Source organism: Pecten maximus, chromosome 7, assembly GCF_902652985.1.
Source record: "Pecten maximus chromosome 7, xPecMax1.1, whole genome shotgun sequence".
Classification (NCBI taxonomy): domain Eukaryota; kingdom Metazoa; phylum Mollusca; class Bivalvia; order Pectinida; family Pectinidae; genus Pecten; species Pecten maximus.
The window spans coordinates 2,943,548-3,231,905 of NC_047021.1; the positions used below are offsets into that span (position 1 = coordinate 2,943,548).

At 36.6% G+C, this 288,358-nt stretch overlaps 10 protein-coding genes and 1 long non-coding RNA gene across 27 annotated transcripts; 4 read left to right on the forward strand and 7 right to left on the reverse strand.

Annotated features, from left to right (window-relative positions):
- Window positions 1–1,061: 1,061 nt before the first annotated feature.
- Window positions 1,062–41,255, reverse strand: LOC117331332 (sarcospan-like). The gene is made up of 3 exons (XM_033890006.1): window positions 39,058–41,255; window positions 11,445–11,531; window positions 1,062–2,079 (listed from the first exon to the last, which is right to left on the reverse strand). The coding sequence occupies exons 1-3, from the start codon at window positions 39,487–39,489 to the stop codon at window positions 1,714–1,716; spliced, it is 885 nt and encodes a 294-aa protein (XP_033745897.1). The 5' UTR covers window positions 39,490–41,255; the 3' UTR covers window positions 1,062–1,713.
- Window positions 41,256–44,963: 3,708 nt separating this feature from the next.
- Window positions 44,964–47,639, forward strand: LOC117331333 (leukocyte receptor cluster member 9-like). Its single transcript, XM_033890007.1, is given in 4 exon segments — window positions 44,964–45,139; window positions 45,559–45,818; window positions 46,159–46,659; window positions 46,662–47,639. Coding segments are annotated over 3 exon segments (1,602 nt in total). The 5' UTR covers window positions 44,964–45,139; window positions 45,559–45,613; the 3' UTR covers window positions 47,558–47,639.
- Window positions 47,640–56,782: 9,143 nt separating this feature from the next.
- Window positions 56,783–158,318, forward strand: LOC117331334 (membrane-associated guanylate kinase, WW and PDZ domain-containing protein 2-like). 11 transcript variants are annotated; one of them, XR_004533502.1, is made up of 27 exons: window positions 56,783–57,444; window positions 68,568–68,681; window positions 69,472–69,591; window positions 72,671–72,971; window positions 80,047–80,129; window positions 80,912–80,932; window positions 110,830–110,887; window positions 115,996–116,054; window positions 117,041–117,142; window positions 118,645–118,686; window positions 121,585–121,767; window positions 122,695–123,342; window positions 124,565–124,599; window positions 125,212–125,299; window positions 134,081–134,131; window positions 135,233–136,332; window positions 136,606–136,801; window positions 136,991–137,122; window positions 138,850–138,903; window positions 140,470–140,637; window positions 142,130–142,164; window positions 144,412–144,476; window positions 146,439–146,502; window positions 146,949–147,104; window positions 150,234–150,372; window positions 150,712–151,789; window positions 151,826–158,318. XR_004533502.1 is itself a non-coding variant. In XM_033890008.1 (26 exons), the coding sequence occupies exons 1-26, from the start codon at window positions 57,096–57,098 to the stop codon at window positions 150,876–150,878; spliced, it is 4,530 nt and encodes a 1,509-aa protein (XP_033745899.1). In that variant the 5' UTR covers window positions 56,783–57,095; the 3' UTR covers window positions 150,879–158,318. The 11 variants fall into 11 exon arrangements, 8 of the variants coding, with proteins under 8 accessions (XP_033745899.1, XP_033745900.1, XP_033745904.1 ...); XR_004533503.1 differs by having other exon boundaries at window positions 150,712–151,250; window positions 151,301–158,318; XR_004533501.1 differs by having other exon boundaries at window positions 150,712–151,095; window positions 151,150–158,318.
- On the reverse strand, window positions 58,098–61,171 carry LOC117331337 (zinc finger BED domain-containing protein 1-like). Its single transcript, XM_033890016.1, has 3 exons — window positions 60,459–61,171; window positions 60,074–60,209; window positions 58,098–59,760 (listed from the first exon to the last, which is right to left on the reverse strand). Exons 1-3 carry the CDS (start codon window positions 61,035–61,037, stop codon window positions 58,427–58,429), a joined length of 2,049 nt encoding a protein of 682 aa, XP_033745907.1. The 5' UTR covers window positions 61,038–61,171; the 3' UTR covers window positions 58,098–58,426.
- A 1,290-nt stretch (window positions 158,319–159,608) lies between the features above and the next one.
- On the reverse strand, window positions 159,609–160,489 carry LOC117331877. Its single transcript, XR_004533683.1, has 2 exons — window positions 160,140–160,489; window positions 159,609–160,096 (listed from the first exon to the last, which is right to left on the reverse strand). It is a non-coding gene; the product is annotated as an uncharacterized LOC117331877 (long non-coding RNA).
- Window positions 160,490–169,461: 8,972 nt separating this feature from the next.
- On the reverse strand, window positions 169,462–195,311 carry LOC117331338 (exportin-T-like). Of its 3 annotated transcripts, none has more exons than XM_033890020.1 (27): window positions 195,226–195,311; window positions 193,620–193,774; window positions 193,265–193,350; window positions 192,837–192,893; window positions 192,542–192,611; window positions 192,056–192,274; window positions 191,515–191,598; window positions 188,554–188,823; window positions 188,266–188,345; window positions 187,811–188,006; window positions 187,186–187,248; window positions 186,126–186,197; window positions 185,115–185,258; window positions 184,712–184,780; window positions 182,341–182,460; window positions 181,759–181,853; window positions 181,482–181,647; window positions 180,807–180,949; window positions 180,277–180,562; window positions 178,719–178,908; window positions 178,221–178,288; window positions 177,865–177,913; window positions 176,902–177,020; window positions 171,225–171,272; window positions 170,833–170,904; window positions 169,891–169,944; window positions 169,462–169,640 (listed from the first exon to the last, which is right to left on the reverse strand). In XM_033890020.1, the coding sequence occupies exons 2-27, from the start codon at window positions 193,677–193,679 to the stop codon at window positions 169,614–169,616; spliced, it is 2,907 nt and encodes a 968-aa protein (XP_033745911.1). In that variant the 5' UTR covers window positions 193,680–193,774; window positions 195,226–195,311; the 3' UTR covers window positions 169,462–169,613. The 3 variants fall into 3 exon arrangements, with proteins under 3 accessions (XP_033745911.1, XP_033745910.1, XP_033745909.1); XM_033890019.1 differs by lacking the exon at window positions 195,226–195,311 and adding an exon at window positions 195,127–195,198 and having other exon boundaries at window positions 185,130–185,258; XM_033890018.1 differs by lacking the exon at window positions 195,226–195,311 and adding an exon at window positions 195,127–195,198.
- Window positions 195,312–195,463: 152 nt separating this feature from the next.
- Window positions 195,464–203,761, forward strand: LOC117331339 (60S ribosomal protein L18a-like). Its single transcript, XM_033890021.1, has 5 exons — window positions 195,464–195,525; window positions 196,940–197,119; window positions 197,391–197,520; window positions 203,291–203,400; window positions 203,618–203,761. The coding sequence occupies exons 1-5, from the start codon at window positions 195,508–195,510 to the stop codon at window positions 203,708–203,710; spliced, it is 531 nt and encodes a 176-aa protein (XP_033745912.1). The 5' UTR covers window positions 195,464–195,507; the 3' UTR covers window positions 203,711–203,761.
- Window positions 203,762–205,363: 1,602 nt separating this feature from the next.
- On the reverse strand, window positions 205,364–227,219 carry LOC117331340 (NEDD8-activating enzyme E1 catalytic subunit-like). Of its 2 annotated transcripts, XM_033890023.1 has the most exons (17): window positions 227,087–227,219; window positions 226,130–226,235; window positions 225,837–225,917; window positions 225,225–225,307; window positions 224,929–225,009; window positions 224,019–224,062; window positions 223,629–223,693; window positions 219,755–219,910; window positions 218,913–219,015; window positions 218,399–218,512; window positions 217,558–217,611; window positions 216,231–216,267; window positions 214,500–214,581; window positions 211,455–211,555; window positions 209,167–209,285; window positions 207,005–207,144; window positions 205,364–206,968 (listed from the first exon to the last, which is right to left on the reverse strand). In XM_033890023.1, the coding sequence occupies exons 2-16, from the start codon at window positions 226,223–226,225 to the stop codon at window positions 207,047–207,049; spliced, it is 1,314 nt and encodes a 437-aa protein (XP_033745914.1). In that variant the 5' UTR covers window positions 226,226–226,235; window positions 227,087–227,219; the 3' UTR covers window positions 205,364–206,968; window positions 207,005–207,046. The 2 variants fall into 2 exon arrangements, with proteins under 2 accessions (XP_033745914.1, XP_033745913.1); XM_033890022.1 differs by having other exon boundaries at window positions 205,364–207,144.
- Window positions 227,220–227,435: 216 nt separating this feature from the next.
- LOC117331341 (PRA1 family protein 2-like) lies at window positions 227,436–236,365 on the forward strand. 2 transcript variants are annotated; one of them, XR_004533504.1, is made up of 4 exons: window positions 227,436–227,622; window positions 229,446–229,663; window positions 230,014–234,395; window positions 234,427–236,365. XR_004533504.1 is itself a non-coding variant. In XM_033890024.1 (3 exons), exons 1-3 carry the CDS (start codon window positions 227,444–227,446, stop codon window positions 230,151–230,153), a joined length of 537 nt encoding a protein of 178 aa, XP_033745915.1. In that variant the 5' UTR covers window positions 227,436–227,443; the 3' UTR covers window positions 230,154–236,365. The 2 variants fall into 2 exon arrangements, 1 of the variants encoding a protein (XP_033745915.1); XM_033890024.1 differs by having other exon boundaries at window positions 230,014–236,365.
- An 8,584-nt stretch (window positions 236,366–244,949) lies between these two features.
- LOC117331899 (PI-PLC X domain-containing protein 3-like) lies at window positions 244,950–250,623 on the reverse strand. Its single transcript, XM_033890864.1, has 2 exons — window positions 250,472–250,623; window positions 244,950–245,945 (listed from the first exon to the last, which is right to left on the reverse strand). The coding sequence occupies exons 1-2, from the start codon at window positions 250,566–250,568 to the stop codon at window positions 245,107–245,109; spliced, it is 936 nt and encodes a 311-aa protein (XP_033746755.1). The 5' UTR covers window positions 250,569–250,623; the 3' UTR covers window positions 244,950–245,106.
- Window positions 250,624–254,858: 4,235 nt separating this feature from the next.
- Window positions 254,859–282,153, reverse strand: LOC117331342. Of its 3 annotated transcripts, XM_033890025.1 has the most exons (18): window positions 282,072–282,153; window positions 274,752–274,863; window positions 272,760–272,975; window positions 271,517–271,606; window positions 270,386–270,484; window positions 269,376–269,474; window positions 268,993–269,094; window positions 263,941–264,032; window positions 263,284–263,626; window positions 262,740–262,925; window positions 262,076–262,353; window positions 260,834–261,552; window positions 258,994–259,142; window positions 258,718–258,845; window positions 257,979–258,064; window positions 256,927–257,078; window positions 256,610–256,734; window positions 254,859–256,316 (listed from the first exon to the last, which is right to left on the reverse strand). In XM_033890025.1, the coding sequence occupies exons 3-18, from the start codon at window positions 272,958–272,960 to the stop codon at window positions 256,220–256,222; spliced, it is 2,946 nt and encodes a 981-aa protein (XP_033745916.1). In that variant the 5' UTR covers window positions 272,961–272,975; window positions 274,752–274,863; window positions 282,072–282,153; the 3' UTR covers window positions 254,859–256,219. The 3 variants fall into 3 exon arrangements, with proteins under 3 accessions (XP_033745916.1, XP_033745917.1, XP_033745918.1); XM_033890026.1 differs by lacking the exon at window positions 282,072–282,153 and having other exon boundaries at window positions 274,752–274,972; XM_033890027.1 differs by lacking the exons at window positions 254,859–256,316; window positions 256,610–256,734; window positions 256,927–257,078 and adding an exon at window positions 257,412–257,576.
- Between the last annotated feature and the right edge of the window lie 6,205 nt (window positions 282,154–288,358).

A 288,358-nucleotide genomic window follows, 5' to 3' on the forward strand; every position in this document is an offset into this window, starting at 1 on the left:
ATGATTATCGCCAGAGATGGTGCCATGAATGATGTTATTTGTCTGATCAGTGTCATGGATGGTGTTATTTGTCTCATCAGCGCCACAGATGGGGTCAGCGCCATGGATAGTGTCGCTTTTCTGACCAGCGCCATGCATGGTAACATTTGTCTCATCAGCGCCTGAGTTGTTGTCGTTTATTTAATCAGCGCAATGGATCGTATTGTCTGTCTGATCAGTGCCATCGATGGAGTCGTCTGTCTAATCAAAGCTATAGATGGTGTTATTTGTCTGATCAGTACCATCGATGGAGTCGTTTGTCTAATCAAAGCTATAGATGGTGTCATTTGTCTGATCAGTACCATCGATGGAGTCGTTTGTCTAATCAAAGCTATAGATGGTGTCATTTGTCTGATCAGTACCATCGATGGAGTCGTCTGTCTAATCAAAGCTATAGATGGTGTCATTTGTCTGATCAGTACCATCGATGGAGTCGTCTGTCTAATCAAAGCTATAGATGGTGTTATTTGTCTGATCAGTGCTATCGATGGAGTCGTCTGTCTAATCAAAGCTATAGATGGTGTTATTTGTCTGATCAGTGCTATCGATGGAGTCGTCTGTCTAATCAAAGCTATAGATGGTGTTATTTGTCTGATCAGTGCTATCGATGGAGTCGTCTGTCTAATCAAAGCTATAGATGGTGTTATTTGTCTGATCAGTGCCATCGATGGAGTCGTCTGTCTAATCAAAGCTATAGATGGTGTTATTTGTCCGATCAGTGCTATCGATGGAGTCGTCTGTCTAATCAAAGCTATAGATGGTGTTATTTGTCTGATCAGTGCCATCGATGGAGTCGTCTGTCTAATCAAAGCTATAGATGGTGTCATTTGTCTGATCAGTACCATCTATGGAGTCGTCTGTCTAATCAAAGCTATAGATGGTGTCATTTGTCTGATCAGTGCCATTAATCGTATCATTATTCTGATCAGCGCCTTAGATGGTGTCATTTCTGGTAACAGTTCATGCACCTTGACCTTTAAACTCTCCGACTTTACCTACATAACTAAGCTACACAAACACAGTAATTTCATACGTGACTTTAATATTAGATATTGCACAATTTTTAACATTAGCGTATACACAGTTTAGTGTGTGAAAGTATGGAGCAGTATTGCCATTAACATCATAGATAATTGAAGACATACGTGTACATGGTAGTTATCAAACACAGGTTACCCATCACAGAACCATCACCACAGGGGTCCCCATGATATGATGAATCCGGCCGTTTTAGTCTACTATAGTCCATGGATGTTGCATCTCATGTTCACTACTACACACATGTGTTCTGATGTTCGGAATACACTCTGTCGTTATCATCGGAAATATGTTTGTGCGTGATCGAGAGTTGGTCTTGACACCTTCGCAAATCGTTTTAAAAGTCATACAGCACAGTATAAACGAGTATAAAAACCGTATGCAATGAGTATATTCTGTCCATATCCAACGGGTTGTATAATCATGATCGACCAATCACTTCCGGTGGAGCTGTATACCAACTTCCTATTGATGAATGACATTATGTAGACAATGCTGCTAATTTACATGATGCTCAAATATCTGTACATGCACAAAATGTAATATGTATACGTTCTTGAATAGAAAAATATATTAATTAAAATAACAATTTACAATGTTTTAGGAAGGAATGGCTTTTCCATACATATTTACATATTATACCACGCCTCTTTGCACATGCCCGTTGGACGTCGACGAATATCGGATCCCTGAGTAAATCCCGCCATATTTGGACCTCCATAAAAGTATAACGTACCAGAACGATATCATACTTCCGAGAATACACGCGGAGCTCTCCACGATCAACAGGATCTTTATCACACAGAACAGCAAGTCACAATCGCCCAACTCCTTGTATGTAAATAAGCGTGACGTCTGGTCATGTGACCCGTAGCAGAGACAGTCATTGGCTAGATTTTCACAGTGGTTGAAGGTGTACAACCTAGCGATGTGGATGACGGGAAATGTGCTGGCCACCAGACAAATGAATATACAGACAAGGGACAGCAGGAAGCAGGCGGCCTGAAACAGTCAAATATTATAGGGTAGAACTTTATCAATAATTAAATCATTTGACAAGGAAACAAACGGTAAAACGACAACAGTTTATAACAGACGAACAAATAACAAACGTTAAAACGAAAACAGTATATAACAGACGAACAAAAAACAAACGGTAAAACGACAACAGTTTATAACAGACGAACAAAAAACAAACGGTAAAACGACAACAGTTTATAACAGACGAACAAAAAACAAACGGTAAAACGACAACAGTTTATAACAGACGAACAAAAACAAACGTTAAAACAAAACAGTATATAACAGACGAACAAAACAAACCGGTAAAACGACAACAGTTTATAACAGACGAACAAAACAAACGTTAAAACGACAACAGTTTATAACAGACGAACAAAAAACAAACGTTAAAACGACAACAGTTTATAACAGACGAACAAAAAACAAACGTTAAAACGACAACAGTTTATAACAGACGAACAAAAACAAACGTTAAAACGACAAACAGTTTATAACAGACGAACAAAAACAAACGTTAAAACGACAACAGTTTATAACAGACGAACAAAAACAAACGTTAAAACGACAGCAGTTTATAACAGACGAACAAAAACAAACGTTAAAACGACAACAGTTTATAACAGACGAACAAAAACAAACGTTAAAACGACAACAGTTTATAACAGACGAACAAAAACAAACGTTAAAACGACAACAGTTTATAACAGAAGAACAAAAAACAAACGGTAAAACAACAACAGTTTATAACAGACGAACAAAAAACAAACGGTAAAACGACAACAGTTTATAACAGACGAACAGAAAACAAACGATAAAAGAACAAGAGTTTATAACAGACGAACAAAAAACAAACGTTAAAACGACAACAGTTTATAACAGAAGAACAAAAAACAAACGGTAAAACAACAACAGTTTATAACAGACGAACAAAAAACAAACGGTAAAACGACAACAGTTTATAACAGACGAACAAAAAACAAACGGTAAAAGAACAACAACTTATAGTAAAGGAACAAAGAGACAAACGCCAAAACAACAACAGTTTATGGCAAAGGAACAAAGAAACAAAATCTTAAAACAACAACAGCTAGTGGTAAAGGAACAATGAACAAACGCTAAAACAACAACAGCTTAGAGTAAAGGAACATAGAAACAGACGCTAAAGCAACAACAGCTTATGGTAACGGAACAAAGAAACAAACGCCAAAAACAACAACAGCTAATGGTAAAGGAACAAAGAAACAGACGCTAAAACAACAACAGCTAATTGTAACGGAACAAAGAAACAAAATCTTAAAACAACAACAGCTAATTGTAAAGGAACAAAGAAACAAAATCTTAAAACAACAACAGCTATTGGTAAAGGAACAAAGAAACAGATGCTCAAACAACAACAGCTAATGGTAAAGGAACAAAGAGACAAATGCCAAAACAACAACAGCTAATGGTAAAGGAACATAGAAAGAAACACTAAAACAACAACAACTAATGGTAAAGGAACAAAGAGACAAACGTCAGAACAACAACCGCTTAGAGTAAAGGAACAAAGAGACAAATGCCAAAACAACAACAGCTAACGGTAAAGGAACATAGAAAGAAACACTTAATCAACAACAACTAATGGTAAAGGAACAAAGAGACAAACGTCAGAACAACAACAGCTTAGAGTAAAGGAACAAAGAGACAAACGCTAAAATAACAACAGCTTATAGTAAAGGAACAAAGAGACAAACGCCAAAACAACAACAGATTCGAGTAAAGGAACAAAGAGACAAACGCCAAAACAACAACAGATTAGAGTAAATGAACAAAGAGACAAACGCCAAAACAACAACAGATTAGAGTAAAGGAACAAAGAGACAAACGCCAAAATCGCCTCTACCCTAAACTTACAATGGTACCGTCTCTACCCTAAACTTACAATGGTACCGTCTCTACCCTAAACTTACAATGGTACCGCCTTTCTGTATGGTGTGTGCCCAAATAGTTCTTTTTGCGATAAAGGGTCACATTTAAACTTAGACCAGTTGTCGATGTTCTGATGATGATGCTAAACAATACACGTGAGACTATTTTGATATGGGCGTTACTGATTTATACATGTAACCTCCACAAATCTGATACTGAAGATGAGGGGACACAATGGTTAGAATACAAAAGTCACTTGAATGAGGAGGGAGACTTCAAAGTCATTCCACGATATAGGAGACAGAGAATGAGAGCTTTATGATAACATCCTGCTACATCAGCTGTAGTACTCTTCTCGTCCCACGAACATGACGGAAGGTTACAGAAAATGAGTTCACTACACTTAACACACGGAAGTGACACACAATATCCCAACGTGTAGTCTGTGTGGTCCCATACCGCCAAAAGTGCCAATATAGAGACTAAAAATCGCGTCTAACATAGAGTTTGTGTGGTCGTATGATGGTATGGAATAAAGTTCTTTATAAATGTAACTTCCCGCATGATGTCGGGATGTAAAGCAACAGTGGTAAAATCATTTAAAGTTACACAGAAGTTTTCACCTTTGCAGTTTTGTTTGAAATGTTGATGATCCATTTTTCTCGGCATAGCCGTATGATTTTCTTTTTACCCCGGATATGACGCGACAGGTGGCGTTACTGGTCAAGATGAAGTATGTGATTGGTCAATGTAGCGGTAAATGCAAAATTCAGATATGCAGATATGCAGTTAAAAACGAAACAAAGTTAAGATTGAATGCAAGCTGAATAAGTGGATGAATCTTTTGAAATGACATACTAATAGATTCAAACTGATCCGTGCTGAAACGCATTATATCGTTAATTTATTTCACCAACAGTTTTACAGTAAAACCACCAGCATTAAAACTATGCCGTTTATCTTTTTTAAAGATATTTCTTGTTATTTATTTATTTATTTATTTATTTATTTGTTAGAAAATAAGTGTTCCGAAGCTAAATCGTGATTTATTAATCTAGAATGTTCTTAAACGATTAAGATTAGAACACATTTTCGTTTAGCAAACTGGCTAAGTTTTAATCTTATGAAATATCGATTTGACATCATTACGCAGTATCTACTTACAATGGTATTCTATATTCTGTGTCACTGGGTAACTGAAACAAAAAATACTAATCTCTGCTATTTCAGAAGGCAGATTTAAAATACATCGTCGCTTACATCACTAAAAACACATCAAAATGCGCTGCCGTCATCCCGCACTCTTACTTAATTAGACACCGATAGCGTGGAGTTGTGATGAGGAGTCGGAACCTTTCCTTGATCCTCAGAATCTCCCCATTATATAACAAATTGGCTGATTCTGCAGCAAGGGATTTCTAAGTTTTTATGGTGATCTTCTATAGGGGATGTTGTGGAATGTCTGGGTATAGAAACTGGAACACAAGTCTATATCAAATGTAAATATGATTACAAGGCGCGCTCTGTGCTAGGCAATCGGTTGTGGGTAGTTTGTAACTAGGCGGAGGACATGGTGGTGTCAAGGAGGAACTTGATGGCGAGGAAACAACGTGTGCTCAGATGTTTATTAAAAGTATATACCATTCGGGAGTTTGAATTAAAGTAACCCATATTTTAACTGAGATAATTAGAGTGGTGTTTCTTGGAGGTTACTACTCCGGAGATCTCCTCCTTAGTGTTACCTTCAGATCAGTTTTTCTTTAATCAAATCACCATCAAAGCTGTTATTTTTCATCGAGTTAGTAACACATTGAAATATTTTAACGAAGAGTAATCACATCTCCTAATTATTCGATTTTCAGATCATCTCATCACAATTAAGTCCACGTTTATAGAAAAAAATAATCAAAGTAATAATTGAAAAAAGTAATGAGTAAAATTTATTACAAATTAAAATCCAAGAGCATTCAATAATCCCTGCTGATTTTCGGCACAATTTCCAGTAATAGAATTAACATAAAGCGTCATGTATCGGTAGCACACGCCAAGGTTGGCAAGATAAGAGCTCAATTCGTATAACGATGTGCACTTGGAACGTGTAGATTTTTTAACCCCGACTGTTTGCTGTGGTATACGTTCTGTGTATGTAAGATGGCCATGTCATTTAAAACTATTTTCATTACTAACAAATACTCTTACTTGAAAGACGTTTCGAGATTCCGGACTACACTCCCCAGAAGCTGATCATAAAGAATCGTTTTCCTTAGCGAAAAGATAAAACTAGTATCTACCACGGGGAAAGAATGTCCACTATATATACATGTATATCAAAAAATGTTGAAGGTGACAGAATGCAAGTAATGTATATCAAATGTATATTAAATATTTATACCGGAGGACGAAAGAAATCCAATCTTTATACGTTTGTAATGACATGTAGGTAAGACATCATGTGGTTTAGTTGTTATTGTTATACCCCCTCCGTATGTTGTAGACCATGTATTGTTATACTCCCTCCGTATGTTGTAAACCATGTATTGTTATAACCCCTCCGTATGTTGTAGACCATGTATTGTTATACTCCCTCCGTATGTTGTAGACCATGTATTGTTATACTCCCTCCGTATGTTGTAGACCATGTATTGTTATACTCCCTCCGTATGTTGTAGACCATGTATTGTTATACTCCCTCCGTATGTTGTAGACCATGTATTGTTATAACCCCTCCGTATGTTGTAGACCATGTATTGTTATACTCCCTCCGTATGTTGTAGACCATGTATTGTTATACTCCCTCCGTATGTTGTAGACCATGTATTGTTATACCCCCTCCGTATGTTGTAGACCATGTATTGTTATAACCCCTCCGTATGTTGTAGACCATGTATTGTTATACCCCCTCCGTATGTTGTAGACCATGTATTGTTATACTCCCTCCGTATATTGTAGACCATGTATTGTTATACTCCCTCCGTATGTTGTAGACCATGTATTGTTATACCCCCTCCGTATGTTGTAGACCATGTATTGTTATACCCCCTCCGTATGTTGTAGACCATGTATTGTTATAACCCCTCCGTATGTTGTAGACCATTTATTGTTATACTCCCTCCGTATGTTGTAGACCATGTATTGTTATACCGCCTCCGTATGTTGTAGACCATGTATTGTTATACCGCCTCCGTATGTTGTAGACCATGTATTGTTATACTCCCTCCGTATGTTGTAGACCATGTATTGTTATACCGCCTCCGTATGTTGTAGACCATGTATTGTTATACCGCCTCCGTATGTTGTAGACCATGTATTGTTATACTCCCTCCGTATGTTGTAAACCATGTATTGTTATAACCCCTCCGTATGTTGTAGACCATGTATTGTTATACTCCCTCCGTATGTTGTAGACCATGTATTGTTATACTCCCTCCGTATGTTGTAGACCATGTATTGTTATAACCCCTCCGTATGTTGTAGACCATGTATTGTTATACCGCCTCCGTATGTTGTAGACCATGTATTGTTATACCGCCTCCGTATGTTGTAGACCATGTATTGTTATACCCCCTCCGTATGTTGTAGACCATGTATTGTTATACTCCCTCCGTATGTTGTAGACCATGTATTGTTATACTCCCTCCGTATGTTGTAGACCATGTATTGTTATACTCCCTCCGTATGTTGTAGACCATGTATTGTTATACTCCCTCCGTATGTTGTAGACCATGTATTGTTATACTCCCTCCGTATGTTGTAGACCATGTATTGTTATACTCCCTCCGTATGTTGTAGACCATGTATTGTTATACCGCCTCCGTATGTTGTAGACCATGTATTGTTATACCCCCTCCGTATGTTGTAGACCATGTATTGTTATACCCCCTCCGTATGTTGTAGACCATGTATTGTTATACTCCCTCCGTATGTTGTAGACCATGTATTGTTATACCCCCTCCGTATGTTGTAGACCATGTATTGTTATAACCCCTCCGTATGTTGTAGACCATGTATTGTTATAACCCCTCCGTATGTTGTAGACCATGTATTGTTATAACCCCTCCGTATGTTGTAGACCATGTATTGTTATAACCCCTCCGTATGTTGTAGACCATGTATTGTTATAACCCCTCCGTATGTTGTAGACCATGTATTGTTATACCCCCTCCGTATGTTGTAGACCATGTATTGTTATACTCCCTCCGTATGTTGTAGACCATGTATTGTTATACTCCCTCCGTATGTTGTAGACCATGTATTGTTATACTCCCTCCGTATGTTGTAGACCATGTATTGTTATACTCCCTCCGTATGTTGTAGACCATGTATTGTTATACCCCCTCCGTATGTTGTAGACCATGTATTGTTATACCCCCTCCGTATGTTGTAGACCATGTATTGTTATACTCCCTCCGTATGTTGTAGACCATGTATTGTTATACTCCCTCCGTATGTTGTAGACCATGTATTGTTATACCCCCTCCGTATGTTGTAGACCATGTATTGTTATACCCCCTCCGTATGTTGTAGACCATGTATTGTTATACCCCCTCCGTATGTTATAGACCATGTATTGTTATACCCCCTCCGTATGTTGTAGACCATGTATTGTTATACCCCCTCCGTATGTTGTAGACCATGTATTGTTATACCCCCTCCGTATGTTGTAGACCATGTATTGTTATACTCCCTCCGTATGTTGTAGACCATGTATTGTTATACCCCCTCCGTATGTTGTAGACCATGTATTGTTATACCCCCTCCGTATGTTATAGACCATGTATTGTTATACTCCCTCCGTATGTTGTAGACCATGTATTGTTATAACCCCTCCGTATGTTGTAGACCATGTATTGTTATACTCCCTCCGTATGTTGTAGACCATGTATTGTTATACTCCCTCCGTATGTTGTAGACCATGTATTGTTATACTCCCTCCGTATGTTGTAGACCATGTATTGTTATACTCCCTCCGTATGTTGTAGACCATGTATTGTTATACCCCCTCCGTATGTTGTAGACCATGTATTGTTATACCCCCTCCGTATGTTGTAGACCATGTATTGTTATACTCCCTCCGTATGTTGTAGACCATGTATTGTTATACCCCCTCCGTATGTTATAGACCATGTATTGTTATACTCCCTCCGTATGTTGTAGACCATGTATTGTTATACTCCCTCCGTATGTTGTAGACCATGTATTGTTATACCCCCTCCGTCTGTTGTAGACCATGTATTGTTATACCCCCTCCGTATGTTGTAGACCATGTATTTGTTTAAGGTGATATGTGTGTAGTACCTTTTATTACAGTTTCTTTGTGGCACAAACCAAATATAAATATATCAATTATTTAAATACAATCTTTTGGGGCAATGAATTGGAGAATTTTGCGTTTGATGTTGTTTGTTTTATACAGTACATGTATTTTAAACCGTTTGGTGCTGAGTGAAAGTTCGTGTTGGAGTACTGAGTGTTTGAGTACTGAGTGTCGGTAGTTTGTGTTGGAGTACTGAGTGTCGGTAGTTTGTGTTGGAGTACGTAGTGTTGGAGAACTGAGTGTTTGAGTACTGAGTGTTTGAGTACTGAGTGTTGGTAGTTTGTGTTGGAGTACTGAGTGTTGGTAGTTTGTGTTGGAGTACTGAGTGTTGGAGTACTGAGTGTTGGAGTACTGAGTGTTGGAGTACTGAGTGTTGGTAGTTTGTGTTGGAGTACTGAGTGTTGGTAGTTTGTGTTGGAGTACTGAGCGTTGGTAGTTTGTGTTGGAGTACTGAGTGTTGGAGTACTGAGTGTTGGAGTACTGAGTGTTGGAGTACTGAGCGTTGGAGTACTGAGTGTTGGAGTACTGAGTGTTGGTAGTTTGTGTTGGAGTACTGAGTGTTGGTAGCTTGTGTTGGAGTACTGAGCGTTGGTAGTTTGTGTTGGAGTACTGAGTGTTGGAGTACTGAGTGTTGGAGTACTGAGTGTTGGAGTACTGAGTGTTGGTGTACTGAGTGTTGGTAGTTTGTGTTGGAGTACTGAGTGTTGGTAGTTTGTGTTGGAGTACTGAGTGTTGGAGTACTGAGTGTTGGAGTACTCAGTGTTGGAGTACTGAGTGTTGGAGTACTGAGTGTTGGAGTACTGAGTGTTGGAGTACTGAGTGTTGGTAGTTTGTGTTGGAGTACTGAGTGTTGGAGTACTGAGTGTTGGTAGTTTGTGTTGGAGTACTGAGTGTTGGTAGTTTGTGTTGGAGTACTGAGTGTTGGAGTACTGAGTGTTGGAGTACTGAGTGTTGGAGTACTGAGTGTTGGTAGTTTGTGTTGGAGTACTGAGTGTTGGAGTACTGAGTGTTGGAGTACTGAGTGTTGGTAGTTTGTGTTGGAGTACTCAGTGTTGGAGTACTGAGTGTTGGTAGTTTGTGTTGGAGTACTCAGTGTTGGAGTACTGAGTGTTGGAGTACTGAGTGTTGGTAGTCTGTGTTGGAGTACTGAGTGTTGGAGTACTGAGTGTTGGAGTACTGAGTGTTGGAGTACTGAGTGTTGGAGTACTGAGTGTTGGAGTACTGAGTGTTGGAGTACTGAGTGTTGGAGTACTGAGTGTTGGAGTACTCAGTGTTGGAGTACTGAGTGTTGGAGTACTGAGTGTTGGAGTACTGAGTGTTGGAGTACTGAGTGTTGGAGTACTCAGTGTTGGAGTACTGAGTGTTGGAGTACTGAGTGTTGGAGTACTGAGTGTTGGAGTACTGAGTGTTGGAGTACTCAGTGTTGGAGTACTGAGTGATTGGTAGTACTGAGTGTTGGAGTACTGAGTGTTGGAGTACTCAGTGTTGGAGTACTGAGTGTTGGAGTACTCAGTGTTGGAGTACTGAGTGTTGGAGTACTCAGTGTTGGAGTACTGAGTGTTGGAGTACTGAGTGTTGGTAGTTTGTGTTGGAGTACTGAGTGTTGGAGTACTGAGTGTTGGTAGTTTGTGTTGGAGTACTGAGTGTTGGAGTACTGAGTGTTGGTAGTTTGTGTTGGAGTACTGAGTGTTGGAGTACTGAGTGTTGGTTTGTGTTGGAGTACTGAGTGTTGGTAGTTTGTGTTGGAGTACTGAGTGTTGGTAGTTTGTGTTGGAGTACTGAGTGTTGGTTTGTGTTGGAGTACTGAGTGTTGGAGTACTGAGTGTTGGTAGTTTGTGTTGGAGTACTGAGTGTTGGAGTATTGAGTGTTGGTAGTTTGTGTTGTACTGAGTGGTGGTAGTTTGTGTTGGAGTACTGAGTGTTGGTAGTTTGTGTTGGAGTACTGAGTGTTGGTAGTTTGTGTTGGAGTACTGAGTGTTGGAGTACTGAGTGTTGGTAGTTTGTGTTGGAGTACTGAGTGTTGGAGTACTGAGTGTTGGAGTACTGAGTGTTGGAGTACTCAGTGTTGGAGTACTCAGTGTTGGAGTACTGAGTGTTGGTAGTATGTAAATGAGTTACTCACCTTGAGTATGAAATGTTTGGTACTTCCTATGTAATTCTCGTAGTCATTGGCGCAGTGGTATATTCCCAGGACACCCGCCAGGAACAACTGAAACACACAGAAAAAAAAACCTTATCTATCGGAAATGAAGAAAAATCCTTAAACTTGATAGAAACATAGCATGCCTGAATATACGTTAACATATCATCAGTTATGATGAACAAGGCTAAGACAGCAATGGAATTAAACAGTATTTTATAAGAAATAAACAAAATCTATTAGAGTGCTTTATATGGCAAGCCAACTGAACATTTATTCAAGGAGCAATGTCGATTCTGTATTTTATCGAATTATATGAGATATCTTATGCTATATAAGATATCTTATATGTATCAGATATCTTATATAGCTATATGAGATATCTTATATATTATATAAGATATCTTATATAGCTATATGAGATATCTTATATATTATATAAGATATCTTATGTAGAAAATTAAATGAGATATCTTATATAGCATATGAGATATATAGTATATAAGATATCTCAAATGTTATACAAGATATCTCATATATTTTTTCTGAAATACAAGATCGACATTGCTCCTTGAATAAATGTTAAAGTTGGCTTGCCATAGCTTTAAGTCTTGTTGGCTGGGAGGCGCACTACTCCACAAATCGAATCCCAGCCGTCCTGGTAAAACACAGGGTCGTGACACAACTTCCAAACCAACGATCCGTACATATGATATATGAACCATGGGTTGGATGGTGCCAAGTTCCTGTGTGTGAAGGGTAATATGTTACCATGTACCTCATCAATGATACCCTGGTCACTACAGTACGATAAAGGGCTGTGTCATTGATACCTTCTCTACTGGTAGTAGTATACATTCTAAGGATTTACTAGTATATATGAATGCAGAGTAGTTAACAGTCGTATATTATATCCTCAGTACCCGTGTTACATCCCCTAGGCTCGATTAACGTGTAATTGTGCGCCCCCTACATACCTTTAGTCTATATTGTGTTATCTACCCTACCTAATTCACACTTCCTCTTTCGGAAACTGATGCTAACTAAGATATCATATATTTGGTACTAAACTCTTAAGAAGATTCGTGAATTATTTCAATGAATCGTAATTCCTAGTTAATCCGTGTGTTTTATCTTCAAACTTCATTAAAGTCGACGTGTAACCCACTCGCTCTGGTCCTGTGAGTGATGGCGGGCCGTGTGGAGGAGATAGGCTCCGTCAGATTGGGGGGCAGTGAGATAGAGAAGATAGGTGTGAGAGGTCAAACAGACATCACGTTAATACATAGGATACACGTGGAACAAAACAATAAACAAAATAGGTTTCAACACTTAAAACTGTACTAACGATATGGCACGAAGACTCAAGGACAGTATACGTACGGTATATATATTGTATCTTGCTGTGACATTGAGGCACGCCTTATATACCGACTTTACTGTGATGGAGACTTACAGATTACGATTAAAAATAACAATTGACAGCTTCTGTTTTTATCTTTACTAATCTAATTCATTGGATCCCGAAGAAAGTATGTAGAACTCATTGACTCTGATGCAACTTTCGGTGTTACAAGCGAATTCAATACAAATAGCTACTCAATACATGCTGTTAAATAGCTACGCAATACATGCTGTTAAATAGCTACCCAATACATGCTGTTAAATAGCCACCCAATACATGCTGTTAAATAGCTACCCAATACATGCTGTTAAATAGCTACCCAATACATGCTGTTAAATAGCTACCCAATACATGCTGTTTCTCACTTGTATGACTCGTTGGTACAAATAGCTACTCAATACATGCTGTTTTGAAATTGGTCTAAACGGTGTTATTTCCGTGTTACAGTGCGTATTGTAACGACTGCACGAGTCGTCATTAAACTGACGAACAGACATATCGAATACTGTCCAACTCGAATGTCATGTGACTTGTCGGCGACGAACTATGTCCATCCTTCCAAACATTGACTGTTGGCTATCGGTGCACTGGTATCACAAACATGGCCCTCCACGTCCTCTATCTGTGATACGGGACGGGTACAACGGTATTAGGGTTTTCTTACCACCACACCCACACTCACGCGCATCTAACGCACGTGTTATCGTACACAGTATAACCTTTGACTGCATGTTAGATAAATTCAGGGAAAAAAAAAAACTGAAGAATTTGTAGATTTCTGAAGCACACATGATTTATTGTATGTAAAGAGGCGAGCTACTTTCGCGAACCTTAAAACCAACTTCGATAGAAACCACATTTTAGAATAATTGTATTTTAGCTATAAGATAAATTACTAATTGAAACAGATTAAACGCTTGAACAGTTGATGAAACAGATGGTGCGAGTAATGATGACCTTTTTTGCAGCTAATCTTGAGCCAACGGGAAATTAAAACGACAATGTTCCAAAGATTTCCGACAGGTTTGGGGTTTTAAATGAACTTTATCATCGGTCTTATCTTGGCCACCTGTCTACGTATTGTAACGCCTTTTTCTAAATAAAAATCTGGGGTATGGTCGACACAGTGTTAACAGATAAATGAAAATCTGGTGCATGGTCAACAAGTTGTTTAGAGATATATTACTTTCTGAGAAATAGCGATAACAAACTTCAATTATCAAAATCCAAGATGGCCGCCTGTAGGCCATGTTGTTTTCCGATCGGTCCCAAAATGCAATATTCACAACAACAGACCAAGGAGAACATACAAGTGAAATCTGAGAAGGATTCCTGTATAGTATATGGGACGTCCTGACCCACGGAACAGGTTGATGAACTGACCGACACGTTTCCAGTAAATCATATTGGAAAATCTAGCGAGCTTTAGATAGAAGCTTCCACTCGACTTGTACCTTTTACTTTTAGGTAAGTTTTTTTTTTGTTTTTGTTTTTTGTTTTGTTTTACGTCCTATTAACAGCCAGGGTCATTTAAGGACGTGCCAGGTTTGGAGGTGGCGGAAAGCCGGAGTACCCGGAGAAAAACCACCGGCCTACGGTCAGTACCTGGCAACTGCCCTACGTAGGTTTCGAACTCGCAACCCAGTGGTGGAGGGCTAGTGTTAAAGTGTCGGTACACCTTAACCACTCGGCCACCGCGGCCCCTTTTTAGGTAAGACTTTTTATTGTTTTGCAATGAATCACATTTTCTTGTTAAGTGAACTTAAGTGATCGTAACTTTTTTTATAATGAAGGATAAGTATAACCAATGAAGATTAATGTAGGAACAAATATTAGCTTTCTATAATTCAAAAGATAATGTAATTATTCATCATTATAAGCGATTTATAATTTCGTATGTAAACATGTTTATTCTTTTAACGATAAACGATGTTTACAAATGTCCATTATTGTGTTTTACTATTGAAGACTATGTTTCCTGTGAAATACATATCGTTATCACCATAACATGTATTTATCTGAACTTAATAAATGAGATAGAAGTTTCCCCTCTATTTGTGCCTTTTACTTTTAGCACTAACCGGACACCAGGATATCAGTGGACCGCCCTGCTATATAATCCCAATCAGGGCACCCTAATGACAAACTTCAATTGTCAAAATCCAAGTTGTCCGCCTGTCGCCCATGCTGTTTTACGATCGGTCCCAAACTGCAATATGTATAACAAGGGACCAAGGGGAATTTACATACGAAATTTGAGAAAGATCCCTTTAGTACTTTCTGAAAATAGTGAGAACAAACATCAAATGTCAAAATCCAAGATGTCCGCCTTTCGGCCATGTTGTTTTCCGATCGGTTCCAAAATGCAGTATGTATAACTAGGGACCAAGATGTTAGTATCTGTCTGTAAAATCACTGTCAGACATCTCTGTGACACCACTGTCAGACCTCTCTGTAAGGTGTTGGTATGTGTCTGTAACATCACTGTCAGACCTCTCTGTAACATCACTGTCAGACCTCTCTGTAACATCACTGTCAGACCTCTCTGTAACATCACTGTCAGACCTCTCTGTAACATCACTGTCAGACCTCTCTGTAAGGTGTTGGTATGTGTCTGTAACATCACTGTCAGACCTCTCTGTAACATCACTGTCAGACCTCTCTGTAACATCACCGTCAGACCTCTCTGTAACATCACTGTCAGACCTCTCTGTAACATCACTGTCATACCTCTCTGTAACATCACTGTCAGACCTCTCTGTAACATCACTGTCAGACCTCTCTGTAAGGTGTTGGTATGTGTTGTATATACTTTTGTTCCAAAGTCATCACACTGTTGATAACAAATGGCCGCTATGTCAATCTGTCTTGTAGTGGACGGGACGAGAACAGCTGCTTCTATCCCAGAGTAGCCATAACAAGAAATATCTTTTAAAAAGATAAACGGCATAGTTTTAATGCCGCAAGTTATAATGTAAAATTCCTGGTGAAATAAATCAACGAACTAATGCGTTTCAGCACGGATAACAAAATTACATCAGTTTGAATCATTTTTGGTGATAATAAGACTGTATTTGAATCAGGAATATAAATTTATTAATGTGTCATTTGAAAAGATACATCCACTTTTTCAGCTTGCATTCTTAAAGTTTGTTTCGTTTTAACTGTATATCTGCATTTTGCATTTACCGCTACTGGCATTGATCAATCACATACTACATCTTGACCAGTAACGCCACCTGTCGCATCATATCCGGGCCCAAAAGAATATTATATGGCAATGCCGAAAAAATATTAGATGACCATCTCGATACATATTCTTATGCTTTTCAAATAATATATTGAATGCCACCACATGGAAACTGTGGTTCCTTTTAAGATAAACTCGCCATGACTGTCTTGGTTGGTGGTTGATGTCAAAGGTCAACTCGCCATGACTCTCTTGGTTGGTGGTCGATGTCTAAGGTCAACTCATCACGACGATCTTCCAAAGTGATTAGTATTTAAGACCATCTCGTCCTGGGGTCTTACCAGTTCTTTGAACTTGAATGGCTGCTCTGATTTGAAAACATATTTGGAATAATGAGGGAATCAACCTGTTCTAATTATCAATTTCTTCCCCAATGTCTCCCTACCCCACCAACATTCCACCCCAGTAACACCCCACCACACCAAAACAACCACCCAGTAAACACACCAACCTCACAAAAACCCCACCCACAAACACCACAACCACACACACCAACCCACCACAACCAACACCCCAACAACAAAAACAAACACCCCACCCCAGTAACACACCACCCCACCAACACCCCACCCCAGTAACACCCCACCACACCAACACCCCACCACACCAACACTCCACCCCACCAACACCCCACCACACCAACACTCCACCCCAGTAACACCCCACCAAACCAACCCCAGCACCACCACCAGTAACACCACCACCCGCCACCCAACCCCCACCCCAAACACCACCCAGTAACACCACCACACCACACCCACCCAACACCACAACAACCACCGTAAACCACACCCCAGTACCACACCCACCCCAGTAATAACCCACCACAACAACACACCATCCAGGACACACCACCCAGTAATAAAACACCCCCAACCAAACCCACCCCAGTAAAACAACCAAACACAGAACACTCCACCCAGTAAACCCCACACCACACAACCACACACACCCACCCAGTAAACCCCAACCCCACAACACCAACACCCCACCCCAGTAATAACCCACCACACCACCCCACCCCAGTAACAACCCAAAACCACACCAAACACCCACCCACTAACAAACCCACCCACACAACACACCACCAAACACCCACCCCAGTAAACCCAGACCCACTCCCCAGTAAACACCCCACCCCAGTAACACCCCACCCCAGTAATAACCCACCACAACAACACACCACCCCAGTAACACCCCACAACACCAACCCACCAGAAAAACACCCCACCACACCAACACTCCACCCCAGTAACACAAACAACCAAACCCCACATAAACCAAAAACCAAAACTCCAAAGTAAACAACCCACACCAAGTAACACCCAACCACAAACACCCACCCCAGTAAGAACCAACAAACAACACACACAATCCATAAACCCCCCCAAAAAAAACCACACAACACCAAAAACTCACCCAAAACAAAATAATAAACCACAAAAAAACAAACCACCCAGGAACAAAAAAAACAACCCCAGGAACAACAAAACCAAAAAACAAACGACCCACAAAAAACCAAAAACACAAAAAACAGTAAAAAAAAAAAACACAAAAACACCACACAAAAAAAAAAGTAACCCCCACCACAAAAACAAAACCACCCCAAAAAAAAAACCAACGAACACCCACAACAAACCCAGTAAAAAACACCCCAAAACAAAAAACAACCACCCAAGTAACAACCAACACACAAAACAAACACTCAAAACAAACAAAAAAAAAAAAAACATAAAAAAAACACCCAAGTAACAACCCCACACAACACAACACAACACCCAAGAACAACCACACAACAAAACAAACACACAAACCAGTAACACCCCACCACACACAACACACACCAGAATAACACCCCATCCACAAGTAAAACCCACACACACAACACACCACCCCAGTAATAACCCACCACAACAACACACCACCCCAGAAAACCCCACCAGTAACAAACCATAACCCCCCAACAAAAAAACAAAACCAACAAAAAAAAACAAAAAACAAACCAAAACACCAACACCCAAACCCAGTTACAACCCACCCCACCAACACCCCACCAACACCCCACCACACCAACACTCAACCCAGTAATGCCCCACCCCACCAATACCCCACCCCTATTACAACCTACCACACCAACATCCCACCACACCAACACTCCACCCCAGTAACACCCCACCACACCAACACTCCACCCCAGTAACACCCCACCACACCAACACTCCACCCCAGTAACACACCACCCCAGTAACACCCCACCCCAGTAACAGTCCACCCCAGTAACACAACACCCCAGTTACACAACACCCCAGTAACACCCCACCCCAGTAACACTCCACCCCAGTAACACAACACCCCAGTAACACAACACCCCAGTAACACAACACCCCAGTAACACAACACCACACCAACACCACACCAACACCCCAGTAACACAACACCCCAGTAACACTCCACCCCAGTAACACCCCGACCCACTAACACCCCCACCCCAGTATCACCCCACCCCAGTAACACCCCACACCCCAGCCCAGTATCACCCCACCCCATGAATCGTTGGAGGTTTACTAACAGTGTCACTTATCCAAACGCGCCAATAATATTTATCTGTCATGTTATTGGTATACGTATTACTTTCTAGGTACCAATGATCAATTGCTGACATTCAGTTATTCATAACATGTACACATAAAGGTCTTTACGAACGATTTATATGGACTGTCATAACTGAGGATGAGTGTACCACGTGACTCCCGAACTGACAATGGTGTTCATGGGGTCATATTTAATAATTCATGAGAACATCAATCACGCTGATGATACATGTCAAACTTTAACCTTCCCAGGAAAGAATGTAACCTTCCGCAGTACCTTCTTGTGAGGCATTCAACTTCAGACAATAATGATGGCACACTGGAAATACTGTCAAAAACTACCGGTACAAAGTAATTATTGTAAGAAACACACGACCTAGATCAATCGTATAGTATCATCAAAGCCAGAGGTAGATAATGATAGCGAGAGGTATTCCAGTGAATCCCTGTGACGTAATGATGGCTAGAGGTATTCAAATGAGACCCCGTGACGTAATGATAGCGAGAGGTATTCCAGTGAGTCCCTGTGACGTAATGATGGCGAGAGGTATTCCAGTGAGTCCCTGTGACGTAATGGTAGCGAGAGGTATTCCAATGAGTCCCTGTGACGTAATGATAGCGAGAGATATTCCAGTGAATCCCTGTGACGTAATGATAGCGAGAGGTATTCCAGTGAGTCCCTGTGACGTAATGATAGCGAGAGGTATTCCAGTGAATCCCTGTGACGTAATGATGGCGAGAGGTATTCCAGTGAGTCCCTGTGACGTAATGGTAGCGAGAGGTATTCCAGTGAATCCCTGTGACGTAATGATAGCGAGAGATATTCCAGTGAATCCCTGTGACGTAATGATGGCGAGAGGTATTCCAGTGAGTCCCTGTGACGTAATGGTAGCGAGAGGTATTCCAGTGAGTCCCTGTGACGTAATGATAGCGAGAGATATTCCAGTGAGTCCCTGTGACGTAATGATGGCGAGAGGTATTCCAGTGAGTCTCTGTGACGTAATGATAGCGAGAGGTATTCCAGTGAGTCCCTGTGACGTAATGATAGCGAGAGATATTCCAGTGAGTCCCTGTGACGTAATGATGGCGAGAGGTATTCCAGTGAGTCCCTGTGACGTAATGATGGCGAGAGGTATTCCAGTGAGTCCCTGTGACGTAATGATAGCGAGAGGTATTCCAGTGAGTCCCTGTGACGTAATGATAGCGAGAGGTATTCCAGTGAGTCCCTGTGACGTAATGATAGCGAGAGGTATTCCAGTGAGTCCATGTGACGTAATGATAGCGAGAGGTATTCCAGTGAGTCCCTGTGACGTAATGATAGCGAGAGGTATTCCAGTGAGTCTCTGTGACGTAATGATGGCGAGAGATATTCCAGTGAGTCCCTGTGACGTAATGGTAGCGAGAGGTATTCCAGTGAGTCCCTGTGACGTAATGATAGCGAGAGGTATTCCAGTGAGTCCCTGTGACGTAATGATAGCGAGAGGTATTCCAGTGAGTCCCTGTGACGTAATGATAGCGAGAGGTATTCCAGTGAATCCCTGTGACGTAATGATAGCGAGAGGTATTCCAGTGAGTCCATGTGACGTAATGATAGCGAGAGGTATTCCAGTGAGTCCATGTGACGTAATGATAGCGAGAGGTATTCCAGTGAGTCCCTGTGACGTAATGATAGCGAGAGGTATTCCAGTGAGTCTCTGTGACGTAATGATGGCGAGAGATATTCCAGTGAGTCCCTGTGACGTAATGATAGCGAGAGGTATTCCAGTGAATCCCTTGGTAACCAACATTACAATCAGAACACTACAATATGGCCACCAAACTATAGGGTAACCAACATTACAATACACTACAATATGTCCACCAAACTATAGGGTAACCAACATTACAATCAGAACACTACAACATGTCCAACAAACTATAGGGTAACCAACATTACAATCAGAACACTACAATATGTCCACCAAACTATAGGGTAACCAACATTACAATACACTACAATATGTCCACCAAACTATAGGGTAACCAACATTACAATCGGGACACTACAATATGTCCACCAAACTATAGGGTAACCACCATTACAATACACTACAATATGTCCACCAAACTATAGGGTAATCAACATAACAATACACTACAATATGTCCACCAAACTATAGGGTAACCAACATTACAATACACTACAATATGTCCACCAAACTATAGGGTAACCAACATTACAATACACTACAATATGTCCACCAAACTATAGGGTAACCAACATTACAATGCACTACGATATGTCCACCAAACTATAGGGTAACCAACATTACAATACACTACAATATGTCCACCAAACTATAAAGGTAACCAACATTACAATCAGAACACTACAATATGTCCACCAAACTATAGGGTAACCAACATTACAATCAGAACACTACAATATGTCCACCAAACTATAGGGTAACCAACATTACAATACACTACAATATGTCCACCAAACTATAGAGTAACCAACATTACAATACACTACAATATGTCCACCAAACTATAGGGTAACCACCATTACAATACACTACAATATGTCCACCAAACTATAGGGTAACCAACATTACAATACACTACAATATGTCCACCAAACTATAGGGTAACCAACATTACAATACACTACAATATGTCCACCAAACTATAGGGTAACCAATATTACAATACACTACAATATGTCTACCAAACTATAGGGTAACTAACATTACAATCAGAACACTACAATATGTCCACCAAACTATTAGGGTAGCTATCATTTCAATTAGAACACCACGATGAAACAGACTCCATTTTAAGATCGCATCCTATGTGATAATTGTGTACCTTTGTAACTCTAGCCTGTTATATTTTCTGTCATTAGTTTAACATTAAATCAGCATCCCCATGATTCCCACATTAAGTGGAATTGATGTTGAAATGAACATCTTGTATTTAATGACAGATGTTATTCAAGTCCGCATTTCGGAACGCGTCGTAACTTACAGTATCTTTCCGACATGAAATGTAGTGTTACACACGGGAGTTAGTATCAAACTCTCGTTAGATATCACAAGTAATTACCGCCATTACAAGTGAACGCCATTACATCAAAGTACTCAGCAGCCATGGCCGGACATATCTAACGGCCAATTACCGACATTAGTGAGCGGTATATAGCTAGTTTGATCAGAACCCATATTAACATTGTAATGGGACGATTTGATGTAGTTTTTTCCCCGTAGTTGTTCCTTTATAAGCTGTTGATGCTAATTACCGTTTGGCTATCACGCTGGGAAACATTGATACGATACTGACTGACTTACTGTTCCCATAATCGTGACATCCATTTCTATTTCTACTAACAATATCTGTTTCTCTTCAGTACAACTGTATGCATCACCATTAACTCGACAAGAAAGAGAAACAGTTTGGACAAAGTCTGGGTGTGGGACGAGTGGGTCTGTTGGGGAGGTGATACCTTATCAGGAACACACACCGTGTAAAAAACGTAGCCGCCCTCTCTTGTTTAATTCGTTTTTGTCTAAGAACTATGTTCTTAATAATTATGTGCAGTGAATACATATCCTTTATCAAATATCATGTCACTATTAATCATTCGATAGAAGTCCGTGTGGCAAGTTCAAGGACATTTAAAGTAAGATGAAAATCACTTACTCTGTAAGTGTAAAGACAAGTAAACGTGAGGTGAATGTCACTCTGTAAGTGTGAGGACAAGTAAACGTGAGGTGAAGGTCACTCTGTAAGTGCAAAGACAAGTAAACGTGAGGTGAAGGTCACTCTGTAAGTGTAAGGACAAGTAAACGTGAGGTGAAGGTCATTCTGTAAGTGTAAAGACAAGTAAACGTGAGGTGAAGGTCAATCTGTAAGTGAATAGACAATTTTAAAAAGGTGAGAAGTGATACTAGAACTCAGCCAATCGTCTATTGTCCAGGTAGGACGTAAATGTGAGAAGTAATACTAGAACTTAGCCAATCGCCTATTGTCTTGATAGGACCGTAAATGGTGAGAAATGATACTAGAACTTAACGTATTGTCTATTGTTTACGTCAAAACAAACTCACAGCTACGTGTAAATTTTATCTGTCATCTATAGTGTGTTAACCACTAATCAACTCCCCACTTCATTATTCAATTTTAATTATACCTCCGTGAAGTTGATTACTTATTCCTTATTCCTTATTCCATTACTTATTCGTTTACTCTTTACTAATACTTTAAATGGTTCAAAACTAATTATTAAGCATTCCCATCATCCAGTCGACCATTTCATTCCTTATCCATACCATATCATTGATTAAATTCCTTCATTACTTATTCGATTATCTCATTACTTATTCGATTCCTTCATTACTTATTCGATTTCTCTTTACTAATTAACACTTTAAATGGTTCAAAAATAATTATTAAGCATTCCCATCATCCAGTCGACCATTTCATTCCTTATCCATGCCTAATTTCTTCTTCAATTCCCCCATTACTTATTCGATTCCTTCATTACTTATTCGATTTCTCTTTACTAATTAACACTTTAAATGGTTCAAAACTAATTGTTAAGCATTCCCAGCATCCAGTCGACCATTTCATTCCTTATCCATACCTAATTTCTTCTTCAATTCCTTCATTACTTATTCGATTATCTCATTACTTATTCGATTCCTTCATTACTTATTCGATTTCTCTTTACTAATTAACACTTTAAATGGTTCAAAACGAATTAATAAGTATCCCCAATGCACATTACACCATTCCATTCCTTATCCATACATTATTACTTGTTCAATACCCCCATTACTTATTCGATTATCTCATTACTTATTCGATTCCTTCATTACTTATTCGATTATCTCATTACTTATTCGATTCCTTCATTACTTATTCGATTTCTCTTTACTAATTAACACTTTAAATGGTTCAAACCGAATTAATAAGTATCCCCAATGCACATTCCACCATTCCATTCCTTATCCATACATTATTACTTGTTCAATACCCCCATTACTTATTCGATTCTCTCATTACTTATTCGATTTTCTCATTACTTTTTCGATTTCTCTTTACTAATTAACACTTTAAATGGTTCAAAACGAATTATTAAGCATTCCCAATGCACATTCCACCATTCCATTCCTTATCCATACATTATTACTTGTTCAATACCCCCATTACTTATTCGATTATCTCATTACTTATTCGATTCTCTCATTACTTATTCGATTTTCTCATTACTTATTCGATTTCTCTTTACTAGTTAAACACTTTAAATGGTTCAAAACTAATTATTAAGCATTCCCATCATCCAGTCGACCATTTCATTCCTTATCCATACCTAATTTCTTCTTCAATTCCTTCATTACTTATTCGATTATCTCATTACTTATTCGATTCCTTCATTACTTATTCGATTTCTCTTTACTAATTAACACTTTAAATGGTTCAAAACTAATTATTAAGCATTCACATCATCCAGTCGACCATTTCATTTCTTATCCATACCTAATTTCTTCTTCAATTCCTTCATTACTTATTCGATTATCTCATTACTTATTCGATTCCTTCATTACTTTTTCGATTTCTCTTTACTAATTAACACTTTAAATGGTTCAAAACGAATTAATAAGTATCCCCAATGCACATTCCATTATTCCATTCCTTATCCATACATTATTACTTGTTCAATACCCCCATTACTTATTCGATTATCTCATTACTTATTCGATTCTCTCATTACTTATTCGATTTTCTCATTACTTATTCGATTTCTCTTTACTAATTAACACTTTAAATGGTTCAAAACTAATTATTAAGCATTCCCATCATCCAGTCGACCATTTCATTCCTTATCCATACCTAATTTCTTCTTCAATTCCTTCATTACTTATTCGATTATCTCATTACTTATTCGATTCCTTCATTACTTATTCGATTTCTCTTTACTAATTAACACTTTAAATGGTTCAAAACTAATTATTAAGCATTCACATCATCCAGTCGACCATTTCATTTCTTATCCATACCTAATTTCTTCTTCAATTCCTTCATTACTTATTCGATTATCTCATTACTTATTCGATTCCTTCATTACTTTTTCGATTTCTCTTTACTAATTAACACTTTAAATGGTTCAAAATGAATTAATAAGTATCCCCAATGCACATTCCATTATTCCATTCCTTATCCATACATTATTACTTGTTCAATACCCCCATTACTTATTCGATTATCTCATTACTTATTCGATTTCTCTTTACTAATTAACACTTTAAATGGTTCAAAACTTTTTATTAAGCATTCCCATCATCCAGTCGACCATTTCATTCCTTATCCATACCATATTACTTCTTCAATTCTCTCATTACTTATTCTATTTTCTCATTACTTATTCGATTTCTCTTTACTAATTAACACTTTAAATGGTTCAAAACTAATTATTAAGCATTCCCATCATCCAGTCGACCATTTCATTCCTTATCCATACCTAATTTCTTCTTCAATTCCTACATTACTTATTCGATTAACTCATTACTTATTCGATTCCTTAATTACTTATTCGATTATCTCATTACTTATTCGATTCTCTCATTACTTATTCGATTTTCTCATTACTTATTCGATTTCTCTTTACTAATTAACACTTTAAATGGTTCAAAACTAATTATTAAGCATTCACATCATCCAGTCGACCATTTCATTTCTTATCCATGCCTAATTTCTTCTTCAATTCCCCCATTACTTATTCGATTCCTTCATTACTTATTCGATTTCTCTTTACTAATTAACACTTTAAATGGTTCAAAACTAATTATTAAGCATTCCCATCATCCAGTCGACCATTTCATTCCTTATCCATGCCTAATTTCTTCTTCAATTCCCGCATTACTTATTCGATTCCTTCATTACTTATTCGATTTCTCTTTACTAATTAACACTTTAAATGATTCAAAACTAATTAATAAGCATTCACAATGCACATTCCACCATTCCATTCCTTATCCATACATTATTACTTGTTCAATACCCCCATTACTTATTCGATTCTCTCATTACTTATTCGATTTTCTCATTACTTTTTCGATTTCTCTTTACTAATTAACACTTTAAATGGTTCAAAACGAATTAATAAGTATCCCCAATGCACATTCCATTATTCCATTCCTTATCCATACATTATTACTTGTTCAATACCCCCATTACTTATTCGATTATCTCATTACTTATTCGATTTCTCTTTACTAATTAACACTTTAAATGGTTCAAAACTTTTTATTAAGCATTCCCATCATCCAGTTGACCATTTCATTCCTTACCATACCATATTACTTCTTCAATTCCCCCATTACTTATTCGATTCCTTCATTACTTATTCGATTTCTCTTTACTAATTAACACCTTAAATGATTCAAAACTAATTATTAAGCATTCCCATCATCCAGTCGACCATTTCATTCCTTATCCATACCTTACTACTTCTTCAATTCTTTCATTACTTATTCGTTTCTCTCATTACTTATGTTATCAAAATATTTATGTCTTGTATATTATTGTCATAGCATCTTTTTGTATAGTCTTCAAAAATACCATTTCAATAAACGCTTGAGTCCTTGTATGGTTAGGTATAGACATTAAATGACATATGTTGTTTCCATATGTTCCGTATACAATGCAATATCTGTGTGTTCTTGGACTAGTAATTCATATTTTTAGTGTTTCTTAATGATATTGGAACATTGTTGACATGAGAATTACCTGCTAGTTTAGGTTTTCAATATCTATTAAACTTTGCTGTACCAGAAAAAACAAAACAAAACAAAACAAAAGAAAAAAACACATGAAATTACATTACATATGTATATACATAAACAAGATGTTTAATTTACCGCTCAAATATTTAATAATAATATTTAATGTATATACAAACATTTGCTAAAAAGCATGCGCTATCACCACATCGCTTTTACTTTCGCCGTTATTTTTTTATACCTTTTATTTAACTATTCATACAATCTCTAGATCAACTAAGATGTTTCCTAATGTATAACAATAGGCCTTCGGCGGATTAATTATCGACCATGGGCAAGGGACCATTAACACAATCATACCAACTGTGTTCGTTGTTTATTTACTGTACTTGTGTAACTGTTCCATATCCTATGTCTATATGTGATCATTTTTAATAAACACGTACCCGTGGCTTGATCAGATTGCTCAAACGATTAGAAAATTATCTTGTTTGTACTGTAGGTATTACTACTTGACCATATTTAACTGCACTGAACCGATTGAAATTTTTATGGCTATTGAATTTGGTATTTTGTTGCAATTAAAATGAGATTCCATATATGAAGAGATGGAAAAGGGTATCAATAATATAATGGTGTTTTATGAAATTAATCTCACTTTAATTGCATCAAAAAATCACATTTAAAAACCACAAAAATATCCATCAGTTCAGTGCAGATAACCGTCATTGGAATTATGTTAAAGGTAAAAGTGTAACAGAATTTTAATTATCTATGAAAGACAGAAAAAGTACTATTAAAATAAAGTACCATATAAGAAAGGAAAGGTTAGCAATAAGATATCACTACTAACATAGCTAATATATAAATACTAAGGCTAAAAAATAGAAAGTAATAAAAAAACAAACAAAAAAAAACACCACAACGCCTGCCTTGGTTGGTATCGAACAGATACCCTTGTCCACACGAGGAAATGATGTAACCACTACACCACTCCATCTTTACAATTTCGAAAAGGTAAAAAAATATCATACTGATAAAACTGAAATATAAACAGTCGCCGCGCGCGCATACTGTGAAGTAAACATTTAGGCCTAAAGAAGACTATGGCAGACGAACTGCAGGTCAGTGAAAATAAGTTATGTCTTAATTTATGTCATGGCCCTGTGGGCTATTTTAATTTATAATTTTAGCTAATATGCATGGTTTATCAAACACGTTTACAGTTACAGTTTTACTCAACATTTTGATTTTGAAGCATTTTAATGGTACACGTGATAGGATACGATTTCGCTCTCCCTCTCCTCCAACTGTCTGTTCACTTGTCAGCAGGGAAGTGTATATTTGAGACATATGCACTGTCCTGTTTTGGAAGAACAAAGGATAATAGTAATATCGCTACATTGCATCACGTGAAATATATATTTTTTCCAACTATCGTTGTGTCAACTAAGCAATGTCTTTAAATCAATGAAGAGTTCGTTACAATATTTAAAGCATTTACTTGGATCATATGGAGATAACAACACTGTACAAAGGCCTGTCATTGCAGTTGCAGCATCATCATTTCATTCATTCTCGGTATTTCTTAATATTTCATGATGGGTCCAGGGGTACTACCCGCGGGAAAAAAAATAGAGCAGGTATATGCAAAACCATGACCCCCCCCCCCCCCCCCAAATAATCCGCAAGTGGTAATATAGCTTATCTTAATTTTATTTTATTTCTGATCTGCATCTTTTAGATGCTGCACAGCTTTTGTACCACAGGGGAACCTATAACACATGGATATTTTGTGACGGAGCCACTGGTTTGCTAATCACACAACGATAATCGGGTTGTTTTCTATTTACAGTTTACAGTTTATTCACATATTTATAAGTTCCATTTAAAAGTCACTTTCACACGCTGTCCCATCCTCACTCCTTTGTCCCAGCCTCACTCCTCTGTCCCATCCTCACTCCTCTGTCCCACCCTCACTCCTCTGTCCCACCCTCACTCCTTTGTCCCAGCCTCACTCCTCTGTCCCATTCTCACTCCTCTGTCCCCACTCCTCTGTCCCATCCTCACTGTCCCATCCTCACTCCTCTATCCCATCCTCACTCCTCTGTCCCATCCTCACTCCTCTGTCCCACCCTCACTCCTCTGTCCCATCCTCACTCCTCTGTCCCACCCTCACTCCTCTGTCCCACCCTCACTCCTCTGTCCCACCCTCACTCCTCTGTCCCACCCTCACTCCTCTGTCCCACCCTCACTCCTCTGTCACACCCTCACTCCTCTGTCCCACCCTCACTCTTCTGTCCCATCCTCACTCCTCTGTCCCACCCTCACTCCTCTGTCCCACCCTCACTCCTCTGTCCCACCCTCACTCCTCTGTCCCATCCTCACTCATCTGTCCCACCCTCACTCCTCTGTCCCACCCTCACTCCTCTGTCCCACCCTCACTCTTCTGTCCCATCCTCACTCCTCTGTCCCACCCTCACTCCTCTGTCCCACCCTCACTCCTCTGTCCCATCCTCACTCCTCTGTCCCACCCTCACTCCTCTGTCCCATCCTCACTCCTCTGTCCCATCCTCACTCCTCTGTCCCATCCTCACTCCTCTGTCCCACCCTCACTCCTCTGTCCCATCCTCACTCCTCTGTCCCATCCTCACTCCTCTGTCCCACCCTCACTCCTCTGTCCCACCCTCACTCTTCTGTCCCACCCTCACATGTATACATGCCAGTCTGTTTCTCTCCCCTTACTCTGTCGCTGCCCCTCATCAAATTTATCACCCTGTCACAATTTTATTCAGGGTTACAGTAGGACTAAGCCTAACTATTGAAGGAATAATGTTTCAAAGGGACGTCTGATTAAGCCAGTAGGTCGAACAAGTCATTTAATGGTTGTAGTTTTCTTGTAATTATATGTATCAATCTCGCTAATATTGCAAAATAAGATTTGGGGAAATGAAGTTTTATTTTTCAAACATCTTTCCAGTCATTTTACATAGGCGTATATTGATCGAGTTCATAAGTGGGCGAATTAAATAGGGAAGCTTCTAATCTTACAGTTATTTTATAGCTAATATATATGTAATCTATTTTAAAGCCATATACTCCCGAACAACCTAAACTTCTAGTTGCACACGTGTATTAATGGCAATCCAAGATGCTCATTCACGCTCTCCTAACATTAAATTGACCACTGGCCTGGACGCTTGACCGGGGGAGTCCTTATGACATCAGCGTATAAAAATAACACGCCGCATGTATATTTATAGCGTGATTTGTCAAGGAGAACGAGGCTATAACAACGTGCGCTGAACATAAATGAACGTATTAACAGAATATTTGCGTAATACCCAGGTAACTGAACAAAATAAGCAAACATAGTTTACATTTAAATACTTAATTTTAAAATATAGCAATATGCATACAACAAAACATCTATAAAATCTTCGATGGATGAAGTTCGTAATGTTCAAAAGCTAACCAGCAATCCAATAGACGTCCGAAAAATTCGGAATTCGAGTCTATTCCTTCCTTTTTCTTCTCTTATTTAGTTCCAATGAATCATTTCTTTCTGAAGGAATTACTCGGATTTTGCCAATTCCACACACTTTTGAGTCTTTTTTTTTTTTGGCAGAATCTGTCATTTTGTATGGACTGTAAAACCCGCCGTTGCATTGTGGGACTAATTTTCAGAGAAACTTGGTCCGGCAGCTAGTTATTATTTTTGGGAATTCCCCGTATACTTTCATAAATATACATTTTCTTTCAGTTTCTGATTCACGATAATCTGTTAGGTATGTATCAAGACCGAAAAAATGTAAAAAGGTCCAAATGTTAAAGGGACAATTTAGTCAAGCATGTTTTTTTTTTTATAATTCAGACAGAAACGATAAAACATATATCCAGACAAAAACATTTGCGGTCAATAACTATCTCTATGTAACCAATGTCCTTTATGGTCAGTTTTAAGTTTAGGGAAAGCCCACGTCAAATATAGCTATGCTCCAAATATAGTGCAACTTGTTGCGCCCTCTGGCGGAAACAGACTTGGTTGTAAGTGACGACACGGTAGATCCGACGTATACTTATTTCTTTGGATTTCGATTTAACAACATGCGTGTATGGCAAGCCAAGTTGTCATTTATTCGCGGAGCAATGTTGATCCAGTATTTTACCAAATTATATAAGATATCTTATATGTTTATGAGATATCTTATTTAAAGTTTATAAGATATCTTATATAATATATAAGACATCTCATTTAATTGTCTTTATAAGATATCTTATATAATATATAAGATATCTTATATACTTTATAAGATATCTTATATCTTTAATGATATATCTTATATAGTATATAAGATATCTTATTAACAAATATATATAAGATATCTCATAAAGTAATTAAAGTGTTAATTAGTAAAGAGAAATCGAATAAGTAATGAGAAAATCGAATAAGTAATGAGAGAATCGAATAAGTAATGGGGGTATTGAACAAGTAATAATGTATGGATAAGGAATGGAATGGTGGAATGTGCATTGTGAATGCTTATTAATTAGTTTTGAACCATTTAAAGTGTTAATTAGTAAAGAGAAATCGAATAAGTAATGAGAAAATCGAATAAGTAATGAGATAATCGAATAAGTAATGGGGGTATTGAACAAGTAATAATGTATGGATAAGGAATGGAATAATGGAATGTGCATTGTGAATGCTTATTAATTAGTTTTGAACCATTTAAAGTGTTAATTAGTAAAGAGAAATCGAATAAGTAATGAGAAAATCGAATAAGTAATGGGGGTATTGAACAAGTAATAATGTATGGATAAGAAATGGAATGGTGGAATGTGCATTGTGAATGCTTATTAATTAGTTTTGAACCATTTAAAGTGTTAAGTAGTAAAGAGAAAATCGAATAAGTAATGAGAGAATCGAATAAGTAATGGGGGTATTGAACAAGTAATAATGTATGGATAAGGAATGGAATGGTGGAATGTGCATTGTGAATGCTTATTAATTAGTTTTGAACCATTTAAAGTGTTAATTAGTAAAGAGAAATCGAATAAGTAATGAGAAGATCGAATAAGTAATGAGATAATCGAATAAGTAATGGGGGTATTGAACAAGTAATAATGTATGGATAAGGAATGGAATGGTGGAATGTGCATTGTGAATGCTTATTAATTAGTGTTGAACCATTTAAAGTGTTAATTAGTAAAGAGAAATCGAATAAGTAATGAGAAAATCGAATAAGTAATGAGAGAATCGAATAAGTAATGGGGGTATTGAACAAGTAATAATGTATGGATAAGAAATGGAATGGTGGAATGTGCATTGTGAATGCTTATTAATTAGTTTTGAACCATTTAAAGTGTTAATTAGTAAAGAGAAATCGAATAAGTAATGAGAAAATCGAATAAGTAATGGGGGTATTGAACAAGTAATAATGTATGGATAAGGAATGGAATGGTGGAATGTGCATTGTGAATGCTTATTGATTAGTTTTGAATCATTTAAAGTGTTAATTTGTAAAGAGAAATCGAATAAGTAATGAGAAAATCGAATAAGTAATGGGGGTATTGAACAAGTAATAATGTATGGATAAGGAATGGAATGGTGGAATGTGCATTGTGAATGCTTATTAATTAGTTTTGAACCATTTAAAGTGTTAATTTGTAAAGAGAAATCGAATAAGTAATGGAATAAGGAATAAGGAATAAGTAATCAACTTCACGGAGGTTTTAATTATAACTACTGCCGTCTGTTGGCGCCGTGGCCTTGAACAAGGCACGTGCTGCTTAGGTTTGTATGTTATGTATAGACTTCAATGTATTACTTTAAGAAATAAAAGGCAGCTTTGTATTGTACAAAGCGCGCACTCATAAATATTTAGGAAACAAAATCCCACATGGCGTCGACGGCCAGCAATGTAAGTAACTTCAGACTGGGATCATTACCAAAAAGATCACGGTTGGTTGAGCAAGGTCTGCTTTTATTTAAATATGGATAAACTTATTGAATACCTTACCCTATTCTTATTTACAAAACGCCATATGTATTTGAAGCAGTTTATTGCTTTAGCAGACAAAAAAAAACCTAAGACTGGCCCCAAATGAAAGGTCAAGGGTCACTTTGGAATAGTATTTTTGTCCCTCGTCTCTTTAATTGAAGATACAGATACATAGGATTTGTCATTTGTCTGCACGTGTTGCCGTACTTCGTATACAAAGATATACCCGGTTTCAAACTCGATGTCTTTTTTCACCCATGGCAATTTCATCGTCAAAGATACAGGCAAAAGTGCTGATAAAACGCGATTGTTTTCCTTGGTGATACGTCATCTAAATCAAACAGTTTAACTAAATAATATTGTTAAATACTGAAATAAGGTCTAAAACTTTATTACTTTATTTGAACGTGTTACGTCATCACACTTCCGGCTAATCTACATCTGGTGTACATGCTCAAGGAATGTGCAATTTGATAGGTACATGTAGCATTATTAGTGAGTTACGTAATTATATAATAGAACGTTTTTGTCGTTCTGGAATAAATAACAAAACCACAATTCGTACTTATGCTGGTTAGTCATGGACGATGTTGATCCTGACTTACGCAGATGTACCCAGTAAGAGATATTTCTATTTTTTTTTTTACCTCTGTCCCCGCTAGTGACACCTAATTAGACGGGAATACGTCGTATCACAGTGAAATACCTGTCTCAAAACGGTTCACAAAGTGTTATCCATGGGTACGACTCGCTCACTTCGTTTGTCTTTCTGCGTCGCCATTTACGTGATTCACGACAGCGGAAATCACACGAGAAATAGAGGGGGAGTAATGTTAAAGGGAAATCACACGAGAAATAGAGGGGAAGTAACCATAACTAGTTACACACCGGAGTGTGTTATGTCTGGGGAAACCTTCAGTTCAATTATCTAGTACATCGACAACAATTTCCTCAGAAATACCTGAAATTAGACCATTTTAAAAACATTTACATTTTTTATAAACAGCCAAGTTTTTTATACATCTAATTTACCTTGATCGAAATAAAGATAACTATATATGATACAAAATATCGGTTCAGTTGCCTATTAAGCTCAAAATCTGTATAATTCAATTTATCATCATTTATCGTTTGCGCAGACAATCTTTTAAATTAGACTACGCATTCCAGAGTAAGTATCGATGATGTTTGTGATGGTGTATTACCATTGGCGGAGTCTGCCACGTACGGGTAGTGATTACACAGATACGTGTACCATTTATATCTATTTGGAGCTGAAGATTTAATCCACAACCTGATAATTACTCGGCTGGCTATGTTCCAGTCCTACACAATGTTTGTAAATCAGATGAAGCAGGTGAGTCGTTCACTATACAGTGATATGTGATATTTCAAACCACCAGCGACTATCGTTTCCATTACTTCCGTACAACTATGGGTAGCCAAGGCAGACTTTCTTCCGGGAATACAGTATCGTTTTTGACGGAGAACGTATTTCGAATGTAAATAAGATCGTTCGTTTTTTAGAATCACTGGAACTTAACGTAAATGCTACATACAATAATTATTTATTTAATTAGAACATATCATAATCACTCCGTCTTATGATTAAAATATGGGTCGACCCTTGATCAATATGTTCTATGCTGGTAAAAGCGCAAGAGTATATCAACGTTACTATGGAGACTGAGTGGTCCAAGCGCTCCGTTACTATGGAGACTGAGTGGCCCAGGTACTAGTACATTACGCTCGTTACTATGGAGACTGAGTGGTCCATGTACTGGTGTATCTCGCCCCGTTACTATGGAGACTGAGTGGTCCATGTACTGGTGTATCTCGCCCCGTTACTATGGAGACTGAGTGGTCCATGTACTGGTGTATCTCGCCCCGTTACTATGGAGACTGAGTGGTCCATGTACTGGTGTATCTCGCCCCGTTACTATGGAGACTGAGTGGTCCATGTACTTGTCTCTCAAGCCTGTTACCCAGTACTATGGAGTCCACGTATAGGTGTTTTAAGCCACAATCGTGAATGACAGTCATGGCAATGCCAGACTTGTGGACAGGAGCATTGTCCTGATGGAATAACACATCTTTAGTGAGCTTTCCGTGGCGCTGGGGTAAAATGATGGACCCATGTTTCATCCATAGTGACAAATCTCTGAAGAAAGTTGACAGGATCTTCCTCAAAAAGTTTAAGATTAGCACGCGATGTGCGCTGGTTCTGCTTCTGATCAACTGTCAGAAGTCTTGGTACCCATCGGGCCGAAAGCTTTCTCATTGCAAGATCATCGATCAAAATGGAATGTACTCTTTCCTATGAAATGCCAACTCTACTGGCTATATATCTTTCTGTGACTCGTCTGTCAGCCATAAAAAAATCATGAACTTTATTTACCATTTCTGGGGTTTCAACATTGACAGGCCTTCCAGGACGGGGGGGGGGGGGGGGGGGGGGGTGGATTCATCCTCAAGGCTCTGTCGGCCCACCTTTCCACCGTAGCATATGAAGGGGACATCTTTCCCCTGTGTTGCTACCATATCATTATGGATATCCTTAGGTGTTAAACCTTTTGCATGCAACTGTTAGATCACTGCTCTTTCACCGATTTTGTCCATATTGCAAAAGCCGCTTGTCTTGTTTTCTTTAGAGTGTTATCTCGTCGATATAAACTAACCAAATGAGACTGGTCCGTGGATACACTGCCCTATATTGTCAGAGAATAGTAGGACTTCAAAAGAATGTCATTGGGTACCTCCTTCAATACGAGGCTCATAACATATCATTCAGTCATCGTACTATGGAGACAAAGTGGCCCGCGTATGGCTGAGCCATGCCCCGTTGCTATGGAGACTGAGTGGTCCACGTGTTCGTGTTTCACTCCCCGAAACTATGGGAACTGTGTAGTTTACATACGGGTTTTAGTTTTGGTGTTAAGTTTTATTTTGTTTAACGTCCTATTAACAGCCAGGGTCATTTAAGGACGTGCCAGGTTTGGAAGAGGAGGAAAGCAGGAGTACTAGGAGAAAAACCACCGGCCTACGATCAGTACCTGGCAATTGCCCCACGTAGGTTTCGAACGCGCAACCCAGAGATGGAGGGCTAGCGATAAATTGTCGGAAACCCTTAACCACTCGGCAACCGCGGTCCCTACATACTACCTACGAGTGTTTCACGCCCTGTTACTATGGGGACTGTGTAGTCCGTGTACGGGTGTTTCACGCCCTGTTACTATGGGGACTGTGTAGTCCGTGTACGGGTGTTTCACGTCCTGTTACTATGGGGACTGTGTAGTCCGTGTACGGGTGTTTCACGTCCTGTTACTATGGGGACTGTGTAGTCCGTGTACGGGTGTTTGACGCCCTGTTACTATGGGGACTGTGTAGTCCGTGTACGGGTGTTTCACGTCCTGTTACTATGGGGACTGTGTAGTCCGTGTACGGGTGTTTGACACCCTGTTACTATGGGGACTGTGTAGTCCGTGTACGGGTGTTTCACGTCCTGTTACTATGGGGACTGTGTAGTACGTGTACGGGTGTTTCACGTCCTGTTACTATGGGGACTGTGTAGTACGTGTACGGGTGTTTCACGTCCTGTTACTATGGGGACTGTGTAGTCCGTGTACGGGTGTTTCACGTCCTGTTACTATGGGGACTGTGTAGTCCGTGTACGGGTGTTTCACGTCCTGTTACTATGGGGACTGTATGGTACGTGAACGGGTGTTTCACGCCCTGTTACTATGGGGACTGTGTAGTCCGTGTACGGGTGTTTCACGTCCTGTTACTATGGGGACTGTGTAGTCCGTGTACGGGTGTTTCACGCCCTGTTACTATGGGGACTGTGTAGTCCGTGTACGACTGTTTCACGTCCTGTTACTATGGGGACTGTGTAGTCCGTGTACGGGTGTTTCACGTCCTGTTACTATGGGGACTGTGTAGTCCGTGTACGGGTGTTTGATACCCTGTTACTATGGGGACTGTGTAGTACGTGTACGGGTGTTTCACGCTCTGTTACTATGGGGACTGTGTAGTCCGTGTACGGGTGTTTCACGCCCTGTTGCTATAGGGACTGTGTATTTCGTGTACGGGTGTTTCACGCCCTGTTGCTCCCCTTATCTTTATCACTAGTTTATTGTAGACTTGACAGAGTAATTACGTGTTTATTACCTTACTATATGTACACCGTACCGTTTTCCCACTGTCCTGTCTAGATATAGAGCTGGCGCAGTTCTACATATAGGTCAAACTAACAATCAGAGCATACGATGTCTCGTGAATTTTGAATGTTAGTTTTTTTTTGACATAGCCGTATAATTTTCTTTTTGCTCCGGATATGACGCGACAGGTGGCGCTACTGGTCAAGATGAAGTATGTGATTGGTCAATGTAAAGGTAAATGCAAAATGCAGATATGCAGTTAAAAACGAAACAAAGTTTAGATTGAATGCAGAATGAATCTTTTCAAATGACACATTAATTAAATTATATTCCCGATTCAATTGCAGTCTTATTATCACCAAAAATGATTCAAACTTATATAATTTTGTTACCCGTGCTGAAACGCATTAGATTGTTAATTAATTCAGAGACTTATATACTAGAGTATATAGATCTCTGATTTATTTCACCAGCAGTTTTACATTATAACCACCGGCATTAAAACTATGCCGTTTATCTTTTTTAAAGATATTTCTTGTTGAATTTGCATACGTTTATCGAATATAATTATTTACAATGGTAAAGAATATCTATACATCATGTATCATAAATGCCCGAGTTTAGATGACAAATGTATAAGATGGTCTTAAAATCAGTGGTATTATCGAAACATTCTATGCTAACTTAACACAATCATAAATTGGCACACCAATGACGGATGACTATGGAGTCGACTATGAAGACAAACGTTCGCTTGACCATATGAGAGGTGATTACACCTACGCCATTGGTCAACCACTAAATGCTATTTCCGGTCCTGTAATGGTAGCCGCACTTCTGCTGATATGTATTTTACGACAAGTGAGTTCATTATATTTAACTAATGATCCGTGCAGAGGAATACATGGCTATTCTACCATCAACAAACGATCAGGTATTGTTTTCGGATGTGGCGGTTTCCGGCGGTTATTATAACTAGTCCTTCCAGAAGGTCAGTTGGCAGCCATCTCTGTGACCTTCAAACAGAGACACGCCAGTCGTATATGACACGTGTAAAATTTCACATACGGGTACTAGCATTTTTCAAATGCGATGATGCGTCAACTTCTTTGTAGATCTAATAGTATAGAAGTAAAGGTCTACGAGATTATTTATAACCCAAACTGTTAACATATATAGATCGTACCATGTGGCACCGATTTGTTTTGTTATGTCCACCGTCCATAGTTAAAGACGGGAGAGAGGCCAACAGGAGGCTTTCATCGTAGACCACCAAAATCTTATCCAAACAGCACGGAATGTTCGAGTGTTTTTGTTGAAACGAATCAAGACATATAAACATGATACATAAAAACCCATTGCAAACCACATGTTAACAACACATCACCATAACACAGTACGTCGTGACGAAACCGGAAGTATCACACAACAGCCAACATGGCGGAATATTCCTGGTGACAGGCCGAAGGACCACTCGAAACTTCCAGGGCGTGGATAACAAAATGGTGCCGAGGAGATGTGTATCGTGATCACAGATGGCTATCTGGGTGTTGTAATTGAATAAGAATCACGATATAACTAGACGGTACAGTTCCACACTAAAGGGAAAATATTTTCCGTTATCAAGTTTCGAACCATATTTAAAAAAGCTCTTTCTCGACCTGAATCCGCGTATGTAATACAGTTTGTATTTTGATAGTAAAAAGTAACTCTCTCAAATATTTGTCGTTTAAAGGAATCGACTGGGCGTTGTAACCGATGTACAGAAACTTGTTAACTCTGACTACTTAAACAAAATGTAATCATTAAGGGGTGTTACACATTGTGTAGCTAAGAAATTGGTGCCTTCTCTAAAAACTCTAAAATGGTATGGATAGTGGACGCCGTGTAGAGTTGTTTTTCGATTGATTTATGTGTTATTTAGTAAACAATTGGTACACCGATTGATTCATGCGTTATTTAGTAAACAATTGGTACACTGATTTAGGCGTTCGCTGAAATACAGGATTTGTAGTGACATGTTACAGACAAGGGGAACGAAAACACACCAGCTTCAGACACGTGTAAACCAATCACTACCTCAACATTACAGATATCGATAATCTGAAACATATGGTGATAATCATGTAACATGCATGTTAGAGTATATACCTATTGAGGTCGTGGTATGTTGAGGTCGTGGTGTAATTTTCGATATGTAGTAGATATAATTGATGTAGACCTCGTGGCGGTCATGAATCACGCCGTCACCGTGAAGTTCGATAATATGTGCGTGGAGTACTGGGTCACAGACTATTTGACTATGTCGTACATGTTTTAATTATACCCTATATATTTCTCCAACAAACCTTTCCCTATCTTAATGAAACTCTAGCGTCTTAATCAGCCAGTCACGGCCAGATTTAGAAACAGATAAAGACTTACCGGAATCCCTGCCCAGAAGGAAGTTTCCCGGATCTTCAAAGATTTTGTAGAGAAGAAGTAGAGATAGAACGCCACTCCGGAGATAGTCGCCCCCAGAAACAACTGGAGGATGACGAGAAACAGCTTCAGGGTACAGCATTCGTGACAGAACCCTCGACACGAGTTACGGTCGTGACGACACTTCTTCCTGGGTTTGTGACAGGAGTTAAAGTCCTGTGGGACCAGACTCTGGGGTACGGTCGTATTGAGTCCACTCAACATGGACTGTTGCATGTAGAGTCGGAGTTCCGGGGTACTCCTCGCCTGTCTGTTGGACCATTTCTGCCCGGGGGCATACAAACTCAGTGACTTCAACGAGGACGCAGAGTGGGCCCTTTGTCGCCCATTATCCATGGCAACTGAAGAAGCTGACGGCCAAAAATATTTCTTCATTTTGAAGCTTAGCACTTTTGTTATGTGACCACGTTTAGGTAAAATATTTTACCTAACAATAGCAATGAATTATTAATGGTAATTACGTATTACCCTATCAGAGAATCCACTGGTAAATCCGGACCGTGGACAACTCACTATTCAGGCTTAGTGTCAACCACACGTTAGTGACATCCAACAGCTGATTTCCGACAGATCTATCAATGTATATCTAGACTAGAACATGTGTCGATGTTTTTGCTAAAATATACAAAAACACATCATAATCCACCAATGATGACTCTTATAAAAACACTCCGTACAACACTTCACTGTCGGTAGGTGTCCTCCGTACAACACTTCACCGTCGGTAGGTGTCCTCCGTACAACACTTCACTGTCGGTAGGTGTCCCCCGTACAACACTTCACCGTCGGTAGGTGTCCTCCGTACAACACTTCACTGTCGATAGGTGTCCTCCGTACAACACTTCACTGTCGGTAGGTGTCCTCCGTACAACACTTCGGCACTTTTTGTTGATGTATCTTGACGTAAACATCCATTCCCTTATGACAGGTATTTAGTGTAAAACGCGTCCTTTCCTTATGTGTCCGTATATAAAACAGAGTTTTGCGAATGATACCTTTTGTTACGTATCAATTCAAAGCATAAACAATAAAAAATATCAAAAACACTTCCGTATTGACATGTGACTACAGCCTATCTCCCCGTCATTGACACGTGTCAATCTTTCCCGGGCCGGTTCCGTTAAGGACTACGTGCTGAGGATTCCACCACCGACACACACGCGCGCTCTGTGTTTAGCTGCACGCTTGCTATCAAATCCAATGACTATAAGACATTGTACCTATTACGTTTCACCAGCTTTCTCCGACGTAACGGGGCAATGTTTAGACAAATCCTACATTCCTAGCTATTGTAATCATACAGCATCCGTGTCCGCCATGTGCCGTGGTACCGGTACACCTCGGTAATTAACGTCAGTGATAATGGTATACTAAATGTACTAGGCTTACTAAATATACCAATTATCATATCAGTCCTAGACTAGTATATACAATACATATGGCAATCATGTTCTAGGTCCTATATACAGAACTCTACACAGGATAAAGTCCTTTTTATGGGCCTGCACTCAAAATCACACGAGTATCTCTTGGTACTGGGACCACGGTACGACTATCCCATCAATGTGAAGTGTCACTATCCCCTCAGATTAGATCACAGGGTTCTTCTACACGAACAAATTAGCAGGAAGCGATTTAAAACTTACATGGTACGTCTCATTGAATGAGTTGTAAAATATAAATCCACACAATTCATAGACCTCCTTTTTCTCTGCGATTAAATGTAAATGGTGTATTCCATGGTACTCGAGTATTTAACCATGCGTGTCACTGTAATCTTGTGTCTTGTACTGTTAGTAGAAAGAGAAGAATCTCCATGACCGGGGGTCGCCGTATGTATATGTATACGTATGTATACCGAGATAATGCGTTGGGCCAGCAGGTTGAAGAATGTTTAACACTGTTAAGTATTTCTACACCAGCCGCCGGTCACTGATACATCTCATGATAACACAACACTTTCCCCATCCGACCACTGTCTGTACCTCCCGGGATGGTACCACAACATCAAAATCAACAAACAAACCGGACACCAGAATCCGTAAACTGTGCCGGTCACCACATCATACCTATGTAGCCAAGTGGGCTGTATATATATACATAAACGACACAGGTAGAATGTCACACCTGGAATACCGGGCGTCACACGATGAAAAGAAAATATAATGATTTTTACGACAGCTTGAAGGTGAAAGATTTGCTTCTTTTCACGTGTATACACATTTTCAAGTCGAGATGACCACAAACATGACCAAATTGTCTGGACAGCTTTATAACCAATAGTGGTCAATTCGGACATCAAACTAGACCACATAAGTTTAGAGTATACATATCAACAGTTGTTGTAACCACTAACTCGTGTGTTATGTCATTAAACATTCAGGATACTGTTCCAGTGTCTACAGGAGTCTCATTTTAACTCAGGTTTCTCGTCTCCGCGCCCCCACAAAGATTTTATAAAGTCTGACCACCTTGGTCACGAGTGTATGGTGTCCATAAAATGGACGACTGGTCACTCAGGGTGATGCTCATAAATAATATGTCTTTGATCTTATGACATATAGATAGGCCGATATACATGGCGTTGATTTATACAATGTCATAGGTGTCGAGATTGGTGGTACATAACATTTAGTCATGACGGTAACAAGAGGATGTCGGACTGTGATTGAAATATTAAACTTGAAATGATAAAAATCAAAATGGCGTGCATTGGAATTACGTGTCTTTATTTAAAGATTGTGTAAGACTGTGGTACCGAGATGTCTCGGGTTACAGGACTCAACCTACATGTCTTCATGTCCAGTTAATAGAAATAACATCATTTGTAAGCGACACATAAAGGAAGCTATCTATCGAGACGAGGGGGCCAATAAATTCACTTATTCATAGTGAGGATTTATACATTTGACAACTATTTCATCACTTACATCCGCTTCATTGGTCATTGTCATTAAGAATAAAATATAATACTGGTTGTGATATACGCTACTCATAAACAATGTGCATACTTACCAACTCGAAGTATATAATTATGTCTTAATACGTACACAATATTTAGTTTTTGTAGTGTACTCCATATCAGAAGGTGATATTTCGGTCTTTTTCTTTTTTTATTGACACATACTATATACTCTAATAAAGACTTTCTCGATGTGTTTAGTTCCACTTCGCCTGCGATAGGATTTGTACATTTTACGGAATATTTAGTTTCACTCCGCCTACAATACGATTTGTATGTTTTTTACGGTAGTTTCACTACGCCTACGATAGGATTTCTACATTTCTATGGGGTACATGTATGTCGTGCGACATGTTACCCTGACGTCATCTACATATAGATATATCGAGTAGAATTGTTGTTTAGATACTATGACAGTTACAGATCTACAAGTCACCAATGGATTAATTTTCTACATGTATATAATACTTTGGTATGGCTGGTATATATTGTAGCTTCCTGAAGTTTGAAGTTTCACTTACTGGTGGATATTACACTGTTTATCCTTCAAATAGTGTGACAGTTACCTTAGTAAAACAGTTTGTTCATGTTAAATAGATAGAGACCCGACGACCCCGGGCAGGCCTCCCTACTCCGACGTAACCCGTCCATCGCCCTCAGTACAAGACTCGATTATACCCCCGGGCAGGCCTCCCTACTCCGACGTAACCCGTCCATCGCCCTCAGTACAAGACCCGATGATACCCCCGGGCAGGCCTCCCTACTCCAATGTAACCCGTCCATCGCCCTCAGTACAAGAGCCGGTATGTTTGCCGCCAAGTAAAGGGGTTCATACCGTGACCCCGGCCACGTGCACAATATCACACCTTTAAAATATAGTCATAATTCAGAACATGTGTGCACCATGCTAAGTATGTAACATATTACCATATATATCATAAACACGGACACGTGGATGTAGCTGTATTAAATTATTATTTCCCAGGTCGCCATGTTACCGCACTGTTCCTAGTGTACAACCAGTCAAAATATAAACGTCAATTCAGTACCAAGTCCCTGTATGGTGGCTGATTTCGTCCACAGGGACCTGGGAATTTGTTACAGTCTTTGTGTATTTTGACTTCCTTAGCGTGTATACCACATTTTTAGACGGGAAGATAGTTAAAACACCGGTCATTTTCACATAATTTTAATCTAGCCCCCTGCCGCTGCACCCCCCCCCCCCCCCCCCCCCCCCCCCCCTAAAAAACGACTGAAAATGTGCACAAGCACAAGGAAAGACTGTAACAAATTCTCAGGCCCCTGTGATTTCGGCCATGTCGTGTTGCTGGAATGAGAGAAAACATACACTATTCGGATATTGATACTGGTACGCTATGTATGGTGTGATTAGATATTAAACAATGTATGTCCAAGTTGACGTCAAATAAATTTAACTCAGAAGGTCTCCAGTATCTTGTGATAAGGCAGTGTATAAATTAATATTATCGACAATTCGAAATTAGGAAACTAAAGATAAGAGGCCTAGCCATCGACTAACTGCGACAGAACTTGTTATGCTCTTTTCTTGCATGTAATCTAGATAAATCTCTTTTTTTTTTTTTTTTTTTTAAATCTTATCATTTTTTGAAGAATAGAAATGATAATTTGCTAAATACTGACTCTAGGATATCACTATTTGACACATAGGTAGCATTTCTACTCACTTACTTACTGAGGTGGGGTGTTATTATCCAGCACCAAAAATTGAAAATGTTCACCTTCCTTTTATGAAAGAAGTATTAAATGTATAGAAAATCATGGTTAATAGTTCTATGATGTATTTTGAAATGGGCAGGTATTCTTTACACGTGTAGCGGGACTGGGCTTGGTCGATCATCGGTGACCAGGTAGCTCAATTGGTAGAGCATCCGGCTAGTGTTCGGAGGTCCCGGGTTCGAACCCCGGTCTGGCCGATACATTTTCTCCTCTCCTGTTACAAAATTGGCGCCCAACTAAAATACCCACGGTGGTGGTATAAGGGTCTCGTGTGTCTTCGAGGGCGAAGACTTGAAAAAAAGGAGGGAGGTTTATAGCGGGACTGGACTTGGTCGATCATCGGTGACCAGGTAGCTCAATTGGTAGAGCATCCGGCTAGTGTTCGCTGGTCCCGGGTTCGAACCCCGGTCTGGCCGCTACATTTTCTCCTCTCCTGTTACACATGTAAATTTCTATTATAAGATATTGGTTAAAATTGATTGATGTACTTAAAAATCGTGTTATGATGCTTTATTTGAGCTGAATGTCAGAAAGTCAAGTTCTAAATTAAACTGGATTTATAATGTTTAAAATGATTATGTAGCATTGGTTTTAACCATATTTGGATCGCTCAGAATGTACAAAATGAAATGCAATTTATGGAATACGCTTGCATGATATATTTATTCAAGAATTATGTAGTGTATTTGACAACTCTTCTGAATGTGACTTATATAAACATCTTGTTGATAGCTTTCAAATCAAATCTAACAAAACCCCTAACTATTAGAATCAAACAATCATTGAGAATATAATTAAATAACAGAATACTAGACTTTATATGTATATACTATTGGGGTCCCAACAACGGCTTTAGTTGTCCATCTTCAATGTTTAAACATTTTACTATGATGGACTAAGCTACTATCGATATAATGTATTATAAACATTATTTGTCAATTTTTATTAATTATCAAATATTTCAATATACATATGTATATATGCATTTAAGTATGTCATTGTGAGTTCATGGTGACACACATGGGGACTCCGTTTCTAGATATTTAAAACCCTGATAATCCATTGGCCAATGAAATCACGTGTGTAGATTCTATTTATATATTTCTATTTTTGTTCATACCGTCACAGGAAACACCATCAGCATTGCACAACAGAGGGAAAACTCGGGTATATAAAGGGCGTATACATTGTCATACCAGGGTTACCATCAGGTCTGACAAGAGTTGGTCATTTAGATTCAAGTAAAGGACCACCGAACCAACTGATTGTGGGTTTCCGTTATTGTTCGACGGAAATATATTCCAGGTAAGTAATCATAAACACTCTCATATCATGTTGTTTGTTTATCACTTTTCTCGTGAAAAAAAAATTGACTTGGCCAATAGATTGATAGTTTAACTTTATAGTTATTACAAAATAATGGCATTTTGGTCTTGCTAATAAGATGGTTGAGGACGGATGACTGTTAGACATATATAATCCCTAAATACAGGTCTCAACATGGACAGTCCAAAGGTCGTACGAGTTACCTCCCTTAGTATATATCCTCTCTGTACTGTTGTTTCTGGACTAAGTGGATCCAACCCAAGGCGATTTAGGCTATAACAATATATATAATGTTTGTGGAGTTTTGTGGTCTTTAAAACTCGTTAGTCATGTTTAAAATCTATGGCGTCCTATATGGGGCTTTGATTGTACTAATTCTAATATTTATCTATTTACAGGTATTGTATAAATCTGGAAATTCAGCAGAGAACGGTTTCGGAATCTTCGAAGAATATGGCGGCCACCGAAAGTTCATCTGAAACTGCTGAGCCCTCCCAGGCAGTACAGGGAAACAGTGACGTCCAGCTCTGCGAAATCAACATAGTGAAGCAGAGCTTTGTTGGTCAGTGTCGCGTGCTGTCCAATATAGGTGACCACAGACATATTGTGACTCTCGTGCCAAAGGACAAAGATTTGGTCATCAAATTCCAGCTGACAGGTAGGCATATTAGAACTAATGCCATCTGTGACGCATATAACAGAAGTACTGGATGATGGTCACATGAGATTGGGAGATTGAGGAATCTGGCCAAATTAAAATTTAGATAAAAATGTCGTGAGTTCATGCAGGAGAACAAAAAAGATAATTACCAGCTTTAATACAATTTCTTTGCTCAAGAATGATTGATAATTGTGAATTAGCAAACACTTCGGATATTTATTTTTTGGAAAATTTCGAAAATAGTTTTGGTTATCTCCCTTTATTTGCAATATGTTGCTGCTCGATTCCAACATCTGAATATGAATTTAACATAAGCTATTTCTTTCATGCTTCTCAGAAAACTATCCAAATGATGCGCCTGGGATTTTGATAAAATCTTCAGTTCTGGATGAGGATGAGACGACGGCCCTTCAGATCCACCTTCAGGACAGGTCAGAACAGCTGAAAGGACCGAGCACTATACTGACTCTTGCTGCTGAGGCTGAGACCTGGCTCGAGAGTCAGGGAATCGTTATAGAAGAGAGGAGTCATGAACACCAAGCAAAGAAAGCAATCAAATACTCCGCTAAAGGGAAAGGGGACAAACAAAAACGGAAGAAACGGAAGGAAGAGATAGAGGAAAAGGAAACAGAAAATGGGAAGAAAGCCTCAATGAAAACAGCTGAAGATGTAATTAAGCGGATACAATGGGACGGAGAGCTGCCACAGGACGAGTTCATTGTAGGTTACATAGATAGGTTCACGGGAATTCAAGAGAAGTACTTCGATACGTTCAGCTGGGAGGATATCGCTTCTGTAGATTACACTGTACTAGCCATCCCAAAACACAGGATTCAATATTTAAATATCGAGACGTAAAAATCTGGGATAAAAATGAAAGATTGGATAATGTTTTTGGATCTTTAGGAAGTAAACTTACTGTATATGATATAATTAAACAGTGTAAGAAAGAGGAAAAGAAAAAAGCGGCGGAAAGCACCACAAACGAGGATGAGGATGACATTGAGGAAGACAGCGACAGTGATGATGGTATTAGTGTTTCTGTTGGCGCCTCTGTAAACCCAACAGTTGACACTAATTATGAAGATGAAGAAGGACATTTGTCTGATGAAAATGAAGGATTTGATAAATATTGGCGGGACAAAATGAGACCTAATCACTTTGTAGCCTTGCGTATTTCAAACGATGATATCAGAAATACGGCAGGAGATATACAAAATATAATCCTCGAACATGAGCCCCAGTACAGTGAATGTTGTATCCCTCCAAACGCCCTCCATATCACGCTCTGCACCCTCGGACTCGACACGCCGGAACAGGTTTCAAATGCTGTACAGGCCCTGAAAAAGATCAAACCAGAACTGGAGACCATAGTACCTAAAGATAAACCAATTGTGATGAAGGGTGTCGAACAATTTTTCAATCGGGTTCTTTATGCAAAAGTTGAATGTCCGCCCGAATTTTACCAGTTTGTGGAACATTTAAAGTTGTGTCTGAAAGAAGAAGGGGTCGATATTCGTGATAACCATGATTTTGTTCCTCACATGACAGTAATGAAAATCACTCGCACTGTTGCTAGGACAACTGGTAAGAAGTACATATCGCCTTGGCTGTACTCGGGTCAAGCTGAAGTGGACTTTGGAACGCAGGTTGTGGACAATGTCCATCTGTGTGAAATGGGATTCGGTCGCCAGAACGACGGGTTCTACATGACGCCGGTATCGATTACCTGGTGAGGAATGGTATAATTTATCAATCATAACGGGTAATATTGACATCATATGGATCGGTTACCTGGTGAAGAATGGTATAATTTATCAATCATAACGGGTAATATTGACATCATATGGATCGGTTACCTGGTGAAGAATGGTATAATTTATCAATCATAACGGGTAATATTGACATCATATGGATCGGTTCAGGAAAAATATTTAACCTGTGTGTGAACTGACGTCGCATGACAGCAAAACAATTTATTAAAACAATAATTCAAAGTTGAATTGTTATTTTTCAAAAATGTCAAAGTTCTGTGATATATTTGACTGACATATTGTTTTGTTTTTGTTGATTAAAAGTTATATTTATGTAACCCTGGCAATGCTTTATGTGTTTTTTAAGTCAAGGTACCTTCAAAATAATCTACAGCAATTTATAAGTAACATTTCTTAGTATAATGATTACATTTCGGGGCCAAGTTAAAAAGTGAACCGATCGCTGAATCTTGACGCCCAAACTAGTTTCCTTGTCCTTACTAGTGTTTCAACAACCACAGCAGCTGTTTTAGACCAGTCTAGAATATGGAATTGCAGAACCAACACGGAAAGCAGCCAATCTCTCTTCGGGAACATATTTTGGTTTGACTCGGATAGATAACAAGACAACTCTTGCATGGTTGGAAGTTTATATAAGGAACTCGTCTATAAATAGCCTTATTATCTTAATAAGTTGTAAAACAATAACAAAATAGTCTAGTACAATGTCCGACGTCAACCGCCCCCGTCAAAGTTACTCAAAACTTGTATCTGGTAATTAACACCAGATTTAAGATTATCCTCGATATGTACTCTATACAGTCTAATACACTATAATTTTACCTGTTAATTACCAGATACAAGTACCTATGCTCAAAATCAATAGTCCGGCGTCAACCGCTCCCGTCAACGTTACTCGACATCAATACTCCGTCGGTCAAAGTTACACAAAGTCAACAGTCCGGCGTCAATCGGTCCCGTCGTTCCAAGTTACTCAAAGTCAACAGTCCGGCGTCAATCGCTCCCGTCGTTCCAAGTTACTCAAAGTCAACAGTCCGGCGTCAATCGCTCCCGTCGTTCCAAGTTACTCAAAGTCAACAGTCCGGCGTCAATCGCTCCCGTCGTTCCAAGTTACTCAAAGTCAAAATGGTCCGGCGTCAATCGCTCCCGTCGTTAAAAGTTACTCAAAGTCATGGTCCGGCGTCAACCGCTCACGTCGTTTCAAGTTACACAAAGTCAATAGTCCGGCGTCAACCGCTCCAATCGTTCAAAGTTACTCCATGTCAATAGCCGGCGTCAACCGCTCTCGTCGTTCTAAGTTACTCCATGTCAATAGCCGGCGTCAACCGCTCTCGTCGTTCTAAGTTACTCCATTTAAATAGCCGGCGTCAACCGCTCTCGTCGTTCTAAGTTACTCCATGTCAATAGCCGGCGTCAACCGCTCTCGTCGTTATAAGTTACTCCATGTCAATAGCCGGCGTCAACCGCTCTCGTCGTTATAAGTTACTCCATGTCAATAGCCGGCGTAAACCGTTCTCGTCGTTCTAAGTTGCTCAAAGTCATGGTCCGGCGTCAACCGCTCTCGTCGTTCTAAGTTACTCCATGTCAATAGCCGGCGTCAACCGTTCTCGTCGTTCTAAGTTGCTCAAAGTCATGGTCCGGCGTCAATCGGTCCCGTCGTTCAAAGTTACACAGAGTCAATAGTCCGGCGTAAATCGGTCCCGTCGTTCAAAGTTACTCCATGTCAATGGCCGGCGTCAACCGTTCCCGTCGTTCAAAGTTACTCAAAGTCAACAGTCCGGCGTCAACCGCTCCCGTCGTTCTAAGTTACTCCATGTCAATAGCCGGCGTCAACCGCTCCCGTCGTTCAAAGTTACTCAAAGTCAACAGTCCGGCGTCAATCGCTCTCGTCGTTCTAAGTTACTCCATGTCAATAGCCGGCGTCAACCGCTCCAATCGTTCAAAGTTACTCCATGTCAATAGCCGGCGTCAACCGCTCCATTCGTTCAAAGTTACTCCATGTCAATAGCCGGCGTCAACCACTCCAATCGTTCAAAGTTACTCAAAGTCAATAGTCCGGCTTCAATCGCTCACGTCGTTCCAAGTTACTCAAAGTCAATAGTCCGTCGTTCCAAGTTACTTGAAATCAATTGTCCGGCATCTACCGGTCTCGTCGTTCAACGTTACTCAGGATAAAGCAAAAATATGCGTTAAATACGAACCAAGTATCTGTATAGCATGAAGACTCTTGGAAAAGTGCTAAGAGCATAAGACCATGGGTTCTGGAGGGAAAGTGTCGTCTGCTTCTTTCATCGAACTGAGAATTTGCATGGAACCACATGCTTAATTACAAAATGTCCGTGGCTATTGGGTTAATACTAGACTAATCCGCTCGCTGTTAACGAACCCTCCAATTCTTCATTAATTATCAATGAAATAATATCTAAAGAAAGTACCTTCCAGTTCCTCACATGCTAGGTTCTGTCCATCAGTACATGCTTTATTGGATCCTTGGATCACTCATACTCCTGTTCCAGGAGATTCATTTTTTCCGGACTAGTCGTGTACTTTTAGATAACTTGTGTTTGACAAAGAAATGTCTTAACTATAGGTCTGCTAAGGTAGTTATAGATAAGTAAGAGTCAAATAATGAGCTAGGCCCCCACAGCTGTCCCGTCCTTATAGATCTCATCAGCATCCTACAAATACCCGTCCTTATAGATCTCGTCAGCATCATACAGCTGTATCGTCCTTATAGATCTCGTCAGCATCCTACCGCTGTCCCGTCCTCTAAGGACTCGTCTGCATCCTACAGCTGTCCCGTCCTTATAGATCTTGTCATCATCCTACAGCTCTCCCGTCCTTATAGATCTCGTCAGCATCCTACCGCTGTCCCGTCCTCCTAGGACTCGTCAGCATCCTACAGCTGTCCCGTCCTTATAGATCTCGTCAGCATCCTACAGCTGTCCCGTCCTTATAGATCTCGTCAGCATCCTACAGCTGTCCCGTCCTTATAGATCTCGTCAGCATCCTACAGCTGTCTCATCCTTGTAGATCTCGTCAGCATCCTACAGCTGTCCCGACCTTATAGATCTCGTCAGGATCCTACAGCTATCCCGTCCTTATATAACTCGTCAGCATCCTACAGCTATCCCGTCCTTATAGATCACGTCAGCATCCTACAGCTGTTCCGTCCTTATAGATATCGTCAGCATCCTGCAGCTGTTCCGTCCTTATATATCTCGTCATTATCCTACAGATGTCCCGTCCTTATAGATCTCGTCAGCATCCTACAGATGTCCCGTCCTTATAGATCTCGTCAGCATCCTACAGCTGTCCCGTCCTTATAGATCTCGTCAGCATCCTACAGCTGTCCCGTCCTTATAGATCTCGTCACCATTCTACAGCTGTCCCGTCCTTATAGATCTCGTCAGCATCCTACAGCTGTCCCGTCCTTATAGATCTCGACAGCATCCTACAGCTGTACCGTCCTTATAGATCTCGTCAGCATACTACAGCTGTACCGTCCTTATAGATCTCGACAGCATCCTACAGCTGTCCCGACCATATAGATCTCGTCAGCATCCTACAGCTGTCACGTCCTTATAGATCTCGTCCGCATCCTACCGCTGACCCGTCCTTATAGATCTTGTCAGCATCCTACAGCTGTACCGTCCTTATAGATCTCGTCAGCATACTACAGCTGTACCGTCCTTATAGATCTCGTCAGCATCCTACAGCTGTCCCGTCCTTATAGATCTCGTCAGCATACTACAGCTGTCCCGTCCTTATAGATCTCGTCAGCATCCTACAGCTGTCCCGTCCTTATAGATCTCGTCAGCATCCTAGAGCTGTCCCGTCCTTATAGATCTCGTCAGCATACTACAGCTGTCCCGTCCTTATAGATCTCGTCAGCATCCTACAGCTGTCCCGTCCTTATAGATCTCGTCAGCATCCTACAGCTGTCTCATCCTTATAGATCTCGTCAGCATCCTACAGCTGTCCCGTCCTTATAGATCTCGTCAGCATCCTACAGCTGTCCCGTCCTTATAGATCTCGTCAGCATCCTACAGCTGTCCCGTCCTTATAGATCTCGTCAGCATCCTACAGCTGTCCCGTCCTTATAGATCTCGTCAGCATCCTACAGCTGTCCCGTCCTTGTAGATCTCAACAGCATCCTACAGCTACCGTCCTTATAGATCTCGTCAGCATCCTACAGATGTCCCGTCCTTATAGATCTCGTCACCATTCTACAGCTGTCCCGTCCTTATAGATCTCGTCAGCATCCTACAGCTGTCCCGTCCTTATAGATCTCGACAGCATCCTACAGCTGTACCGTCCTTATAGATCTCGTCAGCATACTACAGCTGTACCGTCCTTATAGATCTCGACAGCATCCTACAGCTGTCCCGACCATATAGATCTCGTCAGCATCCTACAGCTGTACCGTCCTTATAGATCTCGTCCGCATCCTACCGCTGACCCGTCCTTATAGATCTTGTCAGCATCCTACAGCTGTACCGTCCTTATAGATCTCGTCAGCATACTACAGCTGTACCGTCCTTATAGATCTCGTCAGCATCCTACAGCTGTCCCGACCTTATAGATCTCGTCAGCATACTACAGCTGTCCCGTCCTTATAGATCTCGTCAGCATCCTACAGCTGTCCCGTCCTTATAGATCTCGTCAGCATCCTAGAGCTGTCCCGTCCTTATAGATCTCGTCAGCATACTACAGCTGTCCCGTCTTTATAGATCTCGTCAGAATCCTACAGCTGTCTCATCCTTATAGATCTCGTCAGGATCCTACAGCTGTCTCATCCTTATAGATCTCGTCAGCATCCTAGAGCTGTCCCGTCCTTATAGATCTCGTCAGCATCCTACAGTTGTCCCGTCCTTATAGATCTCGTCAGCGTACTACAGCTGTCCCGTCCTTATAGATCTCGGCAGCATCCTACAGCTGTCCCGTCTTTATAGATTTCGTCCGCATCCTACCGCCGTCCGGTCCTTATAGATCTCGTCAGCATCCTACAGCTGTCCCGTCCTTGTAGATCTCAACAGCATCCTACAGCTGTACCGTCCTTATTGATCTCGTCAGCATCCTACAGATGTCCCGTCCTTGTAGATCACGTCAGCATCCTACAGCTGTTCCGTCCTTATAGATATCGTCAGCATCCTGCAGCTGTTCCGTCCTTATATATCTCGTCAGCATCCTACAGATGTCCCGTCCTTATAGATCTCGTCAGCATTCTACAGATGTCCCGTCCTTATAGATCTCGTCAGCATCCTACAGCTGTCCCGTCCTTATAGATCTCGTCAGCATCCTACAGCTGTCCCGTCCTTATAGATCTCGTCAGCATCCTACCACTGTCCCGACCTTATAGATCTCGTCCGCATCCTACCGCTGTCCCGTCCTTATAGATCTTGTCAGCATCCTACAGCTGTACCGTCCTTATATATATCGTCAGCATCCTACAGCTGTACCGTTCTTATAGATCTCGTCAGCATCCTACAGCTGTCCCGTCCTTATCTATCTCGTCAGCATCCTACCACTGTCCCGACCTTATAGATCTCGTCCGCATCCTACAGCTGTCCCGTCTTTATAGATCTCGTCAGCATCCTACAGTTGTCCCGTCCTTATAGATCTCGTCAGCATCCTACAGCTGTACCGTCCTTATAGATCTCGTCAGCATCCTACAGCTGTCCCGTCCTTATAGATCTCGTCAGCATCCTACAGCTGTCCCGTCCTTATAGATCTCGTCAGCATCCTACAGCTGTCCCCGTCCTTATAGATCTCGTCAGCATCCTACAGCTGTCCCGTCCTTATAGATCTCGTCAGCATCCTACAGCTGTCCCGACCTTATAGATCTCGTCAGCATCCTACAGCTGTCCCGTCCTTATAGATCTCGTCAGCATCCTACAGCTGTCCCGTCCTTATAGATCTCGTCAGCATCCTAGAGCTGTCCCGTCCTTATAGATCTCGTCAGCATCCTACAGCTGTCCCGTCCTTATAGATCTCGTCAGCATCCTACAGCTGTCCCGTCCTTATAGATCTCGTCAGCATCCTACAGCTGTCCCGTCCTTATAGATCTCGTCAGCATCCTACAGCTGTCCCGTCCTTATAGATCTCGTCAGCATCCTATACAGCTGTCCCGTCCTTATAGATCTCGTCCTCATCCTACCGCCGTCCGGTCCTTATAGATCTCGTCAGCATGCTACAGATGTTCCGTCCTTATAGATCTCGTCAGCATCCTACAGCTGTCACGTCCTTATCTATCTCGTCAGCATCCTACCACTGTCCCGACCTTATAGATCTCGTCAGCATCCTATAGCTGTTCCGTCCTTATAGATCTCGTCAGCATCCTACCACTGTCCCGTCCTTATAGATCTCGTCAGCATCCTAGAGCTGTCCCGTCCTTATAGATCTCGTCAGCATCCTACAGCTGTCCCGTCCTTATAGATCTCGTCAGCATCCTACAGCTGTCCCGTCCTTATAGATCTCGTCAGGATCCTATAGATGTCCCGTCCTTACAGATCTCGTCAGCATCCTACAGCTATCCCATCCTTCTATGACTCTTCAACATCATACATCTGTCCTGTCTCCCTAGGACTACTCAGCCTCATACAGCTGTCCCGTCCAAATAAGACTCGTCAATCCCATACATAATCATATAGTGTAATCATACAGTGTAATCATATAGTGTAATCACATATAGTGTAATCATATATAGGGTAATCATATAGTGTAATCATAAAGTGTAATCATATAGTGTAATCATATAGTGTAATCACATATAGTGTAATCATGTAGGGTAATCATATATTGTAATCATATAGTGTAATCACATATAGTGTAATCATATAGTGTAATCACATAGTGTAATCACATATAGTGTAATCATATAGTGTAATCATATAGTGTTATCATATAGTGTAATCATGTAGGGTAATCAATAGTGTAATCACATATAGTGTAATTATATGGTGTAATCATATAGTGTAATCATATAGTGTAAGCATATAGTGTAATCATATAGTGTAATCACATATAGTGTAATCATATAGTGTAATCATACAGTGTAATCATGTAGGGTAATCATATAGTGTAATCATATGGTGTAATCATATGGTGTAATAATATAGTGTAATCATAAGTGTAATCATATAGTGTAATCACATATAGTGTAATCATATAGTGTAATCATATGGCGTAATCATATGGTGTAATCATATGGTGTAATCATATGGTGTAATCATATAGTGTAATCATATGGTGTAATCATATGGTGTAATAATATAGTGTAATCATAAGTGTAATCATATAGTGTAGTCATATAGTGTAATCATATAGGGTAATCATGTAGGGTAATAATATAGTGTAATCATATAGTGTAATCATAAAGTGTAATCATATAGTGTAATCATATAGTGTAATCATATGGTGTAATCATATGGTGTAATCATATAGGTTAATAATATAGGATAATCATTGAGGGAAATTATATATAAATATAACCTGGATCGTCGAGGTTATGGCCGGTCAGGCCAGAACTTTGTGTTTTCTCGAATTATTCGGTGTTTTTTTCTCCTGTCAGTCAGACTGTACTGTTGTTGTGACGTTAAGTGTGTCGGTCGGAGAGTTTGAAATGGTTTGGATCTTTAACACCTAAAATGTCTGACATCAGTCCACCCCAATACAAATTTGTCCGTCCTCGTGAACACGTGTAATTCTCTGTTAATCATATAATGTATATTCCCCGTACAGATTGTTGTTTTCGTTGTCCACATTACATTTCACGGTAAGTAATCTTGTTATTGATGTCGAGCCCGTATTAAGCAATTACGCCATTTTAATAAGATTATACCGACTCAATTCCTGTCGTGTTCTTTGTTAATAGTTAGTACAACTTCAAACTACTTAGATATTAAAAAAATGGCTGACACATCATTATCATGCGTCATTGCCATTTAGTAGATAACAAACTTTCAATGGGATTTTATTAATTCAAGAGATATGAGTATACACATGATATGATTTTTTTTTTTTTATCTATTAGTTATATGACGTCATGAAAAACGCTCGCTCATTATCAGATACTATATAACACTGAGACGATTCCCTCTGATTAGCTTTAGATAAAGCCATTCAACATATGAAAGATTTTGTAAAATAGCTGCAAAACACAGTTCCTTTTTCAAAATTTTGTTTTGTGCATTTAACTTCAGTTGTGTGGAGTCCTTATAAAATTGTATTGAAATATAATGGAAAAGGTCCTAAGACGATACGGATATATTGTAGAGGATTGCTTCACCAGAACAAGGGGCGATTCTAAAACGTTTTAAACAAAAATGATGTACGAAAATATCCCTATCCGTTCTTGAGTTTGAAATTTTAGGAAATTATTGGAAAAAAACGGGAGATAAAATCCAGTCTCTAAACCAGTTGAATACACTATCATAATTATGTCCGCCAAAGTAACGAAGTTTCTTGTTGGGCGGAATTAAAGAAAAAAAATTCATGAATGAGTAGATCTATTTTAGTTTTTCGATTGGTCATCCGACTGGTCAGCCTCTGATTGGTCGAGATTTAGGTATTGTCCGATTTTAAAATTTGGCATGTACGAAGTTCGTTTGGTGCTCGTTTTACAATAAGTACTTGTTTTACCAGTAATAATATATAGGCTACAGATTATGTTGAGACACTGTATTGCCTGCGTCATTAACTTAAAGGTACACCAGGTCTGAAGTCACAGACAATGATCCATCCAATTAAAAAATTAACACTTTAATTGACAATATAACGTATGAGAGCTCAGTGTAATTGTCCCACCTCTTTTTCCAACTACTTTTCTTTATATTTTTTTCTACACGGCTAGGCCTACTTAGAAAGGTTGCCGAACTCAGGACGGGAAATTTTCAGCGATCAATATGAAATATAAGATAGGCCAATGCAACTGTCCTGATAAGATCACTCACAAAGCATTAAAACATGTCACGGTAACTTTAATTCACACATATACAGAAAAAAAATAAAACTGTATTATTAAATGCCAAAATAACATCATTTTTGTGAAGAGTAATAATTCAAGAAATGGTTTGGAAGTGGCTGTCGGTGAATGTTATTTGATCAGTGGTACTGTCTTTACGACATCAAATCAAAACAATCTTGTTTACGGCATTGACGCATGCGCATGCGTAATGGCAATGTTGTAGTACAACTGTTTTAAAGTATATTGTAAGGCGGAAGACTTACGTTGATCATCAATTACTGTCCCAATGTAGTGCTCAATTACACGATGGAGGTTTAAACAGTGAGGATAATGTTTTGTTTAAGCAGTGGCATGGGTATTCATCGGTAAATATCGGTAGGTTTGAAAATCCTACCTCGGATAGGTGGGTGACTTTCCAATGGGCTATGACGGGTGTCCTCTGCATTTTGTCGCCAGTGATTTGTGTGTGAAGTTTTGAAACTTTCAAGCAAATGCATTTTCTGTGGAGTGTTCCTACATACTTGAAACGTCATGTCGCGGCCTAATGCAAAACATGACCAGCCACCTCCAGTGGCTCCTAAAACTCGAAAGGAGTCGAAACACTGGAGCCAGCGGATACAAGAAACGGTTGTGTCCGCTGTCCCGGAGGAGGGACTGGGTGTAACAATCACGGGCGGGGCGGATAACGGGCAATTCTGCTGTATAAGTGACATATCACACGATCAACTGACTTATCATAGTGGTAGATTACACGTGGATGAGATTTTACTGGAAATACAAGGACAAAAAATAGCAGGATATACATTGAGAGATGCAACCATCTGGCTCAAGCAAGTTAGTCAAAATGGGGCACCTGTTATGATCAAAACTGTCAAAATTGGTAAGTTCATAAACATGTGTATGTTGATTGTTGAAAAGTACTTTGTGAATGTCTTGTTCTGAATGTCTAAAATCATCAAATAACCGCAAATGTATGGAATGTAGATGGTGTGTTTATGTTTTCATTCAGACATCAGACCCCCAGCAATCACAATGATGGCACTGACCCGTGACGGGATTTGTGTTTCAAGGTGTATTGAAGTACTATTCATTTTAAAAATAGGCTCAATACATTTAACATTCTTTGCATATCTGGAACAAAATAAGGACTGACTGTTCATTTTGTTAATGACTTTGGCAGTTTTAGTTTCTTAATCTTCAAGTGTATTAAATGAATTGTTTTATTTAAGTCATAACCCCAGTTTGAATGGATATTTATGATCAGAAATACAGCATTCTGTCTGATAATCAAGAAAGTAATGATAAAAAAAAAATAAAAAAAAAAAGTCAGTTCCTATGTCTTGATAAAAAAAAACCCAGACAGTTTATTGAATAAACTTAATTTGATTATTTACAATAATGTAAAATAGGGATGGGTATTGCCACCTTTTTCAATATTGCGATATATTGCAATATTTGACCTGATATTGCAATATATTGCGATATATTGCAGAAATTATTTGCTAGCCTGAATATAAAAACAGAAGACAAGGGTATGTAGCAATAACTTTAATAGACTTCCACAAGTCATTAAACAAAACAAAACAAGGGTAAACATAGCATATTATGCTTTGAAAAAAATAAATTTTGAGATCACAGGTAAGTACAAAATGGACTAGATTCTAAAAAAAAACCTAACAAATCTCGGTTTGTTTATAAATCACAACTGACCAATGTCCATAGAATCATACTTTTGTAGTATCACACAAGTATGTATACATATTTATTTACTTATGGCCTACATCATCATAAGTAAGTCCACTGATGTATATTGTTTATTTTAAAATGAGTAAAGTGACTAACTGTGCCAACACAAGTAGAATTTACAACTGGCAGTTTTTTTTAAGAAATATCAGCATGTCAACAGTGCTTGCTTTTAGATTTGCCCTTTGGCTTGAAACTATATCCCCAGCAGTACTAAATACCCTTTCTGAGGGAACACTTGTACTTGGGATACATAGTAGTTGTTTTGCAGCACAAGAGAGAAGAGGAAACAGATTCTGATTTTCCTTCCACCATTGCAGTGGGCTACTTTCAAGGGTTGGAGAAGGCAGATCTTTATATTTCTGCACTTCAATTTCAGCCCTTTGTAATGGACTTTTTACATTTTCCACTTTGGTGACAAACACATCTCCAAGTAAATCATTTAAAAATGATTCTTGTTTTGCCTTTTTGGGGGTTGATGGTATATCGATGGTGGAAGGAACAGATTCAACTGCTGACTGATTTTCCTGTTTAGGTAAAGAGGGTAAAGGGGGAAGAGTGTCTACATGTCTTTCACCTTGAATTTCAACATTAGGGACTATAGACTCTGAAAGTGCCCCTGGCTCTTTTTTTATCATCATATTCAGACACTGAGGGTTCAGGGAAGCAAGATCTTTCACAAGATCATTGTAAACAGTGAATCTTCTTTCTTCCTCAAGATAAGGCAGTGCCTTAAACCTGGGATCAAGCACAGTGGCTTTCATTAACAAGCTGTTTGCAGATGGATGAGCTTTCTCATCATACCTATTTTCTAGGTCACCAACTATAGCTGCCTTTAAAGAGACAATGGCAGTAGTTTCCCCAGTCACTGATGTTTTATAGACACTTACAAGTTTGTGGTGAAGGGGCAGAATTATTGAAATTGTTGGACTTTTTTCATTGCACAGCATGGTGGTAGCCTGTTTTAGTGGTTTCATTGCCTCCATTACTTTTTCAGCAAGGCTTATTTCTTCATCAGACAGAAACTTTAAGTCTTTGTCTTTGTTTGCCAGAGACATGAGAGTTGCTACAACTGCAACCTGCATTTCGAGATAACGTTCTAGCATGTCAAATGCACTGTTCCATCTGGTTGGAACATCAATGACCAATTTGTGATTTGGCAGATTTAGATTTGTAGCTTGAGTTTGCAAGCGAGCAGCTGCCACTGTGCTGCGATGAAAAAAGCCAACAATTTTCCTAATTTTTGCTAACAGGTTTGAAACAGCTTTAACTCTAAGCCCTTTTTGGGCTGCTAAGTTCAGTGTGTGAGCAAAGCATCCAAGGTGAAGATCACAACCAAGCACTTCAGCTGCCTTCTTCATATTACTGGCATTGTCAGACACTAGGTACAATGGCTCTTCTTTGATACCCCATTCTGCAATAGCTTCCTTCAAAAATTCTGCAATGTTTACTCCTACAACAAAAAGGTCAACAAACAGTTAAGACCTACATTATTTGTAAGTCAACCTTCAAATAACATCTGAGCAATAGCTTTTATTTTAATTTTTAATAATAAATATGGAAATGTGCAATGCCTCCTTTTAGCTTTATCTGACCATCACATGTTTTACAGTATATTATATTTATATTTTTAATAATTTTTACTTTTTTACATTTTAGACTTAAATTATCAAAGTTTCAATTTTAGAAGATTCACATTTTTAAATTTATTAATTTCTAATATGATGTATTCTAAATTTCTACTGAAATGTTTTTATTCAACTTACCTGTGTGGCTTTCTGGCATACATCTTGTCATCAACACATAGTTCACCATCTGCCATTCATTGTTTATATGGGTTGAGGTTATGGTAATGTAACTTTCTGTGGCTCTTGATGTCCACCCATCAGTTGTGATGGCAACCTAAAATTTTGTTAATTTCTTTTGAAAATCAAGTAATTTGATTAGTTTCTTCTTTAATTTGAATGAAATAAAAACAATTTAAAATAATATAAATTTAACACTAGATCACATTTTATTTTGATACAATATACATTATTAATTTATTATATTCCATAATTCATCAAATACTTTTAATTTTATTTTCAAAAATTAAAATCTGGAATTAAATATTTATGATCATGTAATTTCCATTTTAAAAAATAATTTCACCTGATCAGCCCTTTGGAGTTCTCCTTTCACAACACCCTTTACTTGTTCGTATTTTTTTGGAATTGCAATTTGTGAAAAATGCTTCCGACCTGGAACTTTGTACCTTGGATCTAATGTGTGTAGCATCTTCCTGAAACAGTCTGTGTCAACTGTTTTAAATGGCCTCATGTCATTAATAAGGAAATTGGTAATGGTTTCCGTTATTTCTGTTGCACGTCTTGAGCCTGGAGGATATGGCGTTTTATTTGCTATTACTGTTGGCAAGGTACACTGAGACGTCTTTCTGTCGTGAACTTGAGTTTCCTTTGTAGTAGAAGCTAAGCCACTGGAACCAGATTGTTGTGTATTTTTACTGTCAGTGTCGTCATTACTACGCTCACGTAGATTTGGATGACGGGCTCTGATATGGGACGACAGATTTGTCGTTCCACCTGAGTATTTAACAGATGCCATGCACATCCTACAAACGGCAACATTTTCAACAAGCTTGCCTTCAATTTTTTTCAGTCCAAAATGTTCCCAAACCGTTGATTTTGCTTTTCGGTTGGTCACAATATCAAACTTGTTTTTCTCCGCCATGCTTGACGGATGTTTGAAAGCATATAATAAAGGTAGAAAAAATGGCGGACAAAATTCCGGATTTCGTAAAATTGTGCTATAGATGAATATTTCTCTCACGAACAGTTCACGGCCGGATCATTATTTTTTACAAACCGTGAAACAATCTTTTAGAAGAAGAAATAATTAGATTTTAAACTACATTTATTAAATAATTTTCGGGGAGATAATATCTTTTTTAATCCTACCGGAACGTAGCATTATAGTCTTCAGCTGGTTTTAAATTTAGTATAGGTTAAGATACTTCCTGTTATGTTTTTTTCCGGTTGACGCGAACATGCCAAGTGAAAAAAACGATGTCCTTTTACGATGTACTTTCGTTATGTAAGTGTTTAAAAATAAAGTGAAAATACCGGTATTTAAAAAAAATATCGCGATATATCATCGCCGACAATAATACCGCAATAACCGGTATTGCCGGTAATATTGCACACCACTAATGTAAAACTTTGTTGAAATATACTATAAATGCTAAATTAAACAGCCTTTTTTTCGATTTTTCTGTTCAAATGCAAACATTTGAATCTGATGATATTAATTCTAACATGAACCATTGAATCAGTTTTGTGGGAAAGTTCAAACAATTTGGAAGAAATAGTTTTAAACTTGTTAAACAGGTAGGTAGATTATATAATTAAAAAGTCTTATTTTAATTACACAAGCATTTTGGGACAAATATTAAAAGTAAACCTGTAAGTTATCTTGTGAGCATCACTGGTTCTGTAGATCTGGCATGTACCTGTACTGTACTTGATGTTCCTCATCAATGTTGACTAATTTATCTACCTGCTCAGTCTTTTCAATCTGTACATACCCTTCCAAATACAACTGTGTCTTCCAGTTGGGGCAAATGAATTGTATCTGTTGCCCCCTGTGCCCATTAATGCATGTTAATAATTAAGGCGACTAGATTAGGGATCTTAACACTTTTTTTTTTTCGCGAAACAGTTTAACTTTTGGCCTTTTTTAGAGGGTTCTCCCTTTTGAAGAAAGCTCTGGCTGAGACTATCAGAGTCTATAGACATAGTTGTTATTTCTCGTGCTTCAGTATTTTTTGGGAGTGGTGCGACTGAATCGTCTAACTCTGTCGTAGTATAATGTGACTGGGGAGGTGTCTTAGCGGTATGCTTCAGGGAGATAACACTATAAAGTCAGCATCAGTTTCTCTATCAAAACAATTGTTTGAATAGTGCAGCCTCCCAAAGCACACACACTACAGACATGCAGCTTGCACACAGACAAGGTCATTCTAAAGGACCATGTACATTAAAAAAAAAACGATCAACAAAGAATACAGACATAATGATTCCAAGACAGAGTATTAATTATACTATTGTTTTAATCAGTAAACCAGATTGGATTTAATAATCAATATCTTTCTTGCTGTAAATACCTCATGGTTCATCATCGAAGGTGAATTTACTCCCCAATAAACAGTTGATCAGCTGTTATGGATGATGACAGGTACACATACCTGACAGCTGAGTCTGGATTACAAAGTCTGACCCCATGCATACGCTATCCAGGTGAAAGGGTGTACAGTAGCATATAAAGCATAGTTCCAAACAACATATACTATAGAGCTAATGAATGCACATTTGTCTCAAAGGAAATGTGTGAGATGATGTACAATAAAACCTGTGTAGACTGTCTCACCTCAAGTCTGACCTTTTCCATCCTTTCTGTGTAATATATATGCTGTCATAGAAAGTGTGGTGAGATATTATATATGCAGGCTGTTTATTATTGGAGTCCGACCCTTTCAGTTATTCTGGGTATTTTTGGAAAATGTTACATATTGTTATCATAATTATTGTATTAAAAATTTACATGCCAATGATTGTTCTACGGGTTGCAAAATTTACTGCTAATTTCATAATGCTAGTTAACGTTATTACAGCTGACACACACCAGTTTTGACCCTTAATTGTCCCTTTTTCTTAGTATGTATTTTTCTGATATTTCTCATTATGTTTAGTTTTATTGTTTTTCTTGAGTGTTTAGCAATCTTCACAATGGGGAATTTAAAAGTTTACTTTGGAATTAATAAGGGTTGTTTTTTGCACCCATTTATATAGGCAAGAAAAACCCTGTCTCAATTGAATACAAAATTAAACCAATAGTGCCCTCTTCTTGTAGCTGTGATAAAGAATCACCAAAAACGGCATATACTGGGTAGTCCATATATTTGCATTTTAGGTCATCTGATCACCCTCCTGACCCATTATGATCAGCACTCCTGCCTGGTGCCAAGTCTGCTGTTTCTTCCCTGAGTTATAATTAATTAACTACCTCCTTGCATAATTGTAGATAATTGAGTGAAGTGATCAGACACACTGGTACCCCTTTACTGGAGTTTGACCTCCACTTCCTCCCCCTCCCCTACCTAAGTAACTCACAGGGGCTTGATATGTTACTGTGGTCCAGAATATATAACCCTAAGGTCTGATCCCTAGATCGTGATCTCTTATATTATTATTGACAAGGATATATATAGGAATATTGTCTAAGTTTAAAAGTTCAAGAGTCATGACATTTTTTTTTAAAGTTTGAATATGATCAGTAATGAAGTTTGATTCTTTCCATCTATATAGTTTTTTTTTAAAGAAAATACTCTAACCTGTTTCCAGTGACACTAAACATAATATATATTTCGAGCCAGATTTTTAAAATCACCACAAGTGAAAACTGGAGTAATGCTGAAACATAGATGGCAGGAATCAGTCTTCATTTTGAAATTCAAAAGTTAATGGTAAGTGACCTTGGGGTCATGATCAGATGTCCAACCCTGGGGCTATTTTTTTCATTCTGGGTCATAGGAACATGTCAAGCCCCATTTGAGGAAACTGGGCTTGGATATAGAGTGATCAGATACACAAGATCATGACCTCCCCTTTCCCTAGGCCTCCCACCATGTCATAATTGATATCGATGCTGTGCTTGTTGCATCGCCACCTCTAACTCTAGTGGTCCACATCGAGGACCAAATTATTCGGAACTCCCCAGGGAATCAACCGTTGCTTATTTCTATGACAATGCCCAATGAATTCAGGATGGGATCAAATAATTTCTTCACTTTTATAAAAACAAACAATATGCGATCTCCATACTCGAAGTATCTCCGTCTTTCCATGATATGATTCATGCTTTTTATGGTTGACGACGCCTTTATGATCAATAAAATGTTAAAATCACATGTTGATGTATTTTGTTGCGATATTCAAAAGTCATGGGTTGATAAAAATAGCCCATCACCCATTAGATAATACGTTAGAAATTCTGATAAGAAAATATGACAGAGCCAATCAAATAGCTTCTAATTGAAACAAGGACTTTTACACTGAGTTGATACTGTGGATATCCTACGATGATCAGGATCCAGATGAGTTAATACGTTGAAAAATAAAGTACTAGATTCAACAACTTTGGACCATGATTAATAGGAATGTTGCAGGGAAATAATCACGATTCCTGCTCGCGATGTCGTTGAGCAAGAAATGTGATGGACATTTTAAGCACTAAGACCTACTGATCCAAGATCTAGACTTAAACACAAGAACATTTTTTCATATAAATATCACAAAGTTCAACTGACGTCGATGGGAAATGCAATAAGTCAACCCTGTTAATCCCAATTGTCGCGAGGTTACAGATGATCATAGTATGATCAATTTAAGTGTACGTTAAGTTTAATAAAGTTATTCTGCATCCTTCTGCAGAATGTTTATGGAAGCACAGCCTTAACAAAGTCAATCACGTTCTTGAAAATAACATGATCATCATCAGTAACCTTCCAGGAATATACAATTACTTAAAAAACTTAAACTGTCTTCCTTTTAATTTCCTGCCATTTTACTTTTCTCCTTTAAGCTGTGATAGAGTGTGTAAAGTGATCATGAGATACTCCTGTATACTGGATATTGATGTCTCCCCTTCCCCTCCCCTCCCACCCTGTTCCAGGTAACTGGGTCGGTAACTGAGCCAGGATACATGGGTAGATAGTGAAGTGATCAGACACACCTTTATACTGGAGTAGGACCACCCTTTCCCCTCCCACCTTGTTCCAGGTAACTGGGTGGGTAACTGAGCCAGGATACATGGGTAGATAGTGAAGTGATCAGACACACCTTTATACTGGAGTTTGATCTCCCCTTTCCTTAGGCATCACCACATGCACCTTAAGCTTGCTCTTGGTATCTGTGATAGGGTGTTAAGTAAGACACACCTGTATACAGTCACTGGATTCCCCCCTCCCACCTTGTTCCAGGTAACTGGGTCGGTAATTATAAATGAGCCAGCAGCTAGGATACTGGGTACCAGTATAGTGAAGTGATCAGACACACCTGTATATTGGAGTTGGATCTTCCCTTCCCTTAGGCCTTAAGCTTCCCCACCTTGCTATTGGTATCTGTGGTAGAGTGTGAAGTGAGACACACCTGTATACTGGAGTTTGATGATCCCCTCCCCACCTCATCCCAGGTAACTTTGATAAGTTTTTCTAAAGTTTTATTACCAATTGAGCATATAGGTAACAAATATACATGGTTAAATATTTGAAATTCATATCAAGATGGTAGAGGACAATATCCTTAGTGTAAAATAACAATATTAATATTTATTACATTTTTACCAGTGAAATATCAAAAATTATTCATTCTATAGAAGTGATATTTTTCACTAGTGAAAAATATCACTTTTGCTGATTTGACCAATCAAATTAATGATTAGAAAATACCAAAATAATTGACCAATCAGAAAGCCTGACATATATGTCAGCACCTGGACAGGGGGAACTACTTTTTTTGCTTACAAATTATCGCTGTAGGCCTAGTTAGCATACGGGGTAGGTTTTTCGTTGATAAAAAATGTAATAAACAGAATAAGACACTGTATAGATATCCTCTATATATATGTGTGACATCATGAAATAATGATAGAGAGTGAAGTGAGACATACCTATACATTAGCCTATAGCTAGGTCTAGATTTGCATACTAAAGTTTGACCTAACCCCCACCCCATCCTTTAACCCCCACCCCTGCCTAGTTTCAGAGCCTCCTTCTTCCCCTTGTACACTCTTAGTAGTGTTGGGGCAATAATTGATTAATAATTGATTAGTTATTTCGCTATAGGCTATATATAGCAATCATCAGTTATAAATTAATAATCAATTATTTTAAAAACAGTAACATCCACTTTTAGCTGCCCCATCCATTCCTGTCTGTTTCCGTTAGGATTGCCTATTCTGAATCACATCTGCCATGCATATTAAAACAAAATGGCAGTCCATGGCGACCTTGACTCATGCAGGTTGACAGGCAAAAGGCAAATATATACTTTTACCCAGAAGGAAAAGCTAGGTCTCGAATCTGATCTTTTTAAGATCATCTGAGATGAAGTCTCAAAGTGACCTATTGCGTTTGCCTTTTGTCTGGTGTTGTGTGCTGTGATCATGAGTCGTACACAATTTACATTTTCGACTTTTCTTCTCAATAACCAGGATGCCTATAAGTGACTTTACTTTCAAGGTCACAGGGGTCAAATGTGTTAAAATCTTTAATTGAGTTATTGGTAACCATATTGGGCCAGTATACGTAGCATGCTGGGATGAAGGGCTACCAATGGTGTTAAATGAATGATCTTGATGTACTTTCAAGGTCACAACTAGAGGTCAAATTAAATACCGTATGTTGAAATCTTCAACAACTTCTCAATAACCAAGAGGCTATATATTGTGTCATATTCGGACGGCAGCATGTTCTCATAACAGAATCAAAAAATGTCCATTTGAGTGACTTTGACCTACCTTCAAGATTACTCTGCTCAAATGCAATTATCAGTATAAATTTCAGAACTCAGGTGAATGTTATAAGGCCCATGGGCTTCTTGATTGGCTTTGATACTCATGATACCATATTAATTTTTACTGTCACAAAGAAGTTCCTAACACAGTACATTGTATACCTATAGCTAGTCACAATACATTGTATAAATATAACTGACACAAAGAAGTTCCTAGTTACAATACATTGTATAAAATATTACTGTCACAAAGATGTTCCTAGTTACAATACATTGTATAAAATATTACTGTCACAAAGATGTTCCTAGTTACAATACATTGTATAAAATATTACTGTCACAAAGAAGTTCCTAGTTACAGTACATTGTATAAAATATTACTGTCACAAAGATGTTCCTACACTAGTTACAATTTTTCAATTTCAACACATTAGTTACATGTTCCTAGTTACAATACATTGTATGAAATATTACTGTCACAAAGAAGTTCCTAGTTACAGTACATTGTATGAAATATAACTGTCACAAATTTGAAGATGTACCTAGTAACAGTACATTGTATAAAATATAACTGTCACAAATTTAAAGATGTACCTAGTTACAGTACATTGTATGAAATATAACTGTCACAAATTTGAAGATGTACCTAGTAACAGTACATTGTATAAAATATAACTGTCACAAATTTAAAGATGTTCTCAGTTACAGACCATTGTATAAAATATAACTGTCACAAAGATGTTCTTAGTTACAGTAAATTGTATAAAATATAACTGTCACAAAGATGTACCTAGTAACAGTACATTGTATAAAATATAACTGTCACAAAGATGTTCTTAGTTACAGTAAATTGTATGAAATATAACTGTCACAAAGATGTACCTAGTAACAGTACATTGTATAAAATATAACTATATAACTAATCCATATATAGATTGATACTTCCATATATAGATTGATACTTCTATATATAGATTGATACTTCTATATATAGATTGATACTTCCATATATAGATTGATACTTCCATATATAGATTGATACTTCTATATATAGATTGATACTTCCATCCTCTTGTTGGTTGATATGGGACTATATTCATTAATATTGTTCCTTTTAAACTGATAAATTTATAATTACTGCAACTGGTTGGCACATCTCTGGTGAGGCAAACACCTGCAACTGTCATGTATCGTGATTCAAGACCTCCTCTGATCAGGAATATACTATAGTTCAGATATTTCATAGGTCAGACATGTACACATTTTTACATACAGTATATATATATATACAGCCTACAGCTAATGTAGTTTAAACTTAAGGTATAAAAACACCTCTTTAGTGTATGTAGGCATGTGTAAATTTCCCTTAATCTTACAACATGCTGGACAAATTTGGGTAAGTCGGCTAGAAGAAAAACCCAACATTATATGTATAGATTTTGGTGAATTAATAAAGAGTATCCTCTGAGTGAAAGTTGAGATTAGATATTAGAATTTTAGTTGATAGACTTAATTTGCATTTGAGCACATTTATATGTCATAATACAAAATTGTGGTACAATTACATCATACGACTCAAAAACGAAAATTTTGATCAATATTATTTATAGTAATGATCAAAATAGTACTTTATTATCAATATGTAGAACTACTCTTCTTTGAGTCATATATGATTATGTCTTTTTTGCAGGTATGTTACCGAGAGACCTGAGACAATTCTTGACAACAAGGTTTCAGAAAGGTTCAGTTGATCACGACCTACAGCAAACTATTCGAGACAATTTGTATCTGCGTACCGTCCCATGTAAGTGGTTGGAATTGTAGCTCTTTAAAAAAAAACTTGGCGAGGGACCATTTTAAACAAGACTGATGAAAATGGGTAAAAAAATACTTGGTATAAAAAAGTTTTCATTGTGCTATCATTGCTACATTATTGGTATCTGAAAAAATTACTGTAAATGTATATACCATTATGATTGGTCAGTAATTATCATGGTCATATGATGATTATAATAACTATAAAGATAATAAGTTATTGATATACCATTGATGCTAAGATAAATATATATATATCTATAAAAATAATGAAACTGGAAACACTCTGATCATGATTAGTAAGCATAAGTGCTTTCATCTTGAATCTTCAGATGCTTTACAAATAATTTTGCTGCTTCAGTAGGTTTATATATGCCTGTCTACATACAGTAACACAATGTGACATCATCAATAATGACTTGATTATCTGTTTTAATGTCATATATATATGTGACTCCTATAGTTGGCTGATCTTCACAGCTTATCAACTCTGATTGGTTAATAATTTTGTCTATATCTGAAATAGATCATTATAACTCTGATTGGTTGTTGATTTTGTCTATATCTGAAAACCTAGAGATCATTATAACTCTGATTGGTTGTTGATTTTGTCTATATCTGAAATAGATCATTATAACTCGGATTGGTTGTTAATTTCTGTCAATATCTGAAAAACTATTGCTAGATGTCATTATAACTCTGATTGGTCGATAATTTTGTCAATATTTATATCTATTGCTAGAGGTCATTATACATATGATTTTTGTGTTTCTGAACAGGTACTACACGTTCTCCTAAACCAGGAGAAGTTAACGGGGTTGACTATACCTTCCTCTCCTTAGAAGAGTTCCATGAACTGGAGCGTAATGGCAGTCTCCTAGAAAGCGGTATTTATTATGGTAAGTGCGCCATCTAGGGGCATATAAAACCGTTAGTGTACTTGTATCAACTTTTGGAAGAAATGCACTAACACTGTTTGAGGAATCCACTGATAACCATTCCTATTATTGTGGCTAAAAAGGCACTCGTGTGTCACAGAATGATGTCAAAGTCTGGTCAAACATACAAAAATCAGGTTTGAGAAGTTCTAGTCCAGGAATTAGTCTTCTATTAGAGGTAGTCACTTAATACATGTCTAGATACCTTGATTATAACTGTTATGTGGAGTATTTCCTTAAAAGAGGATTTCTCTTATCCAAGTTTAATTAAACAAAGGTATGCAATAAAATCTTTCTTTGGACAGATTATTAAGTAACGGAGTAAAATGTGTGTTTAAGGTTAATATTACTGTGAACTATAAAAATTCACTGCAATAAATATTTAAAAATACATGTCAAAAAATATAATTCATCTGGTATATAATTACATGTATGGACTTCCTTAGGTCAAATTGTTCCTGTTTATATTGATATTTATGTGGTGTTACCTGTATACTTACCTGTATAATGACGGCTGACACTAAATATTTACAGCTGTTGTACATGTAGGTTGAAGGTTTGTAAAATTTGTCCTGATTTTTACGCTTCTGTGCACAAACCCTGACCGAATCAGTAGTTTATTTCTGGTACTACACGCCTAGCTCGCAGCTAAACAGTACATTCGACTGTTCACACAAAGGGAATATAACAAGGGAATATCTGTACTTTTTATCATGTGTATTGTATCTATAGACAAAAACAGAAGGAAAGCTAGTGGTTCAGGGCTCTATGTTTGTGCACCCGTATCATTTCTATTGGTGGATTTGTAAATAAACAAGTCTATTGTAACCGATATTGTTACTTTGAGTCGCCAACAGTTTGTCATTAGTCTCCTATGATTGACAGAACTCCTGTGTCTGGTTATCTTCAGTTTGAATTTTGTTAAACTGAAACTTTTCTTTCGATAATATTTGTATTGAATATTGCAGTGGATTGTTTATCCTAGATTCAATACATGTTGTCATGTGAACAATTAGCTTTGTATTGCAATATTTAAATGTGAAAATGAATTTAGATCAAGGAAAATTTGGATTACAGTTAAAGCTGAAATTTTTTCTAATCTTGTCTAGGTGAATAGATCAGTTGTGTCTCATTTGTTTTGAGTCGCATTATGTTCTCGGAAATTATTTAATTACCTCTAACAGTATGACAGGGAAGCCCCTACCTATCTGGTACTTGTGCTGTCTCTGTGGTAGATACAGGTGGTTCCTGGTCATGTGTTACCTGTAATTAGGAACTACGTACCTGTAGAAGTGACACTTTGGAATCCATGTCAGATGTTATAAACTACTTCTGGAAGTTTTTCCTAGCTACAGGGAAGATTCATGCAAACTTTTCATGTATAAAACATGTCTGTGTTAGTTTTTTATGTCACAGGTAAGAAAAACCTTACTGTTAATTGGGTCAATCTTGTCTGATGTAGCAATATTTGTCTTTATATATATATACATAAGTACAGTTGTGTCACATCATTGTTTAGTGACATGCGTATATATATAAGTAATGTAAGGGATGAAGCAGTTAGTTATATCCTTTTTATGATTAGCCATTTGTTAATCCTAATGAGATATATGGAGGAAATATTATTTAAATGTGATTATAATTGATATGTAAGTAAATGATATATAGAATGAGATATGTTATAGCTACAAGCAGATGTTAAGTTAACACTTTACAGAATATTTTTGCAGCTTATAATTAGCTTCCATATCATTACCAGGTATACAAAACTAGCAGAAAAACTCAGCTAGATATCAGACCTGACACCCCTGACTAACTAGTCCGACTCTACTGACTAACTAGTCCGACTCTACTGACTAACTAGTCCGACTCTACTGACTAACTAGTCCGACTCTACTGACTAACTTGTCCAACTCCACTGACTAACTAGTCCGACTCCACTGACTAACTAGTCCGACTCCACTGACTAACTAGTCCGACTCTACTGACTAACTAGTCCGACTCCACTGACTAACTAGTCCGACTCTACTGACTAACTAGTCCGACTCTACTGACTAACTAGTCCGACTCTACTGACTAACTAGTCCGACTCTACTGACTAACTAGTAAGACTGAAGGCTACTGACTAACTAGTAAGACTCTACTGACTAACTAGTAAGACTCTACTGACTAAGTAGTCTGACTCTACTGACTAACTAGTCTGACTCTACCGACTAACTAGTCCGACTCTACCGACTAACTAGTCCGACTCTACTGACTAACTAGTAAGACTCTACTGACTAACTAGTCCGACTCTACTGACTAAGTAGTCCAACTCTACTGACTAACTAGTCCGACTCTACCGACTAACTAGTCCGACTCTACTGACTAACTAGTCCGACTCTACTGAACTAGTCGCTCACGAACTGTCCATCTGACTAACTATGACTAACTAGTCGACTCTACTACTAACTAGTCCGACTCTACTAAACTGAGTCCTGACTACTAGAACTTCCGACTATATATGACTTACGACTACTGATACTAGTCGACTCTGACATAACAGTCCGACTCACGACTAACTAGTCCACTAACTAGCTGAAAATGCCTACTATGATGGTAGGAATATGATTAAGATTTATGTTGATATGAATGTTGAGGTAAATACTTAGTTAAATAATGAATTGAAATTGTTTATGCACAATTGTTGTACTGAAAGGGGGTGAAATTGTGTAGTTATTGACATACTTAATTAGTAAGGGGTTGAAATTGTGTAGTTGTTGACATACTTAATTAGTAAGGGGTTGAAATTGTGTAGTTGTTGTAAGGGGGTGAAATTGTGTAGTTGTTGATTGTAAGGGGGTGAAATTGTGTAGTTGTTGTAAGGAGGTGAAATTATGTGGTTGTTGTAAGGAGGTGAAATTGTGTAGTTGTTGTAAGGGGGTGAAATTGTGTAGTTACTGGATGTACTTCATTAGTAAGGGGGTGAAGTTGTGTAGTTATTGGACATACTTAATTAGTAAGGAGATGAAATATTTATATGCATTGTTACTGTGTTCAGGAAACAACTATGGTACACCTAAACCCCCTAAAGATCCCACTGGACCCATACGGAGGTCAGGCTCCACAGGAAATTCTGGTCCTGGACAATTCCCCTCTTCTGATGGGAAACGGAAACGAAATAGAAGTAATACAGATAATGGGTCTTCAAAATCATCACCAGTTCCCTTCAATGAAGAACCTCCGGGACCAACCCATCGGAAAAAGTCCCTGGAGAAGGCACACAGTTCTGGAGACCTTGGACCCTTGCCTCCTAACTGGGAAATGGCTTATACAGAAGAAGGACACCCATATTTTATAGAGTAAGTATTCATACATTATACCGTAATATCATAAATTCTATTGGACTTTATTTTCCTGGGACTATTTTCCTGGGACTAGATTGCAGTGAAGCTTGTATCCACTACCTAGCTCCAACTAAACAGAGTATTGGTATGTTGTACAAACACATGATCTTGTGAACTTTATAATCTGATATATCTACAATGACCTGTGATTGACGGAGACATAAGTGGCCACTATGGCTGCATACAGGGACATTTTATTCATGAACAGTTTTGATTTAATCAGCTTCTATCAAGTGATAATGTTACCTGTTGTGTTAATCAGTTTCCTCAAGCTACACACCCATGGTAAATGTCCCTGTGGTCATTATCATAATGGATGGGAAACAACTCCGGTGTATTTTCTCTGTTGAAGGCAATATTAGATAGGTTGTATTTCGTTTGTAAAAGTGAAAGTTTTACTGTTCTGATTTCAGCAACATTTTGATGATCTCATTGCTGAAAGATTTCTATTTTCATTTTTTGTTCTGGAGTAAATTGGAAACATTTAGGAGTGTTTTTCAGACTGGAATTTATAATGTGTTCCTGATAGGTTGTGGTTAATTTTGAACTGGTCTGTGGTGGAAAATATCAGATTACTCCATATCTCTTGGTATGCTGAACAAAGTGAATGTTATTAGAAATTCTTAACTATCAGATAATCACTATAAAGGGTGTCTGTAATGAGTGGTGAGAGATAGCTATGGTAATAGGTCCAAATATTCTCTGTGATAAATACATGTATATATGTGGTGAAAGATAGCTATGGTAAATGTATATATTTGTGGTAAAACATCTTGTTTGTAGTCATCATATGGTATCATTTTGTATTATGTATGTGATATTGAGTCATCATTTTATGGTGGTTAGTTATTGTTCTTGATATGTTGGCCTTGCTTTGATCAAATGAAATCAACGGAATATTCCCCGAGGAAAATATCTGCCTACACTGGTACCAGACTTCTCTTTTGTTTTCAGGAAGAAATCATGGATGATGTTATCAGTATTTCATAAAGTGGAAAAATTTCTGGCATTTGTTTGAAAAAAATGGTTGTATTGATTTAAATGAAGCCCAAGGTCAGGGTTCTGGAATAGTTGTATTACTTGATTACATTAGGTCCATTAAGGATTGGGGAATATAGCGGTATACATGTGTGGCTAGAATACCCCTTCGGCTCATGTTTTACATCTGGGGGTAATTATATTTTATTTTGTCTCTGTTGAGTCTCTTGTACTTTCCACATGAAATTTGCCTGAAACACTATTTTTATACGGAATGTTTTGTCAAGTGGTGTTGATTCCCAGCATTTTACACAGTTTTACTTTCTTCCTCTGGTGATACATGGTCTCCCTCTACCTTCACTGCTAACCCCAAAACCAGTGTCTGTTGGAGGCTGTAATCGGAAACATGCAGAATAAATAGAGTTTCATGCCAAAAACACATTTCACTTTTTTTTAAATGATGCAGAACATTTTTTGGCTTATTTATGAGTATACATTTAATTTGAAATGCAGAACTCTTATTACTATATATGACAATTTACAGGAAGATGCGTGTTGAGAATTGTGTTTACCTTTCAACCTTTCATTCATTAGTCTATTGCCATCGCAATGTGATCCCTAAAAATTTGAAGGTTATTATAGATTACTTTTGATCAACCCAAAATGGAGGCAAGGTTAGAATTTCTTTTCAGTTTATAAAAACAATAAAAATGTGTTTAACTTGTAGGCTGTTTTTGACACATTGGAATTTTTCTGCACAAATTTATATGCAGTAGAAATGAAAACATTTTCTTCATCTTAAACTACCGATGAAACATACTGATATGTTTTCACTACTTGCAAGGAAAATGAATAGAGTTTTGCTGCAAGTAAAAGGGGGTCAACGTACATACAGATACCGGTAATATAATGACCCAGTAGTTGATCTATGTAACAGATGTGTGTGTTCCCAGGGGAAACTGTACAGGGTCTACAGCAACAAATGTGGTACAGAAAAACACCATCATGTCATTACTCGAAAACAAAATTGGAAATGTAAATTGGAAAACATTTGGGAAGAAAGAACTATTTCTAAATTTTAAAGAGTATAGCTTTATATTTTAGATATGTTGGTTTGTATTTACTATTTAAACTTTAGGGAAGGCAGAGATTTTCCTACAATAGAATCAGGGTCCGTTAAAAGGACCCATTCCCCTAAAAAAATCTTATGAAAATTTCCAATTTGCCATTGAAAAATTTCCAATTTTGAAGTCACTTTTGAAATTAAGTAAGTTTCATCTACAAAGACCTATACTAAGGCACAGTCAAACCTGTCATATGTGACCTTCCAAGGGAGTCAATAAAAAAGGTCACATATGACAGGTGGTCTCTTAATCCAGGTTCAAAGAAAATGACCCGAAAAGTAAAGCTCATAATTATTCTGCCAAATATGTAAAATTTATCAGCTACAAGTATCAGTACAAATATGAAAAGGAATTTCCTCAGTCATCAATTAAGATTGTGAACATAAATCTATAAGAAACCTCCCGAGGAAAATTAAAATAATAATAATAAAAAAAAAAAAAAAAAATTCACTTAATAAAATCAAATGCCTATAATAGTGAACAATATATGAAAATATCCCCATTTCGACAGATGTAGTACAATATTTATTTTTTTAATTTAATTCAGTTTCTTCTATTTTCATTAATGTATATTTTTTAAATTCTTTTAGTAAGGCAAAGGCATGTTACAATACTTCTATAATCTAAAATACAAAAAAACCCCCAAAAAATCAAAGAGTTTGAATGGCTAATATGATTATTTCCAGTGCAGATACATTAAAAAAAAAAACAACAACAAAAAAACATTTTTCTTTTCATTCCTGAATTTCTGGTCCCGACTTCTGTCCAGATTATTAGTCACGTAACTGCATTTCCTTCATCACGATGGAGACGTTTTTACCTGGCAAATATCTGTCCTAATGTCTCAAAAAGAACATAAATTTCAGTTTAACAGTAAGTTGACTGTTTATGCACTCATTTTCATACTTCCCAAGCTAATTTTTGTATTTCTATCTATCAAAATTTCGTGAAAATCTTCTGAATGGCTAGGACGTCTTTTCACCCAATCCCTCTCCTTTTTGAGAAGCAAAGTAGTTTCGTTCGTTTTTGGGTGTTATCAGGGCAAAGATAATGAATTCAATACATTTTATGAGACAGAATAAGACATTTCATGCATTTCTGAAGTATCTTTTTAATCTTCAAAAGCGGACAAGGTCGTCCGGTTTCTTCTTGATTATGAGTTCTGCTTCCGTTTTAAAATTCAGAAAGTCGCTGAAAAAAGTCGCTTTTCAGCATTTGGGACACTGAAATTATGGTCGTTAGTTGCGTCTGACAGGTAGTCGCTTAATTCAGGTCACTAGTATAGTAAATAACGTTGGGAGGAAAAAATACGGTCGCATATGAAAGGAAGTCGTTTAATTCAGGTGGTCGCTAAGGCAGGTTCGAAAAATAAAAAAAACAGCTATAGATAACAAAATGAAATCCAAAATAATATAAAGGCATTATTTATCATAGAAAAACTGAAGTTTGTATGAATTTCCCTTTTTAACGTCAGGATGCCTTTGGCACCTGTCGTTATAGTGGTGGTGGGAAAATGTTGTTAGTGTCACTTTTGTTTCCGGTGTCATGCATAATATGTACCCCCCCTACCAAAAGGTATCCGGATACTTTTTATTCCTGCATAAAATGTACCCCCCTTGCATAAAAAGTACCCCCCTACCAAATTTTTTTTAAATTTTGACTTTATCAATCTGAAATTGTGAAGATATGATAAGAGGACCCAGAGGATGTCATTTTCAATGCTTCTCACCCCATCCCACCAAATCCCCACCCCAGGGCCAAAAAAATGAAAAAAAAAAGTTTTTGCTCAAACTTCCAAGTATGACTTGGGATCATCATTGGAAACCTTCATATGCATAGAAAAGACATCTCGCAACTTCCCCACCCCCCGGATACTTTTTATTCCCCTGCATAAAATGTACCCCCAGGATACTTTTTATTCTCCTGCATAAAAAGTACCCCCCTACCAAAAATCTTTAATTTTGACTTTATCAATCTGAAATTGTGAAGATATGATAAGAGGACCCAGGGGATGTCATTTTCAATGTTTCTCACCCCATCCCACCAAATCCCCACCCCAGGGCCAAAAAAATGAAAAAAAAAAGTTTTTGCTCAAACTTCCAAGTATGACTTGGGATCATCATTGGAAACCTTCATATGCATAGAAAAGACATCTCACAACTTCCCCACCCCCCCCGGATACTTTTTATTCCCCTGCATAAAATGTACCCCCCGGATACTTTTTATTCTCCTGCATAAAAAGTACCCCCCTACCAAATTTTTTTAAATTTTGACTTTATCAATATGAAATTGTGAAGATATGATAAGAGGACCCAGAGGATGTCATTTTCAATGTTTCTCACCCCATCCCACCAAATCCCCACCCCAGGGCCCAAAAAAATGAAATTTTTTTTTTTTGCTCAAACTTCCAAGTATGACTAAGGATTTCTCACCCCATCCCACCAAATCCTCTTTCAAAACCATTCAATAAAAGGAGTCCAGGAATATTATTATGTCCCCGAAACGAAGTGGGGGGAGGGGACATATTGTTTTTGCTACGCAATTCTTATTATTATTATTCCGCCACTGAAGTATCTGGGGGGGTGGGGAATTTGCGAATTGTCTTTTATATGCATTTGAAGGTTTCCTATGTTGATCCTTAGTCACATTTGGAAGTTTAAGCAAAAACATTTTTTTTTCATTTTTTTGGCCCTGGGGTGGGGATTTGGTGGGATGGGGTGAGAAACATTGAAAATGACATCCCCTGGGTCCTCTTATCATATCTTCACAATTTCAGATTGATAAAGTCAAAATTAAAGATTTTTGGTAGGGGGGTACTTTTTATGAAAGGGGGGGGGGGGGGTACGTTTTGGTAGGGGTATAAAAAGTATCCGGGTACTTTTTATGCAGAATAAAAAGTATCCGGATACTAATTATGCAGGAGGTACATATTATGCATGACACCGGCTAACAATTCCTCTTTTCTGTCATGCAAATGATATACATCGCAGCCTAATATAGTTCCTATTTTGATAGTAATTATTGTCACGATTTAACTGATGGTTCCCGTGTTTACTGCAATTTTTAAAATGAAATATGAATGTTTGGTGTTCTAGACCATTTTAGAGTATAAATATAAACATTTTCCTCGTCAGTATATGCAATTTTGTTGGCGTAGGATTACGTAGTTCTGTCTCAATCCTGCCTTGAAAACGAAAGTAAAAAAATTCAGTTTGATCATTGTTGAAATTTACATTCATTCAGAGAAACTCTCAACATGTCTTAGACTATGAATATGTTCACCCTGAGTTCATATGCAGGAACATTTCATATAACCCTAAAACCAACCCTATTTACGTAGTCAATTGCACCCGAACATTCCACGAGACTAATGACTAATCACGTGATCATCGCTAATCGGCCAAAATGGCGATTATGTGTAGTGTAACTATACCAATTAAATAATGTGTAATGTAACTAAACCAACGACCGTTCGCAGTTTCATATTCATTTGTATGTCGCTAGAATACGCAAGAAATATCACCAGGAATTGAAGGGAAGTTGTAACAAACTACATTGCCGTTTTTCGTGAGGATTTTATTAAATAATGTTATTATTTGTTTATTGGAAAAGAATCTAACGATTATGATCCGTGACTGATGTACTGGCGTCGATGTCAAAACTAGATATGTCTTGTCGGACAACGCGACCTCACTTTTCTATCGGAGTTAAAATATGTTACTAGGGGTCATAAAATAGATGTTTGCTAGGCCTAATTAACATCTTATAGTATAAATGAAATAAAAAAACTTAGGCTGTGTACATCTTGCCATCTTGGATTTTATCTTCGGTTGTACAACATGTTCTGTTAATAGACCGATTTGTCCTTCAGTTGATTTTTTTTTCAAAGTTTACAAGCAGCTTTACTGATTCAGGAGTATATCAATAATCTTCCACAAGCATTAAAGAAATATGGAAAGAACTATACTCGGCTATTGGAAAGTTGTCAGCAGATAAATATGTTATACATGTTTTCTTGAATATATATAGAATAGGAATAACCAGATTAAGACATTTCATCTGATACAAATATAACTGTCTAACTATAAAATCCAATTTTAAATTTCTTATTATATGACCTCAGACCCTGACGTTTTTCAGGGCCTTTGGCCCTTTGATTGTTGTTGTTTTTCCCAATGTCACATTTTGTCGCATAGAAATTCCCATTTTAATGGACCCTGGATCCAGTCGAAAAATTATAGGAAACTCCCTGAAAGTATTTCACATCATTTCTGTTTAACGCCACCATAATCCGCCAATATTTACTGCAGTGTTGGCCCCCAGCTGTGATTCGGTCAGAAAGTATATTAAACAGTAAGGATGTCTGTATGGTGAATGTGATACAGAGACCACAGTTGGGATAAGGCATCATTGACTTTGACATTTTGAGCCATTTTATTTAAGCAGATTAGATTTTAATGGCGGAACTTCACACAGCACTTTTCTGTTAAAGACTGAAGGTTTTGTCATGCTACTCGCAAGTGTTACAAAGCTGAACTGAAAATTTCATACAGGACATTGATGAAAGTTGACTTTCTAGATTCAAACCTCCAGATTTGTTACTGGTAATTTCTGAGTTTGCTTTTTGCTATGGCATTTGACTGGTATTAATGATGCCTGGAAGCCTGGGGTATTTTTAAGCTGGCAAGCTAATAGTTTGTGTTATTTATATTTTAAAACTTAGAAATTGATGAACCATGGCAGTCATTTTTAATCATCATCATTTTAAGCTAACATCATGGAAATGAGTAAAAACAAACCTGTTTTGACAGTTCATTCCATTGTTGTCTACATCCTAATATTAGATTCAGGCTATTGGGCCTCTTCCTATGGTTTCCTGTATCCTGTTAAAGCCATCTAAAAATCCTTATTTGCTTTATTTTTCACAGCCATGAGACGGAGAACACACATTGGTTAGACCCCCGATTAGCCCATCTACAGAAACAGTCGGCCAAGGAATGTTCAGATAATGGTAAGTAAGCTGAGGGAAAATTGTGAAGTGTGTCTGATTTTGAATGGCTAACATATCATAGGTTATTGTGTATATCTAATTAGTAGCTAAGTTTATTGTTCTTTGCTAGTGTAGTAATCTGTCCGACAGAGAAACTTTTGATGAGCTAATAGTTTTATATACTAATTGATAAGTTCAATTCATTTGTTTGTTCTGCAGTTTTACACATACAGGTTGTTTCCCTTTGTTCCTTTCACTCTCCTGAGTATGATATTTACCTATTCCTTAATCATTGTCTAACCGCTCCAGGAAATATCATATCACAGGTCATTACTTGAGACATGACATGGTGTCCTACTCTGATGTCTTATGTATTCAGACTTGTTCTGACTACTGCCACACACATTAGAGACGTTGCCACTTATAAATTATTATATAATTCAGATCATTTTAAGCGATTTAAGTGATCATGGTGTTTGGCAAACTGAAATGATCAGACAAATCCATGGAAAGATGGAATTATAGGACAAATCCTTGGAAGACTCTGTGATTAGTGTCAGTTAGTGTTAGTAATCTGTTCTGATAGAAAACAAGTTTGTCTGTTTAGAGAAATGTTTATATCATAGCACCACTAAATACATTATTATAGTAACATTAAAGCATTATATAGCAGGGGAAACAACTCCTCCTGACTTATGAAGTTATCGCCAACATTTTCCCAATATAGTATATAAGGGAAGTTACTCTGTTTGACTTGAACCTATTTCTTGGCCCTGACATCTATCTTTTCTCCTCAAATATAGGCCAGTCGACCGACTCAGAAGGTAAGAACAGGGCATGGATTAGCAGAAAAGTCCTCAAATGGCAACCAGAGACAGAATCAAATTTTGGATTCAATTTTCATATTTTCCTTTTTTTTTCCTTCCTTTATTTTTAGTTGAACGTAGTTGTTTACATTTTCAAGGGTTTCATTTTTTAGTGAACGTTCTTCAGTAATATGTTCAGATTTAATCAAACAAAACAAATCTACAGAAGTCTGTGTTTACATAATGCGTTAAGATTGGATTTTGTCTTTGTTTATAAAATATATCTTTCTAAAATGAAACCCTTGATACTTTTAGTTTACCCTAGTTTTATTTTCCGCATGGCTTCTAAAATTTGTACATTCACATGTGCTTGTTATATGGTAGGTATACCAGATTTCTCTTTCTGTGAGGCCATTTCCTGAGAACACATCAGTATATTGTAATTCACCATTGTTGTCCCCATTGTATGTGTTGTATTACAAGTTGTATCATCAGCTAACACATTTCTATATCTCCTACAAGCTTTTAATAAGGCTGAGGATATATGGGGACTATATATTCTGAAGAAAAATATTTGATGTAGTAATTATACACCAGTATCATATAACTAGATATTTGACATATATACTAAAGTTTATATCAAAACTAAATATGTAATACAGTATTGTAATATATATATATGTATGTAAACTAAACATTTGACATACAAATATACACTATACAACTGGTATATGGGTAAATTGTATAAAAGAATACAAACAACTTGTTTATATCGTATAGGTATTAAAAATTACTCAAAGATATTTTTCTCATGAGAAATTATTTAACAATGAAAATATTTAATTTGCAGTCAAGTTTATAAGAATGTATATAAGACGTCTGGACATCTTCAAATAATTCTGCAAATACATGATGATGTAAAAGTTTAATGATGAAATTATATAGATAGCAAATGATATATAGCAAATGAATACAATGGCAATGAAGAGTTGAAATGTCTAGTCCGAGTTCATCACTTACAAATAGGTGTCTTTTGCTTATAATGTTAAGTCATTGATTAGCTCAAAAGATAGAATCATAATTCAGATGTACCATACCATTTCACCATATGTTTATGTACATTGATTCGTTTCAGTGAGACCAACAATTCGAGTTATAGGTGAATATATATACTCCATTGAATTAAGTGCACATCTGCATTTGAATATTTTTGCAACATATTTATGCAGATTTGTTTATGAAGAAAACCATACATTATTGAAATGTTAACCAGATTATGCAAGTCTACCTCCTACCTTGAACATTTACAGAGTTCAAAAAAATCATCACTAGTATTTTTGCATTGTGAAATCTTTTATGATCAATTGCTTTTGTTTATAAAACTTTTTATTTCGACAGTAAAGTATGCTGCTTAGTTTTTCATGACTGTTCATTAACAATAGCCTTTGTTAATCGTAACAATTGATTACAATGCTTTCTTAGAGAAGCTATCTATGATAGTAATATTTCCATGTAACAATATCAATCCTGGCATATAAACACACTGTCTGTCCCCTCCCTTCTTCACTGTGGACCAGCATACACAGTTCATGTAGTGCATACACCTGTACTCCAGCAGCTTGTTCAGTTTAACCATATCCAGACAGAACGAGCCATTAGGTACTCAGACAGAATCTGTATCAATGTACCATAATAGAGATGTATACTATATACTCTGCTTTATATTATCAACAAAATATGTTGTAGATGCCTTTCCTGAATGATTTCTACATCCAACTGAAATTGTGTATAAGGGTATGGGGGATATTAGGTAGGCTAATTGGTGAATTGTATAAGGGTATGGGGGATATTGGGTAGGCTAATTGGTGAATTGTATAAGGGTATGGGGGATATTAGGTAGGCTAATTGGTGAATTGTATAAGGGTATGGGGGATATTGGGTAGGCTAATTGGTGAATTGTATAGGGTATGGGGGATATTGGGTAGGCTAATTGGTGAATTGTATAAGGGTATGGGGGATATTGGGTAGGCTAATTGGTGAATTGTATGAGGGTATGGGGGATATTGGGTAGGCTAATTGGTGAATTGTATAAGGGTATGGGGGATATTGGGTAGGCTAATTGGTGAATTGTATAAGGGTATGGGGGATATTGGGTAGGCTAATTGGTGAATTGTATAAGGGTATGGGGGATATTGGGTAGGCTAATTGGTGAATTGAATAAGGGTATGGGGGATATTGGGTAGGCTAATTGGTGAATTGAATAAGGGTATGGGGGATATTGGGTAGGCTAATTGGTGAATTGTGTAAGGGTATGGGGGATATTGGGTAGGCTAATTGGTGAATTGTATAAGGGTATGGGGGATATTGGGTAGGCTAATTGGTGAATTGTATAAGGGTATGGGGGATATTGGGTAGGCTAATTGGTGAATTGTATAAGGGTATGGGGGATATTGGGTAGGCTAATTGGTGAATTGTATAGGGTATGGGGATATTGGGTAGGCTAATTGGTGAATTGTATAAGGGTATGGGGGATATTGGGTAGGCTAATTGGTGAATTGAATAAGGGTATGGGGGATATTGGGTAGGCTAATTGGTGAATTGAATAAGGGTATGGGGGATATTGGGTAGGCTAATTGATGAATTGTATAAGGGTATGGGGGATATTGGGTAGGCTAATTGATGAATTGTATAAGGGTATGGGGGATATTGGGTAGGCTGATTGGTGAATTGTATAAGGGTATGGGGGATATTGGGTAGGCTAATTGGTGAATTGTATAAGGGTATGGGGGATATTGGGTAGGGCTAATTGGTGAATTGTATAAGGGTATGGGGGATATTGGGTAGGCTATTGGTGAATTGTATAAGGGTATGGGGGATATTGGGTAGGCTAATTGGTGAATTGTATAAGGGTATGGGGGATATTAGGTAGGCTAATTGGTGAATTGTATAAGGGTATGGGGGATATTGGGTAGGCTAATTGGTGAATTGTATAAGGGTATGGGGATATTGGGTAGGCTAATTGGTGAATTGTATAGGGTATGGGGGATATTGGGTAGGCTAATTGGTGAATTGTATAAGGGTATGGGGGATATTGGGTAGGCTAATTGGTGAATTGTATAAGGGTATGGGGGATATTGGGTAGGCTAATTGGTGAATGATGAAGTGTATTAGGTGAGTTTTATGATGAAGTGTATTAGGTGGGTTATATGATGAAGTGTATTAGGTGAGTTATATGATGAAGTGTATTAGGTGAGTTATATGATGAAGTGTATTGGGTGAGTTATATGATGAAGTGTATTAGGTGAGTTATATGATGAAGTGTATCAGGTGAGTTATATGATGAAGTGTATTAGGTGAGTTATATGATGAAGTGTATTAGGTGAGTTATATGATGAAGTGTATTAGGTGAGTTATATGATGAAGTGTATTAGGTGAGTTATATGATGAAGTGTATCAGGTGAGTTATATGATGAAGTGTATCAGGTGAGTTATATGATGAGTGTTTGGTGAGTTTTGATGAAGTGGGATTAGGTGGTTTTGTGCGTGTTTTGGTGGTTTGCTGGTGTTTGGTTTGGGTTTTGTGACGTGTATTGGTGGTTTTGTGGTGTTTGGTGGTTTCTGTGAGTGTTTTGGGTGAGTTTTGTGGTTGTATTAGGTGGTTTTATGGTGTTCCGTTGTTTCTGCTGCGTGTCTTCGTGGGTTCTGGCCGTTCTTCGGTGAGTTTGTGCTTTCTGTTTCGGTGGTTTTGTGCGTTTTCTCGGTGAGTTATTATGACTGCCGGTGAGTTATATGTGAGTGTATAGGTGGTTATTGATGATGTTTAAGTGAGTTTATGATGAAGTGTATCAGGTGAGTTATATGATGAAGTGTATTAGGTGGGTTATATGATGAAGTGTATTAGGTGAGTTATATGATGAAGTGTATTAGGTGAGTTATATGATGAAGTGTATTAGGTGAGTTATATGATGAAGTGTATTAGGTGAGTTATATGATGAAGTGTATTAGGTGAGTTATATGATGAAGTGTATCAGGTGAGTTATATGATGAAGTGTATTAGTGAGTTATATGATGAAGTGTATTAGGTGAGTTATATGATGAAGTGTATTAGGTGAGTTATATGATGAAGTGTATCAGGTGAGTTATATTATGAAGTGTATTAGGTGGGTTATATGATGAAGTGTATTAGGTGAGTTATATGATGAAGTGTATTAGGTGAGATATATGATGAAATGTTTCTGTTGAAGTATATTTGAAGCGTTAATAGGTTATCTATAAACATCCGATATGTGTTTATTCTGTTAATTCAGCTTTCCTTCCTTGCTGTTGGGTGATATTCCAGCTCTAGTTTATCAGTACAGCTGCACAGTATTACTGTACAAACATCCTCACTGACTAGCAAAGTAGCATTACCAGCTATATTAGCTTCCTTTGATCATATTTCTGACCTGATCATATTTACTATCAATGAGGGTAGATAAACTTATTGTATACAAACAAACCTGTCCTTCATCCATATTCTTCATGTTCTTAGTAAACTTGTAGGATTCTTATCTGTCCGTTTGTTTCTGTTTGTATTTCCACCAAACTGAAATATTACAGTAATGGTGATACTGAAGGAGATATATATCAACATTAGATGGTGTATCTTCCTGTGTAGTTAATGTGATATCTGTATAACCAGCTGTGATCACATGTCCATCGTAAGGTACTTGTATAGTCCTGGTAATGAAAACAATAATGGCTGCAGTCATTAGTTATATATAAACACTCTGTTATTTCAGCATGACATCTGTAATTTCCTTAAACTACAATATCAGAAATGGATTCTCAAGATTACAAGATTTATCTTATTCATTCAGATTCATGATGTATGTAAATATTTCATATATGATATAAATGATACAGCATTTGTAGAGAAAAGGTCAAGCAAAACTTATTGCATCCTATATTTTCAATAGGTTTTCTCATACATATCATATATCCTATTAACAGACCTTTAAATGATTAATAAAAATAAATAGATGTAAATAGTTTTTGGTGGCTTAGAAAAGATATGGTCTGTAGTCTGGTGTAAATAAAAATGATTGTTCTTGGTTTCTTTCCTCATTTTGATTACAGGTTTGTTTACACAAGATGAACATGACATTTTTGTAGAGATTTGGATGAAATCTAATCGCATTAAAAGGAAAGGAAATTGGATCCATTGGAAGTGGCCAGACACTAAATATAATACTACATATTTGATACAAGTTTAATAAACTAAAATCATTTTTTGAGCAGATTACTAAATATAATACTACATATTTGATACAAGTTGAATAAACTAAAATCATTTTTTGAGCAGATTACTAAATATAATACTACATATTTGATAGAGTTGAATAAACTAAAATCATTTTTTGAGCAGATTACTAAATATAATACTACATATTTGATGGAGTTGAATAAACTAAAATCATTTTTTGAGCAGATTCATTTTTAATTGGATTACTGATCAATTGTTATTGCATTTAAAAAAAGAAACAGGTCCTTATCTGATTTAAATTTTTCTTCTTCTCTAAGATGATTAAGGAGCTTAGAATTAATAGGGTTCAGATATATATATATACAATGTCATATGTTATATAACAATGGGGTTGTCATTGATTGGTCTAAGTTGATTGTACAATATTTGAAATCTAACAAGCGATATTTTACACTTGGATGAGAGTGTAGATTGAAATATCAGCCATGATATCGATTGAGCTTTGTGTGGTACAACATACACTGATCCATCACTGATCCATCACTGATCCATCATTGCTTTGTAATGTTGTGTGTGGTACAACATACACTGATCCATCACTGATCCATCACTGATCCATCATTGATTTGTCATGTTGTGTGTGGTACAACATACACTGATCCATCACTGATCCATCACTGATCCATCATTGATTTGTCATGTTGTGCTGATGATTGGTTCTCTACTATCAACAGAAGTGGATACATTCTCTGTAAAAACTGAAATTTAAACTTATTTTAATCAAACAAAGTGGATAGATATTTGTACTGTTACTCCACTAGACAAAGTGAATAGATATTTGTATTGTTACTCGACTAGACAAAGGGGATAGATATTTGTACTGTTACTCCACTAGACAAAGTGAATTGATATTTGTATTGTTACTCGACTAGACAAAGGGGATAGATATTTGTACTGTTACTCCACCAGACAAAGGGGATATATATTTGATCACATGGTGATATCATATAGCAATGAAAATGTATGAAAAGTACCAGACTACAAGTTGGATAAGAACTTAATCAGTTCTTTATGATGATCAATTACAACCTGTCATGGAAATCTATTGGAAAACACAAAACCTTAGAAAGATATAGATTTTCTGTAAGTTTGACCAGAAACCATGGTGATGTGAGCGGTGGTAAGGGAGGGGCACTGATAGGCCAGCTGTGTGGTGTACAAGTTTGCCTTTGTGTTGATGTCTAGGGAGGTCCGTGTTATCAGGGACTTATCTCCCCTTACAAAAGGAGTTTGTCATGCTTCACTTATAAAACCACTTCACACAGGTTTTACTTCCAAGTAAAACAAAGTAAGAATTATGACTTCTTAATTCGGTCTCTCTGTGTTTTGATATATTCTCCCCAGGTTAAGGCCATACCTATTAATATAATCTTTCCTGTTTTGGTTTCAGTAAATGAGAAAATACATTTTAAATCTGTATTTCCATTTCTGTTTTATTTTCAAACGACTGAACATGAGATAAGGAAAATAAATAAGCAATATGTGTGCCACTTTTATGACCCAGCTCCTGAAGTCGAGCTAAAATGGTAGGTCAACCCTAATATTTTTATGTACAGACAGAAATTTGTGATGTGCTGATAAGAAAGAACATGACTATCTGATAGTGGTAACATTACCCTGGTCTCCTGTACACACTGGTAACAGTCTGGATAGTGTAGGATGTAAACAACCACAGACAAAGACAGATTCCGACCTGTTACCCATGTTACAGATCTTTCTGTTTTTTCTCTCAGTTGAAACAGATGTGTGGCCATAGCTTTACAAAATACAAACATTTAGATATAATTTATTTTGTCATTGAATCAGAAAGATGATATAACAAGGAGACTACAGGTCCAGAAGTGTATAGACTTGTTCTGTATTCATGAATAGTAAAATCCAATAAAATATGCTGGAGATTTATGCTTCATTTACATAGGATACAGGTAACTTTAAACGTAAGGTGCTATGTGGATTTTTAATGAGCAGTGGCTATTGTTTCCTGTTGTATAAATCTAGATCATATCTGCTGAAAAGTGATCAAGATGTCTCATTCCCTCAGCTATATATACTATCATATATAATAAAAGTGGTCAATTGTATCGATGTGGTTTGGGTTTATAGTGATAGAATCCAATCAGGGTGTCCTCATTGTGGTATTAACATGTTTATGGTAGCTATTTATGTTAGGGAACTCTGTATACATTTTACTGATATGCTATAGTTTACAATATTAGGGAACTCTGTAGAGTTGTATACATTTTTAGCTCACCGGTTACGAGTAACCGAGAGCTAATGCTGTCACCCTGGCGTCCGCGTCGGCGTCCCACCCCAAAACTTTAAAGTTTTTGGGGTAAGTTTTTGGAAAGCTTGTAAGTCCAAAAGTATACACCTCTTGCCCTTCTTATTTGGTTTATAAATTCATTAGAGGTGTAGGAGTGATGTTATGGCAAATTATCATGCAGAAAAAAAATGTGATTTTTTCGCATTTTACCATTTTGTGGACTTAACTTTTTTGGCACCAAAACCCACTTTAAATTTTTGGAGTAAGTTTTTGGAAAGCTTGTAAGTCCAAAAGTATACACCTCATGCCCTTCTAATTTGGTTTATACATTCATTAGAGGTGTGGGAGTGATGTTATGGCAAAATCATGCAGAAAAAAATTGTGATTTTTTCGCATTTTACCATTTTGTGGACTTTAACTTTTTTGGCACCAAAACTCACTTTAAAGTTTTGGGGGGTGAGTCCAAAAGTATACACCTATCACCCTTCTAATTTGGTTTATACATTCATTAGAGATCCAGGAGTGATGCTGTGGCAAATCATGCAGAAAAAATTGGCATTTTGGCATTTTACCATTTAGTGGACTTACTTTTTTTGACACAAAAACTCACTTTAAAGATTTTGGGTGTTAGTTTTGAAAAGCTTGTAAGTCCACACCCTTCTTATTTGGTTTATCCATCCATTAGAGGTCTAGGAGTGATATTATGTGACATACACTTTCAAAATGACATGCTTATACATACATAAAAAATGAATGCATAGTGTGATTGCTGCCACCGGTGAGCTTCCGCAATCATTGATTGCACTTGTACTGATATGCTATAGTTTACAATATTTAATTATTGAAGCTGCAGTAGACATGTAACATTAAACCAAGACCTTTCTGTACATCTACATAATGTAATGTCTGCTACGCAAATAATTGTTCCTCTAAAATCCATACTATTGATTATAGACTGAGGTGAAATGTCACCTTTTCTTTTAAAGCAAACATTTTGCTTATCCTAAACTAATATATTGAAGGTTATTTTCAATTACAGGAAGTACATTATTGAAAAGCCATTTTCCATTAAAACGTCGAGCTATGTAGGTAGAGACTGTATTGTCCTTTCATCAAGGCTTGTTAGGTACAGAGTGTATATTGATCCAGAGATACACAGCTATTTGGGTGTGTTGCTCCATTGGTACCTGTCAATTGATCCATTTTGTTGTCATGCCTGAGATATGCAAGACTGGCTACAGGTATTACAATAGGTTTAATTCTCCATTTATTTCCCCCTCGTTACAATAATACTGACTGTTTCGGTCCACTTCAAGTCTGTATGTCTCAATCTTCTATCGTCTTCCATACATTTATATTAACCAGAATTTCCTGTTTCTGACTTTTGATCTTCTTATTGATTACAAGTCTGAATCAATGTTCAAACAGGTCTGATGCCCACAAGCATTGACCCATATATACATCTAAACACATTGTAAATGCAGGACTGTTAGTAAATTATTTGATTTTGTTGACTTTGTCTTGGTCATTTTAATAGTTCAGGTATTCATGTGTAAAGTGTTGGCATGTTACTATTCAAGTTCATTTTAGTTTTAGTAACTGTTCAAGGTCATTTTAGTTTTAGTTACAGTTCAAGGTCATTTTAGTTTTAGTAACTGTTCAAGGTCATTTTAGTTTTAGTTACAGTTCAAGGTCATTTTAGTGTGAGTTACTGTCCAAGTTCCTTTTAGTTTTAGTTACTATTCAAGTTCCTTTAAGTTCAAGTTACTGTTCAAGTTCCTTTTAGTTTTAGTTACTGTTCAAGTTCCTTTTGATTTTAGTTACTGTTCAAGTTCCTTTTAGTTTAAGTTACTGTTCAAGTTCCTTTTAGTTTTAGTTACTGTTCATGATCAAGTTCCTTTTAGTTTTAGTTCCTGTTCAAGTTCCTTTTAGTTTTAGTTACTGCTCAAGGTCATTTTAGTTTAAGTTACTGTTCAAGGTCATTTTAGTGTGAGTTACTGTCCTAGTTCCTTTTAGTTTTAGTTACTATTCAAGTTCCTTTTAGTTCAAGTTACTGTTCAAGTTCCTTTTAGTTTTAGTTACTGTTCAAGTTCCTTTTAGTTTTAGTTACTGTTCAAGGTCATTTTAGTTTAAGTTACTGTTCAAGTTCCTTTTAGTTTAAGTTACTGTCCAAGTTCATTTTAGTTTTAGTTACTGTTCAAGGTCATTTTAGTGTGAGTTACTGTTCAAGTTCCTTTTAGTGTGAGGAACTGTCCAAGTTCATTTTAGTTTATTACTGTCCAAGTTCATTTTAGTTTTAGTTACTGTTCAAGGTCATTTTAGTGTGAGTTGCTGTTCAAGTTCCTTTTAGTGTGAGGAACTGTCCAAGTTCATTTTAGTTTTAGTCACTGTCCAAGGTTACTTTAGTTTTAGTTACTGTTCAAGGTAATTTTAGTTTAAGTTACTGTTCAAGGTCATTTTAGTGTGAGTTGCTGTTCAAGTTCATTTTAGTTTAAGTTACTGTCCAAGTTCCTTTTAGTTTTAATTACTGTTCAAGGTCATTTTAGTTTAAGTTACTGTTCAAGTTCCTTTTAGTTTTAGTTACTATTCAAGTTCCTTTTAGTTCAAGTTACTGTTCAAGTTCCTTTTAGTTTTAGTTACTGTTCAAGTTCCTTTTGATTTTAGTTACTGTTCAAGTTCCTTTTATTTTAAGTTACTGTTCCAAGTTCCTTTTAGTTTTAGTAACTGTTCAAGTTCCTTTTAGTTTTAGTAACTGTTCAAGTTCCTTTTAGTTTTAGTAACTGTTCAAGTTCCTTTTAGTTTTAGTTACTGTTCAAGTTCCTTTTAGTTTAAGTTACTGTTCAAGTTCCTTTTAGTTTTAGTAACTGTTCAAGTTCCTTTTAGTTTTAGTTACTGTTCAAGGTCATTTTAGTTTTAGTTACTGTTCAAGTTCCTTTTAGTTTTAGTTACTGTTCAAGGTCATTTTAGTTTAAGTTACTGTCCAAGTTCATTTTAGTTTTAGTTACTGTTCAAGGTCATTTTTGTTTTAGTTACTGTTCAAGGTCATTTTAGTTTTAGTAACTGTTCAAGTTCATTTTAGTGTAAGTAATGGTATTCAATATATAGTATTATATACAATCTAAATATAGTTAAGTATATTATTAGTATCTATTCATCCTTGGTTCTGATACATTGTTAATGTTAAATCTTATCAGTAGTTAGAATACCTATCTTAGAAATAATCCACATTGACAAAGAGGTTTAGACTTAATGATACAGGACCGACCAATGATACTGATGCACGAGGAGGAGCGTTGATTGGAGGTATTTTACCTTGTAATGGATGAGGATGGGCTCTGTAGTATTATAGGAAGGCTATGTGCTAAAGGAGCCTGTTAAAATGTGATATACCACAGATTCTATTCAAACAAGTAGATACATCAAAAATAGAAAATGGAATTTTCATGTCTGTAGTCTATATATGTGCTTTAAATGACAAAGTGCAGGATCTGGGTATTTTGGCTGATCACATTTGCAAATGGTGCATCAAGTTTGATGTTGTTGTTTTGAAGAGTTGAAATGGCAGCTTCCTGGCTCAATGTGTGGTAAGGCTAAAGAGCAACACATAGTAAACAGGCACCCGATCTTATTGTTTTGTATTGTAAACAATAGACTGGAAAAATATACCAACGTCACTGCTTTTTGTTTTTGTATAAAAAGGAAAGAAAGTATTATTAACTCAAAAACATATTGATCTACAAGTACAGCAGAGAATATGTTCCTCCCGGCAGGTCATGTAGCTAAATAAATTATAATACAATAATAAAAAATTTATAAGAAATAAATCCTCAAGTTACAGGACCAAAATGGTGACAGTGTGTTATTGCCAAGCAGAAGTGTGTTAGGTAATACAAATGTCCAGCTGCCACTGAAGCTGTATTGGAACGCGAACAGAAAATAAGCTTCCCATGAAGCATGAATAATCTTATTCTTAAGGTTTTGCCATAAATGTTTTTAACCTTTACAAATGTCAATAACAGGGTCATTTATCTGTGGCGTGTGACAGCTGTCGATGGTCTAAGTACTGCTGAGTTTACAAACACAATGTAACATCAGACACAGACATGGGGTTGTAAAATGGAGCTTGTAGGTGGTGTAGGCACGCGACTGAAGCTTGTAGGTGGTGTAGGCACGCGACTTTAGCTTGTAGGTGGTATAGGCACAGGACTTTAGTTTGTAGGTGGTGTAGGCACGCGACTGAAGCTTGTAGGTGGTGTAGGCACGCGACTTTAGCTTGTAGGTGGTATAGGCACAGGACTTTAGCTTGTAGGTGGTGTAGGCACGCGACTTTAGCTTGTAGGTGGTATAGGCACACGACTTTAGCTTGTAGGTGGTGTAGGCACGCGACTGAAGCTTGTAGGTGGTGTAGGCACACGACTTTAGCTTGTAGATGGTGTAGGCACGCGACTTTAGCTTGTAGGTGGTGTAGGCATGGGACTGTAGATTGTAGGTGGTGTAGGCACGCGACTGTAGCTTGTAGGTGGTGTAGGCACACGACTTTAGCTTGTAGATGGTGTAGGCACACGACTTAATCTTGTAGGTGGTGTAGGCACGGGACTTTAGCTTGTAGATGGTGTAGGCACGTGACTTTAGCTTGTAGATGGTGTAGGCACGGGACTTTAGCTTGTAGGTGGTGTAGGCACGGGACTTTAGCTTGTAGGTGGTTTAGGCACACGACTTAAGCTTGTAGGTGGTGTAGGCACGGGACTTTAGCTTGTAGGTGGTGTAGGCACAGGACTTTAGCTTGTAGGTGGTGTAGGCACGGGACTTTAGTTTGTAGGTGGTGTAGGCACGGGACTTTAGCTTGTAGGTGGTGTAGGCAGGGGACTTTAGTTTGTAGGTGGTGTAGGCACGGGACTTTAGTTTGTAGGTGGTGTAGGCACGTGACTTAATCTTGTAGATGGTGTAGGCACGGGACTTTAGTTTGTAGGTGGTGTAGGCACGCGACTTTAGTTTGTAGGTGGTGTAGGCAGGAGACTTTAGCTTGTAGGTGGTGTAGGCATGGGACTTTAGCTTGTAGGTGGTGTAGGCATGGGACTTTAGCTTGTAGGTGGTGTAGGCATGGGACTTTAGCTTGTAGGTGGTGTAGGCACGGGACTTTAGCTTGTAGGTGGTGTAGGCACACGACTTAATCTTGTTGGTGGTGTAGGCACGCGACTTTAGCTTGTAGGTGGTGTAGGCATGCGACTTTAGCTTGTAGGTGGTGTAGGCAAGCGACTTAATCTTGTAGGTGGTGTAGGCACAGGACTTTAGCTTGTAGGTGGTGTAGGCACTGGACTTTAGCTTGTAGGTGGTTTTAGGCACGTGACTTTAGCTTGTAGGTGGTTTAGGCACAGGACTTTAGTTTGTAGGTGGTGTAGGCACTGGACTTTAGCTTGTAGGTGGTTTTAGGCACAGGACTTTAGCTTGTAGATGGTGTAGGCACTGGACTTTAGCTTGTAGGTGGTTTTAGGCACGTGACTTTAGCTTGTAGGTGGTTTAGGCACAGGACTTTAGCTTGTAGATGGTGTAGGCACTGGACTTTAGCTTGTAGGTGGTGTAGGCACGTGACTTTAGCTTGTAGGTGGTTTAGGCACAGGACTTTAGTTTGTAGGTGGTGTAGGCACGGGACTTTAACTGTAGATGGTGTAGGCACTGGACTTTAGCTTGTAGGTGGTGTAGGCACTGGACTTTAGCTTGTAGGTGGTTTTAGGCACGTGACTTTAGCTTGTAGGTGGTTTAGGCACAGGACTTTAGCTTGTAGATGGTGTAGGCACTGGACTTTAGCTTGTAGGTGGTTTTAGGCACGTGACTTTAGCTTGTAGGTGGTTTAGGCACAGGACTTTAGTTTGTAGGTGGTGTAGGCACGGGACTTTAACTGTAGGTGGTGTAGGCACACAACTTTAGCTTGTAGATGGTGTAGGCACTGGACTTTAGCTTGTAGGTGGTTTTAGGCACGTGACTTTAGCTTGTAGGTGGTGTAGGCACACAACTTTAGCTTGTAGGTGGTTTTAGGCACGTGCCTTTAGCTTATAGATGGTATAGGCACGTGACTTCCTTATAGATGGTATAGGCACGCATATAAAACCTGATAGGGTGTTCTTTATTTGTGAGAGCTTTATTTGTGAGAGGACGTAAACTTGGACATTTATTGGAAAATAACCATCTTTTTGAGAGATTTAAAAGACAGAACTTATATTATCAGGCATGTGTTAAAGACACAGCCATAGGGAAGTACCATTGACTGTGCTGAAGATGTTCATTACAAACTTCCACAAAGGTAGTGATTTGGTGTGGAGTTAGTGCCGAGGTTCCTACTGTAGGGATATTTTCAGACTGTTTTATGGTAATGGTACAATTGCTACCTGTAATTAACAAATGGAATGTCTAAGTATAGTAAAGGAACCAATCACAAGGCTACAATCCCTTTTTCTGTGTTGAGGTGTTAATTTACCATATTATGGAGGTGTCGAGTACAGCCTGCAGTGACCTCTAATTGTAACCTTGCATGCTGGCTAGCTGATGAAATGGCAAATATAACCACTGTCTTATTTTGTAGTGTAAGGCGATTTAATGGAATGAAGATTGGTAATGATACTGTGGAGGCACCAGTGCCTGAACACAAAAAAAATCCATCAATGGTATTATATCTGGAATGTTGATTAGTGTTCCAAGTCTCATATGGAGAGCTTCACACCAAAGGGCAGATAATTTGTCACAAATGGTATAAAAGACCCCATTTTCAGAGTCAACATTCCAAGTAATGATCCAGAATTTCAATTTCACCGATAAGTGTTTTCTGAATATTCCAGGTGGCTTACCATGAAATCTGGTTCTAGTGATAGACATTTTACATCACATTCACAGCACTGCTTGATACTGAAGGAGATTATTTTCCTTAGGGAAGAAATTACATTTTTATCTTTACAACAAATTAACTTCTTTTCATCAGACATGATGAATTGATTAGAATGATGTGAACTTCAAAAATGAGATTATTTAGAATGTGACATATGTGCCATGCTTTGAGGAATACTGTTTAAATTGATGCTGTACCACTACAGATGGCCTGTTAGCCTAAAGCATTGAAGGAGAAGATTTGTTGGTGTATACCAGAGTGTATACATTACTATTCCAAACAGAAAACCAGTGATGGTCAGATGTACAATGGATGATCTTTATTTAAAACAGCTGAGGTAGATTATGAGAATAATTTGTGAACTTGATAGGGTACTGTTTACACTGGAAATGGCTGTAGAACCAGACCAGAACAGTGGATTAGCACGTTTGGTTCCACAAGTCCTGACCATACAGTAAATACCAGTGGCAGGATCGTGTCAAACATCAAGAGTTCCAGGATTTCTTTGGTCAGTTATTGGCATAGCATTTATATTTGGGCTGGTCAGTCAGAGTTCAATGATAGTGTTGGATTTATAAAAAGTGAGAAGGCTTGCTGAAGTCTAATTTAGATAAAAGTGTGTGATCCCTGTAGAATCAGATTCCTGTTTTTATAGAATGTTAATATATATTAGTCGAATGGAAAAAGTCAGAAATAGCCTCAGATAGGTGATATATTGTTTAATTAACTGTATCTGTCCTCTAATGTTGAGGAATACTCATTCATACCAATTAAATTAACCCAATTCCTCATCTGTATCGGATGTAACAAGAGTAGGAGGCTTGATGACTGTATCTGGATTGGAATAGACTCCCAGTATTATATACACAATAAAGTGTTTTATACTGGGTATGATAAATGTATCTGGATTGGAATAGACTGACATATATGGCTCCCCCAGTATTACATACACAATAAGGTGTTTTATACTGGGTATGATAAATGTATCTGGATTGGAATAGACTGACATATATGGCTCCCCCAGTATTACATACACAATAAAGTGTTTTATACTGGGTATGATATGGAATAGACTCCCAGTATTACATACACAATAAAGTGTTTTATACTGGGTATGATATGGAATAGACTGCCAGTATTATATACACAATAAAGTGTTTTATACTGGGTATGATAAATGTATCTGGATTGGAATAGACTGCCAGTATTACATACACAATAAAGTGTTTTATACTGGGTATGATGAATGTATCTGGATTGGAATAGACTGACATATATGGCTCTCCCAGTATTATATACACAATAAAGTGTTTTATACTGGGTATGATATGGAATAGACTCCCAGTATTATATACACAATAAAGTGTTTTATACTGGGTATGATAAATGTATCTGGATTGGAATAGACTGACATATATGGCTCTCCCAGTATTACATACACAATAAAGTGTTTTATACTGGGTATGATAAATGTATCTATATATTGCCAGGAAGAGAATGTAACTGCCAGTACTAACTGATCCACATTGTACCTGCTGTATCACCTACACAATATCCTCGTCTATACACGGTGTTTACGCTGATCTACATCCTAATTGTATATCAAATCAATATGACATGTTATTTATGTTGTTCCTGTTACTACATTGGTGTCAATACACAATGTTATTGGTATACAGCTCCCTACCTCTCAACGCCACGCGACACAGGTGCTGTATGTAGTCCTGTAGGTATAATTATATGTAAATTTACCTGAGAGTTAACGACACACTTTATGGATCTGTATACACCTGTTCACTAATTGTTTAGTATTCCGATTGATTTCGGGTAGATGTTATGGGACACTACCAGGTATATATACATATTAATAAGATAAACACAACCAGCTTGAATGATTAAGATGTGCATTCACATTGTGTAAATAATAACAGGAGGCTGCCGTGTATATCCTGATGTCATTGATTGTTTACTGCACGAGTTAAATTGTTCGACAAGAAAGTGTTATAGTGATCATTGAGAACTAAACTGTTTGACAAGAAAGTGTATATGTAGTGATCATCGAGAACATTCAGTTGGACATATACAGGTTGTTAACAATACAGACAAATAGAATGTCACTGTCAGAGCTTTGGTTCTCTCTCTGCCACTGACTTGGTTTATTGTGTGAATGTTGTAGAAAAACTCTCCTTCGATAATTAGGTCTTCGTTCATGACATTGATAAAATGAACTTGTGATTCTGGAGGAATGTACTTCGGTAACAATGGAAACCGAAATAAGTTTTGAGTGTTAAGATTAGGATCAGACAGCCCACCTGTCATAGACGGTCACACATGGCATCAGTCTCACACCAGTAAACACCGAGAGGGCACCTTGACGGGGCTTTATGAGTGGATAAGAGGATAACTATTACGGAGAGGAGAAGTGAGGTAGAGATCTCCTTACACTTCCTCTATAGTCGTCAATGTTACCGTCAATGTTACCGTGTGGAGAGTTCTGTGGAGTACCTGTTCCCCATAGTTTTAGTGTTATTTCTTTATGATTATATAACCCTGTTGAGGAATACCTGTAGCACAGGGGGATTTACACATCTCAACATATCCTATCATCATTCACAGGACTTCAGCACCGGGAATCTCCTCACCAGTAATATCTACAAGTGTAGAAGTCACCAAACAAAATATTTTGAGCTTGTGATTTAAAACATTATTTCTGTAATCTGACAATGTTTATCAGATTACCTGTAAAAGAAGGTAAAACTAATTCGTCTTACATCCTCTGGCAGATCTAGCTAAATCAACACTTGAGGATAAAAGGATATCTAAAATGCAGGATTTTTATCAAACCTAATGAAGCAAAACCTGACTGGAATCTTAGTTATTACAAATTGTACAACTCTGGTTATAGAAAAACTGAACATTCATTTTACAAAAGTGATATTCTTTTGTAAAGCAATTATTTTGATAAAAGGAGAATGAACAAAGACTACAAAGGAAATTTACACACTTCAATATTTCTTTGTGTTGTATCAGAATGACTGATTGTAAATGTTTACTAACTGAAATCAGCTAGTATTGGAGGACAGTGTTCAAACTTCAGAATTACACCTTACATATGGTAGTCAGTTAACTGTAAAGTGAGACACAATGTTTGTCTAACTTGTGGAAGTACTCCATAGTGGAACTCAAGTGTTACCAAAGTATACCAATATGTGTGGAACAGCACCTTCTCTTATTGACTTTCTTTGTGTTGAACACCTAAAGCTGTGACCTGGAGTCAAGCAGGTCCTCGGCACCAGATTACATGGTAGAGGAGTTCGTCACTGACACTTAATGTTCTACCCTTGTCTGGAGAGGGTATCTAACTTCTCAAGGAGGGTTAATTCTCTCTACAGCCTGCCAATATGGTTTCTCTGAAGAGGTTTAAATCTTCAAACTGCATGTGACCCATGTATACTACAAGTAAGAAATTTGTGAAGGATACTTTAAAATGTGTACACTGCAAATGTGATGATGGACATGTAAAAATGTGTATAGGAGAAAATTTGAGTGGGATTTGTGGATGAAAGAAGCACAAGATCCCTTGTTCTACACATTTATGGAAGAGCAGTCTGTAAGGTGGCATTTCATACTCCATATATACCGAGCAGAGCTTGAAATGAAAGCATTTCATGAGTAGTGAATTATTTTTTTTCCCTGAAAGAAGCTGGGAACTGTTTTATCTCTTTACACTGAAGTAGGCTGTTGAATACTGAGAGAAGTTTGGCATGGTGGTGACCTGCATCAAAGAACAATGTAAAATGTGATGCTGGTAAGGATAGACTTTCTCCAGTGTAGCTGAGGGCTAGAGATAGAGGCCGGACCTTTGACAGAGCTGACGTGTCTAGTGGTAGTTTTATCTTAAAGCGTCTCAGCACCCCTCCCTGACAAGGAACTGTTGGTCTGTATAGGAAGTGATCAGATTATCAAACCTCCCGCTGTATAGCGCAGTGATTGTACCGTTTCAGAAGAAAAACACTTTTTATTTAAATACTTACCATTGATGTATAGCAGAGAAAGTTTATTGAAATACTTACCATTGATGTGTAGCAGAAAAAGAAACAATAATTTGTGTACTAATTCTACCGAACAAGGACAGTCTGGATCTTGTGAAATGAACTTGACAAACAGCCTGGAATTTTTGTGAATATTCTTTTTTGATTTTAAAACATTCCATGTTTTGTAGTGAATGGCAAATGTGGAGCATTAAAGAGAAAATAATTTCACAGAAAACATTCTGATAACTCAGCAATTTCATCAGACAAATTAGATTTGCAGCAGTATCGTTTTTTCGGTATATAAGCCTCATTGAGGTGCCATCCTGCAGATAAGGTCAGTTGTAACTGTATGAGCATCAGGGATGTTAACACGACTGGCAGGTTAGGTTATCGTGATGATGTGTATTCATCATTGATGCAAAAACATTCAATTTATTAGCGAGCCGTGTTGATGACTAGCCCTTCCTATGGACTGTCCGAGTGAAACAGAATTATTGGCCATTGAACTGGAACATTATCTGCATCGGGCTGTCACTGAGAGAATCGTCACAAGATGTGTGGATATTTATATGTAGCACTTCCGTGATATATTCTGGAGAGTATACTTGATGAGGGAATTGTTCAAATAATTCATATTTGTGGACATAGACTTCCAAGTTTGTGAGATAGAAAGTCATTTTTAGTTAGTGATTGGGAAACATATTTTTGATGAATATGAAGATGTGTATTTTTGTAAAGAAGTTGAATCTCATGCCACAGTTTAATATCTTATCCAGGGATATCTTTCCTACTCAGATATTGGATACATCAGCACTTCAGTCACTTTTTTTGGTAATTTTTAACTGGGGATATTAGCGTCCTTTTTTCTGTCCTTGGATGACTTACGAGGAGCAAAGAGAGTTTTATCGATGGATATGAATCTGTGCCACAGCTGTTGATTACAGATAAGTACACTGGAGAAGTAAGGTTATGTCACAAGTTTGTGTACCACAAAATACATGTCTGTCTGTCAACGTCCCCTCACTACTCAGACAATGAAAAACTTGTCATCGACAGATGGGGTACATGACCTGCTAGGTGCAGCAGCCAAACCTGCAGAGCTGTTGTAGCCGAGAGGTGTAGATTCCCTCAGGCTCTGTATCATATGGACAACTTATGGGCTACAAATGCTACTGGAAGTCCCCGTGTCACTCCTCTACAGCTGTTGATCTTACATTCTAATGGAGATAATATACAGAGACTGAGCACCATTTATTGTATCCAGATATCACAGGACTTCCATGAATCTAGTTATTGTCATTTTTGTTTTGGAAAGTACAATTCTTGATCCTGAAAATTTGGACCTTTGAATACCTGAGTCACCTAATTGTGAAATGAAACACCTCTTTAGATATCGCTGAAATTCCATGACATTTTTCAAGGATTGAAGTTGACATGGAGTACAGTGTCTGATATGGTCGAAGATCCTTCTCTAAATTGTGGATGTTATAGAATTTCCTTAGATGGTTGATCTGTGTCGATTAGAGAAGAGGACAAACAAATTAATCTGATTAATATACATGTTAAAATTGTGGGCTTTCCGAGATAGAAGTCAGTGATTTTAGTACATGTATATGTTGAACTGCTACTGTGAGGGACAATACTGTTTACACCAGATGTTTTTGTTTTGAACACATGTAAACAAAATCATAAAAAAAGTGTTGATTGACAATTCTCTGAACAACAGTGACCTGACACTTGATGTGAATGAGGATATAACTGTGAGGTTCTGGTAGTAACAACATTTAGACCTAAGTGATGTTTGGATCTGTAGCTACCATAATATTTACCTACAGTGTAACATTAGTATTATGTAACGAGGGATGTATCTATCATCACTGAGGTAAAACAAAGCTCACTAGATAATAGGTCTGTCTCACCATGTGTTGGAAATGTTCTGGATGATTGCTGTGTAATTGGTCACACTTGCTCCCTGACAGTGCTGTTAGATACACAGACAAAAAACTTGTACCACCAACAGACTCCCTAGTACCTGGGGTCATCCCCTAATGGCTACCACAGCTGGCTGGTGGGGCTGAGGGGTGAGGTAATGTGATGGTGATTGATTGTCTTACAGTTTATAGGTGCTTTAGTTCAGATTAATTGTGTTGATGGTTAGAGGGATCCTCCCTGTGTGATTTACACCTTCTGTGTATACCTACAACAGTGTAGTATTTAATAATTTACATACAGTGGATTATGTGATTAACATATGGTGATAATCTTGTTAACACATCATTGGCTTGTGTGATTGAATTAGAGTATTGTGGATAATCTCATTATTCTGGATTATATACAAGGACAAATATGTATTTGTGACCAAATTAAAATGTGAGTGCAATAATGAACGGCAGATTGGATTTTACTAGATACATTCGTACCTAAATGGGAATATATTTCTGTGTAGTTGAATTGACAAAGACTGGATATTTGTGATCAATCTGGAGGGTCTAGTTGAGACAATAACACCTCCAATATGGTGCTCCTCCAGGGTGTGTCCACCGCTACCCTGTCTAGCAGTAAAATGTCTATAAATAGTAATGTGTCGGACATGTCCAAATCCAGTACTCTGACCAAGGACACCAATGTTTCGGATATGTCCCGGACTGGTACCCTTACTAAGGCCGTTTCTGAAATGACAAAGACTGGCACCTTGACCAAGGGTATAGAAGTCAGTATGCCTGACAGTTCTAAAACCAGCACTTTGACCAAAGGTCAAGGCCATGGACATAAGTGTGATAAAAAGGATCTTAGCAAGAACTGCAAATGTCAGGTCATCTTTAGACAGTGTAAAGGCAAGGTATACTTTTATTTTCTGAGCTTCTTTATTTTGTTTTGAAATGTATGTAGTTCAAAGTTTCACTATAGTATTTGGCCTTCCATAGACAATAGTGGCTATATTATCCCAGTGAGTATACTTCCTGGTAACATCAGCTGGGTGATATCTAATGATTAGTGGGATACAATATGTACTGTGACCTTGACCTTTTATATTGTAAGCCTCTTATCATTGAGATATTATGCTTTAGCTGCAGTGATAATGAAGCTGTAGCAGTATCATGATAGGTTGTTGATTTCCTGTAAATTCTGTTGTCTATGACCTTGACCTTTGACACCATTATCCTGACATGTTGAGCAAGTCTTGGTGATGAAGGACTTTAATCTTAGTTTATCATGTGTTATGACGTCACTGCGGTTATCTGTAGTAACATGTGTTATGACGTTGGGATGGTTTCCTCCATCCTGATGTTTTTTCGGTGATAGTTAGACACTTCTGGTTACGCAACTCTTCACAGTACAACAGCTCATAGAGAACTGTGAAAATTAAAAAGTGTTCAATTGTATCCTTCTGTTGATGTCTTTGTTTCCTTGCTCACTATGGACCAAACATTTTATGGGTGTGAGGTCTTTAATCATTTCCTTCCTCTGTATGGACCAAACATTTTATGGGTTTGAGGCCTTTAATCGTTTCCTTGCTGTGTATGGACCAAACATTTTATGGGTGAATGCCCTCACCATTCTACTGTTATACAATGTATGACAATATGCTGTGTTCTATTGAAACTCATCAGAAATATAAGTCATCTAGAAAGATGTTGATGTCAGTGTAAATCTTAAATATAAAGGATCACTATACCGTAGTGAGCAATGTTTTGTTTTAAACCCCAGGAAAGCCAAAATTCAATTACTTTGACAAGAAATTACATATGCTACATGCAATGATTGTGCTAGTGTAATTTTGGAGATAAACAGGCAGGTACTCCAGACAACTCTTCAATCTGTATATATTATCCGGATTGTAGAGGAAAAATTAATTCTTGTAAAACTTGACATGTGCCAATGAATTTAGCACTCTGCTATGTCTGATAGCCAAATATATATTTATTGATGTATGTGATGGGTGTATTGGATGCTGGGTATATTTATTGTATGTAAATTCATCAGCTTTCTCATTGGTATCTAGCATCTGACTTCATTTTCTCACTCGGAGCTCAAAAACTATTTTTCATAATATCCTTCCCAATTATATTACTGATGCAAAGTCTTACTTTGCGTGAGTTGAAGTGGAATTGAGCCGTTATGCGATATCTATTCCTGTGCAGGGTAAATTGGTAGATGGATGCCTTGTAATCCCAATTTTAGTTTGATACCACAATATGAAAGGCTAAAACCTTAAAAAAAATAAGTACAGGAAAGAGATAAAACAAATGTTGGAGGTTTTGTTGAGGAGGTAACTGATATTTGTTATAATGAAGCTTTGTCATTAGTACACAGACACTGTTTGATGTTGCTGCTGTCTAGACTTGGCCTGTGTATACACATAATTGTCCGTAGACTCCAGAGTAAACTTTTATGATTTTAGTATTTATTATTGACAAACAGGAACATGTATTTATAACAAAGCTTTGTAATTCAGTAAAAACTCAATTTAATGGTACAGGAAAGTATGGGATTTGCTTTTGTTAGTTTATTGCATTTGGAATAGATAGGTGATGTGACGCATCGTGATCTGACATATCTCAATCTGTTCTCAAGGTTCTTGGGAGGATATCAATACAGCACACGGACATCTGTAACTTTACTTTTGTCTTGTCAAGGGAGATAACTCTAACAGGCTTACAGCTGAGCTGAATTCCCCCAACATCAGTTGTTTAAAAAAAATTGCACCTACCTATTCATTTTAAACAATTTGTATTTGTGTTATATACCAATAAATAATGTAGAACTTTCTTTATTATATCATGATGACACTCTTTCCTTCTGGTAGATATAGTTATAAATGGTTTTGACTGAAATAAACTTTACATATGTTCATTCACAGGTGTTTTACAGGTAGTAATTGACCAAATATTTGAATGTTCCTTCATATAATCAAAATATTTCTGATAGTCTATATATTATGAATTTAGTTCACAGGAAATTGCTACAAACCTGACTATTTTCTAAGTGCCATTATATCATTAGCATGAATATCAATGTTCCATGAAAAACATTGTTTGGTGGAAGTTTCTGTCTATATAAACAGTTAAGTGTCAGAATAGTTTATTTAAACCTAATTTCATTATCAGTTTATTCACAAATTTCATTGATAACTGCTTATAAGAAATCTCTTTATTGGAAACCTCTGGGTGAGGTCTGGCCACCGTTACCAAAGTCAGAAGTACAACTAGCCATGGTAGTACTGTAATCGGAAACATACACAATATGTTTACTCAGGCATATGTATTGTTACAGATGTATCTAATAGGACTGATGTATTGTTACAGATGTATCTAATAGGACCGAGTGTCTTCCTTATTTTGGACCTTCATCCACACAAGTTAAACACATCAGAATTATTGAAGGTATAGCTATGATACCACTAAATGTTGGAGTAGTTGTGCATCAAGTTGTAAAAGTAATACTGTGACTCTCTGAGGTAGAACAAACTCGCCCATCCTTGGTAGGTGTAACTACAGGGTAGGCTGGGAGTAAAGCCCACAGACCTATCTGTGTTAGTTACTATGTTGGTAGGTGTAACTACAGGGTAGACTGGGAGGAAAGCCCACAGACCTATCTGTGTTAGTTACTATGTTGGTAGGTGTAACTACAGGGTAGGCTGGGAGGAAAGCCCACAGACCTATCTGTGTTAGTTACTATGTTGATGTAGGCCGACTACCTCCCCACTAACACTAACTGACAGATCCGAGCTGTTTTTACACAGCAATATTTATATCTGACATACACAGATAGCTCTGTATCTCTCCTCATTATCCCCCAGAATCTTCACAAACCTCCATCTTGGATTTACTTTGAATTGACTTAGGGAGCACACGAGTTGAAAGGCTGGGGTTATTTAAGGCCATACTGACCCTTTCATCAACAGTAAGTATATGAACAGTCAGATATTCTGGCCAATTATCTTGTACTTTTGGTACTATTGTTTATTCTGGCCAATCATCTCAGTAAGTTTATCAGATAGAATGTCTTTGTTAAAAGTTGGTGTAGATGTTAAAAGTTGGTGTAGAGTTCTCTGTGGGGTTTTCTTTCAGTGTCATTGACCCACAGTATTCTGATAATAGTTTGGAAGGAATTCTGTGGTTCCAGAAAAGTTTTGGAACTGACCTAATTGGAAGTATATATACAGTGTAGATCTCTGTTCAGATGTAAATACTGTTGTACAATGATTTGGTAGAAATCATGCCCCAAAAACCAGTCGAATACCTTGTCATCTAAACTCAAGGTGCTGCATTTATATAGATTTATATAGTATAATTTACAGCATTACAGTATTGAACAATACACGGGTTGTTTATGGTTTTGTAGACACTTACTGAAAATGTTATATTCCTGGAGTCAGCTGAAGTTGGATTGTTTAAGTCAGTGAAAAGAAGTTGATAACTCGGTAAACATAGTGTTATTGGTACTTTATATATTAGTTAGTATTGTAATCCACTAAACATAGTGTTATTGGTACTTTATATATTGGTTAGTATTGTAATCCACTAAACATAGTGTTATTGGTACTTTATATATTGGTTAGTATTGTAATCCACTAAACATAGTGTTATAGATACTTTATATATTGGTTAGTATTGTAATCCACTAAACATAGTGTTGTATACTTTATATATTGGTTAGTATTGTAATCCACTAAACATAGTGTTATAGGTACTTTATATATTGGTTAGTATTGTAATCCACTAAACAGTGTTATAGATACTTTATATATTGGTTAGTACATGTAATCCACTAAACATAGTGTTATTGGTACTTTATATATTAGTTAGTATTGTAATCCACTAAACAGTGTTATTGGTACTTTATATATTGGTTAGTATTGTAATCCACTAAACATAGTGTTATTGGTACTTTATATATTGGTTAGTATTGTAATCCACTAAACAGTGTTATAGGTACTTTATATATTGGTTAGTATTGTAATCCACTAAACATAGTGTTATAGGTACTTTATATATTAGTTAGTATTGTAATCCACTAAACAGTGTTATAGATACTTTATATATTGGTTAGTATTGTAATCCACTAAACATAGTGTTATTGGTACTTTATATATTAGTTAGTATTGTAATCCACTAAACATAGTGTTATTGGTACTTTATATATTGGTTAGTATTGTAATCCACTAAACAGTGTTATAGATACTTTATAAATTAGTTAGTATTGTAATCCACTATTCACAATCCACAATAGACATACTGTAGGGCTGTTGGCTGTTCACGCTGGTCATAATTGACTCCTAAACTTGCATCAATCATTTGGACACTGTGTCTCATTAGTTAGTGTATGTAGTCTCAGCTTCTCCTGTGAAAACTGGCTCAGCTTCTCCACTTTTTGCTTGGCTTTTCCACACAACTTTTACTCCAATTTTCAACTAAATACATCCTTTATTTCTGTAACAAATCATACAGCTTTTTCCACTGCAAACATTTGCTTGAATCTTCTCCTCTCAAACACAGCTCTTTTAGTTTTCCATTTTCATGTTTTTCTGCTTTTATACTGAAAGTTTAAAAACCTTTCAGAATCAAATGAGATAAAACTGATTTAGAAATTGCTTTATCACATACATTAGAACATAGACTGGACGTTAATTAAAATTGTCCATATACAGAAAGGAAATATGTATGAGTAATAAGGAGGGTTGAGTCGGAACCAAATGTTCTGATACAGTACCACGCATGCTATGAATAGGTGTTGTAATGCTTCACACGTTACATCTGGTTACTTAATTAAAATCTTGCACCTGATATACTGTGGCCTTTTGGTGTGTTTACCAGTACATAGGAACTTATACATCTTTATGTATGTACACTGAAGCATGCCATTTGAAAAACTGCACAAGAAAAAAATCATATTCTACTTAAGTTTCCATTGTAGTGGTTACTATAGATATGATTTTTCTGAAAACATTTCATTTTTGAATTAACAAAACTGGGTTAACCATTGTTGATGACCATTGTCGAACAATGAAGTTGTAGCGTTTGTAAGTTAACCAAACATTGTCAATCACTGGATTTCAAATTTTTGTGAGTAAACCAAACATGGTCTGCCATTGTCGAATACCTTAGTTTTCAGACTTTTGACTTGGTTGATCAGTGGAGCTTTATCGTTTATTTGTAAGTTAACCAGACTTGGTTGATCAGTGGAGCTTTATCGTTTATTTGTAAGTTAACCAAACTTGGTTGATCAGTGGAGCTTTATCGTTTATTTGTAAGTTAACCAGACTTGGTTGATCAGTGGAGCTTTATCGTTTATTTGTAAGTTAACCAGACTTGGTTGATCAGTGGAGCTTTATCGTTTATTTGTAAGTTAACCAGACTTGGTTGATCAGTGGAGCTTTATCGTTTATTTGTAAGTTAACCAAACTTGGCTGTGGTTGTCGATCACTGGAGTGTTAGCTTGCCAGTGTGATGGTGCAGTTTGATAGAAGATGTGTTTGATCCTAGTGGAAGACTCCTGTAGGATGTATGTGTGGGTTGTATGACGCACACCATCCTAATCTGATAGTGCCTACTTCTGATGCTTTCTCCTCTGTACTCCTTACTGTTATATTTTCAGGCTCCATTAAAGTTTTGATGTCTGTGCTACGTCCTGATGTTTGTTCTCTATAATCCAAAATTGTTCCAGTTTTCTGTTTTTGTACTTATCCGAATTCTTTTGTTCATACTTTACCTTCGTCTCATTCTTCATCGTCAAACTTGTTTTGTTAGAAAGTCAATAAAGCTATGGTGTAAAGTAAACAGAAGCTATATCTACAATTCAATTTTTTGGTCACCTGAAACAATCTCAAGTGACCTATGTACAGTACATTCCACTTAATTGGGTAACCCTTAATAGGGTATTTCGTTTATAGTGGTAAAAATTCAAAAACCAAAACAATTTTCTCTTGAATCATGTTAAAAGAAATCGTTTAATTGGGTTGGAAAAGTCGTATTTTCCGGTTATTCGACTACGACAATCTGACCAAAAAAATAGAAATGTGATTACTTTGTCCGGCTTGTGCATCTGTAAACAATTTCCAATATTGACTTCTTCTCGGGATCAATAACCTAGAGGTGCAAAGTCATGATATTGGGCCAGTAGCATGCTGGGATGAAAGGCTATCAAGTTGTTGAAATTAATGACCTTGGACTATTTTAAGGTCATAGGTGTCAAATTTTTTAAGATCTTTAAATTACTTCTTCTCATTAGAGGCCTAGCTAGAGTAATGGTTTTGGGCCAGTAGTATGTTTGGATGAAGGACAAGCAAGTAGCAATTAGTGTTAGTGTTTTGGGTGGTACATGTACACTATTTATAATAAGTGCATGTTATATAAATTTACACTAGCTCCAAATTACATTAGGATACTACTTCTCTGAAGAATTAGTATCTTGGCAGTGTACACAGGGGTCTCTAATGTCGCGATATAAACCAGTGTCGGATGTTTATTTATAGACATCCTTTAGAGTCGAGTACAAAATAAGTACTGTACCTTCAGTTGTGTAGAAATATCCATGTTCCTAAGGTACTTTATACAGTTAACTTAGAGAAAAAAATGTGAAGTTATGAGGAAAAGCTCTTTATCCATTTTACTTTTCAATATACACTGCCCTCCAAAAGTTCTGTTACACTTGGAACGTTTAAATCGAATTGCTAGCCAACAAAACTTAAGAAAAAGTGTTGTAATATCCGTAAGAAAATCAATCTGTAAGTGACGATTGCAAATTATTTGAAAAATACCTCACTTCTTTGAAGCTGCAGGAAGAGGGAATGGAGGTTCCTATTTTCCATAATGTTCAAAAATGAATAAAAATATGGGTTTTTTTTTACTGACACAAATAAAAGTAATTGTTTAACTGATTAACAGTAAAACAATGTAAGAAATGCATTTTTGAAAAAAATGATATTAAACAAAGAGGGAAATTTCCAGAGTGTTGCATTTTGAGGATTTCCTTTGTAGCCCTTTATATGTAGTATCGTTATATGTTATTGAGGCCTCAAGTGTGCCAGTTAGATTAAACAACTAAGGATGGCCCAGTCCAATGTGTAGAATATTTATGGGATGTTTATTTTCCCTAAAAATCTTTGTAAGATTAGAGATGTGTAATTCTAGATATATCACATATATATCTATTATATAACAGAGGTTCACAAATATATGTTTACATATTTCCCAAATTTCTATCATGTGTAATATTTACTTATGACCTAGATGTAGATATATGTTTAGAAATCCCCAGTTAGGAGGCACCCCAGATGTTACTATATGTTATGAGATGCTCAGCTCCTCTAGTTTGACCTCCAGAGGAACTTTGTTAACTGATGGGGTCAATCTCTAGCATTCCAAAGTGTGGTGCTTCTTTCTTTTGTTTAAAGATGACATATCAGATGTGAAGTATATGTTGTTAGCTGAAAATATTTTATGTCCCCCAGACTTTCCTCGATGCCCAATCTCCTTAGTTACCCATAGTGATGTGTTCCTCATATCCCCGTCCCAGCCTGACTCCTGAGATGTCCCCAGACTTTCCCTGATTCCCCTATAATTCCCCCCCCCCCCTTTCCTCCTCGTCTCACTTCTCCCTCCCCGTCTCACTTCTCCCTCCCCCCTTTCCTCCTTGTCTGACTCCTCCCTCCCCCTTTCCTTTATCCCCCTACAGTTACCCTAGTGATGTGTTTTCCTCCCTTTTTACCCTTCCTCCCCTAACTCCACTAATGATCTCGTATTCTCGACTCAACACCTCCTAATCAGGTTCAGGACAAACTGGCAGCAGAAATGAGCAGGAAGTTTGATACCATTTTGTGAGCCACATTTGTGTAACATCACCAAATTCAAACCTTTTTAATGTCAGAAGGTGCTGGAGGTGAAAATTAGGATCAAATAGACCTCGTCACTATAACAATTCCAAATATAAGTTACTTAAAATTGTTGAATAGTTAACAGCACATTTGGTTTTGGATCTTGTCCTGTAATCCCCAGGATGAAACTGGTAAAGATAACAATCTTCTTTTTATCTTAGAAATGTTTTAAAAACATTTGTCAGATATGAAACTGCGCTTTTATGAATCTGTTTTATCAATTTCTTGTCTGTAAAATCTTCCCATTGATAATCTGAACAAAGTATGTGGAATCTCTGCTGAAGCCCAATGTTGATTGAACTTTGGATCTGCCATTGAATGGGGTGGTTTGATGATAAGTTTGATTGCACCCATGCACTGATGCAGACATGCTGAGAGTATATGCCCCAACTGTATGACTGGGGAAGGATTTCATACACAACGGCTGTTCAGCTAGCCTCATCAGCACATGTAAATAAACAGGCTTCCTACAGTTTTGTAAATAAGTGTGAATGGTTGATGGAAGGAAGGCATGATTACGTGATTGTAGCTATAACCACTCGCCATCTTGTGTTTTGCAGAATTGCCCTTTGGTTGGGAGAAAGTTGAGGATCCACATTTTGGAACATACTTTATTGAGTAAGTATTTACTTTCTTCTCTGTAAACGTTTTGTCCGACATTGGTTGAGTAAGTATTTTCTTTCTTCTCTATAAACGTCTTGTCCGACATTCGTTGATGGTTTGGAATTTAGCAGCATGTTATTCTCAGACTTTGTGATAAGTCTGTATGAACCTGTCTTTGTGAAAGCTGGAGTACTTATTTCAGATTCCATTTGAGAACTTACACGATTTCTGTTACGATAACTGTCTGAAGTATACATGGCTACTCCAGTGATACCACACTGTACAAGGGCATGTTGATCACAAGTGTTGTACAAACTTTGACATGGGTTCCCATGATACTGTGTCGTGTACATATAGCCAATAAATCTTCTTTATCATCTGTGACATGCCAGCTCTGTAGAACCTGATATAATCAGACATGGCTCATATTCGACTCCCTACTTCAGCACCAATGCTGTGTCTGTTATTACTGTGTTTTAACAATAACATTAGTGTCTTTGTAATAAGGTAGTGGCAACTCTTACTGTAAATATGGTATTTGATTGGTCATTGAAAAAATGTGGCATGTCTGCAAATTTCCAATTTTAATATAAAGTCTTGATGGTGATTTGTTTAATGATGTCAATTAACATGACTGACGTCAACACATCCACAATCCAGATTAATCAGTCAATGAATGTTACCACCATTACAGATACTTGGCAGAGTAATCCAAGATTTCTACTACAAAAGGCATGTTTAATGAATTAAGATGTAATAATCGAGCTGTAGTCCACTGCAAATTTCAAAACTGAAGGGTTATCTCCAAACTTATGTCATCTCATCTTTGTTAGGAAATACACCTTGTTTTTTCTGTAAAGAAAGGGAAATTTATACATTTTTTTTCATGCTTCCTTGATCGTTTTTTTTTTTATAATACACTACTTTTTACTTCTGTCAATTTGCTGCTGATCAGACCTTGATAAACCAGTCCATAGACTTCAGATAATCTGTTTCCCTGGGGTAGGGCTGAATCTGTCTTCACTTGCCTGATTAATTTTTTCCTGACTTTTATTATCAGGAGAACAGAGAATGATATATATTCAGTGTGTACACTTATAGCTGACCCAGATTTGGCCCACAGAAATTTTATGCTCCAGTTATAACATATCAATTAATTAATCATGGAGAAAATAAATTATGTGGAAATCAGAAAAATAAAAATGAATCAATACTATTATTATGGACATTACTAGGCTAGTAATGTGACTCTTGTAACACATAATGCTGTTGATCCACTGTTAAAGTGAAATACGGGTTATCATCTAATTAATCCACGGCCTAGCTAGTTATTCCTGCATGAAAAGGTATTTTATATTTTAGCTAATTAAGAACAGATGCTGGTTAATTAGATGAAGGAATATTGACTTTTAATCCTGCCTTTGTGGTCTTGTAATGGGCTCTCATGGATATTAATTTAAGCAATAAAAAATTCCTTAGTATTACTATTTTTTAGGGAATTGGTTTGTTTTATGTTGTTATCTTTGAGAAATAGGGGTACAGGTAAGGGGGATGTAGGAGGGGTACAGGTTGGGTGATTTAGGAGGGGTACACTGGAAGTGGGATGAAGGAGGGGTACACTAGAAATGGGATGAAGGAGGGGTACACTAGAAGGGGGGTGTAGGAGGGGTACAGGTGAGGGGGATGTAGGAGGGGTATATGCGAGGGGGGATAAAGGAGGGGTACAGGTGAGGGGGGATAAAGGAGGGGTACAGGTGAGGGGGATGTAGGAGGGGTACAGGTGAGGGGGGTGTAGGAGGGGTACAGGTGAGGGGGATGTAGGAGGGGTACAGGTGAGGGGGATGTAGGAGGGGTATATGCGAGGGGGGATAAAGGAGGGGTACAGGTGAGGGGGATGTAGGAGGGGTACAGGTGAGGGGGATGTAGGAGGGGTACAGGTGAGGGGGGTGTAGGAGGGGTACAGGTGAGGGGGATGTAGGAGGGGTACAGGTGAGGGGGTGTAGGAGGGGTATAGGTGAGGGGGGATGTAGGAGGGGTACAGGTGAGGGGGTGTAGGAGGGGTACAGGTGAGGGGGATGTAGGAGGGGTACAGGTGAGGGGGATGTAGGAGGGGTATATGCGAGGGGGGATAAAGGAGGGGTACAGGTGAGGGGGGTGTAGGAGGGGTACAGGTGAGGGGGATGTAGGAGGGGTACAGGTGAGGGGGATGTAGGAGGGGTACAGGTGAGGGGGATGTAGGAGGGGTACAGGTGAGGGGGATGTAGGAGGGGTACAGGTGAGGGGATGTAGGAGGGGTACAGGTGAGGGGGATGTAGGAGGGGTACAGGTGAGGGGGATGTAGGAGGGGTATACAGTTGAGGGGGATGTAGGAGGGTACAGGTGCGGGGGGATGTAGGAGGGGTACAGGTGAGGGGGATGTAGGAGGGGTACAGGTGAGGGGGATGTAGGAGGGGTACAGGTGAGGGGGATGTAGGAGGGGTACAGGTGAGGGGGATGTAGGAGGGGTACAGGTGAGGGGAGATGAAGGAGGGGTACAGGTGAGGGGGATGTAGGAGGGGTACAGGTGAGGGGGATGTAGGAGGGGTACAGGTGAGGGGGATGTAGGAGGGGTACAGGTGAGGGGTATGTAGGAGGGGTATATGCGAGGGGGGATAAAGGAGGGGTACAGGTGAGGGGGGTGTAGGAGGGGTACAGGTGAGGGGGATGTAGAAGGGGTACAGGTGAGGGGGATGTAGGAGGGGTACAGGTGAGGGGAGATGAAGGAGGGGTACAGGCGAGGGGGTGTAGAAGGGGTACAGGTAAGGGGGATGTAGGAGGGGTACAGGTGAGGGGGGATAAAGGAGGGGTACAGGTGAGGGGGATGTAGGAGGGGTACAGGCGAGGGGGTGTAGGAGGGGTACAGGTGAGGGGGATGTAGGAGGGGTACAGGTGAGGGGTATGTAGGAGGGGTATATGCGAGGGGGGATAAAGGAGGGGTACAGGTGAGGGGGATGTAGGAGGGGTACAGGTTGGGTGATGTAGGAAGGGGTACAGGTTGGGTGATGTAGGAAGGGGTATACTGGAAGTGGAATGAAGGAGGGTACACTAAAAGTGTAATGAAGGAGGGGTCCACTAGAAGTGGGATGAAGGAGGGTACACTAAAAGTGGGATGAAGGAGGGTAGAAGTGTGTGTGGGGGGGGGGGGGGGGGGGGGGGGGGGGGGGGGGGGGGATGAAGGAAGGATGCAAGTGAGGGGGAAATGAAGGAGAGTTATATCAGGGAAGATAAGAGACTACTAGTAACATGTTATTTTGTCATTTATTGAGATTGGATATGAAAAACTGAAACACGTACAATCAGAGTAATGTATCACTCCAGCATTTATTTAGTGTATCACTTTGTCTGGGAGGTTTTTCTCAAACATTTCTTAGATTTTTAGAATGTGGTGAATAATTAGTACTTATTACCTTTATGAAGTTTCATTGGAGTTTTGTAAAACTATTGAAAAAATCCACCAGAGACCATGAAACTTGGAGCCTATAATGCTTTTCTTGGCATCCAGTAATAAAAACTACAAGGCTTGTCAACAAGATTTATTTCTATGTTTGATACAGCTGCAGACAGTATAGATAAAGCCTACAGATTTATATTGTACAGGTAGGCTTTAGTGGGTCTGCCAACAGGGAATTGATGTATTGTACACTGTATTATAGCTATCTATGTTGGCAGTGAAGATGGTAGGGACCCCTGGGTACAGCCAGAGCAACAGTTGTGTGTATAGACTGACACTACTGTACCTGTTTATACCCAGTGGTGATCTCCTGTATACTCATTCTGCCTCTATGTGGCTCCTCAGATCAAAGAGGATAGCTAAGGTTCTGAGAGATGTCAGTAGATAGTGTTTGAGTATCTGATCTATTACTGAATATTACCATTGTGTCCTGGAGTTTGTATGTTGTCCCTACATCTGTGCATATATTCCTGAGTTAAACAAAAATTGGTTAGAAAACAAAAATTGGTTAGAAAACATCCCAGAATATATCCTTCCATAACAACAACACAGAGAGGAAAGTTGTTTGTTTGTTTATTTAAAAACTCATTTTAGGTATGTGCAAAAAACAACACACAAGAATAGTAAAATGGAATAAGGTGTATGAGATTATCCTGGTAATTACATCAGTTTCCCATTTTACAGGTTCTGATACATACCTTGTAGAATTTCATGCGGGAGAGGTGTTAATTATTAATGTTCAGTAAGAATCTACCTGGTTTTACAGGTGTGTGTGGATACCTGTCTGCTGTGTAGAAGTGAGGGTTACATATATATACTCCTTATAGAGGAATCTTCATTTCATGTTAATGTGAATAGATAGGAAACATGCGCTTGGACTGAGGGAATATTTAACTACCTTGACCAGGACAGGAGGAATCACCTCATCACCAATATATACCTGTTCCAGAGAGACTGACAGAGACTTTCAGTTTACATCCCCATGATTGACATCTTGGAATGATCAAATAACACCTTATAATGAAAACTTGGACAGGAAATTAAGTTTGTGTAAAGTTTCATTTGTAGAGTTCCTTTCATGGTGGCATGTACCGTATAAAGAAGAACCAAGCTTGAATTAAGTGTGATTTCTGTGTTATTATCTATACACATTATATATATAAACAGTACACAGAATATAGATTTTCTGTGTGATTATTTATACACATTATATATATAAACAGTACACAGAATATAGATTTTCTGTGTGATTATCTATACACATTATATATACAGTACACAGAATATCGATTTTCTGTGTTATTATCTAGAGTTTGTATGAAGATGAATTTTGACTTTTCAGGGCTGTGTTAATTAAGGTTAACAGTCATTAGAAATTGTGCCAATCTGGTTGTCTTCACCTTAACCCATAATGATGAATAAGTAACAGTTGAACTTTTAACCCACAGGTATGAATAAGTAACAGTTGAACATTGAACCCACAGGTATGAATAAGTAACGTTTGAACATTGAACCCACAGGTATGAATAAGTAACAGTTGAACATTGAACCCACAGGTATGAATAAGTAACAGTTGAACATTGAACCCACAGGTATGAATAAGTAACAGTTGAACATTGTCTTGTTCTTTCAGCCATGTGAACAGACGAACACAGTATGAGAACCCAGTGGCTGCCGCCAAGAAACAGCAAGGTAACGACCTGTTTTAGTGACGATACAGTGACAGGAAATTGTTTAGTATGTGTAACTATGAGTTTAGGTTTTATTTAAGTTAAACTATGGTGTTACGTTTCTTGTGGCGACGACAATGGCTGTCGTCATCGTCAACATTTCACTTCAAAGTTTTTCTTTAATACTTCTTGCTAAAAAAATAAAACTCAAACTTAACCAAACTTGGTATGTAGTTAGAACATAAAGTGGAAATCTTAAATCTCATCACAACCTAAATGTACAGAATATCAACCAGAATGTATGGCCCAGTGATTCTGGGAATTAAGGATGCTAAGGATGCTAGGAATTTAGACTGTAAAGTTTTTTTGTTTAGCTCAGTTTCTCAAAAGGTAGAAATGTTATTTCAACCAAATCTGGAATATAGTTGCATTGTAGTAGTTTATTTTTGAGTTAAAAACCTTAGATTTTTGAAAATTGATAGAAAAAATCTGTATTGCTTATCCATTTGACCAAAGTTAATGGAGAAATTGGCCTGAATTTTAGAATATATCAGATGTGTGTACTTCTAACTTTTCGGAAGAGTGATATTGGGGGTAAAAGTGACATGATTAAATGAATTTAGAGTGTTGGTAATTTTTCAAAGTTTATATTTGTTTTGCAATGCACCAATATATGTATACATGTCTATAAGGTATGCAGGGTGCTTCCATACTATCAAGTGGAGGTTTTTTGGTTGTTTTTGGAAAAATTACAGAAAGTTTGATGAATTTTGGAGTTTGCTTAAAACATGCTAAACATACTATACTGACAAAGCAGGACAGGCGAGACTATATCATAATTCTTGTTTAATTTGTATGTACATAAAAATTTACTTTCTTATACTTTTTGCAAAGTCTCCCTGGGTGTTTTAAAATGTTAACTTCTGATATTTAAGATATGTGGTAAAATATATATGGTCATGTTCAAATTGATAGCCAAAAAAATTCATTAAAAATTTTTGCCCATAGGAAATGATCTAAATAGCACTCTACCTCGCACAAAGAAAAGTCAGGATCAAGCAAAGAGGTCCGCCAGTGATACCAATATGAGCAGCCGAGGAGCGCCACCTGGTATGTAACAGGGGAGATAACTTGTCAGGGGAGAACATTACATGGAATCTGTTGTGTTTGTAGTGATCTGAAAATTGACTAATTATAGAGAAATTGTTGATGTTTCTTTGTGACAATAATAAGATATTCTATTGTGATATTGTGTGAGTTAGTTGATTGCATGAATACTTGGAGACAGATATTGACATTGCTTTTTCTCAGATTTCTTAACTTTTATTTTGCTGAGGTTCTGCTTTGTTTGCTTTTGACTGAGCTATAGAAAGACAGTCCTTGAATAATTCATGCTGTTCTTTTCATTTTAATATTATCTTACAATTAGAATTTTAAGAATCTAATAAATTATACATTAAGCATGAAATAAATCAATAATTTCAATATAACAATATCTAATAATAATCTTAAAAGAGTTTTGATTTTGATAAAATGTTGAATGTGTAATCTTGCAATGAAATGAGCTTTTACCAATATAATCAGACTGTAGACCTAATATATTGTGTACTTGACTGCGATTGATTAATCTAGACTGCATGTTTCACTCTGGCCCCTGGGCCTGGAGCGCTGTGTATTGCATCTGGATGCTCTGCTTCCGTATCAATTAAGCCAACAGGTGTTTGGACAGACTATTTTACCTCAGACTATCCAGGTTTTAAGCACATAAGCAATTGATTATTATTATCTTTAAAGTTCTTTATTTTTTTCTGACTAGTTTTCCATTATATGTAAAATTTTAAAATAACCCTATGTTGGAATGGTTTTCAATTTTTTTTTTTGAGTTTTAAGTTCTTATTAATAGAGTAACTATTCAAAATTTTCATTCATTTTAAAAATCCTGTTCCATGTGTGAACATTGTTTTGAATCACCCCAGATGAAGTGTATCCCAAACTTTAAGGTAGGGTGACCTGGTGGTTTATTGAGAGTCTGTCCCAGCATTTGTTGTACTTTAACTTTGACCCACTCAACCTTTGATTCACCACATCATTTTTAACATATTAGAATAATTCAGCAAAATATGGCCATCTTTTGACAACTGTCAAAAATTTACCCAAGAGAAGGGTACTTATTTAGAAATAAGATTTGATTCAAAATAAACATTCATGTATTTGTACTTAAGGTTATTTTTAAACAGTTTATAATAATACTCAACATCCTGTTATATTGCTATTGTTTAAATGTGAGTGATGCAATGAAAATGTAAAAAAAAAGGTAATCTAATCGATCGGTCAGTATAAAAAAGAATTACAAGCCAACAATTTAGATCATTTGGTCGATATTGTCCAATCAGAAGAACTTTCAGCAATTAAGTTTGGTACAGTATCAACCAATCAGATAGATTTGGCCCAGTATAAACCAATCATATAGAATGCTCAGTTTGGTCCAATATCAACCAATCAGATAAAAGTTGTATTTTATCTGCCCAATCAGAATGTTTTGGTGAATCTGGGCTGTGCATGCCAAGCTGGTAATCCTGACCCAGCATGATTGTTCTCCTTGTTTCCTACAGAGTACAGCAGCCACCACCCTGGAGCTGGGCGCCGGAGGAGAGGTGTGTCCCCCATCTGTCTATAGGACTAGCTTACATGTTATCTATATGTCCTCCTATAAAGAGTTTAGGATATCTACACACCTAGGTCTATGGTCCTTACACGACTGAGGTTTTATCATTATTTTGTTCTATATTTAGGATTTATTCAATACAAACCAAGATATATTGTCCTGTTATGTATAGTCTATAAGCCTAGTTCTATCTTAGGACTGAGAGTTTGTGTAGTCTATAAGCCTAGTTCTATCTCAGGACTGAGAGTTTGTGTAGTCTATAAGCCTAGTTCTATCTCGGGACTGAGAGTTTGTGTAGTCTATAAGTCTAGTTCTATCTCAGGACTGAGAGTTTGTGTAGTCTATAAGTCTAGTTCTATCTCAGGACTGAGAGTTTGTGTAATCTATAAGCCTAGTTCTATCTCAGGACTGAGAGTTTGTGTAGTCTGTAAGTCTAGTTCTATCTCAGGACTGAGAGTTTGTGTAGTCTATAAGCCTAGTTCTATCTCGGGACTGAGAGTTTGTGTAGCCTATAAGCCTAGTTCTATCTCGGGACTGAGAGTTTGTAGTCTATAAGCCTAGTTCTATCTCAGGACTGAGAGTTTGTGTAGTCTATAAGCCTAGTTCTATCTCAGGACTGAGAGTTTTAGCCTATAAGCCTAGTTCTATCTCAGGACTGAGAGTTTGTAGTCTATAAGCCTAGTTCTATCTCAGGACTGAGAGTTTGTGTAGTCTATAAGCCTAGTTCTATCTCAGGACTGAGAGTTTGTGGAGTCTATAAGTCTAGTTCTATCTTAGGACTGAGAGTTTGTGTAGTCTATAAGCCTAGTTCTATCTCAGGACTGAGAGTTTGTGTAGTCTATAAGTCTAGTTCTATCTTATGACTGAGAGTTTGTGTAGTCTATAAGTCTAGTTCTATCTTATGACTGAGAGTTTTAGTCTATAAGCCTAGTTCTATCCCAGGACTGAGAGTTTGTGTAGTCTATAAGCCTAGTTCTATCTCAGGACTGAGAGTTTGTAGTCTATAAGCCTAGTTCTATCTTAGGACTGAGAGTTTGTAGTCTATAAGCCTAGTTCTGTCTTAGTTTGTGATATATTTCCCTATCTGGAGGATATGAACTATGTAGAATTTATAACATGTAGATAGTGCAAGGCATTTACAATGAACTTCCAGTTATACAAGCTTCTCTATTAGTTACACAAACTTTACACCTAGTTACAATATTTCATTCCTACTAACACAAACTTGAAACTTCACTTTAAGTTACATTAAATTCACTCCTTGTTACACAAACTTCACTCCTAGTTACACAAACTTCACTCCTAGTTACACAAACTTCACTCATAGTTACACAAACTTTACTCCTAGTTACACAAACTTCACTCATAGTTACACAAACTTCACACATAGTTACATAAACTTTACTCCTAGTTACACAAACTTTACTCCTAGTTACACAAACTTCACTCATAGTTACACAAACTTCACTCCTAGTTACACAAACGTCATACATAGAGTTACATAAACTTTACTGATAGTTACACAAACTTCACTCCTAGTTACACAAACGTCATACATAGAGTTACATAAACTTTACTGATAGTTACACAAACTTCACTCCTAGTTACACAAACTTCACTCCTAGTTACACAAACTTCACTCCTAGTTACACAAACTTCACACATAGTTACACAAACTTTACTGATAGTTACATAAACTTAACTGATAGTTACACAAACTTCACTCCTAGTTACACAAACTTCAAACTTCACTCCTAGTTACACAAACTTCACTCCTAGTTACACAAACTTCACTCCTAGTTACACAAACTTCACTCCTAGTTACACAAACTTCACTCCTAGTTACACAAACTTCACTCATAGTTAAACAAACTTCACTCCTAGTTACACAAACTTCACTCCTAGTTACACAAACTTCACTCCTAGTTACACAAACTTCACTCCTAGTTACACAAACTTCACTCCTAGTTACACAAACTTCACTCCTAGTTACACAAACTTCACTCCTAGTTTTACAAACTTCACTCCTAGTTACACAAACTTCACTCCTAGTTACACAAACTTCACACATAGTTACATAAACTTTACTCCTAGTTACACAAACTTCACTCCTAGTTACACAAACTTCACTCCTAGTTACACAAACTTCACTCCTAGTTACACAAACTTCACACATAGTTACACAACCTTCAAACCTCACTCCTAGTTACACAAAGTGACTGGTATCAATTAAATAGTTATACTGATACAGTATGAGTTAAGCATATGTGATCAAGACCCCTGGAATATCAAGGATGAAAGTAATGTTGATGATATGTAATTTTTAAACAAGAAAAACTTTTTTTGTAAATTTATGACTCAAAATTTTCCAGTAAAATGTTAAACCGATATGTACATGGTGATGGTTGGAACTGAAATGGGGAGGTGCTGAACTTGCTAGCTAACTTTGTCGGGTCTTTTTCTAAGTTGATTTGCAGAAAAGCTTTTCTTAAGAATTCTCGATATTTTTTCCAGCTTATTTCACACAGTAGGTCTCATTGAAGATTTGTATTAGGCACTCCTAACTTTTACATGTTTGGGGATGTATAGTATATGTACATGTATGTACAGAATCATTACACCTATATATGTCAGTAGTCACTGATAGATCATTTGTTATTGAATCACGAACATATTAGTGATTCATTGATTAACTGCTCTTTTGTATTATCTATACTTCTTTATTCTCATCACGTTAATACAGTATATAACATTGGTATTCTTCAATTCAGCAATATATGTGTAATATTAATTTCTGCTGTCAGTTTTGGTTTTGTACTGGTTTATATTGTTGTGAAATTCATACTTGAAAAAAATGACAATGGAAAAAAATGGTTGAAAATTGTAGAACGGAGATTCACCAAGATTCCTACTGACCTGAAGGGTGAGTTGAAAAAGACAACGCTGGTGAAAAGTATACGAGGATTAGGGTTTACAATCATCGGGGGAGACCGTGCTGACGAAGAGTTCCTACAGATAAAGAAGGTGGTTGAGAACGGTCCCGCCCATCAAGATGGAGTGCTCAAAACAGGTGTGTAGATAGCTAACTAGAAAGATTTCTTCATTCTGATTACAAACAGGAAGTTTGATAAATATGTATCTTATATAAAAATATTCACTAAAAATGAAGATAACCTGAAAATAAAGTATCAATCAACAATGTAATTTTGAGAAAAAAGATGTAATTCAGTGTTTGAATTGAGTAAACATGTCCTTTATGAATAGCTGACATGAAGTTAAGACAAAGACTCATACATAGGCTATCTAAATTACAGGTTGGCAGTGTGTTTCTGTACCATTGCTCAGTGTTGTGTTACAGTTCAGTCACAGTTGACCGTGTTTGAGCTCTGTGTTATATAGTTCAGTCACAGTTGACTGTGTTTGAGCTCTGTGTTGTGTTATAATTCAGTCACAGTTGACCGTGTTTGAGCTCTGTTATAATTCAGTCACAGTTGACCGTGTTTGAGCTCTGTGTTGTGTTATAATTCAGTCACAGTTGACCGTGTTTGAGCTCTGTGTTATAGTTCAGTCACAGTTGACCGTGTTTGAGGTCTGTGTTATAATTCAGTCACAGTTGACTGTGTTTGAGCTCTGTGTTATAGTTCAGTCACAGTTGACCGTGTTTGAGCTCTGTGTTATAATTCAGTCACAGTTGACCGTGTTTGAGCTCTGTGTTATAGTTCAGTCACAGTTGACCGTGTTTGAGCTCTGTGTTATAGTTCAGTCACAGTTGACTGTGTTTGAGCTCTGTGTTATAGTTCAGTCACAGTTGACCGTGTTTGAGCTCTGTGTTATAGTTCAGTCACAGTTGACCGTGTTTGAGCTCTGTGTTATAGTTCAGTCACAGTTGACCGTGTTTGAGCTCTGTGTTATAGTTCAGTCACAGTTGACCGTGTTTGAGCTCTGTGTTGTGTTATAATTCAGTCACATTGTTTAATCTATTTTGTTTTTATTACAGGTGATGTTCTTGTCTACGTAGATGGTAACAATGTGTTAGGATATACTCATCAAGATATAGTCAACCAGTTCCAAACCATTCCTCCTCATCAGACGGTGAATTTGGAGATCTGTCGTGGTTACTCGTTGCCCTTCGATCCAGAGGATCCTAATACAGAGATTATTGTGACAGTTGCTGTGACGCTACCCCAAGGGGACACGCCCACAAGCTGTGCACCACCCTCATATTCTTCAGCTAATGACTTTGATTATTTATTAAATACCTCAGCGAAAAGTTTAAAATCACTGCCTGACCTCACACGGTCAACAAATAACAATTCATCAGATGCTCTGTCACATGGAAATAGTGGTAATCTAAATAGTGATATTACACCGGATGTGCTGACGTTGTTTAATTCTCGACCAGTAATATTATCAATGAATATTGTGCGGGGGGAAATGGGGTTTGGTTTTACGATTGCTGATAGTCATTTTGGACAAAAAGTAAAACAGATTCTGGACAAGCCTCGGTGTAAGACGTTACAGGAAGGTGATATTCTACAGGAAATTAATGGTGTTAATGTTAAAGACATGTCACACAGTGAAATTGTGGGTGTTCTCAAGGAGTGTCCACAAGGTCAGGAAACGAAAATCATTGTCCAAAGGGGAGGTAAGTCACTTCATTTTACTCTAACATAATGTTAAAGAAGGTGCTGTAACACATACGGTCATCCTTTGATAATGATATCACATCTATCTATCGATGCCATCATTAATGGAAATAATTCATCATTCTGGAGACTTTTTGAAGTCTGTGGTGATATCCTTGTCAGTAACAGTATTTTACAGTTGTTTCATGCCTCATCAGTCAACAGTCAAAACTATTTTCACGAGGTGTTGGTACTGACCAGGTCAACTGTTTCCCAGAGGCCGAAGGCCGAGGGTCAGTACCAACACCGAGTGGAAACTGTTTTGACTGTTGACTGATGAGGCATGAAACAACTGTTTTGTTATCTGACCATTGAGGTGAATAAATTACAACAAAAAACCAGTCTGAAATTCAAAATTTAATAACTCACAGAACCCTTGATGATATTCCTGGTATTAGCTGAGTCTCTGTTCTCTATGAGATTTAAAAGCTCGTCATCGTTTATGTCTTCAAACCTAGAAGTCATGTTTACAGTCGACCGATGTTTACAAACCTGTCGAGGACAAGTAGTGTAGTCACTGTCATCTGTACGCTTGTAATTAGGCGCGTTCGATTGGGCAGCGCGTGATCGGGCAACAGTTCATGGGTAGCATGTTTTATAGGAAAACAGTCAAATTTGGTTAATATCCATTTATATAGTGAGTCAGATAACAAATGTAGTTATTATACCCCCGCAAAGAAGTTAAGGGGGGTATACTGGAATCAGGTTGTCCATCCGTCTGTCTGTCTGTAGACACATTTTGTCCGGACAACTCCTTGCCACTTTCTTTTTCTCAAAATTATGGTTGCTATGGCAACTGGTCTCTATAAACAGGTTTTGCGATAAGAACCATAACCTTAAGATTGTCCAGACAACTCCTCCTAAACTGAAGGGTGGATTCCGATGAAACTTCACACAAATATAGAGGACCATGTGTAGATGTGCATGTCACTTTCTTTTTTACAAAATTATGGTTGCTATGGCAACTGGTCACTATATTACTAGGTTATCTTAGTTAGCCTCTAATTAACAGTTCCAATTCACCATTGACTTGTGCAGATTGCAGGGGTATTAGTCAGCCATCCTGGCGACATTTCTAGTTGTTCCTGAAGTCTTTGAATGATACAGGTTTAATGACAAATATTTGATTGCAGATGTGTCTGATGATACAGTTTTAATGTTATATGGATAATATTTTTTCAGGACTACCAATGAAAAGTAAAAAACCTATGAAACCGGTGAGTACACATGTATTATATAATTAGTTTGTTTCTGATGATAGAAATTATATATTTTTATAAATGTATGCCTTTCCATGTAGCCAAGTATATTCTATGTATTTTGTGGCCACTAGACCAGTTAGAAGTATTTAGTGGCCCCTAGTCTAGTAAGAAGTATTTAGTGGCCCCTAGTCTAGTTTGAAGTATTTTGTGGCCACTATTCCAGTTAGAAGTATTTTGTGGCCACTAGTCCAGTTAGAAGTATTTTGTGGCCACTAGTCCAGTTAGAAGTATTTTGTGGCCACTAGTCCAGTTAGAAGTATTTGTGGCCACTTCTCCAGTTAGAAGTATTTTGTGGCCACTATTCCAGTTAGAAGTATTTAGTGGCCACTAGTCTAGTTAGAAGTATTTAGTGACCACTAGTCCAGTTAGAAGTATTTTGTGGCCACTAGTCCAGTTAGAAGTATTTTGTGGCCACTAGTCCAGTTAGAAGTATTTTGTGGCCACTAGTCCAGTTAGAAGTATTTAGTAGCCACTAGTCCAGTTAGAAGTATTTTGTGGCCACTAGTCCAGTTAGAAGTATTTAGCTGCCACTGTTACTACATACTAATGGACTTATATACTTTACAGTCACATTCACCAGAGGATGGTTCCAGTCTCACCAACTCTCAACCGGGGGCTTACTTCTTTGAGAATGGAGGGGACCCAAGTATGTCAGGTAGTTATATAAGTTCCATTATGGATATTGTAATGCTAAAAGATGAGTCAGGATCAATAAGTGTGAATGGTTCATTATCTTAAGATACTGCACACATTGTATTATAAAATTAGATGTTCTAGTAATCACGAGTTTGTCATTGTTTCCTTGTAGCACAGGAGGATTCTAACCTTGTCACTAGCCTGTTTATCATAAGTCTTGTCTTAATCATCCTTGTTGATAAGTATTAATGTTTAGTAGGTTGTGGATGTGGATGAGATATCCAGTTTATTTAATAAATCAAATTAAATAACCAAAAACAAACTAGCAGTTGGTCAGTCAACTTCAGCTTCATTATTATTGATCATGACCTGATAAACATTATCAGTTAGCTCACTTGTAATTGACCTGATAAACAATTGGTCAGTTAGCTCACCTGTAATTGACCTGATAAACAATTGGTCAGTTAGCTCACCTGTAATTGACCTGATAAACAATTGGTCAGTTAGCTCACCTGTAATTGACCTGATAAACAATTGGTCAGTTAGCTCACCTGTAATTGACCTGATAAACAATTGGTCAGTTAGCTCACCTGTAATTGACCTGATAAACAATTGGTCAGTTAGCTCACCTGTAATTGACCTGATACACAGTTGGACAGTTAGCTCACCTGTAATTGACCTAAAAACACATTTGGTCAATTAGCTCTCCTGTAATTGGCCTGATAAACAATTGGTCAGTTATAGCTCACCTGTAATTGATCTGATAAACAATTGGTCAGTTAGCTCACCTGTAATTGATCTGATAAACAATTGGTCAGTTAGCTCACCTGTAATTGGCCTGATAAACAATTGGTCATTTAGCTCACCTGTAATTGACCTGATAAACAATTGGTCAGTTAGCTCACCTGTAATTGACCTGATACACAGTTGGACAGTTAGCTCACCTGTAATTGACCTGATACACAGTTGGTCATTTAGCTCACCTGTAATTGACCTGATAAACAATTGGTCAGTTAGCTCACCTGTAATTGACCTGATAAACAATTGGTCAGTTAGCTCACCTGTAATTGACCTGATTAACAATTGGTCAGTTAGCTCACCTGTAATTGACCTGATAAACAATTGGTCAGTTAGCTCACCTGTAATTGACCTATGTATATGTTGGTTACCGATATGATACAATTTTGAATTAGACATCATTATTCCATTGATCCTCATTCTGTTTGCATTTAAGTCATGATGAAATATAACAATATAGATATATTTTTGATTTTTTGACCTTGAAAGTGGAATGATTTTCATGTTGGTTGATATGCTTGGCATTAAGCTTTATGACTAATGAATACAGAGCCTTAATAAGATGAAGTCAGGTAAATGAGGTTGTGTTTGTTAGCACAGAAAATCAATATATGGTCCTTTTGTACAACATATTTCTGTACGCATCAATAATCTCATGTGCCTGTATGGTGATCCATAATCATCACTTGTCAGTTTGTAAGGTGATCCATAATCATCACTTGTCAGTTTGTAAGATGGTCGAACAGTCATAGATCAGTTTGTAGGATGATAGAAGGCAGACATTGTCATAGATCAGTTTGTAGGATGGTCGAACAGACATTGTCATAGATCAGTTTGTAGGATGGTCGAAGGCCGTTAGACATTGTCATAGATCAGTTTGTAGGATGGCCGAACAGACATTGTCATAGATCAGTTTGTAGGATGGTCGAAGGCCGTTAGACATTGTCATAGATCAGTTTGTAGGTAGTCGAAGGCAGACATTGTCATAGATCAGTTTGTAGGATGGTCGAAGGCCGTTAGACATTGTCATAGATCTGTTTGTAGGATGGTCGAAGCAGACATTGTCATAGATCAGTTTGTAGGATGTCGAACGATATTGCATTAGTCAGTTTGTAGGATGCCGAACAGACATTGTCAAGTCATTGTAGGATGGTCAACAGATTGCATAGATCAGTTTGTAGGATGGCCGAACAGACATTGTCATAGTCAGTTTGTAGGATGGTCAAGGCAACATTGTCATAGATCAGTTTGTAGGATGGTCCGAACAGAACATTGTCATAGATCAGTTTGTAGATGTCAAACATTGTCATAGTCATTTGTAGATGCGAACTAGAATTGTCATAGATCAGTTTGTAGGATGGTCGAAGGCAGACATTGTCATAGATCAGTTTGTAGGATGGTCGAAGGCCGTTAGACATTGTCATAGATCAGTTTGTAGGATGGTCGAAGGCAGACATTGTCATAGATCAGTTTGTAGATGGCACGAATATTGTCATAGATCAGTTTTGTAGGATGGTCGAAGGCAGACATTGTCATAGATCAGTTTGTAGGATGGTCAAGCGTAACATTGTCATAGATCAGTTTGTAAGATGGTCGAAGGCAGACATTGTCATAGATCAGTTTGTAGGATGGTCGAAGGCAGACATTGTCATAGATCAGTTTGTAGGATGGTCGAAGGCAGACATTGTCATAGATCAGTTTGTAGGATGGTCGAAGGCAGACATTGTCATAGATCAGTTTGTAGGATGGCTGAACAGATATTGTCATAGATCAGTTTGTAGGATGGCCGAACAGATATTGTCATAGATCAGTTTGTAGGATGGCCGAACAGATATTGTCATAGATCAGTTTGTAGGATGGCCAACAGATATTGTCATAGATCAGTTTGTAGGATGGCCGAACAGATATTGTCATAGATCAGTTTGTAGGATGGTAGAAGGCTGGTAGACACTGTCATAGATCAGTTTGTAGGATGGTCGAAGGCAGACATTGTCATAGATCAGTTTGAAGGATGGTCGAAGGCAGACATTGTCATAGATCAGTTTGTAGGATGGTCGAAGGTAGACATTGTCATAGATCAGTTTGTAGGAAGGTCGAAGGCAGACATTGTCATAGATCAGTTTGTAGGATAGTCGAACAGATATTGTCATAGATCAGTTTGTAGGATGGCCGAACAGATATTGTCATAGATCAGTTTGTAGGAGGCCGAACAGAATATTGTCATAGATCAGTTTGTAGGATGGCCGAACAGATATTGTCATAGATCAGTTTGTAGGATGGCCGAACAGATATTGTCATAGATCAGTTTGTAGGATGGTAGAAGGCTGGTAGACACTGTCATAGATCAGTTTGTAGGATGGTCGAAGGCAGACATTGTCATAGATCAGTTTGTAGGTAGTCGAAGGCGAGACATTGTCATAGATCAGTTGTAGGATGGTCGAAGGCTGGTAGACATTGTCAATAGATCAGTTTGTAAGGATGGTAGAAGGCAGACCATTGTCATAGATCAGTTTGAAGATGGTCGAAGGTAGACACTGTTATAGATCAGTTTGTAGGATTGTAGAAGGCCGAACAGACATTGTCATAGATCAGTTTGTAGGATGGTCGAAGGCAGACATTGTCATAGATCAGTTTGTAGGATGGTCGAAGGCAGACATTGTCATAGATCAGTTTGTAGGATGGTCGAAGGCAGACATTGTCATAGATCAGTTTGTAGGATGGTCGAAGGCCGTTAGACATTGTCATAGATCAGTTTGTAGGATGGTTCGAAGCAGACATTGTCATAGATCAGTTTGTAGGATGGCGAAGGTAGACATTGTCATAGATCAGTTTGTAGGATGGTCGAAGGCAGACATTGTCATAGATCAGTTTGTAGGATGTCGAAGGCAGACATTGTCATAGATCAGTTTGTAGGATGGTCGAAGGCCGTTAGACATTGTCATAGATCAGTTTGTAGGATGGTCAAACAGACATTGTCATAGATCAGTTTGTAGGATGGTCGAAGGCAGACATTGTCATAGATCAGTTTGTAGGATGGTCGAAGGCAGACATTGTCATAGATCAGTTTGTAGGATGGTTGAAGGTAGACATTGTCATAGATCAGTTTGTAAGATGGTCGAAGGTAGACATTGTCATAGATCAGTTTGTAAGATGGCCGAAGGCAGACATTGTCATAGATCAGTTTGTAGGATGGCCAAACAGATATTGTCATAGATCAGTTTGTAGGATGGTCGAAGGCCGTTAGACATTGTCATAGATCAGTTGTAGGATGGTCGAACAGATATTGTCATAGATCAGTTTGTAGGATGGCCGAACAGACATTGTCATAGATCAGTTTGTAGGATGGTCCGAAGGCAGACATTGTCATAGATCAGTTGTAGGATGGTAGAAGGCTGGTAGACATTGTCATAGATCAGTTTGTAGGATGGTCGAAGGCAGACATTGTCATAGATCAGTTTGTAGGTATGTCGAAGGCAGACATTAGTCATAGATCAGTTTGTAGGATGGTCGAAGGCTAGATATTTCATAGATCAGTTTGTAGGATTGTAGAAGGCGACAGACATTGTCATAGATCAGTTTGTAGGATGGTCGAAGGCCGATAGACATTGTCATAGATCAGTTTGTAAGATGGTCGAAGGCAGACATTGTCATAGATCAGTTTGTAGGATGGTCGAAGGCAGACATTGTCATAGATCAGTTTGTAGGATGGTCGAACAGATATTGTCATAGATCAGTTTGTAGGATGGCCGAACAGATATTGTCATAGATCAGTTTTGTAGGATGGCTCGAACAGATATTGTCATAGATCAGTTTGTAGGATGGGCCAACAGATATTGTCATAGATCAGTTTGTAGGTGGCCGAACAGATATTGTCATAGATCAGTTTGTAGGATGGTAGAAGGCTGGTAGACACTGTCATAGATCAGTTTGTAGGATGGTCGAAGGCAGACATTGTCATAGATCAGTTTGTAGGTAGTCGAAGGCAGACATTGTCATAGATCAGTTTGTAGGATGGTCGAAGGCTGGTAGACATTGTCATAGATCAGTTTGTAGGATTGTAGGTAGGATTGTAGAAGGCAGACATTGTCATAGATCAGTTTGTAGGATTGTAGGTAGGATTGTAGAAGGCAGACATTGTCATAGATCAGTTTGTAGGATGGTTGAAGGCAGACATTGTCATAGATCAGTTTGTAGGATGGTCGAAGGCAGACATTGTCATAGATCAGTTTGTAGGATGGTCGAAGGCCGTTAGACATTGTCATAGATCAGTTTGTAGGATGGTTGAAGGTAGACATTGTCATAGATCAGTTTGTAAGATGGTCGAAGGTAGACATTGTCATAGATCAGTTTGTAAGATGGCCGAAGGCAGACATTGTCATAGATCAGTTTGTAGGATGGTCGAAGGCCGGTAGACATTGTCATAGATCAGTTTGTAGGATGGCCGAACAGACATTGTCATAGATCAGTTTGAAGGATGGTCGAAGGCAGACATTGTCATAGATCAGTTTGAAGGATGGCCGAACAGACATTGTCATAGATCAGTTTGTAGGATGGTCGAACAGACATTGTCATAGATCAGTTTGTAGGATGGCCGAACAGACATTGTCATAGATCAGTTTGTAGGATGGCTGAACAGATATTGTCATAGATCAGTTTGTAGGATGGCCGAACAGACATTGTCATAGATCAGTTTGTAGGATGGTCGAACAGATATTGTCATAGATCGGTTTGTAGGATGGCCGAACAGATATTGTCATAGTTCAGTTTGTAGGATGGTCAAAGGCAGACATTGTCATAGATCAGTTTGTAGGATGGTCGAAGGCCGGTCAGACATTGTCATAGATCAGTTTGTAAGATGGTCAAACAGTCATAGTTCACTTTGTAGGATGGCCGAACAGATATTGTCATAGATCGGTTTGTAGGATGGTCGAAGGCAGACATTGTCATAGATCAGTTTGTAAGATGGTCGAAGGCAGACACTGTCATAGATCAGTTTGTAGGATGGTCGAAGGCCGTTAGACATTGTCATAGATCGGTTTGTAGGATGGTCGAAGGCAGACATTGTCATAGATCAGTTTGTAAGATGGTCGAAGGCAGACACTGTCATAGATCAGTTTGTAGGATGGTCGAAGGCCGTTAGACATTGTCATAGATCAGTTTGTAGGATGGTCAAACAGACATTATCATAGATCAGTTTGTAGGATGGCCGAACAGATATTGTCATAGATCAGTTTGTAGGATTGTAGAAGGCCGTTAGACATTGTCATAGATCAGTTTGTAGGATGGTCGAAGGCCGTTAGACATTGTCATAGATCAGTTTGTAAGATGGTCGAAGGCAGACATTGTCATAGATCAGTTTGTAGGATGGTCGAAGGCCGGTAGACATTGTCATAGATCAGTTTGTAAGATGGTCGAAGGCAGACATTGTCATAGATCAGTTTGTAGGATGGTCGAAGGCAGACATTGTCATAGATCAGTTTGTAGGATGGTCGAACAGATATTGTCATAGATCAGTTTGTAGGATGGCCGAACAGATATTGTCATAGATCAGTTTGTAGGATGGCCGAACAGATATTGTCATAGATCAGTTTGTAAGATGGCCAACAGATATTGTCATAGATCAGTTTGTAGGATGGCCGAACAGATATTGTCATAGATCAGTTTGTAGGATGGTAGAAGGCTGGTAGACACTGTCATAGATCAGTTTGTAGGATGGTCGAAGGCAGACATTGTCATAGATCAGTTTGTAGGTAGTCGAAGGCAGACATTGTCATAGATCAGTTTGTAGGATGGTCGAAGGCTGGAAGACATTGTCATAGATCAGTTTGTAGGATTGTAGAAGGCAGACATTGTCATAGATCAGTTTGAAGGATGGTCGAAGGTAGACACTGTTATAGATCAGTTTGTAGGATTGTAGAAGGCAGACATTGTCATAGATCAGTTTGAAGGATTGTAGAAGGCAGACATTGTCATAGATCAGTTTGTAGGATGGCTGAACAGATATTGTCATAGATCAGTTTGTAGGATGGTAGAAGGCTGGTAGACATTGTCATAGATCAGTTTGTAGGATTGTAGGTAGGATTGTAGAAGGCAGACATTGTCATAAATCAGTTTGTAGGATGGTCGAAGGCTGGTAGACATTGTCATAGATCAGTTTGTAGGATTGTAGAAGGCAGACATTGTCATAGATCAGTTTGTAGGATGGTCGAAGGCCGTTAGACATTGTCATAGATCAGTTTGTAAGATGGTCGAAGGCAGACATTGTCATAGATCAGTTTGTAGGATGGTCGAAGGCCGGTAGACATTTTCATAGATCAGTTTGTAAGATGGTCGAAGGCAGACATTGTCATAGATCAGTTTGTAGGATGGTCGAAGGCAGACATTGTCATAGATCAGTTTGTAGGATGGTCGAAGGCCGTTAGACATTGTCATAGATCAGTTTGTAAGATGGTCGAAGGCCGTTAGACATTGTCATAGATCAGTTTGTAGGATGGTCGAAGGCCGGAAGACATTGTCATAGATCAGTTTGTAAGATGGTCGAAGGCAGACATTGTCATAGATCAGTTTGTAGGATGGTCGAAGGCAGACATTGTCATAGATCAGTTTGTAGGATGGTCGAACAGATATTGTCATAGATCAGTTTGTAGGATGGCCGAACAGATATTGTCATAGATCAGTTTGTAGGATGGCCGAACAGATATTGTCATAGATCAGTTTGTAGGATGGCCAACAGATATTGTCATAGATCAGTTTGTAGGATGGCCGAACAGATATTGTCATAGATCAGTTTGTAGGATGGTAGAAGGCTGGTAGACACTGTCATAGATCAGTTTGTAGGATGGTCTAAGGCAGACATTGTCATAGATCAGTTTGTAGGTAGTCAAAGGCAGACATTGTCATAGATCAGTTTGTAGGATTGTAGAAGGCAGACATTGTCATAGATCAGTTTGAAGGATTGTAGAAGGCAGACATTGTCATAGATCAGTTTGTAGGATGGTAGAAGGCTGGTAGACATTGTCATAGATCAGTTTGTAGGATTGTAGGTAGGATTGTAGAAGGCAGACATTGTCATAGATCAGTTTGTAGGATTGTAGGTAGGATTGTAGAAGGCAGACATTGTCATAGATCAGTTTGTAGGATGGTTGAAGGTAGACATTGTCATAGATCAGTTTGTAGGATGGTCGAAGGCAGACATTGTCATAGATCAGTTTGTAGGATGGTCGAAGGCTGGTAGACATTGTCATAGATCAGTTTGTAGGATGGCCGAACAGACATTGTCATAGATCAGTTTGAAGGATGGTCGAAGGCAGACATTGTCATAGATCAGTTTGAAGGATGGCCGAACAGATATTGTCATAGATCGGTTTGTAGGATGGTCGAAGGCCGGTAGACATTGTCATAGATCAGTTTGTAGGATGGTAGAAGGCAGACATTGTCATAGATCAGTTTGAAGGATGGCCGAACAGATATTGTCATAGATCGGTTTGTAGGATGGTCGAAGGCAGACACTGTCATAGATCAGTTTGTAGGATGGTCAAACAGACATTGTCATAGATCAGTTTGTAGGATGGCCGAACAGACATTGTCATAGATCAGTTTGTAGGATTGTAGAAGGCTGGTAGACATTGTCATAGATCAGTTTGTAGGATGGCTGAACAGATATTGTCATAGATCAGTTTGTAGGATGGCCGAACAGATATTGTCATAGATCAGTTTGTAGGATGGCCGAACAGACATTGTCATAGATCAGTTTGTAGGATGGTCGAAGGCTGGTAGACATTGTCATAGATCAGTTTGTAGGATTGTAGGTAGGATTGTAGAAGGCAGACATTGTCATAGATCAGTTTGTTGGATGGTCGAAGGCCGGTAGACATTGTCATAGATCAGTTTGTAGGATGATAGGCAAACATTATTGTGCTTTTATTATTTGATAACAATACAAAATAAGGGGAAAATATCTTGTGCAAAAACAAAGGGCTTATTCATAACTTTTAATTCCCAGGTAAGAATCACAAAAATATGGCCGGCGGGGATGAAACTCGTATAGATAAAGGTAAGCCAATAGGGGCTAGTCAGATATTAGTTAAGAAATAGCTTAATAATTAATTTATAAAAAGTTTAAAGATCAAGGTTTGGGAAAAATTTTGGAAGTTTTAGCTTTTCCTTAGCTTCTTCCAATGAAAAAAATATCAAAGAAGAAAATGTTTGAATTATTTGATTTTTATCATAATATCAATTAAAATTTTTCTGTCTTTCAAAATTTTGGAAATTACAAGTTTATTTTTAGTATTGGTTTGTCATTGAGCTGATGAGAGTTAACGACCGGGCCCAGTTATAGTTGTGGTCATACTGACGAGAATTCAAACGACTGGGCCAAGTTATAGTTGTGGTTATACTAATGAGAGTTAACGACCTTGCCCGGTTATAGTTGTGATTATATTGATGAGAGTTAACGACCGGGCCCAGTTATAGTTGTAATTATATTGATGAGAGTTAATGACCGGGCCCAGTTATAGTTGTAATTATATTGATGAGAGTTAATGACCGGGCCCAGTTATAGTTGTAATTATATTGATGAGAGTTAATGACCGGGCCCAGTTATAGTTGTAATTATATTGATGAGAGTTAATGACCGGGCCCAGTTATAGTACTGTTTGTGAGAACATTTAACTGTGTACATACATATTTTGTCTCCAGGCACCCAATGATCCAAGTGTCTTTTATATAACTGTCATTTTGCTGACAAAACATTTGTCTCTCTCTGCTTGTTAGGTAACCCTAACCTATCTGTATGTAAGCTTATATGTCACAATTCCGAGCAACATGGATAAAATTTTAAAATCAATTCATCTTCTGCAGAGCTAATCATGATGATAATAATCTGCTATGGAACATGATAATTATTATAGGGGAGGATTCCCTGTTTATCTGACTCAACTGTTGTGTCTTGGTCATGTCTATGTGCAGGCTTATAGAAACTAGCAGCACAAGCAGTTATAGCCTCTGACTACATAGCATGGAATTAGCTCTATTGGATAGATCTAGGTTGATGATCATACTTATCAGTCAGTTATGGATGAAGTATCTCCAATCTGTTTGAATTTACGATGCATTGACATGAGTAAGGAATCATATCTGTGTGTGTATGTTACAGAAAACAGAGATGAAGTGGATTCCTCAACACGTCCAAAAACGCCAACACATTATGATGGACGACCAAAAACTCCTTCATCCAACGATAACCGACCAAAAACACCCACAAGGACAATGGTATCTAACATTGATAATCGAAATAAACCTAATGTGGATAATCGTCATCCATTATCAGAAATGCAAAATCGTGTTCAATCAAATGATGATAATTCACGTGACTTTGGAAGTCAAGGTGTGGAACTCAATCAGTCTAGGTCATCGTCAGAGTTTTATAGTAATTCCGGGAGTTATGACTTCAATTCACGCCCCCCACCTGGACCAAGGTATGACCAAATGCGAAATGAACATCAGCGACCACACAGCCGTCAAGAAGGCTCGAGACAAAATCACACTATGCACAACAATAGCTATAACCACCAGGACAGGGACCGGACGGATAGTCGGTTTGACCGTGGGGATCATGCCAAACCCGGCATGTTACGTAGTCGGACTCCTGGCCCCGAGATGTTCAATAGTAGACAGGGGTCGGACTACAGAGGAGATTCAAATAGACCAAAGACTCCTACTGCCCAGGATATGAGGAGTAAAACCCCTGTCCCGGGGATGACGTATGGGGGTAATCTTGACTTTTTAATGCATGGGTCACGTAATCACAACTCAATGGGGATGAATGGGACATCTAGACAGGGGGGTTACTCTGGTTACCAGAGGCCACAGTGGGGCCACCACAATTCTGTCGATTATCCTGGTTCTCCCCCAGTGCAACGGAGGGGTGATGGTCTGCACGACACTTTTGACAATCGGCCATTTGGAAATGGCATGAACAATTTCTCTGCAGCAATGGGTGCTGGACGCCCACCACGGCAGAGTACCTCTTTTGAGGAGGTTGAACCCTCCCCTAGTAACCTCATGAGGGTGCCAAGGAAATTTTTACAGTCTAGTTCCTCCTTCAATAGCCAAGCATCTCTCAATCAATCACCACGGATACCGCCAAGGTTTCCTAGTGATGACAGTGGATACATGGTTTCCACTGTGACACTACAACGCCAGGAAACAGGATTTGGTTTTAGAATCATTGGTGGAACAGAAGAAGGGTCTCAGGTGAGTAAGAGAAATTAAACACATGATTGAGATGATATCTCTGCTGACGTGGGAAGTTAATGAAGCAAGATTTATAGAGTATTAAAATAAGGTCTCTGATTGGTCTAGTCTTCACTTAGTCCAATGTTGTTTAATTGTCAAACTGATATTACACCAGTCATTTTATATATCAAAGAAATTATCCCAATTTGGTTGTATTTGTGACCAGTCAGTACTTGTGAATATATGAAGATCACAGATGTATCATACGTTTACATATTTATCGTACCTTAGGTGTCTGTCGGACACATAGTGCCAGGTGGATCAGCCGATGTGGATGGAAGGATACGCACTGGTGATGAAATCACCCATGTGGACAATTTCTGTGTTGTGAACTGCTCCCATCACCAGGTAGTGCAACTTATGAGTCGAGCGGGTATTGGTGGACGTGTTTCTCTGAGTATACGGAGACAAATGACTCCCCACAGTGGTAGGTACCAGCCAAGTATTCAGTGAACACCATCATTGATAATATCCATATGATTTGTAACTGATCTTACACAAAATTATAAAGGAAAAGTCTTTAAGAGATTGGGGAAAACAAATTCTACTAATATCTGACCTTTTTGCAGTCTCTGATCTCATTTTGATGATTTAATTCCTGTTTCTCAAATGACAGGCGATCACCATGGTCATGTGGCAGACAGCTACCCATATGAGGTGACAGTTACTCGACGACAAACAGAAGGGTTTGGTTTTGTTATCATTTCATCTGTAACCAAATCGGGGTCCACCATAGGTGAGTTCATCGGTACGTGTCACTCACAGGCTTGGTATAGTTTTGGTTGTCACAGGTGTCAGGGTCCGTCACAGAAGATTGGGTGGGGGGTGGTCCGAGGGTTGTCATAGTGGAATGGATGGGCTGGGCGGAGGGTTATCACAGTAGACTGGGTGGGCTGGTCCGAGGGTTGTCACAGTAGACTGGGTGGGCTGATTTGAGGGTTATCGCAGTAGACTGGGTGAGCTGGGCGGAGGGTTGTCACAGTAGACTGGGTGGAAATGATCGGAGAGTTTGTATAGATGAAACAGGGAATGGGGATTGATCTGTGAGTTATAGAGGTCAGAATGTATAATTGCAAAAACAATTATGTTCTTCAACACCCTGAAGAAGAAAATATTTAGTTTTGATAATTCTGGAGCTCTCTCACTATTTATAATTACCAGTCGAAATTTCCTTTGTTATAGTCTCGATACATACTATGATCTGTGACGGATCCTGTACTTGTTTGTTGTAATGTATTTTGAATTTTATTGCACGATTTATGCACTTAATCATTGGTCAATTTTATTTGCTTTGGTTCACTATACTTTAGATCTTTTGTACATAAACCCTGTTTCTATTTATATATTATGTACATTTGTTTTACTCATTACTCTTAAGATGTTGATAGCTTTCCTACTCTTGGGTTTTGTTTTGATTTTGAACCTTTTAGGTATTAACAAAGTAACAACTTCTGTAATTTTCTATCCTGGAGTAAGCAGTACCATGTCACAAATCCATTTCCTCTACACACAAAATTTATATAGAACATTAAATAAGTTTCTAGATCTGATGTGTTATTAAATATTAAATACAGTTCAAACTAAAGTCCTGATTAATGTAATGATCAGCTGGTCGTAATACATGTGAGGAACCTGTGTTAGAGATCTGAGGGAAACCACCAAAGGTTATGTTATCTGTATGTCCATTGAAAATCAAACCGATTGTTATGTCATCTGTATGTCCATTGATAATCAAACCTATTGTTATGTCATCTGTATGTCCATTGATAATCAAACCTATTGTTACGTCATCTGTATGTCCATTGATAATCAAACCTATTGTTACGTCATCTGTATGTCCATTGATAAGCAAACCTATTGTGATTCATATCCAAGTAAAAGTTTTGTTTAATTATAAAATATTAAAAAAATTCCCATAGATATACTGGCTGTGGATTATTTTTCAACCATTTGTTTTTTTATCTTAGACATCATTCATAACATATTATAGCATGTCCCTCTACTCTGAATTTGGTCCACATACACAATGGCTTTACCTTGGTGTTAATCTTCAAATAAGTGTTAAAATATATATAGTCCAAAAAAGATACCTAAGAGTATTCAGGCCCAATGGATCTGTTTATATCGTCATGTTGATTTGTGCATGAAAACCAGAAATCAGAATGTGCTAGAATGAGAATGTTTTGTCAGTGTATTCTAATACTACTATCAACAGATAAAAGCTCTGGTTATTTGGCCCTCCACTTCTCATATATATGAAATTTCTAATAAAGGACCTTTGTTTAATTGACTACTTGTTTGATTGACTACAGATGTTTACTTGGAAATGAATTTTTTTTTTCTGATTTTGAGCTTTGAAGGTACAAATTAAGGCCACAATGTGCTGTAACTTTGGGTCCCTGGGGACATAAAAGGGGACTTAAGGGTTTATGTTTATGTGAATCTATCTCACTTATGATTGGTTAATTATTTCAGACACAGGGGTAGTTAAAGACTGGTTAGATAGAAAAAATCAATACCCATGGATTGGTGAGAACTTGCTTCTGTCTGCATCCCCCATATTTGATTTGTTATACCCTCCCTGATTGGTCAGTTTATGGAATGTGTCATGCTCATTGTATGTAGATATTGAATGTTGTACCATCCAATTGTGTTGAAGATTTTGTAACCGTCATAATTCCGTATCAGCTAGTGGTGTGTAATGAGATGCATCAGTGTAATGGTGAGGAAAAACTACCAGTATTTGGCTTTTTGGCATTGGTACCTAGCATGTATGATCTAAAATTGGATGTTATAAAAAGTTTGTAGATAACTTTCATGTTTGTTGTATATAATGCTGGAAAAGTCTCTTCAAATACAAGATATCAGGGACATGAAATGTTAGAGAGCTCATTCAACTATAATTGTGTAATCTTGCTTTGAATAACTGACTCTCAGTGTATAACTACAATGTATATGATATAGATTTCTAACCGAGTATTGTGATATATTGTGCATGTAATACCATATATAGTCATCACTGGTTGTAGTATTACCAATCAATAAATAGTGGGTCTTATCAGTTTAACAGATAATAAGAAACTTCAAATTAATCCTTCGAATACGACAGTAACACTACCAGCTGATTTTGAATATCAGTGTTTTGTCTGTGAGCGATATACTTGTGATATTTTCCACTACCTCCCAGCCCCAACCCAGACACTTGGACACCACCCTCCCAGCTCAAACCCAGACACTCGGACACTATCCCTTACACAACTAGCACAATTCCTTAAATGTTACGTTGCTTCTGCATTTTTTTTATTTAGATCAATGTAAAATGCATCCTTACCTTACATGTGATTTTGTTTTGTTAATATGGATGATTTCTTTGTGTTCAATATCATAAGGTTAAAACTTTAATAGTAATACTGTAATGAAAGTAATGTATTGTACCGTATAAGTAGTTATTCGTCGAATCAGGAGCACAAGATAAATCTGTTTTCATTTACTTTTTTGAAGAAATTAGAAAATAAAACTGACTGAAGCTGTGGTATTTATAAAGAAACTATTGTTACAATTAAGAATGAAGGAAAATAATAGGAGAATGCATGTAATTGTGTACCATACCCCACTAGCTTCACACTAGATGACCTTCACAGAAATTATGTTTAAATGTTGGAATTATCTGGAATGCCTATGTGTGGTCATTGGCAAGGATATAGCTAAGACTGAGTTATCTCCCCTGATGTAGTGATTGAATGTAGTACGAATGATACACATCAATATATATAGAATGTTATAACCCCACATACTAAACACCAAAGTATAGTACATGTATCACTAATAGATTTATTTATAAACCTTACATCAAGTATAGTGGAAAGTGAAACGCCCTTCAATATTGTATATTTCATCCAAAATATATCATTAAATGTAATTGATTACGTTCAGTATGATGCATGGGAAACTGATCTTTTGTAGATGTTTTTATAACTTTCTGAGCCACTTAAACTGTATGCTTATTCATCTGAACATACATCATTCTCATCCCATTTTACGTTTATCAAAGTGAATAGGAACTTGGTACATTTATAGTTTTAAATGTCTTTACAGGTCGTATATTAGAGAACAGTCCAGCAGAGCGATGTGGTCAGTTACATGTAGGAGATCGTATCCTGGCAGTCAACAATGTGGATATCTCGCATATGCACCATGAAGACATTGTCAATATCATTAAGGAGGCAGGCCTGGCAGTCACACTCACCGTGGGGTCACCACAAGGTAGGGGTCAAGGTTACACTGAGTAGTATGTCACCACAAGGTAGGGGTCAAGGTCACACTGAGTAGTAGGTCACCACAAGGTAGGGTCAAGGTCACACTGAGTAGTAGGTCACCACAAGGTAAGGGTCATGGTCACATTGAGTAGTAGGTCACCACAAGGTACTGGTCAAGTTCACATTGAGTAGTAGGTCAACACAAGGCACAGGTCAAGGTCACACTCACCGTGGGGTCACCACAAGGTACTGGTCAAGTTCACATTGAGTAGTAGGTCACCATAAGGTACCGGTCAAGGTCACATTGAATAGTAGGTCACCACAAGGTAGGATGAAGGTCGAATTGAGTAGTGGGTCACTACAAGGTATGGGTCAAGTTTGTACTGAGTAATAGGTTACCATAAGGTATGGGTCAAGTTTACACTGAATATTAGGTCACCACAATGTATGGGTCAAGGTCACATTGAGTAGTAGGTCACCACAAGGTATGGGTCAAGTTCACACAGAGTAGTAGGTCACCACAAGGTACAGGTCAAGGTCACATTGAGTAGTAGATCACCACAATGTACAGGTCAAGGTCACATTGAGTATTACGTCACCACAAGGTATGGGTCAAGTTTACACTGAATAGTAGGTCACCACAATGTATGGGTCAAGGTCACATTGAGTAGTAGGTCACCACAAGGTATGGGTCAAGTTCACACAGAGTAGTAGGTCACCACAAGGTACAGGTCAAGGTCACATTGAGTAGTAGATCACCACAATGTACAGGTCAAGGTCACATTGAGTATTAGGTCACCACAATGTACGGGTCAAGGTTACATTAGGTAGGTCACCACAAGGTATGGGTCAAGTTCACATTGAGTAGCAGGTCACCTTAAGGAAAGGGTCATAGTCACATGGAGTAGTAGGTCATCACAAGGTATGGGTCAGGTTCACACACAGTAGTAGGTCACCACAATGTACAGGTCAAGGTCTCATTGAGTAGTAGGTCACCACAATGTACGGGTCAAGGTCACACTGAGTAGTAGGTCACCACAATGTACGGGTCAAGGTTACATTGAGTAGGTCACCACAAGGTATGGGTCAAGCTCACACTGAAATGTAGTAGGTCACCACATGGTAAGGGTCATGGTCATATGTAATAGAAGGTCACTGCATGGTGAGTGTCAAGGTCACAGTTTGTTTACCATAACAAGTCACATTGACATTGCTTGTATTATAACAGAATAAGAGGTTTTTCAAGGTCAGTATCGGGTATGTTTCCTCAGAATAAGTTCCTAGTAAACCAGATGATAAATAAAAAAATTGTCACATATGAAAACATTCAGGTTAGTTAATGTATAAGGGATAATTATGGACACCCTTTGGTATCAGAAGTAAAAAGAAAAATTATGTGAAACAATCTAAAGAATCTGCACTAATCTATATATATATACTACATCTGGGTGGGTACTGTTTCATTGTTTTAATAATTTGTTGGGTTTGATGTGTTTTAGATGATGCCTCCAGCACAGCATCAACGTCACAAAGAGTAAGTATCTGTGTAAACATGTATGTGAATATATAGACATGTGTGCTTCAGGCAAATATACCAAGGACTATGACATTGTTATCCATAAGTAATTTGAATGATTATGGTACCCCATCCATGAAACACAGATATGCTACTACTAATCCATCTGTAAACAATCACCTCCTCATCTCTAAATGATAACGATAAGACAGGATTTAGTAACTATGGCGTACTTGGTCCTGAAGGAAATATGGACAACTATCACATTCCAAAATGGCTGTTACTTCAACTTTTTATTGCTAATTCTTCTGGATAAAAAATGAAGGCTGTACATAGTACAATAATGCTGATTGTTGGGCATATGAAGGTAAGTTATGTGTATTAATACACAAACTACCACTGTAGGAAGATTTGTCCTCCGTATCTTTGTGTGTAGTAGTAATACACAAACTACCACTGTAGGAAGATTTGTCCTCCGTATCTTTATGTGTAGTAGTAATACACAAACTACCACTGTAGGAAGATTTGTCCTCCGTATCTTTGTGTGTAGTAGTAATACACAAACTACTACTGTAGGAAGATTTGTCCTCCGTATCTTTGTGTGTAGTAGTAATACACAAACTACCACTGTAGGAAGATTTGTCCTCCGTATCTTTGTGTGTAGTAGTAATACACAAACTACCACTGTAGGAAGATTTGTCCTCCGTATCTTTGTGTGTAGTAGTAATACACACACTACCACTGTAGGAAGATTTGTCCTCCGTATCTTTGTGTAGTAGTAATACACAAACTACCACTGTAGGAAGATTTGTCCTCCGTATCTTTGTGTGTAGTAGTAATACACACACTACCACTGTAGGAAGATTTGTCCTCCGTATCTTTGTGTGTAGTAGTAATACACAAACTACCACTGTAGGAAGATTTGTCCTCCGTATCTTTATGTAGTAGTAATACACAAACTACCACTGTAGGAAGATTTGTCCTCCGTATCTTTGTGTGTAGTGGTAATACACACTACCACTGTAGGAAGATTTGTCCTCCGTATCTTTATGTGTAGTAGTAATACACAAACTACCACTGTAGGAAGATTTGTCCTCTGTATCTTTGTGTGTAGCAGTAATACACACACTACCACTGTAGGAAGATTTGTCCTCCGTATCTTTGTGTGTAGTAGTAATACACAAACTACCACTGTAGGAAGATTTGTCCTCCGTATCTTTGTGTGTAGTAGTAATACACAAACTACCACTGTAGGAAGATTTGTCCTCCGTATCTTTGTGTAGTGGTAATACACAAACTACCACTGTAGGAAGATTTGTCCTCCGTATCTTTGTGTGTAGTAGTAATACACACACTACAACTGTAGGAAGATTTGTCCTCCGTATCTTTATGTGTAGTAGTAATACACAAACTACCACTGTAGGAAGATTTGTCCTCCGTATCTTTGTGTGTAGTAGTAATACACAAACTACCACTGTAGGAAGATTTGTCCCCCCTATCTTTGTGTGTAGTAGTAATACACAAACTACCACTGTAGGAAGATTTGTCCTCCGTATCTTTGTGTAGTAGTAATACACAAACTACCACTGTAGGAAGATTTGTCCTCCGTATCTATGTGTGTAGTAGTAATACACACACTACCACTGTAGGAAGATTTGTCCTCCGTATCTTTGTGTGTAGTAGTAATACACAAACTACCACTGTAGGAAGATTTGTCCTCCGTATCTCTGTGTAGTAGTAATACACAAACTACCACTGTAGGAAGATTTGTCCTCCGTATCTTTGTGTGTAGTAGTAATACACACACTACCACTGTAGGAAGATTTGTCCTCCTTATCTTTGTGTGTAGTAGTAATACACAAACTACCACTGTAGGAAGATTTGTCCTCCGTATCTTTATGTGTAGTAGTAATACACACACTACCACTGTAGGAAGATTTGTCCCCCCTATCTTTGTGTGTAGTAGTAATACACACACTACCACTGTAGGAAGATTTGTCCTCCTTATCTTTGTGTGTAGTAGTAATACACACACTACCACTGTAGGAAGATTTGTCCCCCCTATCTTTGTGTGTAGTAGTAATACACACTACCACTGTAGGAAGATTTGTCCTCCGTATCTTTGTGTGTAGTAGTAATACACAAACTACCACTGTAGGAAGATTTGTCCTCCCTGTTTTTGTGCCTGTCCTGAATACCTATCCCTAGTTTGGAGGATGTCTGATATAGACCCCTGTCTAATATAACCTATTTATTACATTTCAGAGTTCACAGGGTTCTATGGTTAATGCAATGGCCTTTCCTGCTGTTGGTGAAAATGAATTAAGAAGGTAAAATGTTTGAATTAATGAAAATTGAAATTATAAAATGGTTTACTAATTCAAACAAATAGTAAATGATACTTTCTTTAGTTAAATATTATTTACTTGTTTCTATGTTTGAGATTGTATTATCCTATATAATGTGTCCACACACACAGGTAGTTAGATTGTATTATCCTATATAATGTGTCCACACAGACAGTTAGATTGTATTATCCTATATAATGTGTCCACACAGACAGTTAGATTGTATTATCCTATATAATGTGTCCACACACACAGGTAGTTAGATTGTATTATCCTATATGATATGTCCACACAGACAGTTAGATTGTATTATCCTATATAATGTGTCCACACAGGTAGTTAGATTGTATTATCCTATATAATGTGTCCACACAGGTAGTTATATTGTATTATCCTATATAATGTGTCCACACACACAGGTAGTTAGATTGTATTATCCTATATAATGTGTCCACACAGACAGTTAGATTGTATTATCCTATATAATGTGTCCACACAGGTAGTTATATTGTATTATCCTATATAATGTGTCCACACAGGTAGTTAGATTGTATTATCCTATATAATGTGTCCACACACACAGGTAGTTAGATTGTATTATCCTATATAATGTGTCCACACAGGTAGTTAGATTGTATTATCCTATATAATGTGTCCACACAGGTAGTTAGATTGTATTATCCTATATAATGTGTCCACACAGACAGTTATATTGTATTATCCTATATAATGTGTCCACACAGGTAGTTGGATTGTATTATCCTATATAATGTGTCCACACACACACAGGTAGTTAGATTGTATTATCCTATATAATGTGTCCACACAGACAGTTAGATTGTATTATCCTATATAATGTGTCCACACAGGTAGTTATATTGTATTATCCTATATAATGTGTCCACACAGACAGTTAGATTGTATTATCCTATATAATGTATCCACACAGGTAGTTAGATTGTATTATCCTATATAATGTATCCACACAGGCAGTTAGATTGTATTATCCTATATAATGTGTCCACACAGGTAGTTAGATTGTATTATCCTATATAATGTGTCCACACAGGCAGTTAGATTGTATTATCCTATATAATGTGTCCACACAGACAGTTAGATTGTATTATCCTATATAATGTGTCCACACAGGTAGATTGTATTATCCTATATAATGTGTCCACACAGACAGTTAGATTGTATTATCCTATATAATGTGTCCACACAGGTAGATTGTATTATCCTATATAATGTGTCCACACAGGCAGTTAGATTGTATTATCCTATATAATGTGTCCACACAGACAGTTAGATTGTATTATCCTATATAATGTGTCCACACAGGTAGATTGTATTATCCTATATAATGTGTCCACACAGGTAGATTGTATTATCCTATATAATGTGTCCACACAGGCAGTTTTTTTATGTTTATATATGTAAACTGGGATAAGTGCTACCTGATGTTAAGGATCAGAAACTTATATTTCTCTCCCAAACTATTACTAACAGTATACTAAAACAACAGACATAAAACACACAGTTGGTATCATGATAAAGTGTGTTATGATATAATGGGGCATTATGTATTATGTTCATTATATTTTAGGTTGGCATTCTAAAAAATCTTTTCATTAATTAAGAAAGTACTTAACACATTTATTTCATACTTCCTTAAACACTATTTATACCTTTTAAAATGTTAATGAGTTAAGAGCATATGGTACTTTAAACATAACACCATTTAATATAAGAGTTAAGGGTGTATGCTACCTTACACATTACACCATTTAATATAAGAGTTAAGGGTGTATGCTACCTTAAACATTACACCATTTAATATAAGAGTTAAGGGTGTATGCTACCTTACACATTATACCTGTATTTTATGTTAATTGATATACACCTGCCACGTATGATGTACTGATGTAAATTTGTATTTTACAGAAATCCTCCCCCAGCTGAGAGGTTAAAAGACCTGGCAAGACAACGTAGCTTCCCTAACCAACATGTATGTTGATTGATAAAAAAATTGGTTACATTTACCTGAGATCACTGACATCATTTCAGTACAGAGTTTAAACTTTATACAGTGTTTACAAAAGTGTAATATTGTTATTTATAATCTATCTATCTATGATAGCTCTCCAACATTATTTTGTGATCTATCTATCTATGATAGCTCTCCAACATTATTTTGTGATCTATCTATCTATGACAGCTCTCCAACATTATTTTGTGATCTATCTATGAAAGCTCTCCAACATTATTTTGTGATCTATCTATCTATGATAGCTCTCCAACATTATTTTGTGATCTATCTATCTATGACAGCTCTCCAACATTATTTTGTGATCTATCTATGAAAGCTCTCCAACATTATTTTGTGATCTATCTATCTATGAAAGCTCTCCAACATTATTTTGTGTTAACATTTACAATAATTTGATCCTACAGAGTCCAGAAGATGAGGAACTCTATACAGTGGAGCTCCCACGGGGGTCACGAGGATTTGGGTTCTCAATCCGAGGGGGACGGGAGTTCAACAGTATGCCGTTATTTGTATTACGGATAGCAGAAGGGGGTTCTGCTGATCTTGATGGACGATTAAGGGTAAAATTTGTTTGATGAATCAACTAAACAATATTTGATGTTGGTAAATGCTGATGTTACAGCAAATCAAGGGTAAAATGTTTTTGATGAAACAATTATTCCGTGTTTAGTTTTGGTGAACTCTTATATAACACTATCTAGCAATGTGAGTTGTTGTATAAGAGGTAACTTAACAAAATATGTTGAATGACGACATCTTCTAAGAGTATTATATATTTCTGATTGTCTTTATTGTAATCTGATATAGATGTAATCTGTATTGTAATCTGATGTAGATGTAATTTGTATTGTAATCTGATGTAGATGTGATTTGTATTGTAATCTGATGAAGATGTAATTTGTATTGTAATCTGATGTAGATGTAATTTGTATTGTAATCTGATGTAGATGTAATCTGTATTGTAATCTGATGTAGATGTAATTTGTATTGTAATCTGATGTATATGTAATTTGTATTGTAATCTGATGTAGATGTGATTTGTATTGTAATCTGATGTAAATGTGATCTGTATTGTAATCTGATGTAGATGTAATTTGTATTGTAATCTGATGTAGATGTAATCTGTATTGTAATCTGATGTAGATGTGATCTGTATTGTAATCTGATGTAGATGTAATTTGTATTGTAATCTGATGTAGATGTAATTTGTATTGTAATCTGATGTAGATATAATCTGTATTGTAATCTGATGTAGATGTGATTTGTATTGTAATCTGATGTAGATGTGATTCGTATTGTAATCTGATGTAGATGTAATTTGTATTGTAATCTGATATAGATGTAATTTGTATTGTAATCTGATGTAGATGTGATTCGTATTGTAATCTGATGTAGATGTAATTTGTATTGTAATCTGATGTAGATGTGATTTGTATTGTAATCTGATGTAGATGTAATTTGTATTGTAATCTGATGTAGATGTGATTTGTATTGTAATCTGATGTAGATGTAATCTGTATTGTAATCTGATGTAGATGTGATTTGTATTGTAATCTGATGTAGATGTAATTTGTATTGTAATCTGATGTAGATGTGATCTGTATTGTAATCTGATGTAGATGTAATTTGTATTGTAATCTGATGTAGATGTGATTTGTATTGTAATCTGATGTAGATATAATTTGTATTGTAATCTGATGTAAATAATTAATTTGTATCGTAATCTGATGTCGATGTAATTTGTATTGTAATCTGATATAGATGTGATCTGTATTGTAATCTGATATAGATGTAATTTGTATTGTAATCTGATGTAGATGTAATTTGTATTGTAATCTGATGTAGATATAATTTGTATTGTAATCTGATGTAGATGTAATTTGTATTGTAATCTGATGTAGATATAATTTGTATTGTAATCTGATGTAGATATGATTTGTATTGTAATCTGATGTAGATGTAATCTGTATTGTAATCTGATGTCGATGTAATTTGTATTGTAATCTGATATAGATGTGATCTGTATTGTAATCTGATATAGATGTAATTTGTATTGTAATCTGATGTAGATGTAATTTGTATTGTAATCTGATGTAGATGTAATTTGTATTGTAATCTGATGTAGATGTAATTTGTATTGTAATCTGATGTAGATGTAATTTGTATTGTAATCTGATGTAGATGTGATTTGTATTGTAATCTGATGTAGATGTGATTTGTATTGTAATCTGATGTAGATGTGATCTGTATTGTAATCTGATGTAGATGTAATTTGTATTGTAATCTGATGTAGATATGATTTGTATTGTAATCTGATGTAGATATGATCTGTATTGTAATCTGATGTAGATGTAATCTGTATTGTAATCTGATGTAGATGTAATTTGTATTGTAATCTGATGTAGATGTAATTTGTATTGTAATCTGATGTAGATGTAATTTGTATTGTAATCTGATGTAGATGTAATTTGTATTGTAATCTGATGTAGATGTAATTTGTATTGTAATCTGATGTAGATGTAATTTGTATTGTAATCTGATGTAGATGTGATTTGTATTGTAATCTGATGTAGATGTAATTTGTATTGTAATCTGATGTAAATGTAATTTGTATTGTAATCTGATGTAGATATAATTTGTATTGTATTGTAATCTAATGTAGATGTAATTTGTATTGTAATCTGATGTAGATGTAATTTGTATTGTAATCTGATGTAGATGTAATCTGTATTGTAATCTGATGTAGATGTAATTTGTATTGTAATCTATTGTAATCTGATGTAGATGTAATCTGTATTGTAATCTGATGTAGATGTAATTTGTATTGTAATCTGATGTAGATGTAATTTGTATTGTAATCTGATGTAGATGTAATTTGTATTGTATTGTAATCTGATGTAGATGTAATCTGTATTGTAATCTGATGTAGATGTGATTTGTATTGTAATCTGATGTAGATGTAATTTGTATTGTAATCTGATGTAGATGTAATCTGTATTGTATTCTGATGTAGATGTAATTTGTATTGTAATCTGATGTAGATGTGATTTGTATTGTAATCTGATGTAGATGTAATTTGTATTGTAATCTGATATAGATGTAATTTGTATTGTAATCTGATGTAGATGTGATCTGTATTGTAATCTGATGTAGATATAATTTGTATTGTAATCTGATGTAGATGTAATTTGTATTGTAATCTGATGTAGATATAATTTGTATTGTAATCTGATGTAGATGTAATTTGTATTGTAATCTGATGTAGATGTGATTTGTTTTGTAATCTGATGTAGATATAATCTGTATTGTAATCTGATGTAGATGTGATCTGTATTGTAATCTGATGTAGATGTAATTTGTATTGTAATCTGATGTAGATGTGATCTGTATTGTAATCTGATGTAGATATAATCTGTATTGTAATCTGATGTAGATGTGATCTGTATTGTAATCTGATGTAGATGTAATTTGTATTGTAATCTGATGTAGATGTAATTTGTATTGTAATCTGATGTAGATGTGGTTTGTATTGTAATCTGATGTAGATGTAATTTGTATTGTAATCTGATGTAGATGTGATCTGTATTGTAATCTGATGTAGATGTAATTTGTATTGTAATCTGATGTAGATATAATTTGTATTGTAATCTGATGTAGATGTGATTTGTATACATACATGTCTGTTTCAGGTTGGAGATCAAATCCTGGAGATCAATAACTGTAGAACAGATAGTATGAACCATTCTGAAGCCATAGATATCATCCAAAATGGAGGTCCTACAGTCCGATTGTTTGTGAAGAGGACGGGCAAACTGCCACCAAGCTTTGGTGGGTCTCATCATCAGATTATTGTTTAGTAAACGAGTCTCAGGCTCCAGTTGTTAGGTAGTCATGAGTTTATCACTCATTGTATCTGTCATATAATAACTTATACGATATCGTTGATCTGTTTGTAAAGCTAGAGCTGATGTGTAAGCCATGTGACATTATATGTGTTTAGGAAGACTAAAGTCACTCTTTAATCATTGTTCTGTAAGTAAAATAGTATATTTAATGATGTACTGGTGTGAGATTCCAGAAGTGTCAGAGTGTATTTTAACAGTTGTTATGTAAGTATTTTGTACTTAATACTAAACTAAATACGTTGAATTTCGTTTCCCATTGCAGAACCCAATAATCCAATGAGTGGAAGGTACACAAATCAGGGAGTCCCTATGGCCAATGGTCCAATAGGCCAAAGTTCACCGTACCTTGGGAGGAGGAATTTGGATCTACGTGATGAACAGATGTTTTACAACAATTATCAAGGAGGAAAGCAATACCAAAATTACTGAGGATACAGAGTCAGGAAAACTAGGCTCTGTCGTACACCATCACAGGTGTAAAATTACTGAGGATACAGACAGAGAAACTAGGCTCTGTCGTACACCATCACAGGTGTAAAATTACTGAGGATACAGAGTCACTAGGCTCTGTCGTACACCATCACAGGTGTAAAATTACTGGGGATACAGAGTCAGGAAAACTAGGCTCTGTCGTACACCATCACAGGTGTAAAATTACTGGGGATACAGAGTCACTAGGCTCTGTCGTACACCATCACAGGTGTAATACTGCTGATGGTTGGCTGATAATTCTCCCTGTCAAGGCTGTCTGTTGTTTACTGGATACTCGGCCGTGAGTAACTACATTGAGTTGTAGGAATGGTGTTTACTGGATACTCGGCCGTGAGTAACTACATTGAGTTGTAGGAAAGGAAACAGGACTGTCTACGACAAGTTGAGTGGCACAAACAGCCCATTTGTGCTAGGAAGTAGAAGGCCATGTATGCTGGTGAAGTAAGGATCTTCCTGGGAATTTTCGGGAAGTAACTATGAAAGAAAACAGAAGGATACAGAAAGTTGCAAAGAGATAGAGAAAAGTCACAAAGATCCTTTTGTTGTTGAATATATAAATAGGGAATGTCCTCATGTTAGATTTAGTTAAATAACCTGATCCAAGGGAGATAAAGCAGATTTTTTAAAACGAAATCAGGAAAAGAACAAGGATTGTGAAGATAAGATACCTGTACAAGGTAATTGTACTGTTTATCTAGAATATGTCGTACAGGTATTGTCTAGACACCTGTTGAGACAGATGTAAAATTCTATGTAAGTATTGACGGAATATCTAACTTTTGTAGTGTTTAAGAGCTGTCACATGTAGACATTTGTAACTAGACAAAAGGTTCTATAGCTGGACAGAGGTCTATAACTGGACAGAGGTCTATAGCTGGACAGAGGTCTATAACGAGTTCCGATATAATCTACCTGGGTAGTCGTGAGAACCCTGTATACTGAAAATAGTTTGATGATCACATATATATTTTAAAGTTTATTCAAATGTTTCCTTATTCTGTTTTTTCAGAATTTGTAGGAAGTTTTCTATCTATCACAGTAAAATGCCTAAGTTGTACGTGTGGGATTAAATAAAGTAAGACCGACACTCAAGCTGTTGGTTATAAACCTTGTCAGGACATTGTAAGGTCACAGGAAAAACTACTTGGTTATTTTAAGGGTTTTGTTGATCTTTGTATTGATGCTCAATGTTTCCAAGGTTTTGGTAAATGGTGAGGGTGACACATTTAAAAATCTTTCTGTTTTAGGTACTCGAACAGAACTATTAGTTTATTAAATCATATTAACTGGCAGCTTAGTTTAACAATATGAGAAGAACAGGTTAATTGAATAAATCATATATTGGTTAGTGATAGGTGTTCTATATACTCCTCAACATATCACATCTGTAGAATATCTTACATGATATATTTATATATATTCAGTTTATTTTGTTAAGGTTGTAGATTGTTCCAATCAATTTGTATCATCTTATTTAATCACTAGAATGATGAGGATAATTCAGGGTGTTTGATGGAGTGTGTCTGCTATATAGCGACGGTCGCGTGTGTCTGCTATATAACGACGGTCGCGTGTGTCTGCTATATAGCGACGGTCGCGTGTGTCTGCTATATAGCGACGGCCGCGTGTGTCTGCTATATAGCGACGGCCGCGTGTGTCTGCTATATAGCGACGGCCGCGTGTGTCTGCTATATAGTGACGACCGAGTGTGTCTGCTATATAGCGACGGTCGCGTGTGTCTGCTATATAGCGACGGCCGCGTGTGTCTGCTATATAGCGACGGCCGCGTGTCTGCTATATAGCGACGGCCGCGTGTGTCTGCTATATAGCGACAACAGAGTGTCTGCTATATAGCGACGACTGCGTGTGTCTGCTTTATAGGGACGACCGCGTGTGTCTGCTATATAGTGATAACAGAGTGTGTCTGCTATATAGCAATGATGGAGTGTGTCTGCTATATAGTGACGGCAGTGTATATCTGCTATACAGTGAAGATGACATGTTTCTGCTATATAGTGAAGACGGAGTGTGTCTGCTATAAAGAGACAGAGTTTGATTTATAGTGTTGCTAGTTTTTTACCGACGACAGAATATCTGCTGTATAGCGACAACGAAGTATCTTCCTTGTTGTTTTCGATAGATATACAGTAATATTACATTTAATTATCAGCAAGGTTTCGTTCACAGTTATATCTATTTAGACATAAACAGGTGTTGATGGGTATTTCTGGAGTTTTGATAATGAATACCCAGTAAGTTTTACAGACACCTAATGCCTCTTCAAACTATGGATAACTTCATTAAAATAACCTGTGACAAAGTGAGCTTCAGACTAAAGTGACATTCATGCAAAAATTGAAATAGTTATTGTATTTCTGTGAAGGCATTCAGAGCTCAGTTGTGAGAATTGTGATAAGGAAGGAGAGTTTAAATGTCTATGTGATAGAAGCTTGTTTCTCTATGCATTTGTAGTATACAAACATATCAGTAATTTTACAAATTGACCGTCAGATGTCCAGTAGAAACATGTTTAATGAGTCTGGGTGATGTTACTATCCATGGTGTCTGGAATAAGGAATGAGCTTGTTATGTCACAGAGGGATTTATATTTTCACTGATATCAAGGACAATGTTTAAAATTTATGTTCTTTTGAATTTTTATCTTAATAGCAGATTTACAAAGCTGACCAAAATAGGTTAAGCTGACCAAAATAGGTTAAAGGTCAAACAGTAATCATTGTTTAAAAAGCTCTAGATAAAAATTTCTGTTTTACCTTTCATTATAAAGCATTGACCAAAAAATTATATAATGTATAGGATCTAAGGTATTTCTTCTTAATAACAATTAGTTAATATAACTATACAATGTAAGTTGAAAAAATGTTGAAGCTTTTTTCTTCCTTAAATATTACCGGAGAATTCAATTATTGTATTTGAAAATTGGTAGGTAATTATTGTTGGTAAGATGATAATGAGTTGGCAGAAAACAGTCGTCAATATCTCCTTAATTATAACTATAACAGTGAAAACCAAACAATGTAAGGCAATTTTAAGATTTATATATTACATTGGTAGTCGTTTCTGTGAATATCATAGATCCTATGACTTTCATATTTTTGTACTTTATATTTATTTTTCATAGAAAACATACAATATTAATTATAGGTGATATTTAATGTCATAAACATATTAAGATCTATGCAAATAAAAAACTCAAAATAATGAAACTTTGGTATGTCGATAGAAATTGGCTTCAATCAATCAAGCTCGTAAATAAAAACTACATATTGTAGTTAATATATTACTCATAACTTACTATCGGATACAAATTTGAATATTAGGTATAAATATTATTATAGCAAATTAACAGTAAACATTATAAGTTCATTAATACTTTGGTGTAACCTTGATAACACACTTGGAGGCGGAGGTTCCACTTCCTGTATGGGGTTTTCTCCAGGTACGGGGTTTTCTCCGGTTTCTGGGTTTTCTCTTGGTTGCATCCCACAGTAAGATGCCTTGGGTGCTTCCATCCGGCCAACAAGCATTATTGATATAAGTTGATAAACTTGTTTCGCAGTAGTTGTAAAATTAATAATGTTTACATTTGACATCGATACTTTAATGTTTATATATATCCAGATTAGTTCAGGTATATATTGTCTGTAAGTTATTTAAAAAAAAAAAGAGGAAAAAATGTCAAAGCTTACAAGAATGCTTAGATTGGCTATGATCAAACATATCTTAACAAGACTGCTTGGACCTGGTAATGAACAAAGAATTGGAAAAACTAGAAGTCTTTCACAGAATATTTGATATTTTTGTCATTGGTTGTACTGAAATTGTGATTTATCTACATGCATTTGTATTTGTGAAATTTTTAGTTGATTATGCAGAGCCAGTATTTAATTTTTAAGTTAAATTCTACAATGTGTTTCATCCAATTGTTTTGATATTCCAAAGAAAAAGTTGGAATATTGTTACTCTTTCATATACATGTATCATGGAATTTTTTTACTGGATATTGACGAAGCATTGGTTATCACTGAACTGCAGTATATTTGGGTAGGCAGACACAGGATTATATCTTGATAAATATATCTAAAGGCGTTTGAGGCATTTGTGATGATTGCCTGATGCTTTTGTCTGAAGTTAGATATCTGCTGATCTTACACCGTCTATAGATAAATTGTTAGGAGATGGATAACCCATGTAGAATATCTCAAAACAATATCGACAAGTGTGGAGGAGATTTAGCTTCTGTGGATGAAACACATCGTAGGATGACTGTCTGTACTAATGAGTGGGGTATACATGTAATGTCTGTGATCTTACAGTATTTTGAAATTATCTTTACATTGTAGTCCAAATCACTCACTTTTTGGTCACTTTTAGGTAGTTGTTTCTCTGTGAGTGGATTTTAGTCTGTTTAGTACATGTAATGCTAGATGTTATCTGGCCGATAGTGATTAGTGATACAGTGTAATGCTAGATGTTATCTGGCCAATAGTGATTAGTGATACAGTGTAATGCTAGATGTTATCTGGCTGATAGTAATTAGTGATACAGTGCTATCTCTGGTTTTGTTATCCGGCCTATAGTGATTAGTGATACAATGTAATGCTAGATGTTATCTGGCCAATAGTGATTAGTGATACAGTGTAATGCTAGATGTTGTCTGGCCGATAGTGATTAGTGATACAGTGTAATGCTAGTTGTTATCTGGCCGATAGTGATTAGTGATACAGTGCTATCGAAGGTTTTGTCTGGCTGATAGTGATTAGTGATACGATGCTATCCCTGGTTTTGTTATCCGGCCGATAGTGATTAGTGATACAGTGTAATGCTAGATGTTATCTGGCCGATAGTGAGTAGTGATACAGTACTGTCGCTGGTGTTATCCGGCCGATAGTGATTAGTGATACAGTGCTATCGAAGGTTTTGTCTGGCCGATAGTGATTAGTGATACAGTGCTATCGAAGGTTTTGTCTGGCTGATAGTGATTAGTGATACGATGCTATCGCTTGTTTTGGTATCCGGCCGGTTGTGATATCGGTGATACAGTGCTATCGCTGGTTTTTGTGATAAAATCATATTCTTGCCATGGTCCACCATTGGAGTAGTGTTAGTGAATGGTACTGGGTAGGGTCAGTGTATATATCTGATTTGTGTAGAATTTAGGAGACATTACATACAGTGTAGTTAGGCTAGTAATAACAAAGACATTCAATATAGAGATTACATACAGTGTACTAGTTAGGCTAGTAATAACAGACATTCAATATAGAGATTACATACAGTGTAGATAGGCTAGTCATAACACAGACCAAACCAAAACCACTGGTAACTTATTGTATAAGTCATTGTGTACATATCCTCTAGCACAAGGCTAGTGGTTTTCATGCCAGGGTTAGCCGTTGTTTTCAATATTTACCATGAAAATATAAGTGGTTGAATTTTTCAAAATCAGTTTGATGGCTTGTACCTTCAATATGAAATTAGATGCTTCTCATTTAAACTGATAATAGGTTTGTTCAGAGAAATGTTTTTCAAACTTTTTCTTATAAAATATTTTACAAAATACTCATTGCTTATACTGTGCACAAAATAATATTGAAATTATTTGAATAACATAACTTCATATTGGTAAAGATATAGCCTCAAATAGAAGGGGCATTCACTTCAAAGTTTTGAAACATCAAACATTATCAAGTGGAGCAAAATTTTCATACGATTATTTTCAAAATGCTGTATAAATACATAGAGCATGATATCAGGTATGAGTGTAGTGTATTTGTATGATATCGGGTACGAGTGTAGTGTATTTGTATGATATCGGGTACGAGTGTAGTGTATTTGTGTCTACAGAGTACTGGTCCGACTGTTTAATATATTGACATGGAATCATTGCGTCCACAAAGCTGATCTGTCCACCTATACATGAGCTATATGTGTTTTTACTATAAACCAGACATGATTTTATTGTATGGTTCGATTTCGGTTGTGTTGTTAAGGTGAAATCACTTTGTTAAGGATATTTGTGTATCAGATGTTCTGGGGATGATATACATGTTTTAACTCTTGATTGTTAAAGATACCTGTGTATGTATCAAATGGAAACGGGACACAATCTATCAATCATTTTATACCTAGTATGGAACAAATATAACATGTTAAAGATGATATAGACCACAGTCTTTGGAAATAAATAATAAATTGAAACAGAGAAATGAAAAAAAATGTTTGATGATATTTAATCTATGAGTAAATAAAGTTTGATGTGTAAAGAAGAGTTAATATAATTAGCACACAGAAGGACTTATTGGTAAAAAGCATATAGACAGGTGTGAATGATATCTCTGTTTTAACGGGGAAAGTGCTGTGCAAGTGTTGACAACATATTCATTGATTAAATGTGATTATGTGCATGATGAATACATTAGATGTTCTTTGTTTTCACTGTATAAATGTATAGCACACATATTCGTCCGTACATTTTAACAATATTTTTATACATCTTGTATATATAACTAGTGTAAATGCCATCATGTATTTTGTAAAAACTTGTTACTAAAGGTCGTATCTGGTTTCAGATATTGCCATCATTGTATCGGAGAAGCTAAAAGTCTTGTTTTTCACTTGAAAGTTTTTCCAAATCATACTATTTTTGTATGATGATTGAATTGTAGCTACACGATAAATGATGCTCATTTTCCCCATATCACCATCATCTGTTATCATTAGTAATTTAAGAATGGTTTCCATCATATTTGAATATACCTATTTAATTTATGCATGTATTGAATGCACTTGTGTAGTTATATATAGAACTTAAAATAAGGAAATTTTAATAAATTCCAAACTCTGGTAGCATACCTTGACTTTACAGCTGATGTATATTTTAATCAGAACTTTTTTCCCACAGGAAGTAAGTACTGAGTAAGCTTGCCAAATACTCAGATTTAATATATTTTGTAACCAATGAAAAACTGAAATTTCAACTTTAAGCTTTTGAAAAATTTAGATAAGATGAAAATGATACAAAGATATGGAATTGGTATGATTCAGTGTCCGGTTTAATTTTATACATTTCATTGACAGTGTGTCGTGTTGATGGGGTACAGTATCTGTGATGTTATGTATAGTCACAATGTTGTATGTACTAAAGGCTGGAGTATACGCAAGACAACACTTACATTATTGTGCATTTAATAAATTCATAAATATTTCACAAATGATGTTATTTTTAGAAAGACAAACATTAGTGTTGTCCCAGAAATCAGCCATCATTTTACAATGTACATATAAATCATCATGTTGACCTGGAGCATTTTTGTATATGTACAGAATCCTATAATAAAGTTACATGAACAGGGATCTTCATTTTCTCTTGTTTGTTTATGACATATTGTTGTCCAGAATTGTTCAATATTCATCCATTAATTTGAGTCTTCGATGTGTGCACACATGGATTAATTTCTGTTTATAATAACAGCAGGCAAACGTATAACTTTTTAGGTCACCTGAGACAAAGGCTCTATCAAAGTTAACAAATTTCACACCTGTGACTTTAAAAGAAGGTCAAGGTAATAAACAAATTTCACACCTGTGACTTTAAAAGTAGGTCAAAGTAATAAACAAATTTCACACCTGTGACTTTAAAAGTAGGTCAAGGTAATAAACAAATTTCACACCTGTGACTTTAAAAGTAGGTCAAGGTAATAAACAAATTTCACACCTGTGACTTTAAAAGTAGGTCAAGGTAATAAACAAATTTCACACCTGTGACTTTAAAAGTAGGTCAAGGTAATAAACAAATTTCACACCTGTGACTTTAAAAGTAGGTCAAGGTAATAAACAAATTTCACACCTGTGACTTTAAAAGTAGGTCAAGGTAATAAACAAATTTCACACCTGTGACTTTAAAAGTAGGTCAAGGTAATTCATTTTAACAATTTTGGTAGCCTTTCATCCATTCCAATCATGATATTGCCACAATATCATGACACAATCACATGACACTGCTTACAAACAACAATGGGAAAATTAAGATTTTCATATAACAATATATATGTAGAATACATAATGTCACAATTTGGTGTACACTTGTGAATTGTGACAGGGGATCACAATGAATTCTGGGAGAGATTGAGCTGTCTCGGTATAGTTTTTGAATAAAGTATAGAGTGATGACAACAATTCTACTGTTTTACCTGTAGTGACCAATATGTAAAACAATCGGATAAAGTATATAGAGTGATGACAAAAATTCTATTGTTTTACCTGTAGTGACCAATATGTAAAACAGTCAGATAAAGTATAGAGTGATGTCAACAATTCTATTGTTTTACCTGTAGTGTCCTTGTTAACTGACTACAGAATGTGGTACGAGATATTTGAAGGTTCCTGTCCAGTAAAAACACCCTCGGATACCCATGGTTGGTTGTACTACAATACAGTTGTGATAAGTAACGTGTATTATTACATGATGATTTATTCCTCCAACATAAGGCCTGTCCAATGGTCCGTCTAACCTCTCTCCGAGGTCACAGCAGGAGGTCAAAGGTCAACTACTGTTAATATCTGAGCAAATCTAAGCCTGCATTTCTATAAATGTAAACAAACCAAATTAAAGTCTCCATACAAATGAGTAAACAAAAACAAGGCGATGGAAAATAAATAGTTTATTTCATGTTCTTCATTTAATATGGATAGAAATGCCTCAACAGAATATTTCCAGTAAATGTTTTTTTTAAACATTCTTAGAAGAAAAAGATATATGTACATATGTTAAGCTACAAACTGAAGCCTACTTGGGATATTCCCAAGGAAAAAGGTACTCTTAATGCAACTTAAAGCTTTCATCATTACTTATAAAACAATAGTTTTATTTCATTGTTTGTTATCACTACTGTATTTCTTGTCTTACCATGTTTTAACATCTAGCTGATGTTTCAGTATTAGGAGTGGTACGACTTGTAAAATTATAATAATGACATTGTAGGAGATGTTTGTTTCTTGGTGTACATGTGTTATACACCCAACATGGAAACCTAGCCAACATATAACAGGTAAGAAGTAAATATTATAACAAATCTTTGTGTGAACAGTTTAAGGTGGTACCCAATTACAGTATTAATGTATTCAGTAACCACCTGATGTACAGGTGTGTATCTCCTATAATGCCTTTATAACCACCTGATGTACAGGTGTGTATCTCCTATAATGCCTTTATAACCACCTGATGTACAGGTGTGTATCTCCTATAATGCCTTTATAACCACCTGATGTACAGGTGTGTATCTCCTATAATGACTTTATAACCACCTGATGTACAGGTGTGTATCTCCTATAATGATCTATAACATTGACTAGACATCCTTGACCGACTGGTAAAACCTGTACATGAAGATGAGGTAAAGTTGTACAAAATCACAATCTAATAAAAATCTAGATGGTCATTCTCACTACGTTGCCTGAACATCTAACAACATCCCATAAGGGGTCACGTCAGGGTGACCTTTTGGATTAGCCAATCAAATGACTACTTCCAGAATCTTGGATGTGAATTTTATATGTCCGAATTAGCATGACTAGTGTGTATAGCTTGCATAATCTGTCAATTTGGTTCTAGTCAAAAGTTTATGGTTATGTACATACTGTACAATAATGGTTTCTTCACATGCATGCTGTGACGAAATGGTTTGCTTCAATGACATCGACAAATTGACAATTCGCCCTGAAAGTGAAATACACACATCTCTGAGGTCACCCTGACGTGACCCCTTATGGGATGTTGTTAGATGTTCTTGTAATGTAGTGAGAATGACCATCTAGATTTTAATTAGACTGACAAACCCAAGGTATGATGGAGACAAGGATAGAAACTGTGATACAGGTCTACCTGTTTTGGAGTATTTAGATATCAAACTTTATCAGGCTAATAACACTACGATGAGCTGGTACACATGTAACATTTGCCATAAAAATAATACAAGAACCTACACAATTACGTCAGTGGAAAAATGCTAGAAGTAGATGAACACTGTAATGTTCCTAATATTAGGTACATGTATGGATACGAAATATTTTCTTAATTAATTAAATCATCATCTTTAAAAGAACTGGCACTGGAATCCAAAAACAACAGAAAGCAATTTAGAATATTTTCTTTATATTCACTAATTCATTTCAGCATCATGCTGTATTCAACATAATAAGCGCACCATGCGCTGATAAAAACACAAAAGGAGTGTGCGTAATAAAACAATGTACTGGGAAAAGTTTCCAGGTGAAATCTGGGTGGAAAAAATAACTTTTTACATACATTCACATATCTTTATATAACAAAAATAATCCAGTCCTTATGTAAAAGACTGAAGATCATATTGGCAGATCAGTGAGGTAAGGAACTTCTGTTTCAATTAGTGAACACATCCTCTTTTCTGAAAAAAAGCAGGGGTGTGCTAAAAGGTGGAATACAGTAATCACATTTTAATGCTGACCATAGTAACATCAATACGGGTGATGTTTAATGCTGACCATAGTAACATCAATACGGGTGATGTACTCTCACTTAGAATTGAACATAAAAATTTGAGGAAAATCATTTTGAAACAAGTTTTAATAGTAAAATATGTATAATAAATACATGTATTTGCTAACTGCAATCCTAACGATTCTGAATCCAAGATGTAGATACATCAATTGTCAACCTCCTAAAATGGACATTATTTAAACCAATCTTCAGTTCAAATTTTGTTTTCATTATTCCATCCTGATGCACCATGTTAACAACATATGTATTCAATGAACAATAATATTAACAAATCTTGTGTTTGACCAAACATCTATGTACATATATAATGTATATTGGTATTCATCAAATATTGAAAACTTGGTGGGAACTCAACATAAAGCACCAAAAACTGCATATACATAATGTATAACTATTATCAACTTGACATATTGTCTGGACAGCAATAACATCGCTTATACTATTTCATTTGTAACAAATTCTCAAGACAGTGTATAAAATATTTCATTATTTAACAAGATAACTAAGTGTGCTTAAAGACTGAAGATTTAAGGACGTATGCTAATACACTACAAATTGTGTCACAGTCGTGGAATGGTGATGTATTGTCCTTTGGTCAGTAAACATGTATTATTAATATCACTTAATCTGTAGAGCCATAACCATGATTCTACCACAATACCCTGTGTTATTCAACTCTCAGACCATCAGTTAATCATTACAGCTGTTGATAAACAATCTGTTTATACCACAGTGGTATAAACTCTGAACGTTATCTTCACAAATAATTTGCTCAGAAACATCCTGCACCTATTCTGTGAATAAATTGAACTAAGTTATACTGTTTCATTATCAGAAGAGGCTATTGTATTTGTGGTTCCTCCTACATAGGGGTGGAAGACAAAAGAGAAAATTAAAATATAACTGCTTAATAAACAGACAAAGTGTTATGATGCATACAATACTGATGTTACTGGTTATAATTGAGATAAGATTTACCACAACAGCAGAACAAGCAAACAGCTAGTATTCCTTATTTTACCTTCTGAAAACTGGTTATGACATGACTATAAAAAGGAACTGTCATTTGAGGGAGCGTTAGCATTGTGTAGAGTAATATTGGTGAATTCTAGAACAGAGAACATGTCTACTGTCAGTTGAGGGTTGTGTACAGTACCACTGGTGAATTCTAGAACAGAGAAATGTCTACTGTCAGTTGAGGGTTGTGTACAGTAATATTGGTGAATTCTAGAACAGAGAAAATGTCTACTGTCAGTTGAGGGTTGTGTACAGTAATATTGGAGAGAAGATATCGACTGTTAGTTTTTCATCTAATCTGACCAACCTAACTTACAGCAGAATGTTTTCTAGAATTTCACAATTCCAAGGTTTTTCAAGGTTTTATTTTTTAAGGTTTCCAGAACTGATACTGCTCTGCTCTGTGGTAGGAGCATTTAAACCTTAGGGCCAAAGTGATCTATATATAGATGGAAATTTATTCAAAGTCGAAAACGTGTTGATATTGACTTAGATCTGATAAAATGTAGGCAGTTCAGACATTTAAACACTTTGTCTTTGATATTATGTACCTTTTATAAACATGTATTGTATTTTACTCATAATATAAAATTTATTAAAAGCTTTGCACACAAAGTTAAAAAAATACCAATAAGCAGCGTATCTAAGATACGGAGTTAATACACCCCAGCACAACCAGTTAACAACTTTTATATATTATTCTAACAACAAACCATCAACAACTCGCCATACTTTCCCCCATTCTACCAGCTTTTTTGTCCTCGAAACATCCGTCACTTTCCATTGTACTAATTACATATGTATATTATGCATCTAATTAATACCTGTAGGCCTAATGTATACATCTCATCCATTTACATGTACCTTATACACTCTCAACATCAAAAAATCATTTATACAATTATATCTAATACATACATACACACAAAAGGGTCTGTCTACTTGTCTCCTGATAGTGTAGAGGACAAAGTCATGTCCTCTATAGACGTCCGTCTCCTGATAGTGTAGAGGACAAAGTCATGTCCTCCATAGACGTCCGTCTCCTGATAGTGTAGAGGACAAAGTCATGTCCTCCATAGACGTCCGTCTCCTGATAGTGTAGAGGACAAAGTCATGTCCTCTACAGACGTCCGTCCCCTGATAGTGTAGAGGACAAAGTCATGTCCTCCATAGACGTCCTCTATAGACATCCGTCTCCTGATAGTGTAGAGGACAAAGTCATGTCCTCTATAGACATCCGTCTCCTGATAGTGTAGAGGACAAAGTCATGTCCTCTATAGACATCCGTCTCCTGATAGTGTAGAGGACAAAGTCATGTCCTCTATAGACATCCGTCTCCTGATAGTGTAGAGGACAAAGTCATGTCGTCTATAGACGTCCGTGTCCTGATAGTGTAGAGGACAGTCATGTCCTCTATAGACGTCCGTCTCCTGATAATGTAGAGGACAGTCATGTCCTCTATAGACATCTGTCTCCTGATAATGTAGAGGACAAAGTCATGTCCTCCATAGACATCTGTCTCCTGATAATGTAGAGGACAAAGTCATGTCCTCCATAGACGTCCGTCTCCTGATAGTGTAGAGGACAAAGTCATGTCGTCTATAGACGTCCGTCTCCTGATAGTGTAGAGGACAAAGTCATGTCCTCCATAGACGTCCGTCTCCTGATAGTGTAGAGGACAACAGTCATGTCCTCCATAGACGTCCGTCTCCTGATAGTGTAGAGGACAAAGTCATGTCCTCTATAGACGTCCGTCTCCTGATAGTGTAGAGGACAAAGTCATGTCCTCCATGTTGGAATTTTAACACCATCATCACACACCTGTATCCATCTAACCATGGCTGAATCACCAATTGGAACTTTAACACCATTATTTGTATAACGCTATAACGATTCATCCCATCACGTACATCTGTCAGTCCAATACTGTAGTAGTGTTCAGTATAATGTATAGTGTTAATAGTACCCTGGCCTGTAATGCCTTACCAAGGTGTATCACATCAACGTAGCTCACATTATAGGAGTACTTATCATAATAAACATAATCCGTACAATCTGAGAAATCTTCAATCTAGGAAAAAAATTCTTTTACTTAATATTCCATCTTAATTTGTTACATTTAGCATTTCAGTCAAAATTCTACTGTATACAAGTTATTTCTTTAAAGTTTCAGTACAACAAAACGAGACATACGTTAACCCTGAAATTCTCTACCTAATGTTTATTAAACCCTGAAATTCTCTACCTAATGATTATTAACCCTGAAATTCTCTACCTAATGTTTATTAAACCCTAAAATTCTCTACCTAATGTTTATTAACCCTAAAATTCTCTACCTAAAGTTTATTAACCCTAAAATTCTCTACCTAATGTTTATTAACCCTGAAATTCTCTACCTAATGTTTATCAACCCTAAAATTCTCTACCTAATGTTTATTAACCCTAAAATTCTCTACCTAATGTTTATTAACCCTAAAATTCTCTACCTAATGTTTATTAACCCTAAAATTCTCTACCTAATGTTTATTAACCCTGAAATTCTCTACCTAATGTTTATCAACCCTGAAATTCTCTACCTGTTTATCAACCCTGAAATCCTCTACCTAATGTTTATCAACCCTGAAATTCTCTACCTAATGATTATCAACCCTGAAATTCTCTACCTAATGTTTATCAACCCTGAAATTCTCTACCTACTGATTATTAACCCTGAAATACTCTACCTAATGTTTATCAACCCTGAAATTCTCTACCTAATGTTTATCAACCCTGAAATTCTCTACCTAATGTTTATCAACCCTGAAATTCTCTACCTAATGTTTATCAACCCTGAAATCCTCTACCTAATGATTATCAACCCTGAAATTCTCTACCTAATGATTATTAACCCTGAAATTCTCTACCTAATGTTTATCAACCCTGAAATCCTCTACCTAATGATTATCAACCCTGAAATTCTTTACCTAATGTTTATCAACCCTGAAATTCTCTACCTAATGTTTATCAACCCTGAAATTCTCTACCTAATGATTATTAACCCTGAAATTCTCTACCTACTGATTATTAACCCTAAAATTCTTTACCTAATGTTTATCAACCCTGAAATTCTCTACCTACTGATTATTAACCCTGAAATTCTCTACCTAATGAGTATCAACCCTGAAATTCTCTACCTACTGATTATTAACCCTGAAATTCTCTACCTAATGTTTATCAACCCTGAAATTCTCTACCTAAAGATTATTAACCCTGAAATTCTCTACCTAATGTTTATCAACCCTGAAATTATCTACCTAATGTTTATCAACCCTGAAATTCTCTACCTAATGTTTATTAAACCCTGAAATTCTCTACCTAATGTTTATCAACCCTGAAATTCTCTACCTTAAGTTTATTAACCCTAAAATTCTCTACCTAATGTTTATCAACCCTGAAATTCTCTACCTAATGTTTATCAACCCTGAAATTCTCTACCTAATGTTTATCAACCCTGAAATCCTCTACCTAATGTTTATCAACCCTGAAATTCTCTACCTAATGTTTATCAACCCTGAAATTCTCTACCTTAAGTTTATTAACCCTGAAATTCTCTACCTAATGTTTATCAACCCTGAAATCCTCTACCCAATGTTTATCAACCCTGAAATTCTCTACCTAATGATTCTCAACCCTGAAATCCTCTACCTAATGTTTATCAACCCTGAAATTCTCTACCTAATGTTAATCAACCCTGAAATTCTCTACCTAATGTTAATTAACCCTGAAATTCTCTACCTAATGTTTATCAACCCTGAAATTCTCTACCTTAAGTTTATTAACCCTAAAATTCTCTACCTAATGTTTATCAACCCTGAAATTCTCTACCTAATGTTTATCAACCCTGAAATCCTCTACCTAATGATTATCAACCCTGAAATTCTCTACCTACTGATTATTAACCCTGAAATTCTCTACCTAATGTTTATCAACCCTGAAATTATCTACCTTAAGTTTATTAACCCTGAAATTCTCTACCTACTGATTATCAACCCTAAAATTCTCTACCTAATGATTATCAACCCTGAAATTCTCTACCTACTTATTATTAACCCTGAAATTCTCTACCTAATGTTTATCAACCCTGAAATTCTCTACCTTAAGTTTATCAACCCTGAAATTCTCTACCTAATGTTTATCAACCCTGAAATTCTCTACCTAATGTTTATCAACCCTGAAATTCTCTACCTAATGTTAATTAACCCCAAAATTCTCTACCTAATATCTACATTCCAGAGGAAATTATAATAGCAAAGCTAGATAGTTTGTATAAGTAATGTAAGTAGTTTTTTTAGACATCCAACACTCATTGAAACATATAACCATTTCTTCCTTTAACAACAATCATAAGATTTTATTTGTATGTACCTTCACACAAGCTTTAATGAAAATAAACTCCATTTGATTACTACAAACTTGTAGGTTCAAGGATTAAGAATAATAATAAATTTGTTCAATAAAAGAAAATAAAGTAGTCCTAATTTCTAAAGACTAAACTCAGTTTAACAGAAAAACTATAACATTTGTGTTTTTAGAAGTGTTGCACACTGAAGAGATAGGTATAACATTGATCCCTTTATTTTACAAAACAGAATCATACCTGTCAAACACTGGACAGATTCCTGTCGTTTTGGGGAATAGCTTAAGGTTTGCTTAGAGAAGAAAATATTTATAGATGTAACAGAATATTATGTTACTAGTATAGTCCAATATAACTGAACTGTACTAGTATAGTCCAATATAACTGAACTGTACTAGTATAGTCCAATATAACTGAACTGTACTAGTATAGTCCAACATAACTAAACTGTACTAGTATAGTCCAATATAACTGAACTGTACTAGTATAGTCCAATATAACTGAACTGTACTAGTATAGTCCAATATAACTGAACTGTACAAGTATAGTCCAATATAACTGAACTGTACTAGTATAGTCCAATATAACTAAACTGTACTAGTATAGTCCGATATAACTGAACTGTACAAGTATAGTCCAATATAACTAAACAGTACTAGTATAGTCCAATATAGCTGAACTGTACAAGTATAGTCCAATATAACTGAACTGTACAAGTATAGTCCAATATAACTAAACTGTACTAGTATAGTCCAACATAACTAAACTGTACTAGTATAGTCCAACATAACTAAACTGTACTAGTACAGTCCAACATAACTAAACTGTACTAGTATAGTCCAATATAACTGAACTGTACTTGTATAGTCCAACATAACTAAACTGCAGAATGAAACATATCTAACAAGGGTTTATAGAATGTAAATGTAGAAAGCTGCAGAATTTAATCATTACTTTGAAAATGAAATACATAACCTCCATATTTGACTGGGAATTGACTAAAGTAGAACCAAAGTGTTGACAATGACAACTGTTTTAGGTCAAGATATCTCACTTTATACAGATAATTTGACAGACACAATCCATGTTTACTATTATCATTTTCTTTAACTGAAAACACCTGGAAACATATGAACACTTTTTTCAAAACTACTTCCTGTAGCAGATGATACTAAAATAAACATCCACATGTAAACAAAGTTTGTAACATTAACACTCGCAAAAACATCCACACATCAACCACACATGAACCAGACTCCCAAAGTTTACACCCGCAAAAACATCCACACATTAACCAGGCTCCCAAAGTTTGCACCAGAAAAACATCCACATATCAACCAGACTCACGCCACAAAAACATTCACAATCAACGAGACTCTCAGCACTAACACCAACACTTCTGAATGAGGAATGAGCACTTGGATTCTTCTGAAACACAAAAAGACTAGAGGCACTGGAAACATTCCACAATTTACAGAACCGCAACACACTAAGTCTTATAAACATTCCAGATATCAAACTGCTCACTTATAAACAGTTTCTGATACACAAATATGCTTTGTGGAAGTCAACCTTCTTCACTAGATTATAAAATAATGCTTTTCTTCCATGATTAGCTTTTTAGCCGACAGCCTAAATGCACTCAATGACAATAAGGTTATACAAGTTTTGTATAATAAGCTCATTTTTCGTTAAAATCAGGTAGGTATAAATGCCCAATGAACCGTTTGAAGGCCTTACGTTTGTATAATACAAATATCATTTTAGAATCCATAATACATATTCATGATAAAAGCATTCTCCTCTAATATACACAAAATTTGTATAATACTAAATGTAACAGTGACAAGGATAATTGGGTTAATATAAATCACAGTTTCCATATAGAAAATGTCTTTAACAATGAGAGATTTCTTCTAAAAAAGATGATTTTATCATCAATAATTAGGCATATTAAATTTCATAAAACAATGTGTTTCCAAAGAAACCATTTTTGTAGGAAGAATTGAAAATAATATCATTTAACCTACAGGTGTAGATGTTACAATGATTGACTGTGACTTACGATCTTTATAATACAAAGTGTACCAATGAACACAGATATTCAGGAAAAACAAGCACGTTGCAGCAACCCTGACACAACAGTGTCTTGTTAGCTGGACAAGTTACTTCTGAGCCAATAGTAGATCCATCCCATGTTTGATCATTTCAAACTGTTGTTATACTTTCTGTCAGAAAAACAGAGTATTTCTATAATGATGGTAAATACCCTAATGATACTCCAAAGATGATAAGCTAGTCGTTTCTGTTTCACTTACTATAATGTGTAATATAACCCAACTACTGCTGAAACATGAAATTCAAACTTGTGTCTGACCTCAAAAACTTGACCTCAAGTAGCTACATGTTACAGAGTTTTAAAAAATCAAGCTTTTAAAAAGCATGGAACACATTTGGGAATATTGCAAGCTGTCAAACACTTAAAGACCGTTTCTGTCTGGGCTGTACCATCTGTGACTTCAGGGTTGGTCAGCTCGTTCCATGTAAAAACATGTACACACAACTCTGTGGAGCGGACCGCTACATGTAACGGACAAACACAACATGTAATATCACAGACTTGTTGCTTAGGAACCGGCATCACAGGGCTCGTGTGTCAGCCGTCGAGTAATCAGCGTCACCTCACACACTTCAGCTTTGGTCATGACTTGGCTTTTAGGAAGAATGACTGTAAAACAACAAAGGTTATTTAAAAGTTACTTAAATATTCTGTGTAGTGTTCTGGATGTCACTCAATTTGAATTGTGTAGTAAATGGTGCATATACCTAAAAATTGTTTGATGAAATCTTAACTCCAATTATCTACCAAAACTCAATGAAATCTCATCATATTCACTCATTTCCATCCATTAAGGGGCGTTATTAGTGTTATGTAAGGATTATCACGTTATAGTGTCATGTAACGGTCAGTTTCTTACCTTAAAAAATGCCCTAAATAACTTGCTTTCTGATTGTAATGCTTGACAAAACTCCTGTGAAAGAAGAAAAACAACTTTTTAACACCAAAGGCAAGTGTTACAATTCTTACACTTTTTGATTTAAATGTGTAAAATATCCTATATTTAGTGTTGTGTAATCAGCAAAAAATCTAAATCGATGATCAGTTGGAATTGGCAGGACAAACCAATCCAATAATAGTTTTTCATTATTGGTTTTACAATACTTTCAGGTAATTGTTTATTGTGTTATCAGTAAAAGATTGTTCACAACCCAATATATGTATTTTGACGTGAAAAATATACAGACTAGGCAAAATATACAGACTAGGCAAAAAATATACAGACTAGGCAAAATATACAGACTAGGCAAAATATACAGACTAGGCAAAACTAGGTACAGTTATACATCGCATTTATTAAATCAAATGTCTCATTTTTAAGGACAAGCTCAAGTAAAATGTGGCACTGATATCACAGCACCCTTCAGTCGGCACAGTCAGTGGGGTTTTCATTTTAGTGTGAGACAAGCTAGTATATAATAGAATGTCTAAACACCATGTAATATTGTCAGTTATATGTAGACTGAGACCAGCTAGTATATAATAGAATGTCTAAACACCATGTAATATTGTCAGTGATATTTATGACCATTGACAGTGATATATGTGTCAATTTCTCCTGATATATAAAAGAGAACAATCTCCTGCCAATTAATCGATTATAAATTTTACCATCGATGATCGGAATCGGATAAGTTAATGGATTCCTACCGGTCATCACAACAACACTACCTATATTCTTTACTGTTATACACTGATCATTTAAAGATGATGTTGATAGCAATGTACCTGTATGTGCATGATGCTGCACCTACATGGAAATAGGAAAGTTGTATTGTGTTGTAAATATTTATTGTCTTACCTGTGTCTGTTCTGGAGACATCTGAAGCTTGGGTAAATACTCTCGTTGTAAATAACTGATACATTCCTCTCCCTGAAATTAAACCAAACTCTGATAAATTTCTAATTCACAAAACAGATGTCAGGACATTTTTAATTCAAACACCATTATATTAATACTGTACAGTATTACCCAGTCCATAACGGACACAAGGATTTCATGTTAGTAAGATTTATGGCACAGGGACAGGGTTTACAGGCTTAGGAATAAGATAATAACTTCTAAACCATCTTAAGGAGGAGTCTGTACCACATTAATTCTATAGTAATACATCTGAAATCCTTCTTGAACCAAGTCACATTCTACAAAAACTTCTCTTATTCAAGGAAGATCAATATTATTTTCATACTTACTCTTTTTTCTAAGACTGATTTGAGACAAAGCGCACATTCACCGAGAGCCTGTAGGATAAAGGTTTGAAAATCAGTAAAAATGTAAGTTAAAACAACAAAGCTCTGTCTCAAAGGGTGATTGAAAGTATATATCAAAGTTTTAAATCCAAACATAAGAGTTACATGTGAATATTGGAGGAAAATATAGTCCATATCAGTAATGGAGGTAAATATAGTCCATATCAGTAATGGAGGTATAGTCCATATCAGTAATGGAGGTAAATATAGTCCATATCAGTAATGGAGGTATAGTCCATATCAGTAATGGAGGTAAATGTAGTCCATATCAGTAATGGAGGTATAGTCCATATCAGTAATGGAGGTAAATATAGTCCATATCAGTAATGGAGGTAATTATAGTCCATATCAGTAATGGAGGTATAGTCCATATCAGTAATGGAGGTAAATGTAGTCCATATCAGTAATGGAGGTAAATGTAGTCCATATCAGTAATGGAGGTAAATGTAGTCCATATCAGTAATGGAGGTAAATGTAGTCCATATCAGTAATGGAGGTAAATGTAGTCCATATCAGTAATGGAGGTAAATGTAGTCAATATCAGTAATGGAGGTAAATGTAGTCCATGTCAGTAATGGAGGTAAATATAGTCCATAGCAGTATTGGAGGTAAATGTAGTCCATATCAGTAATGGAGGTAAATATAGTCCATATCAGTAATGGAGGTAAATGTAGTCCATATCAGTAATGGAGGTAAATATAGTCCATATCAGTATTGGAGGTAAATGTAGTCCATAACAGTAATGGAGGTAAATGTAGTCCATATCAGTATTGGAGGTAAATGTAGTCCATATCAGTATTGGAGGTAAATATAGTCCATATCAGTATTGGAGGTAAATATAGTCCATATCAGTATTGGAGGTAAATGTAGTCCATATCAGTAATGGAGGTAAATGTAGTCCATATCAGTAATGGAGGTAAATATAGTCCATATCAGTATAGGAGGTAAATATAGTCCATATCAGTATTGGAGGTAAATGTCCATATCAGTATTGGAGGTAAATATAGTCCATATCAGTATTGGAGGTAAATGTAGTCCATATCAGTAATGGAGGTAAATGTCGTCCATATCAGTAATGGAGGTAAATATAGTCCATATCAGTATAGGAGGTAAATATAGTCCATATCAGTATTGGAGGTAAATGTCCATATCAGTATTGGAGGTAAATATAGTCCATATCAGTATTGGAGGTATAGTCCATATCAGTATTGGAGGTATAGTCCATATCAGTATTGGAGGTATAGTCCATATCAGTATTGGAGGTAAATGTAGTCCATATCAGTATTGGAGGTAAATATAGTCCATATCAGTATAGGAGGTAAATATAGTCCATATCAGTAATGGAGGTAAATATAGTCCATATCAGTAATGGAGGTAAATATAGTCCATATCAGTAATGGAGGTAAATATAGTCCATATCAGTATTGGAGGTATAGTCCATATCAGTATTGGAGGTATAGTCCATATCAGTATTGGAGGTATAGTCCATATCAGTATTGGAGGTAAATGTAGTCCATATCAGTAATGGAGGTAAATATAGTCCATATCAGTATTGGAGGTAAATATAGTCCATATCAGTATTGTAGGTAAATGCAGTCCATATCAGTAATGGAGATATAGTCCATATCAGTAATGGAGGTAAATGTAGTCCATAGCAGTAATGGAGGTAAATATAGTCCATATCAGTAATGGAGGTAAATATAGTCCATATCAGTATTGGAGGTAAATATAGTCCATATCATTATTGGAGGTAAATGTAGTCCATATCAGTATTGGAGGTAAATATAGTCCATATCAGTATAGGAGGTAAATGTAGTCCATATCAGTATTGGAGGTAAATATAGTCCATATCAGTATTGGAGGTATAGTCCATATCAGTATTGGAGGTATAGTCCATATCAGTATTGGAGGTAAATGTAGTCCATATCAGTAATGGAGGTAAATATAGTCCATATCAGTATTGGAGGTAAATATAGTCCATATCAGTATTGTAGGTAAATGCAGTCCATATCAGTAATGGAGATATAGTCCATATCAGTAATGGAGGTAAATGTAGTCCATAGCAGTAATGGAGGTAAATATAGTCCATATCAGTAATGGAGGTAAATATAGTCCATATCAGTATTGGAGGTAAATATAGTCCATATCATTATTGGAGGTAAATGTAGTCCATATCAGTATTGGAGGTAAATATAGTCCATATCAGTATAGGAGGTAAATGTAGTCCATATCAGTATTGGAGGTAAATATAGTCCATATCAGTATTGGAGGTATAGTCCATATCAGTATTGGAGGTATAGTCCATATCAGTATTGGAGGTAAATGTAGTCCATATCAGTAATGGAGGTAAATATAGTCCATATCAGTATTGGAGGTAAATATAGTCCATATCAGTATTGTAGGTAAATGCAGTCCATATCAGTAATGGAGATATAGTCCATATCAGTAATGGAGGTAAATGTAGTCCATAGCAGTAATGGAGGTAAATATAGTCCATATCAGTAATGGAGGTAAATATAGTCCATATCAGTATTGGAGGTAAATATAGTCCATATCATTATTGGAGGTAAATGTAGTCCATATCAGTATTGGAGGTAAATATAGTCCATATCAGTATAGGAGGTAAATGTAGTCCATATCAGTATTGGAGGTAAATATAGTCCATATCAGTATTGGAAGTATAGTCCATATCAGTAATGGAGGTATATATAGTCCATATCAGTAATGGAGGTAAATGTAGTCCATATCAGTATAGGAGGTAAATATAGTCCATATCAGTATTGGAGGTAAATATAGTCCATATCAGTATTGGAGGTATAGTCCATATCAGTAATGGAGGTAAATATAGTCCATATCAGTATTGGAGGTAAATGTAGTCCATATCAGTAATGGAGGTATAGTCCATATCAGTAATGGAGGTAAATATAGTCCATATCAGTAATGGAGGTAAATGTAGTCCATATCAGTAATGGAGGTAATATAGTCCATATCAGTAATGGGGGTAAATATAGTCCATATCAGTATAGGAGGTAAATATAGTCCATATCAGTATTGGAGGTAAATGTAGTCCATATCAGTAATGGAGGTAAATGTCGTCCATATCAGTATTGGAGGTAAATGTAGCCCATATCAGTAATGGAGGTAAATGTCGTCCATATCAATAATGGAGGTAAATATAGTCCATATCAATAATGGAGGTAAATGTAGTCCATATCAGTATTGGAGGTAAATGTAGCCCATATCAGTAATGGAGGTAAATGTCGTCCATATCAGTATTGGAGGTAAATGTAGTCCATATCAGTATTGGAGGTAAATATAGTCCATATCAGTATAGGAGGTAAATGTAGTCCATATCAGTATTGGAGGTAAATATAGTCCATATCAGTATTGGAAGTATAGTCCATATCAGTAATGGAGGTATATATAGTCCATATCAGTAATGGAGGTAAATGTAGTCCATATCAGTATAGGAGGTAAATATAGTCCATATCAGTATTGGAGGTAAATATAGTCCATATCAGTATTGGAGGTATAGTCCATATCAGTAATGGAGGTAAATATAGTCCATATCAGTATTGGAGGTAAATGTAGTCCATATCAGTAATGGAGGTAAATATAGTCCATATCAGTAATGGAGGTAATATAGTCCATATCAGTAATGGGGGTAAATATAGTCCATATCAGTAATGGAGGTAAATGTAGTCCATATCAGTATTGGAGGTAAATATAGTCCATATCAGTATTGGAGGTATAGTCCATATCAGTAATGGAGGTAAATATAGTCCATATCAGTATTGGAGGTAAATATAGTCCATATCAGTAATGGAGGTAAATGTAGTCCATATCAGTAATGGAGGTAATATAGTCCATATCAGTAATGGGGGTAAATATAGTCCATATCAGTAATGGAGGTAAATGTAGTCCATATCAGTATTGGAGGTAAATATAGCCCATATCAGTAATGGAGGTAAATGTCGTCCATATCAGTATTGGAGGTAAATGTAGCCCATATCAGTAATGGAGGTAAATGTCGTCCATATCAATAATGGAGGTAAATATAGTCCATATCAATAATGGAGGTAAATGTAGTCCATATCAGTATTGGAGGTAAATGTAGCCCATATCAGTAATGGAGGTAAATGTCGTCCATATCAGTATTGGAGGTAAATGTAGTCCATATCAGTAATGGAGGTAAATATAGTCCATATCAGTAATTGAGGTAAATATAGTCCATATCAGTAATGGAGGTAAATGTAGTCCATATCAGTATTGGAGGTAAATATAGTCCATATCAGTATTGGAGGTAAATATAGTCCATATCAGTAATGGAGGTATAGTCCATATCAGTAATGGAGGTAAATATAGTCCATATCAGTAATGGAGGTAAATATAGTCCATATCAGTATTGGAGGTAAATGTAGTCCATATCAGTAATGGAGGTAAATGTAGTCCATATCAGTAATGGAGGTAAATATAGTCCATATCAGTATTGGAGGTAAATGTAGTCCATATCAGTATTGGAGGTAAATATAGTCCATATCAGTATTGGAGGTAAATATAGTCCATATCAGTAATGGAGGTAAATGTAGTCCATATCAGTAATGGAGGTAATATAGTCCATATCAGTAATGGGGGTAAATATAGTCCATATCAGTAATGGAGGTAAATGTAGTCCATATCAGTATTGGAGGTAAATATAGCCCATATCAGTAATGGAGGTAAATGTCGTCCATATCAGTATTGGGAGGTAAATGTAGCCCATATCAGTAATGGAGGTAAATGTCGTCCATATCAATAATGGAGGTAAATATAGTCCATATCAATAATGGAGGTAAATGTAGTCCATATCAGTATTGGAGGTAAATGTAGCCCATATCAGTAATGGAGGTAAATGTCGTCCATATCAGTATTGGAGGTAAATGTAGTCCATATCAGTAATGGAGGTAAATATAGTCCATATCAGTATTGGAGGTAAATATAGTCCATATCAGTATTGGAGGTAAATATAGTCCATATCAGTAATGGAGGTATAGTCCATATCAGTAATGGAGGTAAATATAGTCCATATCAGTAATGGAGGTAAATATAGTCCATATCAGTATTGGAGGTAAATGTAGTCCATATCAGTAATGGAGGTAAATGTAGTCCATATCAGTAATGGAGGTAAATATAGTCCATATCAGTAATGGAGGTAAATATAGTCCATATCAGTATTGGAGGTAAATATAGTCCATATCAGTATTGGAGGTAAATGTAGTCCATATCAGTAATGGAGGTAAATGTAGTCCATATCAGTAATGGAGGTATAGTCCATATCAGTAATGGAGGTAAATATAGTCCATATCAGTATTGGAGGTAAATATAGTCCATATCAGTATTGGAGGTAAATATAGTCCATATCAGTAATGGAGGTAAATATAGTCCATATCAGTAATGGAGGTAAATGTAGTCCATATCAGTAATGGAGGTAAATATAGTCCATATCAGTAATGGAGGTAAATATAGTCCATATCAGTATTGGAGGTAAATATAGTCCATATCAGTTTATCACTAAAATACATTAACGTATCATCTTCCTTACCAGACAATCACAAATTATACATCCTTTTTAACAACTTACCAATGACGTCTGTCCATCATTGAGGTCAAAGGTCGGCTTGAGTGGAGCCATGAAACATGCGGGTAAAATACTATCGTAGATAAACTCCAGGAATCCTGGGATACTAGTGTCATGGCCTCCTACAATGAAAACATAAAACATGACAGTCATGCAGTCTAGTATGGCAGAGGTTCAATCATTCAGTCTAGGTTGACAGAGGTTCACTCATTCAGTCTAGTGTGACAGGTTCACTCATTCAGTCTAGTGTGACAGGTTCACTCATTCAGTCTAGTATGACAGAGGTTCACTCATTCAGTCTAGTATGACAGAGGTTCACTCATTCAGTCTAGCATGACAGAGGTTCACTCATTCAGTCTAGCATGACAGAGGTTCACTCATTCAGTCTAGCATGACAGAGGTTCACTCATTCAGTCTAGCATGACAGAGGTTCACTCATTCAGTCTAGTATGACAGAGGTTCACTCATTCAGTCTAGCATGGTAGAGGTTCACTCATTCAGTCTAGTATGACAGAGGTTCACTCATTCAGTCTAGTATGACAGAGGTTCACTCATTCAGTCTAGCATGACAGAGGTTCACTCATTCAGTCTAGCATGACAGAGGTTCACTCATTCAGTCTAGTATGACAGAGGTTCACTCATTCAATCTAGTATGACAGAGGTTCACTCATTCAATCTAGTATGACAGAGGTTCACCCATTCAATCTAGTATGACAGAGGTTCACTCATTCAATCTAGTATGACAGATGTTCACTCATTCAGTCTAGTTTGACAGAGGTCCAGCAAAGGCAGAAAAATATAAACACCTCTCTTACATCAATGCTAGTTTTATAGATGAATTTAACAGTGTTTTGTTTATATCAGGTTTAAATATGACTTTAATATTTTCTATGACATGGAAGTACATAACTGTAATATGATGCCATTGTACTCTGACAATATATACAGATATTTCTGATTACTTACCCCAACATTCCACTAACTTTCTCAAAATGGAGAAACACATTTTCTGACTCTGAAGCAAAGAAAATTTCATTACATCAATAAATATTTTTGTAATTAATCAATTTTTTCTGCAACTGAGTTGAAGAAGGTCGATTTTCAACAGAAGAGAAAACAGTTATTGTACTGAGAGCTGATTTCCTTTATTTGCCATTTAATTTTGAAATTTAATTACAAAATAAGTTCTACATATATATGCAGACGTTCCCGAATGCAATGAATTAGATATTTATACCCAATATCATAGATCAGTAGTAGAATCTATTTCTGCTAGATTTTCACATCTGTCAACATTTTGGAGTGATATAAGCCTGATTTACCTGGGGGTCAGGCAGATCAACAGCTCCCTGAACGATGGTCACCAAGACATCATGTAAATTCTGCATGTCTGAAATCATACAGAAAGTGGATTTCACTTCACTGTGTGTTGTAGCTTTGTTCCAATAAAAATTCTGAGGCATCTATCTCTCACCAAAATTTCTTTTAATAGTCAAATTCTAAATCAGTTCCTGTTTACCATAAAGAGCTCATGATCACTTTCCTTATCTTAAGAGATACAGCTAATATTGTTAAATCTAAATCAAACAACATAAATCAGTTCCTATTTACCATAAAGAGCTCATGATCACTTTCCTTATTTTAGAGATACAGCTAATATTGTTAAATCTCAATCAGACACCATCAATCAGTTCCTATTCACCATAAAGTGCTCATGATCACTTTCCTTATCTTAAGAGATACAGCCAATATTGTTAAATCTGAATCAGACAGCATAAGTCAGTTTCTATTCACTATAAAGAGACACATGCTCCCCTCACCTTGATTTCCTAACACATCAACACTGTTGTTTGACACCAAGGTTGATAAAAACAGGAAGTAACTTCGTCGTAACATCTTCCTCTCTTCAGCAGTCTCCTGATCCAGGGCGTCGGCTGGGGTGGTCAGGGCGTGGTAGATAGCCTGCACCAGAGGCATGAACACCTTCTGTAGGAATGGGCCAATGTCTCTCTGTAACAGAGAGTAAAGTCACAGTGACCTATATACATTTGTATACCACACAGTGTAGTAGCCCTAATGATCATTATAACTGGGCCATAAATACAGAAGTAGTCACAGTGACCTATATATACTACACAGTGTAGTACCCCTGATAATCATTATAACTGGGCCATAAATACAGAAGCAGTCACAGTGACCTATATATACCACACAGTGTAGTACCCCTGTAATCATTATAACTGGGCCATAAATACAGAAGTAGTCACAGTGACCTATATATACTACACAGTGTAGTACCCCTGATAATCATTATAACTGGGCCGTAAATACAGAAGTAGTCACAGTGACCTATATATACCACACAGTGTAGTAGTCCTGATAATCATTATAACTGGGCCATAAATACAGAAGTAGTCACAGTGACCTATATATACCACACAGTGTAGTACTCCTGATAATCATTATAACTGGGCCATCAATACAGTAGTAGTCACAGTGACCTATATATACCACTCAGTGTAGTAGCCCTGATAATCATTATAACTGGGCCATAAATACAGAAGTAGTCACAGTGACCTATATATACCACACAGTGTAGTACTCCTGATAATCATTATAACTGGGCCATAAATACAGTAGTCACAGTGACCTATATATACCACACAGTGTAGTACCCCTGATAATCATTATAACTGGGCCATAAATACAGAAGTAGTCACAGTGACCTATATATACCACACAGTGTAGTACCCCTGATGATCATTATAACTGGGCCATAAATACAGAAGTAGTCACAGTGACCTATATATACCACACAGTGTAGTAGCCCTGATAATCATTATAACTGGGCCATAAATACAGAAGTAGTCACAGTGACCTATATATACCACACAGTGTAGTACCCCTGATAATCATTATAACTGGGCCATAAATACAGAAGTAGTCACAGTGACCTATATATACTACACAGTGTAGTACTCCTGATAATCATTATAACTGGGACATAAATACAGAAGTAGTCACAGTGACCTATATATACTACACAGTGTAGTACTCCTGATAATCATTATAACTGGGCCATAAATACAGAGTTAGTCACAGTGACCTATATATACCACACAGTGTAGTACCCCTGATAATCATTATAACTGGGCCATAAATACAGAAGTAGTCACAGTGACCTATATATACCACACGGTGTAGTAGCCCTGATAATCATTATAACTGGGCCATAAATACAGAAGTAGTCACATAAACATGTGGTCAATTTTTAATATGATTCACTTGTCCGATAATCTTAAATTAAAAAAAAAGTATTTAACCAAATATAACAACATGCTTTGAGTTTTAATCGCAAATGTTTAGAGTTATGTGTACCTTAAATTTCATAATCAGCTGGTTCATGAGAGGAATGAAATCATGCAGTTCTTTGGCATCAGGTTTCTTCAGTAAGTTTTCCATGACAACAGGCACAAAGGGCAAGATTTCCTTCTCCATACAGACAACCATGCGGTGGAGATACTGACGTACACCAGTCTGAATCTGTTGGCGGTGTGTTGGGGCATTTAGGGCCTGCAGGAAGATCCGGAGCAGGTGAGTAAAGGTATCAACACACCCACATAATTGCATCGTCTGGGAGTTTGAGAAACCTTTGCTGACTCGACTGAAATCAGGAGTACATAATGAAGCAGTATTCAAAAATTTGGATCACAAAACGAATCACAAGGAGGCACCTTTAATGTGCTTTAGTTTGGTAGTAGAAGTTTTTTCAAAAATGATATCGAAACTTTGGGTCATACAGAAGAAAATGTTTAGAAAAAAATATAGAAATTTATTTTTTAACCCATTTTGTAATTGTGATAAAAATTTCAGAATGGTGATTAAGATTCCATTCACAGTCTGCTTACCTCGCTAGGGCTGTCGACATGTTGATGCTGTGAGCATATGCCAGTTTTCTTCGCTCATCTGTTTCAGCTACAAATTTGGCAAGTAAACCTTCAAATTTGGTGGCAATTGGCGAGAGAAGTTGCTTCATCAACTCCTGCTTTTTCTGCAATTAGAGATAATCATAACTGTTCCATACAAATCAGACAAACAAAACTGCAGTTCATTTTATACTCGAACTAGAAAATGTCTGTTAGACATAAATGTCCCCACTGCCACATGACACCTCGAAACATAGTTAGGTGAGGATCGCATAAGCAGCTCCCGAGATTAGCTAGTTACAATACATTGGGTCGGGATGGACATGGGTAACACTATATGTCTGTACGACATAATTGCCCTGTTGCTGTGTAACCAAGTTTGACAAAAATCCACGAAACAAGGAAGTTGCCAAGTGTTTAAATTGAATCAGTTGATGATTTTCTATATATAGCAAGTGCTACCTTGAAACCCTGAAACACAACGATGTCTGAATTACACACTTACATGACCTTGACCTTTAAGTTTAACCAAAATCTCTAAAAGAATGAAGTTGCTATGTGGTCAATGTTGAATCGGGACGGGACAGGACTGGACGGGACTGGACAGACAAGGGCAAAATCATCAAGCAAATTGAAAGTTTCAGTGTAGATGTATACCTCTGGTGGTAGGGTGCTATTGACAATTAAACTGCCCGCAGTCTCGTACAGGAAGAGCTGGTCCTCTCCAGACATGAGCTGTTGATATCCGTTGTCAGGAGTGTTGATCACCAGTAGACCCTGTATACGCTTTAGGATATCCTCCAGGAACGGCTGCATGTGGGACCTGTCACCAACAAAAACATATCAGTACCTTTGACCTGGCAGGTATTTCAAATCAAAACTGCTGGCTTAGTTTACTTAAAGTCATACCTTTATATATATCACTGAGTCTTACCTGAGAGACTTGACAAATCTGGAGAAGAGATAAGATGTTCGACTCCTGACTTGTGATGACGGGTGTCGAAACCCTCGCTCATCAGTAAAGGCCATCTACCAACCAAAAGTAAAGATATCAGGTAACATATATTAATCATATAACTGTTCTGTCATGTAATAAACACCCATGTCACAAGTATCATCATTAATACCACTACAGGAATGTAATGTACACCCATGTCACAAGTATCATCATTAATACCACTACAGAAATGTAATGTACACCCATGTCACAAATATCATCATTAATACCAAAATTTGACATATTAAAAATTTGTCTGTATTTGTAGGGAAATCATTTTGAATGCGAGTAATGTGACTGTCCTTCACTGTGATGTCTGAAATTATTAACGTTCTTTTGATAAATTCTGTATAAGCAGGACATTCAGTATCAAATAATCCTCTACATAATATCACTAGACAAATGAAGGGTGTTGTGACATACCAGTGTGTCGGGTATTGTTACCTCCCCTGACATTGGAACAATAATACACAACAATACAGACAGTTATAATTCTAAATTTTACAGATGTCGACTTACCACAATATCAGGAATGTGCTGAGGTTCACAGTTAAAGAATTTGTCATATCGCACAACTGTCTCAAAAAACTGGAGAACAACAGCTGTATGTCCCTGACAGCTAACTCTGCTGGTAGCCAACTGGAAAAATAACAACATCGCCAGTTACACCTCGTTATCACCAGGACTCATTAGCACTGTAACATCCCCAGTTACACCTCGTTATCACCAGGACTCATTAACACTGTAACATCCCCAGTTACACCTCGTTATCACCAGGATAATGACTCATTAACACTGTAACATCCCCAGTTACACCTCATTATCACCAGGACTCATTAACACTGTAACATCCCCAGTTACACCTCGTTATCACCAGGATAATGACTCATTAACACTGTAACATCCCCAGTTACACCTCGTTATCACCAGGATAATGACTCATTAACACTGTAACATCCCCAGTTACACCTCGTTATCACCAGAATAATGACTCATTAACACTGTAACATCCCCAGTTACACCTCGTTATCACCAGGACTCATTAACACTGTAACATCCCCAGTTACACCTCGTTATCACCAGGATAATTAAGCATTAAACTGTCTTTTTATGGATTATATGGTCTATATAGATGCCAGAGCTTTGCAGACAATCTTCATAATGCGCTAGCTAGCGCATTATGAAATGATTGTCTGCAAAGCTCTGGCATCTATATAGACCATATAATCCATAAAAAGACAGTTTAATGTTTATATTTACGTTTTCTATATTAGTTTCTTTTCGATTTCAACTTTAATTTTCATTATAATTTGAAATCTGACTTTTATCGACGTTTCCACTGTCAGAGGTCAACAAATAGAACAGCCTATTCTGATTCACGTGCTGATTGGCAAAAAAAAATAAAAAAAAATAGTGCGTGGAAATCATTAAAAAAATACTGAAAACATCATCAGATATTTTAATAACAATATCAATAATATTAGTAGTCAGTATTTCAGAATATACGGATGAATTATTCAGTTTGTTAACGATTTCGGATTTTTTTTAAAAATTTACCATCCGGAACAATTATGCGGATGGAAATTTCACCCGTCACCACGCGCACGCAACGGCTGACAGCATTGACAGAGTTTAGCTATGAAAGTTGAATGTGCAGTGGGAGAAAGTGGAATTCGCCAAAAAACCAGATGTAAACATGTTCTTTGATTGCATGGAAACCTGATTACAGTTTATAGTAGCTACAACAGCACCGGTGTCAGGGATACGACCAATGAGAGAAGTGACAGTGGCCGAGGGAGTTAGACGAGCTTCAGCGACAACTTTGCTTGTGACGGGTACCATGGCTGTTTCAAGTCTAGGATGCGTTAGACACGGTAATGCACCACTTGATGCTTTCTTTTGTGAAGAAGAAACTGTTCTATTGTACGACCGGAGAGAAGCCTCGTTCTTATGATTTGACATAAACATGATGTGTCGGGTTTCAAATTTTTTGTCATTCAAACACTGGATGGCGGTGGCGCGCAAACAATGTGGTGTGTAATGATTTTCCACTCTGGCCCCGGAACAAATATCTGTCAACATATGTGTTTATTAAATCTTGTTTTATTTCCATTTTCGTGATTGTTAACCATTCTTACCTTTATTTTCGTTTTACATTTTAAGATTTGTTTTCTGGTCTCGTACTCTATCCGATAGCATGATGAGCAATGATAAGATGCCATTTGTTTACATTGGTTGCAAGTAGTTCCGGGGGATCCGGTCGCGTATGAATAACACCCGAATGCACGATTTGGGTGTCAGTTATGCATAGAATGGTGTCACGCTTTGGGTGTCAGTTATACTCTCATAGACTGCAAATTTGTTTAGTTTGTCTATATCATGGCTTTGCCATCCAAATGTAAATATTGACTCATTAACACTGTAACCTCCCCAGTTACACCTCGTTATCACCAGGACTCATTAACACTGTAACATCCCCAGTTACACCTCGTTATCACCAGGACTCATTAACACTGTAACATCCCCAGTTACACCTCGTTATCACCAGAACTCCATAACACTGTAACAACCCGATACCACATGGTACTGGGAATCCTTGGCTACCTTGGCTCTTTCTTGTACTTGGAAAGCTGTGGTTGGATACAATCTAAGGCCAGATTTAATGTGATAAATTACAGTGACAATGAAATATCCCTTCAAGCACCTTAAGTTACTAGTGATTGGACAATTTTATAGAATAATTTGAGTAGCTCCCCTAGATATGAGTTCAAACCAGATGCTATGTACAAGTCTTGGCCGATTGCATAAATCTCATGAAACAACAATATGCCAGACATAATATTTGTTTTCAATGTTGTTGAGATATAACTGAGAGAGTGTGTATACATACCAGTCTCATCATCTCCTGTAGAGCCGTCACCTTGTTGGACTCTCCACTAAAATGTTGTCCCTGGGAAGCCTGTAGTCAAATAATGCATCATCACTATCACATTATAATAATCAACACTGTATCAATGAACACCAAACTTTCTTGTGGCCAATCGGTTGGTGAATTAACCCCTAAAGTTTCCTCTGCTTGCTTATAGACTTATGGACATTTGTAATAAACATCACACAATAATCCTGTAGAAAGTGGATTAGTAAGCTACACCAATGTTAAAATCATGCAAACTATCTTTACGCAAAATCGTTAGGTTATTTTTTTATAAATATTTATCTGTATTTTTTTCTCGTGACATTAATATGCATGCATATAAAGATTTCACATCTAGAGCACACAAAGCATTACTTACAGTGCCTATACTTACAGGCAGAGCCTCCCCTAGTGTGTACAGTAGGAAGATCGCAATCTCAATATCACACACTTCGCGTTTTTCCCAGTGAGGCAGTGTCTGTGTCACACAGGTGTGTACCGTCAACAGAACAAGGTCACTGTCCTGTTATAAACAAACAAAAATATTATCTCCGAGGTAAATCAAGGCCTACAAAAAGAAACTTTTCTGAAGGTCTAGACAGGCTTCTTGTTTTTTGCTCATGTTACAAGTTTCCAGTATCATTTATCACTTTTTTGCTCATGTTACAAGTTTCCAGTACCATTTGTTCCTTTTTTCTTCATGTTACAAGTTTCCAGTATCAATTAACACTTTTTTCTTCATGTTACAAGTTTCAAGTATCATTTATCACTTTTTTGCTCATGTTACAAGTTTCCAGTACCATTTATCACTTTTTTGCTCCTGTTACAAGTTTCCAGTATAATTTATCCCTTTTTCCTCATGTTACAAGTTTCCAGTACCATTTATTCCTTTTTTCGTCACGTTACAAGTTTCCAGTACCATTTATTCCCTTTTTCCTCATGTTACAAGTTTCCAGTATCATTTATCACTTTTTTGCTCATGTTACAAGTTTCCAGTATCATTTATCACTTTGTTCTCCTCATGTTACAAGTTTCCGGTATCAATTAACACTTTTTTTCCTCACGTTACAAGTTTCAAGTATCATTTATCCCTTTTTTTCTCACGTTACAAGTTTCCAGTAAAATTTATCCCTTTTTTCGTCATGTTACAAGTTTCAAGTATCATTTATCCTTTTTTTTCTCACGTTAGAAGTTTCAAGTAAAATTTATCCCTTTTTTCGTCACGTTACAAGTTTCCAGTACCATTTATTCCTTTTTTCCTCATGTTACAAGTTTCCAGTATCATTTATCCCTTTTTTCCTCATGTTGCAAGTTTCCAGTATCATTTATCAGTTTTTTCCTTCATGTTACAAGTTTCCAGTGTCATTTATCACTTTTCTTTTTTACTTACCAGAGCAGCCAGATTGGTGAAAGTTGTCTTTAGCTGTTTCCTATATTCCTGGAACATGGCTTCTTCTTCCCCCTGTAAATGTCATTCCCATATACATTAATATTTTATGCAAACATGTACGTTTTATAAATAAACATGGTCTTAGTTAAAGGCGTACAGCTCAGGGCGAATGACTATTATAATATTTGAAATTAATTTCACCCACAAATTTATACATGTATAATCAAAATAGAAGTTCAATCTACACCTTGGTAGGATCTGAGTAACCTCCTGTCCAATCTACACCTCAATCAGATCCGAGTAACCTGTACAATCTACACCTCGGTCAGATCCGAGTAACCTGTACAATCTACACCTCGGTCAGATCCGAGTAACCTGTACAATCCACACCTCGGTCAGATCCGAGTAACCTGTACAATCCACACCTCGGTCAGATCCGAGTAACCTGTACAATCCACACCTCGGTCAGATCCGAGTAACCTGTACAATCCACACCTCGGTCAGATCCGAGTAACCTGTACAATCTACACCTCGGTCAGATCCGAGTAACCTGTACAATCTACACCTCGGTCAGATCCGAGTAACCTGTACAATCTACACCTCGGTCAGATCCGAGTAACCTGTACAATCTACACCTCGGTCAGATCCGAGTAACCTGTACAATCTACACCTCGGTCAGATCCGAGTAACCTGTACAATCCACACCTCGGTCAGATCCGAGTAACCTGTACAATCCACACCTCGGTCAGATCCGAGTAACCTGTACAATCCACACCTCGGTCAGATCCGAGTAACCTGTACAATCCACACCTCGGTCAGATCCGAGTAACCTGTACAATCCACACCTCGGTCAGATCCGAGTAACCTGTACAATCCACACCTCGGTAATATACCTAGGTCAGATCGGAGTAACCTTTCCAATCTACACCTAGGTCAGATCCCAGTAACCTGTGCAATCCACACCTAGGTCAGATCCCAGTAACCTTACAATCCACACCTAGGTCAGATCCCAGTAACCTTACAATATACACCTAATATAACTCATTAAGATCCGACTTACCTCATGTTCAAAGTTGTAGGACTCGTCATATTTCATCTTCTTTATGACTGTGTACAGCAGACCCTGGAAGGACATTAATATGTTATGATGGGATAGAGATGGTGTTTGGTTTGAATATCAACACAGCTAATCATCATATAGTACCACATACACAATGATTTGATACAACTGTGATATTATGGTGAGACTTTTGATGTTTAATTTATTTTACTACACCATGAAATTATGAATTGAAGATATAATATTTTAAGATGATAATAATATGTAAACAGACTTAGCAATTGAAAAATATTTTTAACTTTTATTGATCAAGTATAATTTTTAAAGATTTCTGATACTTTTTATCATACTTCTTACAGTTTAATTATCAAACTGAAACTGATATCTAGAGTAGATCTTGTGCATATTATGACATATTTCAAATCAGAATGATGTCTTGAAAACAGCCTGTGGCATCAACATACAAAAATGAACAAAGGGCCATAACTCTGACATCACAAAAGTTTTAGCTGTGTGGTTTTGGTAATCGCACAGACAATTGGTACACTGTAAATGTAGGTGAAAGATTGTAAGAGTTATGTTCTGGACAAGGTGATGGACTGTCAGAATTGGGAGATATCTGTACCTCCATGTTCTGTCGCTGTTTCTGACTGATAGGCTTCATCTGTTTGAGAAGAGCTATGTAATCTTGTGAGAACTGTGTCACTCCACTGGAAACATCATCATCTTCATCACCAAGGAAACGAAACATCAGCGGCACTTTGTTCTCCAGGGCCTGAAGTGCTATTTCTGTTGCCTCAGTGTCTCCTGTTTTGGATAGTCTACAGAAAAAAGAGTCAAAAAAAAGTAATATGGAGAGCTAATTCACCAGGATCACATTTATTCTCTTCCAATACATCTATGAAGGACAGAACTGCTTTTAGCTATATATAACAAATAATAAAAAAAACAAACATTAGAAGTGAAATAGGTAGGGTGTCTGAACTTCATTAATAGGAATATGTATGTAGTTTATAATCCATTTTTCAATCAAAGTCTTCTGAACACTTTTCCATAAAAAGTCCACTTGACTAAACTCACTTTTGCCAGCTAAGAATAAGGTTGACTCCAATGCCGTTGATCAGCTTTGATAGCTTGGCCATAAAGTCACCTTCTTCATCCTGTCAACACAAAAAAATTCTGATAAATCATAATAATAGCACACTTGCAATTGTCAAAGAGAGGCAAAAAAGCTATAAATCTTTTAAATGTAAAAATAAAAGTATGTAAACTTTATTTGGATTAAGGTTTAAATCTGAAGTCTATCATGTCCCTGTTGCCTGATAATCACCAGATATACATGATTATAAAATATTTGTGAACACCTACCTCTGGTGGAGAAAGAATCCCCTGACTCTCCAGAACACTGGTGAAGGACTCCACTAGTTTGGTTTTGGCAATCGAGTCCATGCCCTTGTTGATGATGTCTAGGATACAGTCACATGCACTCTCCCTGAGTAGAGGTTCGGACATGAATCGGAGCAGTGCGGCCACAACCTTGTCGTTGGCGATGAGATTGATGTCTATCCAGGAGACATACTTACCTACAACCTCCAGACACATACAACACACCTCTGGGTTGGTAGTCTGGTATGTTATCTGTGTAATATTTAAAAGAGAAATCATTCTTCTACCCCAAAAGTTTTGTACCAGTTAATAAAACAAGATATCTAAATGAAGTTCCTATTATACATTGTACTGGTATATACAAAGAATTAAAGCCATAGAAAAGTAATTAATTGGTTCTCAGGCCCGCCCGGATAAAAAAAAGGTAGCCGCATTTACCAATTTTATTGCAAAAACAACAGAGTAAAGTTCACCTAATGCACCAATAAACTTGGGGGAAAAAATCCGGAAAAATTGTTCTGCATTCCTGCTCGAGGTTTAGTCTTGCCGATATTTCAAGGGTTTGAAAAAAAAAGCATTTACAAGCGCTAAAGAGACCTAGCTAGTTGATACAATGGCTGACTATTTCAATGTGGACGATGGCTAATTGATATCCTTGCACACACTGCCTGAAGATTCGGAAAGGATCAACAATAAAACTGCTATGGAATATACTTGGGTGGATTTTCGAAAGCTTGTTCAATGGCAGAGCTATATATTTTGATAAAGGATGGGTCAATGGCGAATGGGACATGGACGTTTCCCGACAAACTGAAACATTTTGCCGTTTTTTGTTGAAACTAGAACACTGACACGTCAGAAAGGGCCCCGCTATGTGTCTGACCCTTCAGGGTAAATGTAATAATTATTGTCAGTGTTTTTCCTGCCTATATAACTGGATGCGCCAAACGACCCCATTCTCAATGCGTTTTAGCCTGATTTTTTCCCAAAATCAACTCAAAAATTCCAAATAACATTTGTATGACGACTTTTCACAATCAATGAAAAAATTCCCAGTTTCGTTTTTAGGAATACACTGTGCACTGTAAAATTGGTTAGCATAGAAAATTCAATGTGTGTGTTTGGGTGTAATTTACAGTTTGCGCTCAAATTTTCCCAATTTGGCATATTGAATTTTTCCCAAAATACCCAGGAAAAACACTGATCGTAATATATTGACATGAAACTATTAGATATATGTTTTTGATTAACCTTTGCTATTGTTTCATTAATGTTAGCATTAATAGGGCCACTGACAATACTGCTTATTATTATTGTATGGAAAAGCTAGCTAAAAGAATTCTACAAGCATTACACTTTTCAAATTTGTTTCAAATCTAATATCAAGGAGCACACAAACTGATATAAACTCAATGCAGTTATTCTAATAAGGTAAACTTGAGAGGGTTTTCTGAAAAACAAAACATACCAAATGTGAAGAAAAGGGGAGAAAAAAAGGATTTTTTAAAATATTTTAATAATGTCCTTTTTTTGTCATTTGAGGTATAAGAAATCCAAACCAGTACTTTTTTCACCTTTTTTTGTTTTAAAACTTTTTATATTTAGACCCAATCAACTTCAAAATTTGGTTGCTTGACACCAACTTACCTTCATAATGTCATAACAAAATCTTTAATACCATTTAAAAAATGTCAATCCGACCTTAACATATGACCCATTGACTTTGAACTTTGGTCAGTTGATACCTTGTTTGATTGTGACCAACTTAAGATTTACCATTTAAAAAATGTCAATCCAACCTTAACATATGACCCATTGACTTTGAACTTTGGTCAGTTGATATCTTGTTTGATTGTGACCAACTTTGCATAAGTCATAAATTATGCTAATGGAAGACTGTAATAGTATTGTATATGTATGTGTGTATTGTGGTTTTATGTCAATATGTAAAATGTTACATCATCGAAAATCGGCTTTCCTCAATACCTGTATGTACCAATTTTCGCCGCAATCAAATAATATAAAAATTTCTACCAATCAGAAGCCTCTGTTTCATTCCCATGACAACACAGGTTTTGGAAAGGTGAACCATTGTTCCCTCAAAACCCCTATATACCAATTCTCTCACCAAAATCAAACAATAACTAAATTTTGACCAATCAGAAACCTCCATTTGTTACCATGGCAACAGACGGTTTCGTAAGTGGTACCATTGTGTTTGGCTTCCCTAAATACCACTATGTACCTATTTTTACCGAAATCGAACAATATCGAAATTTCAACCAATCAGAAACCTCCATTTGTTACCATGGTGACAGACGGTTTCATAAGTGGTACCATTGTGTTTGGCTTCCCTAAATACCACTATGTACCAATTTTCACCGAAATCGAACAATATCGAGATTTCAACCAATCAGAAACCTCCATTTGTTACCATGGCAACAGACGATTTTGTAAGTGGTTCCATTGTGTTTGGCTTCCCTAAATACCACTATGTACCAATTTTCACCGAAATCCTCCAACTCTTGTCAATAATTTGGCGCAAAAGAAAAAAACGGACAGACGGACAACCTGATTACTATAGGGCACCGCATCTTTGATGCGGGGCCCTAATAAACAATTCTGCAATCTGCTATAACTAATGTTTCAAATTTATATAAAAGCATATCAAAAACAAGATCATTCATTGATAAGAAAATGTCAAAATTGGTTTGACTGCTAAAATCCAAAAGAATTAATGAACACAAAAGTTGCTTCTAAGCATTTATTGAAATATTTTACTTTGATGTAACAGAAAAAAAATTGTTCTCATCTGTTTTATAGCCAATAAAATGATAAAAAATACCTCCCTCTCTCATCTATTTTTTCAAAAATTGACCTGAGAACCAAATAATTATTTTCATATGGCCTAAGTCCTGAATCTGACCAACCTATAACACTTACCATGATCTGGTACCAAGTGTCCACTAACTGAGGTATGCACTGATCTCTCATGGTATCTTTAATTAAAGTGTTCCTCTGGATTTCCTGAAGAAAGAATTTAATAAGTAAAATACATAGACATTTTACACAATTCTTTTTTATATTGTATTTCAAAGCTGACTTCAACGGTTGTATATGTAGCAGCAGTCATACTAATGTCTGTTTCAAGAGATTAAAACTGATACATAATATTGTAAATGGTTGTTGATTATATATCAAAAGATAAATAATTTTGAAAATGAAATATGTTTTAAGTGTTCTAAGCCAATGAATGAAAAATAATAGTTATATGTGACAGCAACAATTATGGTGTGTGAATGTCAACGAGCAAGATATTTTGACGTACATCTTCAAAGAAATGATTGTGTGACCTTCCTCTCCAAAATGATAATATTTCAATTAGTCCAATAGATTGTTTACCCGACACAATAAATATGATTATTTCAGTGCTCAACTTCCATACATAACAGGTAAGAAACACTGTGCTATAAGGAAATATTACCTGACTGGTGTGGACTATGTCACGGTCCACTACTTCACTGTCAATAGCGAGAAAGATTCTCAGATAGATATCTACCAGCTGTGGGCTGGGGGTGAGGGCCTGGGACAGGTCAGAGAAAAAACTTGGCCAGCGGTGAGGGTAGTCCACAATAAAGGCTAGTGATATCACTTGTCCCATCTTATTCCTGATGAAACTCCTGTCACTGCCCGCTGATGATCCCTACAAACATACACATAGAATAATTACAGTACTCAAATGACCCAAAACAAATTCTCCTCAAGGATAAATATCAAACTATCTAATTTGTTTTAATCAAATTGCTTTACATTTTCAAGATACATCGTGTACCATTTTAAATATCTTGAGACATGTTCAATTACAAAAACAAACACTGTGTTCTGTTTCCCTACCAACCCTACTAATCCGTGACTATCCTTCTATATTAACCCTTTAAAAGATATGTCAATAGGTTTATATTTTAGTTACCTGAAGCTGGAGATATTGACCAATCATAGTACGAATCATCTGCTGTTCCTCCATGTTTACATTTGCATACCTTAAACACACATATAAACATCTCAACACTCTTATTTAATTAAAAAAACTTCTTGAATAGTTTTCTGAAAGAATTATTCAGTTATATTTCTGAATGTATCAATATCATTTAATCATAATCCATGTTATATCATGATATATTTAACATTATATAGATAACATTAAAAAGTGAAATTTTAATATGTTACACAAGGAAGGGCTATTTAAGATCAAAATGTATGCATACCTTTCCTTCAGGAAGTGCTCAACAACTTGTAAGCAGAAGAATCGAACATGGTCATTGCTGAAAAATTCAGTTTAACAAATTACATTCTATACTCAGTATTCAGTAAATGTTTGATTTAAATATGAAATAAAACCAAAAATAAATTATAACAATTATTATTGATCTGTATGGCTATTATTTCAGTATTTGCAAAATCCAATTCTAAACTGAAGTGTTTTTAAACATATACTTATAATACGAATAAAATAAAGCTGATATTCTGGTATGACATGTACATAGCTTTCCTCCTTTTGAATTAATGAAACGTTACTCTTATAAAAATTGAAAGAATATTGACAGCTAAGCAATGTTTGCAGAGAAAATATGTGTAAGTATATAAATATAATAACCATAATCTGAATATATATATATACATCTATCATACGGACCTGCTATAGTGTGGATTCATAAAGGATTCCGCACAAATTTTCCAACCATCATCAGCAGACTTCAGCTGCTCAAAATATTGCAAAGCCTAAAAAAAAAAAGACAAAATTATCATAAACACTAGATAGATATAATATATGTCTTTTCAATAGATATGCATATATATCTCTTATAAAACTCAAGATATCTTATTTGATGAGTCTAGTCCCATATGCAAATGATAAGTCTAGATTGGATTTTTTTTATAATATACATATATATATCAATAGTTAAATACCAGAGTGTCATTATTTATTATTTCTAATAACAATAAATTAAGTAATCAGCAAGGTAAGTTAAAATTTTAATTAATCTTACCCTGGCCTGAGTTTGTGGGTCAGCAGCAGGACTCAGGCCCCTAAGGGCATCCTCATCCATGCTAAAAATATACTGATACACCCACTGTCTGTTGTTCTCAATGGACCTGTTGTTGTAGGTCTGTTGGTTATGATATAATACCTCAGGTGTACATGCTGGAAAATAAAAGGAAAATATAATGAAAAGTATAGGACTTTTTATGTACTTAACTCTAAATTTAAACTGTGTTGTAAAAATAAGTGTGGAAGAACAAGAAAATACACATTCATGTAGAGCATCTAAACAGGAATTAAACCAATGTATCCATCTTCTCTTTTAGATCTACTTCTTCTAAATGGTAATGACCAACTTCAACAATTTGAAGATATCCGTTGTGATAATCCTTGGCTCTACAAAATGAGACAAAGAAACATTCAAATTCTTAGAGTCAGCTGTGTGTAAATGTAGTTAACACTCAGTAGGCATACAATATATTTAACGCTAAGTATAAGCACCAAATTGACAAAAATTAATCAGACACAGACATCTGTATAGTGAATATTGAATAAGGTCTCCTGTTCACACTGGGATCTTTTTAATGCACAGTATTCTGACTGTGACTACAATAAAAAAGCTGTCTGGTTTCTTTCTCCCTCGAACATAACAAGCTGTTTAGATGTGGCCTGTATATGTGTAACAGAGCGCATGATAAATTAAATTTAAATCACTGCCTCCGCTAGGGATCGAACCCGGGACCTCTGCCTTACTAGTCTTACGCTCAACCAATCGAGCTAAAGAGAAGATCTCTCTAGCCGAGCGGTATATTGCGGCTAGTATTTACCAGGGTTACATAGTCCCCCTCCAGGAAAGAACTCGTCCTCAAGTTTCCAGGGGTAACAGCGATGCTTTCCCAAGCAGCGATGAGTATCATTCCCGAGTCCCTACATGGGTGCCAATGTAACAGAGCGCATGATAAATTAAATTTTAATCACTGCCTCCGCTGGGGATCGAACCTGGGACCTCTGGCTTACTAGTCTTACGCTCAACCGATCGAGCTAAAGAGAAGATCTCTCTAGCCGAGCGGTATATTGCTGCTAGAATTTACCAGGGTTACATATATATGTATAAAAGGAACGGGTCGATGTGGCTTGTACATAGTGTTAAAAACGGCCTTTGTCATTCAGCTGAAGGGTCATGCTTCTTTGTCTCAGAAGGTAGAGTCGTTGGTTATCACGCCGGAGACCCGGGTTCGATTCCTGTCGGAGCACCCGGTAGGAATGTTTTTTTCCTGTTCTTCACACATGTGGTAACATCTAACGTCAAAACTACATAATTGTCTGCAGCTAATTACTTGAAGAAATAATGGAAACGTATTTCGAGTTGCGATTTGCAGTTAATACCATTACGAAGAGTGAAGCTGCGGCATAGGTTAGCGTCGCCATAGGTGTGCATAACATATCGCAAAATATAAACAAACGATGTTTGATGATCAACCAAAACAAATCTAATCATACAGCGTAACACAGACCACTACAGCTGTATATCACTGCCATTTTCAGTTCATCATGGTTATACCGCTAGTGTTGTGTGCCTTACTCAGTTGAAAATACGTTATGATGCAACTCACCTCAATACCAGTCTATTTAAATCACAAATCTATTTCAGTCAGGCCGGCCACGTTTCGTCATCAGGCAATCGCCATCTTGAATTTGGTAGATCTCGCTAACGCGATATCTTAAATTTCAGCTATAAGACTAATATCAGATATAATTATCATCTGATATAAGTAAACCACTTTTGTATTAAAAAAACATACTAAGAGATCATATTTTTTAGATAAAAATAAAATTTAATCTATATTAAGAGAACGAGATTTCAGCGAGATCTTCCTTTTTCCTCGTGTTCCACCATGAAGGCCCGTGGTGATGTATGTAGTCTCCTATTAAAATTCAGCTTTATTGTACTTTACATGCTTCGACTTTGACTTTCCGAGTCTAACTGACCATAGTTAACATACCCCATCAGATTTTTGTTTTAAAATTCTATCTTATACGTGCTTGATAATCACAAAATTTCACGGATCCATCCTGCAAAGCTTCATAAAAATATGTGGCTGTGTAAAAGTTTTAAATTTCGGGTAAAACGAAGCCGACTTCTGTGCTACTATTCCTCTACTACAATATTGACCGACTTAATGCGTGTATATATTTATTGACTTTGTTGTGTGCTTTCAATTCCGGTTGCTGTTATTTTCTTTGTCGATCACCTATAAAAAAACCCACTTACGATTCTGCAATAGGAAGGAGTACTAATGACCCTAAAAGTCCTGTGAGTGACTCCTCGTTCTTTAGGCGTGTTTCCTACCATTAGGCTGAAAGCAAGGTGGTCTATTGAACTCAATGATTGAATTGTATGCTAGTATTAGTGTAACAGAAGACAGAAAATGCAACATCTAGACCTGGACTCGAACCCAGTACCTCTGAGCTCTAGATGCTCAAACAAATTTGAGCACCAGCATTCAGCCCAGTCTGGTTCCACTACATTGCACACTCCTTCAACTTATTCATTGACTTGCAGTGTCTACCTAGAAACTTGACGAAACTCGGCCGGAATAATTTTTATCAATTTTTGTTACTATCCAACTTCAAAATTATTTTTATTATGCATTTGCATCATGTCTCGTGATTAAATGAATGCGACTTGGATGGAAATTTTAAAATTGTCAAGTTTTAAGTAATTTTGGCTATTTTTAGCTATACCACAATTGGTGTTTAATACGCAAATTTGCGTATCGTATTCAAATGGGTGATTCCCCCAACCTGTCGTTGGTATTTGGTTGAGTACCAGATTTTACGAGAAAGGGAAATGCAGACCTCTGAACTGAGACACTCTTATCAAATTGACTTATCTGGCCATCAGTGTTTAGCCCAGACTGGTTTTGCTATAACTTGAACTATTGACCTCTTACTCTATAGGGAATGGAAATTCTCCCTAGTCTTAGCAACTCTGGTTTTACACAAGAACTTTTATTTATGTCTGTGTATTGCAGTGATTGAACATTAGCTAATTTCTAAGTCAGATAGATTAACCCAGTTGTGAGAAATAAACATGCCATGCCACATGATGCAAAGTAATGTTATTGCTAGACCCAAACCAAGAAATAAATTGGTGACATTATTTATAGATACCGATTTATTTAGTCACAGACATTGGCCCAGATCTATTCCAATGCTGGAGGTGTTGAAGGTCTAATAAAAAAAACGTGGTTGAATTTACTTTTAATTTTTTAACTTAGAATATAAAATAATTCAATACTTGATCACATTTTCCCTTTATTTCAGTTGACCGAATATAAAGTCATTGGGCGTATGTTGCCCACTGACAAGAACAGGACCCCTGCTCTGTACCAGATGAGGATCTTTGCCCCAGACAAATGCACTGCCAAGTCTAGGTTCTGGTACTTCGTCACCCAGCTCAGGAAGATGAAAAGAACGCAGGGGGAAATTCTTTGTTGTCAGAAGGTATAATCAAACATCAACTTGTCAGCTTGATAGCACTTTCAGATAAAGCTATGTGAACTGTATTTTGGCAAAAGCAGACTGATTTCTTAAAATTATTTATTTTTACTTACTTCTGTAGTGACAATTTAATACTTGAGCACTTCATCTAAATATAGTGTCAATTAAATATTAAATTGCTGAAATCTAATCTTAAGAGCCAGAAGTGCCCTATCTGTGCCCCAAGAACCTTTATGGCAATAGATAACTAAATGCATTGTGATATCTTGTTAAGATCTATGAGAAGAGACCAGAGAAGATCAAGAACATTGGTATTTGGCTGCGTTACGTGTCTCGTAGTGGCAACCACAACATGTACAGGGAGTACAGGGACCTGACCGCTGCTGGTGCCGTCACACAATGTTGTAAGTCTTTCTGGAATGGTTACCTCCTGGTTGCTATGACTCAGTTGATTTACAGAAAGTCATGATAGTCTTCTATACATTTGCTTGTAGTGAAGAAAGAGGTGGGTTGTTTGAATTTGACAATATAATTCACTCGTTGCCAGGCTCAGTGGTATAAAATTAAGTGACATACTGAATGATTGTTTCATGATTATTCGACTGCTATGATGAAGACTTAGGACACCTATGATGTCAAATGATTTCAAATCCTAAGCGTTACCTCTACTGAGCAGTTTGTCAAATACTTAAAATTTGTAATAAACATATCAACCATAAAATTTGTCTTAATACGAAGTAAGGACCGTGCTAAAAACTAGAACCATACTACTTAGACTGCATTAGTTTCAGTAAATGCTGGCTGATTGTGAAATAAGATGGAGATGTATCTGGAATACAAAGCATAGGATTTTGGGTATATAGATTCTGCAAAGACTCGGAGCATCCAGGAGACCCTTGAGTGTATGTTTTTGACTCTTCAAAATCAGATTTGACATTTGAGTTTGAAGGAGCATGTCTATTTGACATAATGTTTTGACCCTTCATATTTCTGAGAAAACATTATTTGACTTCTGAAATTGCTAAAAGTCCAGGGTCAACTGGATGCCCTGAAAGACTAGCTTTAAAATCCTTCAAGCTGTCAGTAAATTTGTAGGTAGTAATCTAGTTTTAAATCGAGTATATTTCAAACTGTCAGTAAATTTGTAAATATTAAAAAAAGAAGAAAAAACTCGACGTCACATCCTGGTATGATGTTTGTAATATTTTAAACTTCATTACTTTCATGAAATTTTGTTGTGTTCAATAAAGAATTAATACTTGATGTCAAAATATTGGTGAATGAAAATTAATCATTGTCATTTTATGCATGTCTTAGTAAGACTTGTAAATTAAAGCTTACAGGCTAATATCCTTGTCGCACATCCTTTTCCAGCTTAGAAAATATTTCTACTGTTGGCAGATAATGTGCTAAATTAAAATCAACCTGTCGCCTTTCTTGTCCACTAATGACAAAGGAAGTGAATCATGGATGTAACAGTGATTTGCAAATTTAAATATTTCATTGTGAAAAACTTTGGTTGACTCAAGTGTAAAAGATAGGCAAATTACAAATCTATCATTTCATTAAAACCTGTATTGCATATATACAATAACACTATATTTATTTCATAAATACATGCTATTGTTTCTGAAATATCTTATAGAAGAAAATACCAGTAATGAAATAGAACATTTGCTTCGCAATCTATGTAAAATCAATCTAGAGTAAAGGAATGTATGAAACCAAAGTAATTAATTATATTACATGAACATGTGTATAAAATGTATTTATTGTTTTTGATGCAGCTGAAAAAATGGTTCACAATTTAAATCTTTAACGAGAAAGTTTATATTAAGTGTTATCATGGATTGAACTTTATTAATACGAGTAGTACACGAAACGTAGTGTTCATAAATGTATAGCACATCCTTTTCCAGAGGATATATTTCTACTGTTGGCAGATAATGTGCCAAATTAAAATCAACCTGTCGCCTTCCTTGTCCTCTCATGACAAAGGAAGTGAATCATGGATGTAACAATTTTCATTTAAAATTAATATTTTGATTCGGTGGACATTGGTCAGGCCTTTATTTGTTTGCCTGTAGTGAAGAAAGGTGGGTTGTTTGAATTGAACAGTATAAATCTTTGGCAGGGTCTGTGGTATAGAATTAAGTGATATACTGAAGGATTGTTTCATGATTATTCGACTGCTATGATGAAGACTTAGGACACCTATGATGTCAAATGATTTCAAATCCTAAGCGTTACCTCTACTGAGCAGTTTGTCAGTTATTTAGTATTTTAACTTAAAATTACATGATTGACCATCAAATCTGTCTTAATTATAGGACAGGACTATTGCCAACAACTAATGACTGCATTAGTTTCACAAAATGATGACAATCATGAAATAAGATACAGATGTATTGGGAATACAGGATTTAGATTTTCAGGATAATATTATCTGGAAAGTTTTCGTTAAGTCATGAATCTTTCAAACTGTCGACTGATTTGTAGATAGTTATTCAGAAACACTAGAAATCATGCAATCTGGAGCATTATGCTGAGCAATTAAAAAGCAAAAGTGATGTTTGTATTATTCTAAACTTTAATAATTGTTTTCATGTGAAAATATTTTAATATTGTAAAATTTTGTTGCATTCAATAAAGAATTAATACTTGATGTCAAAATAACTCTGAACGAAAATTAATCATTGTCATTTTCTGCATGTCTTAATAAGACTTGTACATGAAGCTTAGAGGCTAATATCCTCGTAAATATAGCACTAATAGAAAATGATATGTCGCACATCCTTTTCCAGCTTAGAACATATTTCTACTGTTGGCAGATAATGTGCCAAATTAAAATCAACCTGTCGCCTTTCTTGTCCACTAATGACAAAGGAAGTGAATCATGGATGTAACAGTGATTTGCAAATTTAAATATTTCATTGTGAAAAACTTTGGTTGACTCAAGTGTAAAAGATAGGCAAATTACAAATCTATCATTTCGTTAAAACCTGTATTGCATGTATACAATAACACTATATTTATTTCATAAATACATGCTATTGTTTCTGAAATATCTTGTAGAAGAAAATACCAGTAATGAAATAATACATTTGCTTCGCAATCTTATGTAAAATCAATCTAGAGTAAAGGAATGTATGAAACCAAAGTAATTCATTATATTACATGAACATGTGTATAAAATGTATTTATTGTTTTTGATGCAGCTGAAAAAATGGTTCACAATTTAAATCTTTAACGAGAAAGTTTATATTAATTGTTATCATGGATTGAACTTTATTAATACGAGTAGTACACAAAACGTAGTGTTCATAAATGTATAGCACATCCTTTTCCAGCTTAGGACATATTTCTACTGTTGGCAGATAATGTGCCAAATTAAAATCAACCTGTCGCCTTCCTTGTCCTCTCATGACAAAGGAAGTGAATCATGGATGTAACAATTTTCATAATTAATGTTTTGATTCGGTGGACATTGGTCAGGCCTTTATTTATTTGCCTGTAGTGAATAAAGAGGTGGGTTGTTTGAATTGAACAGTATAAATCTTTGGCAGGGTCTGTGGTATAGAATTAAGTGATATACTGAAGGATTGTTTCATGATTATTTGACTGCTATGATGAAGACTTAGGACACCTATGATGTCAAATGATTTCAAATCCTAAGCGTTACCTCTACTGAGCAGTTTGTCAGTTATTTAGTATTTTAACTTAAAATTACATGATTGACCATCAAATCTGTCTTAATTATAGGAAAGGACTATTGCCAACAACTAATGACTGCATTAGTTTCACAAAATGATGACAATCGTGAAATAAGATAAAGATGTATTGGGAATACAGGATTTAGATTTTCAGGATAATATTATCTGGAAAGTTTTCTTTAAGTCATGAATCTTTCAAACTGTCGACTGATTTGTAGATAGTTATTCAGAAACACTAGAAATCATGCAATCTGGAGCATTATGCTGAGCAATTAAAAAGCAAAAGTGATGTTTGTATTATTCTAAACTTTAATAATTGTTTTCATAAGAAAATATTTTTATATTGTAAAATTTTGTTGCATTCAATAAAGAATTAATACTTGACGTCAAAATAACTCTGAACGAAAATTAATCATTGTCATTTTCTGCATGTCTTAATAAGACTTGTACATGAAGCTTAGAGGCTAATATCCTTGTAAATATAGCACTAATAGAAAATGATATGTCGCACATCCTTTTCCAGCTTAGAACATATTTCTACTGTTGGCAGATAATGTGCCAAATTAAAATCAACCTGTCGCCTTTCTTGTCCTCTCATGACAAAGGAAGTGAATCATGGATGTAACAGTGGTTTACAAATTTAATATTTCATTGTGAAAAATTTGACTCCAGTGTAAAAGATAGGCAAATTGCAAATCTATCATTTCATGAATACTTGCTATTGTTTCTGAAATAACTGTCCTTCATCAATAATTGGTTTGAATACCGGTAATGAAATAACTCGTATGCTTTGCAAGCTAATGTAAAATCAGAATAAAAGGAATATATGGAACTTCAGTAATTCATTATTTTACATGAACATGTGTTTGAAATCTATTTATCGTTTTTGATGCAACTGAAAAAATGGTTCACAATTTAAAACTTTAGCAAGAAAGTCTATACTTAGTGTAATCATGGATTGAACTTTATTAATACGAGTAGTACACAAAACGTAGTGTTCATAAATGTATAGCACATCCTTTTCCAGCTTAGGATATATTTCTACTGTTGGCAGATAATGTGCCAAATTAAAATCAACCTGTCGCCTTCCTTGTCCTCTCATGACAAAGGAAGTGAATCATGGATGTAACAATTTTCATTTAAAATTAATATTTTGATTCGACGGACATTGGTCAGGCCTTTATTTATTTGCTTGTAGTGAAGAAAGAGGTGGGTTGTTTGAATTGGACATAACTTTGCCAGGCTCAGTGGTATAAAATTAAGTGATATACTGAAGGATTTTTTCATGATTATTCGACTGCTATGATGAAGACTTAGGACACCTATGATGTCAAATGATTTCAAATCCTAAGCGTTACCTCTACTGAGCAGTTTGTCTAATACTTCAAATTTGTGATCACCAGATTAACCATAAAATTTGTCTTGATACAAAGTTTAGGAATGTTGCTAAGAACTAGAACCATACTACTTGGACTACATAAGTTATACAAAATGTAGAGATTTATCTGGAATGCAGAGCTTTTTGGAATACTATCTACAAATTTATTTGCAGTTTCTCCTTATTGACAGTTTGAAAGATTCAAGACTCATGAAACTTTCAAACTATGAATCTTTCAAACTGTCACATCATTTTGTAGCTTAGGACTTTTTTAACCGTCGGCAGATAATGAGCCCCTGATATCTTTAACCCCCGGACAGATTTAATTCATATTTGCACCAGAACATCACTATGAAATTCTACACTCTGATTAGATTTTGGTTGTCATTGGTCAAAATTAAAGGCTTCCCTTGACCACTTTAGAAATAAAAAGCTGGCATACAATATATCTTATGAACCCCTGAACATATTTTATTCATGGTGTGTGTGTGTATCCACAACTTACTTAATTTATCCTGTGTATCGTGAGTGTAAACTGAAAATGAGAATTGATACTCATTTAAAAAGACCATATCATAGCTATAGCATAGACATGTACTTTGGGAATATTAGTGAATGTAACTTTTGGTGTCATTATTTGTAGTTGTTATTTATAATAGTGTCTGATGCATGTAGCACTAGAATGCACATCCTTTTCCAGGTTAGAATCTATTTCTAGCTTTGGCAGATAATGTGCCAAATTAAAATCAACCTGTCGCCTTTCTTGTCCTCTCATGACAAAGGAAGTGAATCATGGATGTAACATGTCGCAACAACAAAGAATTTTATTATATAAGAAAGAACATTTCAAAACAACCAACATTAATTGTGGAGGGTGTTGTAGGTTTTTACTGATCTGTCATTTGCTGGAAGAAGTATACATATTTTTCAAATTTAAATAGTCATATTTTCAATGTTTGTTATTTGACTCCTTGTGCAAATTTAAGATAAGAAACAATAAGCTAAGTGTGAAGTTCAAACAGTTGGAATTTCAGTGTTGGTGATTTTCTTCCACAATCAACTCAAGATTCTTTTTTTTTGTAGATCGTGATATGGGAGCCAGACACAGGGCACGATCTTCCACCATTCAGATCATCAAAGTACAGGAAGTAGAAGCCAGCAAGACCCGCAGGGCCAATGTTAAACAGTTCCACGTAAGTTTCACACTGTATTACATACTGTATTTCTGGTTTTATACCAGTTTACATACTGCATTTCTGGTTTTATACCAGTCATTAAAGGTGAAATAAAGAAATGGAATATTGGTTGAATGTTAAGTGTAAATATCTGTTCTTAACAGATAAATCTGGATAATCTGATCAACCAGATAAAAAAGAAATGATTAAGGCAAAACTGGTTTTGTTTTTTCAGAACTCCAAGATCCGATTCCCACTGACACATAGGATCCACAGGAAGCTTCATGCGCCAAGATTTACAACAACCAGGCCACACACTACATTTTAAATGAAGCTGTTGTTAAACATCCTGTCAATAAATACAAGTCTGGGAAAGTAACATTTTGTCAAGTTATTTATTAGCACATTTGTCAGAAAGGTTATGCCATGGTGTGGTGTCCGTCATCTGTCTCCAAAGTTACTTATTCAAAATGATCTAACAGTCACAGGAAAGACGTAGAATTGTAAAAGCAGCAGTGTATATGTAATGGGTTATGAAGGCTTCTTGGACCTCTTGTCAAAATTTCTAACGCTCGTGTAAAAGTTACCAAAAGTATTTCTTACCTGATTAAAAAAAAAACATTGATCAAGATATTTGAGCAAAAACAAAAGTCTCTGTGCAGACCACCTGACATCAGGTAAACAAGGTGTGGTAAATATAAGAAATATCCTTTTATCGGTCTGGTAACCCATAACGCGATCTTGGCGCCCACCGTTCAGGATTTATTGGATCCCGGTAAAGACTGAAATTTTCTCTACTTTTCTCTGCTTCCACTTAATCGTTTGAAAACAAGCTTAACTTGCACATTAAATCTGAGAGAGATCCATCAAGTGTTCAACAAACTTCAACTAACACAAGCACAACCAAATTCAGAATATAATTTGAGAAATGGAGATGTCAAAACAGCTGCAATTCGGCCACCTTGTTTTCAGATCAATCTCGAAATGAAATATGTACAACTCGGGACCAAGGGTAACATACAGGTGTGAACCCTACATAAAGGGATACTTGGCACCAAGCATGAACTTTTACAGTAGATTATCAGTTGAGAAAGAGTTGATGCAGATTTTCTGACATCCATGAAAGTGCTGTGGGTAAGGTACAACATAACATGGGGACACGGCACAGGAAATAATTAACAGATTGTCTTGAAAATTGACACGAGTGATCTTTGTGCCAACATTGGCTTTGTTGCGAAAAAAGTTTTGTCCGAAAAATTTACTGTGCCTTTCCATGCTTGTTTTGTCATTATCTAGACTTCGAGGAAAACATGCAGTTTTTAGCTCACTTGCCCTTGCCTGTCTGGCGTCAACATTTTCCTTTAAACAACTTCTTAACGAGGAGGCCCAGGGAGTTGATATTATGCCTGTAGCATGCTGGTTAGTAGGGCTTCCAAGATTGTTCAAATGAATGACCTTGACATCCATTCAAGGTCACGGGGGTCAAATATTCTAAAAACTTTTAACTTTTTCTCAATAACCAAGAGATCTGATATTAGACCTATAGCATGCTGGGGTGAAGGGTATTAAGATTGTTCAAATGAATGCCACTGAATAACCTTGACTTTAAAGTCACAGGGGTAAAATATGCTAAAACTTTAGAATGACTTCTCATGAACCAAGGAACCTAGAAACCTGATATTGGTATTGGGCATATAGCATGCTGGGGTAAAGGGCTATAACGATTGTTCAGATGAATGAGCATGACCTTGACCTTCATTTACGGCCACCAGGCTCAAATATGCTAAAATCTTTAAAATGTCTCCTGGAGGAACAACACATCAAAATGATAAATTTTGCCTGTAGCATGCTGGAGTGAATACACTGACCTCATATCCAAGATCACAGAAATCATAGCTACCAAAATTCAGGTAACTGTTAAGGCCCATGGGCCTCTTGTTAGTGTTTCACACCACATTAACAGATAATACACAAGCCATAGTACATAGCAGTGATTATTTATTGACAAATAATACAAAATTTTCAATACTTGTTTTACCCTCCATTATCACAGTAGTCAAAACCTAAATTAATCTTTACACCTGTATAGACAATACAACTATTACAAATTATCCATAGTGAATACAGGATATAAAAGGTGTTACTTGTTGGAGTTACAAATCTTCAGGATCATGAAATTTCATTTAACCTGTCCAACTTGCCTTGAACATTACATTAGACAAATGAGAAATGTTTTATCAGACAGAATCCACGCCATTATGCAATTAATCTGAACTTTATGGAAGTAAATGTACTTTGTAAAACCTTTAGCTTCACATATTTTTGTGATGTAATGGAACCAGGAATAGTTGATCTTATATTTTAATGATACATTGTATAAGGAGATCTAAATATAACAAATGTTAAAATGATTTGTTTGTTCAGTTTTAAAAATATTGATAGCAAAGGACGTGTAATAAATGTACTTGAGTCATACATAAATATTGTACAAAAGAGCAATTCTGTGCTTACAGGTAATTTAGAAAATTCCTTTTTGCTTTCCATAGTGGATTTGATTTTGATTTTGATCTTGACCGCTATTACATCCACACTATATACATCATAGTAATTGCCCCCTAGTCACAGAATCAGCAACAATGGTACCATTCTGAGCCCGTCAAGCTGGTCGGTACTACCATTCTGAGCCCCTGTCATGCTGAACGGTACTACCATTCTGAGCCCGTCAAGCTGATCAGTACTACCATTCTGAGCCCGTCAAGCTGATCAGTACTACCATTCTGAGCCCGTCCAGCTGATCGGTACTACCATTCTGAGCCCGTCGAGCTGATCAGTACTACCATTCTGAGCCCGTCAAGCTGATCAGTACTACCATTCTGAGCCCGTCAAGCTGATCAGTACTACCATTCTGAGCCCGTCAAGCTGATCAGTACTACCATTCTGAGCCCGTCGAGCTGATCGGTACTCTACTACTACTATACTATCATGGATAGAGTGGCCCAAAGGGAAGTAACTCGGCTATATCACAATGGAGAAATACAATCATCTTGGTAAAAATGACCTAACGATTGCAGTGTTGACACCTTCTTGAACTAAAAGACTATTGGCTACATTGCAAGCAAAACTTGTACAAGGGAATATGCTTTGTGTCACATTCTTCTCCCAGCTAGAGGACTGAAGTTATTAATTTGTGTTAAGTATCATCTTGAGTGAGCAGATTTATTGAAAATATGAAAAAGAATAGTAAATAAATCATCAATATCACTTCTTGCTCCACAACACTGGTTCTGCAGACGAGGCTCACTAATTGAGAGGCAAAACAATCTGGATAACATGACTAAGTTGTCTAACAACATATCTACATGATGTAGCCCATGTTTTGCTCATAAACACACCTCCTGATGATATGGTCCAATTATCACACAAACCTATGTTTAAAGAATGGACGTATCGGCACTATAGGTAGAGTAGTACGATCATTTGTTGGTCATGGTTGCAGTGCTTTTATTATTTGTTCCTTGTCATAAATAAGCACTCCTTGAAAACAAATTTTATAATAAATAGAAAAGTCTGTGTGACGAAGGCTTTGAACACTTTCATTTCAGTTGATCTCACATTAGCAATATCCAGTCATTCTTAATTGATAAGATGCTGTGATGTTGGTTGATTATTCCATTTTTGAGCCCAGCTGTAGTTTAAAGGTCACAGTTACGGGTGTGGTGGGATCCGCTACATACAGCTCCTGACCATCCACGAGTCCTAGTTCTGTAACAACAAACCACACAGTAACGTTATTATACTGGGTATCAAGTCCTAGTTCTGTAACAACAAACCACACAGAAGCTAGCTTTATTATACTTCGTAAACTTTAAATGAATTACACAGGGAATAGGAGATCAAATGTCTGTAGAGTATAGTAAGTTCTGTGACACCCAGCCGACCGATTCCACAAGGAATACATGACTCAAGCTGTGCATACTCTAACTAGCCACTTGTATCATTAAACATTTACCTGTACATATCCTAACCAGTCACATGTATCATTACACATTTACCTGTACATACTCTAACCAGTCACCTGTACAATTAAACATTTACCTGTACATACCCTAACCAGTCACCTGCATCATTACACATTTACCTGTACATACTCTAACCAGTCACCTGTATCATTAAACATTTACCTTTACATACCCTAACCAGTCACCTGTATAATTAAACATTTACCTGTACATACCCTAACCAGTCACCTGTATCATTAAACATTTACCTGTACATACCCTAACCAGTCACCTGTATAATTAAACATTTACCTGTACATACCCTAACCAGTCACCTGTATCAAAAAACCTTTACCTGTACATCCCCTAACCAGTCACCTGTATCATTAAACATTTACCTGTACATACCCTAACCAGTCACATGTATCAGTAAACATTTACCTGTACATACCAAAACAAGTCATCTGTATCATTAAACATTTACCCTAACCAGTCACCTGTATCATTAAACATTTACCTTTACATATCCTAACTAGTCACTTGTACCTTAAACATTTACATGTACATACCCTAGAGATTTGTCTATATACATACCTTTGAGGTAATTTGAGATTTGTCTATACTTACCTTTGAGGTAATTTGAGAATTGTCTGTACGTACCTTTAAGCGTTTGTTTGAGATTTGCCTATACATACCTTTGAGGTAATTTGAGATTTGCCTATACATACCTTTGAGGTAATTTGAGATTTGCCTATACATACCTTTGAGGTAATTTGAGATTTGCCTATACATACCTTTTACAGTTTGTTTGAGATTTGCCTATACATACCTTTGAGGTAATTTGAGATTTGCCTATACATACCTTTGAGGTAATTTGAGATTTGCCTATACATACCTTTTACAGTTTGTTTGAGATTTGCCTATACATACCTTTGAGGTAATTTGAGATTTGCCTATACATACCTTTGAGGTAATTTGTGATTTGCCTATACATACCTTTTACAGTTTGTTTGAGATTTGCCTATACATACCTTTGAGGTAATTTGAGATTTGTCTGTACCTACCTTTGAGGTAATTTGAGATTTGCCTATACATACCTTTTACAGTTTGTTTGAGATTTGCCTATACATACCTTTGAGGTAATTTGAGATTTGCCTATACATACCTTTGAGGTAATTTGAGATTTGTCTGTACCTACCTTTGAGGTAATTTGAGATTTGCCTATACTTACCTTTGAGGTAATTTGAGATTTGCCTATACATACCTTTGAGGTAATTTGTGATTTGCCTATACATACCTTTGAGGTAATTTGAGATTTGCCTATACATGTACATGTGTACATACCTTTGAGGTAATTTGAGATTTGCCTATACATGTACATGTGTACATACCTTTGAGGTAATTTGAGATTTGCCTATACATACCTTTGAGGTAATTTGAGATTTGCCTATACATGTACATACCTTTGAGGTAATTTGAGATTTGCCTATACATGTACATACCTTTGAGGTAATTTTGAGATTTGCCTATACATACCTTTGAGGTAATTTGAGATTTGCCTATACATGTACATACCTTTGAGGTAATTTGAGATTTGCCTATACATGTACATACCTTTGAGGTAATTTGAGATTTGCCTATACATACCTTTGAGGTAATTTGAGATTTGCCTATAGTACATACCTTTGAGGTAATTTGAGATTTGTCTGTACATACCTTTTAGAGTTAGCTTGAGATTTGCCTATACATACCTTTTACAGTTTGTCTGAGATTTGTCTGTACATACCTTTTAGAGTTAGCTTGAGATTTGCCTTTGTTCGCTCCTCTATAGATTTCACAGTTTGCATGTACAATGTTTTATTGCTTCCATTTACAGATGTTGTCATTCCCGGAGACTTCATCTGGCTGCACAAATAACATAACTATTACTATAAATCTGATCAAAATGTTATACACATCAAACAAAGTTTATAGTAATAGATGAAAAGAATATTAGCATTTCCTTTGGTCAGACATTAAATAATGCAAATAAAAAACAGTTCAGCCCCACCATTTGTACAATTTTGAATCCCCATCCTATAGGGATGCTACCTGGGAAATGTGAGCGATATCCATTGCTTAGTTTCAGAGCAGAAGCCGTTTATTTCAATTTTGCAAAACTGACCCCTTTTGGCCCCGCGCCTCAGCCCCCAGGGGGGTCAGCCCCACCATTTGTACAATTTTGAATCCCCATCCTATAGGGAGGCTACCTGGGAAATGTGAGCGATATCCATTGCTTAGTTTCAGAGCAGAAGCCGTTTATTTCAATTTTGCAAAACTGACCTCTTTTGGCCCTGCCCCTCAGCCCCCAGGGGGGTCGGCCCCATCATTTGTACAATTTCAAATTCCTACCCCAAGGTGATGCTACCAGTAAAATATGAGAGATATCCATTGCTTGGTTCCAGAGAAGAAGTCAATTATATGAATATAGCCCGATTGACCACATTTGGCCCCGCCCCTCAGGCCCCTGGGGGGTCAGCCCCATCATTTGTACAATTTTGAATCCCCACCCAATAGTGATGCTACCAGGCAAATATGAGCGACAGCCATTGCTCGGTTTCAGAGAAGAAGTTGTTTATATCAATATAGCCAAATTGACCACATTCGGCCCTGCCCCTCAGGCCCCTGGGGGGTCAGCCCCATCATTTGTACAATTTTGAATCCCCACCCCATAATGATGGTACCAGGCAAATATGAGCGATAGTCATTGCTTGGTTTCAGAGAAGAAGTCGTTTATATCAATATAGCCGGATTGACCACATTTGGCCCTGTCCCTCAGGCCCCTGGGGGGATCAGCCCCATCATTTGTACAATTTTGAATCCCCACCCCATAGTGATACTACCTGGCAAATATGAGCGATAGCCATTGCTTGGTTTCAGAGAAGAAGTCGTTGATATCAATAGCTCCAAATTGACCCCTTTTGGCCCCACCCCAGAGGCCCCAAGGGGGTCAGCCCCATCATTTGTACAATTTTGAGTCCCCTACCCATAGGGATGCTTCTGACTAAATTTGTTCAAATTCTGATTAGCGGTTATGAAGAAGAAGTCAAATAAGTCAATTGTTGACGGACGGAGGACCGCGTTACCACGGGTAGTACTCTCCGCTGTCACAGTGTGTAGTAATGTCGGGGACCGCGTTACCACAGGTAGTACTCTCCGCCATCACAGTGTGTAGTAATGTCAGGGACCGCGTTACCACGGGTAGTACTCTCCGCCGTCACAGTGTGTAGTAATGTTAGGGACCGCGTTACCACGGGTAGTACTCTCCGCCGTCACAGTGTGTAGTAATGTCGGGGACCACATTACCACAGGTAGTACTCTCCCCCGTCACAGTGGGTAGTAATGTCGGGGACCGTGTTACCGCGGGTAGTACTTTCCGCCGTCACAGTGTGTAGTAATGGTGGGGACCGCGTTACCACGGGTAGTACTCTCCGCTGTCACAGTGTGTAGTAATGTCAGGGACTGTGTTACCACGGGTAGTACTCTCCGCCGTCACAGTGTGTGGTAATGTTGGGGACCGCGTTACCATAGGTAGTACATTCAAACGTCTGATTTTCTCTTCTCGCATTCATTTAAATAATTGCGATCCATGTCATATTTACATAAATTTAATGTTGTCATGCTCTTCCAATGAAAGCCATTTTGTTTTTCTGATCAGTTCCAAAATCAAAAGGGCACAATTACAACTACAGGCCAAGGGGAACCTTCTTATCAAACTTTACGTCCATCTGGTGCATCTCATGAAATGGATAAACAAGAATTCTTAAAGGGCTTACAGCAGGCCACAGACGGGCAGACCACGGAACACAGATGCAGGGCAATTTACACAGCCCACCATCTGATGGCGTTGGGCTAATAAAACATTTGAAAAACAGGTTCTCCAATTATAAATACTTAGAATTCAAATGTAATTTCATTTCCTGCATAAAAGTGAAAATGTTGAGTACTGTTTAAATTCAGGGAAAATTATGGATATAATTGAAAATGTAAAAAAAAAAAAAAACAGAACATAACATAATTAACTAGTGAACTTACTATTCAGGACTTTCAATGAGGTATGTGAGTATATCTTGTAATTTGTCAGTCTCAGAGAAATTCAGGTTCTGTGGTATGTTACTACAGGCCATACAGTCCTCCTGGAATACAAACACAAAAGATTCAGGTACAAAAGAAAAGTCCAAATGCAAAGTATTTGCACCGTACTAGGACTGGACACATACAAACCTTACTAGGACTGGACACATACAAACCTCACAAGGACTGGACACATACAAACCTCACAAGGACTGGACACATACAAACCTCACAAGGACTGGACACATACAAACCTTACTAGGACTGGACACATACAAACCTCACTAGGACTGGACACATACAAACCTTACTAGGACTGGACACATACAAACCTCACTAGGACTGGACACATACAAACCTTACTAGGACTGGACACATACAAACCTTACTAGGACTGGACACATACAAACCTCACTAGGACTGGACACATACAAACCTTACTAGGACTGGACACATACAAACCTCACTAGGACTGGACACATACAAACCTCACAAGGACTGGACACATACAAACCTTACTAGGACTGGACACATACAAACCTTACTAGGACTGGACACATACAAACCTTACTAGGACTGGACACATACAAACTTGACAAGGACTGGACACATACAAACCTTACTAGGACTGGACACATACAAACCTTACTAGGACTGGACACATACAAACCTTACTAGGACTGGACACATACAAACCTCACAAGGACTGGACACATACAAACCTTACTAGGACTGGACACATACAAACCTTACTAGGACTGGACACATACAAACCTTACTAGGACTGGACACATACAAACCTTACTAGGACTGGACACATACAAACCTTACTAGGACTGGACACATACAAACCTTACTAGGACTGGACACATACAAACCTTACTAGGACTGGACACATACAAACCTTACTAGGACTGGACACATACAAACCTTACTAGGACTGGACACATACAAACCTCACTAGGACTGGACACATACAAACCTTACTAGGACTGGACACATACAAACCTCACTAGGACTGGACATATACAAACCTCACTACCACTGGACACATACAAACCTCACTAGGACTGGACACATACAAACCTTACTAGGACTGGACACATACAAACCTCACTAGGACTGGACACATACAAACCTTACTAGGACTGGACACATACAAACCTTACTAGGACTGGACACATACAAACCTTACTAGGACTGGACACATACACACCTTACTAGGACTGGACACATACAAACCTTACTACCACTGGACACATACAAACCTAACTAGGACTGGACACATACAAACCTTACTACCAATGGCCACATACAAACCTTACTAGGACTGGACACATACACACCTTACTAGGACTGGACACATACAAACCTTACTAGGACTGGACACATACAAACCTTACTAGGACTGGACACATACAAACCTTACTAGGACTGGACACATACAAACCTCACTAGGACTGGACACATACAAACCTTACTAGGACTGGACACATACAAACCTCACTAGGACTGGACACATACAAACCTCACTAGGACTGGACACATACAAACCTCACTAGGACTGGACACATACAAACCTCACTAGGACTGGACACATACAAACCTTACTAGGACTGGACACATACAAACCTCACTAGGACTGGACACATACAAACCTTACTAGGACTGGACACATACAAACCTTACTAGGACTGGACACATACAAACCTCACAAGGACTGGACACATACAAACCTCACTAGGACTGGACACATACAAACCTCACTAGGACTGGACACATACAAACCTCACTAGGACTGGACACATACAAACCTCACTAGGACTGGACACATACAAACCTTACTAGGACTGGACACATACAAACCTCACTAGGACTGGACACATACAAACCTTACTAGGACTGGACACATACAAACCTTACTAGGACTGGACACATACAAACCTCACTAGGACTGGACACATACAAACCTTACTAGGACTGGACACATACAAACCTCAATAGGACTGGACACATACAAACCTTACTAGGACTGGACACATACAAACCTTACTAGGACTGGACACATACAAACCTTACTAGGACTGGACACATACAAACCTCACTAGGACTGGACACACACAAACCTCACTAGGACTGGACACATACAAACCTCACTAGGACTGGACATATACAAACCTCACTACCACTGGACACATACAAACCTCACTACCACTGGACACATACAAACCTTACTAGGACTGGACACATACAAACCTCACTAGGACTGGACACATACAAACCTTACTAGGACTGGACACATACAAACCTCACTACCACTGGACACATACAAACCTCACAAGGACTGGACACATACAAACCTTACTAGGACTGGACACATACAAACCTCACTAGGACTGGACACATACAAACCTCACAAGGACTGGACACATACAAACCTTACTAGGAATGGACACACACAAACCTTACTAGGACTGGACATATACAAACCTCACTACCACTGGACACATACAAACCTTACTACCACTGGACACATACAAACCTAACTAGGACTGGACACATACAAACCTTACTACCAATGGCCACATACAAACCTTACTAGGACTGGACACATACACACCTTACTAGGACTGGACACATACAAACCTTACTAGGACTGGACACATACAAACCTTACTAGGACTGGACACATACAAACCTTACTAGGACTGGACACATACAAACCTCAATAGGACTGGACACATACAAACCTCACTAGGACTGGACACATACAAACCTTACTAGGAATGGACACACACAAACCTTACTAGGACTGGACATACACAAACCTCACTACCACTGGACACATACAAACCTCACTAGGACTGGACACATACAAACCTCACTAGGACTGGACACATACAAACCTTACTACCACTGGACACATACAAACCTCACTAGGACTGGACACACACAAACCGTACTAGGAATGGACACAAAACTTATTTAGTATGAAAACATACAAACCTTGCGCATTGCCTCAAACGTGTACGTATAGATCCCTTCTGTATCACTAAAGTTCATGTAGTTACTTAGTGGTAAACAGCAACTGGAAAACAGAACCATGTGATTACTTAGTGGTAAACAACTACTGGAAAACAGAACCATGTGATTACTTAGTGGTAAACAACTACTGGAACATAGAACCATGTGGTTACTTAGTGGTAAACAACAACTGGAACACAGAACCATGTGATTAATTAGTGGTAAACAACAACTGGAACACAGAACCATGTAATTACTTAGTGGTAAACAACAACTGGAACACAGAACCATGTGATTACTTAGTGGTAAACAACTACTGGAACATAGAACCATGTGATTACTTAGTGGTAAACAGCAACTGGAACATAGAACCATGTGATTAATTAGTGGTAAACAACTGAAACATAGAACTATGTGGTTACTTAGTGGTAAACAACAACTGGAACACAGAACCATGTGATTACTTAGTGGTAAACAGCAACTGGAACATAGAACCATGTGATTAATTAGTGGTAAACAACTGAAACATAGAACCATGTGATTACTTAAGTGGTAAACAACAACTGGAACATAGAACCATGTGATTACTTAGTGGTAAACAGCAACTGGAACATAGAACCATGTGATTAATTAGTGGTAAACAACAACTGGAACACAGAACCATGTAATTACTTAGTGGTGAACAACTGGAACACAGAACCTTGTGATTACTTAGTGGTAAACAACAACTGGAACATAGAACCATGTGATTACTTAAGTGGTAAACAACAACTGGAACACAGAACCATGTAATTACTTAGTGGTAAACAACAACTGGAACACATAAACATGTGATTACTTAGTGGTAAACAACAACTGGAACACAGAACCATGTAATTACTTAGTGGTAAACAACAACTGGAACACAGAACCATGTAATTACTTAGTGGTAAACAACAACTGGAACACAGAACCATGTAATTACTTAGTGGTAAACAACAACTGGAACACAGAACCATGTGATTAATTAGTGGTAAACAACAACTGGAACACAGTACCATGTAATTACTTAGTGGTAAACAACAACTGGAACACAGAACCATGTAATTACTTAGTGGTAAACAACAACTGGAACACAGAACCATGTGATTACTTAGTGATAAACAACAACTGGAACACAGAACCATGTGATTACTTAGTGGTAAACAACAACTGGAACACAGAACCATGTGATTACTTAGTGGTAAACAACAACTGGAACACAGAACCATGTGATTACTTAGTGGTAAACAACAACTGGAACATAGAACCATGCAGTTAGCTTAGCTTAACTGTTTCCAATGAGCAAACTGTGTCATACCTTTCTGCTTGCAAAGAAAGTAGTCAAAGGTCAAAATATACTAGGTCTCACAATGATCTATATTATTGGTGTGAATTCTGCTGTATACGTATACCCACACACAGAACCTGAGACTACATTATATAATAGTCTCAGTGACCTAAATATAGTTGACACACCATGTAACCACAAATAAATTTTGAAAGTTCTATGCAAAATAGTACTATATATGGTAAAATAACTCCAAATGTATTTTTTCCTTATGATAGAAAAATGAAAACCCAAAATAAATGCTAGTTGACATTGCAAATTCTTAAACAGGAAAGTCATAATCCAAAAAAAAAAGTTTTCTTATTTACTTAAACTATCTATGATAATTGAAAAGTTATACTTACCTTGTTGCTATTTTAAAAACTTCTGTTGCACAGGCAGCTTATGCAAAAATAAAGATTGTTGTGAATCAAAAAAAAAATATTTTGAATGCAAGGTTTTAAAAAAGACATGATTGCTTGTGCAGTAGTTACACTGTATTTTGAAGAATTTTTGTTAAGGAGTAAATCTAAACATAATTATCCACTTTTTATCAAACCCTCCTGAAAAGACTGTTTGTCTAAGCCTTTCCTGAAAAGTTTATATTTATCTCAAACCCTTTTGAAAAGTCTATATTTGTCTAAACCTTTCCTAGAAAGGTCTGTCCTAAAACCTTCCTAAAGGTTCATATTCACTGAAAACCATCCAAAAGGTTAACGTTCATCTCAAACTTTCCTAAAGGCTCCTGTTCATCTAAAACCTTCCTAAAGGTTCATATTTGCCTAAAAGAACTAAATAAGAGACCCAAAGGGCCTGTATCGCTCACCTGGTTGGCTTTGACCAAAACATCAAAATAATGTTCATGTTCAATTCGTTAACAGCTTTATTTGTTAATTTAAAACAATGCTATATATGGTTATGGCATAGGGATCTTAACTGCTTTAAAGACAACCCAGAAATGCAGTCCAGGCTCTCTAGGGGCGAGAAAAGAACCCTGGTATTGTTTTTACAACATGGTTGTGTTTAAAGGAACCAAGTCCCTTGGGATGGGGAAAGACCACTGGGCCTATTTTTACATCAGGATTGTGTTGATCTCTTGATGCCCAACAATGCTGTATATGATTATAGGGTTGGGATCTCAATGGTTTCAAAAACATAACCAAGAAACAAAGTCCCTAGGGGTGGGGAAAACCCAAGGGCCTATATTTACAACAGGATTGTTTATCTCTTGGTGCCCAGCCCAAGAGATGCTATGTATGTTTATGGAGTGGGGATGTCAATGGTTTTAAAAATAGAAGTAGCGATTAAAAGGACTTACTTCTATTGGGCCCCGCCTCTCTGGGTTCTTGTGGGTCAGAGTCACTGATTATGCAAAATCTGTTCCCCTTTTCCCAAGGAAGTTTCTGTTTGAATTGGGTTAAAATCCATTCATAACTTTATGACTAGTAGTGATTTCAAGGAATTACCTCAACGTCCCCTATTGGGCCCCGCCTCTCTGGCTTTGGAGGTTCAAATTAATCTATTACTTCATGACTAGAAGCGACTTAAAGAAAATGTTGACGGATGTCAGACGACGGACGCTGCACCATAGCATAAGCTCACAGGACTTTCGGTTCAGGTGAGCTAACAAAATCAGACCCTCAGGAAGTTTTTATTGACAGACTGATTTTACCTTTCCTACCCTGTTCTTACCTGCAATAAGTGCATTAGTTGATGCTACAGCTGGAATGATTCTCTTCACAACACCTGAAAAGACAATAAAAACAATTTGTACTATATTCATACATACCTATCCTTACAAAACAATTGTCTATAGCTAGACTATATTCCTATGTTAGTGTAAGTCTGATACTGACTTAGCTAGACTATATTCCTATATGACTGACCTTGTGTAAGTTGGATACTGACTTAGCTAGACTATATGACTGACCTTGTGTAAGTTGGATACTGACTTAGCTAGACTATATGACTGACCTTGTATAAGTCGGATACTGACTTAGCTAGACTATATGACTGACCTTGTATAAGTCGGATACTGACTTAGCTAGACTATATTCCTATATTAGTGTAAGTCTGATACTGACTTAGCTAGACTATATTCCTGTATTAGTGTAAGTCTGATACTGACTTAGCTAGACTATATGACTGACCTTGTGTTAGTCTGACACTGACTTATAATAGCTAGACTATATTCCTATATTAGTGTAAGTCTGATACTGACTTGGCTAGACTATATGACTGACCTTGCGTTAGTCTGATACTGACTTAGCTAGACAATATTCCTATATTAGTGTTAGTCTGACACTGACTTATAATAGCTAGACTATATGACTGACCTTGTGTTAGTCTGATACTGACTTAGCTAGACAATATTCCTATATTAGTGTTAGTCTGACACTGGCTTATAATAGCTAGACTATATGACTGACCTTGTGTTAGTCTGATACTGACTTAGCTAGACTATATTCCTATATGAGTGACCTTGTGTAAGTCTGATACTGACTTAGCTAGACTATATTCCTTTATGACTGACCTTGCGTTAGTCTATAAGTTATTCCTGAAATGTTAAACTCGTCTGCCCGTTGAACACTTTTCTCCATGATCCACTTGATATGTGTTGGGTTGTCCCCATCAATCTTCACCCCAGCTGTAGTAGAACAGTGAAGCACACATTGGTATTTAATACTAGATAATATGATTATAAAGTCATCTCCTGATATTATTTAATGCAATGTTTTGGCAATGCAGACTTTTATAACTCACGAAATGTTAGTAAAATATAATATCACAATAGTGTTTCCAGGGTGACAAGACATCATTTATAATATCACAATAGTGTTTACAGGGCGACATGACATCATTTATAATGTCACAATAGTGTTTACAGGGCGACATGACATCATTTATAATGTCACAATAGTGTTTACAGGTTGACAAGACAAAGCTCATTTGATAGTGTTTTATAAGACGATCCTTAATAAGCATACTAAATAACATAATCAAGCATATAGCCTACATTAACAGGTATAACAAACAATAGTATTTACCTCCAAAAGGTTCCTCTTTTGGCCAAAGAAAAATCCTAGCATATTCTATACAGTGCTCGGGTAATCTTGGAGTATGTGCAATAGTACAGAGTGGAAAATTCACCTGTAACAGAGAGAAAGATTATTTAAAAATCTGATGGCATTATCACTACAGTAAAACCAGTGTAAGTGTCCCTTTGGCTAGTTTGTCCGAAATTCTGGTGGTTTCCAATGTACAACAAATATGAAACATGTCATCAATTTACATTAATCACTCTTGTTGGCCTGGATGAAAGCAAACAGGAGGTCGTAACGGAAACAGTACCCAAGAAAACCAATGCAGTCTCACAGGTGACTCCTACTATGTGACAGGTGCAATATCCACTCTGCTACCCAACTATTCAAATTTTGTTGTATTGCCTTTGGTTGATTATAAAAGCTATAACTATTGATTTCAGCAATCATTATTAACTGTAATCTATCTAATATTAACTGTAATCCATCTCATATTAACTGTAATCCATCTCATATTAACTGTAATCCATCTCATATTAACTGTAATCCATCTGATATTAACTGTAATCCATCTCATATTAACTGTAATCTATCTCATATTAACTGTAATCCATCTCATATTAACTGTAATCCATCTCATATTAACTGTAATCCATCTCATATTAACTGTAATCCATCTCATATTAACTGTAATCTATCTGATAGGTTTAAAACCTCCGTAACTGAACTGTGTTACCTGTGTTGGGTATAAGTAATTTACCTACCTGTGGTGGGTATAAGTAATTTACCTACCTGTGGTGGGTATAAGTAATTTACCTACCTGTGGTGGGTATAAGTAATTTACCTACCTGTGGTGGGTATAAGTCTAGAGTACATTCCACACATGCAGTCATTCCCGGGAATATGACCCTGGCATTGCCCTTGAATCCCTCTGTTCCCCCGTCAATCATTGGTATGATAGAACCCTGATCCAGTTCACCATCCTCGTAATTCAGCATACTCACCTTCAACAATCGATCACAGGCTGATAAAAGATCTTATACAAATCATTAAAACATATTATTTCGATGAAGAATTATTGAATATATTTTAATCCATATCTTTTCTTTGCTGCAATTAGTTATAAAAAAACAAAAATCAAACATAAATACATATCTAAGTAAAACAATAAATTTCAGTATTAAAACAAATAAAATGCTTTACCAGACACACACTATGATACAATTGGCCTTGATTAAATCAATGAACATTATCATCTAGTACTAATCAGCAATATTTCCACAAACAAGAGGCCCAGGGGCCTTAACGGTCATCTGACTCTAAATTAAAACCCTTATATTATTGTAGTATGCATTCTCTGTAGCAAGTATATAGTGGCACTGTTGGCCATGGTGGCCATCTTGGATTTCTGACCGACCCAATAAATAACACTTGGTCTGGACCATCTAAGGATAATTTCTGGTAAGTAAGAGCTGAATCCCACCGGTGGAATTTGAGAAGAAGTTTGAAATAGGTGTTGTTCATGGAAACCATGATTGCGCAATCATGTTACAAAGTGGCTGTCATTGCTGCCATGTCAAAGTTTTTACGAGGCCGAAAAAAACAACAATACTTTGTTGGCCCTGCTTCCTTAACATCCTCACCAATTTCCAGCTCAATGACACCAGTGGAACTGGAGAAGAAGTTTAAAATGTGTTTTTTAAGACACCATATGGCTGCCATCTTGGATTTCAGATCAATCTAAAAAATAACAACACTTTGTCGGGATCATCTCAGGAACATTTCAGGCAAGTTTCAGCCCAACAGCACTGGTGGAACTTGAGAAGAAGTTTAAAATGTGTTTTTGAAGATGGTGGTTATGGTGGCCATCTTGGGATTTCGGACCGACCCGAAAAATAACAACACTTGGTAGGGATCATATCAAGATCATTTCAGGCAAGTTTCAGCTCAATAGCACTGGTGGAACTTGAGAAGAAGTTTAAAATGTGTTTTTCAAGATGGCGGCTACGGCGGCCATCTTGGATTTCGGACTGACCCGAAAAATAACAACACTTGGTCGCGATCATATCAGGATCATTTCAGGCAAGTTTCAGCTCAATAGCACTGGTGGAACTTGAGAAGAAGTTTAAAATGTGTTTTTCAAGATGGCGGCTATGGCGGCCATCTTGGATTTCGGACTGACCCGAATAATATGAACACTTGGTCGCGATCATATCAGGATCATTTCAGGCAAGTTTCAGCTCAATAGCACTGCTGGAACTTGAGAAGAAGTTTAAAATGTGTTTTTCAAGATGGCGGCTATGGCGGCCATCTTGAATTTCGGACCGACCCGAAAAATAACAACACTTGGTCAGGATCATCTCAGGATCATTTCTGGCAAGTTTCAGCCCAACAGCACTGGTGGAACTTGAGAAGAAGTTTAAAATGTGTTTTTCAAGATGGCGGCCATCTTGGATTCTCGACCAACCCGAAAAATAACAACACTTGGTCGCTATCATATCAGGATCATTTCAGGCAAGTTTCAGCTCAATAGCACTGGTGGAACTTGAGAAGAAGTTTAAAATGTGTTTTTTCAAGATGGCGGCTATAGCAGCCATCTTGGATTTCGGACCGACCCGAAAAATAACAACACTTGGTCGGGATCATCTCAGGATCATTTCAGGCAAGTTTCAGCCCAACAGCACTGGTGGAACTTGAGAAGAAGTTTAAAATGTGTTTTTCAAGATGGCGGCCATCTTGGATTCTCGACCAACCCGAAAAATAACAACACTTGGTCGCTATCATATCAGGATCATTTCAGGCAAGTTTCAGCTCAATAGCACTGGTGGAACTTGAGAAGAAGTTTAAAATGTGTTTTTTTAAGACACCATATGGCTGCCATCTTGGATTTCAGATCAATCTAAAAAATAACAACACTTTGTCGGGATCATCTCAGGAACATTTCAGGCAAGTTTCAGCCCAACAGCACTGGTGGAACTTGAGAAGAAGTTTAAAATGTGTTTTTGAAGATGGTGGTTATGGTGGCCATCTTGGGATTTCGGACCGACCCGAAAATAACAACACTTGGTAGGGATCATATCAAGATCATTTCAGGCAAGTTTCAGCTCAATAGCACTGGTGGAACTTGAGAAGAAGTTTAAAATGTGTTTTTCAAGATGGCGGCTACGGCGGCCATCTTGGATTTCGGACTGACCCGAAAAATAACAACACTTGGTCGCGATCATATCAGGATCATTTCAGGCAAGTTTCAGCTCAATAGCACTGGTGGAACTTGAGAAGAAGTTTAAAATGTGTTTTTCAAGATGGCGGCTATGGCGGCCATCTTGGATTTCGGACTGACCCGAATAATATGAACACTTGGTCGCGATCATATCAGGATCATTTCAGGCAAGTTTCAGCTCAATAGCACTGCTGGAACTTGAGAAGAAGTTTAAAATGTGTTTTTCAAGATGGCGGCTATGGCGGCCATCTTGAATTTCGGACCGACCCGAAAAATAACAACACTTGGTCAGGATCATCTCAGGATCATTTCTGGCAAGTTTCAGCCCAACAGCACTGGTGGAACTTGAGAAGAAGTTTAAAATGTGTTTTTCAAGATGGCGGCCATCTTGGATTCTCGACCAACCCGAAAAATAACAACACTTGGTCGCTATCATATCAGGATCATTTCAGGCAAGTTTCAGCTCAATAGCACTGGTGGAACTTGAGAAGAAGTTTAAAATGTGTTTTTTCAAGATGGCCGCCATAGCCGCCATCTTGGATTTCGGACCGACCCGAAAAATAACAACACTTGGTCGGGATCATCTCAGGATCATTTCAGGCAAGTTTCAGCCCAACAGCACTGGTGGAACTTGAGAAGAAGTTTAAAATGTGTTTTTCAAGATGGCGGCCATCTTGGATTCTCGACCAACCCGAAAAATAACAACACTTGGTCGCTATCATATCAGGATCATTTCAGGCAAGTTTCAGCTCAATAGCACTGGTGGAACTTGAGAAGAAGTTTAAAATGTGTTTTCAAGATGGCGGCTATAGCAGCCATCTTGGATTTCGGACCGACCCGAAAAATAACAACACTTGGTCGGGATCATCTCAGGATCATTTCAGGCAAGTTTCAGCCCAACAGCACTGGTGGAACTTGAGAAGAAGTTTAAAATGTGTTTTTCAAGATGGCGGCTATGGCGGCCATCTTGGATTTTGGACCGACCCGAAAAATAACAACACTTGGTCGGCATCATATCAGGATCATTTCAGGCAAGTTTCAGCTCAATAGCACTGGTGGAACTTGAGAAGAAGTTTAAAATGTGTTTTTCAAGATGGCGGCTATGGCAGCCATCTTAGATTTCGGACCGACCCGAAAAATAACAACACTTGGTCAGGATCATCTCAAGATCATTTCTGGCAAGTTTCAGCCCAACAGCACTAATGGAACTTGAGAAGAAGTTTAAAATGTGTTTTCAAAATGGCGGCTATGGCGGCCATCTTGGATTTCAGAATGACCCGAAAAATAACAACACTTGGTCAGGACCATCTCAGGATCATTTCAGGCAAGTTTCAGCTTAATCCCACTGGTGGAACTTGAGAAGAAGATTGAAATGTCAAAAGTTTACGCACGACGCACGGCGGACGGCGCACTACGACGGACGAAGCATGATGACTATAGGTCATCCTGACCCTTCGGGTCAGATGACCTAAAAAAACAAGACTCCAGTGTTATACTAGTACCAGCATGCCATTCATCCACCTCCTGGCAATAATAGAATCTAGACCGCATACGATGATATGGAATTCTGGAAAATTAACAAGTTTACAATTCAACAAAAGGTACAATAATTCACTGTACATACAAAAGGTACCATAATTCACTCTAGATACAAAAGGTACCATAATTGACTGTACATACAAATATGGATCAAATGAAGAGTCTACCTATCTTATCTAGAGTCTATGGAGAAGTAAGTCAACGATGGAAAACTTTCAGAAATCACAATGATCTTGTTAATGGCCATTTGAAATAAAACCTAAATTAAATTCTAATGATTCAACCTGCTGTTTACCTTTACAAAGGATATGTAAGTGACAGATTATATGTAGACTCAAAGTCAGTTTACTTACGTCTATAAAATGCTTCGTCAAATTCCTGTATTTTGCAATTATAACTAGAAACAGTTAAGGAATAGAAATTCCAACAAGGCGATGCAAAACTAACAACTAGCATAATTCCAGTTTCCTAATTTCAGCTAAGGATAAATTTTATGGTTGTATGTCACCACCGACCAAATTCCTCTACATGTATATAGTAAATGAACAGCTGTCACTCTGACTTTCTACAAAGAACCTGAAATCTGTACATGTTCACAAATAATGAAGACCTCTAAACTAAAATGAAAACAGGCCTGGGAAGATATATTGATGAAATGGAAAGGTAAACTTGTTTTAGGTACTTCACATTTCTAAAAGTCATGTAACATACAAACAAGTATTTACATATAGCACAGGTGTCTGTATCTGGTAAGCATGTATAGAAAAATGTATTAGCCCTACCCAGTACATCAGTAGATTTGGGGATAATAATGTAAACTTATCAATTTTTATTGGTCACGCTTGTTGGTCGAGATGGAAGCACATACTTGAGGGGTCTAAGTGTGTGAGGAAAACCTGAGTACCCGAAGAACCCACATGGTCTGGCAAGTGACCCCTGACCTTTTCATGTCCGATCGGGGAATTAAACCCCTCCATTACTACAATATATATATATATATCTCCATTCCTACAATCTTTATGGTAAAGCATGAATGTATGATGTGGCGAGAGTATTTCAAGGTAAAATTCCATTGGAGGGAAAGGGTCTACAGACAGTTGATGAAGTCACATGTAACTTTAAACAAATGGTATAATAGACTATGTTCTGTATGGATTAAATAGATTGTTTGTTAAGATAGGATTAAATAGATTGGTTGTTAAGATAATCATTGTCTATGTTGTATCATTATAGTTGATAAATCCTTTTCATATTTAAGGATACGGCACAACTTTACATCCAGGGACCCGGTTGTTGATAAACTCTGCAGCCACATCTGCCTTTGATTTTCCAACATCTTTTTTCCTGGAAAAAAAATCAGAATTTAGATTACATTAGCATTCAGAAGCAGTCAATATTTTACAGTAATTGTCAATAAAAACATATCATTCATATATATTCTACAAATGTGTTGGGACTCTTATATTCTCCAAGAAATATGATATAAATGGTCATATAAAGGTAAGATCATGTTATATGGCCTGTGTGGTGTATTTTATGTTAATGGCTGCCTTTCTTACCTAAACAGAAACTGTCTGTTGAGATTTGACAGGTCTATGGTGTCCATGTCAATTACAGTAATATTCTGAAACCCCATTAAAGCCTGGAAAACAAAAACGAATTCACTCAAATTTATTCTAAAAACAACCATGAAACCTCCACTTAAACAGCGTGATAGTATACTGTCGAAGCACTTTGTACATGTATATGTTATAGACATACATGTAAATATTGATGCATTGCACAACAAATATCAAATTTTACAAAATCACTGATTCTCAAAATCCACTTAAATATAACAAAAATATAACCAAATACAGATTTGGTATATCAATTTCTCAAAATCTAAGATGCAATTATGCCAGGTCCAGTTGGAATAACACAATCTCAATACAGAGCAATTTCACAAAACCGATTACCTCTTGATATCAAACAAAATTTCTTATTAAAGTAATGGAAAAATTCCAATTACTGATCCCTTCAAATTATTTATCATTTATTTCATTTTCAAATGTCAAATTTTGGTTTAGAAATGTGAGCTTGAATCTCTCTTCTTAAACATCAATTGTACAGATGAATTGCTTAAATATGGCGGCCATAAATTACTCTCAATCATGTGATGTTGGTCTCACCAGATCCTTCAGAAGTTCACATCCTAGACCTCCAGCTCCTATAACCAGGATCTTACACACCTCCTGTAGGAAGGCCAGAGCCTGTTCAGTAGAAAGAAACATTACATGGTAAATAAGTTTATATCCTTACACGAGCATTAGTAATGATGATATTGGATAGAGCACATTTCTTGCATTTGTTGAACAAATATTAGTCAGGATCATCCCCATGTACATGCTTGCTCTTTACTATGTTAATATATCATAACTCCACAAATTAGTGAACAATTATCATGGTGGATACCATATCTTACCTCAGAACTTGGTTCAAAATCTGGATGAGCAAAAGGTCCTCCTCTCTCCAGAAACTTCTGCACATGATTCCAGCGTCCGGTCCAATCTGATTCCATAATCAATCACCTATAATTGGTTCAAGCATAAGTTACTCTGCACGTAATTAGTTATTAGCATGCCCAGTGAAGAGGACAAATCCATTTTCCTACAAGTGGTGTGTCAATATGTCTGATGTCACATAATGGAAAAAAAAAATTTTACCAAAAAATTTGACCATAAGCAGGGACATATATATACGTCCCTGCCATAAGGTAAAAATATTTTACATTATGTGTCTCACTCCTTAAGGTAAAAAACCTGGAAATAATGTCAAATAGTCGTTTTTTGCCATTATCTAACCGACCTTTTTTCACCTTAAGGTAAAAAGATTTGACCTTAAGTATTTTGTGTATTTTATGACAGAATGACGTGTTATACTTAGCAGACTCTAAAGAACTTCACATAAGGTATATCATAAATATTCAAATGTTTGCTTCGAGATTTGGATATTGATAGGTGAAACATTACGCATTTACTTATAAAGTAGCATAAGAACATCAGAAAAATATGACGGGAAGTACAGTGTATACCTCAATTTTATCTGTTTGGAAACTTTAAGTGAAAATAAGGTCAGAAACGTTCCAAAATATCAATATATTTATTTGCTCGATAAAAAATACAGTAACTAGACTGCATCATTTATTGAAATATTGAAAAAAAAATGTGTAAAAATAGATAATAACACTGACGATATATATATATAATACCCTCCATTGCTCTAGTACTGTACCTTTGCAAATAAGTTATTTTCATATAAGGCTTATATATATTCAATACGTCAGTTGACTCGGTCAACCGGTGCGTTTTCTATAAAATCCAGGTTGTCTAATACTGTGCTTCAGCTGATAAAGTAGCGTTATTTTGAATTTGTGACTTACCATTCAATTAAGGAATCAAAGTTGGAAGATAAGCAATTATTGCAATTATTTGTCTGGTGGTTGCAAAGTGAAACTACATTGTTAGTAGCATGCTTCGATTTCCCGTAATAATTAACGTTCAGACGAAACGTTTATATCACACAGATTAAACAAAATTGAATGTCGCTTATAATGTTAAAAAAATAAATATGTTTAAGACTTTTTTTATAACTGCAATTTCTTAGATATATATTAGCATACTATATCATAGTAATTATAACCATTATGGCAGAACAGAATAATGATTTTTTTCGATCTAGCTTTGTGTTTATCAATTTATTTTCATTCTTTTTAACGTTGTAAGCGACAGTTGACAGCATGGCTGACGTACAAGTGGCACCGCTCAGAACTTTAAATGACTTTATGATGGAGTCGGCTCGATTCCAGACACCTAATATTAAAGACCCAGAAAAATGGGCAAATAGAGTATTGAACAATTTGCTTTACTACCAGACAAATTATTTCCTGACAGCAATGATTGTCTTTTTATTGATCGGGTAAGTTAGCAGCACTGAAATTTTCGGAGGTTTGTAGTAATCTTAATTACGGTAGCTCTATATTTATTACTGACTCATACTATTTTGACATTTACATTAATACAAATTCTGAAATTGTTAAAACGGTTATGCCATTTTAAGCATACACGCATGATTGATTGTTTCGAATGCACATAACTGAAAATGTATATTTTACGGTGCAGGTTTTAATTGTAAATAATATAGCCCGAGTTTCCTCTGGCTCTGACACCATGTCTGGTGTAGGACCAGAGCGCCCTGCTGTATGAAAACGTGGAATTCTCTGACACCGTCAAATCAAATCAGTATAAATATGGTGCTTCGGTATGGTGTACAGCTTAAGAATTAACATTTTTACTATTATTGTTGGAATGTTGCAATGCAACAATGTGCTGTCTGTCTCGCATTACAACGGATTGTGGTAAACTGTTCCCTATATCCAAACAACATCATTTTCTAAATATATTTTCTTGAAGTTGCCCCTGGTTCTGTTTGCATTGTTCATTTGGAAATATTCTCTAGTTGCTCTGGAATTATACATGTATTTGTAAAAAGAATGGGTCATTGTGACTTGTACATATAGTGTTAAATACAGTCTCTGTCACTCAGCTGATGGAACATGCTTCTTTGGCTCAGGAGGTAGAGTTTTGGCTTTTCATTCTGGGGACCGGGGTTTGATTACATTGAACATATTGAGATGGTACAATGAAGGGCTGCTCGCTATGTACTAAACAAGAACATATACACTCACAGAACATCAAGTGTCTCCGTTATGCTGCAACAACTCAAATGGCGACCCCTGGCTGACAGACGTAGAGACTCAAGACTGTCTGTTGCACAAAATTACCAACAACCAAATAGCCATCAGCCAACACAACAGACTTACACTAACAAACAGGCAATCAAGGCATACTCATCACATATCATTTCAACTACCACACTGCAAAACCGTGGCCAAAAAACAATAATTTTTTCCACGTACAATATCTGAGTGGAACAAGATCCCACCAGATATATCCTCCTGTCCAACAGCTGAATCCTTTAAGACTGCCCTCCTGTCAGTATATATCCCCCAAAATTAAGTAATACCTATATACACATTTCTTTTGTCTTTTTCTAGGAAACGACTGCATCTCTTCTCTCTCTCTCACATGACATTATCTTCAACTTGTTGAAGTTGGTCATGACCATTTAGATGTAGAAGTGATTCCTGTTAGGATACTCAACAGGAATGTGTTTTCCCCCATTCTTTCACATATTGTTGACAATTTTGAAAATATTTACCATTAACCAGCTGACTGTTGTGGGTTTGATCCCTTGTGGAGTCCTTCTAATCTCCTTCCTCTTACAATGCACTAATGCCCCATAGTTCCTGTCACATTATGAATATATTAAGCTGCACATGCAGCCTTAATTAGCTCTCTACAATACATGATAACATTTGACCAAGCAGTAATGTAATAGAATGTTGATTATTTGTCTTGTTTGAAATAATTAGCTCATTTTGAATGACATCATCTGTAGGACTAGGATTATGGTCAGTTTTAGCAGACACTTGGTCAAATCCAACCAAGTTGTTTTTATTTGAAATGTGTGCTGAATAAATTGTATGTTGAAATTGAACAAGTCAGAGTCTACAAGATTAAGGTAGATAATGGCATGATTTATTATCTTTTCTATTTCATTGTAGAAAAACTACTAATTAGTTATAAGATTAAGGTAGATAATGGCGTGATCTATTAACTTTTCTATTTTATTGTAGAAAAACTACTAATTAGTTACATTCATTTTCTGTCATTTTGTAGGATTATTCACCCAGTAAAAATGGTTTGTGGGTTTGCTGCCATAGCTGTTGCTTTTGGAGCATTTGTTTACTGTACCAATAGCCAGTTCACCGCCCGTCGTTTCAAGCGTGACCACCCACTCATCAGCATCCTCATCGTCTTGGCCACTGGCTATGTACTTGTTTACTTGATTGGTGCTGTGATTGTATTCATGTTTGGAATAGCATTCCCTTTGCTGTGTAAGTATACTAAGTATTATTTAAGACTTCAAATGATTTGAGATTGTTGATACTGAAAAATGAGTGATTACTTAAAAGACCAAAACTTAATCAAACTAAATCATAATGACACAATATTGGACCAGTGATACCAAGATATCCATAGCTTTATATTATTCATTTATTAGGACTCTAAATACCTTGTGAATAGAGATAATGCTAATTTAGATTCAAGATGTGAATCAAATATAAAATTTATATATGAAGTTTAGTATAGAGAACTTTTTTACTCTATAAAAACCCACCTAAATAAAATATCTTAATATGTTTTGTTATCCGTTAAGCTTTGATTATGATTTTTTTCTCTGTAGTAATTCTGCTACATGCATCACTACGAATGAGGAATGTGAAGAACAAGATAACAAATAAGATGGAGTACATCGGCCTGAAAAGGACACCGATGGGGATCATCCTGGAGGGGCTAGGACAGGAACAGGAAGCTGGCTCCTAAACAGGCCACATCTATAATGTTTCTTCTTGACAGTTTATTTAACACATAAACAGTTTTATCTAAGGAATTCTTGTATGTCTCTGCTTTAGTTGGACTACCCTAGGGAGATAAAGAGATTAAGATAACATTTTCATTTCAATATTGGTGCAATTTTGTACACTCCTGTGTATAGTTTTACTTCATGCCTGTAATTGCTTTTCATTGTAGTCTTCTTCTTGAATCTTGAATATTCAATTGTTATTTATCTGTATAAGACATTATTTAATTCAGAAAGGATACCACAATTTTTGCTCTTTGTGTATTGAAAATATATTTTGCTTGTTATAATCTTGCTATATCATCCATGTTAGACTGGTAAATACCAGTATCTCACAGGGTTTGTATTTATCTGTTGGAAATACACCAACCTTGTAGTAGGAAAGTTCATTTTAGAGGTGAATGTCAAGAACAATAGGATAATTTAAATGTATTAATTAGTGCAATATCTTATTACTTTTTATAGAATCATAATGTTTCTGTTTAGTGATACTATTTAATTATTTCTAGCGAGATGTGACGAGCAATTTTGTGTACATATCCAGTGAAATTGGTTTTTCTTTCTGCCAAAGAATGTTTATCATGCCTTTTGACGTTTTCCACAATTTCCCTGTCAAAGATATATATTTGGTCACTTTTAAGGCAAAAGTATGAATTGGCGGAATATTTTCTTCAAGTGGTGTAACTCAAGCCCCTATTATACACATGATTTTGTTGTGTGATAGAAGTCAATAAAAGGGTACTGTTTTATCGCTCAGCTGGTAACCATGATGTTATAGAAAATCAGGTAGACATTCTTAATTACTTGTTGAGTCATGCTACTAATCCATAACAAGGTGACTTACACAGAAAAATACCGGTAAGCATAACCATTAATTACGTATGTAAAATATTGATTATATCCCTATTGAAGTGTGGTTGGTTGGTTAACTGGTAACATCTGTATGTGTACAATCAACAGCAGATGGTATGGTATTGATTTGATTTGGGAGATTAAAATGTTGTCTAAGATAAAAACAAAAAAAAACAAAAAAAAACAACCTAACTGTATCATCAATGGAGTGATTTAGTATGCATAATAGTTTCAGTATTAACATTATTTACCTAATTTCATCACCGAAGGAGTGTATTTTCTTGAAAATCAACTGAATATGCAGATTTAACTTTGACAGCTTTGTGTTGACTGAGAACAGTATGTAAGAAATATCGTGTGAAAGTTGATATATATATATAACATGGTGGAGGTTTTCAGCAACAATTAGCTGGCAGTATAATACCTGGTAGACCTGCCTATAGATTACAGTGTATGTAGGTGTGCAAACTACTAATCTAAAGACCTCTGTCAGTGGTACTAGTATATAATTATTGCGCTGGGTTTAGGGTTTCCTAGAATTGATTTTGTTGGAACTTCACTTTGTGGAATAATTATTCGGAATGTTAATTTATAGCGCTATTCCAGAATTATCTGTGTAGGAGGGGATGGAGATAGTTGTATCAAAATGATGGGTGACGGGCCGGGGTAAATCCTCATTTTCCCAGTATTCCTTATGCTTCATATGTCTTGAGTTTTGATGGATGTTGGGGTCTCTGATAAAATGCCTACCATCCCCCCCACATTGATATGTCTTCAGTTTTGATGGGTGTTGCGGTCTCTGATAAAATGCCTACCATCCCCCCCACATGGATACTTTTGGAATGGCCCTCAGTGACTTAGTGTTTTAGGACATCTCTGACATGTGTAGTAAACATTTGATGTAAATTTCTGATTTAATGCATACAATGTATTTCGTCATGTATGTATAGTATTTTGAGGAGCCAGCAGTCCTATATCCTCCCACATGGAAACTGTCATTGAAATGTTTGCTTTCGTGTGAAAAGTGCAATATTAAATTCAAAAATGAGCTAAATAAAATGCTCACAAAAGTGAATGATATAATAGATGCTGGAAGCGTTTCAGTTAAAAATCCTGATATTCTGAACAAGATAAACACAATGTTTCAAACTTTTGCAACAAATGCATTTTTTTTTTATTTCTTGGGTGTGGAGGAACATTTTGGCCCCTTATCTAGGTTTAATTCTGAATTAGTTTAGATAAGATGGAAGTTTTGTGTTGTCAAAGATCTGACTAGCATGTGAACACCTTTGCCCATATCTGTTATGTAAAGAACTAAAGTATCATTGCATGAAAATTATATTTTCTGTGAGTCTGGCGATATCGTTTATCAAAATTACCATTAGTGTTTGAATCTCTGATAAAATTGGTTATTTCACATGTGTATTTATCTTATAAATGTGTAAAGATAAACTGTTATTTAAACATGTTCAATTTATCAGTGGACTGTTAAGAACTGTTCTAATATGTACATGAATTGTTACGGTTGCTAATTTGATGTCATGTGTATTATATAAAATGTAAATGTCATTATTGTCTAGTCACCGAATCTAATTACTGGTGTTAGGTTTATACCCCACTGCCATAATATTAGTTTCATTTGAAGGTAATTGACTGTAATTCATGTAAATTACCTTCTTAATTTGAACATCAGGTTCACAATTAAAAGTTAGTGAGTATTTTATGACACTTACCAGTAATGTGACTGTGAAGTTTTTATATTTTTTTTTATGCAGCTGTAATTCTGCTGTATCATTTTTTCCCCAACATTTTTCTACACATTTGAAGGCAACATCCTTTTTGTTATGTAAATGGAAAGTTCTGAAAAATTTCACATAGATAAAAATAAATAAACGGAAGTGTGGCATACATAGTACTTTATATAGGATCCAACAAAATGCTAGACAAGATTATCATTACATTGTTTTTAATTACATTGTGTGTAATTATATTTAGTTGATAAATACATGGTGCTGGAAGATTCTCATCTCTACATGTATACTATATTACTATACTATAGTGCAGGTAAAATTGTGTAATGTATTATTAACAAATTTTAAAACATACATTATATATGTAGTTCCTTTACTATTATGTGGGTGTTTAGATGTCTCCTCTCTCTCAGGAGGACTTTGTAGAGTTCGCCTCTCTCTCAGGAGGACTTTGTAGATGTCTCCTCTCTCTCAGGAGGACTTTGTAGAGTTCGCCTCTCTCTCAGGAGGACTTTGTAGATGTCTCCTCTCTCTCAGGAGGACTTTGTAGATGTCTCCTCTCTCTCAGGAGGACTTTGTAGATGTCTCCTCTCTCTCAGGAGGACTTTGTAGAGTTCGCCTCTCTCTCAGGAGGACTTTGTAGAGTTCGCCTCTCTCTCAGGAGGACTTTGTAGATGTCTCCTCTCTCTCAGGAGGACTTTTTAGATGTCTCCTCTCTCTCAGGAGGACTTTGTAGAGTTCGCCTCTCACTCAGGAGGACTTTGTAGAGTTCGCCTCTCTCTCAGGAAGACTTTGTAGAGTTCGCCTCTCTCTCAGGAGGACTTTGTAGATGTCTCCTCTCTCTCAGGAGGACTTTGTAGATGTCTCCTCTCTCTCAGGAGGACTTTGTAGATGTCTCCTCTCTCTCAGGAGGACTTTGTAGAGTTCGCCTCTCTCTCAGGAGGACTTTGTAGATGTCTCCTCTCTCTCAGGAGGACTTTGTAGATGTCTCCTCTCTCTCAGGAGGACTTTGTAGATGTCTCCTCTCTCAGGAGGACTTTGTAGATGTCTCCTCTCTCTCAGGAGGACTTTGTAGATGTCTCCTCTCTCTCAGGAGGACTTTGTAGATGTCTCCTCTCTCAGGAGGACTTTGTAGATGTCTCCTCTCTCTCAGGAGGACTTTGTAGAGTTCGCCTCTCTCTCAGGAGGACTTTGTAGAGTTCGCCTCTCTCTCAGGAGGACTTTGTAGATGTCTCCTCTCTCTCAGGAGGACTTTGTAGATGTCTCCTCTCTCTCAGGAGGACTTTGTAGATGTCTCCTCTCTATCAGGAGGACTTTGTAGATGTCTCCTCTCTCTCAGGAGGACTTTGTAGATGTCTCCTCTCTCTCAGGAGGACTTTGTATATGTCGCCTCTCTCTCAGGAGGACTTTGTAGATGTCGCCTCTCTCTCAAGAGGACTTTGTAGATGTCTCCTCTCTCTCAGGAGGACTTTGTAGATGTCTCCTCTCTCTCAGGAGGACTTTGTAGAGTTCGCCTCTCTATCAGGAGGACTTTGTAGAGTTCGCCTCTCTTTCAGGAGGACTTTGTAGATGTCTCCTCTCTCTCAGGAGGACTTTGTAGATGTCTCCTTTCTCTCAGGAGGACTTTGAAGAGTTCGCCTCTCTCTCAGGAGGACTTTGTAGATGTCTCCTCTCTATCAGGAGGACTTTGGATGCCCAATAATATCATGTCTGCACTTTATTCTTTGTGAATTGTTCATGTGGTATTTGTGTGGTTGTGTTCTGAGAATGTAGTTCATGCAGTGTGTCGGGGATGGTGCAGTTTGTCACAGTTGATGTAGCATGTCAGAGATGGTGCAGCGTTTCGGAGATGGTGCAGTGTGTCGGAGATGGTGCAGCATGTCACAGATGGTGCAGCATGTCACAGATGGTGCAGCATGTCGGAGATGGTGCTGCATGTCGGAGATGGTGCAGCATGTCAGAGATGGTGCAGCATGTCAGAGATGGTGCAGTGTGTCGGGGATGGTGCAGTTTGTCACAGTTGATGTAGCATGTCAGATGGTGCAGTGTGTCGGAGATGGTGCAGCATGTCGGGGATGGTGCAGCATGTCAGAGATGGTGCAGCATGTCGGAGATGGTACTGCCTGTCGGAGATGGTGCTGCATGTCGGGGATGGTGCTGCATGTCGGGGATGGTGCTGCATGTCGGAGATGGTGCAGTGTGTCGGACATGGTGCAGTGTGTCAGAGATGGAGCATCATGGCAGAGATTGGGCAACGCGAGATGGGGTTTATAGAAATGTTAAGTTAAGGATTGTTTTAATCTCATTTTTTAACCTCAGCTTTGATAATGTTCAGTCTGTGGGTTTCATTTCAATCATTTTGTTCGTTGGCTTGATTATCATCATTGTACATGTACGTTTTGTATTGCGTATAACATGAAGCATTTCATAACTTGTGGTTTGAAAACTCTCCATGTTGTGATATATATTGTATATGTATTACACATGAGTTATGTATTCATCAAAATTGTAGTGATTCGTAACAGTGTTTTTATTCCACGGATTTATTTGGCTCTGTGTTCGATACCATGTTCAGTTGTGTGGAAATATTATGGAATTTACTTTTACCTGTGATTTTTGGTGGTTTACTGAAGTATTCAAATTACAAATATTAACAGTTTATTCTTGCCAATACACTTTACGGTACGACAGTTCAATTGATTTTTGAACAGAAAAGCTGAGGTGCTGCATGCTCCATCCGCTACCCTTTTCTGATTTGGTCTTCTGATCCATTCACCTGAAAGTGTATGGACTAGAATAAAGATCTCTGTGATAATTGCTTTTTTTTAGGGGTTCTGGATTCATTTTGCAGGTTTTCTAAAGTATTAAGCATCCAATTGCAAGGAGATTATTACATGAATGTTATTGAAATGTGCAGGTTTTCAATATTTAGACATACTTGTCTTTGTTTTTTGTGAGGTAGAGAAATCCTTAGTTTGTGTAATTCTTGTGATTTTATTAATGAATTATTGTTTTATTTGCTATGGGACCCAGTATTATAGTCATTACTTACGCATGTTGTATAAGGGAGATAACCAATGTTTCATCTGGAGGCATTTGTGACTTAAAACCGTTGATTGTACGTGTTTGAGCTGACCATTAGTGTTAACCATAGTGCTGAATAATTGTACATGATGAGATTAACTGTAACCTACAAAATGTCTGTACATTTCTGGTTCATTGATGGGCCAGTTTCTCTTGCCTGAGGTATAATTTATATGTTTGTTGTGAAGCAGTTTTTGATAGCTACCCACATATCCCTCTATCATGTGATGTATCATGTGATGTATCATGTGATACCAGTCCATATAGTGGTGTTTGGTTCTGAAACCGCTCATGGTTTATAACACAGTCCCGTGTGTACATGCAGGTACTGAAAGTGTCCAGCTATTTTAACAAAATTTCAACAAGCAAGCTTCGAAGAGTCCTATGACTCATTGCACACAGTGTCTAACAAAAGTGACAAGTGCTACGATGTTTCATAAGTGAATATGTAAAAAGTATGTAATCACTAATAAATTATGTAATAACAGTATTGTCTTAAGTTTTATTCAGTAACAATTATGTCACCTCTATATTACTCTTTATTGCATTTTTGCCAGTGAAATATAGAAATTTATCAAACTAATAAAATCTTATATTTTCACTGCAGTGATGAGCAGTGAAAATATCAGATTTTGAAGTGAAAATGAAAGATTTTGCAGTAAAAATATAAGTTTTGCAGTGAAAATATAAGTTCGTTTTTGACCAATCAGAGCGTCCCTTTGTATTCACCTTCAAAATGGCACCGTCAAGTTGACGTGGAGTAATGTCACAGAGATGACGCCATTTAATATGACATATTTCACGAGTATGAGCGAATATTTCGATATTTTTCACTCGTGAAAATACTGATATTCTGTCATACTCGTGAAATATATGTTAATATTAAACGGGAAACCTTTCAATATCCTCAATATACTACAAATGGAACTATTTTATCCACATACTATCAAGTATCTATGTAATGCCTACAAACATGTACAATAATATTGGCTGTAGATAATTCCAATGCATATTGGACTTCTTCTCTCTGGCTTCTTATTTTTTTTTTTTTTATCTCTGGTTTCGAAAATACACCAAGATTGTCAAAAACGTCGTTCCTACAACACTAGTTCACTCTGTTAACAGGAAAAGCACTGGTAGTTATTCCAACACTGTTGTAGGATCATTGACCCTTTGGGTCAGATGACCTAAAAATGAAACATCCCAAACTAACAAGGGTGTGTTCATATGACAACAGGGAGCCGTTACTTAGTACAGATTATCCACTTGTGTAAACTCTATTTTCTCTTTTTTTGTCTTCAAAGACCTCTAATTGACAATGATGTAAATTGTTAGATTCTGGAGTTATGAGGTCAAAAGGTGAAGGTCAACTAAAACTACTTATGGTCTATGAAATGTTACTTTGTAAGACACAATTCTGCATTACCAAGGGAGCTAGTTGGACACATTTTACTTTAACTTAGCTTCCAAACTTTATTAATTCCACAACTTCAGTAAAACGGTTCCAGTACAACATTTATTCTGTGACATATCCAGCATACAAATGATTCTATCTTACAACATACATTTTCTGTAAGATTTCCAACATATACCCCCGGTATCCTGTAACCCTCAATACATATATATACATTGTACTAGAACAATTACAGTCTACAGTAGTAACATTCTGAAACAATGACGATACAATATGTATACCAGTAATTAAGTCTAATAACTTACAAAATACAACATGCATAAATGTATGTGGTTACATATTTGGAAGCTTACTAATTAATGTATTATATAAATTAATATATTCATATATTAATATATGAAATCCAGTTCTCTAGAGATAAGATTTCATCTCTGGCCAGTTCACTAGAGAAAAGATTTCATCTCGGGCCAGTTCTCTAGAGATAAGATTTCATTTCTGGCCAGTTCACTAGAGATAAGATTTCATCTCTGGCCAGTTCACTAGAGATAATATTTCATCTCTGGCCAGTTCACTAGAGATAAGATTTCATCTCTGGCCAGTTCACTAGAGAAAAGATTTCATCTCTGGCCAGTTCTCTCCTGTAATATTTCCTATCTCAGTTAAACATATTGCACACAAAGTTGAAAACATATTGACACAATGTTCTGGATGGTCTTGATCCTCTACTTTCTTGGATGATTATCTGATTGTGAATAATAGTTCATTTGATCAAAAAAATATAATACAGAAAATGTCTGAACAAAACTAACTAAGGGGAAGTAGACAGATTGATAAAAAATATAACATAACACAGACATAAGTGGTAACTAAAATGTTTCCTTGTACTAAGTAATAGCTGCTGAGTAAGATCCATTACACATAAAAAGGCACAACCAAGGCATGTGTAAAAGTAAACTAAGAAAACAAGGACATGATACAGATCAAACATGTATCACTATCACGGAGTATAAACAACAGGTAAGATTACCCAGGTTAATGTATTGACTCATAGCTGTCAAGTTGTCAACCTACTTAAACAGAAGTCATGGCCAGAATGATGTAGGGGAAAACACCAAAGGATGAAGGATGTCATTTATAATGAAAACTTGATTTTTTAAAATTCTTCAGAATAAATAAATCATGAATGAAATAATGGCTTTTTTGATAGTTACAAGATTTAGTCTTCAAACAATTTTTGAGCAAAAAGATCTTACAGTATGTTACATTACACATGTATACATACACATTCAAACTGTACAATTTTGTGGGTACTCTGGCAGATTTAATTATAAATAATATACTTAGTGAAACGGTTGCCTTCTTGCTGTGCACGAGGGGGAATTTCCCTTTAATTTAGTTAGTAGAGCGGCGGACTACGAGGGTCGGAGGCTGGATCCCTGGTGGAAACACACTACTCACTTTCCTGTTACAGGTACCAAACCAATATTTTCTTTGGATTGTGGTGTTTACTGATAATATAATTAATGATATTTCATATGTATACTATGTAAATGAATCACACACTTACTACATCTTGTAGCTGTGCTATACCAAATAAGAGATTCAACTATTATATTGCAGATCAGATACTACAACATCAGATGGCTACAAATTCACATAAAAATATATTTTGAAAACAAATACTGAAAAAATGTTCTTTCCACAACCTTTGAAATATTCCAACGGCAAGAAACCAAATAAAAACCAGAATACATGTACAATAAATTAAAAACATTTAAATTATAGCTTATTATTTGTCAGAGACTAAGCAGATTTACATGTTGGTAATTTTGCTTAATCACTCAAAAAACAAATTATTTAGAAGAATGCCCTTTGAATCTACTGAATAGCCGATAACAATTTCCATCGATCCTATGATACACTGATCTCGAGTGAGAATTTGTTACCTATGATACACTGATCATGAGAGAGAATTTGTTACCTATGAAACACTGATCATGAGAGAGAATTTGTTACCTATGAAACACTAATCTTGAGAGAATTTGTTACCTATGAAACACTAATCTTGAGAGAATTTGTTACCTATGATACACTAATCTTGAGAGAGAATTTGTTACCTATGATACACTAATCTCGAGAGAGAATTTGTTACCTATGATACACTAATCATGAGAGAGAATTTGTTACCTATGAAACACTGATCATGAGAGAATTTGTTACCTATGATACACTGATCATGAGAGAGAACTTGTTACCTATGATACACTGATCTCGAGAGAGAACTTGTTACCTATGATACACTGATCATGAGAGAGAATTTGTTACCTATGATACACTGATCATGAGAGAGAATTTGTTACCTATGATACACTGATCATGAGAGAGAATTTGTTACCTATGATACACTGATCTGGAGAGAGAATTTGTTACCTATGATACACTGATCTGGAGAGAGAATTTGTTACCTATGATACACTGATCTTGATAGAGAATTTGTTACCTATGATACACTGATCATGAGAGAATTTGTTACCTATGAAACACTAATCTTGAGAGAATTTTTTTACCTATGATACACTAATCTTGATAGAGAATTTGTTACCTATGATACACTGATCTCGAGAGAGAATTTATTACCTATGATACACTGATCATGAGAGAGAATTTGTTACCTATGATACACTGATCTCGAGAGAGAATTTGTTACCTATGATACACTGATCTCGAGAGAGAATTTGTTACCTATGATACACTTATCATGAGAGAGAATTTGTTACCTATGATACACTAATCTTGAGAGAGAATTTGTTACCTATGATACACTAATCTTGAGAGAGAATTTGTTACCTATGATACACTGATCATGAGAGAATTTGTTACCTATGAAACACTAATCTTGAGAGAGAATTTGTTACCTATGAAACACTAATTTTGAGAGAGAATTTGTTACCTATGAAACACTGATCATGAGAGAGAATTTGTTACCTATGATACACTAATCTTGATAGAGAATTTGTTACCTATGATACACTGATCATGAGAGAATTTGTTACCTATGAAACACCGATCATGAGAGAGAATTTGTTACCTATGAAACACAGATCTTGAGAGAATTTGTTACCTATGAACACTAATCTTGAGAGAGAATTTGTTACCTATGATACACTGATCATGAGAGAGAATTTGTTACCTATGATACACTGATCATGAGAGAGAATTTGTTACCTATGATACACTGATCTTGAGAGAGAATTTGTTACCTATGATACACTGATCTTGAGAGAGAATTTGTTACCTATGATACACTAATCTTGAGAGAGAATTTGTTACCTATGATACACTAATCTCGAGAGAGAATTTGTTACCTATGATACACTGATCTGGAGAGAGAATTTGTTACCTATGATACACTGATCTTGAGAGAGAATTTGTTACCTATGATACACTAATCTTGAGAGAGAATTTGTTACCTATGATACACTGATCTTGAGAGAGAATTTGTTACCTATGATACACTGATCATGAGAGAGAACTTGTTACCTATGATACACTGATCTTGAGAGAGAACTTGTTACCTATGATACACTGATCATGAGAGAGAATTTGTTACCTATGATACACTGATCATGAGAGAGAATTTGTTACCTATGATACACTGATCTGGAGAGAGAATTTGTTACCTATGATACACTGATCTGGAGAGAGAATTTGTTACCTATGATACACTGATCTTGATAGAGAATTTGTTACCTATGATACACTGATCATGAGAGAATTTGTTACCTATGAAACACTAATCTTGAGAGAATTTTTTTACCTATGATACACTAATCTTGATAGAGAATTTGTTACCTATGATACACTGATCTCGAGAGAGAATTTATTACCTATGATACACTGATCATGAGAGAGAATTTGTTACCTATGATACACTGATCTCGAGAGAGAATTTGTTACCTATGATACACTGATCTCGAGAGAGAATTTGTTACCTATGATACACTTATCATGAGAGAGAATTTGTTACCTATGATACACTGATCATGAGAGAGAATTTGTTACCTATGATACACTGATCTGGAGAGAGAATTTGTTACCTATGATACACTAATCTGGAGAGAGAATTTGTTACCTATGATACACTGATCATGAGAGAATTTGTTACCTATGAAACACTAATCTTGAGAGAATTTTTTTACCTATGATACACTAATCTTGATAGAGAATGTGTTACCTATGATACACTGATCTCAAGAGAGAATTTATTACCTATGATACACTGATCATGAGAGAGAATTTGTTACCTATGATACACTGATCTCGAGAGAGAATTTGTTACCTATGATACACTGATCTCGAGAGAGAATTTGTTACCTATGATACACTTATCATGAGAGAGAATTTGTTACCTATGATACACTAATCTTGAGAGAGAATTTGTTACCTATGATACACTAATCTTGAGAGAGAATTTGTTACCTATGATACACTGATGATGAGAGAATTTGTTACCTATGAAACACTAATCTTGAGAGAGAATTTGTTACCTATGAAACACTAATTTTGAGAGAGAATTTGTTACCTATGAAACACTGATCATGAGAGAGAATTTGTTACCTATGATACACTAATCTTGATAGAGAATTTGTTACCTATGATACACTGATCATGAGAGAATTTGTTACCTATGAAACACCGATCATGAGAGAGAATTTGTTACCTATGAAACACAGATCTTGAGAGAATTTGTTACCTATGAAACACTAATCTTGAGAGAGAATTTGTTACCTATGATACACTGATCATGAGAGAGAATTTGTTACCTATGATACACTGATCATGAGAGAGAATTTGTTACCTATGATACACTGATCTTGAGAGAGAATTTGTTACCTATGATACACTGATCTTGAGAGAGAATTTGTTACCTATGATACACTAATCTTGAGAGAGAATTTGTTACCTATGATACACTAATCTCGAGAGAGAATTTGTTACCTATGATACACTGATCTGGAGAGAGAATTAGTTACCTATGATACACTGATCTTGAGAGAGAATTTGTTACCTATGATACACTAATCTTGAGAGAGAATTTGTTACCTATGATACACTGATCTTGAGAGAGAATTTGTTACCTATGATACACTAATCTTGAGAGAGAATTTGTTACCTATGTAACACTGATCATGAGAGAGAATTTGTTACCTATGATACACTAATCTCGAGAGAGAATTTGTTACCTATGATACACTGATCTGGAGAGAGAATTTGTTACCTATGATACACTGATCTTGAGAGAGAATTTGTTACCTATGATACACTGATCTTGAGAGAATTTGTTACCTATGATACACTGATCATCAGAGAGAATTTGTTACCTATGAAACACCGATCTTGAGAGAGAATTTGTTACCTATGATACACTGATCTTGAGAGAATTTGTTACCTATGATACACTGATCATGAGAGAGAATTTGTTACCTATGAAACACCGATCTTGAGAGAGAATTTGTTACCTATGATACACTGATCTCGAGAGAGAATTTGTTACCTATGATACACTGATCATGAGAGAGAATTTGTTACCTATGATACACTGATCTCGAGAGAGAATTTGTTACCTATGATACACTGATCTCGAGAGAGAATTTGTTACCTATGATACACTGATCATGAGAGAGAATTTGTTACCTATGATACACTGATCTCGAGAGAGAATTTGTTACCTATGATACACTGATCTCGAGAGAGAATTTGTTACCTATGATACACTGATCATGAGAGAGAATTTGTTACCTATGATACACTAATCATGAGAGAGAATTTATTACCTATGAAACACCGATCTCGAGAGAGAATTTGTTACCTATGATACACTAATCTCGAGAGAGAGAATTTGTTACCTATGATACACTAATCTTGAGGGAGAATTTGTTACCTATGATACACTAATCTTGAGAGAGAATTTGTTACCTATGATACACTGATCTTGAGAGAGAATTTGTTACCTATGAAACACTAATCTTGAGAGAGAATTTGTTACCTATGATACACTAATCTTGAGAGAATTTGTTACCTATGATACACTGATCTCGAGAGAGAGAATTTGTTACCTATGACACACTAATCATGAGAGAGAATTTGTTACCTATGATACACTAATCATGAGAGAGAATTTGTTACCTATGATACACTTATCTTGAGAGAATTTGTTACCTATGATACACTAATCATGAGAGAGAATTTGTTACCTATGAAACACAGATCTTGAGAGAATTTGTTACCTATGAAACACTAATCTTGAGAGAGAATTTGTTACCTATGATACACTGATCATGAGAGAGAATTTGTTACCTATGATACACTGATCTTGAAAGAGAATTTGTTACCTATGATACACTAATCTTGAGAGAATTTGTTACCTATGATACACTGATCTCGAGAGAGAGAATTTGTTACCTATGAAACACTGATCTCGAGAGAGAATTTGTTACCTATGATACACTAATCTTGAGAGAGAATTTGTTACCTATGATACACTAATCATGAGAGAGAATTTGTTACCTATGATACACTTATCTTGAGAGAATTTGTTACCTATGATACACTAATCATGAGAGAGAATTTGTTACCTATGAAACACAGATCTTGAGAGAATTTGTTACCTATGAAACACTAATCTTGAGAGAGAATTTGTTACCTATGATACACTGATCATGAGAGAGAATTTGTTACCTATAATACACTGATCTTGAGAGAGAATTTGTTACCTATGATACACTAATCTTGAGAGAATTTGTTACCTATGATACACTAATCTTGAGAGAATTTGTTACCTATGAAACACTAATCTTGAGAGAGAATTTGTTACCTATGATACACTAATCTTGAGAGAGAATTTGTTACCTATGATACACTGATCATGAGAGAGAATTTGTTACCTATGATACACTGATCTCGAGAGAATTTGTTACCTATGATACACTGATCATGAGAGAGAATTTGTTACCTATGATACACTAATCTTGAGAGAGAATGTGTTACCTATGATACACTAATCTTGAGAGAATTTGTTACCTATGATACACTGATCATGAGAGAATTTGTTACCTATGATACACTAATCTTGAGAGAGAATTTGTTACCTATGCTACACTAATCTCGAGAGAGAATTTGTTACCTATGATACACTGATCTTGAGAGAGAATTTGTTACCTATGATACACTGATCTTGAGAGAGAATTTGTTACCTATGATACACTGATCATGAGAGAGAATTTGTTACCTATGATACACTGATCATGAGAGAATTTGTTACCTATGATACACTGATCTTGAGAGAGAATTTGTTACCTATGATACACTAATCTCGAGAGAGAATTTGTTACCTATGATACACTGATCTTGAGAGAGAATTTGTTATCTATGATACACTGATCTTGAGAGAGAATTTGTTACCTATGATACACTAATCTTGAGAGAGAATTTGTTACCTATTATACACTAATCTTGAGAGAGAATTTGTTACCTATGATACACTGATCATGAGAGAGAATTTGTTACCTATGATACACTGATCATGAGAGAGAATGTGTTACCTATGATACACTGGTCTCATGAGAGAATTTGTTACCTATGATACACTGGTCTCGTGAGAGAATTTGTTACCTATGATACACTGATCTCGAGAGAGAATTTGTTACCTATAATATAAATTGATCACTTAGTGAACTATTATATATACACAACATCTTTGTAACAACCTTCTATCACAATACTCACTGTAGCAGTATCTGAGAAAGCATACAGAATTTAACATGCATTGTAATTCAGTTCTATCAAAGTTGATACGTAGTTGGCTTGCTCTATGAAGTCCATGGTGCAGATACTGATTCCATGACAACCAGTTTTCTTATCTTTAAGCCAGCTGACAAAAAATGGTGCTAATTTTATAGCAAGTGTATCTTTAAGGCTACTACCAAAGTTGGAGACAATGGTGGCCATTCCTGGTGTAACGACACCCTGCCAACCAAAGAACACATTGTCAGTTCTCCCACTTTTATACTGGTTATCCATGAACGACATAAGATCGGGAATGCTTGACGTGTTCGCCCAGGGAGACCTGATTGTTGTCCGAGGCCAAAAGGTCAGGTGTTCCTTGACAATGTCGTTTTGATAGATGATAAGGACCTGCAGTCCATGTTCCCACATCATCTCCAGCGTCACACTTTCCATATCTATATAGGGGCACATCTTGCTGCCAAATTTGTCTGTCAACATTGTGAGAAGGTTAACATGATCTGTATTAGACATAGAGTAAAAATGAGAGAAATCCAAAATAATCACTTCTTTGGGGTGTTTAACTAGGAATGCACTGACTTCATCTAAACCAGTTGCCGCTTTCGCTCCAATAAGTCCATGCAGGAAGTGGAAATCTTGTGTTTTTGAGAACCAGCAGACACGACAGTCAAGATAGCGTATTCCTTGCTCGAGTTGTTGAGACACGTTAAGGTTCTGTGTGAGAGCCCAGCGACACAGTGTGTCTTTACCAGCTGTACCAAACATACGGGTAAGGTCCTGTATCCATTGTGGTTGGTCAGGCCCCACATCTCCAGATGGAGAGATGGAGTAACTGAACGTGTTGTGGGAGCCTGGAGACAAAGAAGAACAGACAGTACAGACTATAACCAAGCTTTGTTTATAAAGATACAGGTACTATATATTAGGCAAAAGAAAAGTCATTATCCTCCGTCGTAAATAATATTGCACTTTCGCTTTTTAAAAACTCAAATCATCTACAATTTTAGATCAGACTAATATTTGTTTTTCATAAAATTTGAAAAAGTGTATTTGTCATTTAAATGATGAATATGATTTCACTTAAATAATTCTGTTTTGATAAATAATGAGGAAACTGTCTAAAAGACCACTGGTCTATAGTTTATCTTGTATAAATAAACCTCACAGATTCTCCGTATAACCACCTGTCTATAAAAACCTCAGACATCCCTATAACCACCTGTCTATAAAAACCTCAGGTATCCCTATACCCACCTGTCTATAAAAACCTCAGGTACCCCTATACTCACCTGTCTATAAAAACCTCAGGTGTCCCTATAACCACCTGTCTATAAAAACCTCAGGTATCCCTATACCCACCTGTCTATAAAAACCTCAGGTATCCCTATACCCACCTGTCTATAAAAACCTCAGGTATCCCTATACCCACCTGTCTATAAAAACCTCAGGTATCCCTATAACCACCTGTCTATAAAAACCTCAGGTATCCCTATATCCACCTGTCTATAAAAACCTCAGGTATCCCTATAACCACCTGTCTATAAAAACCTCAGGTATCCCTATAACCACCTGTCTATAAAAACCTCAGGTATTCCTATAACCACCTGTCTATAAAAACCTCGGGTATCCCTATAACCACCTGTCTATAAAAACCTCAGACATCCCTATAGCCACCTGTCTATAAAAACCTCAGGTATCCCTATAACCACCTGTCTATAAAAACCTCAGGTATCCCTATAACCACCTGTCTATAAAAACCTCAGGTATCCCTATACCCACCTGTCTATAAAAACCTCGGGTATCCCTATAACAAGCTAACTATACAAACCTCAGGTATCCCTATAACAAGCTAACTATAAAAACCTCAGGTATCCCCATAACAACCTGTCTATAAAAACCTCAAGTACCCCTATACCCACCTGTCTATAAAAACCTCAGGTACCCCTATACCCACCTGTCTATAAAAACCTCAGGTATCCCTATAACCACCTGTCTATAAAAACCTCAGGTATCCCTATACCCACATGTCTATAAAAACCTCAGGTATCCCTATACCCACCTGTCTATAAAAACCTCAGATATCCCTATAACCACCTGTCTATAAAAACCTCAGGTGTCCCTATACCCACCTGTCTATAAAAACCTCAGGTATCCCTATACCCACCTGTCTATAAAAACCTCAGGTATCCCTATACCCACCTGTCTATAAAAACCTCAGGTATCCCTATAACCACCTGTCTATAAAAACCTCAGGTATCCCTATACCCACCTGTCTATAAAAACCTCAGGTATCCCTATAACCACCTGTCTATAAAAACCTCAGGTATCCCTATAACAAGCTAACTATAAAAACCTCAGGTCCATTAAAACTTTTTTGGTTTTCTCCCTTACTGGATTTTTATAGACATATTTCTTTCACTAGATAAACTGATACCACCAAAGTGTACACTGAATCAACCACAAATATACTTAATTGGGCTATTTAGTAATCGAAAAATTTATCATCTATCAATTCATACATATACTTCAAATAAACTATGTGACTGGTGGTAACTAGTCAACTCATATTTCAGTTCAGTGAACACTATAAACCATGGGCTCCAGCCATAGTTTGAGTTTAATATGACACCGTCTGAAAATAATTAACTGATAGGCGTGAAAATTGATTCGAGTGATCTTTGTGCCAACATTTGCTTGGTTACGAAAATGTACTATGCCTTTCCATGCTAATAGTCTTGGAATAAAACAACATGCTTTCTGACTATATCTAATATGCATCAGTGCTCATAGGGGGGATAACTCTTACAAGCTGTACTCAAAACACAGGTACGACATTCGTTTGGAAATCTTTTTTTCTCAGGAGATGACATTTTATGAGTGTTCCATATCCCATTAATTTAAGTTGATGTTTTGATCACCTATGCTTATTACATTGTATAGAATAATCAATTATTAATTTCAAATGTGAGCATAAGATTACCAAAGTAAAGCATATCCTTTTATCCAGAGCAAATTGAGATTGTGATATATTCATAGTCCCTGGATGGAGCTTTTGAAACATTGCTCCTAATATCATTACCAGGGTAGTCTAACACACAGGAAGTAACACGCTTGAGATCACCAAATGTTCTAGAACTTGAAATGATATACACGATGTAGCATGGCCAACAGGATATACCAATATATAATGGACAGACTCGATACAGGTCCATGCACAAGGTATATACATCTAAGTTACAGCAAATACACTTGATACTTAATACTTAATGTACATTTCACAGCAGAGATTTACATTGTAAATCACCATGAGTTGATGAGGTGGACATCATACCAACTGATATAATGAATTAAACAGAAGATGCATCATCAGGTAGTGATTGATATTATCAAGGATGTATATTATATTGTTTACAGAATGGAAAATATATGTCAGATTATGACATGTATTCAACACAGAGACAAGAAAAACACACGGGAAATATGTAGGATTGATTTTACCTCCTTTTAAGCAAAGATTCTGAGAAGGCATAACTTGTAGCTACAAAAAATGTCAGAACAATGATAAAACATGTATTATTATCACAACAGAAACATCAGATGAACAAGCAGAATCATGTGTTGTTCGATCTCTCATCAAAAGAGAGACATGCTACCTTATTAATGGAATAGTTCACCTTTTCTGCACAGCAGCAGCAAATATATGTTTATCAAATATTGCAAAAAGTGTCAGAGTTGAGACGGAATGAAATAAAATTGTTTCTGTGCACCCTTGCAACTTAGAGATCAGTGGAGATCATCTGATTCTACAGGGATTTTAGTAATACATGTATCCTGGTTATGCATGTACTGATATTTGAAATATATTCAAAATAGCTTCTTCTGAGCTATCCACCTACCTATCATCATTTTGATCAGCTTGATTGCGTACATCCAAATATACATATACGTTTGGACGTCTATATAGTAATTAGGTAATGATATCAAAATCACTGATTAATTAATTTTGAATGAGAGACCCAGAGAAGTTCAGGCTAAAATCATCAAAATTTTAATAACGATTATGATGATCAGCAGGTCCTTGCTCGGTTACTCTGGCCATGACATCAGGCTTTGACATTCTGACAGAGATATATATACACCAGATCCCCATTGGAAATACAATGGTCACTAGCTTTCATGGGTTATTCTGGGTCGAAGCTACACTATACATGTGTGGCGGGACTGGACTGGGTCGATCATCGGTGACCAGGAAGCTCAATTGGTAGAGCATCCGGCTAGTGTTCGGAGGCCCCGGGTTCGAACCCCGGTCTGGCCGCTACATTTTCTCCTCTCCTGTTACATAATTGGCGCCCAACTAAAATACCCACGGTGGTGGTATAAGGGTCTCGTGTGTCTTCGAGGGCGAAGACTTGGAAAAAAAGAGGGAGATGTGTGGCGGGACTGGACTGGGTCGATCATCGGTGACCAGGAAGCTCAATTGGTAGAGCATCCGGCTAGTGTTCGGAGGCCCCGGGTTCGAACCCCGGTCTGGCCGCTACATTTTCTCCTCTCCTCAGACTCCTGTTACACATGTTTAATATTGTTTGGTGAAAGTGTGTGTGATACTGTGTTATTCCTAATACTTACTGTGTATTTGTTGTAATCAGTGATCAATCTACAATTTATTATCATGGGTGCTTTGTAACTGTATCCTATTACTAAAACAATGAGTCACACAATGTTAAATCACAGGTACGCGTGGACATGATTATGATGTTTTTAATTTAAATGTTACATTATAGACGAGTAAATTATTGTATTACAATCGCATGCTTAATTCGTAAAAAAAAATTATAAGGCCAAGGTACGATATTTATTTTTACAAATTAAGCATAAGATTGTAATACAAAAATTTACTCGTCTATAATGTTACATTTAAATTAAAAACATCATAATCATGTCCACAAGTACCTGTGTGTTAAGTCTAAGTCTTTCCAAAAACTCTACGAGTCCAATCAAAATTCTATGAGCACAGGACTTAGGACTCGTATCTGTGTTTATCACTGGTTAGAAGTAATTAATTATGAAATATATAATAGGCCTAGTCATTAACTACTTGTACCATTCAGCATTCTTTTACTTATTATCATTATCCAACAGAATGTCTAAGTCTGGTGTCAGGGCCAGGGGAAGCTCGGGTTGAGCAGGTCCCTACCACCTGCCACAAGAGTTTGTTATAAATGATATGATATATGAGATGGTGTAGGGATATATATAAATATATGCGACCATCTCATATATTATCATTTGTAACGAACCCCTGTGCACCGGCAACCTAACCTAATCAGGGGATAATAGAAAAATACATCACTGCCAGAGAAACAGGATAAAATCATACCTGGGATGGCCAGTAGATTTAATGGTGTCTGTACAGAACTCACTGGAAGGTGTGACATCCAGTCTGCTAACTTGTAATTAAGCTTCACACCTGCCATAATCAGAGGTTTGCAAAACGTCAACTCTGTGACATAGACTATGGAGTGATCTCCCTTTAAATTTCGCTTGGCCATTTCCGCATTTCCGTGCAGTACCATTGAGGTATTTTGGGCCGGGTGATTACCTTTCAGAAAGCACTAGACTATGCAATATATAAGTATTTTTGTGTGCTTTTTTGCATTCTTGCTGGTGAATTTCACTTATGATAAAATACCCACTAGAAAAATACGAAGAAGCAGGTCGGGATCGATGTCTTACTTTCGTTTTTGTAAACATCAGAACAGTGGTTCGACACTCAGCGAGGAATGAAATTTCTTACCTTATTTTTTTTTTAATTTTATTTTTTTTCCTCTTTTATTATTATCGATTTTATTCTTTTGTTCTACACATATTTCAGATGCCAAAACATATGCTTAAATTTACTTATATATATTTCTTGTCTTCCAATACACATGCATAGACACACTAAATATCGTGATACGCGATATGTACAAAAAGAATGTAGTTTGGCCATTCCTGGTGATAGTTTAATTTTAGTTTACTTAGCGCTATTTTATACACTTTGTGGAGTAATGTTCATCGTGTGTACAGTTTCACCCGTTGATTTTTTTAGTAAAAACAGTTCCAAAATAATTACATAATTACATTGTTAAGTCGTTTGCTTTCCTGACTTTCTGGAATTTTGTGCGTATTTATGGGGCGCTGTTTTACTATTTATTCCCATTTGGTGATATCACCTATTCAAATGAGTGATATCATCTATTCGAATAGGTGATATCACCAATTCGAATAGGTGATATCACTCATTCGAATAGGTAATATCACTTATAAAATTTCATAAGTGATATCACCTATTCGTACAGGTGATATCACTTAAGAATTTTATAAGTGATAGGCCCTATCACCTATTCGAATAAGTGATATCACTTAATGAAACGAATAGGTGATTTCACCAAATGGGAATAAATAGTAAAACGGCGCCCCATACGTATTGGTCTGTTGTTAGTTACATCCTTATTATATTTCCCTATTCTACTCACACGACTAAATGACTCGTCATCTATACCATGTATGTCACCGGGGTCGTTATATACACAATACCCAAGACAGAGATTGATTCGGGGTTTTATTCTCTCGGAGGAAAGCCATGCCTCTCACTGGTGATATCTAGTGCCCTTTGCGGGGATACATGACAATATGTGCATCTAGATCTATTCAGGAGCTGTTTCCGTGGGACGTACTCTCGTGATCATCTAGAGTGCTGGAAAGAGTGGTCGGGAATTAAATTGGCGGGAGAGTCCTTGGGTCGCATGCAGGACGTGTGGTGGTCAGTCAGCCGTCAATGTCAGAGGTCATGTCACATCATTATATTCATACATAACGTGGACAGCACATATAACAGTGACGTAATCACAACACAAATACTAACCACGGGTACTATATCCGTCCTACTTCCAAATAATATACATGTGTACATATATACAAATGTACATGTATTTGCATCACAGATTGCTGCTATATTTGTCTCTAGTGTTGTGTCGCATGTTATCCTTTCCTGCTTTTTTCATTGTTTTCAGTTTCCTCTGTGTCACAAATCATAATATTATTCTCTCTGATTTTCCTTTTGTTTATTTCGTCCATTACTGGTGACAAGTGACTGATTATGCCCACTCCCCATTCTATTTTCTTATTCTACCGCAGTATCTTCTTTTCTTATTAGCCTAATTTCTCTTGGACTTTCTCTTTCACCTTGTCTTTCGCTATTTCCTTCTTAACACACTTTTTTCACATCCTTGATTTCACATTTGCTTTTTATCTGACTTTCTATTGTTCATATTCCATCATGATTTCGTTACACTTTTCCTCTATTTTGAGATCTGTTTTGATGCTTTTTTTTTATATATTTTTTCCTACATGGTACCCAGTACCACATATAGTCTTTAGCTTTGATTAACATATGATATTCGCCGTCCGTTTTATTCAGACATCGCGTGCAGAAATGTTTCGAATGACGTCCTGACAAGTTTCCTTCCTTTGAACACTATACTATGGGTTTCGTATCTCTTTATTTCCTTTAGTAGTTTGCCGACGAATTGATAATCACTCACCTTTGCTCCTCACTTAGCGATTATATCTATGCCAAGTCTGCTACTCAATTGTTCTTTCATTAGATACTCTCATTTACTATCGCAATATGCTCTCCTTTTCCTATAATTGTTGTATGACCTTCCCTGTCTCTAAAATTATTCTTTTTCCGAAGTTTTGTTTCAGACATCGCTGATAAAAAGGCTGCCATATTCTTATAATGTCTTTTCAAACGAAACTTTTGGTTGTAGCCGATCCTGAGATCGCACTCTTCTTCTGCTCCAGTCTGTTTACTTAGGATTGGTTTTCAATGATAATAAGAAATTTACAGTGGCACAAGGCAAAAAGTCTTATCAACTCCTTAATCGTATGGTAAAGAAGTTTATGGAAATACTTAATTATCATTAATTGATACTTATATATCATGTATTTTGAATTCAGGTTGTGAGGTCTGGAGCGTCAACACCGCGACACAGATTGAAAAGCTATATTTGTCTTCTTTGAAATCTGTTTTAGGTATGCAAAAAACTTTATACTTTTATGATTTATTTTGAACTTAGTCGTTTTCAATATTATATGAAGTGTAAGGTTTCTATTTTTAGATACTGGCTTCAACTATCGAAGACCGATAATTTTATATCGAGGGCTTGTTATAACGAATTAGTAGAACTTAAGCAAAAAAGTCGAATTGTGAGGCAAACTGGATTTTTCATTTGAACGATGATTTATGTTTCATCGGGTTTTGGAGATGTCTGGTTGGCACAGCATGTGTTCAATAAAAGATACATTTTGTTGCTATATAAACAACCGTGAGGCATGTTATTTTTATTCAAGAATTTAGAAATATTGTTGATGAGTTTGCTACACAGGTCTATCTCAGCAAGTCACTGACTTTGAAAGTAAAACATATTTTAGCTAAATATAGGCTTATTCGCATATTCGTTAAGTGTTGAAACTGGTAGATACTATGGTATCCCTTGGCCTGAAATGCCAGGTATAGATGCTATGTGAAAGTAATGAAGTTGAAGTTGAAAATCATTTTATATTGTTGTGTCCAGCTTATTCAGAATTAAGAGTTGAATATATCAATCCACACGTTTACCGTCGACTCATTTACAAAATATCGGAACTTTTATCAATAATATTAAAATTTTAAGGAATTTTGGAAGATATTTAACTCATGCTACGACTAAAAGAAAATTACTTTTAAATATTTAAATAGTTAAGATATTGTTCATATTTGTCATCTTTCTAACGTAATGTATTGTTTGTCTTGTTGTTTACATGTACATGATGCTTGTGAAAAGCGTGCGATTTTGAAATGATATCCATTTCGATGTAGATACTTCACATTTACGAAAGTAGTTCAAGTTATAACATCAAGTTTCTTTGGTATCTTTGATAATAAATATCAAGATGATATGTTTTCTCTACTTTCCAAAACGATGTTTTTGTATGTTAATAAATAATCATTTGATTATGATTTTTTTTCATGATGAGGTCATAATGTTATGACGCAATGAGCTGAATTTTAATTATGTTTTGAATTATGCTGGCTGTGTTCTCCGCCATCTTGTAAAATGAAATATGTTATAATATGTATGTATATTAATATAATCCTGTATGCTGATGCATACGAAATAGATATAATGTATTCGAAAGGAAGTTTTACTTAATTGTAAACAGTGATGCTATCTACCGTTGAAATAAAAGAATCTGATGACATAGACAATTGATATCAGTAGAATTTAAATTGCAATGTAGGCTTTATTTTTTCATAACAATTTCGAAACAAATTACATCAGGTTGTTTTGGTCACTCTTGTTGGCCCGGTTTGAAGAAACAGTACCCGCCTAGGCGAAATGCAAATGTGTTTCCATTGTGCCACCCAATCGCTCTACAGTTACATTAAAGGTACACACTTTTTATAAATCTCATTAATTAAAGGTTAAAATACTTCAAATAATTAGGGTCATCACCAGGAGCAATAGTTTTACAGCCATAACATATCGAGTACAACTGCGGTGTAGACTGAATGGTTATCATTGTGTAACAATGTTTAATTAGTATTGCTTTGATACTATACATGTCGACTCCGTCATAATTTTAAGGTTTTACAGAATTAACAACAATGTCATATAAAGGAATCTATTTCACGCTAAATAACCGTGTACACAACAAAGGAAATTCAAACGCAACAGGTATGTTCAAACAATATTTTCATTTAATCATAATTCGGATTCTTTCGAACAACTTAAAACAAGTAAAATAAGAGTGATACACTGTAAATGATAAAACAAAATGTATTTTTATGGTTTTATATTTCTAAAAGTGAAATCCAACAGAGTGATTACAATTGTGACTATGGCATCCACAACAGAGTGATTACAATTGTGACTATAGCATCCACGCATTATACAAAGTTTGATCGCGGCTAGCAATCAAACTACGGACAAGAAGGCGCTGAGTAATCTACAATGTATTTGATTTTAGATCACCTGCTTTTACTATCACGCGGCCGGATAGATAATAATACTAAACCCCGAAATATTACTGATCACGGGAACGTGGTACAAACATAAAACTCACTGACATGTTAACATATATAGACTTGATTATAATACTCCACACTGTTTCTCATAAACGAAAACATTCTCATTCTTACTCTGTAACTTGACTGTCGTAAAATGTTACACTGCCGTTTTTATCTCGCGTAAAACGGACACTGCTTTGGGCGACTTGCCTACAAACAGGATTGTTCCAGCTAGATTGTGGACAAATTAACCATGGCCTCTTCAGGATGGGTTATTGACAGTGAAATGCCATGGCTCAATATTGCGGATACGTTTTAACTGATTATAAATAAACCAAACCGTGATTTCGTTCACTTTCCTTGAATATCCAGAAAAAAGATCGATAGTTTACCATCACTGTTAGTGTCTTGATAATAGCTAATTTTGTAATAGAATTTGACGAATCGCTTAGCAAGATGATTCTGTTAAAAAAGGAAAGAGATTTGTACTTTGTTTTATTCAATGGTAAGAAATAACGTTGGAAAAAATCTTGAGAACTTAAATTCACCAGAAATTCTCCTTACTGGCATAAACACTCTTCTCTGAAGAAATCGAGATCTCACTTTTGAAAGAAAGTAGTAAAACTTAATGAACATTAAGGATACAGACAGTTTCTAGTAGTCTTAATTAAGATAATTACATCACGTTTGAAGATTGGAAATTTTATTTTGTCTGTGCGAAAACCGTGGTTAATTATCTTGTGCATGCTAGGGCACAGAGAAACAACTGTCAATATTATATTTTGCCAATTCAATAAGATATAGAAAAAATGTACATGTTAAGATCATGATCACTGATGATGTATGGAAATGTAGTTAAGTTTGGAGAGGGCTTAATCCCTTTTTGTCATTTTCAAGGCAATACACATATGTTTAAACCAACTGCTTGAAATTAAAACAAACTGTAATTTCATGCAATTTCCTTTAGATCACTGAGTCACTTTCGTTCCATCAAATCATACAAAACTGGTGATATCTTCAGTCATAATTCCCTTAATACATGGTATTAGAGGACTTGGATCCATACGACTCCAAAATGTCCTGTAGTTCAGCTTTGAATTGTGTGTTCATCTCTGTTTTCATATCAAACCTGAAAATTAGCAATGGTCATATTACAAAGCATACTGCTATATTTGCATCGATTTCCATTCTAAAACATATTAACATAATCTTTGGTTTTCCTATTTGATTATTATATATTTTTTATATTTCTTTCCATCATTACTCTAGTAAAACATGTAATTAATAGAACAGTATAACGATTCGTACTACACGAAGAATGATCTAAAATATCTCTATATTTTCTTTTAAGATGTCAATAACACGTATGTATCTAGCTGCCCACAAGTCAAATATCGCCATTACCTCGAATGATGTACCTACCATTGTCGGGATGCTACCATAGTCCACCTGACCCCCATATTCATTTCAAGTGTTATCATGGCATCGAGTAATTTCCTCAAAGCTACAATGTGACTCTGAGCTCCGTCCCGACCTTCCAGTAAAATCTAAAATGAAATAAACATAACACACTATTTTGTTTTGTTGTGGTTCAGCCAGGGTTATTTGTGGACGAATGTGTATCAAGATACAAAAAAATGAATCTATGACTTTAGCATACTATAGAATTAGAAACAATGTAATACAAAATGTAATTGGCACATTCATAATTCATATCAGTGCTATCACCGCGAAAATACCTTCAACATTTTGAATTCATCTGAGCCGTTTCCTTTCTTGAGGCGCTCTATGTCTGCTTTCTGGATATCGAGATGTTTAGCAATGTCCAGGTTTGGTTTTAATGCTTGGGCAAGAAGTAGCAAGAACTGGTCTGACATTGGCTTTGGGTAGTCTAGAAATAAACGAATAACAAGAACTGGTCTGACATTGGCTTTGGGTAGTCTAGAAATAAACGAATAAAAAGAACTGGTCTGACATTGGCTTTGGGTAGTCTAGAAATAAACGAATTACAAGAACTGCCTGATATTGGCTTTGGGTGGTCTAGAAATAAACGAATAACAAGAACTGGTGTGACATTGGCTTTGGGTAGTCTAGAAATAAACGAATAACAAGAACTGGTGTGACATTGGCTTTGGGTAGTCTAGAAATAAAGGAATAACAAGAACTGGTGTGACATTGGCTTTGGGTAGTCTAGAAAAAAACGAATTACAAGAACTGCCTGACATTGGCTATGGGTAGTCTAGAAATAAACGAATAACAAGAACTGGTGTGACATTGGCTTTGGGTAGTCTAGAAATAAACGAATAACAAGAACTGATCTGACATTGGCTTTGGGTAGTCTAGAAATAAAGGAATAACAAGAACTGGTCTGACATTGGCTTTGGGTAGTCTAGAAATAAACGGAAAAGGACGTACTACTATTAATTCAACTGTTGAAAATATAGATACTTTCTACATTGGGACATTTTCATCTGGTTCATTTTTGCAATGTATTTTTACAAAGTTATCCAGTATGAGAACTCCTCTCATAAAAGGAGCATAATTTTATTATGTCGATCACACCCTATACACTGTTTACACCTTTGTCACTCTGTCTTTATACAAACGTCACACAGGTAAATATTGCCTTTAAATCCGTTTTTATGTAGAGAAATAGGACCGTATCTAGTGATATATGTAGAGAAAAGGCACACACTTAATGATATATATTTTAGTGAAATAGACCACTGTCAGAGAATTCAAAAATACCGAATACCATTCAACAAGATTAGCTCCGCTTTTATGTTCTTACCTCCAGGATTGATAAGGTCGGAGTCTTTGAACGCCTTTTGAACCCATTTCCAAAAGTTGGATTTCTGATTACTCTGCTGGTCGAACCTGTAAACAGGTAAATCCGCTTATCACGTGACCAGTACTGATATTCAATCAAGAAATATCAACCCTCTTTTCCTGCATGTGGTATAGCATAGCAACTCGCTTATTTCAATCTTAACGCATGACGTAGTTGAAAATATTGGGATGGTGATTAATGGCGTACATAACACATCCTCCTTGTTTATACAGAAAACGAGTTCGGAATGGTCTCTTTCAAACTTTATCTATTAAAGGGCACTTCCCAATCTAAATAATTGAAAGCAAATTCTTCCAATTCGTTCCCAAGAAGTATATTTATTCTTGACTTAGACGTATTTACCTTCCTTTACATAGTTAATTAGATTATTCTGTCCTTTACATAGACGTTATTACCATTCATTAATTAGACTATACTATTATTTACACAGACGCTTTTACAATTCTTAAATTAAATTATTTACCATTCTTTTAATAAACACATTTGAGTAGACGCTTTTACTATTCTTTCCTTTGGCGTACCTGTGTATTTACCATTTTTGAAGTAGACGTTTAGACCATACTTTACAGGAGGCATGTTTTTCTTTACATTGGAATATTTTCATAGGAATTTTTTTTACGAGGGATTAATCCCAATTTTTCCCTAGGAAGCATTTTCATTCTTTAATTTATGTATTTACCATTCTTTCATTAACAAAGACACGACTGTACAAAGATCCCGACGACCTCCTTTGGCTAGGGCGGTCAGTAGGTTGGGAAGTCCGAGGTCATCATGTGTCCGGCTATTTTCCTGCCATTGCTTGAGGAACTATTAAAAAAAAATGTTTTGCACATTGATATAGCTAAAATAAGTACTTTGACTTATATATATACAAATATAAACATGCGTTTACAGCGTTTTCAGTAGTAAGTTTACGTGAATCATTAGCGCCAAAATATTTGAAGCTTAAACGTACATGCATGATTTTGTCTTGTTGGGTACCATTAGGTTCGAGCAGCTCCTTCTCTACATCCGGGAAATTCCAGCCCATCATTACTACTATCTTGTACCACTCGTCGTCTAGTTCCTTAACAACCGTATACAGAAACTCGTCGTTGGTGAAAACTGATAATAAAAACGACATACTATATGGGTAGGGATAGTGATACTGTGATTTATTCTACCAACGGAAGGTGATAAGATCTCAATTTGAAATAAAAACACAACACTCGGGAGAATTTTACGGTATATAATTAACCTTGCTTGGCAACTGACTCTGATGATTACATAATTTCTCTAGTTAGAAAACTGGCATTGATGTTTGCTATACACAAAATTAGCTTTAGCTGGACAACATGGCCTGATGTTTAATTAATACAATTCCTTCTATCTGAACAACTTGGTCCGATGTTTACTTAACACAATTACATCTGTCTGGTGGTGGGTTTTTTTTAATTTTTAATTTTGCAAAATTTTTACATGTATAAAATACACATCCTTTTTTTTTCTTTCTTTTCCCACACACGCTTAATATTCTATTGGTTTTTTCCAAATTATATTTTTTGATACAAGATAATCAATGAATATCAATAAAAGATATACAATCATTCTTACACTAATTTTTAATTACTATTTAGAGATCTCCATTTCATATATATTTTTCTCTGTATAGTTACAATATATGCACATGGTAGGCTTATTCTTAAAAATACTTGAAAATAATCAGTCAAAATTCCAAATCTAAATTTTATGATTGTTGAGTATGTTTTAAGCTCGTTAGAACCCAAGCACAGTGAGAGAAAAGAAAGATAGAACAAGAAATGTAAGGAAATAGAAAAAGAAGAAAGTTCACATTTAGAAAGAGAAAGCAAGAGAGAGGGAAAGGGAAGGGTCAGACTTAAACACTAAAAACATGAACATTTAAACCACTGTAAACACATAATTTCATATTACCACAATGTATGAGATAAAGGTCTATATAAGATCAAGATTATTTATATTACGACAAGTATACCTAGTCTAATTATAGGTTAAGAAAGGTCAAGTTCTACCAAATTTTGCCATTTATTCCACTCAAAAGTAAATTTATTAAAAACTTTCTCTCCTTTGCCCACAGCAATAAACTTCTGCACATTAAAGTAATCTTTAACATGGTTAATTAGTGATGAGACTATTAGAGACTTGTGCAAACACCTGGCTTTATATATATAATGCTTAATGAAAAGAATTATCTCGTTGTCAATTCTATTATAGATTCCATTGTGCTGGAAAGCACCAAAAAGAATCATTTCTTTATTTAATGAAAATGGAATAGAAACTGCTAATAAAAGGTTTTCAAAATTTGCTAAAAAATTCTGGACTTCATTACACTCCCAAAAAATATGTGAAATTGTCTCCCTTTCCAAATTACAAAAAACACAAAATGGATTATTTGTAAGTCCAATTTTATATAAATATGAATTAGTAGCTAGAATATGATGATTTATCCTAAACTGCAGCCGAGTCTGGTGTTTATAAAATTAATTCTATCTGGAAAATTGGCTCTGACGTTTACTACATGCAATAGCTTCTTGGTTGACAAATGCATGTTCCTGTATATGGATAACTGGGTCAGCTGTTTACTTCAATACTGCAATACCATCTAGCTCGTCAATTGGTTGTGATATACAATAAACTAAAGCTAGATCATTGATTTTCATATACAACCATCTCTATCTGTACAACAGGGCATATTATTTGCTTTGTATAGTTAAATATGTGGATTATGTGGAATTGTATGTCATTACAATGAAAACAGGGACTGGTGTCTCACTTACTCTTTTCACTTCCTTTTGCGCCCTGGTATTTGACTGGTATCGATGCTGCCACTGGTGTTTTGGCCGGTGGTTGTGTCCTTGGGGGTTGTGTTGATTTCAACACGACTGGAGATTTAGCGTTCTTTTTCTCAATGTCTGTAGGTTCCTGTACTTGTATCAATGGTACTGCCGATGGTGCTGTATCCTTTTCCGATTTAGCAAAAGCAATGTGAACATTCGTGAGAAGATTTTCCAAAGGTTTTCCTGGACCCTCAGCTTCCAACTGTGCTGGTGTCTTCTTCACAATGTTGTAGTCGAATATTCGAACATTTCCTGTCTCCTTTTGTATATTGTTCTTTACGCTTGCTGTAAACACTGCGAAATTGCTACGTTTCGGATGAAACTGAAAAATCATAAAACCATCCTCGACTCCTTGAGGTCTGAGATTTTTTGACGCAATAACTTTGTATCTTTGTCTTGTAGGACCTTTAAAACATAGTACTTCACCTGGTCTTTGGTCAATAAATCCATCATTCATCCACTTTTTCTTTGCTTGTTCACTAGATTGTTCGGTATTGCACTCAACCACTGTTTTGAAAGTGTTGTTTTTCGGATCATGCTTTGTTAAAACTATGAACACAATAGAATATTCACTACGTGTAGTTTTTTGAAACACGAGACCGATTTGAGGTTTTATTTTCATCATTTCTGTTCCCGATTTAGCCTCCACAACTACTTTCCTGTAACAGAAGAATTCAGTAAACAAATGAAATCTATTGACATATAAGGATAACATGGACAATAAAATATATCAATGTAAAAACAGCAGAGAAAATTTGGTTAAAAAAATACGAAAATACAAAAACAGTAAACAGGAGAATGAAATAGATCGGATCGCTTAGCTTAAATGGTGACAGTATCATGTAAATAGGACAAATACAAACGAACAACTCAATGCTACCCCACAACCAAGTAAGAATCCAGTGATGTATGACAGGAGACAATCCATCCTACATCCCCTAACCATTCATATTTATTTACAACCGGAGTATTATATCCCACGTCATGGATTCACGACGCAGATGTTCCTGGATCACCTGGCCTTATTCTTGTACCTATGAAGAATCCCCAGGTTAACCTGTGTTTTGCTCGTGTTTTTCTATCGAGCTTGGAATCTCGATTACATTGTAGCATGGACTCCCCCTATTGTATTAGTTAACCATTATACAAACAACGTTTTCAATGCTAAATGATTACACGTACATGGCACTGTCGCTGATATCTAGCCCTATACTGTCTGGTGTAGTATGTATTGGGTCATCTCGGACACTCCAGCCACTGTCAGTGATGGAAGCAATGTCAGTGACGTCAGCGGAGAATAGTTTGAGGTCTTTTCCACTGTCCGATGGAGGAAGACGAAGCTGAATTGGAACCTTCGGAATTTCACGACCCTCTTCTTGTAGGCAACTGAATGGCGTCATTGATACAATGTCACTTACGCCCTCCGTTCCCAGCACACTGGAAGCGGGTATTGATATAGTCTACGACCAAAGATAAATAGTTCTGATTACAATTATATAAATATCTTAATATAAGAAAAAACAAACTTTCGTTTCAATATTTAATGTCGATATTTTGTATATTCATAAGTGTTAAAACATGTATATTTTTTAATTTTACCATAACAAAATTACTGGACTGGTAGAATTTTCCAGTAGCTCTAATTTTTGTGGTATTACCAAAATGTTAATTCAATAATGCATTTTTCACGTAAATTATGAACAGCCCATAATTGATTCTACTAATTTTATTTCAAATTATCAAATTTTCGCGACTTTAGTTCCTCCCCCCAAACCCTCGACAAAACGAATCCCATAAAAATATAAACAACGTTGAATCACCAGAAAACAATGACATTTTTTCATACCTGCAGAACTAATTTCACATCCTTAGTGTAGGTGTTCGGTTGTACAGTAACCTCTATTTTCGGGTTGACTTTTGAGATGAAGGTTCCTCCTTCAATTGGTACCTTAAATAGGTCGGTCTTTGGTCTACACATCAGGACAAACGATCTGAACTGTGACAGGTCTACTACCACCACACAATAGGGAGTCTAGTAACCAAGAAAACAAGAAAGTACAATATCAAGTTACTTTCAGTTCACATGGTCTTTATTCGTATTCCTTAACTGAACTATTTCTAATGATATTGATTCATTTCAAATCATCACATAATTGTCAACAGATGAAATAAATCGAGAAATTAATGCGATACAGTTAGAAAAAACGAGCATTTAGAACATTAAATATCAAATTTTAATACCACTTTAGATATAATGATACACAGGTTTGTTTCCATTTTATACCAGATAACAGATTGAAATCAGAAAGTCATTAAAGACACTGTTGAGTTTCATTAAGTTCATTTCAAGCAACTGTTAGATTCTGGTAGACGTAGGGTTAGATACTCACATCAGTTTCGACTTTGTTGAGTGACGCAATAGAGAACACATGCCCTTTATCTGTCCTGAGTACTATTTCCTCCTTGGCTTGGGGGCTTGAGTATATAGGTATTGTCAGTCTAACTGGAGTGGGTTTCCCTGTTCGTCCTAGTCTGTACTGGAACGCATCACTGCATATATCTTCGTTGTTCGCAAATTCAAAGCCTAAATCACTTTCGTCTGTGGTCTGACGTCGACACATCAGTGAGAACTTGTCGTCTGCTGGTCCCGTGCTATAGTCGATAGTGAGGCCCAGCTTCCAACATTCTGTTATTCCTCCTCCCTGTACTTCTACTGTCTGCATCGTCATCTCCCTGTGGATCACGGTTCGTGAATACATATGTAAACATTCGGGAATGACTTAATCTAGAGCAATGTGACAGGGAAAAAAAAAAAAAAAACAATAACAACAACGTCGAATACCTGAAAGGTCAATTACAATATTCTTTGTGGTATACATATATCTTTTTTGACTGGTTATCTGGAATGTAAATTTCTTCGACCGCCTATCTCCAAATGGGTAGTAGCTAACTGGCTCTCTGTTGTACAATTCAAACAATTGAAATGAACGTATTACCAAGATAATCTACCATTACCTGCATCATTAACTATAATAAGGTCTACCTACCCTGGTCTGTAACCGCCAGATGACTGTACTGCTGTAGATAACAATGCATGCATTTCTTTGGACCGACATAGTGCTATCGGGGTTTTATTGTTCTGAAAGGAAGACAACATAGATTGTGAGTAAACATGTTGGTATAAAAAAGGCCTATGTTAAATGTTGCGACCTGCAAAATCAAACTTTTGAAGTAATAATATATAAGATACTTGGCCGAGAACTCAAATATATAAAAGTCAATACTAGAAAAACGCCTTAGTTTATGGAGTAAAACGACAGGGATGGGGAGAAACTGACACAAATACTAAAGAAGTCAGAGGAATTAGATAATAGGTACTCTGTCAGCAACAAACACATATGGAACGATACAAGAGATGCCAACATAGTCTTTAGGACGAGAAAACAGGAACCGAGGAGATACTAACATAGTCTTTAGGACAACAGGAACTGAGAAGGTACTACCATAGTCTTTAGGAAAACAGGAACTGAGAAGGTACTACCATAGCCTTTAGGACAACAGGAACTGAGAAGGTACTACCATAGCCTTTAGGACAACAGGAACTGAGAAGGTACTACCATAGTCTTTAGGACAACAGGAACTGAGAAGGTACTACCATAGTCTTTAGGACAACAGGAACTGAGAAGGTACTACCATAGCCTTTAGGACAACAGGAACTGAGAAGGTACTACCATAGTCTTTAGGACAACAGGAACTGAGAAGGTACTACCATAGCCTTTAGGACAACAGGAACTGAGAAGGTACTACCATAGTCTTTAGGACACACAAGAACTGAAAAGGTACTACCTTAGTCTTTAGGACAACATGAACTGAGAAGGTATTACCATAGTCTTTAGGACAACAGGAACTGAGAAGGTACTAACATAGTCTTTAGGACAACAGGAACTGAGAAGGTACTACCATAGTCTTTAGGACAACAGGAACCGAGAAGGTACTAACATAGTCATTAGGACGACAGGAACTGAGAAGGTACTACCATAGTCTTTAGGACAACAGGAACTGAGAAGGTACTACCATAGCTTTTAGGACACACAAGAACCGAGAAGGTACTACCATAGTCTTTAGGACAACAGGAACTGAGAAGGTACTAATATAGTCTTTAGGACAACAGGAACTGAGAAGGTACTACCATAGTCTTTAGGACAACAGGAACTGACAAGGTACTACCATAGTCTTTAGGACAACAGGAACTGAGAAGGTACTGACATAGTCTTTAGGACAACAGGAACTGAGAAGGTACTAACATAGTCTTTAGGACAACGGGAACTGAGAAGGTACTACCATAGCCTTTAGGACAACAGGAACTGAGAAGGTACTACCATAGTCTTTAGGACAACAGGAACTGAGAAGGTACTAACATAGTCTTTAGGACAACAGGAACTGAGAAGGTACTAACATAGTCTTTAGGACAACAGGAACTGAGAAGGTACTAACATAGTCTTTAGGACAACAGGAACTGAGAAGGTACTAACATAGTCTTTAGGACAACAGGAACTGAGAAGGTACTAACATAGTCTTTAGGACAACAGGAACTGAGAAGGTACTACCATAGTCTTTAGGACAACAGGAACCGAGAAGGTACTAACATAGTCATTAGGACGACAGGAACTGAGAAGGTACTACCATAGTCTTTAGGACAACAGGAACTGAGAAGGTACTACCATAGCTTTTAGGACACACAAGAACCGAGAAGGTACTACCATAGTCTTTAGGACACACAAGAACTGAGAAGGTACTACCATAGTCTTTAGGACAACAGGAACTGAAAAGGTACTACCTTAGTCTTTAGGACAACATGAACTGAGAAGGTATTACCATAGTCTTTAGGACAACAGGAACTGAGAAGGTACTACCATAGTCTTTAGGACAACAGGAACCGAGAAGGTACTAACATAGTCATTAGGACGACAGGAACTGAGAAGGTACTACCATAGTCTTTAGGACAACAGGAACTGAGAAGGTACTAATATAGTCTTTAGGACAACAGGAACTGAGAAGGTACAACCATAGTCTTTAGGACAACAGGAACTGAGAAGGTACTACCATAGTCTTTAGGACAACAGGAACTGAGAAGGTACTGACATAGTCTTTAGGACAACAGGAACTGAGAAGGTACTAACATAGTCTTTAGGACAACGGGAACTGAGAAGGTACTAACATAGCCTTTAGGACAACAGGAACTGAGAAGGTACTACCATAGTCTTTAGGACAACAGGAACTGAGAAGGTACTACCATAGTCTTTAGGACAACAGGAACTAAGAAGGTACTAACATAGTCTTTAGGACAACAGGAACTGAGAAGGTACTACCATAGTCTTTAGGACAACAGGAACTGAGAAGGTATTAACATAGTCTTTAGGACAACAGGAACTGAGAATGTACTATCATAGTCTTTAGGACAACAGGAACCGAGAAGGTACTAACATAGTCATTAGGACGACAGGAACTGAGAAGGTACTACCATAGTCTTTAGGACAACAGGAACTGAGAAGGTACTACCATAGTCTTTAGGACAACAGGAACTGAGAAGGTACTACCATAGCCTTTAGGACAACAGGAACTGAGAAGGTACTACCATAGTCTTTAGGACAACAGGAACTGAGAAGGTACAACCATAGCCTTTAGGACAACAGGAACTGAGAAGGTACTCCCATAGTCTTTAGGACAACAGGAACTGAGAAGGTACTCCCATAGTCTTTAGGACAACAGGAACTGAGAAGGTACTACCATAGTCTTTAGGACAACAGGAACTGAGAAGGTACTACCATAGTCTTTAGGACAACAGGAACTGAGAAGGTACTACCATAGCCTTTAGGACACACAAGAACCGAGGAGATACTAACATTTAGTATAGACTTTAGGACAGACAAAAATTGAGGAGACACCAACGTGGTCTTTAGGACGCGAAAAACAGGAATTGAGGAGATATCAACATAGTCTTTAGGACGCGAAAAACAGGAACTGAGGAAATATCAACATTGTCTTTAGGACAACAGGAACTGAGGAGACATAGAATTTAGGAAAAATAAGCTAAGGATACACCAAGATAAAGAAGATGACATCAAGAAGTGAAAGGATTTCCAGGACGAAAAATAGTGTTACAGGCCAGATAACGACATTAATGGACACAATGATCTACAGTGTCGTTCTGCATACATCGTTCAATGGCAGTGTAACAATAGGAGTTACATCCTCTTCATCAAAGACGAAGGAATCACTATCATCCTGGTAAATCCTTAATCCTTTAGATGGTCGGTAGTATATGTACTGTAGTTCTGCCATACTTCAAGTGACTCCTCCACTATACATGTATACTGAACTCTATGGACAACCTGGAATGTAGTATCCTGATGTTTCCGTGTGTAACTATCATAATGATAATATATAGGATCCGTTTTATACCTGTATATGTTATTCCTGTCAATGTCACGTAACAATGGAGTAATACAATGTCATAGATACCATTATATATTAATGATATATTGATTTCTACCGAGGTAGAAATACATCCATCGTCCCTACATTTGTTTTCGAGTAATACCGTCATCCAGAGACTAACTAATGAAAAATACATTTAATTTCCATACACAGCACAACACTGACACTCAGTCTATTTTCGTTGTTTCTCAATAGATTTATGATTTCATGACTGCATTTGTTATACATCTTTTAAAATGTTTACGTTTCTAAACAGGTTATCTTACTGGTACTAATATCAATATGTGCCGCTATTTGTAGCTCTTATCTTAAACTATACTAACCACAAAAATAAAATGACCACCGAGTACACATATGGTTAATATAATGGGGTGGCATTCATGACCTTGAACACACCGGCAGAATATCAGAGAGTTCCGTTAATGAGCTTAAGCGACAGACTTCCGTTAACTAGCCTAACCGACAGAGAGTTCTGTTAATGAGCCTAACCGACAGAGTTCCGTTAATTAGCCAAACCGACAGAGAGTTCTGTTAATGAGCTTAAGCGACATAGAGTTCCGTTAATTAGCCTAACCGACATAGAGCTCCGTTAATGAGCCTAACTAACAGTGAGTTTTGTTAATGAGCCTAACTGATAGAGAGATCCGTTAATGAGCCTAACCGACAGAGAGTTCCGTTAATGAGCCTAACCGACAGTGAGTTTTGTTAATGAGCCTAACTGATAGAGAGATCCGTTAATGAGCCTAATCGACAGAGTTCCGCTAATGAGCGTAACCGATAGAGAGTTCCGTTAATGAGCTTAAGCGACAGAGAGTTCCGTTAATGAGCCGAACCGACAGAGAGTTCCGTTAATGAGCCTAACCGACAGAGTGTTCCGTTAATGAGCCTAACCGACAGAGTGTTCCGTTAATGAGCTTAAGCGACAGTGAGTCTAATGGACGGAGAGTTCATTTAGTGAACGTAACAACCAGAGAAATTCATAAAATAAATCATAATGATGAGCTGAAAAAAGATGTACATTTCTGGCATACCAGTTAATTGATGTTGATACAGGTGTTAAATACAAGTAGTGTTGATAAATATCATACACTTGGCAAATAAGAATGTTGACCTGAATGTGCTGGGTGGTAGGTTGGCACAGTGGCAAAACACTAGGCGGTCGATTCCCCACCCGGCCAACAGTGATTAATATAAGCTGATATAACTTGTTTTGCAAAAGTTGTAAAAGTATTAAAAGATTACACTTTTCAATGTGCTGTACTCTTTTTCTATTTATTTATTTTCGGGTTGTTTCAAGACGAGTGTTTATTACATTATAAATACAGTCCATCTACGTAGTAAGGTAAGTAATTAAATCTCATTTTATGTGGATGTCCATCAGCAAAACTTCAACTCGACCCAACAGAAACACATGCATACAATATGGATATTTGATATGAATTACGTGTGTGGCGGATATAATTGCCATATGGTATATACGAAAAGTATATTTATACCAAGAAAAAAATGCTTATATGACTGTAGAGTGTTACGATCTATGTCACATCCGAGTGGTACTGTAATACATGGATTATAAACATATAGATGATATAAAGCCTTACTTTGTCCTTGATTTGGATACTTGCTCCACTAAACACAAGAAGTTCAACAGTAGCAAGGTAGTTTTTGGCAACAGCAAAATGTAACGCCGTCTGACCAGTTTTCTGAAAACCAAATTATCATTTTTGTAATGAATTCTTTGTTTAGAATAACCTTTTTGAAATCGCTTTAACGTAAATAATCGAACACACAATAACCTCTTTATCAAGCCATAAATATAGAACATTGCAAGTCAAGATAACCTGATGTTGTTGAGGACGATGAGAAATCCCTCTTTCGACATTAGACCAAAATAAAGTAATGCAAGATGGATAACAAACAACGAAAGTCCATTTAAACTCTATAAAAGAGAAATTGTTTACAGAATACATAAATGATATTTCACCTCCTCCGGTAAATCAAAGTGTGCACCATTAACAACCAGGAGCTCGGCTATGTCTGCGTAATCCTTCTTTGCAGCGTAGTGGAGGGCAGAATGTCCCATCTATATAGGTATATAACATAACATGACGGATATAGGTCAAAATGAAACCGACAAGTACATTCATCATAATAACGGATAATATAATATGAATATTGAAAATCTTTATCTATATAATATTGATAGACGTAATTACAAAATATCACCCGTTAAGGGTACCTTTGAATACTAATTCAGTAATACATGTACATACATTATATGTAATATAATATTGACTCTATCATTTCCAGATGAAAAGTTAGGAAAATCTGAATGGGACTTAACAAATATAAATATAATTGCAGAAGGGGACCCCAAAATTTAATTAATTTATAAAGATGCTGTATCGATATTACATCTATATACGATCAGCCATACCAGCGATTGCGCATCTCACGGCTACAAAGTATACTTAAGCTACTTGTCTTCTAGTTGTCCTCTGTTACCGGGCACAAACATGTTATGAAACCCCAGAGTGCCCATGGTCAATCTATAGTGTGCACTTGATGAACCTTTTTATCTTGAATTGGTGAACTTGAATAGGAACTTATGAGCTTGAACTTGTGATCTTGAACCGGCGTCTTTGAATCTGATAATTGTGATATGAGTGTTGACCAAATACTTCTTATCTTACACTTGTAAGCTTAAACTCTTGAACTTGGACTGGTGAACTTGAACCGCTGTCCTTGAACTTGTGTTTTGAACTTGACCCTTGTGATATGATGGCTTGTCTGCAGCACGAATTTAGAGACATAGCCGTGACCAAAGTAAGTCAGGAACAATGAACATAACTTGTCAATAATGATAATGCACATTTAGTTTATGGTTTTTAGTTTTTCTTAATTTCGATAACTTACGGCTATTTTAGAGAAGACAATCTGTATTATATGTCAATTTACCATAGATAACTGGAATCAAAATGCTGTCTTACTTACGTTATCTATTCGGTTGACTGGACAATTTCTTTTAAGTAACAAAATCACATCATTTTTGTTACCAACATTCGTGCAAAGATGTAGAAGTGTTTTTCCAGACTGAAAGTGAGAGACAACGATTAAGGTAACGACTCGTACAGAAGTTGATCATTGTTTATATCAACATATCGACAAGTCAATGGTTGATTGTTTATTGATAAGCCAAAACAACGTAATAAAAATGAACTTGTGTCCTATCGCTGAACTTCATTATATAGAATTCATTGTTGTATGTTTAGCCTGCAGGAATACAGCTGCTGGAGACGAGAACAATTCTCCTTATCCCATTACAAAGAAAAAACAAAGAATAATAACGCATACAAAGAAAAGGCTTTGGTAGCACGAATGATAGTGAATACCATTTTTTTGGGACGGAAACTAAATATTTATATTTTTCTTTTGTAAAGTTTATGACCTTAGATATAAGATTATTAGAAATAAGTTCCATTAATTATTATGTTGAAATATCGCTTGTTACGTATTTTGTCCATGTATGGATACATTTATCCTCAAGAAGACATTTTGATACAAAAACGAAGGGACGATATTCTGTCAGTAAATCTCTAAAAGGTAACGTCAAGGTGTATCAACTTCATGCGACTATTACGACACAGTCGAATGATCGCTCATCGGTCAGAAGTACTGTACGAAATGACAAAAATCTAACATTTATAAGAACAAATGCATTATATATTGTCGCGAACCGAAGCACGGCTGTACATGTGCATTTCGTGAAATTAATTACAACAGGACTTCAATTAATATTAGGTAAATGTCACGATACATCATCATCTAAGGTAAATGTCACTATACATACATCATCAGTAAAGTTCAGACTTCAGTAAATATAAGGTAAATGTCACCATACATACATCGTCAGTAAAGTTCAGACCTCAGTAAATATAAGGTAAATATCACTATACATACATCATCAGTAAAGTTCAGACTTCAGTAAATATAAGGTAAATATCACTATACATACATCATCAGCATAGTTCATACTTTAGTAAATATAAGATAAATGTCACCATACATACATCATCAGTAAAGTTCAGACTTTAGTAAATATAAGGTAAATATCACTATACATACATCGTCAGCAAAGTTCAGACTCAGATTTTGCCATTCCTGCAGCAGGGAAACAAACGTGTTGGTGTCACACTTCCTCGCAGCAGTCAAAAGCTGAAGTATGAAATATATACATTCATTATTTGACAATGGTTATTTCAGATTATAAGCATATCAGGACACTCTGACCTGACGACAGTTCTAACCATTATATTCCAGTGTTTTTTAGTTTTTTTTTTTATATAATACCTTCACCAACTGTAAAATAGATTCGTAAGATTCAGAATGTTTACATCCTCGATAATTTCTCCTATCGTACCTTTGTTTGTGTAGGTAAAACTGTAATTTACTTTTCTACTTTAAACTCCTAAGGCTTTTACTCCTAATCTGTAAGGATATTCATCGAAATCCTGGTCCACAAGAAAAATAACAATAACGATATATTATGTATGACAGAGACACACCTTAACCTAAGTATAAATGACAAGGTCGTAACTCTTATATCATTCAGTAACACTCCACACCGTAAGAAATAGAACATTTGGTCCAGGGGGAGGGGTTATAATTTACTTAGAAGGATTTCAATTCCTTTTTTTTTTTTTTTTTTTTAAATTTCTATCGATCTAATAGCAACACTATTGACTCCTCAAATCATTATGTACTTGAATATATACTTGAACACAGGGTTTCGAGGAAATTGTATGGTTGACATCAGAAATAAAAAAAGGTATTTTCAAAATTACACAGTACACAGTTCAGTCGAGCCAAATAATAATCTATTCGAAACAATTTGTATTTCATATCTCCGCTCCAAAGGTAGATTAATATCACTAATGACTGCAAAAGAATAATTATCATTTCATTCAATGCCATACTGTATTGCTATTACGGAAAATGGGAGGTGAAAGAAGCTGATAATAGGACAAAAATGAGACAGATGGAAGGAAAGATAAGGTCAGGAATATAATAGAGAAATACAAATCTACTTGTACAATATGATGAAGCAGTTGTCTTCACATGTATTGATAAGCTGTTCACAGTGTGTCTCATTTTATCGAGATTTCTTTTAGAGACCGATATCAAGGTTTCAAGTATTCACAGCATGCACAGTAAGAAAACACACACTGAATCACAGAAAATTACTATTATTATAAATAATTAGCTAGATTATGTGATATTTAACTTCAGAGAGAAATCCCCTTTATCTTATAACTTTATACAACGATAAATCAACAATACACAATCACAGGTGGTACATATCACTCACCTTTTTCTTAACTCCATTTAACACAGGGTTGTATTCCTCTATCAGTGGCTCAGGACTCTCGACGGACGCCGGAAGTGTCGCAATAGATCCGGTCTCCATATTGATACCACTAACTGACACAATCGACTTCCGGGTGTCGAACGACTGTTTCGACATCGCTGTCGACTGTCGCGACACGGGTGACGGATTCTTTGTCGTCATTGTGCGAGAGGTATTCTGTAATAAATTGATGAGTTACATGGGAAAGGAATAACCTTTGTGTTTCGGGGAAGAGACGTCACAACATGCAACATGAATGATTATGTTTTGGACATGTATATTACAAGTTAAGATTATAGTGAACTTCCTGTGTCATCTTCTGGTCTTTTGAAATTGTAATGATATCTTTGTAGCCGGAACCTCAATCACATGTGACATTGTAATCAATTGGTCATATTGAGGTACAAATGATGGTCAGTCCATGCCATAGTCATTCACTACATGACTACAGACAGTTATATAGGGTGGCTGTTTTAGACGTCTGAAGACATATTACTAGCAAATATGTTTTATTCGAAATCAATGCATGATGTATCGTTTTGTCTGCTGTGTACAACCATAAATGATACTACAAATGTCATATCTACCTTGCTATACTATAAACATATTATTGAAGTGTAATATTTGAAGGTAAATTCTAATATAGAAGATATCATGTTTACCTAATCAATTATTGCTACATTTACTCGCTGAACACGTATTTCTATTATCCTTGACTTGCGCTGTGCTCCAGAAAAAAATCCGACTTTGCAATATTGTATATCAACGCATGAACAAGTACAAATTTTGCGATCTGTCGTTACAGGAAGAATATGAACATCCAAACCTCAGGAGGTTAAATAGCCTGACGGAACACTACTCCATCAGGATTGAGATAACATCGCCATGCCACTATCTGTCGCGAACAAGACCATCTCGTGGAATTCTTTTCCACTGACCGTGTTAACACACTACACATTTACTGTGGTTGACAATATATTGTTTAAAAGCAGACAAGTTAAAACAGACCATTTATTAACTGATTACATAGATAATGCAGTGTAATGTCTAGTATGTGTCGTACGGTGAGATGTATATTTAATTACTGTTCGTTGGTAATTTGATTGACGTCCAGCTGACATTATACCTGTATAAGAATGCCAACAGTAGGTTCGATAATTTCCTTTACGTAAGATATACTAGTTCAGCAGTTGTGTTCGTCAAATGTAACTCATATTACAGTTGTTTGCAAATTTTAATGTTACGTTTATTATTACACGTTGACACTGTATAATACGTAGCAGATTACGCTTGCACACATTAACCATAAAATAACAGAATTTATTATACTATATCAAAATTGAATTCATAATAAGGAATATCATAGCAAAAAATATTAGTTACACTTCATTGATATTTCTCCATCTATACATGTAATAGTTTGGTGATTCTACAATCACATTCTACAATCACATTCTACAATAATCAAATTCTACAATCACATTCTACAATCACATTCTACAACCACATTCTACAATCACATTCTACAATCACATTCTACAATCACATTCTACAATCACATTCGACAATCACATTCTACAATCACATTCTACAATCATATTCTACAATCAAAATAACACGCAATTGATATAAGTGTATAAAGGCGTTCATGTTTCCCTTTAACTTAACTTTACATTCGATTACGGAACGAAAAAAACATACCTATACAATATTTATGAGTATACGTTAATACGGGCGGGTACTCTGGACAATGGCAGGTTGTCAAGAGACAATAAACGAAAGGAAATATTTAACACAAATGTAAAACAGTAAACAAAATAGCTCAACTTAACTCGCTGCTTAAAATCATCTTAATCATAGACTCAAATATGCATGCCGGGTTCCGTGCACCTGCACAATTTAAAAATGACAAGTTAGAAACAATAGCGGGAACCTGTTTAGATATCCACTTACTTGGTTAATTTACAGGTGCATTCCAATCTATTTGTTGTGGACATCAAACCCACTCAAAGCCCCAGGTAAGCATACTGAGTACAAACTGGTGTGATCAGCGACAGTCGTCTGTCTATGTAGAATCAAAATGAGTAGAAATAAAAAATAACCGGCTCACTTGGTCTAATACATTTAATCATAGTACTCCATGCCACTTGAAATAGATCGTTCTATACATGTAATCAGATCCAAGCTATACCCGAATGGAAGTCCTTTGTTTTAATTTACTTTGGTGTCGGATAATTTATATTCCATTAGGTTAATGAATAAACTGTGAGAAAAGAACATACGATATGATTTAAAATCAACGGGACGTTGCGATATTATTCCAAAAGATTATCGGACTAGTTTCGGGCGGCCAAGACCAGATATCGTATACAAGTGTCTCAAACAGAGGTATAATAAATAGAATCAATATTGTCCGGTAATTATGACGGTGTGCAGTTTATATTTGTAGACATACAGTAAATACTGATATGAAGGTTTAAATCCCAAATACAAATTGGCTAACTGAAATGTTCGACTCGGGAGGAATTAAACTGGGGAACCTACTGATTACATACATTTTGTTGTTAGATAGTGTTATACTTATAGTGACATGAAAACATTATATTTTTGCTGTATTAAAATTAAATATTTCATGTATGAAGAGTGATTTGACTCTACCTGTAGACCGACTTTATATATCTACAAATTATCTGGGAAGAAATCACGTTTCCGACCGTTGTAAAGTATTATTACATCCATCATAGACTTATTTAAATAAAACATCCCGAATAGCATGTACAAACTAGAGCTGTGGGCCACAAATAATACTTTAAAATATACTTTATAATGTCATTAAAATCAAAATAGAGCTGTGGAGCCCTAAACACTATAGAACAGACTTCATAATGTCATTACAATATCAAAATAGAGCTGTGGAGTGTCCAGATCACTGTAGAACAGACTTCATAATGTCATTACAATATCAAAATAGAAATGTGGAGCGTCCAGAATACTGTAGAACATACTTCATAATGTCATTACAATATCAAAATAGAGCTGTGGAGCGTCCAGATCACTGTAGAACAGACTTCATAATGTCATTACAATATCGAAATAGAGCTGTGGAGCGTCCAGAATACTGTAGAACAGACTTCATAATGTCATTACAATATCAAAATAGAGCTGTGGAGCGTCCAGAATACTGTAGAACAGACTTCATAATGTCATTACAATATCAAAATAGAGCTGTGGAGCGTCCAGAACACTATAGAACAGACTTCATAATGTCATTACAATATCAAAATAGAGCTGTGGAGTGTCCAGATCACTGTAGAACAGACTTCATAATGTCATTACAATATCAAAATAGAGCTGTGGAGCGCCCAGAATACTGTAGAACAGACTTCATAATGTCATTACAATATCAAAATAGAGCTGTGGAGCGTCCAGAATACTGTAGAACAGACTTCATAATGTCATTACAATATCAAAATAGAGCTGTGGAGCGTCCAGAACACTATAGAACAGACTTCATAATGTCATTACAATATCAAAATAGAGCTGTGGAGTGTCCAGATCACTGTAGAACAGACTTCATAATGTCATTACAATATCAAAATAGAGCTGTGGAGCGTCCAGAATACTGTAGAACAGACTTCATAATGTCATTACAATATCAAAATAGAGCTGTGGAGCGTCCAGAATACTGTAGAACAGACTTCATAATGTCATTACAATATCAAAATAGAGCTGTGGAGCGTCCAGAATACTGTAGAACAGACTTCATAATGTCATTACAATATCAAAATAGAGCTGTGGAGCGTCCAGAATACTGTAGAACAGACTTCATAATGTCATTACAATATCAAAATAAAGCTGTGGAGCGTCCAGAATAGTGTAGAACAGACTTCATAATGTCATTACAATATCAAAATAGAGCTGTGGAGCGTCCAGAATACTGTAGAACAGACTTCATAATGTCATTACAATATCAAAATAGAGCTGTGGAGCGTCCAGATCACTGTAGAACAGACTTCATAATGTCATTACAATATCAAAATAGAGCTGTGGAGTGTCCAGATCACTGTAGAACAGACTTCATAATGTCATTACAATATCAAAATAGAGCTGTGGAGCGTCCAGAATACTGTAGAACAGACTTCATAATGTCATTACAATATCAAAATAAAGCTGTGGAGCGTCCAGAATACTGTAGAACAGACTTCATAATGTCATTACAATATCAAAATAGAGCTGTGGAGCGTCCAGAATACTGTAGAACAGACTTCATAATGTCATTACAATATCAAAATAAAGCTGTGGAGCGTCCAGAATACTGTAGAACAGACTTCATAATGTCATTACAATATCAAAATAGAGCTGTGGAGCGTCCAGAATACTGTAGAACAGACTTCATAATGTCATTACAATATCAAAATAGAGCTGCGGAGCGTCCAGAATACTGTAGAACAGACTTCATAATGTCATTACAATATCAAAATAAAGCTGTGGAGCGTCCAGAATACTGTAGAACAGACTTCATAATGTCATTACAATATCAAAATAGAGCTGTGGAGCGTCCAGAATACTGTAGAACAGACTTCATAATGTCATTACAATATCAAAATAGAGCTGTGGAGTGTCCAGATCACTGTAGAACAGACTTCATAATGTCATTACAATATCAAAATAGAGCTGTGGAGCGCCCAGAATACTGTAGAACAGACTTCATAATGTCATTACAATATCAAAATAGAGCTGTGGAGCGTCCAGAATACTGTAGAACAGACTTCATAATGTCATTACAATATCAAAATAGAGCTGTGGAGCGTCCAGAACACTATAGAACAGACTTCATAATGTCATTACAATATCAAAATAGAGCTGTGGAGTGTCCAGATCACTGTAGAACAGACTTCATAATGTCATTACAATATCAAAATAGAGCTGTGGAGCGTCCAGAATACTGTAGAACAGACTTCATAATGTCATTACAATATCAAAATAGAGCTGTGGAGCGTCCAGAATACTGTAGAACAGACTTCATAATGTCATTACAATATCAAAATAGAGCTGTGGAGCGTCCAGAATACTGTAGAACAGACTTCATAATGTCATTACAATATCAAAATAAAGCTGTGGAGCGTCCAGAATACTGTAGAACAGACTTCATAATGTCATTACAATATCAAAATAGAGCTGTGGAGCGTCCAGAATACTGTAGAACAGACTTCATAATGTCATTACAATATCAAAATAGAGCTGTGGAGCGTCCAGATCACTGTAGAACAGACTTCATAATGTCATTACAATATCAAAATAGAGCTGTGGAGTGTCCAGATCACTGTAGAACAGACTTCATAATGTCATTACAATATCAAAATAGAACTGTGGAGCGTCCAGAATACTGTAGAACAGACTTCATAATGTCATTACAATATCAAAATAGAGCTGTGGAGCGTCCAGAATACTGTAGAACAGACTTCATAATGTCATTACAATATCAAAATAGAGCTGTGGAGCGTCCAGAATACTGTAGAACAGACTTCATAATGTCATTACAATATCAAAATAGAGCTGTGGAGCGTCCAGAACACTGTAGAACAGACTTCATAATGTCATTACAATATCAAAATAGAGCTGTGGAGCGTCCAGAATACTGTAGAACAGACTTCATAATGTCATTACAATATCAAAATAGAGCTGTGGAGCGTCCAGAATACTGTAGAACAGACTTCATAATGTCATTACAATATCAAAATAAAGCTGTGGAGCGTCCAGAATACTGTAGAACAGACTTCATAATGTCATTACAATATCAAAATAGAGCTGTGGAGCGTCCAGAATACTGTAGAACAGACTTCATAATGTCATTACAATATCAAAATAGAGCTGTGGAGCGTCCAGAATACTGTAGAACAGACTTCATAATGTCATTACAATATCAAAATAAAGCTGTGGAGCGTCCAGAATACTGTAGAACAGACTTCATAATGTCATTACAATATCAAAATAGAGCTGTGGAGCGTCCAGAATACTGTAGAACAGACTTCATAATGTCATTACAATATCAAAATAGAGCTGTGGAGCGTCCAGAATACTGTAGAACAGACTTCATAATGTCATTACAATATCAAAATAGAGCTGTGGAGCGTCCAGATCACTGTAGAACAGACTTCATAATGTCATTACAATATCAAAATAGAGCTGTGGAGCGTCCAGAACACTATAGAACAGACTTCATAATGTCATTACAATATCAAAATAGAGCTGTGGAGCGTCCAGAACACTATAGAACAGACTTCATAATGTCATTACAATATCAAAATAGAGCTGTGGAGCGTCCAGATCACTATAGAACAGACTTCATAATGTCATTACAATATCAAAATAAAGCTGTGGAGCGTCCAGATCACTGTAGAACAGACTTTACAATGCCGTTAGATCTCTGGAGCGCACAGATCACTTTAGAGAAGATTTTAACAATTAAACGCTTGTTAGATGGTGTTTATTGACACTATAAATGCAATCTGAGTGAGAGATTAATATAACGGCGCCATAAATATTTATCTGTCACCCAAATTGCATTGATATTGTCAATAAATGCAATCTTGCAAGCGTTTATTTGTTATATTTAGTTTTACATGTGTTAAAGTCAATACATTTGTTATTTTCATCCATTTCCCTGTATGTTCATTTGAAATAATAGCATTTTTAATTCACATTCCTTTCTGTGATTGAACAAAAAATGCCCTGACATATTGTTATTCCCTAACCAATGATAAACACATCAGGATTACACATATATGTACATTGTCTGATCACTGTTATCTGTTATGATTACAGATTCTATTTTAACGCTGGCTAGTGAAACATTTTAAAAGATAATATGACAAGTACTCACGAGTGAAAATGATATAGACATGATTGGTTTCTAGATGGAGCGAATAACGACAGGTTTTACTTGGTTCTGGTGGATGGTTTTACTACCACATCCAGCCTTATGTTCCCTCATATGCAACAGCACGTGTACGACAAGCGTAAGTTGTAGAACAATCACTGATATAATCTGACATGATCTTTGTGTCCTCGAGCAGTGGGAGGCCATGGCTTATGTTCTTTAACCTATCTACTCTGTGCCTGACGTTCAGCTTTAAAATTGACAGTAACGTTAAGTGAAGCTTGTGATAAAACTATGATAACATCCATAACTTGCCCCGTTATCCTTGGATTCAGTCGTCAAATGAACGTATCTATTGCAAGGAAGTAGCCCCCTCGGCAATCATTTTGTGTTACTTATTTAACTGGAAAAAAACTTCAAGGATTGACCAGAAACGTCTTATGTGACATTATATTTTATACAGATTTGCAGAGTTCGTGTGTATTAACAGGTGTACATGTTTGGGGTGTATTAACAGGTATACACGCTTCCTATTTTACAGAATTGTTGTGTTCGGGGTGTATTAACAGGTATACATGTTTCCTATTTTACAGAATTGTAGTGTTCGGGTGTATTAACAGGTATACATGTTTGGGGTGTATTAACAGGTATACATGTTCGGGGTGTATTAACAGGTATACATGTTTGGGGTGTATTAACAGGTATACACGTTTCCTATTTTACAGAATTGTAGTGTTCGGGGTGTATTAACAGGTATACATGTTTCCTATTTTACAGAATTGTAGTGTACGGGGTGTATTAACAGGTATACATGTTTCCTATTTTACATAATTGTAGTGTTCGGGGTGTATTAACAGGTATACATGTTTCCTATTTTACAGAATTGTAGTGTTCGGGGTGTATTAACAGGTATACATGTTCGGTGTGTATTAACAGGTATACATGTTTCCTATTTTACATAATTGTAGTGTTCGGGGTGTATTAACAGGTATACATGTTTCGTATTTTACAGAATTGTAGTGTTCGGGGTGTATTAACAGGTATACATGTTCGGGGTGTATTAACAGGTATACATGTTTCCTATTTTACAGAATTGTAGTGTTCGGGGTGTATTAACAGGTATACATGTTTCCTATTTTACAGAATTGTAGTGTACGGGGTGTATTAACAGGTATACATGTTTCCTATTTTACATAATTGTAGTGTTTGGGGGTGTATTAACAGGTATACATGTTTCCTATTTTACAGAATTGTAGTGTACGGGGTGTATTAACAGGTATACATGTTTCCTATTGTACAGAATTGTAGTGTTCGGGTGTATTAACAGGTATACATGTTTCCTATACTACCTGACACCTATAGCGTTTTAAACGTGACCAATGTTATCAGTAAAATCGGATATAATTATCTAATTTTATCATTTCTCTATGGGCCTTCAAACTAACATAGGAGTTCAATGTCACTGTAGGTGTTTGTAAGAGATTTGAGAGCTAATTGGTGTTTACTCGCAGGTAGAGCAAATATAGTCTGGTCTCTAGCATTATCAAACCATTGTACTATACTATCGACCATGTCGACGGAACCTGTAAGAGAAGTGTTATAACGCCTATCAAGCTTAATATTCTATGTAAATTGAAATATCCTCATATTGACATTTCTTAATCCCAATCGAAATCTCATAACTGGGCTGTAACATTAAATCAACTGGGAATTCAACAACACATAGATCATACATGTAAACCTTTAGCAGTTTCGAACAAAAAGTATTGTAATTAAGTTAGCAATGCTGATCTCTATATCGATCTGATCAATTCACATCCGACCTAGAAATGTTTTAGACACAAGCGGTAATGTTCAATGCGGTGATACACTGCAAGTTATGCCTTAAACTGATCTAGTCTTTGTGTACGTGTACAGTCACTGATATCTTACACAGTAATATAAAGAGGGGTACTAATCACTAGTACAATGTGTAAACAAACATGGCGTTATACTGATGAATACTAAAAACAGAAACAAACTAAATATACAGATATACTAATTGTAACACATTGTGTAAACAAACATGGTGGTTTACTGATGAATACTAAAAATAGATAAAACTAAATATTTAGGAATGCTAACTGTTGTTTACTGTGGTAAATGTACACATATTAAGATAGTAAATGTATATAGTAAGTCTAAATAAACAACTTTAAATTGTCATAGTTTAACGTTAATTGATATATGTCTATTGATTACTACAGACTATTGAGTAAAACCTGTTAGCTACAATGTTTTAACACGTTTTTTTTTGCAAATACGTTTTCAATGCTACGAGGTAGAACTCACCAAGTGTCTGAATGTTCAGAACTTTTCTACCTTTCTTACACCAATTGAACTGAGTTACTTACGTTTTTGTTATAGGGGAACGTCCCATTTCCGTGTGTATTGCTGGAAATAGCCGAGGAACAAGGTAGGTGGTGTTGTGTATTGGTATAACGGCTATGTACATTTCCATATTTGTTGCTGTCAATCTGGTATATTGTTGACTATAGCTCCGTGATCGCCCTTCGTGTGGAAACTCGGATATAATCATTTGGAAAATGATATAGGAAAGGCGAACGCTGAACTCACTCAAATGTCAATTGTTTTCTTTTATTCAGAGTTTGGTCGATTTTTAGGTATGCGATGCTTACTTCATTGACATTAACTAGTGGAATAGATGACCTACACACTCCGAAGCCCCTATGAATCAACTTCTACTAATCGAATTTTTTTTTTATCAACATACATATTTCATATTCTAATCCATAAACACACTGAATAATTGCTGTATGGATGTTCGGCGCTAATTTAAAGAAAATATAAAATATAAAATTCTGATAGTGGTATCTTCTTCACGCAGTGGATACATGCTACACCATAAAAAAATCCGGATGTGTAGTATTGGCAGAGTTACTTCCCTTCCACATTATACCTGTGACTCGTGTTAGTAACGTAAATTGGTTCCATCCCTAACTTGAATTTTCTACAGGAAAGCATTACATATTTTAAGGAGAGCTTATGGATATGTGCTTTTCATTTTTACTTGATTAGGTTTAGCGTTTGTTTTATTTTAATTCTAAAACGAAGATATCTTGACAAGTGTGTGCACTTTAAAATCAACGGATATCACGAAAAAATACTACAATTGTAGGTATTTGTTTGACAGTTTAGACTATTTAATCCGGAGCGAGGTCAAAACTGTCTCAGTCCTGAAACTGGAATAGGCTCATGTACACCTAGAGTGTGGTCCAAACCACCCCAGTAATATCACAGATGGAAATTTGTTTTATTGTAGAACCATTTATACCAGAGTGACTCAAACCATCCCAGTAATATAATTTGTGGTTGTCGGGGTTTTTTCCATTATAAACTCATTTACATCTAAAGTGTGGTCCCAATCGCCCCAGCCATATCATTTGTTGCTAGCGTTTTTTTTCGTAGACCAATTTATACAAGCTATCGCTAAGACCATTTGTTTTTATTGTAGACCCATTTATACAAGAGTGTGGCCCAAACCACCCCAGCCATATCACTTGTGATGAAGAACATATAAATGACACATTCCACCTAGGATTTTCATGGCATCCACCCGGAGACTGTAAGCATATAACACTTTCTAACATGTTTCAATCTCTGCCGAAAAAGTAGTCTTTTGGACTGTGTTGTGTTTTGGTTGAAATGTAATTGTTATGTAGGCTACACAGAAAACAAAATAAAACAGTTAGCTTTCATTGCTAACTAACGGATGACGTCATACGCTTGTAAGGTAATATATAACGGTGCGAAAATTGTGTCACTTGATCACATCGCTATATCCTTGGTATGGACATTGTGAAAAGAATATTGATGTTAAACTGTGTGTATATTTATATATCAGTATCAAAGTCCAGTAGCCCTCGGTAGGTGTCTTCGAGGTAGCGTCAGACACCCACCAAAATAACCGAGTTTAGGGAATAAGATTCAACACCGTGGTACAGTTCCTGCTATCTATATTCAGCAACATCAGCATTCAAATGACATCGTTACAGTCTACAGAGTAACTCTCAACACCGTTGTCGCATAAGAAATATCTATTGAAATCCAGCAAAGCAACGCCTAAACATGTACAACTCGAACTCCCCCTCCGCTCTCGCTGCTTTTATAATGAAACCTAACTGAGCGCTCGCAGGTGTAGAAGGAGCAGAAGGAACACCCTGGTCCAGTGAAGGAATAACACTGAAAGGGATCCATGTGGACGATTAGTGCCAAGGATTAACGGTCTGGCGTGTCCCACATCTTATTAACAACGGTCAACAGACAGATGCGATATCAAAACACATACAGCGATAATTGTATAATAGAATTAAAGGAAAATACTACAAAAAAAAAAAAAAAAAATGCAAACATACTACATCAATATATCAATATATAGAAACCTATCCAAAAAATTAGTACATAGTTCTAAATTTGTCGTTGTTTTATAACAATATTGCCTGCTTTTCATGTTTGTAGCCTCGGCCAAGGATATAACTGGTTTCAGGATATCGATATTTATTCCCATTGGACAGCACTTCTTCCCCAGGAAATCCTATATGATGAATCTCACGAGACGGTACCTCGACCACCCAGTACGTATCTCAACACTTGTCGCATATGTAAATGTTTGTATTAACTTAATTCTTATGTAAGATGTGTAATGTCAAGATATGAAGAATTATATTTCTTTATTATTTGGTTTGTGTTAAATTATTTATTTTTACGCTCCTGTATCGTGCACAACTTTGTGTCTATAAAGTCATTTGTCTTTCTCGGAGAAAAATCTGATCACAAGAGAACAAATGTTTTCCCCTTAGTTTGGAATGGGGAAAGGTAGTTAAACAGTGGATCATGCGTTTTGATGAACACGTGTTTAGTAGCGATCAACATTCCATAAATTCCAGTTCTGGAGTAAACAGTATCCCAGTACTCTAAAACCTTGACTTAATTGTACTAAGCATAGTGATAGTAAGTTTTGATGAATACTTGAATAACTTTTCAAAACTGCAATAAGATATCAATGCAAGCGAGAAACATCTTCCTTCTTATTAGTCAGTATTTTTAACTATCAATTTTGATCAGCATTTCGTATTCAGAAAAACCGGACAATGTGTAGGGCTACCTGATTATCAAACAATTTTCTTCCGTTTAAAAAAGCAGTAAATGTGATAGTGTTTACAGACAAGGATCAAATTATTAGATGCCTTATCTACAAGCATTACTACAGATTACCACTATACCCGATAATTATTTATATTACTACAGATTACCACTATACCCGATAATTATTTATATTACTACAGACTACCACTATACCCGATAATTATTTATATTACAACAGACTACCACTATACCCGATAATTATTTATATTACTACATACTACCACTATACCCGATAATTATTTATATTACTACAGACTACCACTATACCCGATAATTATTTATATTACTACCGACTACCACTATACCCAATAATTATTTATATTACTACCGACTACCACTATACCCGATAATTATTTATATACTACAGACTACCACTATACCCGATAAGTATTTATATTACTACAGACTACCACTATACCCGATAATTATTTATATTACTACAGACTACCACTATACCCAATAATTATTTATATACTACAGACTACCACTATACCCGATAATTATTTATATTACTACAGACTACCACTATACCCGATAATTATTTATATACCACAGATTACCACTATACCCGATAAGTATTTATATACTACAGATTACCACTATACCCGATAATTATTTATATTACTACAGACTACCACTACACCCGATAATTATTTATGTTACTACAGACTACCACTATACCAGATAATTATTTATATTACTACCGACTACCACTATACCCGATAATTATTTATATTACTACAGACTACCACTATACCCGATAATTATTTATATACTACAGACTACCACTATACCCGATAATTATTTATATTACAACAGACTACCACTATACCCGATACTTATTTATATACTACAGATTACCACTATACCCGATAATTATTTATATTACTACAGACTACCACTATACCCGATAATTATTTATATTACTACAGACTACCACTATACCCGATAATTATTTATATACTACAGACTACCACTATACCCGATAATTATTTATATACTACAGACTACCACTATACCCGATAATTATTTATATACTACAGACTACCACTATACCCGATAATTATTTATATTACTACAGATTACCACTATACCCGATAATTATTTATATACTACAGACTACCACTATACCCGATAATTATTTATATTACTACAGACTACCACTATACCCGATAATTATTTATATTACTACAGACTACCACTATACCCAATAATTATTTATATTACTACATACTACCACTATACCCGATAATTATTTATATTACTACAGATTACCACTATACCCGATAATTATTTATATACTACAGACTACCACTACACCCGATAATTATTTATATACTACAGATTACCACTATACCCGTTAATTATTTATATTACTACCGACTACCACTATACCCAATAATTATTTATATACTACAGACTACCACTATACCCGATAATTATTTATATTACTACAGACTACCACTATACCCGATAATTATTTATATACTACAGACTACCACTATACCCAATAATTATTTATATTACTACAGACTACCACTATACCCGATAATTATTTATATTACTACCGACTACCACTATACCCGATAATTATTTATATTACTACCGACTACCACTATACCGATAATTATTTATATTACTACAGATTACCACTATACCCGATAATTATTTATATTACTACAGACTACCACTATACCCGATAATTATTTATATACTACAGACTACCACTATACCCGATAATTATTTATATACTACAGACTACCACTATACCCGATAATTATTTATATACTACAGACTACCACTATACCCGATAATTATATATATACTACAGACTACCACTATACCCGATAATTATATATATACTACAGACTACCACTATACCCGATAATTATTTATATACTACAGATTACCACTATACCCGATAATTATTTATATACTACAGATTACCACTATACCCGATAATTATTTATATACTACAGACTACCACTATACCCGATAATTATTTATATACTACAGACTACCACTATACCCGATAATTATTGATATTACTACAGACTACCACTATACTCGATAATTGTTTATATTACTACAGACTACCACTATACCCGATAATTATTTATATACTACAGACTACCACTATACCCGATAATTATTTATATACTACATGCAGACTACCACTACACCCGATAATTATTTATATGCTACCACTATACCCGATAATTATTTATATACTACAGACTACCACTACACCCGATAATAATTTATTTGCTACCACTATACCCGATAAGTATTTATATACTACAGACTACCACTATACCCGATAATTATTGATATTAATACAGATTACCACTATACCCTATAATTATTTATATACTACAGACTACCACTATACCCGATAATTATTTATATACTACAGATTACCACTATACCCGATAATTATTTATATACTACAGACTACCACTATACCCGATAATTATTTATATTACTACAGATTACCACTATACCCGATAATTACTTATATTTTCCTAATTCGTTTATAGCGCTCCAAGTTTACACTGAGATGCCTTTTTGACGAGGAAGGTAACAGGGAGAGACTTGCCATCAACGCCACTGTATACAGTTTGCCAGAATCATATCAGAAATCCTGTGAACAATCGCCAGCATCATGCAGAAAAATTCATGGTGGTAAACAAAGTCTATATTACTATATTATTATATAATGGTATTTCTCACAATTTGTTTTGATTTGCTGAAATAACGTTACGTAACTACCCGTAAAAATAATATCAACCTCTAGCTCCAGAAAAAAAACTCCATTAAAAAGCTAATTATGTGTTTCCATAAATTAGGGTTGGAAATACTACCTCGTGTCATTGACGAACAATGTCTAATGTCTTACACAACAACAAAATTCTAGACAAGTAATGTGGCTTTATAAATTAATATTAAAATCAACTAATAAACGATTTGTCAATATAATCATGAGAAGTTGTCGGGCCGACCATCACTGCGTCATTGAAATGTTCTTTTTATGAACGCAAAGTGGTATAAGCTGCGGGTATTTCTGGCTTGACACCTATGTTGTCATTTTATGATGAAATGTACTAGGAAGATCGAAAACGTACTTTTTATCATCTACAGAGCTAAACAATGGACATGGACTAGAATCAACCACGCAGAGAGAGACAGAATACACACAATCGATACCCACAAGTAAGAGAGAATCGAACTATAAACAATCGATACCCACAGGTCAGAGAGAATCGAACTATATAAAATCGATACCCACAAGTAAGAGAAATCGAAATAAATGTAATCGATACCCACAGGTCAGAGAGAATCGAACTATATACAATCGATACCCACAAGTAAGAGAGAATCGAACTATATACAATCGATACCCACAAGTAAGAGAGAATCGAACTATATACAATCGATACCCACAAGTAAGAGAGAATCGAACTATATACAATCG

Bases quoted from the DNA above. Each gene is read 5' to 3' on its own strand.
- LOC117331339 (XM_033890021.1), top strand. The intron at 197,120-197,390 runs GTATAATCAAAC...TATCTTGTTAAG, and splicing joins AAATTCTTTGTTGTCAGAAG to ATCTATGAGAAGAGACCAGA. The intron at 203,401-203,617 runs GTAAGTTTCACA...TTGTTTTTTCAG, and splicing joins CCAATGTTAAACAGTTCCAC to AACTCCAAGATCCGATTCCC.
- LOC117331337 (XM_033890016.1), bottom strand. From the start codon at position 61,037: ATGGCGGAGAAAAACAAGTTTGATATTGTGACCAACCGAAAAGCAAAA. The intron at 60,210-60,458 runs GTGAAATTATTT...ACAAAATTTTAG, and splicing joins AACTCCAAAGGGCTGATCAG to GTTGCCATCACAACTGATGG. The intron at 59,761-60,073 runs GTAAGTTGAATA...TTTTTGTTGTAG, and splicing joins TATGCCAGAAAGCCACACAG to GAGTAAACATTGCAGAATTT.
- LOC117331340 (XM_033890023.1), bottom strand. From the start codon at position 226,225: ATGGAATCAGATTGGACCGGACGCTGGAATCATGTGCAGAAGTTTCTG. The intron at 224,063-224,928 runs GTATCCTTAAAT...AACTGTTTCTAG, and splicing joins CCTGGATGTAAAGTTGTGCC to TTATAATTGCAAAATACAGG. The intron at 219,911-223,628 runs GTACTAGTATAA...CGATTGTTGAAG, and splicing joins GGTGGATGAATGGCATGCTG to GTGAGTATGCTGAATTACGA.
- LOC117331338 (XM_033890018.1), bottom strand. From the start codon at position 195,151: ATGGCAGTGATATACAGCTGTAGTG. The intron at 192,612-192,836 runs GTATGCATACAT...TGTGTGTTTAAG, and splicing joins GAGCACTTCCTGAAGGAAAG to GTATGCAAATGTAAACATGG. The intron at 180,950-181,481 runs GTATACATCTAC...CTCTAATTGCAG, and splicing joins ATAGCACCCTACCACCAGAG to AAAAAGCAGGAGTTGATGAA.
- LOC117331899 (XM_033890864.1), bottom strand. From the start codon at position 250,568: ATGGCAGGTGTGAAGCTTAATTACAAGTTAGCAGACTGGATGTCACAC. The intron at 245,946-250,471 runs GTATGATTTTAT...CTTTGTCTCCAG, and splicing joins AAATCTACTGGCCATCCCAG to GCTCCCACAACACGTTCAGT.
- LOC117331334 (XM_033890008.1), top strand. From the start codon at position 57,096: ATGTCGCGGCCTAATGCAAAACATGACCAGCCACCTCCAGTGGCTCCT. The intron at 72,972-80,046 runs GTAAGTATTCAT...TATTTTTCACAG, and splicing joins GGACACCCATATTTTATAGA to CCATGAGACGGAGAACACAC. The intron at 136,802-136,990 runs GTAGGTACCAGC...CTCAAATGACAG, and splicing joins ACAAATGACTCCCCACAGTG to GCGATCACCATGGTCATGTG.
- LOC117331341 (XM_033890024.1), top strand. From the start codon at position 227,444: ATGGCTGACGTACAAGTGGCACCGCTCAGAACTTTAAATGACTTTATG. The intron at 227,623-229,445 runs GTAAGTTAGCAG...GTCATTTTGTAG, and splicing joins ATTGTCTTTTTATTGATCGG to GATTATTCACCCAGTAAAAA. The intron at 229,664-230,013 runs GTAAGTATACTA...TTTTCTCTGTAG, and splicing joins AATAGCATTCCCTTTGCTGT to TAATTCTGCTACATGCATCA.
- LOC117331342 (XM_033890025.1), bottom strand. From the start codon at position 272,960: ATGACGACAAAGAATCCGTCACCCGTGTCGCGACAGTCGACAGCGATG. The intron at 269,095-269,375 runs GTGAAATATCAT...TTTGGTTTTCAG, and splicing joins ACTTTGATTTACCGGAGGAG to AAAACTGGTCAGACGGCGTT. The intron at 256,317-256,609 runs GTAGGTACATCA...GCTAATTTTCAG, and splicing joins ATGGTAGCATCCCGACAATG to GTTTGATATGAAAACAGAGA.
- LOC117331332 (XM_033890006.1), bottom strand. From the start codon at position 39,489: ATGAAGAAATATTTTTGGCCGTCAGCTTCTTCAGTTGCCATGGATAAT. The intron at 11,532-39,057 runs GTAAGTCTTTAT...TGTGTGTTTCAG, and splicing joins CCTTCTGGGCAGGGATTCCG to TTGTTCCTGGCGGGTGTCCT. The intron at 2,080-11,444 runs GTGAGTAACTCA...TGACTGTTTCAG, and splicing joins CCAAACATTTCATACTCAAG to GCCGCCTGCTTCCTGCTGTC.